The sequence below is a fragment of the Arvicanthis niloticus genome, chromosome 20, assembly GCF_011762505.2.
Source record: "Arvicanthis niloticus isolate mArvNil1 chromosome 20, mArvNil1.pat.X, whole genome shotgun sequence".
Lineage (NCBI taxonomy): Eukaryota > Metazoa > Chordata > Mammalia > Rodentia > Muridae > Arvicanthis > Arvicanthis niloticus.
Window position 1 is genome coordinate 18,313,889 of NC_047677.1, and position 288,358 is coordinate 18,602,246.

At 45.1% G+C, this 288,358-nt stretch overlaps 1 protein-coding gene and 1 long non-coding RNA gene across 5 annotated transcripts; one reads left to right on the plus strand and one right to left on the minus strand.

The window, feature by feature from the left end:
* Positions 1-9,563: 9,563 nt before the first annotated feature.
* Fyn (FYN proto-oncogene, Src family tyrosine kinase) lies at positions 9,564-201,286 on the minus strand. 4 transcript variants are annotated; one of them, XM_034523784.2, is made up of 14 exons: positions 200,872-201,286; positions 177,146-177,183; positions 114,882-114,951; positions 60,092-60,349; positions 56,375-56,471; positions 50,007-50,105; positions 47,361-47,464; positions 45,979-46,128; positions 42,810-42,965; positions 40,787-40,966; positions 39,143-39,219; positions 38,891-39,044; positions 21,970-22,101; positions 9,564-10,236 (listed from the first exon to the last, which is right to left on the minus strand). In XM_034523784.2, the coding sequence occupies exons 4-14, from the start codon at positions 60,336-60,338 to the stop codon at positions 10,028-10,030; spliced, it is 1,605 nt and encodes a 534-aa protein (XP_034379675.1). In that variant the 5' UTR covers positions 60,339-60,349; positions 114,882-114,951; positions 177,146-177,183; positions 200,872-201,286; the 3' UTR covers positions 9,564-10,027. The 4 variants fall into 4 exon arrangements, with proteins under 4 accessions (XP_034379675.1, XP_034379672.1, XP_034379674.1 ...); XM_034523781.2 differs by lacking the exon at positions 42,810-42,965 and adding an exon at positions 43,335-43,499 and having other exon boundaries at positions 200,872-201,283; XM_034523783.2 differs by lacking the exons at positions 42,810-42,965; positions 114,882-114,951 and adding an exon at positions 43,335-43,499 and having other exon boundaries at positions 200,872-201,284.
* Positions 13,465-15,742, plus strand: LOC143435224 (uncharacterized). The gene is made up of 2 exons (XR_013105348.1): positions 13,465-14,277; positions 15,504-15,742. It is a non-coding gene; the product is annotated as an uncharacterized LOC143435224 (long non-coding RNA).
* Positions 201,287-288,358: the final 87,072 nt, after the last annotated feature.

Sequence of the window (288,358 nt, forward strand, 5' to 3'; positions counted from 1 at the left end):
CAGGTTCTCTCAGCATCCCTCAGTCCCTACATGGCATGTCCTGCCCCCATCCCTGAACTTCCCCCAGAGGCTCCTTTCTATATAATACTATATAATACAGACATTTTGATCTCTCTTGCTCTTCCTCTCTCTCCTTTCTCTCTGCATGCTCACCCTTTCTCTCTTTCTCCCATGCCCCACCCCCACCCATAAACCTTCATTCATTCATATATATATATGAATAATATATATATAATTCATATATATATGAAACATATATATATATAATTCACATATATATGAAATATATATATATAATTCACATATATATGAAATATATATATATATATATAATTCACATATATATGAAATATATATATATATAATCTGGCTTGAACTGGCTCATTCAACAGCACTACCGTAGATACTCCACAAATACTAAAGAAAGGCAAGCGGGCTGAGCATGCTCGCTAAGTGTATGTGAGCCCTAGGTTCAATCCTCAGAAAAGGGCCCAGTGAAAGAAAACAAGCAAGAGAGGAAGGGCAGGCAGACAGGGGCAGAACTGTGGGTCTTATCTGGGGATGCTGATACAGGTCCAATAGGAGGCAGGACCCACCCTATGGTTTTAAGTGGAGAGAGATGCAGTAACAATTTATGGACTTATCAGAAGGGCTGGAAGAGGTTCACCAAGGGAAACACTCAGACAACAGAACTGTGACCTCTTGCAGGAACCAGGAGGGCGAGATACAGAAACCCATTGTTGGAGCTGTAGCTACCGATTGGTGGCCGCGCACCTTTGCTTCCTAGGGCATAAGCAAGCACAGGCTTCAGGGACCTGGTATACACCTTTGGCCTGCCACACTTTTCAGAACTGCATCTGATGGGTACAGTCTAATTCACGATTGTGGTGCACACAGTATGGCAGCCTGGGAGATTCCGTTTTTATCTTCTAGACACAGCCCTGGGGAGGCATATGAGGGAGGTGTGGCAGCCTATGTGTTCTGGTGATGAGCCATCCCAAACTTCACAGCTAGAATCCTCAGCCATTTCTTTTGTTTAGAAACTTGGTTTGGGTGTGGCGTGGCAGGAGCAGCTTGTCTCTGCCTTGCCATGAGTCAGCTGGGATGTCTCAGCATGGGCTCCACTCTGTGAGCCAGCCCACGGGCCACCTGGGAGCCCAAGTCCTCACCCACAGTCCCAGCTGGGCTCTTGCTCAGTAGCTAGGAGCTGTTGTGAAAGATGTCCAACCTCCTCCGTGCAGCCCAGGCTGCTGCCCTGAGGAGCAGAGGCCAGCTGTCATTAGGAGCCCCTCTGAACTGCAGATTTCTGCACAAAATAAATGACATGTGGCTATCTATTTCTGCCATGAAGTTTTGGGGGTGATTTGTGTTGAAGCAAAAGATTACCAGAAAGTGGAGGCTATGCCGGGGCAGGATGATTAGTGAGGAGTAAAGGAGGCAGAGGGGTGTGGTCCCCCTCCCGTGAGCAGTCTCTGTCCTGGCGCCCTCAGGTCAGGATTGCCTGCTCCCTAACTCGGATGCTTTTATGTGCCCCACACCAGTGTCCACGCTCTGGCTAAGTTCTGGAAAGAAGTCTGTCATTGTCACAGGTACTACTACCTGGGGACCCCCTCTCCACAATTTCTGAGCATGGCTGAAAGGCTTAGATTTTAAAATTGCTACGAACAGGCAAGGCTGACTTCATGGGGCCATGATTGCTATGCAGGGTTTCAGGACAGCTCCGGTGATTTCACACTGCAGGATTGACACCCGGGTTTGTGCTGTGCCGGTTTGTACCGCACGGTTTGGAAGGGTAGCATTCACATTTGAATCATTATCCTTTTGCATATTTATTGTAGCAATTTCCTGGCAGATGGCAGCAGAGCGTGTTGAGGTAGGGTCGCCTTTTCTATTTGCATAAAGCTGATTGATAGCATGTAGCAGGAGACCCAGGTACAATGTCAGATAAATCATAGGTCCGAGGCAGGGCTGGGGGCTGGGGGGCTGGGGGGGGGGGGGAGGCAGGGAGGAGAATTGGGGTCAGAGCAGAGCCCTTCGCCTACCTAAAATGGGCACCTGAAAGAGAAGTATTGAGATTTGAGGGCTATGGAGTTCAGCTTTGAGACCAGTAAGGTTCCAGCGGAGACTGGGCAAATCTCACACAGGATGTGCTCAGGATGAAGTCTGGCAGCCACAAGTTGGCCTTGAAGGGTAGAGACCTAATGGCTTAAGTAGGCGGGATGGTGCACTCCCTGGATCCTCTCAGTTGGGAGGCTGAGGCAGGCAGGTCTTGATTTTGAGGTCTGCCTGGGATGCATAGTGAGAATCTCTCTTTAAAAAGAAAGAAAGAAAGAAAAAAGTCCGCTTTTAGTAAATTAACAGGGAGCCTATGAAGGGAGATGTGCCGAGGCAAACAAAGGAGGAAGTGAAAACGGTTTGATGGTAATGGGAAGAAAGGGAAGGGTGTGGGGGCTGGGAAGAGAAGGAACAGAAGCAAGGAAAGTTCTGCCGAAGGGCAGGGCTTGCTACAGCTACACATGCTACGCTGCTTTGGAAAAATCTGTATGAGTCGTGAGCAAATATCATAATTCAGAGCAACAGTGCAGCTTCCGACTGTCAAAGTAGATTACAGGGCCCCCTTTTATTTCAGAGGAACTGTAGACCGCGAGACCTTTATGGCTGGAACGAGGCTCTCCATTTTGCATTTGCTTTGGAAACCAGACTCTAGGGCGAGCATAGCGTTTTGTTTCATCTGTGTATCTTCCAAGGTCCCCTTTGGCTGCACGCACGCTGCTTTTGTTCTTGCCTTCGCTGTTTTAAGTACAGCTCTGCTCCATTCCAATCCTCCTCCTACCACTCAAAGCCCAGGGACGGGCTGCTTCAGCGCAGACACGTACAGATAGAAGGAAGCATCGCTTTCCTGCCCTCCAACACGGTGAGGTCACGGCTTAGTGATAGCACAGACAATGATTAATGTCTTCTATTTTCACTTAGAGACCTTCAGGAATGTACAAACAAATATTTTCTGCTATTCGAAGGTTGAGAGGAGGGAGGTGAAGTGGCTCATGCAGGCTTTTGCTGGTTTACACTCTTTCCTCCTCCTAATCTCACTGTGACGCTGGCCGCTCCTGGAGCTGCCCATGGTTTTGGTTTTTTTGTTTTTTGTTTTTGTTTTTGTTTTTTTTTTAAATCAAGAAGTCTATCAAAATATGAATAAACAATCAATGCATTTTACGTAAAGGATTCGGGTAAATTAGCATCCAGTTTTAACAACCCTCCCTCCTGTTACTTTGTGCACAATGTATTACGGCTAATTTACCAGAAAGCATTGTTATTCATCTCTGATTCTCTACGCAACTGCTGTCATGTGCTAACCGTTTCCTCACGCACTCCCTGGGAACAGACAGACCTTCAGCTTCATTTTGGACGGCTGGGGCCCTAGTACTCCATCTCCTGAGGCCTGGCCCCCTCCTGGCATCCTCCAATGCTCACTCACCCCCTTGGGGGGAGTCTGAAAAATGAAACGAAATGATGCACACACTTGGATGTCGTTTGTGACAAGCTTACGTGAATCCGTTTGTAAACACATGCCAAAAAAAAAAAAAAAAAAAGAAATCTCTTGTGCTGTTTCCCCATAGTATTGCATGTGTGCTTTTCATTAAAAACACTATCTGGATAATACTCACTTCCTTCTCTCTTGCTTCCAATTAGCTACCCATTGATCATTACAGAGCAAGCACTAGATAATTAACTAAAGGAAAAATACCCAGAACAAAACAACCAGAACACCTTGTGATTCTGAGTGGCAACTTTCATGAATTTGCGTATTGTCTGACAGAGCCAGTCAAATGAGGTGGCTGGCAAGAGAAGAATGGACACACAAACAGGCGAGCTCTGTCAAATGCTCCAGAGAGAGGCACTGAGTTAGCACAAGCTCTTTGCCAGCCATTCTTGGCTTCTCTATATTCCTAGTCACACTCTAGCAGGGACCCTGGGAATCAACATCCTGCCTGGAACCTCATCCTTGGGGCTGGAGAGATGACTCATTGGGTGAAGTGCTTGCTATGTATTCGTGAGAAACCGAATTCCTGTCTCTAGTGCCCATGTAAATTTGGAGGCAGAAGCGCACATCTGTAACCCTAGCATTCTTTGCACAAGACTGGAGGCAGAGACAGGTGAATCCCTGGAAGTTCTCATGCCAGTTGGCCGGGTGCACAGTGACACTGAGTCTCAAACACGTTGGCAGGTAAGGAAGGAGTAACACTCAAGGTCCCATATGCATTTGCTACACCTCCTTCAGCCACACACATCAAAAGCACCTTACCCCTGTCCATGAATAGTGTCACTTACCACTCCTCCATCTAGAAGTACAGGATGGGGGGGGGAGGGGGAGTGATGCAGCTTTGTTTTTTTCTTTGTTTAGATCTGACCAGCTTCTGTATTCAAAGCATGAGAATCAGGCATCACCTTGAAAGCAAGAAGCGCTGTCCCTGTTATGTGATACCCAACCCACTCCACTGAGTGCTGCCAGCATCCTCCAGGAAGTCTGCCCTCCAGACCCCCATGCTGAGCGGATACCTCCCTTCCACTCAGTCCTGGGCTTCCCATCTCCAGACAGCTAGTCCTTTGGGTTTCTGTCTTCACTGGGGTGTGAATATTAATTGTATGTCTTTCAATTTCTAGCACACATGGTCTAGCTCATAACATTTGTCAGAAGTTTAAAGCAAGGAATAACTAGTCCTCATGTGTACCTACCATCATATCTGCCTTCCTCCCTTTTCTCCAAAGAGTGATGACCAGAGTGGCTCTCTTCCCAGCTTACGCTTCTTCTCCTGTATCCCAGGTCTCCATCCCTCCTGCTCCTGTTTGTAGCATCCTGGCCAGGAAGGCTGATCTGATCTCCATGCCAGCAGGCTCCAGCTGGTTTATTATCTTCCTTTCTGCCATTAAGCTCTCCCTTGACTTTCCTCCCACTCAGCCTTGAGGCTGTTCTTGGTTGAGTGGGGAAATCAGGAACACCCATGAGTAGGTCAATGATACCTTTCTCATGTTTGGTCTCCACATGACAGTAAGCTACCACTTCAAACAGAGCTTCTCACGTAGGCCAAAGTACCCCAGTCATGAGAGCTGCACTATCACAAGTCACAGGCTAGGACACTGCATATCTGGAGGGTTTGCAGATACATTTTTTAAAATATATGAACACAAAGATGGTTATCTTAGGAACTAGAATATCAGGTTGTCATAAAATTATCCAGTTCAAATGGGACCTCACTTGCATGCAACATAGACTATGCCTCATTTGGTCTTTTGCTCTGGGCAGTTACTCTGTGCAGTCAGTCAGCTTGCACCATCCAAGAAGTCTGACTTTCTACCTAAGGTGTTGGGGTGAGACCTGGGGAAAGGAGTGGGGTCACTGGCTGTGCCTGGTTCATGCTGGAGAGAACGCTTTCACAGTCATCTTGAAGACTGATGACTGCGCATTGTAGCAGGGGAGGCTGGTGCTGAGGCAGCGAGCTGCAGCTCCTCACACTCAGCAGGCTCTTAGATAAGCCTGTCATCTGAAGGCAAACCATCACCCCGCTGGGTGGTGGGCACCATCCATCTAAGCACCCACTCGTGGCATCAGGCCCACGTCTTCAGAAGCTCATCACTGCTCAAGGTGAGGGAGAGGAGAATCACAATACTGGGCAGTTTCTGGTCTCACGGCACGCCCAGCCTGCCACAGAAAACCTGCTGAAGGAAGAGTGGTGTTCCTGAACACACGGGTGGTTTGAAAGCACATGATGACATGAGTTCTGAGGATCCCAGAGAGGGGCACTGTGTTCTGGCTGTTGGGCAAGCTGTCATTTGTCAAGTACTGCATTCTTTCATGGCGGTTCCTACAAAATCACAAACCACTTTATATTTCAATGTCTACAGTTGAGAAGGAGAGGGGGAAGAGAAGAGAGAGAGGAGAGAGAGAGAATCGTTTTAGAGAATGAACACAGGGCCTCAGACATGCAAGTCACACAGTCTATCATTTAGCTATATGTTCCTGCTTTTATTTTAAAATAAAGATATGTGAAGAGACCCCCACGTCCTCCCCATGGGATTCTGTATATTTTATACATTGGGTAAAAATGAGGAATAGTGTGGAGTTTGTCATAAAACTTCTTGGAATATTGATAAACACCAGTTGTGAAGGCTCACTTGATACTTAAGAGATAACAAAGGCATTTTTATTACATTCTGTGGAGTTAGAGTCTACACCTGAGAATTAAAAAAAAAAATTAAATGTAGATAATGATGCCGCAGGCTTTTTCCCCTCTTCAGGATCAAAGCCAACCTCCCTCCTTCCCTCCCCCTCATCTTCCCTCCAGAAAGTGTATTTCTGACATTAGCCTAATGAAAGGTCACAGTGTAACACACAGTGGCAAGAAAGCCAACAGAAGTCACCTGAATCTATTAAGATACCTTTCAGAACAAATTGACCAAACACCATTTTACCCAAGTACACCGTTAGGTAACGGCCACCCTGTGTGCTTTCTTGTTCTGCATCATGGCCAACAATAGACATGCCATCTTTTCTGCAGCAAAGCTACGGGTGCTTTTTTTCCTGGGTATACTGCTGAGAATCTTACCTTCTCATGAAAGAACCATTCCAATTAATATGGCAGGCACTGTTACAGCCCCATGAGAAATCGTAGATAAAGATTTCATAGCTCTGGCAATACTAGAGAATGCTCTGCTGCCAAGATTTAGTTAGCCACAGAAGGATCCCTGTCAGTCTCCAAGTGGGTAAACACACCCAGGTGCCTGGAAATCTTGAGTCATGTGACAGGTTTTGAGGGCCATGGTCACCCTTGATTTTCCCCCTGGAAACACCAGCTCTCACTCTGGTGGGGCCTTGAAAGTTCACTGAGTCACGTGGCACGTGGCACCTGGCATCCGATGGGGCCCTATCAGGTCCCTCAATGCTGCAGCCTGAGTGTGCAATCACAGTGGAGTGAGTCAATGTTTACTCCTGAGCTATGAAAACGGACTTCTCCAGTCAGCTTCATATTTGAGTTTTTAAGAGAACAGTTTATTGAAAAGGCATCCAGTGCAAACTAGGCAGCACCAGTTGGTGGCTCTCAGAGAGAGTAAGTACTTAGTCTTCATTCTGGGTTACTAAAGGAAAGCAACAGGGGCTGGAGAGATGGCTCAGTGGTTAAGAACACTAGCTGTTCTTCCAGAGGATCCGGGTTCAGTTCCCAGCATGGTAGCTCGCATCAGTCTATAACTCCAATTCCAGGAGATCTGACACCCTCATGCCAATACACATAAAACAAGTTATTTTTTTTTTAAAGTAAAACAACAAAGAAAACTTCCCTAATCAAACAAACAAAATCCATTTTCACCTGCTTCACAGTAAATGTTATTTTTCCTTTGTTATAAGAGAACAAAGGAAAGTTGGGGAGCAGCTTTTTCTGGGGAGCAGCTTCAGTTTCCCGAGTCCAGCTTCTGTCACTTATAAGCAGAGGCTTCTGGGTGGGAATTGAACCTCTCTAGAAAGCACATCAGACTCTTGGAAAAACCTGAACACTTCTCAGATTTCTTCCTGACTGTAGTTCTTTATGCACCCCAGAATGCTCCAGGGCTCTGATCTCCTAAGTGTGTCCTCAAACTGACTTATGTCCTCGGTTTTCCTTTATATACAAGAATCCACAGAGAACTCACTTGATAAAATTTAAAAAGCTATATGAAATTAAAAGTAAAAAATTTTTTCCCTCAAAGACTTTCTTCTTAAAACAAGCTTTTTTTTTTTTCTTCAGAGAGTCAAAACCAAAATCCTCCAGGGAATATCTGCAAATTGTCTAATTCAAAGTGAGGATGGAAAATAAAATTATCTTTAAAAAAAAAAAAAATCTAGAACCTGCTAATGACTAGTCCTACATGACAAAAACTGTATCTGATACGTCTTTGAATCTCTATCAATGGTATTCATATCCAAAATAGTAACAGTTTTGATTAAAAAAAAATGTTTCATCTTCCTCCCCAAAATGCTACAATCTTTTCTAAAGGTAATATTATTTCAGCAACAATAAAAAGCTTTTCCTCCTTATGTGGCTCCATATGACACGGGTGGCCTTGGAGTCTTAAGACGGTAGGGCTGCCAGATGCTGGGAGAGCATCTTGTCTGTACCTCTCCAGACACACTGGCCTGCAGGGAAGGTTCAGAGTTCTTCAGGGAACCATGGTAGAACCAGGCCTGGACAGCTACCCAGTCCATCCACCCTCCTCTCCCTGTACCACACGGTCACATTCTTAGCAACTTCATCTTAGAAGCACAGGGATACTTGGAAATGTAGGACTCGAGACCAAGAAAGACTATTGTCTCCTGCACAAATAAGATGCAGTAATTCCAGTGAGAGACAGTGTTGGATATACCATGTACCTAGTTTGGCTTCAACCAGTCTCTGAGTTAGCCAGATAATTGCTTTGCCTTTTGGTGGGGAAGGTTTCCAGATGTTCCGAATGTTTCTGTCATTTGGAAATCACCATACACTGGCCCGATTTGCCAGGTGCTTCCTCACCATCTGGTGTGGGCCAGGTATGTCACAAAATGCCTGGGGTACCTTCTGTGGTGTACACAAATAAACAAAATATTTTTTTTCAAATGTAAAATGCTCTCTTTTTAATTACTAAATTAGGAAAGTTAAACAATTTAAAAATGTAAACTCACAAACAAACCATTAACAAAAAAAAAAGGAATTAAGACTTCAGAATTGCTAGTTAGTATTAAAAAAACTCAATAGAAATAGGAATTGATTTGTTGTTAAACATACGTAAGTCAAGGTTGGTACAAACAGCAACTTAAAAACGTAATACTTTTTTTTGTGCACCCCCATGAAATGTAAAGTAGTGCATAGTTATTTCCTGGAGTCCTCCTGACTCGGAGAATCATTCACTAGCAGTACAGGACAGTAAAACACTTATTTTACAATGGGACATGTACAACCCCCCACCCTTGCCTTCCCCATAATTTTTAGTTGCATGAGAAAGTTTAGTCGGTTGCCATGGCTACAAGGCTATGGGTTTAGACCGTTTAAATGTGGTTACAAGATTTACTAAATAAAAGGAAAACACGTGAGAACCCTTCAGCATCCATATTTATACAGGAAGTCTGTGTGGTCTCCATCTTGCAGCGTTTGTAGAACTGACTGGCTGCTTCTTGCTTAAATGTGCGCACTCCTAAGTTTCAAGAACGCATCACAGTTCGCTGGAGCAAAAGCTGACACTAAAACTCGTGAACTCGGCTCGGGGACCTGAAAAAGTCACATGAGCAATCTACAGGTGTGACTAGGAACCAAAAAGTGCAATCCAAATGGGGTGGGGGGGAATCATGCTTCGTAGATATCAAAAAACTGAGGCCGCCAGCTTTCAGGATGGCACCAGTGCTTCAATGGCAGGTTTCTGCAGTAATCCTCACTCTGGTCCTGTAGCTATGTGGCCTGTGCTGGCCACGGTCTCCATGGTAGCACCCACATGGTGTATGTACAGGAACACATGTTAACATATATATCATATGTATAAAAAAGGAAAAAAACAAACACCTGTCCTGATTGTTTTTTTTTGTTAAAACATGAAAAAAAATTTTATTGTTTTAGACAAAGAGGCCACTTTTGGAAAATAATACTTTTTTTTAGTTGAATCAGGTGAAGACAGAGTTAAAATCACATAGGATTTGCTTTTTTTTTTTTTCTTTAAAAAAAGGAAAGCACTGGGATGGTTGGCACAGGAACAGCTATTTACACTGAACAGAGATTTGGCCTTTGACATAACACCGATACAATGCATTTCCAAGTCTGAGAAATCACACGCTTCTCTCTCGGATGGTTCACAGAGGAGGTGAGGACTGGGGACAAGTGTCATTAATGAGGGCCGTGGAAGTTCGTCAGCTTCAGAGTCACATGCAATCTGATCCTGGACGGTTCTCGCTGCTCTGGGGCAGCTGGCTACGGAATTGGAAGCTAATGGGGAGGGTGGGGAGGCCCCTGGGACGAGGCCTCTGAAGCGCAGGCTCTCACAGGTTTTCACCGGGCTGATACTGGGGTTCTGTGGCGGTAAAGTAGTCCTCCAGGAAGCCCTGCAAGTACTCGAAAGTGGGACGCTCCTCTGGATCCTTTTTCCAGCAGTGGATCATGAGCTCGTGCAGGGAGACTGGGCAGTCCTGTGGGCAGGGCATCCGATAGCCTCTCTCCACCTGCTCCAGCACCTCCCGGTTGTTCATGCCTGCGAAGACAAGGGGCAGTGAGGACGGGTACATGTTAAAGCGTAAGGAGACGTCCACCCTCTCAGGAGGAGAGCCATGCCTTTAACAAGCTATCACACCACGAACCAGTGGAACAAAGGAATGGAGAACTCATCGATGCAAAAGCCCAGACAGTGACTCTCAAACACTGCAAGTGAAGAAAGCCAGACACAAAAGGCAGCACACTGTACGCTTTTGCCTACGTAAGACCCCAGAAAGGCCAAAGACTGCATGACAGAAACCAGATCAGTGGTGGCTGTGCACAGGTGGGGCTGGGGGGCCACCCAGGAGAGGTCAGAGGGAGCTGAGAGGTGACAGAATCCATGTGTTGAATGCCCACGTTTTTCTTGTGACGGGCCAACAGGAACTATTTCTGTCTTTGTGGGCTACATGCAAGTTCTGTCTTATTTATGCCACTGAAAGGGTTTAAAACAAAACCCTTTCAGTTGGGTTGAGCAGGTTGGGAGCCATGCTCTGCCATGAAAAATAATGCAGGCTACAGTCCGTGACCACGGTGTAGTATGTGTGAACTATCAAATTTCATTAGTCAAAACTCATGGGAGTATATTTTAAAATTAACACTTGTTATGTGTAAATTATACCTCAATAGAAAGGGTAAAAACACAGGAATAGGGAAGACAGCCTAATGGTTAGTCATGTGTCTGCTCTTGCAAAGTATCCAAGTTCAATTCCCAGCACTCATATTAAGTGGCCTGCCACTCCAGTTCCAGAGAAGACCTTTGGACTCAGCAGATACCTATACTTACAGGCATATATCCTTACACAAACACTATTAAAAAGAAATCTTTGGGATTGTTCAGTGGTTAAGATCACTGGCTGTTCTTCCAAAGGACCCAGGTTCAAATCCCAACACCCATGTGACAGTTAGTTGACAACTGTCTGTAATTCCAGTTTCAGAGGATCTGACACCCTCACAAAGACATACATGGAGGCAAACACCAATGTAAATAAAAAAAAATTAAAAATAAATTTTTGTATGACTAGAGTACTGTGTACATGCTATAAAGTGTCTGTACATGCCATAGAATGAAAGCAAAAAGGTTTTCTACGTGCAGAGCTACAGAATCCATTTGTATATGTCTTAGTTTTCCTCATGCTTGGCCGCGGTGTCTGAAATTCGCCATCATGCCAGCAGGGGCAGGGTGTGGCACCATTTGGCCTGGTGACTTTGAGTTTTGGGAACTGTGACAGGGGGGCAGGGTGTCTCCGGGACCTTTGCTTACAGATGACACCATCAGGCCATCTATCATCTGAGCTCCCTGGCCTTCCCTCTGTAGGAGCTGCCTAATACGGACATTCTCAGGCTGGACAGCAGAAGCAGCTAGGAGAAGTGCTGGTCTTCTTATCAGTGCAGGAAGCCCCACACTCAGTGTTCCCTTCTCAGCTACCACCAGGTACTCTCTCCCTTGCCTGCCTTTTCTTCTTTCTCCGTCCGTCCGTCCATCTGTCTGTCTCCCTTCCTTCCTTCTTTTCTTTTTTTTTTCCTTTTTTTTTCATTTCTTTATTTATTCTCTCCTTGCCAAGACCTGGTAAGCCTGTCATCTAAAATCTTCCCTAACTCCTGACAGTTAGTTTATGGCAGCAAGAATCTGCTGTAGTCTACAGCGTGAGACTCAGGGTTATCACTAGTAAGGAACCTACATACTATTCAATGCAGCCTTCTTTAATTCTGAGGTTGGAGGTGACCATGGGATCGGAATCTGTCACTTAGCTAGAGGTCCAAGGTCTGGAGCACATTCCCGTTTCCCCAGGCTTCTGGGTTGCTAGGCAATTCATTCTCTTTCTCTGAAGCTAGACCTATCCTAGCTAGGTCTTCCTGGATGACAACTATTTCAGTCATCTGTTATCTAAATCCTTATAGGATGCTTCTTTATTCTCTGGCCTTATAATGTCTGGTGGTGACAAAATCCAGCATTCCTTTGGCTGTATTTAAACAGACTGTCAATATGACCAGATAACTTCAGTCTAGTCAGGCTAGCCCCTTACTGTGGGAGAGCTCAGAGTCCAGTGTTGGAGCACCTTCTTCTGTTGGGTGTTCCCTGCAGCCAATCAGCTCAAATCCTCCCCCAAATACCGAGGAGCCAGGATCTAGGGTGGAGAGCTGAAGGCAAAGAAAGGTACATGGATTGCAGCCCTTTCCTGAGGGACTCCACACAGAAAGGCTAAGGGACAGAGGCCAGCATTTCCTCAGGAACAGTTCCAAACCCCAATAAGCTCAGGAAATCGGAAAGCTTTTGTAACTCACTTGGCAGCGTAGACCTGAACCTGTTCAAGTTTGATCTTACTGTCTATTGTAATAAGTGTGTGTGTATGTGTGTGGGGCAAGACCTGGAGTCTTCACATAGACCTGTGACCCTGCCCCCCCCCAAGTTATTTCTGATTGGTACATAAAGATGCCAACAGCCAATAGCTGGGCAGAAGAGACATAGGTGGGCGGGGTTTGGGTTTCCTGAGCTTGGGGTGGAGGATAAGGGAAAATGAAGAGAAGAAGGTAGAGGAGGGAGGAGAAGCCACAGTGGGTTAGGGCGCCTGAAACGTGGCCTTGAGGGCTGGCCAATTGGAGTTAAGAGCATCCCAAATAAGACACGGTAAGTGGTAACTCAGCATTATCCATAGGATGTAGATTCTAATAGCACAGCGGTAGGTATCTGCCCAGCTCTTCTGCTCACTGAGGCTTCTTATAAATATGAAGGTTGTGTGTGTCTTTTACCTGGTAACCAAATGGTCAAAGGTAACTAGAAACCCTGGACAGGGATTAAAAATTTCTATAAACATGAGCTAGCCACAAACCCTCCCTGTTGTGAAGCCTGGATGGCACTTCCTTCCTCTATGCTCTGTCCCAGATTCTCCTTCTGTGTTATGTAACATGTCAGCGCACCGACTTTTTAAAAACGTCTGATTCCAATGCGTATTTGCTCCCATAAGGGTTATCTGAGAAGCTGGGGCCCAAAGACAGGCACCTCTATTTCAGGAAGCCTATGGGGTGGAGACGAGAACACAGGCACACATAGGGACTGGCTGCACAATTAAGTAGATAAAACTCTTAGTTTCATGGTGTTTCTGGAACTATACAGCTTGAGTCTGCAGGAATTTCCCTTGTTCTGGCTCCTGCCAGGAGCCCCTGGAGGAATGATCCGTGGAGGCCTGAAGCTCAGAGGTGTGAGAGTAGATTCTCCCTAGAAGCTAGCTACAACCACTCCCCAAATACATCTCAAGGCTTTAACCTGGCACCGAGTGCCCAGCACGGCGCTGCAGAATTCAATTAACCACATTCCCATGATTCCGTGAACCTCTTGTCAGTAAATGGTTTATTTCATTAAAAAAAACCAAACTCCTCAAATGGAAACGTTTCCTTTCTTTAAACTTTTAATTCAGTCTCTGCCAATGGAAAGTTTACTGGCCATTTGGGTCAAGCCTATTTTTCCAGTGCTCCACCCAAGACTTGAACAGAGCAGATGTGACAACTCGAAACAGCATGTCACATTTGCTAAGAAGGCCTCCTTCCTGGGTAGCTGTAGCCATGGGACAGAGCCATACCTCAGTATATCACAGTGATGACTGGGTCTGACTGGAAGGCCATACTGTCAGCTCTGGTACTCATTTCTACCTCGCTACCTCCTTTCTCACAGCCCCCATCCCATTTCTCCTTTCTCTTCATGTGCTCTCTCCAGATCTTCCAAAATCCAGGGAGTATATGACCAATTCTATGCACTGACTGAAACACACATATACCAATGACAGCTTTGCCAAAACAGCAGGATATTAGACACTGCAACTGGCTGAGTGACGAGTGCAACAGAACTAGCTGTCTTCCAACCAACCAGAGGCCAGAACACACACTGGCAGTCCTGCAGACCTGGCACTTCCTCAACCAACCAGAGGCCAGAACACACACTGGCAGTCCTGCAGACCTGGCACTTCCTCAACCAACCAGAGGCCAGAACACACATGGGCAGCAAACCTTTGCAATGGTCACGATGTTCTGTCTCGGCAAAGATTCAGTGAGTTTTCAGTTCATAAACAGTATTTCAATTAAGTACACCTTGGTAATATTCTTAAAAAAAAAAAAAATACCCATTACCCAGTTTGGTCTCAAGTCTCTTCTGTGCTCCCATGGCTCAGGAGAACAGCATGTCTCTGCTCTTTCCCTGGAGAGGGACCATTCTGGAGGTTCGCTTTCCTAGGACCCAGGTGGTGGCCCTGAGTTCACAGATCTCCACAACCTGCTGCTCTGAGGTCTCCCTTCAACTCGTTCTTTCGTGTTTTCAAACATGGTCATGGTTGTAACCCCTCCAGTCCTTCTGCCCAAAACACCGGAGCTTCGAGCCTCTGGCCAAGTGGACTGCACTCACTTTCTGACGTGATCACTGTATTATTCTTTCTGAGTCATTTTGCTGGCTTCCTTCTCAAACACAAGGGGTCAGGTCTCCAATTCTTCCTTTCAGACCCAGACATTGTGTAGTTGCCAACATGGACTGTCATCTGCATGCTTGTTTTCTTTCCCTTACCCACTGGGTCCTTGCCTCTTCTTTTCTTGTAGGCATCAGTATTATTCTTTGAGTTGTATAAGAACTCAGTAGACAGTCCCTGCTTTTCTTTCTGGTTTTGGGGTAAGGAATAAAAGTCACTTCCACAGGCAGAACACTGAGCAGATGTCACTTTCTGACTCTGTACCTCTTGGCAGGGGACCTCATTTGCTCCAGGCTCAGCACCTCCTTTTGTTAACAGGACACCTTACCTTAGGACAGCTGCTTAGGACAAGATCTTGGGACAAGGTCTTACCAAAGAAGTATTAATACTTTACTGCTTTGCTTTTGTGTGGCTTCTCAAGGGACCTCAGAGCAGCCGTACCTGTAGTTAGGGTTTATTTTCTGGTCACACAGGGACTTCACCATGCCTGTGGGAATCTGGACATCTGCACTGTGTAAATAAATGTTATAACAATGGGGATGATACTCAGGTCATCTGATATCAAATTTCTTTTGCGACCTCAGTGTCTCACTCAAAGGGAATGATAGTCTATTGCGTATGGATGAGGCCTTCTGTCTGAGGCCCCTTGCTTCCCTGTATAAGCTCTCTTAAAAACCCATCTGTCTGCTCGCTGTTGAGAGCTGCCACATGGGTGCTGGGAGAAAGGACGGCGGAGTTAATGGTGCTTGCTCAGCGAGCCTGCACTGCACCATCGCATGTGTTATCAGATTATTCAGTGTCTTCCCTTATCTTACAGGACAACCAGGAGGCTCTGAGAGCCGATTCGCTTCATGGATCAGAGTACAAATGTGGGCAGAGGGAATGCTGACCGGCCGGTACAGATGTAAATGAAGGACTGGCCCTGAGAAGATACAATGATTACTAGTTTTGTTTACTCTTTCCCGTATCACCAATCACCTGGGGGCAGCTGTTTTATTAAAACCGCTGTATTAATAAAATCAGAAATGCTGGCCGGAAGAACGGCCAACACAGAAAGGTTATCTGAGGTGGTTAATGCACTATTACACTTTCTGGGCTTTTCTTGCTTTCTTTTTCTTTATTTTTTGGAGACAAGGTCTTATGTAGCCCAGGCTGACCTCAAACTAACAATAATCCTCCTGCCCCCATCTCCCAAGTGCCAGGATTACAGGCCTGAGCTTTTGATAGCACAGCATTGTAAAGAACCCCTCCATCCTCTGAAGAGAGAAGTGAGGAAAAGAGGGTGAAGGTGCCAGCGTGGAGACCAGACGGCAGAAGTGTGCTGGGAGACCGCCCCTTCCTATGCCCTCTGGCTTCACGCATAGCCTCTCTTCCTCTGATCAGCCAAGGGGCCAAGAAAAACCTTGTGGGGAGGCGACAGCATTCTGTGCTCAGTGACCTGAAGGGCTTTGGCCCTGGGGACAACAGGCTGGGAAGGCAGAGGACCTTGCATGCTCTTGCTCTGCTAAGGCTGGTTGTTTTCAGACTGTTTCTCATGCCCCCCTCTACCTGGAAAGTCCAAACGTGACTTTCTGAGGGAGTCTGCCCCTGTCAGCAGCTTGAACACAAGAATACCTGTCTGTATGGTATGTGATCACCTAGGGGGAGGGCAGAGCAGGCGCTCTGCTCTTTACAGGAGGTGCTAGCAGTTTTGCTGGCTCGCCTTACCTCTCCAGGTCATTACCAAGTGACTAGATCTGCTCAAGCAAGTCAAGCAGCTGACACTTGCTGAACGAATTGAGGGCACTTCAAATGCATGGATAAATGGATTTGCTTAAGAGAACAGCCCTGCTCTGCCAGATCCTGCCAGCACACAAGCAGGTGTTTAGTCAAGGGCCATGGCCCAGCATGGCCAGGACATCCTCCATCTCTGGTTACTGGAATATGAAATTTGAACACAGGGTCAATTTCCCAGAACCTTAGGGACAGAGGCTACCTTGTAGCTAGGAACAGTCACACTGTGTCAGCCATAGGTGAGAATAACTGAGCAGAGTTAAAAGGCTCTGTAGGCTATGGGCCGACTTTAAAAATGTTTAAGAACCTACAAGTTTTCTTTTTAATTTAATTTTCTCCCCTTTTATTCGGGCAGTCCTTTATCTGCTTCTAGGGAGTCTACTGTGGGCAGACACTGTGGGGAATGAGAACATGGAAGATGCCCTGTTCCCCTCAAGGAAGGCAGAGCTGCTGGGAATTCCAGACAGAGGGAGAAAGAAACACTCTAGGCATACGGGTACACACCTTTAATCCCAGCACTTGGGAGACAGAGGCAGGCAGGCAGACCTCTGTGAGTTTGAGGTCAGCTTGGTATACATAACCAGTTCTGAGCTAATACAGTGAGACTCTGCCATAAACAAGTTTCTTGGTGTGTCCAAGATTTGAAGGAAGAGACAGTAGACATCCTAAGTCAGATCTCCCCCTCAGATTGGAAGAGCCAGGGGACCAGAGTTCTGTGAGGGTATGTCTCCTAGTGACATCAGAAGCTACACCTGTAAAGGCTCACCATCATCACTGCCCAAACATGACCTGAATAAGGAGGACTCCAATGGACATGACAACCCAATGGGGAAAAGCCCAATGAGGTCTGAACCCTATGTAAAAACTGCTGGCAACTGGGTGAAGCTGGAGCAGGAGAGGGCGCCCTCCCCAGGGAAACGCACACCAACTAGTCTTCTAGCGTGGAATGGTCAGTCCCCAAAACGTAACACAAGTTAACACTGTACGGACTACATTTAAGAATATGTATGTATGTATGTATGTATGTATGTATGTATGTGTGTACAGATACATCTATGCATGCAATATCAATTGATGAAAAAATAAGGCCGTGAATTTGAAGGAGTAGGGAGGGGTTTGGAGGGAGGTAAGGCAAAGCAGAAACCTTGTAACTAGAATACAAGCTCAATACTAAACAGCAACAAAAAAAGCAAAAGCATGCTTGCTTATAACCCTGCAAAGCTGGCCCTGCAACTCAGGGCCTCCAGCTCCCTGCCCCCCAACCCCCACCCCCTGCAGGTGTGCACAGCACCTCTAGACACCCACCTGGCCCAAGTCCAGCTCCAGTCAGTTATACTCAGCACCTCGTAGTGACTTCCACTGTCACCATCTCTTAACCACGCCCCTCTTTTGCTACATTCAATGCTACCAGCCAGGACAGGTTCATTGGTTTGTATTGTATATCTTCTTCAAGAAAAAACGTTTCCGAGGGCAGTAATTCTCATGTTACTTCACTGCTATAATGCCTGCATCTGGAAAAGCACTCGATGCATAATAGGCATTCAATAAATATTTGTGGACTGAATGAAGGGAGAGCCGATAAGGCACCGTGCAAGGTGTGGCCGTCAGTAGTTATGTGGTGGGCAAGGGAAGCCCTCAGGACCAGACTGTAACCAGGACCAGAGTGAGATAATTCATCTGTTTTCCAGTACAACGTTTCTACTGGAGACAATGACAGAATGGTGGAGGATGAGGGGAGAAAGGGAGAGACCGGGGGCGGGCTTGATACAGGCAGGGCAGTGAAGGCAGAGGGGGAGAATTTGAGAAAGCTTCTAGCGGTGAAATGTCATGCTAAAATGCAAAGCTATGATTTTATGCAACAATCTCAGGAAAAGGCTTTGGCACCAGCATTACCGTTTTTCATGTACAGCAATCCCTTAGTCTAAAAGTAGTTCTAACCTCGATGCAGACAACACTTAGAGCCCTGCATACAGAAAGCAGCCTGGACCCGGGCAAGGAGAGTACTGCTGGTCGGGCTGCAGCCTATGAGCTGGGCTTTGTAATGGTGTCCAACTCTGTTACTCAACTTGCAAGTGGATGGGGACCGCCTGGCTACCTCCTTTAACCTGAGGACAGCATTTCAATATTCCTCTTTTGGTTTCAAGGCCTTGCTCAGTTTCAGTGTCCTTCCTTTCCTTTCTCTGTCTCTGGTCTGTGCAGTGAGTGTAGCCTGAGAGCACACACAGCAGCGCCTACTCAGTGCTAACCTGCCCTTCATCTGGCCACGCCTCTCAGTGCTAACCTGCCCTTCATCTGGCCACGCCTACTCAGTGCTAACCTGCCCTTCATCTGGCCACGCCTCTCAGTGCTAACCTGCCCTTCATGTGGCCACGCCTCTCAGTGCTAACCTGCCCTTCATGTGGCCACGCCTACTCAGTGCTAACCTGCCCTTCATGTGGCCACGCCTCTCAGTGCTAACCTGCCCTTCATGTGGCCACGCCTACTCAGTGCTAACCTGTCCTTCATGTGGCCACGCCTACTCAGTGCTAACCGGCCCTTCTTGTGGCCACGCCTCTCAAGTTACTCTCAGTTCTGCTCACTTCTGCACTGACTTAGTGCTGGGTGGAAAAGTCTGGGAAGCTTTGCCAAACCTATTTATAAGTCAGTCTCCATCTCCTTTCTCTGTCACTTATTGGCCAGAGCTCCTTCCTAGGTGACATGGGGACAAAGGGCCATTCTCAGGTATGAAAAAACTCAGCTTACCACCACCTACTGTTCTTGAGAATTACTTGAAAATGCATTCTAGGCAACTGAGAAATTACTGTGTCAAAGTGCATAATGGAAGCATCTGATAAACAGAGACTGGGACTTTCTCCTGGACTCCCACCAGCAGGAAATGATAGTTCCAGTGTAGGAGAGCTGAAGCTAGGTGAGCCCTCAGTACAGGCTGACAGACCAGGCCACACCAACAACCATGGTGGCATGTGGATGATGCTTCCTGCACAGGTTTGTGCCTGGAACTGCTGTCGTCTGCTACGTCAGCAATCCTGTAATTGCAATCTCTCTGCAGAAGCTTCTCCCTTCAGCGTTCCTGTCTCATCCAAAAGTCCAATTGAATATGGTTATGGCTGAGTTAAAAACGAAAACTAAGCAGGGTCTGTGGCTATGAGAACAGGTCTGGGATGCCCTCTGTGTTGCAGGCAGCTCCCTGGGCTAGCAAGTCAACCTGCCAGGCTCCACTGTCTCTTCAGGGCAGCACACAGGCCCTCATGACAGCTCTGTCCCCTCCCTCACCCATCGTCTCAGACCCTCCCCCTACGGCTCAATCGAGTCTTTGCAGCTTTTCCAGGTGACAGGTAGGACTCATCTTGCTCATTGTGAGCAAGCCTCTTGCTCTCCATGGTCTCACGGACTTGCCTTTTCCCTTCCCCGTGGCCCCTGCAGACAGGTGCAGTCATGGAAGCCTATGACAGATCAACACTTGCTTACAGGCATACATACGCACACTACGCTGGACTCTGCTCACTTGACTCCTCTGCCCTCTTCAGGGTCTCTCAATGAAGGGCCTATCTTTTGTCCCTGCCTCTGCCATATAATGAGAGCTGAGGTTGGGGAGAACACACGGTATGCACCACTAAGTAATCTATCCTCCATACACGGCACAGATACTCAACAGTAAAGCCCACGAGGGCAGGCCTATTTGTTGGTTCACTGTTTCCCCTCCAGGGCGAACAGTACCTGCTCTGGGACAGGAACTCATCAGTGCCACCTGAGAGCCGAATGGCTCATGTGTGCGATTTCCCAAGGGAACGAATGCTATGCCAGGTCACACAGAATGATGCCGAGTGAATGAACCCACTCTAACTCGCACACCTATGTTATTTTCTTTGTGCTAAAACCCAACCTGACAAAAACCTGGTCTCCAAATACTTCCTCTTCTGAGGCCCCCACCTTCACCTCTTTGTCTTGGCCTCCATGCGTGTGTGACCCAGGAACAAAAGGCAGCTTTGTGTTACTGGAAGAGAAGGCTTCAACGGAAATGCAAAACAACATTAACCTTTTCCCCCGTGATTGCTTTTAACACACTGGGTGTCTATAAACCTGGGGAGATCAGGAAGAAATTAGTTCAAAATGTAGACAATAATAATTTTTTTTTAAGTGCCTTCTCATCTTTAAAACCTGGAGATGGTATTATTTTCATCCTTGAGAAGCAATTCAAAAAGCAACCATGCTGGGCCCCACCCCCTCCTGGGCAGCCCTTTCTTCTCTGCCAGTTGACTATTCCCAGAGTATCTGACCACTTGTACATGCTGGAAGCAGCAGCAGCAGCAGCAGCAGCAGCAGCAGCAGCAGCAGCAGCAGCAGCAGCAGCAGCCATAAGGCTGACTTACACACCCACACTTCCCAATGCTGGGCTGGGCTTCAGAGACTGGCACTTTGTTAATTCTGCCTCAGTGCCAACCTTCCTCCCTTAGAGGTCCTGAGCCGGTACTAGCCTAGACAGAGAGGCTCTTTATGAACACTTCTCTGTTCTCTGACGATGACCAGAAACAATCAGGCAAAATGAACAAAGGGATTACAAATTAATCGGCTCTCGCTGGCTCCTCTGACTGCAGATATGATTACAAGCCCAGGATTTGCAGGAGACCTACATTCCTCATTAATCTCCACTATCGGTTCCATCACTCTGGGCTTTTTCTTTTCTTTCTTTTTTAAAAGCTCCCTTTTAAAAGGCAGGGAATGAAGAGAGCGAGCCAGCTATGCTCTTTCTTTGCTCAGCAGTAACTGAAAAATATGTCCTTAACATTTCACAAAGCAGATCGTCTCTGCACTGAAACCAGTAAAGTGTGGAGGCGAAATGGCGCGTGTCCTTTATGTCTCCGTCTGGCTAAGTTAATGAATTTAAGCATGGATAACCTTAACCCACAGCTTCTTCAGAGAAGGAGCATCTGATAGCCCAGAACAACTGCAGGCTCCTGGAGGCTTCGGCTCCTTTGTAAAACCCCCCCCCCCGTTTGTGTATGTGTATTCTGGCCATTCTGCAGCAGGCAGAGAACGGGTTGGTCAGTCTAAACTGTCTTTCCTGTACCTCTGCTCCAGGGCCATCTGGAGCTGGAGCCCCAGAAAGAACAGGTTCTGGCATCTTCCTGCCAGGTTTGCTCTGTGGGTCAGTGCTACAACGAGATCAAAAAGCAAGAGGAACTTTTCTCCTTCTCTTTCCTAGACATGTTCACAAGCTCCACTGGGCACAGGCTCTGCCAGTGACAAGTCTGCTGTGGGAGCCGTGACACACGCACCTACCAAGACAGGACAAATTCCATGACCGGTGGGAACTGGAACATTTATACCAGCTGCTTAGCACATTAAATTTGGTGTATAGGTCACGGCAATTCTTAGTTCTGCATTCCCCTGCTAAATACCTTGGCAGAAGGCTGAGCACAGGACTTAGAAAGACAACTGGGCAAGACTCCTGTAAGATGAAGCTGAAATAGAACCCAACAGACACCCATTTCTCAGGCCTGTGTTCTTACCTGGGTATGGCACTCTTCCTTTGGTGACCAGCTCTGTGAGTAAGATTCCAAAAGACCACACGTCAGACTTGATTGTGAACCTTCCATACAGGGCCGCTTCAGGGGCTGTCCACTTAATGGGAAACTTTGCACCTGCAGAACGAAGACCTAGTTACTCAGGAGCTGGAGAGCCCGTGCCGGGTGAACAGGGAAGACAAAGTACTGGAAACTCATCTGCAGGGGGACAGGGTGGCAGATGAGGACAGGAAGAAGATGGTGAAGGAATAGTAGATGTGGTGATAACATACACACTGGGCCTGGCTTGGTGACTTTAAGCAAATCAGTTTAAATCTTCCTTTAAGAGCTGGCCTTCAGAACCCTTATATGTCGGTAAAGAGAAGAGCTAGCTTCTTGAACATGATTCCGTGATCACACTGATCACACTGAGTAGTTTATGCTTGATCTGGAGTATGACTCCTGACTTGTGATTTAGGAACACACGCACACACACTCACACACAGTCACTCACTCACACACACACTCTCTCTTTCTCTCTCTCTCTCTCTCTCTCTCTCTCTCTCTCTCTCTCTCTCTCTCTCTCTCTCTCTCTCGTGTGTGTGTGTGTGTGTGTGTGTGTGTGTGTGTGTGTGTGTGTGTGTGTGTATTCTGATTTAAACAAGAATGGCCCCCAGAGGTTAGTGCATTTAAATGCTTATTCAGTAGGGAGTGGCACTACTTAGAAAGATGAGGAGGCGTGGCCTTGTTGGGGTAGGTGTGGCCTTATTGAGTGTGACTCTGGGCTTTGAGGTTTCAGAAGCACAAGGCAGGCTAGTGGCTCTCTTCCTGCTGCCTGTAGAAGCAGATGTAGGACTCTCCGCTACCTCTGCAGCACTCTATCTGACTGCACGGCCCCATGCTTCCCACCATGGTGATAATGAACTAAACCTCTAAATTGTAAGCCATCTGCAATTAAATGCTTTCCTTTATAAGAGTTGCCTTTGTCATGGTGTCTCTCACAGCAACAGAACAGTGCTTAAGACAATATGTATGTACATATGAATACCCCCATATATCTCTCAAATAATGTTATATTTCAATAAATACACACAGAATTAGATCATCATACTGTTCTCCGGTGTCCTCTGGAATATAGAGTCATAGATTGGTCTTATGAGGTGCCACAAATCCACACAAGTTCCAGCTTCCCTCAGGATGGAGCGAATGGATAGAGCCTGCACATCACACTGAAATGGGCCATACTTCCTGTTTCATACACACAGAGTGGGGACACGATCCTGCCTGTGGCTGATTTCTCGCTTCCTCCCACCTGTTCTCTCTATGGTAGCCATCTTTATTCCTGGGACGTTTTTATTTTGCATCCTGTGATCACTTTCCCCCTTCTTTTCTCCTACCAGGCAGAGAGGGCTCAAGTGAATAACACTTTTAGACAGGGCATGCCTTGATGACAGCTTATGAGTCTGATGGCTAAGCATTCAAATACATGAGCCTATGGAGGCCACTCTTATTCAAATGACCACACACGCACGCACACACATGAATACGCACACACACACATATGCACACGCACACACGCGCACGCACGTTAAACTCATCTCAAAGGAAGTAGGACTACATCTTTCAAGTGTCTCTGATCATTAGCAGAATCCTTTTTTTCCACATCTAAAGAAAAGGCACAGCCCACCCTTCTCGTCACATTGTTCGAAGGATGTGGACAGATTAAGATGGACCCAGCAGCCTGCGTTTTCATGTTAGGGTCAGCAACTATAAAGCAGTTCTGGGCATTTCTTGAACAGACCAAAGGAAAAAAATACAAGGATTTTATATTAGTTATGCAAACAATGCAGGCTTCAGCCGCACTGATAATGCCTAGGAGCTGCTGAAAAGCACACAAAGGCTGATAAAACTCAGAACTGTCGCAGCAGTATCTATGAAAAGTCACTGCATGCAAAAGTGGCAAATGATTAAAAAAAAAATCTTTAAATTATGGAGGTTTTAATAGCCTGACGTGATAAATTAGAGCAATTACATTTTTGTTTTAAATACAGTACACCGTAACAACGTTAGCAAATACACCCTGGCGTTCTCCAGTAATGTAGTTTTCTTCTCCATGTCCTGTAAGCCAGAGTGAAATCCTACCATTTCCCCCTGCGGCCCCTCACCCTAACACTGGAGCAGGAAGGTATCCGTATCACTCTCTTCCACTCTTACGCATGCCGTTTAAAGTGATGGTGAGCGCCTGCACGATCTGGGATTCTCTGAGCAGTCATTTTGTTTTAAAATTTCATTGAAAGCATTCTCCACACAGCTTTCTGTCCTTAGGCATTCTGTCTATGCAGCTTCAACTCCAAGCCACTGGGATCAGGGTGACAGGCTTCCCTCAGTGTCAAGATCGGATTGCTCAGGACCAAACCTCAGCTGGACCTCTTGGATGTTTGTTAAACATACCCTCATTTATAGCAACTCCACGGCTTTGCAATCTGACAACATCTCAAGTACAATGGGACTTTAGATTTCTCTCTGGCATGCAGAGAAATCCTGTACCATAAACGGCAGGAAAAGAATCCCTGGGTCCTCCTCAGACTCATGCAACACTACTCAGTGGGTGGGGTCCTGGCAGTAAACTATGAACAATTTAGATAGCTTTCTTGGTCTCCCTTCTTTGAAACAGTTTCATGTAGCTGAAGATGCTGTGACCATCAATTCCTGGTCCTCCCTGCCTCTGCTGTGTGAGGGCTGGGATTACAAGTGTGGTAACATGTGGCTTTCACTGGGATTACAGGTGTGGTAACATGTGGCTTTCACTGGGACTACAGGTGTGGTAACATGTGGCTTTCACTGGGATTACAGGTGTGGTACCGTGTGGCTTTCACTTGGATTTTCTGAGTAAAAATTTTTAAGATTTCAGGTTTTAAAAATTAAATGTGTCGGCCAGCTATATTAATCTGATTTATCATTTTCTCGTTTTATAAGGTACAATAAAGATATTAAACCAGGCAGTGGTAGCACATGTCTTTAATCTCAGTACCCAGAAAGCAGAGGCTGGTGAATCTCTGTGAGTTCTAGACCAGCCTGGTCTACGGAGCGAGTTCTATGACAGCCAGGCGGTTACACAGAGAAATCACGTCTTGAAAGACAAAAACAAAACAATGACAAAAAGATGCATAAACTTTTACATAAAAGAACACAGTCTGTACAATCTGATGGGTTTTTGACAGGAAGTCATTAGTAGGTATGCGTTTTGATGGATTAGAGGGGACTTACATAGCTATTTTGCATCATTGCTTTGTAAGACATAAAATATTTTTCATACCAAGCAACACGTATTTAAAAGAATAAAAATTAAAGAATGGCTTTGTCCATATTTTTAGTAGCTACCTTCAACAGAAACTTAAAAAAATATTTTATTTTTGTGTAAGTCTATGTACTTTTGTGCTGGTGCCCTCTGAGGCTGACGGGGAGTGTGAAATCACGTGGCATTTGAGTTATAGGAGGTTGTAAAGCCACTTGACTTGGGTACTGGAATTAAACTCAGGTCTTCTGGAGCCTAACCCATGAACCATTCCTCCAGCCCCAACAGAAATTTTGCTTGTTCTTTTCTTTTTTGAGACAAGATTTTCTTGTGTCATTCTTGTTGTTCTGAAAGTCACAATGTACACCAGGCTGGTCTTGAACTCAAAGAGATTCACCAGCCTCTGTCTTGGCAGCATTAAAGGTGTGGGTTTAGTTTGTTTGTATTGGTTTTCAGATTTTTTTTTAAAAAAAGAAAATTAACGTTTTCTTTTCTGAGACAAAAGGTTAGCTTGAAGCAAGGACAAGCTATTACTGAAAAGAAGCAATCAGTGCTTAGCTTCCCACTCTGCGTGATACTTCTATGTGCTCCCGCCTTAGCGTCCTCCCTCCAGAGGGTACAAAGTTACTGCTCCTATAGCTGGCTCTGAGTGGGGTGTTAGGCAGTTGGTTTCTCCTGGTCTCTTTGCATATGGCTATGCAGGACACCAGCAACAGGGTACACGGCCCCACAAGGGATCCTGCGGGGTGCTGGAGCTTAGAGACTTGGAAGGAGGCAACCACCAGAGAGAAAAACCAAACAATCCACGGTCACCCTGTGGTTATCCCTGCCCTGCTCTTGGCCTGAGTGCTACTTGCTTAAAGACTTCGCCTGATCAGTAACACTTGGGTAGGACTCCCAGCTCCGTGCTACCACACAGCCTGCTTTCCACCATTATAGCTTGAAATGTGACAAATACACAGGTTGTGGGAAGTGCATCTCTTGGCAGGCTGTCTCTGAGGGTTGAGGCATGTCCTTGGGACGACTGTCTCCAGCTCAGAGCCTGGTATGTCTGGTACACAGGAGACTCTGAGAGAACCAGCTGGATGACAGAGGAGCTGGGCAGTGGATTAGCTGACTAACCATGGTTTCTTATGGGCAATTTATCTGGTCTCTTATCTCTAGGGTGTCTTCTCTTGTTCTTGGTGACAGTACTAGTGTCATGTCTGTCATTGTCTGGATGGCTGTTTAAGGGTCTAACGACTGCTAACTACAATGAAAAAGCATCTGCCACACACTAATGAAACCTAAAAACACATGCAAAATCTGCATTTTAATACTGAACGTAGAGTACTCAGAACCCCTTAGTGTCTGAGTGAATCTGAGAGAAGTAGAGGGAGCCATAGCTCTGCTTCAGAGGAACAGGGGGCAGTTCCTGGGCTGCTGCTGGGATAGGCAGTGGTTTTTGTAGCAGAAAGATCAGGCAACAAGAGGCTTTGCAGTGGTCACAGTGAGACAAAGTGAGCGGCAGTCATTTCCCGCTGATGGGCACTGGCCCTTTCGACTGAAGCGGGTTTATAATCACCCGTGTTGCTAGTCAGGGGAAGGAGTGTGGTGGGTCTCACTCAATTATCCAGGTTTGTCCCTCAGAACCGTAACAATGACCCCACCTGACCACTGCTGAGCTGGCCTGCTCTCTCCCTCCCACCATAAGCGAGTGTGAAGTCTGGAGTTTCCCCCACAGGCCCAGCCTCTGCTCTACGCACAGCTTCCTTCCTGCCTCTCTCGTCTCCAATGTCCACTCTTCTACTCGCTCTAACCACAAGTGCCATTCAGGCCCCAGTGCTCCCGACTCTTCTCTCTCCGCTATGTCCTTTTTTGTTACTAAGTTTGCCTGCTGCGTGTGTGAGAGGGATGGGCACATTCAGATGTTTCTCATTTGAATTCCTGGTTCTTTATTTCCAAATATTTATGGGCTTCTAGGGTCTCTTGGCTTTACCTAAAATATAGCAACTGTAAGCTTAATTTATTGTTCAGTATATCATCTTACTATGTGCAAGGTTATAAGAGATTCTTGTAGTAGGCGGAAAAATGTCACCAAATGACTAAGTTAGAAATTAATTCTTACTTTTCAAATCTAAGACACAAACAAACTCCCCTTCGTTCATTTGGTGTTTACTACCCACTTTCTGGGGTTGGATCGTCATGTTGCTAGGGTTCAGGGCAGACAACCTAAGCTGGGCCGTTTTTCCCCTCGCTATTTCTAGACCTAACCACTGTCATCTTGCTGTTAACCTGGCACCTTGGTTCTGCTCTTTGACCTGTCTCTCAAGATTACCCAGATTCCAGTCATCACCTCTGCTGAGTCCCCCCTGCCTTTAGCAATTAATCCTTAATTAATCCTTTAAACTGAAGCTTCCTGTTCTGGCTTCTATAGCCACATGGGAGGGTCACAACTGAATCCAATAAATCCTACCACCTGGTTCCCAGGGACCCACTTACCCAGGCAACCTTGGTTTTTCCTATTGCAAACATACAGTTAATCCAGGTTAGTTTGCTTTTCGCTCCTGTAGCAGGTACCACACACCTGGCGTGATCACGGTCCTTCTGTTGTATTAGCTTGTTGGAAATGCCATCTTTCCCTCCACTTGCCTAGCTACAGCCTTCTGTCTCCTCAAACCTTCTTCTGGGACGAGCCTGATCCAAAGCGGTAATTTAATGCTGGGCACTACAAACGCCTAGCATTACGTAACAGATCACGGGTACTTGCTGTGTGTGCCACATGTCTGACACATGGCTTACATGTGCAGGCGTTTCCGTTCTTCAGCTGAGAGAACAACACGTCGAGGAACAAGTGTAAGGGATGGAAGTGGGGCCTGGGTGAAAGGAGACTGGCGGCAGGGTCAGAGCACTTAGACCCTGTGCGCGAGCTGCCGAGTGGAGCTCTTGGCACAGTGCAGACCTTCCAGGTCGGTGGACTCCATACTGACATTCTTCTCAGTACTTTGACTAAAGTTGTTAAACCACGACTGCTCAACAGACGTGGTAACAACAACAAGGGTCCACTTGAGCAGTGACTTATTCAACCCCCAATGGCCAAAGAAGTTATCTTCTGTAACCAAAGAAAATACTGGACATAGAATAGTATAACACATGGTGGCTTTTGTCAGCCTACCCAGCCGAGTGCTCTCAGCTTTAACTGAAGAGGAGATGACTGGCCAGATCCACACCAAGATAAGCCACTCGAAGTCCAAGTTGTAGTCCAGTTAAAGGAACGGCTACATGCCCAGTGGTCAGCCAGGAAACCTGCCCTCTACTTCTGCCTCAGACAGAAATGAGTCTTGACTTGGTAGCTTCCTGGAGTGGACTCTCCTTCTTACATTAAGATGATGGCAATGTTTCAAATGCTCACAGGAATACCTTTCATCTCAAGACTGCTTTCTGAATAAAGGGAAAGGAAGAGCCAGGTCACACAGAGCCACTGCTTCGAAGTGACAGTGGCAGCAAGCCCAACGGTGGGCTGAGCTGGGACTGGTGTTCTTTGCAAGGGCAAGAATGGTCACGTAGAAAGTAGGCTCAACAGATACGAGTGAAGCCGTTAAAGACGGAATTTAAAATAAATGAAGACAATGAGTTTCTGAGGTAGACCTGGGCGCACAGGGTGGGGTTTCCAGACCCTTGAAAGCTCAAGTGTTAGTTTCCTGTCTGTAACTTGGGATGGCAGGAGGTACAAAGGTCTCAGCAGAGTGTCTGATGTCCAGTAACAAGCTGAGAGCTATGAACATGCTTGGATTGAATTGTTCAAGGCATTGAGTTGCACTGACAAAGGCCCTCAGCACCACAGATCCTCAAAACTTCAAAAGAGGATGCAGAGAAAATCCTCCACACTCATCCATCAACCAGCGAGAATTCCCTGAATGTCTGTCCACTGAGTCCCTGAGCACGGTGTGGGGCACTCTGGGGTCATTGGGAGGAGGGAGCCTCCTGTAGGAACTTTCTAAAGCTAGAGGAATGAAGCTCCTAGTCTGAACCCACAGAGAGCTAAAAAGTGGTTTTGGCTTGAAGATGGCTCGGGAGATGGTGGATGAGGGAGTGAAGTGCGGTGAGTGCAGGGAGGCACGGGGACAGAGAAGGGACCAGTGTGACCCCTGGCTTTCCCAGAGACAGAAAGGATCATGGCAGGGGGTCAATACAAGCCAGCTGGGGCCATGACACATCTCTTATTTCAGCCTGGGACTGTCAGGTCTTGTGTGGTACAGTTACCCTAGAGAATAAAAGCAATTACAAACTATAGCAGTAACAGGAAGCTGATTGGATGGTGGAGAGAGCAAGCCGTCTAGGACAGGATATCCTGTGGTAAGAGCTAAAGCAAAGCTGACCCAACCTGGAACGTGGTGGTGACTCAAGCACAGTAATGATTTCAAACCCAGTGAAACTTGGCAGAGAAAAACTCCTAATTCTCATAACAGGCCGAGGATGACATTCAAATTTCCCGAATGCTTCTGAAGTAATAAACTGAGTGTTTCCAGTTACCCCAGTAACATATCCTGCTAAAATTTCCACTTTAAGTTCATAAAGTTTAGCGTCATGTTTTGAGAATAAATATAAAGGGAAATCTAGTTGCACAAAAGGATGATTGATATTCCATTTGAAACTGTAGCTTGGGTGGGGGGAAGGGTAAGGAGTCTGACAGAGAAGGTGACAGGGATTAAGACAGTGCTGTCTCATCAGGGACTTTGAGAGAGGAGAGATGAGTGAAGAAGCCGAGTTCCAGGAGACAGGAGTTGGGCCTGAACATAATGTGAAACTCTGGGCTGATTAACTAGGCACAGATCCAAGGTCTGCTTGGGATAAATCCATGGAAGAAACGTTCAAGCTGAAAGCGTGAGCAAGCTCCCAGGGGCTGAACCGTGAGCACGGATAGATCTTGGCAGGCCCATCACTGGGTTAAGAATCGAACACAGACAGAGTGAGCCACCCTCAGAGGGACCTGGGCCACTCCAGGCCACACTGTGCTAGGCAGTGGGGATACAGCATGGAACAGGCTCATCATACTGGGGCTTGGCTCTGAGTCTAGAAAAAAGGTCCAAGAAGACGGGATATACAGAAGAGAAGTCAACTACAGGTTGCTTTTTAAACTGTCCCCCGCTTTCCAATCTGACAAACTGCCTATGTTTCTGGGACCCTGTGGAGATCAGCATGTTGGGCCAGGTACCCTCCTCCAGATAGGAGAGACAGGCTCATAGCTGCAGGCGGTTTGCACGTGCTCTGCCTGTCCCTGGCTATCCAGTGCATGCAAATGCAGGCTCCTTCTGCCAGCCAGCAGAGCACAACAAGGAGGCCAAAAGACATTTCTGATGTTTGATGGCAGTCTGCAGTTCCGATTTACACACTTTAAGATCACAGAGGGTGACCATCTGCTTCCTTACTGATGATTACCAAGAAACGTGGGCTGTGCAAACTGAGGACTTGCTCCTGACCATTTACAAACAACTGCCAGGCAGCTCTGCCCAAAACAGCACAAGGGAGAGGGAGCTGCCCTGTGAGCACAAAGCAGGACTACCGGTGGGCTGGGCAGGTAGAGGAAGGCCCTCAGAGAGCCGGCTCCGGTGACCGGTGACCTGTGCTGGCACGGGGGCCCTGTCTGTGTTCCCTGGGCCAACTCAGAGAGCTGTCCAAGGATGTAAGTGGTAGAACCCAGTTCCCTGCCACCCTGCAAGCGTTTTTAATCTTAAAAGGGACTAGGGAGAAATGAGTGATTTAAAAGCCCCTCTAGTTCATTTCATCTGGCTGTCAGCACAGCCTTGCTAGGAGGGGACGATGCTCCCAACAGTTCATCTCCGTTTCCCAGCATCTGCCCTGCTCCCCTGACTACTAATCTAGGCTGGAGCTCCAGCAGCTGAACAAAGCGGTCCCTCCCAGAGACGCCAGTGGTAGGAAGCCTAGAGACAGAGGCGGCAGAATACAAATGAAGCTGACTTCTGCCCAGGGACAGAGGTGCACCAAACCCTGGCCCTGGAAGGTTCAGGGAGGCAGCTTGGCTCAGTTCCGCTCACGGGGCTCGGCACATGGCCTCTGGCAGCTCTGGGGATAATCAACTCCCTGTGTGGGCCCGGGTGGTGGGATGGCCTGGTCACTTCACTGCAGCCTTCACAGCTCTGCCTGGGGAACAAGGGACTTGAAACAATAGCTTGTGTCGGGAAGAGGTTTGCTTTTGTTAAAAAATGGGTTCACTTCTTTAGCAAGGAAAGAATTAAATTAAATTCAACAATTAACAGGGTTCCACACCCCCACCCCCCTCCCCGCCCCCTTCTCTGCTGACATTTGCTGCTCAGGTCACAGCACACAGCGTGGGAATGGGGGATGCTGTTGTTGACAGAGAACAAGGGGAAGGGGGGGCACCTCGTGGTGAGATCAGCCTTGATCTGCCACTGGATTACAGGGGCCTCTGAAGCAGCTGATTGATAATTCTGCAGGAGCCCTTGAGCTGGAACGCGGGCGCACTGAGTCTAATACTGTGCAGTCATCAGAACAAAGGAAGGACAGGAATTGGATTCACAGTTCTGCATTGTGAAACTGGAAATCTCAGAGTCAGGGACCCAGTCCTTCCTCGCTGTGTTTGTCAACCTCACTGCCTGCTCGTTTGTGCTAAATGGCTACTGTGCTTCTTGAATCCAAAATCTGATTACATTTAATTAGCACCGGCATCTGGGATTTCTAATACACAAAGAGTTATTAAAGTAACAAATCTTTCTAAAATATGTTCTCCAAGAAAGAATGTGTTAATTTATGCAGTAACAATTTTTAACGTGAACTAATGAACATGGAAACTGTAACAATTATGAATTCTTTGTAGTCTAATTTATATGTGAATTTTACTCTAGACAATAATCTATTCAATTTAAATGCTCAATACTGGGAGTATTTGAACAGACACATTTTTCTTGTCCTACTTAATACATAAACAAGTAACAAAGTTACTCAAAGTTTTGAATGCTCTCCTTTTGTCCAAATAGTCCACAAACTCCAAGATTACATCATTTTGACATTTGTTTCCTAAGTGCTCATTTGGTTACTGCTTCAGAACAAGTCAACCAACCAACCAACCAAACCCACAGAGAAACTCTATGATTCAAACAGGGACCAGCCCTGGCAGGAGGCAGCTGGAAGGCCCCATGCAGCATGGCTCGTGGGTACCACCTGTGGGTGTGTATTTGGAATATGCCTGTATGCATCTACAGGGTCAACTTAACAATACTGTTGTTAATGCCACTGCCAACTGCACCAAGTCCTTTGTGGTAAGTGCTTCCTGTCTGTCTGCTCTCAGACCGGGTGACAATTCTGTTTACAGAAGAAGGCAGGCCCAAAGTAACTTATCAAAGGTTCCTGAGTAGATCTGCAGTGATGCCAGGATCCACACTAAGATAATGTGACTTCTTGGGCCATTCTCAGAGTCAGCTCAGGCCTTGCCATTTTTACGAACAGGAACGAGGAGTGCAGAGAAAGGAGGAAAGAGGTCTGGGAGGAGAAAAGTCCTGTGAGGGAGAATGAGAAGCAAAGGACACTAAACAGCATCTGCCCTTTCTAATCCCCTGGAAAGGGGGTTTCCAGACAAGGATGCGGAGGCCCAGAGAGGCTGCAGATGCAGGGGGAGGCAGAGCTGGCATCTGAACACAGGCCCATCTAGCTGGATAGTGCCTGTACTTCTTGAGACAAGAATAAGCATGTGCAGCCAACACCGACAGAAGCAACAACCCTCCCTAGGGGGCTCTGCAGCACCAAGCACTTGATTTCTGGGAAGTGTGCACACTGAGCATAGAGTAGAAGTGTGTCTGTGGAGAGTGAGGAGAAGGGCGGTGACCAGAGCTATGTCCACTGCTATTATACACAAACAGTGACAATATGTGTTCTGTGCTCATGAGGGCTGCATTCAGTCTTTAGGACATCATCCCCGTAGAGGAACAGCTAGACTTGTTTTACTGATGTCCAGGACAATTGCTACCCAGGGTCCATGTAAGCACTCATATCCATATGTGATGCCAGACACAATAATGACACATAATAAATCTAAATAAAACCATGTGCATGCAACTTGGAGCTATGGACAATTCTTTTCTTTCTTTTTTTTTTGGTGGGGGAAGGTGTGTGTGGGCAGTCTCTCTACGTAGCCCTGGCTGCCTTGGAACTCACTAGAAGACCAGGCTGGCCTCAAACTCAAGTGATCTGCTTGCCTCTGTCTTCCTAGTACTGATATTAAAGGCACACACCACCATACACAGCCATGAATGGTTTTTAATAGGAGGAAAGAATGAAGGCCCGTCTAAGACAATACAAAGGCAGGATTAGTTGACTTTCCCTCCACCGAGTTTAGAACAGAGGGTCTGTGCAACATGTGGACAGAACCAGGAAGCTGACTGTCCAGATAAAATAGACTAGTTTGGGCTATAAATGGTAATATGTGTGTGCTCGTGCACACACACACACACATTCACACACACATTCACACACACATTCACACACACATTCACACTTACACACACACACACACACACACACACACACATACCACACATCCATTGTCTGTCTGTCTGTCTATCATTCACCTATCTGGCTGTGTATTATGGCTTTTAAGTCCCTTTCTTCTATTGATTACTAATATTTTTTTCTCTTTGAAGTGTTTTTAATATAATATAAACCCTATCTATGGAAAACATGTCAATCACAAAAAGTTGAAGTTATGAAATAATTCTTCATATTTTACCACCCTCAAAGAATTTTTATAGACTGCTTGCTCAATCATCATACAGTACTCGAGGCAGGCACTGTCACTATCTATTTGACAGAGGATAAAAACGAGGCTCAAAAGAGGTAGCTGGTTTGCTTGCCAGTGACAGAAGCAGTTTAAACTTGGGGGTGGGGGGCCTGATTTCCAACCCAGGCAAGTGATCTAGCTGCAGCTGCCTTTTAAATTCATGCCCTGTGGGGCAGTGACTGCCACTGGCAAGCCAGGGCTGCCCATGAACAGCCCTTCTGACAAGGTGAGAACACGGGAGATAGGAGGGCGTGTGTCTCCCACCCACCAGCTTCATCTGTACCAAGCCCAGGTGGAGTTAGCCCTCTGTACAGCGATAGGTCACATGGTGCCTCTGCTCAGTGGAACAGTCTGCTGTGACTGTAACAAGAAGAGTCTCAAGGCGAACCAAGGAGTATGTCATGGCTAGGTGGCACTGTCCCTGAGAGTGGTGGGTTACTAAGGAGGAATCTGTGGAGTCACGCTCATGGACTGCCTTACAGGCAGAGGGGACCCGCAGCAACAGAGAACAGCCCTCTCTGGGGCTGGTTGCAAACTAGGGTAGAAGGAAATGGTCTTTACAGGTCTGTCTTCCTCTACGAGGTGGTTTCAAGACTACATACACATGTAAAAACATACCAAGTTACACACCAGATTTGTCTACTTTACTGGATGAACATAAACTTAAAAAAGAAAACAGAAAAAAAAAAAAAAAAGAAAAGAAAAGAAATCAAGTGTCCACCAGATCAAGTGATTGCTAAACACGGCCAGGCCTATCTGAGCAGCCAGGTTCAAGCCAGCACTAGGCAGCTCGACCAAGTCTGTGGAGAGCTCTCCCACCGACTGCATTTTCTGTGAGAAGAACAGATGGTTCAGGGGCTGTGACAGGGCATCACAGAACTGCTGCTGAGGAGAGGGGTGTGGTGTAAGAGCACAGTCTCACCTCGCTCTCCTCGGCCCAGGTGGGGGTGCTACAGTAACTTCTGGAAGGATCGTGGGACCGGGGCTAGGGAGGTGGCTGTCAGGAGAGCTCCAGGAAAGGGGTAGGTGACACAGAGGAGAAGGATGAGGGTCAGAGGACCTTGCTGTGGTAGCACATCAGCTGAGAAACCCCAGCAGCTTCTTTGGGTCAGACACAGCAGGGTGGACACCTCAAATACAACAAATCCCAACTCACACTCATTCTCTCTCTCTGAGTTCAAGATGTCCCTGACTTTCTCCCTCAGGGACACTCTAACCATAACCCACAACTGCCTCCTGGGAAGAAAGGGCCTTTAGCCTCTCTTTCCCTGCAAGGTAACTGGCTCTTCCCAGTACAACTGCAACCTACCCATTTGTTTATTCCCCAGAAGCCTGGTCCTCTGTAAGGTAAAACAGAACAGCAGCACGTGACACTGTCCAGCTGCTATTAGCTGGGGCTGTGTTAGACATTCAAGTGCTTTTCAGTAGCTGCAAAAATGCACAAGACAGGTACGATGCATTTGCATTTAAAACTAAGTAAGCTGCCTACGGATGGACGAGTCAGCCAGCTTGCCCAGGGCCCAGGTCAGTGGGTATCCTTGGGTTTTGTTGCCTGACTTCCCTGCTTCTGTGTTCCTTGTCATGCTAACCAACTGTCCTTCTGTGCCCTTAGGCTTCCTCTGTCTCTCCTCTCCCTCCTCTCTTCCTTTGGTGTGGAGGCTTACAGGTTTGTGCATGCCAATCTCAAACTCCCCAGCTGATGAGGCCTTCCCTCCTCAGCCTCCTGTGCAGCCTTTGCTTTGGCCTGGGTGTCGTGATAACAACTTTTAGCCATGTTCCTTTGATAAACAAGGTATTCAAATACCTGCTATGGATTATTTAAAGTGACTCCAGATAGACAGAATTTAGTGCAGAGCTTATGATGAAACAAGAACTGGTTCTTATTTTTGAGATGTCCAGGTAATTATGAGGAACCCCAAATGATTCTAGTTGCTTCTAAAATGCTATCAAGTGGAGGATTACCTTCATAGGCACTAGGCCTGGTCTTGAATTCCTCTTTGACACTGGGCTTCTGCTCACAAGCCAGAGTAGGTAGGGTGAGTGTGAGGTGTGTACAAGACAAAGACACATGAAAGACCTGTGACGGAGCCCCACAGTGCAGTGTTCCTGTGTCCCATGCTTCATACCTTGCCGTGTGTGTGTGTGTGTGTGTGTGTGTGTGTGTGTGTGGTGACAGACATTTCAGAGCACACCCTGAGATGGGAAACTCACAACTGTTTTGCAAATAATTGTCATTCATGGTCCTAAAATAGCTACATTTGGCACGTGTTTCAGAACACTGCCCGCACTCCCATGATCAACACGCGGCACGGCTGTGGCCTGCGGGTGACATAAAACCCGACTTGCAAATATTATTAGGCACATGGACCAGCTGTCTAGAGGAGCTTATTAATCCCCGGCAGGACCGTTGGCATGCAGCACGCATGCCATCTGCAGAATACGATGGCAAATACATGACGGACCTTTCCATCTAGTGGGAAGGCCAGGGCAGGGCAGATTCAGCAGAGGAACTGTACGAACAGCTGGGCGAGCCAAGGCTGAAAAATGAGTCTCTCTGGGACCCCTGACACATGTGAGTTTGAGAGGTTGTCCCATGAGGCTTTTTCCATAAAATAAAGGGGAAATGGGACTTATGACCAATTCTCTCCGGTTTTACATTCTGCTCTCTGATTCATTGTCTTGTGGGGAGAGAGTGGGCACGGTTCGAGAGCACACATGACCAGGCGGGCTGTACTGTTTTCAAATCCCGATCTTCAACTTGTGAGCTTCGTGATTTGTATGAATGAATCTGCTAACTCTGGGTCTATTTCCTGCCCCTTGCAGGTCAGGCAGCTCCAGGTCCTGGCATGCCTTGCTTGGCCCTTTCTGGTTCTCAGCTTTAGGACAGCACAGACTGCCTGTCTCTCCTATCACACTGTAGCCCCCTCCAACTCCGGGTGCGTTTCCCTTTCCAGTGTTTCGTATGCATCTGAAGACAGTTGGCAAAGATAAGAAAGAAGAAGTAATATTCTAAGAGGGAAGAGTGGAGTCAAGGGGATGCCGAGCAAAGGACTAAGGCTTGTCCTTGGGAAGGGGTTCAGACTGTGGTCTGGATGTCACGGGAGGAGGCAGGGCAGAAAGGCAGTCATGATGGGAAGTGGGGAGGAAGGCTGCATGGCCAGGCTGAAAGGGTCCTAGACGGGTTCCAGTGCAGAAACTGGCATGAGAGGTGCCAGCTGCCTAAGGCCACAGTCTTCAGCACCCTAATGAATGAGGTGTGACTTATATACCAGTCCATTCCAATGGTACCTCTGTTAGTATCTGCCGGCTCCTAGCTCGCCACCTCTCATTCATAGATGGGTCTAGGGGGTTAACCACAGACTCTGCAGAGTTCAAAGTCTTTAAAGTTGAACAGTCTTGCACTGCCCCCTCTGCCACGGAGACCTTACACACAGGAGGAAGCTCCTGAGTTTCACTGAAGCCGTTTCCTAAATCAAATATTCTGGTTATCAACCTTTACATGTTCTCCCTCGGGGCCAGGTCTCTGATCACAGTCACTCAGACCCCCTTGGCATGCCATGTCCCCAAATCACATCTGCGTTCCTCTCTGTTTAGAGATACAGCCTATTTGTGTGTCCCCCCACCTTGGGTATGTGTCCGTGTACATGCCCCTCACATGATCGCACAAGGAGGCTCCAGGACAAGAAATGGTATATCTTGGAGGAATTCAAATACCTGAGCTGTTTGTCTGACATGCAATTGAGCATTTGGACAGTATCAGTACCTAGGCAGGGCCCCAGTTTAACATTTTTTCCCATCATCCATTGCACTTCCATGTTGAGTCAAATGAAAGGCAGAAGGAATTGCTATGAACTAAAAAAAAAAAAAAATCAAAAAGTAAGGAAAAGAAGATTCTAAAAATGAGTGAAACTACTATTATTCAACATAAAACTGTAGAAAGCACCATCCTATAATACTTCCCAGTTACTGCTCAGCCTGGCAGGGGTGGCCAGGCCTTGGTTAGTTTCACCAATGAAACCTACTCCCTGCCCGAGTCCCAGCTTTAAAACCCACACAGAGGCCTCCGCAGTTGCTAGCTCCTCAGTGCGATGCCTGGACACGGCCATGCAAGCAGCCAGCCAGGAAGGCAGAAAACACCTTGGGAATTCCTTCCTGGCATCTGGTGCTGGACTAATCAACAAACGAACTCCTCCCCCTCCCCCCCAGTGGGTTGGCTTCTGGTTTGGTATGTGTTTTACATAAAACTGATGTCTGTGACGTTTGCAGGGGGTGGGTGGAGGAAGAGGAGAAGGATGGAGGGCCTCTCAGGCACTGCATCCTCCAGGCCCTCCAGACCATTTCTTTTCTCCTCAGTGCTTTGCTGAGCTCAGTCCCAGGCTGGGCCTGGCTGGGCCTGGAAGTCAGCTGCTGAGTGAAGTCAGGATTAGCCTCCATGTGCAGGCTACCAGGAGGTGCCTTTGCTCTGGCACTACCCACTCCTGTTGCATGCTGAGCCTTGGTTCCCTGATATTAAGCTCTCTGTTTTTCAACACTACACCTGTTCCTTTGTAAAAGACTTGGAGTGTCACCTGACTTCTGTGGGAAACTTGGTTTCCCACAGCCTTCTCTCTCCAAAAGTGGAACACCATGGGCCTAGATATTTCCCAAAAGCCCGGGGCTATGGGAACAGACACCCACTTACTAGATCAGTGCTGCACACCTACTAGATCCACTAGTCCCCCACCTGAGAACTATCAAACTCTCGCCAGATCAGAGAAAACAAAGGGAAGCTGGAGGAAATCAAGGAGGAAGGCTGTGCAGGCAAAGACTCGATCAGGAGCCATTGTCCCGGAAGTGCTCACCTTGTCTTGCTGTGTATTCATTGTCTTCAATCAACCGAGCCAATCCAAAGTCAGCAATCTTGCAAATTAGTCCATTCCCCACTAGAATGTTTGCTGATCGCAGATCTCTGTGGATATAATTCATGCGCTCGATGTAAGCCATTCCTGCAGCAACCTGTGGAGAGCCAGGGAAGGCGCACGGCTGTTATACCACACGCCCTCGAGTGTCCATGCATACAGCCACAACCCGAACCCAGACCCCGGTGGGCCCACCTGTGCTGCCATGTCCACAAGGTTTGGCAACTTCAGGGCTCGTCCTTCACCATCTTTTAAGAAGTCAAGCAAACTTCCTATGAATGAAATAAAACAATTTCAGTTTACCCAGAAAGGCAAAGATTCCCAATAGTGGCTGTCCCTGATTCCCTTATTGGAAGTAAAAGGTAGATGGAGGGGACAATCGCATCAGTGGAAAAGGAAAGTTCTGAGTGAAAAAAACAGAAACCAATTTCATGTTTTAAGAAGCAAGTTGTAGCTTCTGAAAATCAACATTGTTTTTGTTTCTAAAGATAAAGGATCTAGTGAAACTAGAAGGGATGAACGTTATCTCCTTTTATGTCACAAGAAGGAATCAAACCATCCTCCACATCCCAGTCACCGCTGTACAGGGGACTGATGTGGAGAGCATCAGTTCAGGTGAGCAGTCTGAGGCTGGACCACTCCGGCCAGTAGCAATAGCAGTAACAGTGTTTGCTGGACATGCATATCCTCGGGCTCTATCCGCTACATCAGAAGTTCCAGAGTCACACAGACGCCTGTGTTTTCAGAAGATCTCTAGATGATTCAGGTACAAAGGCGCTTCAGAATTGTTGACTTATTTTCAGATTTTAAGCACTGAGGAATATGGGTGGGGCAGGAGCTTCCTAATTAGATCACAGACAGGCACGCCTCTGCCTTAGCCAGAGCTTCAGAGCCAAGCTTGTAAGGCTGAGGGAGGAGTCGTGGATCTGACACCAAGGCAGAGAAAATCACTTGCAGGAACTGGGGGCCACTGATGGCCATCAGTGTTTTTTTTTTTTTTTTCTTCTTTCTTTCTTTCTTTCTTTCTTTCTTTCTTTCTTTCTTTCTTTCTTTCCTTCTTCCTTCCTTCCTTCCTTCCTTCCTTCCTTCCTTTTCTTTCTTTTTTTAATGCTTTAATCACAAAGTTATTTACAAAATAACCCTGGATCCAAAGGGCATACAATCTGCCAGGAAAAAAAATTCCAATTATATTTTAAAAGAAAGTACACAGAGAAGGAAAATTACCCTGGTGTCCTCTGATGTACAACGCACAGTCTTTTAAGGCTGTTTCTTATTTGGCTCATTTATTTCTCCAAAACAAAGTGATCTCTGGCTTCATCCCCAACAATGCTGGTTTGATTATAATGATGTACACATGCTCACGTGTGCGCCAACACATGCATGCACACAGAAGGGAGGGAGGGGAATGACTGCATGTCATTACTTCACCTGACGTTTAAGGAGAAAGCTGGGGGAGACGATGCTGAGATGGGGACTGAACTTAACCCAGCAACCATCTGCTATTGATTACTTAGTGCTAAAAAGAGAACTTGAGCAGAAGCCACCGATTCAAAATGGCAGCAGGCCTCACGTCCTCTGCATTAGCTCAGATAGGAGATGGATGTTTGAATTATGCATAGGAACACTCCTGATGTGTAACGTGCAAAAGGCACCGCACTTCTCAAGAATAAGGGGCGAACTCAATGTTCCCCCCTTTTCTAAGTGTTATCTTGGGCTAGCAGAGTAGATGCTTCCTGAAGGGAATCCCTGGGGGTTAGGCAGCAGACAAGCCCCTGGGAGGAGGAGGAGGAGGAGGAGGAGGAGGAGGAGGAGGGGGGGGGGGGAGAGGTGCGGCCTGACCTTTGTTCATGTATTCCGTGACAATGTAAATGGGCTCCTCTGACACCACGGCATAGAGCTGCACCAGCTTGTCGTGTTTCAGCTTCTTCATGATCTGTGCTTCCTCCAGGAAGGATTCCGGAGACATCGTGCCTGGCTTAAGAGTCTTTATGGCTACTTTTGTATTTCCATTCCAGGTACCTACAGATACCCCACAATATCAAGTCAACCCAAAGGTACTCTTTGCATGGGAAAAATAATTCTTACCAGCAACTTTGTGCATAAAATCAGACTTTAAGTTTTAAAACCTTAAAATAGTTCTTACGAGCAAAGACAATGGCAAGGACTCTGTCAAGTATTTTGAAGGAAAAACAAGTTTACTTATAGCTGTTTAATAATTCACCAGCTTCTCCCATCTGATGCCACTCCTTTTATGACTTACGTATATAATTATGAATTTACACCAGAGAACTCCAGGCTCTTACTTAAGAGATGAAAGTCTAGGATTTAGAATTGGCCTGGGCATCCAATAGCTGTCCTTTAGATGAAGGAAAAGCCTGGAAGAAATGGGATTAAATGCCATTTTAGAGGGTGTGCCCCTATAAACATACGGCTACACGCCAAGGATGCTTGGAATAGGCTTTCAACTGTCAGTACTGGATGAGACACTTGACTGAGTCCTTCAGAAGACAAGCTAAGTGTGCCCATAAGCACAGACCAGGAGCACGCCATCTCCTTGCCCACACTTCCCCAGGTAAGGTAAATCCCTCCAGCATCCTGTGAGTCAGCCACAGAACAATGGCTTCTATCAGGTGGGCTGGGAGATCAAAGAGCAGCCATGAAAGAAGAGAAGAACTTAAATGTGCCATGTTTAAATACTTTAGAAACCCAGATGACCCAAAGGCCAGCCTGGCTCATGGCTGCTGTCAGTCCATCTGTAAAACAGAGGAATGAACTAGCTTGTCTTTTGGTTCTCAGATTAAAAGACAGAATTCTGGCTTGTTTTATTTCTAACCAATGGCTTTGAAGGATGATTTTATAAAAGGAAAATAAAAATCTGCTAACTGAAATTATATTGCTTACAATTTGAAAGAGAATCCAGGTTCATGCTAAGATTTACCTAGGTGTCATCTATGACTTTCAACTCTAAGGGGTCTGTATCTTGAAGCATTTCTTATTATTCTGTTAAGACATAAGATTATAACACACATCCTACAGGGGAAAATGTATAGAAAAGGACCCGTGGTTTAAAGAGTTCTTTCATCTCAGAGAGTACCTGCTTTTCTCTCAGTATAAATTGGAGCTCTGACAAGTTTTCAGTGGCCTTCAGGATCTGACTGGTAACACTTTCTATTTTGACTTGAAATTGATACTAAAGACCATATGTACCTGTTTTCATCCATTTAGACTCTAAGGAAGGGAGACCCGAATACACTTTGTTATCATTTTATGGACAGACATTTTGGGGGAGGGGTCTAAGTTTATAGTCTGTAAGTAAAGTTGCAACTGATTCCAGAGGGTTATAAAAGCCATCTCAAGGGCCCAGTGCAGTTGGTATTACTGAAGAATGTGTGCATAATGAAGATATGTGTGTACAGATCTAAGATCTACAGGAGATTTTAAATATGTCTGCTATAATCCCCAAATAATCACATGAAGCAGGCATTACTTCAATTTTACAGATGAGGACTGGAGCCCAGAGGAGCCCTTAATCATCCAGCAAGAGTTGAGACCCAGGCTCGGCATGCCGAAAGCCCATGACCTTACTCTGAAGCAGCTCTCACATGGCATCTTACCATCCCATTTCACAGGAAGAGAAAGAGGCACCATCGCTGGCTTCCTGTTCTGTGTTTAATGAGCCACGAAATAGGACAGATGAACACAGCAAGGTGCCACTGAATTCTTCAAACCTGAGGGCTTGAGTCCATCTAGTTACAAAGGTTAAGGGTCTTTGTCCCAATGGCCACACACGCATTTTTGTTCAAAACTGTCCTTTTCACTGGCTCTGAGATGGAGCCAAAACAGAATGTGCCCTCTGCCTTACCAAGCCACACTTCAGCGAAACACCCCTGCCCCAGCTTCTTCTCCAGAGACAACGAGGCACGTGCAATTTCCCAAGCATCTTTAGCCAATCCAGAAGTTTGTGGGGTACAACTTGATGAAATCACAGTTAAGTTAAAACACAAACCATCAGCTTTCTCTACAGGAAAGGGAATTAATAAAGAAAACAGTCCTTATAATCCATAATCATGCATGCACTAGGAAAGATGGAAGGTGACTTCCCTGAGGGCAACACTGAGCCAGCGTCTGCAGCTGCCACAGCAGGGTGAGGCCTCAGCAGGTTGGAACATTGCTTCCACCGGCCATAACACAACCCGAGACACCTCTAGTTCTTGTCAGTTTCTGTTCTATCTCTTTTTTAAATATTCCAAAATCTTCCAAATAAAATTAGATAATTCAAACTGTTTGTCCTGATCATAAAAATATCATTATTTCCACCTTCCATCTTGGATGTTTGGGATTTCCCAAACGGAGAAACTAATAAAAGAGTAATTGAATCTCAGCATACCCATCCATACTTCCCCAAACTGCCCATTTCCCAGTCTCTTGATCAACTGCAGGGATTCTCGAGGGATTTCCCAGACATCTTTGGTTTTGACAGACAGATCGGTAAGCCTTGGCATCCCTTTGTGACAGGGAACTACTAGGCGGCAGCAGAGACCTGCGGCTCTCTCTGGAGGAGCAGGGCAGCGGTGAGGGAGAGAAGAGCAGAATATGTAACGACAACACACACAGGCCACAGAAGATTCGACGTACATGAGCAAACACATTCGCTGGAGATAGATGAGGATGTGTCAGATATGGACCCCGCTGTGCCGTCGGGCATGCTCACTGACCACAGGCACAGCCTGCTTTGACTTCTGTGTACTGTAGTCTAATGAACTCACATTCATTGCCTTGAATTCAAAATGCCCTTGCTAATTTACAAAAGTACACATAAAAATAAAAACTGACCATCCCTGTCCCTTCTGGTATCTAGGGACTGAGGGAGTCTCCCTGGTACGAGCATGTTTAAAATACGACTTTAGCAGAGGAGCCTCCCACAGAACTCTGGTCTGTTAGAACTGGTCTCAGGAGTACACCTGGCAGTGGACCGTCACATTCTCTTTAGTGACTGCTCTGTCCTGACTCCACCGCTCCTGTGTGCTGACACTGATTCTTTGCAACTTTCCACTAAAAGCAAACAAAACAAAAAACACCACCTTTTAAAGCTTCCTATGTATAATTTAGGAGTCTGGATTTAAAGAAATAATGGAAATTAACAACATTCACAGAAACCGAGTGACATGAAAAGCCAGAAAAACAGTAGCTACTGTTCAGGTTACTGGGAAGTTGTTTTCCCCAACCCCTCTTCCATTCTGAAAAGAATATACCTTTGAGAACCTAGCAGAGGTATGGGGAGACTGACTGAACGCCAACAGAGAGTAAGCACACAGGGAAAGACGGAAGCCACACAGACCCCACATCGAGGTGGGCAAAACCCCCCATGTCCCTGGAAGCCCCTGGGATTCTAAGCACAAACTGTGGCTGCCTCTTTTCTGAGAATTCTTAACTTACTTTACATTCTTTTTTTTTTTTTTTTTTTTTTTTTTTGTATCTGTTTTTGAGATGTTTAGTCAGGAGATTATTTATGTGTCAGTATTTCAAAGGCATTATATGTGCAAGAGAGAAGAGGGAAGAGGAAAAGCCAATATAAAAACAAATCTAACTCAAGATGGATTTTTTTCCCTGAGATTAAAAACCGTCTAGTGTGGTTCCTATCTGCTCCCTCCCTCCCTCGGCTCTATGATGTTATTAAGGTGCCCTTTCTAGCACACTATTTTGAAATGATCCAAACCCTGGGGACCCTGCTGATGTTTGCCTGTAATGAGATATATCTCAGCATTTGAAAAAATCCTTATAACATACAGGCGTTTTGTGTATATCACTGAAGCTCAGGGAGATTTTCTGCTCCATTTCTCTCAGTGTTCCATTAGAACCCACCCAGAACGAGAGAGCTAATGCCCAAATCACTGGCTCAGCCATTGTTAATTTTTTCAATTGGCCAGAATCAATACATAGGCACTTCCTATTGTTATTTTTAAAAGACTACACTTTTTTTTTTTTTTTTTTTTTTTTGTGCTAAAGACAACACAAGGCTTTTTCAATGGTGGGTAAAAAAGCTGGGGGGTGGTAGCTCCTGTCTGTAAGCCTAGCATTCGGGAGGCTGACACAGAAGACTGCTGTAACTCTGAAAGGTTACCTTGGGCTACACAGTGAACACTAGGCTACCTAGTGCTGCAAGTGAGACCTTAGCTGAATAAAAGAAGGGGCCACGTACACAACATGCATTGTATAGCAGGACACACTTGTTAACCAAGGAAAGCAAGCATCACATACTAGACAACTGTGCATAGTTACATATTTAAATAAAATGCACATGAATGCACATATGCTCAATAACTGAACGGCCAAGAACAACAAGAATGGGATCACATGATGTGAAGACAGTGTGTAATCTTTGTTTAAAGTCATCATGGTGATACACATGTTCAATCTCAGCAGTAGGAGGCAGAGGTGGGTGAATTTCTGAGTTTGAGGCCAGTAGGCCTATATAGTGAGATCCTGTCTCAAAAAAGAAAAAAAACAGAAAGTCCACGAGATAGTGGTAACAGCTGCGGCCGGGCACAGGCAAGCCTGGGTAGGAAGCAGCTGCTGGGAACTGCAATGCAGATTTATTTCTACAGAGACTGTGACTTGCAGAAATGTGTGTGCAGCCCCGCTGGAGTGATGTGTCAAGTGAGGCTCCCTACGGGGTCCCGACTGAGCCTACCCAGGGACAAAACTTCCCTCCTTCCTTTCATAGTCCTTCCTTCCTTCCTTTCATAGTCCTGCATTACGTGATGAAGGCAATAGTTAAGAAAGTGCAAGGACTTTTATTATGAAAATAAAAAAACACAGATACAACTTTCAAGATTTAAACTACTGCCTTCTACTTGTGGGGAGTTCTGGAAAACGCATGAGGAAAATCGTATCTGTGGCAGAGGAGCAACAGAGCCACTGTCAGGGGGGGCACAGGAGTCTCACCTAGCGCCATCCATCCCTCCTCCTCTTCCCCTCCCAGCCCTCAGTTTCCAGATGGTGGTGGTGGTGGTGGTTAGGGTTGAGCTTACCTGAGTAATGCTGAACAAGCTGCTGGAGGGTCTCGAACTGGGCCCGCGTGGTGATATAGTAGCCACCATTGTCCAGCTTGCGGATTTTATAATGTTTAACATGGTCCCCTTTCAAATCATCCCAGTCACGGATGGAAAGTGAGTAGGCACCTGGCAAAGGTGCAAAGCATTAGCCGTGCCAGCTGGGCACCAGTCTGTTCTGTAGGCCTCATTTGTTTGGCTAATAATTATTAAAACCCACATGCATGCACACATACACACGAGAGAAAGAGACACACAGACACACATCTCCACTCAGTAATGGGACAAAGTCAACTTTTGTTGCCTTGCCAGTATTTGAAGATGTTAGCAATACAGTGACTTTGCTCTTGGAACTGAAAGCTTCCTGGTTTTTCTAAAAGCTTCCTTTCAGTTCCTTGTGTTGTCTAACACCGCACAGACCAAATCCCATTGGGAAAGATGAAGAGCGGATTACAGGTGAGCCTGCCTCCTGATTTCATTGCCCATGGACTAGCTGAGAGGCAGGGGTGATGGAGGGGTGGGAGGCAGGGATGGAGGGGGCAGAGGTGGCTGAGGGGTGGAAGGCAGAGGTGGCTAGGGGTAGGCGGGAGTGGGGCACAGAGGTATTTGGTAGGGAGACAGGGGTGGGGGACAGAGGTGGTTGGGGAGGCAGGGGTGCAGGAGACACAAACGGCAAAGGAACAGAAGGTGGGAGCAAAAGAAATGGAAGTCTGTCCTCTAGTAGGAAGCGCCAAAGCTCTGCTTGCCACTCTTCACAGGGACAGGTCACCAGTGTGTGGCACGGCAAGCCAGAGCCACTGTTCTCTGCCCCTCTGTCTCCTCTAAGGAGTTATTGAACAGAGGGAAGAGGAAGGAGTCCTCCACTAACAAAACAAAGTGGAAGGAAAAAAAAAAATGAATTTAAGCTGGGCAGTAGTGGGGCACGTAGACCTTTGATTCAAGCCCCTGGGAGGCAGAAGCAGGTGGATCTCTGTGGGTTCGAGGCCAAGCCTGGTCTACAGAGCGAGTTCTAAGACAGCTAGGGCCACACAGATAAACAGTGTCTTACAGAAAAACAAAAACCAAACAAAAAAGGTAAGAAAAGCAAAGCTCCTGCCCTTTATCATCACTAGGCTCTTAACAGGGCCCGAGTCTGAGGCAGGAGGCCATCCGGCCTCTGCTTCTGGGGGCAGCCTCCCTGAGCCTGGTCTTCTCTTCGAGCTGCAGTCCCAGCGTCTTCAGGGGAGCTGGAGAGCAGAAGTGCTTCATGCCAGAGAGGGCCAGGCCAGGCAAGACCCTTGCGCATTACGACTAAGCCTTCCCAGCCCAAAGACCAGTCCTCAGATTTGAATGGCACCAGGTTTGTTCTCTCCTTAGCTTACCTTTGGTGGTTTCGCTCTCACGGATAAGAAAGGTACCTCTTGGGTTTCCAAAGGACAGGAGCTGTCTCTCGGCATCTTTTCGGCCAAGTTTTCCAAAGTACCACCTTTAAGGGAGATGCGGGCAAGAAAATAAAGGCACTTGTGACTGAGCAATGTAGCCTTTCCTCCACAGATTCCTTGGCCCCTAATGTTATCCCCACTGCCCTAAACTGCTTTTCTGGCTTCATCCAGTCCCTTTTTGGTCTTTCCTGATGCTATCCTCTCTACTTCTCTTCCATTCTTAAAGCCATCCTTGAATCATGGGTTGTTTTCCTCCTCTCCAGGACGGCAGGAACGTGTGTGTGTGAAAATGCCACCTGCATGCACAGAGAGAAAAATCCACCACCTTGTTTGAAATGCCAACTGCAGGAGAAGATTCCACAGTCAGCTGTGCGACCCTTGATTTCTGAGCATAATTACAACTCCTGGGAAATACCAAGACTCAGCCCTAGTATAAAGATCATCAATCAAGCTTTTTTTTTTTTTTTTTTTTTTTTTTTTTTTTTAAAGGAACCCACTCAGGATGGATAAAGAAGGAAGACAAATAACATTTCTACTCAGTCTCTACCTACAGGAATTCTGAAGACAGGAAGTCAGCTCTACCGCTGATCTGAGATGGCTGCTGTCCTTGGAAGCCTGGTTTGATTTTTCTCTCCCAGTCCAGCAGGCATGAGGACTCAAAAGCATTAACCAAGCTTGTACCTAGGCTGTGCTCTGCAGCTGGGCTTCTCTCTGACACAGCTGTAGGGACTGCTTACTGCACATCTGAGATCTGCGCATGGTTAATGAGCATGTCCACAAAAAAATGAGTCAGTGGTGGAGACATCTTACCATACCCTTCAACAGCACTGGCAGCACATTTGTGCTGTGGCGGGAAGCCCCACAGGCCACCTCAGGATGCAGTGTCTCTTGTCTTCCCACTTGTACTGCTGAGTCCTAACCAATCCCGGTGACCTGTTCACATTTCAGCACCGGGTTGTGTAGGAGAGGTTAAGTGTGCCAAGAGCCCAAGGGAGAGTTCTGGAGCATTCTGCCAGAATCTGTGCATAGGAGCAGCTTTTACGATATTTACCTATGAAGGCAACTGATTTTTAAAAATGAAGCTTCAATTTGCCACTCCTGAATGCAACTAGTAAGTTCACTGTCAGATCCTCCTGTGAGTCAAAGAATTTCACTGAAGAAAAGTCCCACCACCTTAGCTCTTCAGGGACTTGAGAAGCATAAAAATTCTCCAGAATCCCAGTGTAGCAATAGCGGGTGTAAAGGATACGACACCAACTGTGTGAGAAATGTCTTTCTTGGTTTGTATCAGTAACTCAATTAAATGCTGTGTAAAACTGGTAAGAGGGTTTCTAGAACAACAGGTACATCTAAGCACATCATACCCATTAACCGTGTGTGTAAAAACCATAAGCTTTATTTTAAAAAGTGATCTTACATTCTAAAAAGCCCAAAATATTTTTTTAAAAAAACTTTATCATTATAAGTATGACTTAAATATGCGGCCCCAATGGGTTCGCAGTTAAAGGAATGTTACTTTGTAGTACGTTTTAAATTCCAAAAAGACACAGGATATATTTACAAATCTGTCCTAAAAATTCAGTGCAAGATTTCCTGATACTGAAACACATTAACAGTGGGGGATGGGGGAAAGAACAGCTCAAAACCACAGTGCTGGAGAAGCCGAGACAGATCTTAGTGCAGGAAATACAAAAGACTCAAAGAGGAGCGACTGATGGGATTGGGGTTTGGCTAGGGCGAAGCGTTAGTCCTCCTTGCTGTACCCCCACAAATTCACAGTGGGATTAGAGCTGCTGGCTGTGAGGACTGAGGACTGACTTGTTCCTTTCCCTTCTGGTGAGGCCTTGGGGGGGGGGGCGGCGCGGGTTGGAGGCCATGCTCCTGAGTTTGGGACATCACCCTCCTTCCCCGTTTTCTAAGAGTTCCTACAAGTTTCTCTGGCAGGAGAATGAGCAATGTCCAGTCAGTTATTCTTTGAGAGCCCCAGACCCTGCTGCCACTCTCCTCAAGTGCCTCCAGCAGGAGAGTGCAGACAAACAACTGCTGGTCAATGGCTACCAGCCACAAAAACAACCATGACCCCAGTCAAAGAACACATCACTTGATGCCCACAGCTGCAGTACTTTCCACGTTGCTCTATGTGAAATATTTTTATCCTGGGGCCAAAGGGTATGTCTTTTCAGAACGCTCAGAATTTCTGATTATCAAGCAGAGGACTCCTGGCTTAATCTTTCATAAGGATCTGCCTCTCCAGTGTTCAGGGAGCAGACTGCAGGCGCCTGGCGCGCTCAGTCACACATGCTGCAGCTGTGGTTTCCCACATTAGTTTTTAATCTGGAGCAAGTTATTGGGTTTTCATCTAAAGTACTCAAAGAAAGCTTCTAAATAAGAAAACGGACAAGCTCAAAGGAAACCATGACGTTAATAACGGTGTACTCTACAGACCTGACAGCACCAGCAGCACTGTATTCTCCCAACCGTTAACCACCGGGAAAGTTCTCCTCCCTCCTGTGCTGTGTCACTGGCATTTTATGTGATAATTAAAAGCAGACATTTAGAAAAACAACGACAACAACAACAACATACTCTTCTGCCTGGATGGAGTCGACTGGAGCCACGTAATTGCTAGGAATGTAACCAGTTTCCCCAGTTGTCAAAGAGCGGGCTTCCCACCAGTCTCCTTCCCTGCAAAGGAAGAGAAAAGACATGAATGTACCATCCAATCGGGCATTCTGCAGTCAGATTCTATGCAAACTTTCAACACAGGCCCTAACAAGGCCAAATGCTTTACAACCAGAACCACGACGAGTTGAAGCCATCGTGCTTTTGTAACATGCATGAGGCTCTGGGTTCAGTGCCCAGCACTACACAGGTATAGGCTGGGAAGCCCAGTAGGAGGCTGAGTTCAAGGTCATCATCAGAAGACCTTAAAACATTACATACTTTCCCAGTAGGGCTCAGAGATGGTGCGCTTGCAGGAGGAGCACCTTTCTGAGTAGGAGGTAACCTTGAATGAGGGGTGTGTGTGTGTGTGTGGTACACACACCAGCCTCAATTTACTTTGGAAAAACTCGAGCTGGGGGGGGGGGGGGGGCGGGGAAAGAAGCAGGTTAGGAGGCCCAGTGAGGGATGGATGCATGCTTAGTGTAACTATCAAGCTTGCTCTTAACAAAGCGGGAAGAAGACATGACCTTCTGCAGGTAGACTGATAGAGGAATACCATATAGCAGGCTTTCCTCAGACACTTTCAACAGGACATTATTCTATTAAACATTCATAGCTTTAGCTGTCTGAATCTGCTGGAGGCGGGGTGGGTGTGTAGCCAGAGGGCAGGAGGACTCAGAGGCGTGAACTCTGAGTTACTGCAGGAAATTCTCAGACTGTGAACCAGGAAGGGCACTTCCAACACTCAGTTTAAAGTCACTATACATCGAACTATTATCCATATGCTTGGATTCATGAGGCTGCTGGCCTGTGAGCCTCCTGGCATTAACAGTGGGTGGGCCAAAGGTCATGTCTGTGGAGTGCAGCTGTGACTTGCGCTGAATGAGTGTCTCCCCACCAATGAAGTCAGAAACACAAGGGCTGGGGAAACAGGCCTGCCCGTCACCATATTAGGCTCCTCAGCCTCTGACCATTACAGAGCCATCACCCTCCTTTTCTTCTCTTTTCAGTCCGTGGAGGTAACAAGAGAAACCTCAGGCCTTTAATTTTTTAAATCATCTTTTGGCTGGGCTCTGTTGATGCTCAGTCAGGGAAGAACACACACTGGCTTTGAGCTGGGAAGATCCCCCCCAGGCCAACTACATTAGGTAGACACCCTAGCCTCCCGTTAAGCCAGAGTCTTCCTTCAGATTCCCTACAGATGGAACTTCTGAGCAGGGGTACCAAGGACCAGTGATGTCTGGTGGGGGTTTTAGAAAGTCACAGAATAAAAGAATAAAATGGGGACTTATCCAAGTGGGCGTGGCTATAAGATAAATAACAGAAGAGTACACACACACACATAACACACACAAACACACAGGTATACATACAAAATCAAAGTGCTATTAAGTTTTTTAAATTATATTAAAAATGTATGTGTAGGCATGTGTGTCTCTCTATGCAGTTACCTTCACATGAGTGGAGGTGCCCTTGGATACCAGAGACCTCTGACCTGCTGGAGCTATGGATGGTTATGAGTTTATTGACGTGGGTGCTGGCAACCAAACTTGGGTCTCCTGGAAGAGCGGCACTTTCTCCTAACTCCTCTCTAGTTCTAAGAGATTGTAACACTTACTCCTTGGTTAGGTGTGGTGGAGCACACATTTAGTCCAAGCACTTGGAGACAGAGCCAGGTGAATCTCTTTGAGTTCAAAGCCAGCCTGGTCTACATAGTGGGTCCCAGGCCAAGTCAGAGCTACATAGTGAGACAACAAACAAACAAACAAACATATTCCTAGCATCTTTTCTTTTTAACCTTATTAAAGGAACAGATCAACCATGAGAGTGATACTGTAGTTCTCTTACCCAGAAAACCGTTGAATTATAATCACAATGCGGCCACATTCTTATTTGAAATATTTATACTTATGAAAGAATTTACATAGACGAAGTCCCCAGGGAGAGCCATGTCCTTTGCCAGGTGGACATCTCTCCAAGCTACCATCTGTGCGTATGTGCCTCTGCCTTGTCATACACACAACTCAAGACGTGAGTGCTGTGTGTGGGGGGTGCTTGCCTAGTGCACACATGGCAAGGATCCCATCCCCATTACCACGGAGAAAACAAAAAGTCAGCCTTTGAAGCCAGCACTGTTCCCGTTTCTAGCCCCACAGAAATACATGTGGTTGCAAGTCTAACATCTAAACGCATGTGTAGAAGTTATACTAACCACAATGTGTGTTAAAGAAAAAGGCTTTGGAAACACTACCTTCATTTTAATAGTGACAGTGTTTACTGCTCTGAAATTCCACTAGATGGAGACATTTCATCACTAAAAAAAATAATAAAAACCACCCATTGGCTCTTCACTGCAACCTGGCTCTCAACCTGGGAAACGCTACAGAACGGTGAAGAACAATTAAGTGCTGGTAGCACAGGGTTATTTTCTAATGCGTGCTAACCTTCATCACATTAGTTCTAATTGAATTCAATTAAAGGAAAGCTAGCATCAATTTCAGGTGATATCAGAATGTTGGGGGGAGGAAGCCAATACATCTTGCTGCAAACTGGGACAAGCCCAGTCTTATTCAGGTAACTCGGCATTAACAAAGCAATTTCCAATTTAAGTTAGTATCAGCTGTCTTGTTTTGGTGTAGGTATCTAAACAGTTTACACACATTAGAATTTAACAGTTATTCAGAAGAAAGACAGCACCACTCTGGACTTCCATTTCTGGGCCAGGCAGGGCCATTTTTTTTCTCTTCACAGGGGTGACACACAAATGACAAAGACTCACACATTATGAGGCAAATGTCACATCTTGTGGTGTTTTTCTCACACTCTATTCTCACTGGTCCTTGAGGAGCAGAGTGGTAAGACTCAAAACATCTACTACAAGTTGTCAGGCAAGTAAACAAGCAAAAACTGTCGAATTCACCTACACAGACCTTCTGCACATGGTGTGGGTTTGGGGCACAGGATCTCTACCAGAACCCTTACTCTTGACTTGAGCTACTGTAGTTATTCAGTCTTTGTAAATCATGTCTGTGCATGTGTGTGCACGTGTGTCTGTGTGTGCGCGCGCGCATGCGTGTTCCTGTGTGAGATGCATGCTGTTCAGGTATTGTCAGTGTGTTTGCATGTCTACAGAGGCCAGAGGACGATATGGGCATCTTCCTCAGTTGTTCTCTTCTTTATTTCTGAGAAAGGGGCTCTCTCACTGAGCCCGAAGCTGACTTAGCAAGACTGTGTGGGCAGTGACTCTTCCTGTCTGCCTCTGCTGCCCCAGGAATGGGTTATCAGTAGTGCTGTCTGCCATACTCAGTCTTCTGCATGGAGTGGGGACTGGAGCAGGTTCCCAGGATCAACCTGCTGGGCACTGGACTAGGTTCCCAGGCCAGACCTGCTGGGGACTGGAGCAGGTTTCCAGGCCAGACCTGCTGGGGACTGAAGCAGGTTCCCAGGCCTGACCTGCTAAGCTGTCACTCCAGTCTATAAAGCTGCAGTTCTTTGAGCTGTTCTTATAGTTCAGTTTTTTTATTAACTCACACCTGGTGAGATGCTGTCATACTGTTCTGAACTTGGTTGAGAATGGCTTCTAAGTTTTCGTAACAGACCCTGTTCCTCCATTCCTGTCTTTACCCCTAAAGTCCCTTGCTGGGCTGTGGCTCCAGGAGCCCAGAGGTCAGAAACCTAGAAGATCAGATGGAGGCAGGAAGTGGCTTTGCCAAGAACAGCCAGCCTTGACCTGTCCAGCCAGCCAGGGAGTGCTGGATTCCTCCTGCGTTCCAACAGCTGGACTTCTTACTCAAAGACAGACTCTTGTAACAACTTTTATCACAGGTCTGAGTAGTCCAGTCCCCCCCCCCCTCCCCAGCTGAGTGGTAGTGCGTGCCTTTATTGCCAGTACTTGAAAGGCAGAGGCAGGTGGATTTCTGAGTTTGAGGCCACCCTGGTCTACAGAGTGAGTTCCAGGACAGCCAGTGCTACACAAAGAAACCCTGTCTTGAAAAACAAAACAAAACAAAACACCAAACCAAACCAAACCATAGGTTTTTTTCCTGATTATGACAGAAAAGAACTTTCAGTAGGTCCTGGGTCATGACCATGATTCCATCTATGTAAAATACTGATTACATTTTAAGGACATGCTGTTTCAAAGTGGGTAAATCACCAGTTACAAAGTGTGAAAAGGGAGGGATAGAACAAGTGAGCTTAATTACAGTGCAGAGTGAGCTCAAGCCTTTTAATACTGGGAATTACCAACAGGTCAGTGAGGACCCCCCAAACCCTGTGCGAACTGGGAGGAGCCCTCCTGAGCACATCCTGATGGAGGGGTAGTCAGAAGGGGCACATACAGGAGGAGGGGTGGCAGCTGTCCCAGGGAGCACAGAGCCCCATTCCCCTCAGTGCCAGAGCCAGGGCTGGAGAAGGGAAGGGGGAGGGAGGGAAGGAGGAGGGAGGGCAGGGAGGGAGGGAAGGAGGAGGGAGGGAGGAGGAGGGGGGGAAGGGGAGGGCGGGAAGGGGAGGGAGGGCAGAGGAGGGAGGGAAGGAGGAGGGAGGGAGGAGGAGGGAGGGAAGGGGAGGGAGGGAGACCTTTGCACCATCTGCTCTGTGCTCTGCTTTGTTTTCCCTTCCCTGTTATTACTCTTGACTCCAGGATCTCGTTTTGCTGTACAAACCTTACTTTTCTTTTCCATAACCCTGAAAAGGGGCACTTAAATGCCATGTAAGACACAGAATTCCACTCTGAAAGGAAAAGCCCCTTAGCAATGTTCTATTCTAGGAGAACAGGGTCAGAGGACCATGGACTCTGGAACCATTAAAAGCTATGCAGTCAAATAAAATGCAGTGAGATAGACTGCATCCTCCCTTGAACATGCCTCTAAAATTCCCTTTGTTGATAGTGTAGACTCTTTCCGTAACAAAGGACAATGACAGGGCCCTGACTTTGCCAGTGACTAACTCAGCCATGGCTACAACCTCAAGACATAGGCCTACATTAGGAGTGTGCACATGTGCCCAGAACTGTATGTGCCTTTTTCTATCCCTTCTACTTCTTACTTCCTAGGGCCTACAGAGTTTCAAACTTCCAGTCGACCTTGCGGGCTAAGGGATACTGTACAAACGGGGGAGCTTTACACAAAACCCAGTCAATAGACTCTGACAAGCCGCATTCATCTGAGACTCTAACTAACAATGAGCAATCATAAGTGGGAGGGGATCAAAGGCAAACTCCCGGTCTCCAACTCTGCGGCCACCTTCCCCCATTTCCACTGTCACTCAGACACTCCAGCTGCCTTTGATGGCAGCATCTGGGCTTTTCCAAGGTCACACCTGACACCATACTCAGAATTCTCAACCCTACATCTCACTCTGGGCTTTGCCACCTGCCAGGACTGTGCACTTGGGCAGCTCCCTAGCCTGTGCTCTCGGATGTCACGGAACATACTTCAGACAGTTGTTGAGAAGAATAAATGACAGCAATCCTAACTTAGCACACGGTCAGTGCATAAGGCACTCTCAATAAACGGCAGCTGCTTACTATTTTAAAATTCCTGTGCCTGCAGGAGATCTCCAGTGGGGGAGGGGAGGTAATGCTGGTTGCACACACATGCTTAGTTTGTGAGAATACAGTGAATTTTGTTTTTGAAAATTCTAGTAACATACGTGTAACATAAATGTATGAATTTTTACATTTTTAAGTGTGAAGTTACAAGTTAGTATACACACTGTTGTACAACTAGCACCAGGCATGCACTTTTGTCATGTATTTCAATAAATTAAAAACAAAACAAAACAAAACAAAACACACTCATCCCTCTTTTGTGATGACAATTGCTCCTAATTTTAAAAGTCTCTTGCTTTTATGCAGACAGTGTCTGCTGACATTTTAGAATCGTTACTAGTGTGTCTGCAGGTATGGGGTTTTGCTGTTGAAAGCTGGTGTGTTCTCAGTGCAGTGGCTGAGAGCCAGGGGCACCCTGGGAAAGGGCAGGCTTCCCATGGGGATACCCTTGAGGTTACTGGGAGTTCCCCACTGCCACACCCCTCTTCTTCTACCCCAGTATGTATTACCTTCTTTCCTCAGCCCCTAGGTTCCTCTTTTTTAGAGGGAGCTGAAGGGCCAAGCTTCGAGTCATTCAACTGCCTTGAAATTCAGCCAGAGAAATCACAACCAGACTTCCCAGCAAGAGCAGCGCCCCACCCCTACCCCAGGTGCCGATACATTTGGATACATTTGTCACACCTTTCCCCCAAACGAATGGCATGCCCGCTTCGCTTCACCTCCCCCATCCCGAACTTACGAGCTGTTCAATATTTGGAATTTTTCTCCTTTGTGAAAACTCAGGTCATCTTCCGTCCGTGCCTCATAGTCATAAAGCGCCACAAACAGTGTCACTCCTGCCAAAAAAGGGCAGCGAGTTACACAGGGAATTAACACTAAGAAATCACATTTTTGCTAAGCTCTCATCCTTAAATATCTATGCTTAGTCAGCATTAACAGACATATGGAAGCATTGTAGTTAACATGGCGTCACCATGGCAGCGTTATAATGTGTGTAGAGGGGGCTTTATGGCAAAACCTTAGAACCGAGGGCAGTCCTGCCTTGCAACTCTGTGAGGTCTGGGGAGGAGACAGGGCTCCGACTGACATGGATCTGTGGTAAGGACTGGCCTACTTTATCCCCTACCCATTTCCCTGAAGGCATGTGCTAAGGCCTAGGTAAATGGATCACTCTTTCAACCCTACCAAGAGGTAGCAGTGAATGGAACAGACTTGTTCTGTGGCCTGGGAACGTTGGGACGTCTCTGCAATGCTTATCCAGGTGGGAGATGCCCTGCACCCACCCGCAGCTTGGTCCTGGTTGTGGGCTCCCAGGTCTCGGGTCTCGCTGCTGATACTTCCTGCCCCTTTGGTTCTTCTTCTGCCTTGCATTTACCTCTCCTCACATGGTCTACTCCCTCTTCCACACATCCATCTTATGTCCTCTCACCTGACAACTCTCAGGGACCGTACCACGTCCCAGAAGTTTCCTATCAATAGCAAAAATCTACCCAGCATTCCGCTCAGCCTAGGGCTTGCCCCATGCGCTAGGCAGAGCACAGTGACTCTCGCCTGGGTTCGTTCTCTGTGCAGCCCTCCCTTCCTTAGGAACATAGTGACTTGATTCACTTAACATAGTATACAAAGGGGACAGATGTCCCCAGTGTGACACATCTGTTCAGAAGACGGTGATTTCTCTGCTGCCACACTACCTTAAGGAGGGTGCTATACCAGCATAACAACAAACTGGCTACGCCCTGGCCAGGGACTTGATCCTACCACACCATGTGAGCTAGGCAGCAGCCAGCACACCTTGCCTACAGCCTCTAACCAGGCTATCCCTCCCAGATTCAGACCCACAGAAACAGTTAACAGATAGATCATAAAATGTATGCATTGTTTAAGCTGCTAGATTTTGTGATTGTTACACAGGATGTGGTAACTAAAGGGAGCTTTTAATTTCTCTGTAATCTGGCTTCTCGTTTTGATTTCCACACATTTCAAAGCGCCTGCCATGATGGCTTATCAACACTGGCTTCCTCTCTCCCAGGTCGTTTCCAGGGAAAATGGTAAGCATAAGATGGAGGAGAACTTGTCTTTCACCTGTCTCCGGTAGATGTCCTGACCATGGAGCAGGGCTCCTTCAGTACTGTCTTCCTTTCCTAAGGTTTCTCTGCGAGTAGAGGAGTCTGGCTTAAAGCAAAATATGGGGGCCTCTACGGTCATGCCTACTCAGATTTCATATTTCATTAACTGATGTCTCTTCTTTTATAATATTATAGCAGAACCAAGCCATCTTTACTCATGGAACAGCTCTTCCTGCCCTTACTCCATCACTGAGGGGTTTTATGCAATCGGGATGGAGAAGGAAGCAAAGCAGGCAGGAGGAAATAGACTGCTTGAGACCTTAGGGGCCTGATGGCAAGGCTTCCTGAAAGATCAAGACACACAATGCAACAACCCCCCACCCCAATCCCCTGCTCTCGCCCCGAGGATGGAGCATCTGCTAATATCCCAGGCTCTGCCTCTTGAAAATGTATCTCTATATATATGTACTCTTGCCTATGTGCACCATATGTGTGTCAGAGCCTGCAGGGACCAGAAGAGGATACTGGATCCCTCTGAACTGGAGTTACAAGTGGTTGAGAGCCATTGATGGAGGTGCTGGGAACAGGACCTGGGTTATCTGTCAGGGCAGTAAGAGTTCTTAACCCCCTAAGCCAGGGCACTGCGTTTTAAACTTCAAACAATATAAGGAGTCAGATGGCCTCTTCCATTAAGACTATCCAAGGAGCCCATGCTGGCGACCTTGATGAATGAGACATGTTCACTCGGGATTCATATCTAGCCTTCATGAATGAATGAACAGGGCCGATGCTTATGTTTGCTGAATTAAGAGTGGAGGGGTGTGTGTGTGTGTGTGTGTGTGTGTGTGTGTGTGTGTGTGTAGGATATTTCTGGCTTTCTTTTTTCTTCTGTATCTTCTAAGGACAGAGGGCCTAGACTGTTTGCTTCCTTTACAGGCACCTGAGGTGGGGGTGGGTGGGGCGCAGGACACGGAGGTTTGGTGAGGGTCTCATATAAGGCTGGGTTTGAGGGTAAGCTAGTGTCCTTGTAGCACAGGTTAGACATTGACAGTACAGTGCAGAAAGAGACAGCATCTAAAGGCCACAGGTCAGGACCCTCTCCCAACTCTACTGCATAAGCTGTCCACGGAGGAAGAGCCCCAGCCTCAGCAGCGTCAGCTCTCCGTGGGCGGGGGGGGGGGGGAAGACATAATAAGTTGTCAGAGCAGACACAAGGCATCTGTCCCCGAATGAGCCGAGAGACGCTACATTCTTTTAAACTTTTGTAATAAACAATTTTGGAACAAATAATGCCAAATATCTGGTTACCATGGTTCACATACTGGGAGAGTATTTGGAAGACTACAAATACATGAGACAGCTTACAAGAACTGTAGGAAACATGTGTGTGAGGACGCATGCCAGACATGTTACAGAGCGTTAGCTAAGTCAGCAAATAGACGTGCCGCGAAACCTAGCCCTGTGGCGTCAAAGACAAGGAGCCTTGGGGGAGGAAGGGAAGACAGAGAATGTGAAATGTCCTGACACACAGAACTGAGCTTGAAACACACACAGCCGGTGTGATATTTCATGGCTGTACTCCCAACACTCACTAAGGCAGGGGGATTGTTGATAGTCTGAGGACAGCCTGGGCTACAAAGGGACAGCCCATCTCAAAAGTCACACACAAAGCAAAACAACAAGCACACAGAATGTAACAACGGAATATAGAGATGAATGAGAACCTGATGCTGAGCGGACTGGAATACTGACAAGCGGAGGGAAATGAGGAACAGGCCAAATAACCACAGAGGCAGGAAGTGGCCGGCGGGCTGTGTGGGAGGAGGAGGGACGGGAACTACCCCAGAAGTGAGGGACGGGTGCATCACACTGGAGAGCTCGGGTACACCCCAGAGCCGGCCCTATTCAGGGTAGACAGGGCTGGGAGCCCTTGGCTGACAGGCCACGGTGGATAGTGCAGTGCTAACTGGTTCAGGATTCTCAGGGCAGCAACAAGAGACCTCCTGCTCTGGAAAAGCCAGGCATCTGGATCTTAGATATTTGTAACTTGGGCTTTTGGTTTGAAGGGCAGAAGATGGATGCAGTTGACCAAAACTTCTCTGTTAATACTTTAGTTACAGTGAGTCAACTGAAGCGTCCATATATGTTTGCCAAGATAATTGGGAGCAGAGCCAAAGGGCTGGCCAGACGGCTGACCGGGTAACGGCATTGGATGCCCAACCTTGATGATCCCAGTTGGATCCCTGGAATCACGTGAGCGGAGGAAGCCGGTCGTCCTCCGACTGCCACACAGTTGCAGCATGCCTGCACCCACCCCATCCACACACAGCTATGACTCTGAGTAACACAGCTGTGCCCTCCCTCAGCCATGCTGACTGACAGTGGCTTACCTGTCCCTCCTCTCGTGCGTAGGGTCCCAGTGTGGGAGGACGAGTTCACACCCCCAAAGACGGTGAGTCCCTGGCCCCCGGCTGCGTGGAAGTTGTTGTAGTTCGGGATGGAGGTCACGCCGAAGCTGGGGTAGTGCTGAGGGGTGGGGTCTGTGCCATAGCGGTACCCAGAGCTCTGGTTCAGGCTGCCGTCCCTCTCCTCTGTCAGTTTCGCTGCTTCTTTATCCTTACATTGCACACAGCCCATTATCCAAGTTCCTGATGGAAGAGAAAGGAGACTCTTGAACATGCTTCCCGGATGCTCTAGTAGGAAAGATGGGAGATCTTGGTCCTCTGCCGCCCGCCCGCCCGCAGTGTTCCGCATGTGCTCTGGACGGACAAAGAGAACAGTGCTCATCAGGTACAGTTTCCCTCAATGAGGCCTGTGCCCCCTAAAAATTCCACACTACCATGCATCTGCCCAAAGATGGCCCACCAGTTTCTTATGTTTTTCTCTAGTCACCTCAAAAACTGATCTGAGCAATAAAGTGAGTTGTTCCATTCTAGAGCAAAACTTTCCAATACAGCGCCCTCTAAGGAGGACACTGGGTGAGCTGGAGAGGCCAGGATGCAGCCCCAGGAGTATTCATCAGACACCCCTACTGTGCGCACTCATCATGAGAGGATGATCAGTATTAAAACTAAGACGTGAGCATGTGGCGAGCACAACTGGGCGGCGCCAGCGGCTGTCATGATGGCCTCCAGAAGCAGAGGCGTTTACAGTGGCTCATGAGCGTCTCAATGTTCTATTAGAGTTTGACATTCTTAAATGCTTGTTTAGAAAGAGCGTTGCTATGGTCTAGAGGTGGTGGTGGATGGATGGAAAGGCTACCCCACCATGCTACCCCACCCTCCTCTCACCTGCCCTCCCAGGGCTCCTCATCTGGTAAATTCCCAAGGATCCAGCCGTTCCTATCGGAATCCTGACGGGTATGCTCAGGGCTGCTCCGTTTACTTCACTTTTCCTGCTTCAGCTGTTACCTTCCCGCCTGGGGAGGAGGCCTTGACCACACCCGCCCTTTCTTCTGGACAAGCAAGGAATTCACCATGTCCCAGTTAAGTTACCACTTCTTTTGTGAGGCCTTCTCAGACCCCCTTCCCACAAGATGAGGTAGTACCTTTCTTAAGTGCCCACTGACTTCTATGCTTTCCCTCAGCTTGGGACCCACTGTACCACAGTAAAAGATGGCCTGTCTACTGTCCCACTGCCCCCCCCCCCCCAATGATCCATTTCTTCAGATATCCTACCAACGCCCAGCACACAGTAATTACTGAATAAGTAACAACCGAATGAGTAAAAAGTCTGTACTGTGTTGTATTTCTTTCTTTTTCTTTCTCTCTGTACCAAACCCAATCTTTCTCCCAGTGACTTTCATCAGTAGTATGTCCTGCTTCCCCCGACCCCACCCCCCCTTTTATTGAGTGATACAGGGTATCACTATATAGCTCTGGCTGTCCTGGAATTCACCATGTAGACCAGGGTGGTCTGGAAGGCATGTGCCACCGCAGCCAGCCCCTATCCTGCATTTTCTAGTGTTACTGGTCTGTAGGTGAGACTTGAGGAGAACTCAGACATACAAATGAATGTCAGAGCTAAGGGCACAGGGACAGATAGAACTTGCAGGAAGTGTCCCTGGCAAGACTCTGAAAAGGAGCTTTGGGACCAAAGCATCAAATAAGAAACACGTGACATCGTGTACAATAACATATACTCTCTGGGGAAGGCAGGGCTGACACAGGTCAGGAAGAGATTCAAGACCATAAAGGGTAACTCACATCAGGAGCTGCCACGGGGGTGACGAGATGCCTGGTGACAGTTCCAAAACACTGGGCTCGTCCAGACCAGGGCACGGAAGTGCATTTGACACTCAGAGCTCTCACCACCTACACTTCAGCAAAGTGAAGCTGAAGTGAGCTGACCTCAACTTCTTGAGAAAAGGAATGTTTATCAGGCAGCCGCCTACTACTTGAGCTGAGATCACCAAATCTGGAACCCATTTCCTCATAAATCACTCGAGATTAACTTACGGCATACTGTGTCCAAGATGTTCTCTCACTTATGGTCAGTGAATGATGTTAACAAGTTTCCAGCAGGAAACCATCTCCAAGGCATGACCTACTGAGGTGGTTCACCACTGTTGCTGTTGCAAGTATGTATCTTGCTTACTTTATCCTAACTCTTCCATGGGACAACGTTGCTTCGAGTTTGGGCAAGGGCCAGACAGAGCATACTTGCTCCAAGTGCTTTTTTTTTTCCCTTGGGGATTTCATTGATTTGTTTAAGCAAAGGTGTGAGCCTAGAATCACAGGGTCATGTTCGTATCTGCCACCCCTGTCCACCGGGAGACATGACAGGCAATGTCTGGGAATGTTTTCAGTTGCCAAAACTCAGGGAAAGGGATACTTGTACATCTAGTGGGGCTAGAACAGGGTTCTGTCAAGCATTCTACAGTGCACAGAATAGCCTCTTGCAACAAGCAATTCCCTCGGCTCCAGTGTTACTGGTGTCACCCTGGAGAAATCCTGATTTTCTCTGAAACCTAAGACCAACGAGAACTTTCAGTCCAAACCGTCTTTTTAATGCAGCAAAGCCACCCCTATTAGAACTCCTGAAGAAAACAGGACATCGAATCTCACGTTAAGGCAACATTCTAACGTCCTGTAAAGAGTTCCACGGTGGAATAAGTGATTCACAGTGCAGCTAGTTTCGGGGAAAGGCATAATCCCTGGAAGCCAGGGATCGGTTGCTGTCCCTCTTCCTCACAGTTGAGTGTGTCTTACGAGCCTGGAACAGAGTGAAGCATTCTACAGATGTCAAGTGAATAAACCAGGACAATCAAGAAAGGTTGTCTTGGAGAAGATGACCTTTGTGGAGGGAATACACTGCACGCACTTGACACTTTGAGTGAACTACGCTTCTGCACAGACCTTGCTCGCTCTGTTCTTCGACCGACTTGTCTCATGGATCAGGAGTCATGACAGAACTGGGAGCAAGACAAAACAGAAACAATGCCGACGCTAAGAGTTAGTCACGATGATCCCTGTGAGAACTTGTGGTTTTCTCCCTCCCGTGTGGCTCAGGCAGCGCAACCCTTCCTAGATAAAGGGCCAGAGACACTATGTGGACTGTACTTAGGGTCACTGCTGTGAGGCATACTTCTGGACATTTGGACTGAGATAAGACTATCTCTATTATTCAGTTTTGTGTGGTGGTTTCTGTGTCCACCAACATGGAGTGTACTAACTATTCCACTTGCTTTTCATTTGTGGGTCACTGCAAAGCATTGTCAGTGCCACTCTGAAGACACTGGGGTCCAGGCGTCCGTGTCTAGAGGAGCTGACAGAGAAGCATCTGACTAATCTGACCCTGTGTGAACAGTCAGGATATCCCAGAATACAGCCCCTATTTCTCAATCCCTTTGAAAGCTGAGAGGCCCTGTTTCTATGAGAGAGACCCAGGTTCCTTAAATGTAGCAGCCCCGAAGATCTTCTTGAGTGTGCCAGCACTATTACCCAACTGGGGAGGAGCTGCCAAACACAGTGAGGCCCGGCCACACCCTCCTCCCACAAGCACAGCAGATATGATCGCTTTATACTGCTGTCATGAAGTGGCCTCAAATCCTCCACACCATTCTGTGACAGAGGGTGCCCTGCAATACTGGGGGTCCCAGCTACCACAGGTGAGGTATGTTCTGATCCGAGGTGGGCCCGGGTGAGTATACACTCTCAACTTCTGAGGCTGGTCTGTGGGCACATAAACCACGAGAAAGCATCTATGTCCTCAGCTGCCAACCCAAGAGCAATGCCCATGATCAAGTTCTACAGCTGCTGGGTAGCAGAGCCTGGATGAGCACACTGGCCGTGTTGGCAAACGCCTTTCCCTGTGGCATTCTAGGGAAGAAAGCTAGTGGGTAGCCGTCATCTCAGCGGAGTAGGCTGTTACCCTGGAGCCAACTTAAGAGGGAATGGGGAAGTGACAGACTTAGACTTAGTACCCCATCCCTACCCCGCCCCCCGTTCCCACCCTGGAAGCCTAGAGGGCAGCGCAGGCCTGGGAAAGGACAGGTGAGGCCTGGCCAGCCAGAACTCTGATGTGACTTGCTTCACTGTCCCTGTCCTGTCTACTCTGGCATCGCCCTTTCCTGGGCAAATCTGACAATGGAGGATAAGAAGAGGCAGGAACCAGAGCAACTACACATAAACAATGGGGAATTCAGAGCAGAGTTGTAGGTCACCTGCAGCTTCACGCACTGCGCCAGAGGCAAAGGCGAAAGCTCACAGCTTCCTGAATGAACAGCAATGGGATGAGAAAGGGCAGGAGGAGGAGGAGCACAGTCAAAGTGAGGTGACCCTAGGAGATGAGGTTCCTGCCACATGGCTTTTGATGCTGGTAAAAGCAAAAACAGGATTGACTTAAGGAACTTTACTAGATTCTCAGTAGAGACGGTGAATCCCTTGAGGAGTCAGGGCAGCTATGAGTTTCCCCCATATCTGCTGGGGCCTCACTTAGACAGCTGAGCACCAGGCGGAGAGCGGAGGTGGCTGGGTTACAGAACCTGCCATCCAATCTCCTGATTCACTAGCACTTTTCAATCCTGTGCAATGGGGGGCGTTCCTCCTTCCTAGAACACAGGGCCAAATGACCTTGGCAGCTTACAGGTCTTTATCTGCCTTTTGGGTACACTCAGAGAGGTCCTAGGAATTAGGAGGATGGAGAAAAAGCAGGGCGCCTTGGTGCTTCTTGGTTACATAATACATAAGCACTCGTGGCGGTCCTGAGGCAAAGAGGAGATCCAGCTGGGTTTGCATTGTGCAACTGTAAGACCTTGGGAGCTGAGCCGTAGACAGCCTTGGTGCTGGGTCCACCCAGTGTCAGCACAGCACAGCGCTCTGCCCACTTGGAAATATCTACTTGCTGCCAGCTGGCAGGAAGAAATGAGATGTCCCTTGCCCTGCGGAGGCTATGCTGTGGTGGACAGAATTGTAAGCTACCTTCCAGCTCCCTGTATAGTCTCCGAAGTAATGAGCCACTCCTGTGTTAGGTGGTGTGACCTGGTAGAGCCAACCTTAAGAAAGAGCTTGACCTCATCAAGTAAGCCCTGGAGGTGATGGCTCTTCCTGGACATGCACAGCTGAAGTATGAGAAGCGTCCAAAGCCAGGATCCTCTCTGTTGCAGTTCTTAACTCACGGCCAGCTTTGGGATCTCCACTGCTGAGGAGTGCGCACAGATGGCAGAGAGTGGGGGAGCTGGTCAGTTCCAGAACCACAACAAACCAAAGCAACCGAGACTGATGAGAGCCTCGTGTGAGTCAGGAAACTGATTCCTCCCTAGCAAGGTCTCAATGACAGCTCAGCTGACACCCTGAGCACACCCTTGAACAGAGACTCCAGTCACGCTATGTGCCGGCTTATGGCCCACAGAATGGTAAGCTAATACACAATGCTGTCCGGAGCCGTAGGAGATGAATGCCTAGTTATGGGATGGGGCACTGTAGAGATGGTGGCTCCACATCCTGGCAAACATGGCCAGCATCAGAAGTGTCCACGTATGCCAGGAACCGCACTGCACTGCAATAGAAAATGCAATCCCACAAATTCTAAGTCCTCACATGTGAGCACTGTCATGTTTCTGCATTTCATAAGGAGGGGGGAGTAGGGAGGTTGGGGAATGTATCCACAGCTGAGCTCAGGGTGGGGACGAGAGGTGACAACAGGTAAGTGGAGTCCACGTTCAGCACGCAGGACCTCTGTAACAAAGCTGCTTTCTGCACCATGGAGCCCTGGCAAGTCCACACAGAGATGGACCTTAAGGCATGGGGGGAAGTCATACGGAAGGACCTGTACTGGCAACGACCTCCAGGGCAGAGAGCACAGTGCCTCTGTCAGCCTTGTCGCCTCTGCCTCCCATCCATGTCCCACACTGAGTGGATTTTATGGAGATGGTGGAACCACAGTGCACAGTGAGTCACCTCTTCCTTGGTATGGGTTGGCATCTTAATGACTGTTTGAGCCAACACATCTAAAGCAGCCCTCAATTTCCCCATCTTTCCTAGTTGTGGCAAGGGTATTTATACATACCACGAGGGAGGCGGCGTCGGTTTCCTTGGTATAAAAATGAGCTCTCCTATTGCATTTAAGACATGATTCACTTTACAGGCAAATTACCTCATAAAGTGAAATGTTCATATACTCTGCCCCACTCCTAACCAAACGCAAAAGACATACACACTTGTGGTAGTATGCTGTGAAGGAAAGCCCCCAGCAAACACACCTTCTAACATCCTGCAGTCTCTCAGGTGAGAATAGCATGCGAGGGGGGGAGGTGCACAATGCAGACACTGACCACATGCAGTGGCCAGAAGACCGGACCTGCTATGCATCAAATCAAAGCTTTACATCAGAAAACAGTAAATGTCTGGCTGTCGGATCAGCCATGTGTGGTTACTGCAGAGGCTTCGAGGAGATGAGGACAGATCTTGTCCCACCCTGCACAGCGATGGGATGAAACTATCATTCACATAACACCGTGGCGCATTAGGAGAGAGGTACATTCCTGGCACCTGGAATCAGTCCTGGTATTGCTTGTGCAGATAGCCCCCAGGCTGAGAAACTACACCCTCCCACTCACTGTGCCTGGAGCTCTGCAGGCAGGGAGTGGAAGGAGACAGAAGTGCGAGCCCCTGAGGGAGAGCAGCAACACTGCTGTCAGCCAGCCAGGCACTGGATGGGCTCCCAAACCTAACCGGCAAATGAAGTTTTAACAGGGAATCATGGGAGGGCTCCAGGGAGAGGACAGAGATACTTCTCGCACCCACTTCGCTTTGAATCTCTGAGTTGACAGAAGAAACTGAGAACTTGCTGATATAAACAGGAATGATTAACCCTGTGTGTATGAAGGGGTTCAGGAGATGGTACCCCCGCCTTCCTCAACTCTTCCAGACCACGACCAGTGTGGCCTACTCGGTTTTTAAGGGTTTTTATAAGGGAGCCATTACTGTCATTTAATTCCTAAGCTCCAGAACACATTCTTCATCCTCAAAGAAAGCCCCGTGCCACTTGCTAGTCCCTGTTGTCCCTGACACATATCTAACTTACCTTAGGTCCCTCTGGATTTGCCTTTTCCAGATATTTGGTATGGATTTAATCATACGATACGCAACCTTGGTTTCTTTCTATTTTTCATTAAGGTGCAATGCATTTAAGATTCATTCATAATGCAGTGATGTAACAATGTGTTAAAGTGTCATTCCATCAATCACTAAGCATCTGCCATTGTATGACTACATCATAAGGTGCTTGTCCATTTAGAAATTATGGACATCCTGGCCACTTCCTCTTTTGAATACTTCTGTTATTAACATTTATGTACAAGTTTATTTTGTAGATATACATTTTAAAAATGGACTTATATAGGTAAGACAAACCAACTAGGAAGGAAATGAGGAGATACCTTTGGTAGCACCCCTGCTCCCCCCTGAAACTAAAGGGAAAATACCACTTTCCACAGTAATCAGAGAAACAGTTTAGATTAGTGATTTAATTAGTAACTAAATTCACAGATGAATACCCTACCCAATAGTGACAGAGGGTCCCTTGAAATGTGCATGCTCCTGCATGACTGGGAATACAGGGACTTTGGGTAAATCAGACCAGACTGGTAATATCAACAAGGAGTCTTAAGACAGGCTTGTCTTTTGGCCTGTGAGCTTGTCCTAAGAGAGATTTTTATGGAATGTTGTTTCTCACTTGGGAAATTAGAAAGCATGCAGATATGGTGAATCTGCATGTCTACGACAGAACGGTAAGCAGAGGAGGAAACAGACACGAGTACCCTGAAGCAGTGCGCTGTGTCTAAGAGGCACTGAGCCATTCCGGCTGTGACATGGATGCCTGCACTGTGCTCCAGGAGGACAGGCTGAGATCACCACAGGCTGGGGGGGGGGGGGGGGGGTGCCGTGGAAGGCTGCTTTCTTAGTTTCTGATTTCACTTCTCAGACTGCACAGAGACTGACTGTGAGAATGCACCATCTTGATAATGAGATTAAGTTGAGATATTGTAGGAAATATCCCTTGTTTCACTTCCCCACTGATTTTGTATGTAAGTTGAAACAATCATATATTAATGAAGTATCAATCTGGAGAGAGGAGGGGAGCAGCTAATACAAAGCACATTAAGAGGCAACCTCTGGAAGGTACAATAACTAACCAGTCAAGAACAGTGAGTGTGCTTTCTACTCCTCGGTGGGTGGTGAGGGGCCGTGCAGCAGGCAGGCAGCGAGAACATACAGATGCAGCTGCAGAAACCTTATTGTGGCCGGTGAAGCAGAGCCACGTGAAGTCAAACCTGAGGACACGATGGGTAACCAAGTCAGACTTGGGTGGACAAGGTCGGGGCCCTGAACATGCTTTGGCTCTAAGGCCTATGTGCTTGGAGAACCCACCCATGGAGGAATGACAGTCCTTAATTAAGCAGGGTCTTCCTGGAAGTGAGGCCTTGGACTGGGCTGAGCTGTGCCCTGGTTAGCCCTAGGGAGGGGAGGACTAACCAGCACTTGTTTTCTGGATGCTGCTGTTGGTGGAGGCAGGGGGATTTGTCCTAATGCTTGTTGCTTTCACCCTCTCCCGCTGGCACAGTTAGCTTTGACTTTTGAGCTAGGTTTCTTGAATCCTGGTGAGCAGAGGAGGGAACATCCCCGCCTTATGCAGCTTCACACTGTTCTGAAACACTAAGGTCTGCTGGAGACTTCCCTCTGTATATACTCCTCACTGCCAATATACAGTCAAGCAAGTGACCACCACTCTGCCCATGCTCGGTGGCAACAACCACAGGAAGACAAAAACAAAACCATGGGCTTCTATTCGCAAACCAGCACAGAAAACAGGAAGGCCAGTGTCACATCTGGGACTCAGTGGCAATGCCTGGCTCTCTGGCCTCCTCTGTTTCACAACAGTTGTAGTGGGACTGGCCGAGGGCCAGGGGTCACAGTGTCACCTGGCATAGACACAAGCAAATACATTAGCACAAAGTGGCTGTCTGAGCAGGCATCACCAAGGTCCCTTCCATAGGAAGGAGGAGGATGAGAGTCCAGGAGGTTCCTTCTCAGGCAGAATGAAAACTCGCTCTGTAGATCTTCCCAGTCACAGGGAGGTTCCTGGCTAGATGATTCTGCGTGAGTGAGCCTTGGCCTTTCAGAAAACAGTGGATTCTTTTCTTCTCTTTGATTCAGTAGCTCCAGTCAAGAAGATCCAGCTCTTAAAGAAGCAGATGGCGAGTGGGTGGGATGGCTCAGTGAGTAAGGATGACTGCTGCAAAGCCCACAGATCTAGGTTTGATTCCTGCTGGAGGGGAGAACTGACCGCTCCCCCAAGCTGTCCGACCACCACGCTCATGCCACGGCTGGCATGGAAGCTTTCCCCGGGCGCACACACAAATAAACTAAAGTGTAATAAAAAAACACAACAAGCTGCAGACAGAGCAAGTTTATGGGACGGTGGGCGTGGTTTCTGCATCTCCCGCCCCTTCCCTCTGAAGCATGGTTGTGGTAACAGCTCCAGTAGAATCTACCGGACTGGCACACTGGTGTGAGGACAGACGCCATCTGCACTGTAAGTCTGGAAGTGAGACAGGCGTCTCCTTTGAAGAAGGACAGGCAGGGAGCCCTGTGTCTCACAGCCACTGGGACTGCGTGTTGGCACATCCTCCAAGCTACAAGGAAGCGGTAGCACAGCAGCAAATGCCTCTGCACCGGGCAGTGATTTACAATTTCAAAGCTTTGCAGCAGCAGCTTTGGTGTGAATGCTGATAAACCAGGCAGTTGGAAAACACACTCAGCTTGAATTCTGGGGCTTTTAAGAGCAAAGAGCAGTGACAAAGGAGGCAGAAGGGCGACTCCAGCCAGCCTTCTCCCACCTCTTCAGGGTCCAGAGTCTTCGAGGAAGGGGGGAGGGGGGCGGAGGGTGTCTCTGCTTTCCTTGAGTTTCCTCCCTGCTGCGGAGCCTGGCTATGCAGTCTTTTGGTCTTTCATAAGAGGGTCTGCCTTTAGGACTGGGAGGACATGAAAGGAGGGAGTTAAGAACAGGGAGCCACCTGCAGGCAACCAGCACTGGTTCCCAGCAGCCCTTAGAGAACAGCATCTGAGGTGGCAAACTGGCTACTCTGAGGGAGGAACTCTTGCTGCCAGCGCCTCTGCTGCTCCTCCACCTGATGACACGATTGAAGCCCGACAGAAACCCTGTCAGTTAAAAAAACTAAACCAATCAAAAAAGAAGGCACAAATGTTTTGAGAGCCACCTTACATCTCTGTATATTATCAGTTGATTACAAATGCACGCTAAGGTAATCTAACAGTGATGATTACCTGACATGTACATTACTATTATTAATAGTTTTTATCATTACCACTATTATTGTTGTCTCAGAGAATTAGTAGCCTGGGAAATTCTGCTATCAGTAGGCCTGAAAGAATACAGTTTTGGGCTGAGCGTGGTGGTACACATCTTTGATCCCAGCACTCTGCAGAGAGGCAGAGAGGCAGAGAGGCAGAGAGGCAGAGAGGCAGAGAGGCAGAGAGGCAGAGAGGCAGAGAGGCAGAGAGGCAGAGAGGCAGAGAGGCAGAGAGGCAGAGAGGCAGAGAGGCAGAGAGGCAGAGAGGCAGAGAGGCAGAGAGGCAGAGAGAGAGTGAGGCAGAGGCAGAGGCAGAGGCAGAGGAGGCAGAGGAGGCAGAGGAGGCAGAGGAGGCAGAGGAGGCAGAGGAGGCAGAGGAGGCAGAGGAGGCAGAGGAGGCAGAGGAGGCAGAGGAGGCAGAGGAGGCAGAGGAGGCAGAGAGGCAGAGAGGCAGAGGCAGAGGCAGAGGCAGTAGACCTCTGTGAATCCTGAGGCCAGTCTCGTCTACACTGCAAGTTCCTGGACAGTCAAGGCTACATAATAGAGAAACCCTGTCCTAAAAAAACAAAAACAAACAAAACTTTAAAAACTCTCCCCCAAAATAGTTTTGACAACCCTGAGGTCCAAATCCATCTCTGATAATAATCAAGTCCTGGGAGAGTCTCACCAGGAGGAAGGGTGTGGCAGACTGTCCCTCATCCCACTAGACAGCCACAGCGGTGGCGTCCAGTGGGCCTATGGCACGGCTGTACGGCTGAGAACCACGGCGTCTAGTGGGCCCATGGCATGGCTGTACAGCTGAGAACCACACCTTCAGATTTTCTTCTACCCAGCCGTTTCCATGTCATTTCACCCGAGGGCTGATTGCAAATGGCTGTGAAAACCCCAGGTTCTTTATCTTTTAGGTGACATCTGTTCCCCTTCCTTCTTACTTCCTGTGGCATGGAAGAAGTATGTGCTTCTCTCAACAGAGAGAAGAGATCAACCAGTTAAGGAATGGTGTGGCATCAGGACAGCGAGAGCCTTGGAAGGCATCATTCGCCCTAATTCACCAGCTTTAACTGCCAGGCAAGAGATACTGTCATGTGTGAGCCCTTGTATTGAAGAAGGAGAGCGTAAGGGACATGGTTGTTCTATTATGACAGCCTATACCTGGATTTAAAGGAGCAAGGGGGAAGTGAATGTAACACAGAAACCAAGGCTGGATCTGTGAGGTACATGTCCCTGTCCCTCTACCACTGGCCACCAAGCTCCTGTGAGCAAGAAAACAACCAACACCTCAATGAGAGAACACGCCTTTTCAGCACTGTAAACCCCGTCTCTTTAAGTCCTCAGAGCGACCACGCCCATGTTTCAGGTAAGGAACACCCGGCTAACAGAACCAAAGCCCCTGCCTGGATTCTGTAGTCTGTAAGACTTGGATCTGAGTCCAGGTTACTGCATTCCTATCTTCTATACACTACACCATGTGGGACACTCTGCATGTAGACGTCTCCAAGGGACAGGTAGGTTGCCTCATACGTGACTATGACATCTTAGAACCATGGAGCTCACAGACCAGTATAGTCCCCATGCCCCTTAGCTAAATCTTTGGATCAGAGTACTTATGCACTAACCTGGCCAAACGGTTACGTTTGGCTCTAAGTGCCTATGTGCTCCTGCTGTTTTTACCTTAACCCTTACGCTAGGCTTCGGGTGTCCTTTCCAACTGCAGTTTCTAGAAGCTCTCCATGCGCCTGTGTGGCTAGTATGAAGGATAACTTACGGTCTGGCTCTGTGGTTTCTGTCCCCACCTCCTCCCTCATCTTAGGGAGGCTTCTGTTCACTCTCCCTGTCTGTTTCTACCCAAGAGATTGCTAGGTACAGCTGTTCTTCTGAGCTGAGATGAGGAAGAAAGAAAACAATAACAAGAATGGAGCAACTTCCTCCATCCCATCCTTCAAACAAAAGATACCCAGAAATCACCATAGTAACACATCACCAGCTCTCAACGGCTTCATTTCCCTTGCGATTCTGTCCGTCTGCCCATATCCTTGTGTCTATATTCATCTCCATTTCTAGTCTTTACTCAGCGAGCACATTTGATCCCTTTTCTGTGACAGACACTGTACAAGGGGAGCAGTTTCTGCCCTTAAAGAGCTTACTGATAACTGAAGAGGGGGACAGACAGACACATGGACGGCCTCAAGTGAGGAAGTGGGTTGAAGGCCTCTGTGACTTAAAAGGTGACTGGCTACTAGCTCAGAGAGAAAAGGGACTCCAGCAGAAGCAAGGAACAGCTGGAATGCTGGAGAGAAAAGCACCTCCAGCACACTGGATCACACTAACAGCACGATGCCCTCACGGAGCTGTAAGTGGCCCTATGGCGGATTCATATTTATAGAGCACTCAGACATGTGCCAGGCCAGGCTTCCTGGGTATCTGCTCGAGAGACGCTCACAGTTAAGTGGAACTGAAGCATGCAGGTGAGAAAGTGGAGAAGCAGGCAGAAGCCAGATCGTACATGCTAATTCTACGGAGTATCTGTACTTTACTCTGCGACATATAAATTGCTTCCTTTGATCTACAATAGGCTCACAAGCTGAATGTTATTAGCGTCACTATTATACACCAATGGCACCATTTTACAGATGGGTAAGTCAGTGGAAGGAGGTCAAGTTACCTGTGTAACTTGTAACCAGCTAGTCTGAACTGGATTTTAGCCACAGCGTGGCTGAATCTAAGACCAGCACTCTTAGCCATGGGCTGGCAGGCCCAAGCATTTGTACATAACCCTGTGGGTGGTTCTCCAGGACTTTGTGCATTATGATCAGACACACTGAAACTGGGGAGAGAGGAGCACAGTGGGGAGAGCCAAGAGGCCAAGAGTGGGAGGACTGTGTAGGTGGCTGACAGACTTAGCCAAGTGAGATGCGACTTTGTAAGCTGGACAAACCACTCCCCATCCTTTCTAGCTACCCTTTTATGCATAATTCATACCTCATAAATCATCCAGTGTCAGCAGAGGGGTAGTGTCTGCTGACTCTGAGAATGAAGATCTGAACCATGGATGCCTGCGGAGGTGACTTGCCATGGGCTTATGTAAGTTCCATTACTGGAGATCTCTGTACTAAGAGAGCCTGGTGATCTTTGGGGGTTTCGAGGAGTGGGACATGGAAGCTTACTGTGCAGCTATGTAGGTGGTAACTTAAATATGGCGAGGGCAGATTGCACAGACATCTGCAATGCAGGACACCAGAAAGCAATTCCACTGCCCACCACAGACACATGCACCGACTGGTGTTCAACAACAGATTGATATCTGGGGTTAGAAGTCTAAGGGTCTGACATGCTTCTCTGTCTGCAAAGTCTGCTCTGTCAGGCCAAACAGGAACATCTTTATCACAGCACACAAGAGGCAGTGACTTCTCAGTTGTACATGAAATACACAGTTTGGTTTTCAGCTACAACAGGCACCTGTGCTTGCACACACAGGGTCAGTGTGGTCCGCATGGGGGGACTTGCTCACCCAACCAGCAGCTCAACACATGGTAGCTTTGGGAAGCAGTGCTATGTCCTTGCATAAAGCAGATTAGTGTGTTTTGGGAAATAAGCCTTGTAAGACTCTAGGTGATGGTGACCGGAGTATGGCTTCATGTTCTACTCCAGTTCATGTTCTGGCTCCATACCTCCCAGACTGACTCAGCAAACAGCAATGGAATGAGTCAGGTAGCAGTTCTGTCATACTTCTGACAGAGGCTGATTGTAGACTGACTATCAGACCAGGGGGGAAGGATGCGATCCCACATACAACAACCTAGTTCTCAGTGTGTCCTACCCCTCAGCCTTGTCCTCAGATGCATGCACCTCTGGATTCCTCCATTCCCAGCCATTCCTTCTCTCATGACCTGCGCTTTCTCCACAGGTCCTACCCTAAAGCAACAATGTTACTAAAATAACAGTGGATCCTCTTGGGACAGACAGATCACACACCAACCCAGCATTCTGAAGGCTTCTTCCTTTGTCAGGATGTTGCAACTTTTCTGTGGCACGCTTTTTGACCTCCCTTCTGGCCACTGCTATTTCTCTTGTGCTTCAAACATTTGACTCTTCAGGTTACAACAGCAGCCTCAAATGCCTTCTCTTTGTTTTGACTGTTTTTTTTTGTTTTTTGTTTTTTTCCTGAACAAAATGAATACATACAATTTTATCTTTCTTTTGTGGTACCAGAGTCTTTGGGAGTCAAAGTCAGGTGTCAGAGCAATGATAAGCTTTTCTTTCATTGTGATTTAAAGCTTCATTATAGAAAACAAACAAACAAAACAAACATCTTACCTGCTGTTCAACCTAAAGCAAGCATCTCACTCGACTTTCAACCTAAGCAAAACACAGTACTGGCCACAGATACCTTGCACTCAGTGCTGTAATCCCAACACAAGGAGGTCTCCGTTGGCACAGTTTTCAGCCTGTCAGCAGAAGTGCTGGTGAACATGTGGAATGAGAGAATTCACGGACAGCTCTGGCAGCGTGGAGACTACCAAAACTCTGGAGAAGCAGCTTCACGCCTACTGAGGATGGAGTCGGCCTTCCCTGCGGCCATTCTGTTCCCAGACAAGAATCTGAAAGAAATGTGGCTGATGTAGCCAGGGGGCTGTGCACTGCCAAGGCTGAGGCTTAGGGCTGTGAGGAGCTGTCTCCTCCCACGGTCCACAGCCACAGCCCCCAGAAAGCCACCACGAGAGTTAGAGCTGGACAGCACATCCCTGCAGGCTGTGAATCCAGGCCACACGCTGCTTTTCCTTCTCAGGGCCTGGCTGTTGGGGGGCTTAGCCTGGTGTTCCTCTAGTCACGCCCCATCTCAGTGCAGGAGGAGGTTGGAGTGTTAGGCATATCTTCAAACAGGCCTGAAGTATTCGCACAGGCTGGGTACCCTTCAGCAAACACTTCCCAGTGTCCAGATCAAGTGACGTTATGGCAACATGTCAGAGCAAGGGTAACTTCCTGCCTCCGCTGCTTTGTTTCTGGTTCAGGTTAACTATGTGACAGTGGCTCCCTTATCACCTCACGGCCATTCATTTTTCCTGCTGGGGACATCCTCCATCTCTAAGCCTGTACATCTCTAAGAGAATGAATGGGGGAAGCCCATGGGTTGGCCAGACAGCTGTCTCATTACGTCCATTCCGAGGGTTCTCTTTAGGAACTGACATATCCTCAGTGCAAAGAGCTACTGTTCTTTTAGGTTTAAAAATGTCTCCCAGGTGTGAAAAGCTGTGAAAGATCCACTGGGCACCTGATACCCACCCGGTCACTCATCACCAGTGACATGTGGAGGGTGGAGACAGTCTGAACTGTTAACTAAGAGGAGGCCTTTGGCAAGATGCCTACACGGGGGAGATGCTGAGGAAACTGAGGTGCTGGGATGATGGAAGTGCAAATGGCGTCTGGGATGGTTTTAGGGAGGACACACAATGCAATTCACATACCCAGTCCCAGTCCCACCGCCAGCCAGCACTGTCCTCCCAGGGTGGGGATGCTGACTGCCCAGCCTGGTTCCAGTACTTCTCTGAGGCTGTAGGGAGGAGAGCGTTGGCAGTGAGGCTTCCATCGTAGTCCTCAGCACCTCTACACCTTGTCACCCTCCAGGCAGACAGGCCTGATTGAGAGGGAGGTTCCTAGTTGAGGTAGGTGGCTTCTTCACTGTTACGTATCTTTACAATCAATGCTGCTGAGAGGCGACTGGTACAGCAGCACTCTGATGTCCGAGGAAAAGAACGGCTAGGCCACGTGGCACGGGCAGGCCTATAATCCTAGCTTCTCGGGAGGCTGAGGCAGAAGGACCACAAGGGTGTGGCCTGCCTGAGTTACAGACAGTGCATTTAAATCCAGCTGGACAACTTGGTGAGAGCATGTTTCAAAACAACAGCAATAAAACCCAAAAGAAAAGGGCTGAAGACAGCTCACTGGCGGAGATTTGTGCCTAACATGTGGTGAGCCCTGGGTTCAATCCTCAGTCCTCAGGGGCAACTTTACATGATTCAGATAGACAGACATAGCGAGCACACAGTCAGGACCTAGTCACACAGACAGCAGTTGCTTAGTAGGCACCAACAGATGTGTGTATGTGAGGACAGATTCGTGCTGGGGCTGAAGTGTTTTCTCGCTGGCAGAGCTGACCTGCCTGTCCTGGGTACCAATGAACTCAGAGACTTCCTGACCACCTGGAGATAGGTAGGCATCTACTGCCGACATCAAACCCTCCTAAACAGAGACTGCATGAAATGAGTTGACAACAACACGAGTTATTATGATTTAAAAAAAAAAAAAAAAAACTAAAAAAGAAAGAAAAAATTCAGGAGGGAATACTGTATGTCTACCTAACACATCTGATCTGAATTCAGCAAAGGCTCTACTCCTTTATAAAGGGAATTACTATTGTGGTCCTACAAGGACACCTCTGTTCCTTTAAGATGGCATCGCCCTGTGTAGGCCAGGATGGCCTGGAACCATGGAAATTTTGTCTCTGCCTTCTGAGTTTTGACATCATAGGTGAGTCACCACATCTTGCTAAGATGTATGTACTCTATAGTTTTTCTGAGACATGGTCTCCCTGTGTAGCCTTTGGTAGCCTTGAACTTGCAATTTTCTTGCCTCTGCCTCCCCTGGGATTACAGGTGTGCACCACTGAGCCAGGCTAATACATTTCTGATCTATTATTTGGGAGGTGGTGGTAGAAGATTGCTTATATTTTATTGTAACTCTTGTGTTGAAAAAATCTCAGTTTTCATCATATCATCAAAGGGCCAATTTAAGATTCACCACATGTAGTCACTAGGGCGAATGGCAGTACTGCACAAAATACCTATTTAACCTAAATATCAATGTTTAAATACAGCCTTTCCTGAAGCGTCTCTCTAGTGACTGATGGCAGAGAAGAGCAAGCGGATCTAAGGAGAGAAGGGTTACACCCATCTCCATGACTTGTTAAAACCACAGGCAGAATTCGAGAACCCTGGTGTGTTAGGCAGAGTCCTTTGCAGCCTGGGAACTCAAGGGTAATCAGGAACATGTGTTTACAGCAGTCATCTTTGAATTCTGTGAGTCCTTGAAGGGCCCTCAGCCTCTCCTCTCCCCCAAGGGTGTTCCTGGCATACTAGGGTTGTCTGACCAACATGACTTCTCTACCTTTTGAAAGAAGGGGCTCAGACATAGCAGTTGTGCTGCCAAAGCCAACCAGTCCCTAGATGCTGTGGACAAGCCACCGTCTCAGCCATCCGAACTAGGACAGCTTGGCCTTCCTTACCTATGCTGTACTGGTGGGAAGCAGGAAGGGACAGAGGAAACACCAGTTCATCTGGAAGTCAGTGGGAACCTGCAGAGCTGACCCAAGGTGACAGGCTGCACAGAGCAGTGTCTACCGCCTAGCAGAAGCTGGTGGGCTATGTAGTCAAGGTGAGCTTGTCACGATGGTTATAAGCTCTGTGGCTGAGAGGTTGCAGCAACGGCTCCTAAGGCGTAGGCTCCGTCTTTTCCTTCAGTTAGGTACTGAAGAATGTCTGAAAGACAGCTGACTTCTGGGTGGAAGCCAAGAACCAGACAGAAGGAAATCAAAATAGAGAACTGAAAACCTATTTGAGCACTTGAAGAGATTTTTCTCTTTTTGAGTCTGGCTACTTTCTCTTGCTTGTTAAATGGAAAAGCTCCAACTATATATAACTTTCAGTTCTCAAGTTTTTCTGTGAATTAAAGGATCTGTGTAGAACGGGGGTGGGGGGTGAATGTTGGTGACTGCTGGGGCTAAGGGATTAGGTGAGTGACACAGTTGAGTTGTAGTGTTCAGAGGAACCACACAGATAACCACTCAGAACAAGCGAGCTCCATCAAGTGACACACATGACACAACCGTGGTGAGGCCAGGGAAGAGAAGGACACGCAAGACAACAGCCCGCAGTACACCTGCTGGAGGCAAACATGTACCCAGGGCCTGTTGGTCGTGCATCTGTGTTAGAACTTGCTTGAGGATGAAGGTGGTAATGGGAGGATACAATGACAATACATAACTAACAACCATGGTGATGGGACTAGGAATAGGAAAAACAAAACAAACAGCAGAAGATTCAAACCCAGAAACAACACTGACTTTTCTGGGTCTCCAGAGCCAGCCTGATTTGGCTCGCTCTGGGCTCAGCATGGGAAAATTCATCTGCTAAAGGTGTTAAGTGATTGGAAAATGGCCAGTAAAACAATTACAGATGAAATGAAGTAACAGAGTCAGGAGAAATCTCCAAACGCACGCTATTCCTGGCCAAGGACTTCCCCTGTTAGACATTATCCTAAGAACAAGAATGTATATAAAGACTCAGCAACACTTAGTTCAGGGCAATCCGTGATAATGAAAAATTGGAAATAACCTAGGCACTCACCTGCAGGGACTTAAGAAAACATAACAAAACAGACTCGCATGCAGTGATGACAATGACAGTGCGGCGGACTGGTGGGATGCTCATGCCACGTTAAGGGAAATACGCAAGTTACAAGTACCAGGGGAATTAGACGGCAGTTCTCCTGCTCTCTGACCCAGCCTGTACCTGTGTAACCATTGGGGGAGGCAGCCCTGCTGTATTGGGAATACATTATAAGTATTTTATCAATTCTGCCCTGGCTCCCACAATCCTCTCCTACATCCTCTCCAGCCACACTCTGTGCCTTGCTGTTCTTTGAATGCACCTTCCCTGACTCAGTCCATGCCAGTGCAAGCTCTGCCTGCATGTGTGCCCTCAGCACCCCGAACTATTTCCACCACGAAGCACTTAGTGGGTGGATGCTGTAATCTCATTAGACATTAAATGTATGTAGATTAATCAGTGGATAGAAACAAACATGCCTGCAATCCCAGGGAAGTGGGGCTCCCTGGCGGCCAAACTAACTCTATCAGAGGATCGGAAATATAGCTCAGTGACAGAACACTGGCCTAGTGTGAGGCCCCAGGTTCAATTCCCAGTTACACACAAGCACACACACATACAGAGAGAGAGAGAGAGAGAGAGAGAGAGAGAGAGAGAGAGGTGGGTATATATAAAGGAAGGAGTGCAGTGCAGGAAGAACACAGTATTGAATATACTGAAATTCTGAATTTTTGTTTCTTCTTTTCCCTTATATATTCATTTCCATAACAGTAATATTTGAAGGATTTATTTTTATTTGTATGCATGTGTGTATGTCTGTGTCTGCTGTGGTGTGTGTTCAGATGTCCTCAGAGGCCAGCAGAGGGTATCAGATCCCCTGAAGTAGAGGGCAGTTATGAGCTGCCTGGCGTGGGTGCTGGGAACTCATCGAGGGCCCTCTGCCAGAGCAGCAGCTCTCTAACCCACTGAGCCGTTTCTCCAGTTCCCATTAATGCTTTCTCTTAAGGCAACACAAATAAGGTTTTCCCTCATTTAGTTTTTAGAGTGTACTCATGCTAAGAAAATGCTGTCACAGCTGGCTTAAGACACCATAGAGAGAGAAGGTCATAGAAGCCTTTTGATTTCATGCCCTCCGTCTTTCAGAGGGGGGGGGGGATGAGGCTCAGTATGTGTGTGTGTGTGTGTCTGTCTGTCTGTCTGTCTGTCTGTCTGTCTGTCTGTCTGTCTGTCGGCTTCTATAGCTGAACATGAATTTGTCCAGTGGGATTTTCTGAACACTAGTGGTTCTCAAACTTCACGCTCTTGACAAGCACCTGGACAGCTTGTGAAAGCACACTAGGTGGGCCCTGCTCAAACTTCTAATTCAGTAGTCGGTATGGGGAGGGGCCTGCAAGCTACATTCTGACAAGGCACTGGGTGGTGCAGTTGCAACTGGCTGAGGCTATACTTGGAGCCCACTGGACTGAGCCACATTGCCCCTCAAGGCTTCCTCAGCATTTCTGACTCCTACTGTACAGAGGACACTGATTTAAACAACAGCTCAAGCCAAAGAATTCACAGGAGACTTTGTTCTGTCCTCTCCCAGAAGTTCCTACTAAAGGAAGGAAGGGGAACAGGGAGGCCTATATTATTATTCTACATTGTGCTTGAGTAATCTACATCTCATGTGTCTGTTTAGTCCTTTCTACTACAGAACAACACAACAAACAGAACAGTCTATACTTAGAGTCAGAGTGGCAGGACCCTGAAGTCACTGTTTATTCTCCAACTTTTACACTGACATCTGTCACTAGAGGCATTCAGAGTCTTGAGTCAATGCCCCCAATGTAGGAACAAGCATTCCCAAGGCACTCTAGTATGATGTCGTAAGCTGGGTGTGCTCCACACGGCTGTAAGCTCGGCTGCTCGAGGGAAGACTGCACAGGCAGAGTGTGGTGTGCTGGGCAACACAGAAGGAACAAAGAATTCCCCGGTAGCTTGCGTGGCAGCATGAAGATGATCTGAGCCGGTACTTATGAGCAAGTCTTCTGTGAGGCATAGTGGCAGGAGGCAGACTTCACCATGGATCTCTGCCTGTGGCACAGCAAGTCTTCACACATAACCCATGGGTGAGACGCTAATGGGGCTCCATCACAGAACATAGCTACCCACACTCTCAGAGAAAGCTTGAGCTGAAAGGCTAAAGCCAAGCACAGAGGTGAGAATGGAGGGCTGGGAAGATGGCTCAGCTGGTGCCTACTGTACTGAGAACCCAAGCTCGGATCTCTGTACCCGCAGAAAAGCCACACATGGCTATGTACAGTCTCTGAGTCTCTCTACCTCTGTGTACCTGCAGAAAAGCCACACACAGCTATGTACAGTCTCTGAGTCTCTCTACATCTGGCTACAAAATACATATGCACACATACACCTGTGCACACAAGCATGAACTCTTGCATGGACACACATGCACACACATGCATGTAAACACACACATCGGTATGTGAACATACACATGCATATGAACACACACACACACGAAATGTATCATTTTCTGTCTTAGGCAACCAATTATTGCTTCTTTTCCACTCACTAGCGAAATGAAGGAGACAAGAAGTCTAGGTGGCCACGTCCCCAAACCTACAAACACCCACATAATCAGTGTGTTATAACTTGCCCTACACTGTTAAGGGTCAGATTTGAGCCCATGTTTGAAAAAGTCCTGAGATCACAGAGACATGTTGGCATTCCTTACCATTCTTCCTGTGACTTGTCCTCCACAGAGGCGTGGTGCTGTCACAGCTGGCCACCCTACTGTTCATCGTTTGTTTTGTCAGCCTCAAGTTTGGGAACAAAGACTTTTGACTGAATTCCAAACTGAGACTAAGGTTTACTATTAGTGGGTTATTTGAGGATAACGATGTGGTTTCTGTACCAGTGTCCCAAACTTCCTTCTTCCTTTGGTGACTTTTCTCCACACGTGTCACTCTAGATGTCTGATGCATGAACAGGGTGAAGCTCTGAGTTCCTCGATACTTTGAGTAATTACGGCTATACCATCAGAGGAACCAGGCCTTCAGATGAGATAGCTCACAGCTCATGTGATCAGTTTCCTGTGTCCTCTGCCAAGGGCCTTTGTGTCTCCTCTCCAGGAAGTACATTTTCTAACTGGCAGTTTGGCCAGAAAGATAGTAAAGGAGACCTTAAAGGAAGGCAAATAGCAAGAAGGAGCAGGGCACAGAGAGTAGAAAAATGGAGAGGACCCCTGAGATGGGTTCTCTAAATCTGTGACAAGTAGACACCAATGGTGAGTTTGCAGACACACAACTGTAAATATGACTGAGGCTTTGCCTGCTGTGGTCTCCTCAGCACAGCGAGTGCAGGTGGTAGGCAAAGTCTAGACCCTAACTGTTCTTACTTTCAGGAGCATGTGTGTCACTTTATGTATTATGGAAAGTGAGAATTGAACCCACACCTTCAGTCAGCTTTGCACCAGCCATCCAATGTGGACCCCAGGCTGGACTGAAGCATGAGGCAGAAACAAGCCCTCTGCTCCTCTCCTTGCTCTTCCTGAGGTGCTGGAGAACAGCCGACTGACTTGTCATCCCCAGAGGCATGGTACTGTCACAGCTGCAAACACAGCTTCCAGCTGGGCACCTTACTGTTAATTGTTGCTTTTACATTTTACACTGATCTAGCAGAAATAGTTGTCTCATTCTACCAGAGTTGAGTTTGGGGACAAAGCTCTCTCTCTCTCTGCATTAGTGCCCACACCTGTGTTCCCAAGGGAGTTTATGAGAAGACATTGTCTAAGCACGATGTAAATAGACGGTTACTTATCCCATAAGTTCAAATACATTTCCGCAGTGGATCGCCACTCTGCCTCTCACAGACTTCGGACCCTCTGCCTGGGGTGGTTTATGCAGAAGATAAAAGAATAGCTACTTGGCAGATGATACTCTTCAGGCCTTAGGGAGGGCACTCAGCTGGAAAGATCTGCTTTCCTTGGAGTTCGGAAATGCTTTTACAGCAACTATTTGATCTTTCCTGGGAACTCACCCTTTCCCAGGCTGGTGGGAACACACGGGCTCCTGGCATGGCCTCAGTGTTATGGCTAACCTGATGCGGGGGCCGGAAGATCATCCGGCTTTTATCTCTCCACAGTTTTCTCATTCTCATAGGCTAGATGACACAGGCTGGCATATGAGAAAGGTGTCTGAAAATTCAGGAAGCTAACTTATCACCAGCCATGGTTGGATTACGGTTCCCCTAGCCCCATTTACACTGTTAGTGGGGTATGTTCTTGTTTTCTTCTCAGAACTGGGTAGGGATTTCCTCATGCAGAGAGGGCGAGGGAGGAAGCACAGGGTACCATCAGGTGTCCTGACCAGTTTAGAAAATAAAGCAAGGAGAGCAGGGCCAGCATTCCATAAACTAATCCTAGAGTCTGCTTATGAGAGGCACTGCACATCGACACAGTACACAGGACACAAAGATGTAAACCCGGGCCCGCTGTTGAAGTGCATTAGTGCAAGAGGCAGTGAACACACAGACAGGAACGTTTCTGCTCATCTAACTAGACAGTGGTGTTCAGGGAGCTCAGGCATGCTGCTAATCCTAGTCTGGGGAGCAGACTCAGGCTCTAGAGTTTGGGTGTGACCGAGTGTCCACTGTGATTGAAAGTTTGGTCCATAGCTTGGTGGTCCTGGGAGGTGGTAAAGTCTCTGGGATTTGGTCTTAGTGGGAGATCCTATCTTATTAAAGATACGCCCTTTGGAGATAGTCTAGTAGGATTTGTGTGTGTGTGTGCGCACTTGCCTCTGTGTAAGACTTTCTCCAGCGAGTTACTATAAAAGTCAATGTTGCCCCCCCCCCCTGTCCTTTCTGCACTTGCTCCCCTGTTGTTGTCCTCTCAGTCAGGGGCTGGCACTCACCAAGTCTATGCTCTGCCATTTGGACTTCAAGTTCTGAAACTGTGAACTAAATAAACCACCTTATTGCTTAAGTGGCCTCCTCAGGTATTTTGTTATGATGACATAAAGCAGATTAATACAGCATCTGGGCAGTGCCTGTAGAAAGGACTGGTGAAGGAGGGGGATGAGGAGGTCCTTCCTGGGCTGAGAAATGGCAGCCACAAGGGACCAATCAGGACTGTTCCAGGGAACAGTAACGTTATTTGGCAAAGGGCAGGACCTAATGTGAGAAGAAGCAGGCCATGGTGGAGTCTAAGCAGCAGGTACACAGTGGATTTGTATTTTAGCAAGATTAAAATTGCAGGCATGTCAAGTCTGATGAGACAGCAAGGACCAGAAAGATTTAAACAACAGTATTTCTCAATACTTCATGAAAAGTCCTGGTTTAAGAGCGTTCTCTTCCATAGTCCAAATTAACACAATTCCCAAGTTTAAGCAACCTGCTGCCAAGTGTGGTCACCTCAGTCCAGTCCCTGGGACACACGTGTTGGAGGGAACACACTGGAGGGAGCCTGAAGGAAGCCACACTCCCACATGGCATCACTGCACGCAAGCCCCCAGGCACACACAGAGAGACTTTAAAACATAAATAAACTGCTGGGGCCGGGTTGAATATGTACTGTCCCCTAGCAGAGCTCAGAGGTTTCTGTTTCCCTCATGCTACTCATGAGACATTGATCTCTCACATGGCTTTCAGAAAGTCTCCTGTGAACAGGAAACACTGTTTCTCACATATGAGTGGCCTGTGGCTGTCCTGAAGTAAATGAAGAGACTTTCCGCTAATCTGGTGAGGCTGAATGAGGCCTGTGGATCTTTTGGATTCTTTTCATTTGTTTGCCACTCCTGGCCCTGCTGTCTACATTCTTCCTCTTTCTCCTTCTCTTCCTCTTCCTCCTTCTCTTCCTCCTCCTCAGCTCCAGCTTTTCCTTCCTTCCTTCCTTCTTTCTTCTTCCTCCTCCTCCTCCTCCCCTCAGCTCCAGCTTTTCTTCCTCCCCCTCCTCTCCCTTGCCTCCTCTTCCGAGTTCAGGCATAATTTAGATACAGTGCACTATGTAGTTTATAGTTCAGCTGGCTCCTTTGCAGCCAATCCCAGCCCAGCCCAAGGCTACAATTCCACTATAGATTAATTTTTCTCTGGCCCAAATTTTCATGTACATATGACCACATGGTATGCGGCCTTTGTGTTTGTTTACTTTAGTCAGCACATTCCTGAGATAGTTTATTATTCCTGAGTACTGTGGTAACTTCCAGTGATTTATTCACATCAGCAACTTGATGCTTATACAATAATCTACTATTATTTGACAGGTTTTCTCCCCCCCATCCCCGCTCCCAACAAATCACTCTCAGTCATGTAATCACTAACTTAGCAAAGCAAAGGGAAAAGACCCGGTATGTGTGAGTTTCAACGAAGCCATCGACGGTTCTCCACGTTACCTGGCACCCTCAGAATCCTCTAAAGGCAATGCAAACTTCAGTAAATCAGGGCAAACATGAGGGGCAGCTCCTCTGTCTCAGTGCTCTAAGTCTGGATCACAGAAACAGGTGGAAAATGGGCCTTAAAAGAAAGATGTCAACTTACCTGTGTACTTGGGGGTCACACGAGTCACTTAGTTAACTAAAATACTTGTGTAATGAATTTAAAATGTGAGTCTGGGAAGATGGCTTGTGACTGAGTACTTGTTGTGCTTTCAGAATAGCCAGGGTTGGTTCCCAGCACCACATGGCGGATCAACCACCATCTTTAATTCTAGTTTCAGGGCATCTTACACTGTCTGCTGCCCTCCGCAGGCACCAACCATGAACATGGTGCACAGGCACACTGCAGGCAGAACGCTCATATGCATAAACTAGAAATTTAGAACTACGCCTGCAGAGAGGCTTCTGCAGGTTTGAGATGCACATCCTACTATGGATCTCCCTTATCTAAGGGATGCCATGGGAGGTAGGCTACGACTGTCCAGCCGAGAAAGGAGATGATTAAAAGGCACTAAAGAATCTGTAGCTTTCCTTTATGAGAACCACTACACTCACGCCAGTAAGCACTTGATGACGTCATGTATGTTCAACCCAGAGGTAATACACAGAAGCCTTAAGAACGCCCATGAGCTCCAGCTATACAGCACTCACAGTCAGAGAGAGGGCAGCTGATGCTCAAAGTCTTAATTAATCTAAAGATACTTTCTTTACTCTGTTTACAACATTTGCACGGACACCCAGCAGCTCACTGCCTGCTGCCAGAATTGTACACAAACGCCAGATACTGGTGCTCCGATGATCTGGAGTGCATTGCTTGGGTTGGCTGGCTCTTCCTTCTCACACTGCCCACGGCTTGTGCTGTAAACTGAGCAGTCCTGTTAACTCTGGCACGCCCACCACTCTTGGGGAATGATGGTGTTTCACACTCATCATCGGTGCTCTGTGGTGCTGAAGACACCTGAGGCGTCCTTTCCACTTCTGAGACCAGATGCACTGTTAGCTCTCTAGTGTTCCAAAGCAACTTAGTATTTGGTGAGCATCAATTAAGGACCTGATACTGTGCTTCTCAAAGTTTCATTCTCAAGTCTCCGAAGGAGCACTATTACAATCCCAGTTTCAAAGATGAGCAGAATAAACAGCCCGGGCATCCGTTTTCATTAGCATTCTCCATACTGCCTTTCCACAGTGCCATCAAGGAAGAGGCTGGGAGATGCAAAGACCTCGCCTGGGCAAACAGAGCACAGACAGCGGCCTCCCTCTTTGATCTCTCTCCTTATACATTGTAACATTGCATTTGGTAATTAGGTCAAAGTGAGAGATGCCACTGTTGAGAGCTACAGTTACAGCTGAACAATTATTTCTAAGGAGATTGCTAATTAGACTGACAGGAGGCAGGCTCTGGAATGTATAATCACTCTGATAGCTGTCTTAGTGCAAGGCATCTCGTAAATGAAAGCCATTTGAACACTTCACAGGAAGCAGCTGCGGCTGCTAAGGGAACGTGTGACATTACGGAAACGCAGAATTTCATGGGTTATTTCATGGACTCATATCAGATATTAACTCATCTGAGCAGAAACAGGACTGGGTTTCCACGAGCTGCTCTCATGTTATATCACTCACATTTGGCTTTCAGGAGACAACTGTGGCACAGTGAGAATAAGAATTCAAAGAAGCATGAGCTGGTACTGAGAGACATTTGTGTTTCAAAGCATAAGGGCCTGTGTCTGGGTATATAGCTTGGGCTGGCTCAGCTGTACAGAGCTGAGCTGTCTAATACAGAAAATGAGCATTAATCACACATGGCTGGTACAACTTGAATATAACTGTGAAGCACATAAGCGGACCATGAAGACACCGTGAAAAGGCATATAAAAATACCTCGATAAAATTTAAAATGAGATTATTTATAAAAATGATGCTTTAAAAGTGCAGATTTAAGTAAAACCTGTACTAACATCACTGTTGTCTGTTTCTTTTTGCTTTTCCAATGTAGCTACTAGGAAACTTAAAACTATCCCCCTTGCTTGTTACAAAGGTTAATCTTCATTGTCAATTTGACTGTATTTAAAAATCACCTTGAAAACACACCTTTTGGTGTTCAAAGGGCTTAAATAAAGCAGGAAGAGACTTCCTGAATGTGGGTGGCTGAGTGGCATCCTCCCCATGGGCTGAGTCCTTAAGAGAAGGAGAAAGCAGGCTGGGTATCAGCACTCACTGTTCTCTGCTTCCTCACTGTAAAAGTAATGTAAGTAGCTGCTTCATGCTCTGGCCATCATGTGATGTCACTCCCCACCCCCCCCACCCCCCCCAAAGACTGTGTCCCACCAAACTGTGAGCCAAGAGAAACCTTCCTTTTGTACGCTGCTTTGTTAGGTATTTATCACAGCAGTAAGAAACCATGCATCTACTAGTGCTTTAGTTTGTATCCTGTCCCTGGGACAGCAAGTGGTACAGAAAGTCCATGACAGAAGACATCCGCCTATCTAAAGAGCTCTACAAATTCCAAGCACCAGCTGGAGGCAAGCGGGGTGGGGGTGGGGGTGGGGGTGGGGGTTTGGGGGTTGGGGGGGGTGGAATCTGCTAATTTAGATCTCCATGTCTGTAGAACCTTCCTGTGTATCTTGCATCTGACACCTTTAGCTTCTAACCAGGCGGAAGTGTGCTCTGGTGCTAGTCCCCATGTCCCAGGGAAGATGCCTCTGCCTTTCTCTACTTGGTTCTGTGTTCTTTCTTCCTAAGGCTTCCTGGAGCTGGAGCAGCACACTGGATCCTGCTCAGCTTTGCCTGCGCTGGAGATGACACAGTCACAGCTGTCGGGAGAGAAGGAGTGAGGGGTGCTCTGCTCTCTCCTCTGAGGTCTTTCCTTTTCCTGTGGTCCACGTATGTATCACGCCAATTAATGCTATTATTAACTTTGAGGTCAAGTTGGCAATTTTGACTCAATTGCTGAAACAAACAGCACATGCTTTTACCCATTCTTTAACTTCTAGGGAACTTATTTCAGAAAGTGATAATGGTTTAAACAATATAAACCACTACCTTCACTTACTAGGACTATGGGTGACGGACAACTGGCTGACTTCTTGTGACTTTTGTCGAGTCTCGGTGGATCAGCTGTACCCGATCAGAGTTTTATTTGGAAATGGATAAACTGTTCTTACGTTTCTTTCCGGCTGCTATTATCCAGGGAACCGCATTTGATGACAGATCGAGCTTACTGGGAACAGTGCTGTCGGCTTTCCTATAGCACCGTGTCCTTTACGTTTTCATGTTCTACCTCACTCCTCCCTGTTCCACTCTCTGGGCAGCGAAGGGGCGGGGCACAGGATGTCTGGAAACTGTAAGGCATTTTAATACGCCTGACTTCTCAGTGGATTTTCTCAGCATCTTTGTGTGGCAACAGGAAGGAGGTGGCTCCCCTTCAGATTTAAATGAGGCAAATGTGTTCCAGGGTGAATCATTCAGTAGCCTGAGAATCCCAGAGGGGAGCTCTCTCTCAGGTAGGGTGAGTGTTTCCTCCTAGGGAGTCATCTCCACTTTAAACCTCACATTTCTGCGTCCTATCAATCTAAAATAACCATCAAACAACAATCAAACAAAAGGTGAGAAAACGGTATAACTAGCATGAAATACTCTTTTAAGAGAATCCTGATTTTTGGCGTTGAAAAGTGTTGCCAACATCTTAACAGATACTTTAGATTATGTGGTCCATTCTTTAAGAAATGACAAAGATAGCGTTCAAATTACTTCTGAATTTTGACTAATTTAATAGGAAAGTCCATAGTGCCTTCTTCTCAAATGTATGCTCATAAGCATGCAAAACTAAGGACTGATACAGTTATAATGTAGTGAACAACAACAAAGAGACTTCTAAAAAATACCAAAGCAAAAGCATGGCAGAGACTTGGGAGTCTCGTTAGTCAAGTCTTCGAGTAACAAATTTTATTACTAGTTTGGTTAGTGGAAATTTGTGATGTTGCATTATTTACCCTGTCACGGGTCAATCCTGTCTCTCCACCCACCTTTTCCTAACCACCCTCTTACCCGTCTCGTCATGCATCCACCCAATACAGCCTGTCTACTACTGGTGAGCCAAAAAGAGGAATACACAGTCATCCTGCCCCAAAGCTGCTTTTGGGAAAAGGAACATACAAATGACTATACATAAAGCACAGTCCTTTGGCAGCCGTGTGAGGAGTTAAATGAAGGAAGAAATGTCTCCCAGTGAAGAGATGCGGCGAGGCTGCATCGAGGAGGAACCCTGGGGTCACTGCTTTAGAATAAGACTTCTTACAAGTAGGTAGGGACAGTCCTGGCCACAGGTGCGGAAGACTTGGGGGACAGTGAGGAGTCCATGAGGTGGCACAGAGTTTGAAGAACAAGGCCATTGCTGCTCTGAATAGATGAGAACCAGCAAAAGCCAAAGGAAGGAACTGGATTTCGAACCTTGGCAGCCCCCTGCAGGATGTGTCAGCTGGAAGAGCATCTGGAGCAGCGGCACGACTAGGAAGAGTTTCAGCAGCTCAAGTCAGACTTGACTTCGGAAGAGAGGGTCAGGGCAGGACGGAAAGAGAGCCTGGCTGCCAGCTGGTAGAAGGGGGCACGAACGGGAGGGCTCAGTGGATTTCTAAGTCTAGTTGACACACGTTAATATTTGATAATTTATCACCTGCAAGGGAAACTCAAAACCTGTGTAAAAATACTTGTATGTGAACTTCAGTCCTATCTCTGTACTCCAAATTTTAGTAATAATTGATTTTTCTTTTTTAAAGAAAAAAAAAAAAGCCTTACGAAAAGTCTCAAGGTAAAGTAGCCTGTGAGAAATCCTGTTTCAGTGTCTTAGATCTGGGCCTGGTCCCTCAGCAGGGAATCCTGTCCCAGTTTGTCTCCACAGGGATCATAAGTCCAGCTCTTCATGACTCTAGCAGCAGGTACGACCTCTCACAACACACTTGATGGGATATGGTCCGGGTGAGGAGAGAAGTGAGGGATAAGTCTGACAAACGATGAAGGAGACCCACACCTACCCAGTGGCATTCTGGACACGAAATGGGGCTCTCAGTCTTTTGACAACCCTGTCAACCTCTTAGTTGAAGACACAGAAATCCAGCTTGGGAAAGCATTTAGATGAAGAGAATTTTAGAGAGGTGGGAAACGCTGTAAGTGACAACATTAAGACATGGAAATACCTGGATGGGCTGGAGTGAGGGGTCACAAGTGATATGTTACACGGGAAAACATGAAGGCTTGAACAAGAAGTTACCAAGCACAGGACGTGTGGTTTAGCAGCAGCAAGTATGAGTTGGGGCATCAGCTGAAAGTAATTTCAGTTTGAGTCAACTGTGTGCGGCAGTCACTAACAGTGAGCTTTAATGTGGCAGTTAGCACCTCCAGCTTCACTTAAGGTGGGGTTCCAGAGCGCTGAGAAAGTGGGTGCTTCTGAGATGAACAAGTTGGGTGAAGTTACTAAACGTGCTAGCCACACTTGTGGAAGACAGGTTGTGCTGGTCAATCCTGTGTCCACCTGTAGCTCCACTGAGCTAGTGAGGATAACAGGAAGGACAAACCGAACCCTGCCAGGCTAGAAGCTGCATGCCATTCTCAGCAAGTCTGAACTCAGAGTCTCAAACCTACCATGATAATGCAATTACAGGCATCAAGAGACTGACCTGTCCGAGGGGTGACAGTGCCCTTCTCCTCCTCCCCGTACACACTGCTGAGCTGTATGAAGACACTGGACTTGCTGCTGGTGGAAGTGGAGACTCTTCACTCAAGGGCTCCAGACCCCAATCTGGGTTTGCTTTCTTGGCAGTGGGAGAGGATCATAAGGGCGAGGGAGTGTGGCCCTTGGCTCACAGACCATATGTAAGCACAACAGGGTATGCCGTTCCACTCAGATCTGGTCTCTGAAACTTTCCCTCTGTATAAACTGTACGACTGCTTACCTCATGTTGGCAAATGAAGGCCAGCATCCTCTCCATGTTTTCTGTGAGAAACACAGAAAGCCGGCCAGCATGATTTCTAAATGTGGCTTGGTTGTATTTTAAAACAGGAACCTTGCTGCCATGTGGATTTTCCACCTTGAGTGCTGCCGTGTGAATCCCCCCTAAAGCAGGATCCTGCTTGTCTTCCTTCAGCTTGGATATCATGAACTTTGGTGTTCGTGCTGAAGACTAACAGACAAGACCCCCAGCCTCTACTCTCACTGGTCCACCCCAAGTCAAGTGACCCCCTAAGTCCTACAATGCAATTGGTTGGTTTCAGCCTCAGAACTGGACATTTTCCTGATAGCCTGTTTTAATAATGGATCCAATAAACACATATAAGTATACTGTATACATATATACACACATCCTGCCTCTATATAAATGTGCTGCATGAGTAACTTAGTAGTCTCACAGGCCTTGACTATATAGAATCTAGAACTTGTTCTCAAAAGACTAATTGTGTTGAAGGGAGTAGAGACTATGGTAGTAAAGTTTACCAGAAAAGCTGAAATGTGTTTCACTTAGAAGAGATGCTTGAAGCCGCCTTTAAGCAAGCCACCAAACAGGACGGGGTATCGTACAGAGGAATATTCCTCAGTCAGAGTGAAGGACTGGCCCAGGACCTCACACATGCTTACCACACTACTAAACCTATCACTGTTTCATTAGCCCCTTTTCTTGCTTTAAAATTTAAGACAGGATCTAAGTTGTCTAGGCCTTCAACTCTGTGACGTGTTGGAAGGCACTGAACTTGTGATCTTTCTGCACTGGCCACCCCAGCAGCTAGGATTACAGGACTGCACTCCCAGGCCTGGCTCAGAACTGGGATTCATTTCTGATGAGAATGTCCTAAGCATGGGAGAGAATACTTAGACAGTAAATCGTTCTGGTGAAGCTCTGACAGATGGGTGGAGGGTTGGATGGATCAATACTGGTTGGACCAGATGATCTTGAAGATTCCTTCAAGTATAAGCACTATGATTTTATGATATGGTTTTCTAAAATAGTCCTTGGTGTTGAAGATAACTATGTAATATGAAAAAAAATGTTCTGAGACCAAGACTTTTGAGAAACTGTATTCCTGGTTGCTTAGAAGCCAAATAAATCCATGTTCTGAGAGAAACAGGCAACTAGTAATACCCACATGGAAAGCAAGTCATGAGAAATACACAGGCAAAATGAGAATACTGCAAGAGATTCTAACAACTCCTGTAGAGACTGACAGATTAATAAGGATAAAAAAAGATTAGCATGTATTAGGTTTAATTTAATGCGTTTTATTTACAAATCATTCTCTCAGCCTTACTATAGAATACATTTTGTGGAAATCTTATAAACATTTTATTTTTTAGTTAGGAACTTTTAGCAAAATGACTACTAGAAACTGTCATTGATTTGGAGATTTAAAAACGACACTGATAATATACCTCATGAATCAAAGAAGCAAGAGTTATGAAATGGCTTTGAACTTTGCAGAACTCCGATGGAAAGTACTCCACACTAAACTGTGGTAGAGTCCTCTAAAGTGGCACTTGGAAGAAAACAAGAGTAAAGATATTGAAAGCAAGAAGCAGAAAATGACAAAAAAAAAAAAAAAAAAAAAAACTCAATAAATTCAGAAACAAAGATATACTAGAGAAGATCAACAAAAAATCTATTTGAGAAAATTAACAAAATATAAGTTGCCAAAACGCATCAGAAAAGCCACAAAACTGGCGCCCATAGGAATAGGACTGACAGTACAGACTCAGCAGAGGTGGACGACAGGAGTAACCACGGACACTGCATGCCGTGAAGAACTTCATAGACAAGATCAGCTGTTACCGAAGTAACCCCAAGCAGTGACGGCAGCGGTTAAAGACACTGATGCACTACTGATCTAAAAATCTATTGATTTCCACCAAAACCACCAGGGTCAGGTAGGTTTAGAGGGGAGAGCAAAAATCAGAAACCATTTTGTTTTTCTAAAGGAAAAACAGAAACAAACCAACAGTAACACAACCTCTTTAAATTTTACAAACGTAAAATACCTACGTAAAATCTGGTCAACCTACTCCAACCACGCATAAAATATATCATGAGTAATTTGAGTTGTAACAATAACTCAATATACTTTATTGTGGGTCCTTATCTTGTATGTTGTTGGAGACAGGTCTCTATGTTGTTCCCGATACGATACATACACCAGGTGACTTTCTGAAGATTTAGTCTCCAAGTCCCATTTCCTGGTCAAGCATTGTGATCTGGATGGGTGCTACCATCCATGCCTGGGTTTAAACATTCTGAGGACTCAGTTTAGGGCCTCACACTTGAAAGTGTTCTACTGAGTGTCTCTCCAGCCCCAGTAACACAACTGTTCCTTTCTGTGCTGGGCAGAACTCTGGGCCTCACACATATTCAGCAAGAACTTTATCCCAAATCACACACAAACAACTGTTTAACTTTAGAGAATTGATAATAACTATCCTCTTATCAGATCAAAAATGAAAAACCCTGTGATAAATCAACAGATGCTAAAAAACATTCAAAAATAATTTTGGCTCTTAGAGATTTTTGAAAACATAAAATCTGAATAAAGTACAATTAAAGGGTAATTATATATATATATATTTATAAATATATATACTTGAAATATATATATATATATATATATATATATATATATATATATATATATGAAATTTATTTATTGGAAGACAGGGTTTCACAGTCTGAAACTTGCTATGTAGACCAGGTTATCTTCCAACTTCCAGGAGATCTCTTTCTCTTCTGCCTCCTGAATGCTGGGATTAAAAGGTGTGAGCCATTTAAAAGGTCTGAACATGGTGATGTTCAGTCTTTATTTTTGAAATATGTGTATGTGTGTTTTGTCTGTGCGAGGCTGTGTGTACATGAATGCAGCTGCCCTCAAAGACAAAGGCCAGAAACACAGATTCCTCTGGAGCTAGAGTTACAGATGGTCACGCCTTACCCAAAGAGGGTGCTGAGAACTGATCTCAGGTTCTTTTAGCTGCTGAGCCATTTCTCCAGCCCCCAAGAGATCTATTCTTAACCTTAACAAAACACCACACTTAAGGGCACCGTACTCAAGGCTGCAATGTCAACAACCCTCCTTCATCATCAGTAGACAGCCTGTGCTAGCCATGCTTAAAACTGCTGTATTACCATCCCTGTCGGGGTGTTAAGTAAGGAGAAGTAAGAGACCAAGAAGGAAGAACTGCAATTATTTAAGACAGTGGGACTGTTTATACAGAAAACCCAAGAGGACACGGATAAAGTCTGGGGACTGATAAAAAGCATCAGTTAAACTGCCAAGTATTACTTCAGTGTGAAATACCGTGTAGCGCTGGTCAGGGAAGTGAATTTAAAAGGAGAACACTGGCTTCTTTCTCTTGATCTCTGTCTCCTGCTCTTCACCAAACACCTCACCCAGATATGGATGTGATGACAAAAACAACTAAGAAAAACAGTAACCTAATTACACTGCAAAAGCATGAGACTGTAATTTCACACAGAAGTCATTTCAGATTCTAGTCTATTCTGTGGCTCCCAGCAAAACTCCAAATTCTACTTATTACCAGAGTCACATGTAGAAATTCCAGCCTCCACATCTTTAACTCAAATGACAAACAGGGCTGAGAGGGCTCAGATGGCATAGTGCCTGCTGTGTGAGCATGTGGATCAAGTTTGGACCCTCAGCACCCTCTATAAGCCTGGTGCTGCGGGCTGAGGTGAGTGCCTCTCTGGAGCTCTTTGGCTAGCCAGCACGACGGAATCAGTTAGCTCCAGGTTCAGTCAGTGAGAGACTATGTTTCAAAAACTAAGATGGAATCCGGGCACTAGGGAAGGAGAGGTAGGCAGATCTCTGTGAGTTTAAGGCCAATCTGGTGGTCTACACAGCAAGGCCTAGGCTAGCCAAGGCTACAGTGTGAGACCCTGCCTCAGACAAAATAAAACACAACACACACACACACACACACACACACACACACACTATGGTGGAGATCGGTTACAGAAGGCTCTCAGCATGAACACCTAGCCTCCACACACATACAAAGAGGGTGGAGGGGGAGAGAAAGAGGAGGGGAAGGGAGAGAGAGAGAGAGGGAGAAAAAAGGCCTCCACCTTTCTTCTATATGATTCAGAATCAATGTCAGCAGGAACAGAGCCTCCAAAATAATAGCCACATTGGGTAGGAGACAGGTGTCATAAAGGGGACACTGGTAAGAGAGATGAGAAGGTCAGAAATTTCCTTTATCTCCTTGAAAATACTGTTTAAAGGTAACATTGAAAGAAACTGTTGAAGTCTCATGAGGCACCACATGACATCCGTACCAGAAGAACTGCTTAAGCTGTAGCCTGCAGAATCTGCACTCCTAGTCCACACTCAGGGGCATTGTTGGTGTGGGAGCGGTGGGTGTGAGAGGTAGGTGTGGGGCATGCCGCCAACAGTGGCAGGAAAGCTTGCTTAAACACACTTTCTTCCCTGAGACTGGTGTACTGTAGTTCTTGATTAAGTGACGCTTACAAATAACAATACAAATGAGGCTTACAAGTAACACCGACTTCCTATATCCTCGTGGATCTGAATCAGCTATTAGTTTAGTAAAAACAAGGTTATCTGAACATACTACACGAAGCTGTTACCTTTGAAACATGCTAAAAGCCTCATCGACTGCAAACAATCTGAATCAACAAAACCAGAGACAGCTTTCCTATCTGACTGACTGGTTGACTACAGATTAGTGACTACTGAGCAACTGGTACATTCTTATAATGTAACAATATATAGCACAAAATACAAAATGTGAAATACATTTCTTGACGCAGAAAAATATTTATGATACATTGTAAAGTTGTTTTAAAGCAGGACACAAAACACTTGGTGTTTTGAAGTTGTTTTTTGCTGTTTTTCTGTATCTCTAACTACATCACACAGCAGTGTGTGCTGCCCACAGTCAGGAAAACAGCTCTAGTTAGCAAAGACTTCAGAGGTTTTTGAAATAGTGACTAATTCCCTTTCTGACAGTCCAAACCAATAAAAAGTCAAGTGTCTGGTAACAACTATGCTGGATCCAGGTCTACCAGGGTCCCCGGGAGACACTGAAAGGATTCTGGCCAACCCAGGAAGACACTACATTCCCTGCTTACTCTCAACACTTAGAGCCACCACCAACAGAGATGACAGAGGCCGACCCAGGATGTGCGGCAGCAGGAACTGAGCAGAGTGCTGGGCTCAACAACTGTGTGCATCTCCTTGTCCTAGCAACTCTCCACTGCTCCTAGGATATGTTCCCCCACAGCTGTGCACCCATGGGTCCCACTGGAGACCTTTCCTCCAGGGAGGCTCCTTCTCAGCTTCACAGGCCCACCATGGTTTCCCCATCTCAGTATCTTGGCTGGGCCCCAATAACTAGTCATTTGTGGCCAAGTTTACAGTACAGTAGTTCTCTGCAATATACTGGTTCTCAAGTTCAGAAGAGGGAATGTCAAGGTGGGGTGCCTTTGCCAGGCACCTTTTCAGGCTCAGTCTTTCCCTCCCTGTCTGATGGTCTCCATCTGCCATTTATTTATTTATTTATTTATTTATTTATTTGTATCTCACTCTTAAAATCAGAAAATATTACCTTTTCTGTTTTCATTCCACTCTCTTCCTAGGAGACCTTCAACTCTCATTTAGCTATGTAACTGAATGGTAAATCCTGAATCCAGACACCCAAGGACAGGGACCTTGCCTCATCCCAAGGCCCCAGATGTGGCAGCCTCCATGTCTAGTCCCATCATGGATATGGAACATTTTGTTGCTCTGGACCACATTGTTGCCTTTCAGGACTTTAGCAGGCTATGCTATAAACTCATTTATCGGCAGGCTTTCTCTCTTCAACACCTCATTACTTAGTGTTTTCTACATGCCAGGCACGATTTCCCTAAGTCTCATAATTTTAATACCCAGCTACCGTGACTCCACTGTGTGCTCTCTATGGCAAAGGCTGTCCACTGCAGCTGTCTGTTGCCAGAGAATCTAGCAGCAGGCTCCAAATGTATTTAAGAAATATTTAACCGACTAAAAAGAGAAAGAGAGAAGGAACAAGGCAGAGGCCGTAGGATTCTGTCTCCTGTGTGGTCTGACTAGAGCTGATGGAAAATGTGTGGCTGGAGGTGGAGGGGTGATCACTGGCTCTCCCATCTCGAATGGAGCCTTCATTTTTTTTCTCTGAGCCTGTGTCCAGACCAAGAGAGGGTGACGTATATGAAAATATCCTTTTAAGTTGTAGAATACTTTAAATATGAAGCATTTCCATCATTTTGTTTGCACTGCCCAATCCTCACTATGAAAAGTTTAGTCAAACAGAAAGTCAGCAAGTCACCCCTTTTGCAAGCTCCTGCCACCAGCAGCCAAACAACAACAACAACAACAACAACAACACCTGACAACCTGATAATACCCAAATGAAAAATATAATGAGCAAGAGGCACACACCCAGAGAGAGCGCAAACCCACACTGCCAACAGGAAGCCTCTAATTGCCTCCACACTCCTTCGGCACTCTTCCAGCTGCTTACATTTAAGGAAACCCAACTACTGCGCTCCTGGCAGCTGTGGAGGAGACAGGACATGTGGCTCCAGTGCCTGGCTGGCTGCGGCAGGCAGGGACGAACAAGGACAGAAGATCCACAGGCAAGGCTCAACTGAAGATCTAACAACAAGCTTAATGTGTGCTATGCAAAACGGAGCGAACAAGCTCGCAGGGCAGGGGGACAACAAGAAACAATAAAAATCATTCTGGGGAGAGAGGCGGCAGTAGCCTGTGTGGGCACACACATCCCAGCAGCCTGCCACTGCACGCAGTAGGCGGGCAGAGGAGCCCAGGCTGCATTCAGGCAGGCTTCTGGAGGGGAAATGACCGGAAATGCAGGCGCCTACGCGCCTCAGCATGGCGGAACTAAACCTCTCCTGGCAAGAATTCCAATGCTTAGAAACGCCAGCCTTTGATCCCAGTCTCACTGTGAACCCGTCTTCCCTGTTCTCTGTACAGGAATGTCACCAATCACTCCCAGCTGTCACCCTTTCTAGGTCCTGCCACTCACCACCCACACACTGGCTCTTTTTAGGTGAGAGAAATGTGCTAGCACCATCAGCTGCTGGAGGCAGGGCTAGGCCTAAGGGCAGGTCCCTCCGTCAACTCCACAACACGCCACACACCTCCAGAAATGAAGCTAGCTGTATTCACATACTTTTTGCAAGTTCAAAATTTACAATTATTCTGTGAGTGAGCCCCAAAGACCCTGGACAACTTTACCCAAATCTCAAAGCAGTAAAGATGGTGTGGGGACTCACAGGTCAGGCTGACTACAAAGCTTGCTCATCATGCTTCTGAATGAAGCAAGAAGGTGCTTGTCGTTTAAGGGGCGCTCTGGGCGTCAGGAAGAAGAGTAAAACCAGGGTCATGTCTCCAGATTCAAATGGAATTTGGAAAGTGAAGCTGAAAGCCAGTGAGTGAGAAGGCTTGCTGTTAAACCATCTTGGTTTCCTGGTATATTTATCATTTTGGAATCTGTAGGGACCGTGGAGATTTGGAGGTGTGTAACTGGATATTTTATAGTAAATTTGGTAATGTGGGAGGAGTTGGGGGATCGAAGGAAGAGGAGGATCGAGGAAAGAGGACCGGAGAGAGGGGAAGATGGTGAGGATGTGCACGTGTCTCTAGCAGTCTAAGGTAGCTGTGATATCTAGGTTAGGTATTGAATAACACCACTAATTGTGTGGGCTTCTTGTTTATTGAGCATTACCAAACATATAAAGCCTTCGGATAATCTAAGCATTAGAGTCTCATTTCTACTAGGCACCGCATGGATGGCGGGATAGTCTGGGCTCAATTCAACCTTGTGGAGACAGTGTGGTAGATTGGCAGAGCCATCTCCCAAGCTGGCGTCTCGATGGTAGACGGGTTGGTGTCTCTGGCCGCCTCTGAGCTGATGGCCAGAGCTGAGCAGTGGAGAGATCACGCCACAGCTCGTGGCCTCAGGCCTTGCCTATTCACGAAGATGGCGGCCCTTTAACAACAAGCCAGATGGGGTGCCGCCGGTTTAAATATTACCCTTAACAGAGGTGTCTGTTTTTGTTTCCCCAGGTGTTTCCCTTCTTCCCAGCAGACTGAAGCAGAGATGCAGAGCCTTTCTTGAGCTAGAACACACAGCATCCTATGATGCAAACAGCCCTCTGCTGGGCAACAGGAGGATTCACAGGTTACCCACTCAGGGTCTCCTTCCCCTCCATCACGTATCCCCTGAATGGGCATCCCACCTCCAGCCATCCCTGCCTATAAAGCCAAGCAGGCGGCAGTCACTGGATAGGCAGCTCGTCCTCAGAGCAGGACTGAAGCACACTGGGAGAGCCTGGTGGCTGGATTTTTTTTTCTTTCTTGTGTTGTACCAAAAAAAAAAAAAAAAAAAAAAAGGTTATGCTCTTACATGTGGGAATCACTTCAACACGTATGCTGTGTGTGCAGTGTTCTTCCAACAACGATAGAGAGACATCACATGGAGTCTTACATAAGTGGCCCTAGCTGGAGTAAAGGGCCATCTTTCCTATGTTTGGTTTGGACTTCCCAAGGACAGCCCAGCGAGGAAGCTTACTGGGCAGCAGGCCCACAGTGGAGTGGCCTTCTGGGAGACGCTCCACTTCTTCATTGGGCGGCGGCTCCTCCTCCTCCTCCTCTTCCTCTTCCTCTTCCTCCTCCTCCTCCTCCTCCTATCTCCATGAAAATCCAAGCAAGTCTCAGATCAGTCACATGGGGCAGAAGTTCTGGAAACCGCTTTTGTTTCATTCACTGTTTGACGGCTAAGACAGGCTCTGTTCTGCTGATGTCCCCTGGCCTGCATCAACATTCTACTGTCACAGCCATCATGGTTTCTACACATAAAATGTGGCCAGTAGCATCATCCCTGGGTGCTGCTAAGGGGCCAGGATGGTGTGGGAAATACACGCCTCATTCCAACTCAGTACGAGGTAGGGTCACAAGCCAATATTAGTTCTCAAACTATGTCTTCTTTCTAATCTACAGAACAGAATCGAATCATTTGAAAAATAACAGCATCAATTCAGATAAGAGAATCAAGAGTAGCTCTTGGTCGGAGCCTCGAGGGCGCGGACGTCTTTTGGGTTACTCTCTTTGCTCTTGTGAATGGAAAAGTTTCTATGACTAAATGTTTTAAAAAGCCAATTTGTCACTGGTTTTTGTCAAGCAAAACTAACAATTGAGTCTATTATTTCCTGTGTTTGAAAGATTTAATGAGAAGCCTCTGTGGTAAGTGGTGAGGCTGGGGTGCTGTAGGAGGTTGGAGGAGGTGCGGGGAGCATGGCTCAGTGCTCTGAAAGCTTCCCAGGTGATCTCACTTGGGGTGAGAACCTCTGTGTTGGCAGAAAGTGCAGAAACCACACTTTCCAGTGTATAATTGTGAGAATCAATACTTTGCATACTGCAAAGCTGAGCCTCCAGCTGGTCTGCAGGCTGAGGAGAGTGTGGGGCTCTCACTTAGCAGAATCCAACTGCTTTAACAGTCTCCCCCTGTTAAGTCAGGGGCGGGCTAGCTAAGCACCCGATTAGACTGCATTCACTCACCTGCTTACCAACTCACACTAAGGGGTTACTCCACTGGCTCTCAGACTCAGGGACTTGGAGAATACGGACACTGTTACACAGAAGTGAAAAAGAAAAAAGTCATGTCCTTTCCAACACAACTGGCCCTCTTGTCCCAGTCCCTAAGTCTTGTCTTTCCTGCAGAAGCTCCTTCTCTCCTCTACCTTCAGTGCCTGCTGAGGAAGACACAGAGAGGGTTGGGAGGAGAGCAAGAGATGTGACAGCAAATAGGGAGTCCTGGCCCAGGACGGGGATGCGGGGATGCACATGGGATCCCCAGACAGGGATGCAGGCGTTGAGGGATGGGATCATGTGAAGGCAGCTTGACTGGGTGAGCTACCGCAGAGACCAGAACCATCGGCCACTCTGTGGAGTTCCTGAATAAGGCAGGGGGAGAAAGAAAGTTCCCAACAGAGAAAGTTCCTGAGAGAGGAAACTTGGCACATGTGCACACAGTCAGCCTGGCAGTATTTTTATATCTGTGGAAGATGGACTGAATCATGTCCCCTTAGGGTTCATGGACTGAAGCCCTATCTCTCAAAGTAACTGTGTTTAGAGACAGGGACTTTAAAAGAGGTCATTAAAATTAATAAGGTCACAAAGGTTTCAAAGAGGGGAGGACGGCTGGAATGTGGATCAGCCAACAGTGCTTACCCATAGTTCAGTTCTGCCCTGGATATCCAACACCATATACAACTGGGTGTCAGTGCATTTCTGTACCCCAGCATATGGGAGTTGGAGACAGCAGAGTCAGAAGTTCAAGACCATCTTGTGCTACACAGGGAGCTCCAGGCTAGCCAGTTTTTTTGGGGGTTGGGGGGTTTATTTGTTTTTGTCTCCTCCCTCCCTCCCTCCCTCCCTCTCTCTCCCTTCCTTCCTTCCCTTTCTCTCTCTCTCTCTCTCTCTCTCTCTCTCTCTCTCTCTCTCTCTTTCCTTTTTCTTTCACAAGACAGGATTTCACTGGCTATCAGAGAACTTACTCTGTAGACCAGGCTGGTCTCGAACTCACAGAGATCTGTCTGTCCCTGCCTCCTGGAAGCTGGGATGAAAAGTGTGAGCCACTACTACCCAGCTGCCTTCTTTTTTGAAATTTTACTTTATTTACTTTCTAAAACAGAATGAAACAACAAACTAAATAAATAAAAGGAAGAATCCTGACTTAAACCCAGTATTGTGGAGACTGTGGTAGGAAGACCATGCAAACTCAAGGCTAGCTAGCCTGGGCTATGTAGTGAGACAAACTAATATTAATAATTAAAAAAAAAAACCTCTATGAAGTAGTTTTAAAAGAATAAAAGAAGAGGCAACAGAAGGTATGCACATACAGAAAGGACCACGTGAGTTTGCAGAGAGGCTCTCACCACCTACAAGCCAAGGAGACAGGCCTTCAGGAAACTTATGCTCTGACCTTAGACTTCTGTTGCCCAGCTCCCTGGCCCCTTGTCTCAGGCCTTTTGCTACTGCTCCCTGAGTGGACTAATATACCAAAGGTGTCCTAGATGGAAACAGGCATCTGGAAGTGACCTGCATGTTTCTCAGATGTGCTAAGGGTTCTAGACCACATTACACTGTTCTTTCAGTCACTGTTTTCAGCAGCTGCAATAAAGAGGAAAGAGAATGGGACACGGAGAAGATGCTCCAGCCTGAGGGATCACCAGGAAGGGGTCATCTAAAATAAGCTTTCCATTAACAAAACCTGAGTGTGGTGTGTGCTGGGAACTAAACCTGGGTCCTCTGTCATAGCTAACAGTGACCTGAACTGCTCAGCCATCTTTCCCAGCCCTCAGAAGGACTCGAGAAGAGGGAGGGAGTTCTTGAAGCCTGATGAGGGTACACAGTTGGTGCGGGTTTGACTGCACACGAAGCAGGACAGCTGGACATGGAGGCAGCTGGACAGAAACCGCAGAAGGCTGCAGTGCCACTTCAGCCTTTCCAGGCCAGGGAGCAGGGCCAAAGCTGACGGGACAAGGTCTGAGGGAAGGGAACGTGGAGACTGACACAGGGCGATGAAGAGTGACGTTCATCAGCATGCTTCCTACCTTCTTTAATCCGTGAAACAACCACCATTTCAGATGGTGGGAAGACAGGTTCACAGAGGGGAGGTGTCTTGCTTAATTAAGAGTCCACAGAGAGTCAGTAATGCAAGTCTGCTTCAAACACATACCTAGGACCAGTGCCTGTCCATTGTTCTGTTTAAGGCCCCAAGCTAGACTGCAGAGGTGGCTCAGCTGTTAAGAGCAGTGGCTGCTCTTTCAGAGGACCTGAGTTCAATTCCAGGGAACTATATGATGGCTCACAACCATCTATATGGGATCTGATGCCCTCTTCTGCCAAGCAGGTACACATAACATATACATAAAATAGATGAATAAATACATCTTTTGCTGGGTGGTGGTGGCACAGGCTTTTAATCCCAGCACTTGGGAGGGGCAGGGACAGGCACTGTGAGTTACGAGGCCAGCCTGGTCTAGAGAGAGTTAAGGACAGCCAGGGCTACATGGAGAAACTCTGTTTTTAAAAAATCAAAACAAACCAAAAACCATAAATGAATGAATAAATGAATGAATAAATGAATGAATGAATAAATAAATAAATAAATAAATAAATAAATGCCAGTTCCTGGTCATCACCCCCACCCCATCAGAATGAAGATATGCAATTTGCATTGCTTTTAGAGTTGGAAAATAGAAAAACTAACTGTAAGGCTCCCAGTACACAGGCCACTTGAGGACATTAGCCTCTAAACACAGCAGCTGTGACTGGTTGTTGATGTCCTTTTCAACTACAGCACAACGAGAGGACCGAGGTGAAATGTCCCTGTTGTGCCCAGTAGCAGTGACTTCAACCTGTGAGTCTCGACCCCCACGGGGGTGGCCTATCAGATCGTTATAATTCAGCATCATTACGGCTATGAAGTAGCAAGAAAACAATTTTACGGTTGGGGTCACCGCAACATGGGGAGCTGTATTAAAGGGTCTCAGTATTAGGAAGGTTGAGAAGCTGCTCTGTAGGATCACAGAACCAACAAGGGTCGCTTGGACAGACAGCTACAGAAATGTATAGCAGAGTGGTGGGTGGGGGAGGGGTACTGTCCACACTGTTTTCAGTGCGGGCGGGGTCAGCAGGCACTCAACTTGTGCTGTTAGTAACAGAATGCTTGAGACTGGGTCACCTACCGAGGAGAGGAGAGGAGAGTTTATCTGAGCTCACAGTTCTGCATGGCCTCTGTGGGAGTGGTCACAGGGAGAGAAGAAGCAAGAGAAAGCAGAAGGAGCAGAACTTGCTGCAGCTGCCCTCTCCTAAGAATGAACCAACACCCAACAAACACCACGAGAGAAGCATCATCACCTCAGCGACAGACTGGCCCTTGTGCACCCTCCTCTGGGCACAGGACAGCACCGTTCACTGAGCCCCCAGTAACCATGCAAGTACAACGCTGCTGTCCGTGATCAGTGAATGGCAGACACAATAATGCTTTATCTTTTTGCCCATGGCTCGTGTAAAACTTAAGCTACACTGAGATAAAAATCAGGTTAGTAATAAGAATTAATGCTCCTAAAATAAAGTGATGGTGTGTTCTTCATCTTCTGGTGCCTTAACAGCCGGGTTCTATGGTTTCTCTGTGAATGCTTCCTGATGGTACCAATGTGTGCAGGTGTGTGTGTGTGTGTGTGAGACTGTGTATGTGTGAGACTGTGTATGTGTGGGTGGTGTGTATATGTGAGCATGACTGTGTGTGTGTGTGTGGTGTGAGTGTGGGTATATGAGTGTGGGTGGGTAAGAGTGTGTTTGTGTGCGTGAGAACGAGACTATGTGGTATGTGACTGTGGGTGTGTGAGAGTGTATGTGGTGTGTGTGTATGTGAGAGAGTGTGTGTGCATGACTGTGTGGTGTATGTGAGAGTATATTGCATGACTCTATAGTGTGTGTGAGTGTGTATGTGTGAGAGAGTGTGTGTTCATGACTGTGTGGTGTGTGTGTTTGTGTGTGTGCATGACTGTGGTGTGTGTGAGAGTATGGGTGCATGTCTGTGTGGTGTATGTGAGAGTGTGTGTGCATGACTGTGTGGTGTGTGTATTTGTGTGTGTGCATTACTGTGGTGTGTGAGAGTATGGGTGCATGTCTGTGTGTTTACGGATCTCCTGCTCCTACTCTGCTTTACAGACACATTCCTACCACAGTGTTTCCCCCACATAGTAACTGCAAGATATTCTTTTTATCCATTAAGTAAATTCGTCTGTACCCTGTGCCATGACTGACTGCCCCTCTGATCCTCCGGGGCAGTACCAACCATGTACTCTATCTGAAGACTCACTCCAGAGGGTTTGACGGACAAAATATCCTCCATGGTGGCAGTTGTTAAAAGCTTAAAAAATGTGGAAGTTGTGTATACGCACACATTTTAGGACAAGTCTGTCAAGGTATAGGCTTCCCACAGCTCAATTCTCCCTAAGACTGATGGCTAAAATTGAGTCCATGTGAGTGGTTCTTACGCTTTTATCTGGGCCCAGTTCCCAGACACAACTGGGCTTGGAGGCATTTGCTATCTCCTTGGGAGATTCCAAGAAACGCTCCAGGTCAAGGGCCACTTAAGTGTTGTCTGCCCAAAGCTTTTGCTATGTCCTTCCCCCTGATCCTCCTTTCTCCCTCCTTTCTCAGCTAAAGTAAAACATTTTTACTCAGGAGATAAACTAAACCTGGAAACCAAAAGATACTTGCCTAGAGTCAATGATAGTCTCTGGCTACTTAGTACAAATACAGCCACTAAAAAGACACTGTGAGGTGAACAAGAGCTAGTCACCCAAGGAAATAAAGGTGGCATTAAGCCAGGGGTGAGAAGGGAGTGCTGCGGGGGGGGGGGGGGGGGTGAGCACTGCTTTAGGGAAGGGGTGGGTAAGGAGACAGGCCTTCCCATTGTTCTGATTCCACCTCACACCTACATCAAGCTGAAGGGCAGGTCTCAGGCAATCTGGGAAGAGAAGAGCCACACCCAGTTACAACCTCAAGAACACACACTGGGGGAACCAAACCCATGTACCACTCAGGACAGCAGCTGGTTTGGGTGCCACCTTTCCTTTGGTTGCCATATGACCTCAGAAAATGCACTGCGGGTGTATCCAGTGTGTCACCAAGGGTGGTGGGAGATGAGGTCTGGCCTCCAGGTAAGAACATGAGACAATCTTTTCCCTACCAAACTTCAGTTTGACAAGTCAGTTTGTGTGGGATGATTACTGCAGATTCCAGGCTTCTTGGTCCCATTCTTTTGCCACCCTTCTTCCCACACCATGATTATGGTCTAATAGTTCATGCAATGGTGTCAACAAAGAGCTGCATCTGACAGTAACAGAACCTGACCTTCCTAATGCTTTAATATATAATAACATATTATATAATAACTGATTGGGAAATATTTGGCCAGTCAAAACACAACACTTGATGGGTGAAGTGCTTGCTATGCAAACAAAAGGACCCAAGACCTGAGTCAGGACCCCACAGTCATACAAAAGCTGGGAATTGTGACAAAGGCCTGCAACCCCAGTGTTGGGAGTGTGCCAAAAGAGCAGCAGGCTCACCAGTCTTGCAAACCAAGGTAATGAGCTCCATGTTCAGGGAGAGAACTTATCTCAAAAGGTGAGGTGGAGAGAACAGAGATTGACATCAATCCAATCCTGGGCCTCCACATTTATACACAAGGGAGTGCACCCCACATACATGCCTGCAACATATACAACACATACATGCATGTGCAGCACACACGCACACATGTACAATGGCATAGAATAACACAACAAAAGAGAGATATAATACTGGGTGTGGTAGAGATGTCTATAACCTGTTACTCCGAAGGCTTAGACTATAGGTTCAATTTCCTAATACCATCCCCTCAAAAGGGGCATTTGTGACATTTAAGAATATGCAATACCTATGTGTTCTATGATATCATTGAGAAATTACTAGATAACAAATATTTAAAGAACCTATTAAGGAGGAATGCATTATAATCTCAACTTGGTTTTGAAAAAAATGCCATCAAGTTACTTCTAAGAAAAAGAATTGTGGAAAGTATCATGGAGAAAGCAGAGCTATGCTATAGCACACACCAGCATTTCCAGGCGGTGGCCTCTCTGGCTGCCAGGACAGAGGCAAACTGCTGAGCTGGCAGTTATGGTCACAAAAAGCATCTCCCTGTAATTAGGGTGCCAGGGGAAATGGCACAAGGAGGAGAGAAGAATGTGGCCTCAGATTCGGGGGAGGTGAGAGCACTGATTAGGTTTCTCTGGGGAGATTCAAGTGAAAGACCAAGCTGCTGTGACCTTGGCCTGCTTCAGGGCCCAGGAATGCAGCCAGGAGTCACCATGAGTACACCTGAAAGGTGACTCCCTCATACATAGTTTCAAAGGTGTAGTCTAAAGGTTACATGGCAAACAACATTTTGGTTATACACTGGGTTAGAGAAGATACATTATAAACACCAAGTTTACTGGTGTGAAGACAATGATTCAGTATGCACTGGTGAGTGGAGCCAGTGGCGGAAGCATGGCGGCTGGAAGACTCAGGTGGTTTGAATAAACACTGTAAGCCAGGAGGTGACCTGTCAGGGAACATTGGCTGCTTGCTACTGGCAAACAGGCAATCTTCCCTTCAGGAAGCAGAAGAGATTCAAGATGATCAAGTCTAATTGGCAGGGTGCTGCCCCTCTGTGCCTAGAGGGTGGTTAATCTGTTAACCAAGAGAAGGGTGGAGTTCTTACAAGGTGAAGGAAGGTGGCAGAAGCTCTCTGTCTGCACTGCTGCTGCCCTCCAAACTAGAGGAATTCTAGATAAAGTAAGCTAGACCTTGCCAGTGCTTTTCTTGGCCAGGACCCTCCTGGAAGCTGTTCATCTGTTCCCCCTGCTTTAGTCCTTTCCCGGGCACATGGTACAGATTTTCCTGTGCTGTGTACACACTGATACACGTGGAAGACAAGTGAACAGAAAATGGGCAAACACAGGACTCGGGGCAGTTTGAAAAGGAAAATCCTATGACATTCAGAGGGAAGTGCCATTTAAAGTTGACATAAGAAATATCTCCTTCTGTGCTTTTAATCAACTAATCAGAACTCTAAGGCTCTAAGGAAATCCGATGCCGTGGAGTATTAAATAATCCAGTTAAATAATGCTTTTGTGAAACCAGCTCTCCTTCTTTGCAAACCTAACAACCTGTAACTCAAAGCAGTGTCACGGGCTTCACTGCAGGATAATAGTTTCTTATACAGAGAAGAAACATTCAAAGGACAAAGGAAAGTCCCGTTTGTAAACACGGTCGGCCATCAGGCCGCCTTGGCCAGCAGCAGCGCTGGCTGCAAACAGGGGTTGAACTTTACATGAACGACCAACTGCTGATGTATATGTAAGTCAGGATGGGACAGACCCAGACCCAGACTTCCAGCAGTGTACATAAGTCAGGATGGGACAGACACAGACCCAGACTTCCAGCAGTGTCTGCCCTGAACAGTACCTGCTCCTTTCAGAAGTGAGGGTCTTGCATCTCCCCAGTAGTTTGGGGACCTTCTCAGACTGGCAGGATGATCTCTACAGCCTGAGGCAAAAACTGAAGAATGGGAAACAGCCCAAGGGGATCTTGGGCATGGAGGTACTGAGAGACCCTGAATAACCATGAGGACAGAGGTGGCTTGATGTGAGCTCCACTTCAGTCTGTGTGACCTTTGCAAGTTACATCAGCCATCTGAAGTGTGTGCAAGAAGAAAGTGAAAGAAATCCTACATGCAAGGAGGCCATGAGACACTAGGTTATAAGAAGCATTCTGCAGAAGTTATTCCTTCTTATCCCTAAAGGCAAGAGAGAAAACGTGTACTACAATCTGCTGTTACAATAAAATCTAGCTGACTACCACAGAAATCAAACACGTGAAGATGTATATCACATAGTACAGAGAAGTCAAGACAAGAGAGAGCAAAACCTATCAGGCAGTCTTCCAAAAATAACTAGGATCCAGGAAAAGCATATGCAGACACCGGCACTACAGATGAGAGAAAGCTAGGTCACAGGCCCAAGGATGGAAACAAGCTGACATCACCTGCCCTGTGGTGTGACACAATATTAGACACAAGGCATCACTTATGATGCCTGAAAACTGTCCAATCTCTATTTTCACAGATTCATACTCAGAACCAAAACATTGAGATATTCACTGTTTCTAAATGTCTCAGAAAATGAACAATATGTGTGTGTGTATGTGTATAATTTTTATATATGATTGGAAGAGAATAAAGCAGATATGTAACACGTAGAACAAATGGTAACTTTAGGTAAAGCCTTTAGAGGCTTCTGTGCCATCTCTTACTCTACTGACTAGTAGGTTTGACATTTTTCAAAATAAAAAGTTTGGGTGCTAAAGAGATGGCTCAGCAGCTAAGAGCGTGCACTGCTCTTCCAGAGGGCCTGGGTTCTATCTCCAGCACCCACATCAAGTGGTTCACAACCACCTGTAACTTCAGCTGCTCCAGGACATCTTATACCTCTGACCTCTGTACACCTGCACTTAGGTACACATGAACCCCATACAGACACAGAAAGATACATAGTTAAACATAATAAAAACAAAATAAAATATTAAAAGTTGGTAAAGAAAGGCAGAAAGAAAAAAAAAAAAAAAAAACCCAACCACTACCACCTCCAAACACAGAGGGTGGGAAGCAGGTACCACCCGACCTGAACGTCAGCGTGGACATCTTGTCTTCCTGCTCTCTTCAGTATTCAATGTTACCACTTTAACGAATCTGGCACATGCTCATTCAAGCCGGCATGCCATTGTTTCAGCTTATTTGCTGGCTGACACCCAAACTGAACTTTACACAGAGCTCTGTCAGCAGGCTGTGCTAATCCTCCAGGCAGGGTGAAGCCTCAGAGCAAATCCACAAGTCAGGATGCTGACACCTATCAGAGATGCTAACATCTCTATCAGAATGGTTTCTTAAAGTTTTATTTTTTGAACTCTGTGTGTGTGTGTGTGTGTGTGTGTGTGTGTGTCTGTCTGTCTGTCTGTCTGTCTGTCTGTCTGTTCATGGAGGCTGGAGCTGCAGGTAGTTGTGAGCTGACCAAGAAGGGTGTTAGTAACAGAACCCGGGGCCTGAGGAAGAGCAATGAAACAACCATTGAACCATATCTCCAACCCTATCAAGATGGTTTCTGGTTGGTAAGATTTGAGAAAAGCCTATGGTCAGAGTATCTTACTGGACTCATCTTTCCCTCAAATAGAAGAAGGGTCCCATTTTCCTGTGCTGGGCAAGGGTGGCAGAAGGGCAGATACAAGGGACTGATCAGCCACTCCAGTGAATCTGTGTCCAGGAACAGCATACTGTGCTGAGTTCTGATGCACAGCGCAACAACACCCTGTCTGCAGAACAGCTGCCTGAATCCCATGTCTGAAGTTCCCAGTGAAGCAGCAGTGAGGACTTAGATGCCTTGAATCCAATGGCCATAGGGGACCGAGATTCCAATCGAGACTGTGCATCTGGCTCTGTGGTAGTTCCTTGCTCAGCACTGAGCTATGCATTTCAGCATGGTGCTACAGATGCTGTGGCAGAGCCTCGTCTTTCCCAGGCTCTGAAGGCCAACTGGCATCCCCACACCACTCCCTACCGACAGTGCCTCCAATTCTTCAGAGGACAACAAACACTCCCACACATTACCAAATGCCCCTGCATTATGCAGGCAAATTCAGAAGCCTCCGACTTTGCCTGGTGACATGATTCCATCACTTAAGAACTTGTTTGGGAGATCAAATGCATTGCAGCTCTTTATAAACTTAAAGGAGCGGTCTGAATGGCATCTGGATACACAGCCTCACTAGCACAGCTGAGACAGGGCCGGCCACCTGTGTCCCAGTGGCTCTACTATGGTCTTTTCTAACTAGTCAAACACTAGCATGCATGACAGCTTCTGACTCTGCAAATCCTTCCCCTAAGTAAGTGAGCAGTTGGGGCTTCTACATGTTGCTACAGATTAAAGCCACACTGTGGCCTAAGTGTTAGAGTGAGGGCAGATGGCAAAGCCATGGGCTACTGTACACAAGCAAGGTGGCAGATCCTGGAAGCAGCTCACGGAATCTGGTTCAGGATGTTGCCAAAACTGTCCTGGAGAGAAAATGACACCTGTCTTAGTGAGCAAGATGCTGTGATGGGCTCGGCTATCAGGACTACAGAACAAGGCAGTAGAGGGCCTGGCCTCTATATACGGGCTGGTCTTCAAACTGTAGACATCTCCTTACACATTTGAAAGGGAACCTTGGAGGCTGTGCCAGCCTGCAACACACAAAAGTCTCTTGGAGTGTAAGCTCTGAGCAAAAGCTGAGGTGGGGCAGGGATTTGCAGTTCAGTGCCTCCAACCTTCTAGAGAGCCTCTAAGCAGGAGGACATATGCAGCATGAGGGACCCAGGGAGCTCCACTGAAAAGCAAACTGGACTCTGGTCCCTTCCAAGAAAGTCCTCTGGTAAAGGGCTGCCCCCCACCTTCTTCGTGGTTCATTCTTGCTCTCCTCTGGTCTTCATGACTCAGGATGCAAGTGAAACCCTTCTGCCCTCAGGACTGGTCAGTGTTTGGCACTGCAAAACCTTTTATGCATTTCTCTGCTTCTCCACACCATTTAAATGACAAGCTGATTTCCTTATGCAATTGGATCTCTCCCTTTATCAATCATTTTTAATTAGGCCTAGAAAATGCTGACTGGGCAGAAATACTCAGCTTCTCCTCCTTTAAGGCTGAGATCCTCCTATACAGGTAGAGTAATGAGGCCCCAAAAGGCTGTGGACAGGAGGCAGAACTCATTAAAGTCATGTGTCTAGTAGAACAAGAGAGAAAACAGATACCCACTCCAGACACAGGCCACCAGGAAAGAACACTGATGTTCCAGCACGACCCGTGGCATACAGACACTCGCCCCATATAAAGCACAGTGTTCTATAGCCTCTCTCAACTCTGTTTACCGTTGACACTTCTGTACATTCCTCCAAGTTGCCTCCAGGTTAAAGACATGGATTGACAACAAAGAGTCCCCAAGTCTCTGGGCCTGGCCATGTGAAGCAAGGCTTTCAGCTTCTCTCTTCTGGCTTTGTAGAACATACTTCCCCAGCACTCGTGTGAGAGCAGAAATGACAAGAAAGGAATAAAGGCTCGAAAAGCCGAAAGGACATCATACCAGAGCTTTCGTGAGGACATATTTATGTCCTTAGCACATGCCACACCCTATCTGGGAGGGTATTACTGGTCTGGAAGCTGGGTTAGTGTAACCTAAAATATACCACACAAAAAAGCACAGTTTCCCTCCCAAAATAGACCCCATAATTAAGTAAAGTCTTTTCAAGAGAATTGTTCTGCATTCCAGCTTGACATATGCTGCTTTCATCTCCCGGCATCAGCACAGGCAGCCATACTGGGCTACAAAAGTGCTCAGCACATCACAGTTATACCACACTGTGGTGTCATGGCAAGTGGATGCGAAGACACAGCCCCGTGTTCCAGAACACTGGCTCTCAGTCATCTGAGATGAAAGCCATCTCCTCCCTAAACACATCTTCATCCCTCCAGAATCACCATCCCTGATTCAAAAGAAAGGACCAGCTCAGACAGCAACACCATTTCAACTGCAGACACACACATCTGAGGAAGCTGGGGCCTACGGCAGGAGACCGCCCTGTCTACGCAGATGCTGAGGTCAGGCTGTGAGAACCTCTCTTTACTCTTGAGGACCATCATTCAGTAGGACTTGTCTGTCTGAATTCATTTATGTCTACTTGTGCTTGGAGTCAGGGGTAAAGAAGGAGGCAGGTTCTTGGAGCCATCTCAGGCCTCTGTATTCTGAGCTCTTTTCAGGGGTGTGTGTGTGTGTGTGTGTGTGTGATTAAGTATTAAAATATTTTAAAATATAAACTCTCAAAACAGGCACTTTCAATATTTTACTGGCTCTAACATCAGTTTCTCAGTCTCAGCACCACTGACATCTGGGGTCATTTTCTGGGTGTGTGCACATGTACAGTTCTAATACTGCAGGGCATTTAGCATTTCTGGGTGTGTGCACATGTGCAGTTCTAATACTGCAGGACATTTAGCATTTCTGGGTGTGTGCACATGTGCAGTTCTAATACTGCGGGGCATTTAGTATTTCTGGGTGTGTGCACATGTGCAGTTCTAATACTGTGGGGCATTAGCAGAATCCTTGACATCAGCAAACACTACTTGGGAAGGCACACTGACCTCAGATGAGAACCACTGTTTTTATCTCCCACTGAATTTATCTGTCACACTGATATGGCCTAGAGGACAGGGCGTCTCGAGGTATTCACATGCTATGGCTGTAAGAATCTTCAATCTCTTGACTCACAATGAAGAATCAGAATCTGAGAAATGCGTGCGTCTCAAGAGATTCATCCACAGCACTCCCCCTGCCTCAGCTAAGAGTGCCAAGACCGGTTTTCACCAGCACAGGGAAGATGGATTTGCTATGTTGTCCTCTCTTCTCCATTCTCAGAAGACCACACGACAGAACACCTGCATGACCCATCGCTAGGCTCAGTACTGAGAGTGCTGGGCGGAAGAAGGTTAGGGCTGGGTGTCTACTGAGGCAAGCCGCTCCAGCCTGATCCTGACAGGCACAGCCTGATCCTGACAGGCACAGTGTTCTGGTGCTGGGCAGGTGCAAGAGGAGGAATGGAAGGCAGGAGCCTCTGCTAAGAGTTTCATGGGATGGGGTGGGACATCAAAGTAACATTAGAGGAAGGAAGATCAGAAGGGGGTTAGTTTAGTTCACAGGAGAGGGTGTGGCAGAGGAAGATCATCTAAACATGGTGGACGAGTGTGTGGGCAGGTGACGCAGTGGGTCCTTCAATATTACTTCCGTGTGCCAGGCGCTGTGTGGGGCAGGGGGAGGGTTCAGCCTAATCCCCCAGCCCACATGCAGTGCACTCTCTGCCATTGCACGTTAACAAGCTGCGATAACTGTCCTCTACAACTCATTCTTTCATTCTTTCATTCACACAGAACAAAATCCAGGCTCCTTACTGTACAGTTCTATGGGTTTCTACAAAAGCCTACAGTTGTCTAAATAACACCGCAATTAAGCTATGGAACAATACGATCACTCTTCTGAAACAATTTCCTAGTGTCCCCTAATTGCTTATCATTTTATTTCTCATGAAGACAAAACACCTGGTTCAGCACAATGAGTTAATGCATGTATACAGTGTCAGTGATCAAATCAGAATAAGCATTCTCAACTCCTCAGAAGTTTCGACATGCTTGGGACAGCTGTGTCCCTAGTTACTCTGAAATAAAGCCTATAGTGCAATAGGGAAGACTACAGACCTCGGTTTACAGAAGAACCAGAGACTTGGAGGGTTGTTATAAAACAACCAATGGGTACACAGATTTAACCTAGAACCCTGACTCCAAGGCCTGCCCTCCTCACCACCATCTGTCAGGACAGCGCTTGGTCTCTCAAGCTTCTGCTCCCGGCTGGGGCAGCTTCCAGGAAGCTCTGGGGCTTCCTTTCACTTTCCCATTCTTCAAGTGGCTAACTTCTCTTTCCACTTCACAAACATTCTTCTTCTCGTCTGTGAGTTCATTATTCCCGTTACACAGCCGGCTTAGAACGTAACTAAATTGCCAGTGGTGTCCTGGGCCCTTCATTTGAGCTTCCCCAAATCTAGACTTACTAGATTTTTATAAAATCCCATATCACTTAATAACATTCGTTTTAACAAGAAAACAGGCATATTGTCTGAAAACACCAATTTGGTGCCACATTTAATTAAAAACTTTCATTTGAGGTTTAGAGCAGATTTGAAAAATGCACAGGGCGGGGCAGGAGCTTCCCCTCGGTGGCACCATTTTACACTAAATGTGTTAGAAATAAACGTGACAACACTTACCCAAATTTCCACCAACTATCACAAACTTTATATATACCACATGTCTTCTAAACCAGCGGTCGGACTGAGTCTGAAAAAACAATGCAGATAAACATCATATTCACAATCCGCTTCAATCTCCCCGACACTCACTCTGCTCTTCTTCACCGACTGGGGCACTCATCCACTCAGCAAACTCCCTACCAGCTGCCCCTTTGCTTTGTTTGCCCAGGAAAATGAAACCAATTTACAAATTATGTTAGCATATGCTAATAAGGGAAAAAAAAAAAACCCGTGAGCAGTTGAATCAGTAAGAAACTGCACTTACAAATACGTAAGAGAACAATGGGGAAATACCTAAGATTAAACTCCTCACATTTTCCCCGGGGGCCAATTCCTCTCTTCTCTCTCAGAGCTCTAGTTCTGGGAGGTCCCAGGCTACTTTTCTCTCTCCTCTTCAGTAAATCTCATTTCATTATCGGTAACATAGGAAATGTGAACTCCAATTTCCCAGGGTCATCATCATTGCATTCAGTTTGTCACACACAGGACACAGGGGCTGAAAGCAGCAGCAGGCACCAGTAAATCTGAGTAAACGAAAGCTTCGACCATAATGCTTCACACTGCCCCAACCTGAGACCTAACATGGCTTCTCACCTCTACTGCACACCAGGCCCCAGACCTACAGCTGAGCCCACAGCCAGGTGGGGACTCCTTCTATCTGGTCTGTGCCCGGCCTTCAGTGCCTCCCAACCACCCCTCCACCCACTCTCCTGGCTCTGCTGAGCACTTTTTCAAACACCTTTTACAGGGATTCTTCTTGTCATCTGCACATTTACATGCGAGATGATGCCAGCCTAGATTCTTACTTGTCCTGGCTTTATTTCTGCATGTTCTCAAGCAGGTGGGGCCTTGAAAAGTGCCTTCCTGGGTGCCTCCCATCCCATCCCTAATAGTAGAAGGTCCAGGTATTTTCTTAGGCAGGAGCCCTTTGCCCTTCAGGGTTATCTAGGTCAGTCTATAGCATTTTTTAGAATTCTAATTAAAATTTTTGTTGTTGTTACTGTTTATTCAATTTTTAAAAGACTAATGTCTTTTAACAAATTAACAAATTAACATGTGAAATGTACAGAGTTTAAAAGAAGGAAAATGTATCCATATTCAGTTATCAAAATATTTATCAGCTACATAGTGAGACCCTGTCTCAAAAAAAAAAAAAAAAAAAAAAGTTGAGATGGATTTTCTTTGGTAGACAGTTCAATGATTTTCTGCAAAAGTCTAAAGTAAATGCCACTTTTAAGAATCCTTAAATGAAATCATATTTCAGGATGTCCTTAACTGTAATATAACATTAAAACATTTACTATCCTACTCCTACTCTATACAAAGCTAAATCTGTTACATAATAAAAAGAAATGCCAGATTTCAGTTCACGGTTAAGGGAAATGGAGAGTGGATTCCTTCCCGCTAGGGCCCTGACCCTTTCACTGCAGCCATGGCCGCGGCCCTAGATTTAAGCCGCTCCTCACCCACTCTCATTACCTCCACAGTTTCACTGACTTTCCTAGTTTGGGAGAGTTATATTATTTCTACCTCTATTCCTGGTTCCATAATATCCTCCTGTATTGCTGGCTTGGTAAGGGAAGTACATCCATAAGTAATGTCGGAATCAATCAGTGATTCCGATTAAATACACTTTAATTGTACAAGCTTGGCTGATATTAATATTATCTCATCTCTTGGGCAGCCTATGAGGCCCTAAAAATGTAGATGGACATCTCGGCATTCTGTATTTAGATTATAAATGACCAAAGTCAGGCAACAAAACGTTCTCTTCCTTTTAGAGCGTGGATGCTTCATGTGTGCCGATGACTGGCGGGTCTCTGGGGACAGGCCAGCTGATAAGTATTCACTGATAAGTAACACCCTGGATGCCTACATTGGCGTAAGTGATAAATATGGCCCCTGCCTTTCCAGAGCATCAAGTCCAGCAGCCTCCTTCAGCTGGTCCAGAGCAGCCAGGAATCTCTCTAGCTCCCAGGGTCTTGTACAGTATAAAGTGGTAAACCATGTTGGCAAGGCCAGTTAGCAGCACTTGGAAACTAGACCAAGATCCAACTTCCTGTCAATCAAGCAGATCTGACGCTGTGGTGCTGGGGCAGGTAGATTGAAGAGACAGCCCCAGGAGTGATGTCTTTGCATATGAGACCAGAGATAACAACCTCAGGTAGGTCAACCTAACATCTGGCTACATCCTTCATTCCAAGCCCTGTAGCATCTGTGATGAATCAGAGTCATGGTTGACACAGGGCTGCCCGTATTATCCTCTTTATCCAAGTAGCTTCAGAAGCGGTGACCGTGTATCTTTTGCCAAAAGCAAACAAAAACTAGCACAGTTATCCCTTTTCAAAATGAAGAAAGCTTAACGAGTTCCTCATTGAGCACTGGTAACCAGGGCACAGTGACCAATTGCTTGGGCAGAAATTTACCACTGGCAGCACTTCCCACATCTAACATCATGTCAAGTGACTCTCAGGTCATGCGGCAGGGTGTTCTTCCTCTCCAGTAACTCCCAAGGCTGATGAGCTGTGTCCTGTAGGAACCGATCGGGCTGGAGCTGGTTCACAACCATCTCTATACTGGGGCACATTTATTGCCATCTCATTAGCATTTGGATATATACTGTTAGTTACCAGTAAAAACAAACGGAGGATAACAAAGGGGGTGGTTTGTCTCCTGCATCTTTGGTCTCTAAAACTGCAGTGTGTACGTGGTGGTGAAGGAGAAATGCTGTTCTTATAAGTGCTCTCACACAACAATGCATAAGCCCCCTTTGTACCCTCTGTTTCTAGAGCACACCAAGGCTGTGCGTGACTTCTGGGTTAATGGTGACCTTCTCCGTACACACTGTGAACAGGGATAGCTCTCACTGATACAGGACTATTCTCAATTTCTTCTTCCTAAGGGAGCCCTTACATACACTTGCCCAGCCACAGTGCCTTAAGAGCAGGGGGCAGCAATCCCTGTAGAGGCAGGCATTGGGATGGTTTAGAGCACTGCAGGACACCAACCACTGAGAGGACCTTTCACAGGAGTTGTCAGACCTGAGGCTTCAGTTGAGTCAAGCTTATCCAGGTGATATGCTTGTGTATACTGCTGTGTATGCTGTGTGTCTACTAAGGACGGAGAGGCTCTGACTCACGAGACCCCCAGACTCTTGCCAGAGATCGAGTCAACAAAAACCATGCAGCTCAGTATAAGCCAACGAGACAGAATGCTTTACTAGGATCGTCCCACTCTTCTGGATCTCTTTTGTCCATTGGTGTGTGTGTGTGTGTGTCTCTGTGTGTGTGTCTCTGTGTGTGTGTGTGCGCTTGTGTGTCTATATGTGTGTGCTTGTGTGTCTGTGTGTGTGTGTGCGCGCGCGCGTCTGTGTGTGTGTCTGTATGTGTGTGCTTGTGTGTCTGTGTGTGTGTGTGCTTGTGTGTCTGTGTGTGTGTGTGTGTGTGTGTATGAGAGATGCCTGGGATGTTCACAGCTCTGCTGCTGTAGCCTGGGGATGTGGCTGGTCCTGGAACCAGGGAGAACACAGGGAAGCTCACTGTAGGTGAGCACAGCACCTGAGATCCCACGCAGTCCTCACTGCTTAGGTCTCCGTGAGCGGAGGAACTTTCAATAGTTCACCCTAGAAAACTTTTAAAGGAGTCGATCCTAAGTAATGTTATAAAAGGGAGAGAGTGGCAAGGCACTGATCACCCCACTTTCTGAGGAGTCCCAACTCTGCAGAGATTTATTCTGTTCAGGGAACTGACCCAGCAGTGCCCTGGTTATGGTGACCGTCTCATGTCTGCAGTTCCGAAAGCTTTCCAAGTCAGCTGGACTCAATCTGACAGAGGATATACGGAGCCCTTTCCAAATTATCTTAACCAGAGCGGTCACTGGTTGCCTTCTCCAGAAGTCACATGGATGCCATTTCCTGCAATGACAATAGGAGACTAACTGCTCAGCCCCAGCCTCTGACAGGGAAGATGAGTAATTACTGACGGGTAAATAAGGAAGAGCTTGGGGCTTCTGGATCTGCTCCAATTACTTGTGGAATTGGGTGGGGGGTGCGGGGGCTCCCTGGTCTGAAAAAGATCGGAAGGGCTGTATCTTATGCAGGCATTTATACCATTTCACATGTTGCTGGCTCTTAGTAAAGACCTTTCTGAGGAAAGCAAACAGACTGGCCACCACACAGAACCACACTCTAGTGGCTTTAGTATAAATCTGATTTGCATGGAGGAGTTGTGGCGAACGGGAGCGTCCCACCAGACAACTCTAGTGTTCCCTGCCCGCTTCCTTACTTCCGACTTCTGGTCCCAGCAGCATCCTGTGCCATCAATTTCAAGCTGCTCTGCTGCCATTCTGGCTTGTGCCTCCATCAGCTCCCTTCAGCTGGAAGGAAGGATCTCTCCATGGTCACTGCTGTGTTCCCAGCACTTGTGCAGTACCTGGCATGGAACTTGCCACGACTGCTGACTGAGTAACTAAGAAAGTGTCACTGTCACGTCCTGGCTCTGGCTTCTCCTCTGCCACCTTAAGTATATATGAATATCGAGGGTCCCAACCACAACAAGTCATCTGGGAAGGATTTACAGCCTAGACCCATGCTTTAAAAGTGAGAAACGTTTCACTGTGGCCAAGATGCTTGCACGAGGCCATCTACCCAGAGGGCGGCCGAGATGGGCATACTGGCTAACTGGCCAGGCTGCCACTTTGGCTGCCAGGTCAACATGAGTGCGCGAACACCCCCCCACCCCCCCACCCCCACAAAACAGTCTCTCAAGGGAGCCTACTATGAAGTGAGCACTCAAAAATACTTGTTAACTGGTTGAATAAATCACTGGGTCTCATGCATGTTACAAGGGGTTGATCAGTTTTTCTTACAGTGGAATGCTCTTAAAAAAAAAAAAAAAAAAAGGATAAGGAATGGGTATTACAAAGGCTGCTAGCTGGAAATTAGACTCTGTCCCATGTGGTTACTGAGCCACGTCCATCCTGAAACTGTTGGGGCTATGACACTGCTAGAAAGTCAGTGACTACCAGGTAGGATGACACACATCAGTAATCTCAAAACCTGGGAGGCTAAAACAGAAGGATCGTAAGTTTGATGCCACCTTGGGTTACACACTGAGAGACCCTGTCTCAGGATAAAACAAAATCAGTAAATAAAAAACAACAACAACAACAACCCCCCCCCCACTACCTATTATTTACAAGGTTAAACACAAACAAAGAATAAGGGCAGAGAGAGGTGGTGTGCCTCTCCCTCCCCTTCTCTGCTCCTCTGTGGATACCGCTGTCACATGGAGTGTGAAGGCGGGCAGTTTATGAACACAGTACAAGAGATTTAAAACCCAACCCCAAGTCTACCCCCTTCACCACCACAATATTCTCTGAAGACCTATAGCCAAATGATCCACTAACACACTGAACAAGCAAGCATACAGACAAAGCTCCATCCAATGCCAGCGCCAGGATGGTTCTCTAGGGAACCATGCCCACTGAGTGACTGGAGACTTCCCCCCTCCTTTTGGGTGGGAGTCGGGGGGTTGATTAACAGGTACTTAGGGAAGGGTCACTGACCCATGGGGTAACCCCTCCTGTCAATTCTGACTTCCCTCCAAAAAACTATGGGACTCAAGCAAGGTTGTGGTTGTTTTATGATTTGCTGGAGTGGAAGCAAACAGCAGAGGGAGGAGGAAGAGGAAGAGGAGAAGGAGGAAGAAGAGGAGGAGGAAGGGCCTAGGAGGCATTAGGCTAGCAGGAAGGAGGTACTGACCAAACACAGACTAAGGGAATGTGAAGGTCAAACTTCAAAAGCCAGCTGCTCCGAGTACCAGGAGGACACAGCAGAGGCCCACTGTGTGCAAGACATCACAAAACCACCCATGAGCTCATTCTTGGCTACTAAGAGGCTGAGTATAGATTCCTGAGGATTGTGGCTCTGAAATTAGACTGGGATATACCGACGCGGACTGTTAGGCAAACGGGTAGCTGAGTCCAGGGAGCGCCACTGCCACCCCCACAGCGCCCAGCAAACGTCCAAGGAATGCGAATACCAACATAAGTCCATATTTTTATTATTACTACATTGACACCTATAGATCAAGGGTACTCTACTCATTTGGGACTGAAAATATGAAGTGTCATTGGACAGTAAGTTAACTGTCTAGGGTGGGCTTGACACCAAGGCTCTAACTTATCACGATGAAACCCATGTGTGCCATAATCCTATCTTTCTGCCCAGTTGTGAAATCACCTCAGGCAGCAGGGAGAGTGAGAAAACCAAACAAATACTGTTGTTATGGCAATCGTGACTGTTTCTGAGTTGTCCCTTTAAGTGAGGCTGTTTCTAGGACCTGCAATCTGGTCTGGATTAGACACTGCACTGCTGTGACATAAGTGCACCTGCTAGGCACCCCCTCCCCCAGTGGCTCCAGGCAAGGCTGGGGAAGTACACTTCTGTGTAATTTCATATCTAGCCCAGAGTGGAGGTGAACAGTGAATCACACAAACCTTACATGTAGGCGGTGACCATATCAAGCTTGAGAACAGACAGAGTGCTAAAGAGTGTCTTAGAATTTAAAAATTTGTTTTTAGTACCAGTCTCTCACATACCCAGTATACATACACACATATACACACTCTCTCTCTCACACACACACATACACACACATTTATACACACTCGCATGCTCAAATTCACTCACATACTCACACTCACTCATAAATACACACAAACATAGTCCCACATGCACACTCACATACGTGTGTACATATACACACATATTCAGCCTAACACAAGCACACATACACATGTATGTATTTGTACACACAAGTACATACATGCACACTTCTAAGGCTTATACTAAACTCTAATTATTAGGCAGAAGTGCAGTAGACCAGGTTTCATTTAGAGCCCCATCTGCCAGGCCCAGGGTTCCAAGGGCACTGACAATAGAGGTCTGGTTCCTCCTTGAGCCAGTGCCCAAATCTTAGCCCTGCATCTCTCATAGCCCATGCTAAGGTTCTTACTTACAACACTGATGAGCCAACTTTATCAAGAACCTGTTTTAACCACCCGAGGATGCAGTGTTTTAACCCAACATGCCTCCCATAAAAACAGAATTTCTCAAGTACTTATTTTATTTGCCCAGCTCTGGTTTGGAGTTCGTGAGACCCATTTAAGTTCAGCCCTGTTAAGCTTAGTAAACTTGGGGAAAATCCTTAACGGTTGAATTCAGAGCAGAAAATTCCCTTCTCTCCCTTCTGCTTTTACCAAACCTCCACCAAAAGACAGCCAATTACCAGCACCAGGAGATGGCTCTGTGGGGCAGGAGCTTGCTGCTCAAGCCCAGACTGAAGGACTGTGTGGCACATGGACTTTTAGACTTCAATCCTCTCACAGATCGAATCTTTAATTTTAAATAAAAGGATAACTAGTGCTTCCCCACCCACCCCCCGAAAGTAACCAGTAAACAAAAATCATCAGGAAATGTAAAGAACAAAAAGTAAGAAAAAGTCTGAAAAAGAAAACAAGACTTTACCAGATATGGACATTCTCTATCCAAAACCTATGGTCAAGAGCAGTATAGGAGACTGAGATAGACCAATAGAACACACTGGTCAAGAGCAGTCAGTCATCTGTACAGGGGACTCAGATAGACCAATAGAACACACTGGTCAAGAACAGTCATCTGTACAGGAGACTGAGATAGACCAATAGAACACACTGGTCCAAGATGGACAGAGATGGAACTGAGTCAACGTAAAGACATACTGAAGGTGTTAAGTTGAACTATACCTTCCCAAAAAATACGTTGAAGTCCAAACCTGCAAGGACCTCGCAGAGGGGCCTGACTCGGAAATTGCAGCTACACCTCCCTTGTAGAAATACAGACAAGGTTACAAGGTTACACAGAAAAACCATAAGTGTTGGGTCCAGCGGGTTTTTTTTTTTTTTTTTTAACCTAAACCAAGAAGAGACACAAGGAGACCCCAGAGAAGAAGGTCATGTGCAAAGGAGGAAAGACAAGGATCAGAGCAATGCAGCTGGAGACCAAGAACTGCTGTCCCCAGCAGCAGCCAGCAGAGTCTCTCCCTGCTAAGCCTCAGAGGTAGCACTGCTCCGCTCACACCTCAATGATGGCCTCTGGTCTCCAGAGGATGTGTCTGAGAGGATCCATTTCTGTTGCTCAGGTCGAAGGTTTTGTTGTCCCTGTTACAGCAGTCACAGAAAGCGAATACACATAGTATCAGTATCTTGAAGACTCTGTATAAAGATTAGTTCTAGAGGCTGGAGAGATGGCTCAGCGGTTAAGAGTGCTGACCGCCCTAAACAGGTTCAATCCCCAGCAACCACATGGTGGCTCGTAACCATCTGCAATGGGATCCGATGCCCTCTTCTGGTGTGTCTGAAGACAGTGACAGTGTACTCATACACATAAAATAAATCTTTAAAAAAATCAAAGAAAATTAGTTCTAGATAAATGGCAGAATTAAAAAACAAAGTCAACAACCCATAGAACACTTTCACATTTTCAACAGGCAAAGACTTTTAAACTAGAACACAAAACATACTGACCAAAAAGAAAAAAAAATCATAATCTGAATTATACCAAAATTAAGACTCTCTTTATGAAATGACATCATCAGCATCAGGAGCGGAGGAGGAGGTGGTAACATTGTAGCCATCAGACAGCTAAGCATATACATCACCAAGGAATGGGATAACCCAAGGAAACAGGCAAAGAGTTGAGAAGAAAAACACAGGAAATAGCCAACACATTTAAAATGTTCTAGTTTAACCAGAAAAGAAAAACAAATTAAAATCACTACAGCAACGTGTCCTGGTTAGACCGGCTGATGTAACCAGGACAGACACCAGGAAAGGCCGGTGAGGAAACAGTGTTAGTTCACAGGCAGTCTTCCCATTCACAGCAGGTGAGCATGCTCAGAGTCAACAGACACACATCTTAGAACTCAGACACCGGGGAGTCCGTCCTGCAGAATACTGCATATGCTTGCCCACACAATACCACATATGCTTGCCCACTGAGGCGCTAATGGCAATAGTTTCAAACCGGGAACAACGTAAAAGTCCACCTACTGTGGAAGAGCTGAATGAGTTCTGATGTAGTCATACACGACCTGGGTCATACAGCAGCAGGAATGGACGGTCTCCAGCTTTAACACGGGCATGCGGCATTCATGGAGAAGTTATGATAGATAAACTCCAACCTTTATTATTTAAGAACAGCGTTACTAACTGCACTTGGTGGACGTTCTCTGCTGAAGACCAGAGGGGCCTAGGAGTTCCTGGTATTTGAGTTCATTCTTTTTCCAGCTGGCTGCTGCTAACAGGTGAGCTCTCCTGAAAAATTCACCACCAGTGCACCTAACAACTTTTGTGGTTTTTATGCAAGAATGCTATACTTCCATTAAAAAAAAAAATGCTAATACTCTTGGCATTAACCCAAGGGACTCAGAAACAAAAACAGAACTTTTCTAAGCATTGAAAGCTAAGAAACATTGCAAATTAATTTAAACAAGATAAGATAATTCAAAGACTTATAGTGCTAAAAGCTTCAAAGTGGCATTTCATTAAATTAGGGGTTTTATTCGCTTAAGATGACTATCAAGGTACAGACATTTTATACTGCATGTTTGGATGTTGCAAAGCAGAGAGTTTCAGTACAGTAATGCAGCTATTTTAATTTTATCTTAATTGATTTTTTTAAAGTAAAAACTTGGCTAGTCAAGGCCAACTTCATGCACATCAAAACTACTCTACTGGAACCTTGATTTACAGCCTACACTATCCTAGAAGGACAAATCTTGAAAGAGACCATTTTTGGCCTAAGGTGCACAAAAACCACTCAAGATGTCATTGCATGAGAGCTGCCTATTCCTGCCTCATAGCAGCACACGAGTAGGTGACTGTTTCCACGGCCTGGTCTGCAGTACTGAGAATGGCTCTGAGAACTCCAGCCAGGCCTCTGAGTTCCAGGCTCTTCCAGTGCTCACACAGGCACACATGCACTCCTGGGAGTCAGCAGCAAGCAGTATTGACTGACCTCAGAGCAGCTTCACAGGGAGGAGACATGGGATGTTGGCTTTGGGGACAGCCTTCTGGTCAGAGTGAGCTGTTACCACTACACACATCCAATACAACAGTCCCAGGGAGCCCTGGTGTGTAAAAGGCTAGCCACACTGGCCTTTGCAGGAAGTTCATCTCTAGGACCCTCTGGAGGAGAGAGGTTCATTCTATAATTAGGCCAGCACCCTAAGAATGAAGGCCACCGGCACAGGACGTGAGAGACATACTACGCTTCAGGAGGTAATTACAGCCTGGGGAAGAAACCTCATTCAGCTACCCCTCATGCCAAGAGAAAGACCGGGAGCCTGGTCCCAGAGTCACTCGCTCTACTCTCCACACCCACACTGTGGAAACCCATGAACCTCCAGTCACTGTTTCCCTAAACACAAGCTCTCCGAAGAGGGTATTTCTCATACTCAAGCTCTGTTGCTCTCGCCCAAGCTTTCTGATGCTAACCCTACCCACAATTCCACTAACTTCTAGAGGACAATCCTGTGGGTCCTTTAATCCTCTAGTCCCTATCTGGAATTCTCTGGAATGGCATATGCTTCTCTGTACTTCTTCATCATGAATTCTGAAAATGGAGATATATGAAAGAAATCGAATATGATGATCAGTTCAGCACTTATACAGACAGAAGGAACTACCCAGCTCAGTTCCAGTAAGAGCACCTCAGCTGAAAGTCTTGTCACAGGGCCAGCAAGTCACAAGCTACAGCTGTGCAAAGATCTGATCTGTTTTTGTACGACCTGTGGAATTAAGAACAGGTTTTTGACATTTTTTTTTTAATGGCTGGAAAAGAAAAGAAGTTCAAATTTCAAATGAAAGCGTATGGGCACACCGCCACCCCTGTTTGCTTGTGTTCTGTCTGGGGCTGCTTGTGGGTCTGTCAGTCAAATGACAACAGCAGAACTGTCTTAGTGGAGTCCGTATGGCCCACAGAGATGAAAATATTTATAATCCGGCCTTACAGAAAATATTCGCAACTCCTGAGCTAAAGTACTTGCTGGGTTTGCATAAGGCTATCCCACCCCATTAAGGTTTCTGCAACAAATCAAAAGCAAATCCTAGAGCAGGTGTTGATCCCCAATGCAGGTCAAGACACGCCCCCTCAAGAGCTGCCATTTGACCTACTGGACTCAGGCCACGAACTTCAAGTTACCATTTCTTTAATTAAATAAAAGACAAACATTCAAGGACATCGTCATGGACTGAACTGTGCCCCAACCCTATATTTACATGAAGTCCTATCCCAAACTGTATTTCACAGAACCACGGATGTATGGCGATGGAATCTTTAAAGAGGAAATGACACTAAAATGAGGTCACCAGAGGAGGAACCCTGCTGGGAAGGTGATGTAATGACAGAGGAAATGGACAGACATCTATGGCCAAAGGAGAAGCTGTACAGAAGTGAACCCTGCCAGCTTCCAGAAGTCTGAGGAAAGCTTGCTGATGCTACCCAGTCCGCAGTACTTACAGACAATGCTAAAAAGCAAGAGGTATATCCATAGTACCACTCTGAGGAAAATGTTTGTCAGATAGACATGTAACAGAAAATGTATCAAGTTCTGTGTGTCACCAAAGCAGTTAAAACTGCAGAACACCCTGCTAGAGGGAGGGATGTACATACATACATATATACATTTATACACACACACACACACACACACACACACACGCACGCACGCACGCACGCACGCACGCACGCACGCATGCACGCACGCATACACCAGCAAAGGGATGCTATCACTGGGCCTACCTGGAGGCCATAATGAACACCTGAGGCACTTTGGCATGTGACCTCCCAGCAACCGTACCTGACAAGTAACAGTTCATGGCTTCGGTTGACAATGACACTGAAGGACAGGGAGAATAAGCCAGGTGTATTTGCCTCAGAGCTCACACAACTTATCATGACTCAATCTCCATGTCCCTGAGACATAGGTTTTGCAGGCTCAAGTTTCAGGAAAGGTTGTTGCTGAGAATATTCACTGAGTGTTTATTATCTGCCAGGTTCTGTGCTGGGCGTCACCCTACTCTATCAAGTGCATGGGTTCTAGCTCTGATTTGCAGGTAAATAATGGAATCAGGGAGAAATTAATTAAGTTGCTCAAGATTATATTACAAAGCTGCCAAGAGCTGTAGACTCAGGACTTGATGCCCTCATCTATCTGGCATCTGACCTAATCTGACCACCATCAACCCTCTCCAAACTGTCTTCATGATTCCTAATGTAGGGACACAGCTGCCTGTCTGGGAGTCTCTACCAATGGGGGACAGAGGAGGGAGGACAGGAGAGGGGAAGGGAGGAGGAGAGAGAGGGAAGGGAGGAGGAGAGAGAGGGAAGAGGGAGAAGAGAGAGGGAAGGGGGAGGAGAGAGAGGGGAGGGGGGAGGAAAGAGAGGGAAGGGGAGGGGAAAGAGGGAAGGGGGAGGAAAGAAAGGGAAGGGGGGATCAGGGGAGGGGAAGGAAGAAGAGGAGAAGGGAGGGGGAGAAAGGAAGAGAGGAAAGGAGGGAGAACAGAGGGGAGAGAGAGGGAGGAGTGGGGATGGAAATGGGAGGAGGAAGGGAAGGGAAGGAAGAAGAGGGGAAGGGAGGAGAGGAAAAGGAGGGAGAACAGAGAGGGAGAGAGGGGGAGAGGAAGAGGGGAAAATATGCTTTAGATTCATACAACCAGCATACTACAAGTGGATACTATGTGTCAGATCCTGGTCACCGGGCTAGGGATTCAAGGACAAACAAAGCAGAAACCTTGACATCATGGTGGTGATCAATGGCTAAGAAAAACTCCTTAGAAATAGGATTTTACTGTGTAGGTAATAATCACACAAGTAAAAGTCATGTGTGTTGAGGACACAGGCCAATGAAATTACATTAATTATATAAACTGGAAGAAGATAAGAAACTTCTGGTAAATTAATTTCTGTGGCACCAAGAATCCATCCTAGGACTTTCCTGTGCCAGGTAAATGTCTCTGGCAGACTATGTCCTCACCACATTTTTACTTTATAAAGAATTAATGTTTTACTTTTAAATTTTCATTTAGAACCTTTTTGAAAATATTTATTTATTTACTATGTATACAGTGGTCTGCTTACATGTATGCCTGCAGGCCAGAAGAGGGCACCAAATCTCATTATAGACGGTTATGAGCCACCATGTGGGTGCTGGGAATTGAATTTAGGACCTCTGGAAGAGCAGCCAGTGCTCTTAAGTTCTGAGCCATCTTTCTAGACCCATTTTGAATCTTTTTTATGTATCAAAGTTTGTACTTTTACTTAACTCAAGCCTATTTTGCATCAATAAATAACTGGAGAGACAAATACTTCAGTGCCAGAGCCTTTACAACGGTGCTACTTACAACACTAACCACGAGAATATGTACCTTATAGTAAGAGTGTAGTGAATGGCTGTTTACATAACTGAAAAGGTCATAGTTCTTTATCCATATTAACATAATTGACAATTTTGTATTATGTTAAGTGGAAGAAGCAAGATCAAAGCACACACACAGAAATAACTACATCGTAACACTGTTACCTTGATATTGGTGTGACTAAGAAATGTCTTATCTTCTTTATAGCTCATCACCTTGCCTACACTGAAAACTTTAAAGTCAAGAAAATCTTAAAATTTTATTATATAAGCTTATACCAATGAGAAGCTATGCCTCCACCTTTTAACTCCACACCTAAAACTTGCTGAGGAACTTGGTCATCAGAGGCCTCTGCAACACCACTCTGGGTGTCAAATACTAAAAATGTTATTTACACTTTTTAAAATTAATTTACATATTATATGTGTAGTATATTTGTTTTGTGGTGTATGTGTGCCATGGTGTGTTTGTGTGTGGTTCAGAAGACAGCTATAGGAGTCCTTCTTTCCTTCTGCCATGTGGGTTCTGAGGATCAAACTCAGGTTGCCAGAACTGGCTCGAGTGCCTTTGCCTGCTGAGCCATCTCACCAGCTCTAACAAAGAGGTTTCAAAATAGATCCCACAGTGACCAAGGACATCCCCAGGATGAGATGAATAATCACAATTCATTTTATAAATACACAGAGTGGCAGTCATGCTCAGGCACCAGTTAGGCAGGTACCAGAAGGTCAAATTAGGTCTCTGGGAACAAATGAGCCACAGGCTGACACTGGTCCTCTGCACCTGACCTCAGCGGGATGCAGCAGACGGCAGCAATCCTCATGAGGCGCTGACCCAGCCTGGACATGTGGCTCCAGAAAGGCTGGCTTCGTGTCTCTGGTTCCAGCTGCCTCATTTGTAAAACAAGGGTAATTCTGACCCAGTTTGAAGTGCTGTGGTGAACAGTAACTGCACTGCTTTCACCTTTGCAGGGCCTGACAGATTCTACATGTAGACAGGCCACGCTGTTTCCTGCTCTGGAAGTTTTAGGTTTGCTCTTTGAGAAATGAGGCTGGATGGTACAGAAGCATAAAGGAAGAGGGGGTACAGAATAGGGGGTTCTGGGGAGGGGAAATGGGGAGAGGGGATGACATCTGTATTGTAAATAAATAAAATATCCAATAAAAAAGAAAGAAAGAAAGAAAGAAAGAAAGGAAGGAAGGAAGGAAGGAAGGAAGGAAAGGAAGGAAGGAAGGAAGGAAGGAAGGAAGGAAGGAAGGAAGGAGGCTGGAAATGGGGCTCAGTGATTAAAAGGATAGTTCACTTACTTTCTCTTCCACATATTCTGATTGACAATCACAGAAATACTCATTTCCCTACCCAGACAAAAGGAAAGGATTTCAAAGTTGTGGGGACAGTACATTCACATTCTAAGGGCAAAGCTCGTTGGGTACAGCCAGCCAGGGGACTGGTACAACTGTGACTGCACTTTAGAAATCTCTGAACGTGACTCACGGCTTTCCCTCCATCTCTAGGGAATGTTTTGTTTTTTAAGCAACATTTGTTGTTTGTTTGTTTGTTTGTTTGTTTTCAGATAGGGGCTCTCTCTATGTAGCCTTGGTTGGCCTAAAATTCACTATGTAAACCAGGCTGGCCTTCAACTGAAGACGTCTGCCTGCCTCTATCTCCCAGACAGCTCCTGCTGATCTCCCAAACTGAGTTCATTTTCTCATCAGTGGGAACATCTGTATGAATGAATTCCCTGCTACAGGCAAGGTGGGGGAGAAAAGCTGGCAGGATGTGGTAAAGAGGGACACAGGGACCTGTCCATGAAATTCTGTGAGGGACCTGATCCCTCTCATGGACCATAAATACACAAGTAGGCAAATGAAGACCTGGCAGAGGAGGCCACTTTTAACTCCTGGTACTCATATTTTATGCAGACGCTAAGGATATTTGCTAGTTACAAAGTACCCATTTTTACAAGTCCAGATTCTTTGTACAGTAACGACTGGGAACTGGAGTGTTTAGATAGTTCCATGGGTAATGAGACTGTGGACCCACCTCTTCCTGGTTCTGTTTCATGATGCCCCATGAGTAACCAGCCAGCCAGTGCTGGCTGTGGCTGCTCTGGTGAACAGAGCAATGGGTCTGGCATTCAACCTGCTGGTCTCCCTCACCCACTACACCCTTATTTCGGAGCCTCCTGAACGGCAGCTCCCACTGCAAATGAGCAGGCACAGCAGCCTCAGGCAAAATGGACAGAGCTTGCAATTTGTACCCTGGGTGGGGTGCAGCGCACCCACAGCAACAGCCAAGCCCAACTCTGAAGGGCACGATGGACATGCTATGAGAGACTCAGTAACTGCTCCACTTTTAAAAGGAGAGCTATAAAAATTATCTTTAAATGCTTGTTGATGCCCTGTGGGTGTGAGTCGCCTTGTGAAGCAGGATCAAAATGGGTCTCTGTGATGGGTTTCTGCCAGCTCTTTGATTCCAAACAACTTTATTAACGTTAATAGGAGTTATGCACACATCAATGAGAGAATAAACTCCATGGGTTTAGGGGAGCCTCAATTAGTGATCTGTATTAAGCAATGTAAAATGCTTTTTAATTTTCTTTCAAGTAATGAGACATCACCCCAGCTGGGTTGAAAATGAGGCTGAGGGCAGAGAAGACAGGAGGGAGCCAGCTCCGCAGCCAGCTGGGCTCTGCCACCAGGATCTCAGCATCACTCAGAACGTGAGCAGGAGGCAGGGACACAACAGGCCTAAGGGACAAGAGGTGAAGGGAAGGGAAGGCTGCACAGGCTGAGACACCTGCAGAGGAATTTACTGTCATCCAAAACAGGACCCACTGCCGCCATGTTCTCCAAATCTGTCACCACACTGTTCCATTCCCCAGAGCATACGTTAACACTATCCAGTGACTTCCTAAAGCATCAAGACAGAAATGAAAATGCATGCCACAAGGAATGATGTGGCAGGATTCCCAAGAAGCAGGTCAGCTTGCAGCAGCAACCTCCCCTACACAGGCCTGCGGGTTTCTCAACTCTTCTCATGGGGGACTCATGGCCAGATTACTGTTACCTCTAAGGACCATGGGTAAGATGCAGCAGAGAGGAGAGCAAGTGGTGAATGTCTAATTTGCATGATTTAAAGAGTGAATTGATAAAAATCTAATCTAGCAATCTCCTCCATTTGGTTTTTATTGTTTTCCAGCTATTGCCTTATACTTCTTACATTATAGCTTAATTCTTCACAGATAGTAAAAAGAAGAAAAAGAAAGACCTCAGCCAATAAATAATAAAATCCCCAGCATAAAGTGAGGGCATGGTTGGCCCAGGGCCTCTGAGAGCATGGTTTTGTTATTATGTGAGATCTGAAAAACTGGCCTGCAGTGTAGGAGGTCAGGCACTACTTTAAACCCAACACAGCCCCATCCCCACCCTGGTCCTCAAGGGAGCAAAATCTCCACTTTAGGCTTACTGGTGATTGCCACTTGAAAGAATAGACACTTTATGTTTGGGGTATCCTGCAGTTAGGTATCTTAATGTTAATGGTTCCCACCATAATCAATATAGAATTCCATACACTGTGTGCACCTTTTATGTTGGATCAGCTTGCTTTTCAAGGGAGTTCCTCTTTTTTTTTTTTTTCTATAATATTTGCCTTTATCATCTTGTAGCAGAACAAATGATAATTCTTACAGAGTGTAGTTCAGCTGAACAGTATTCACAGACAGGAACATGCTGTCTGAGGAAATGCTGAAATGAAAATTCAACATGTCTTCCACACCAGCGACATAGGTGCCTGGGAATACATCATTCACTCGGGAGTTTCCAGTGCTCCAGAATGAGTGAGCGAGAAGAAACCCAAACCAATTACAAAAACAGTATGTCTGAGACGGTGACACAAACCCAGCCTGGCTTGTGCACTGCTTGCTGGTGTCAGCTTTCTCTCAGTTCTCGGCTGCTGGGAATCTGAGCGTTCTGGAGACAGCCTTGCTGTGAACAACCACATGTTTTGGTTATCATCTCCTAGCCTGAAGCTGCTGGGCCCTGGGGGAAGCTCAGGTTATACATTCTGTGTAGGTGACAACGAGGAGACAAGGCAAACACACTCAACACGTCTCAAGGTTCAATATCTTTGCAGCCCATTTGGCAGATAGAACTCAACAGACATCATTAATCAACTAAGGAAGAATTCTTAATCACTACTTACCAAGATGGACTTGCAGTTAGCTTTAAAGAAAGTATACAAAACTCTTAGGTTTCTCACCGTGTATGTTTTTGCTAGCTAGGAAATGGCAGTCTGATGCCAGATGACCAGAATTCACATGAAGTTTGCTAAGACAAGTCAGAATTACTACTGCTGCTTTTCCTGCTCTCTCCAGTAAAACTGTTTCCAGAATCTTCTGCCTCCAAACATCAAAACACCTGCTTCCACTAGACTGTCTGAGTGTATGGGACTGCCTCGTTTCTTTGAGCAATCTTTCTGCACAACTCATAATTTCAGGCTTTTCTAATTCAGGTAATTCTCTGGGGATTGTATCATTTGGTACCTATAAAGGTAGTCATTCAATTACTATCTAGGGTTTATTGAGAGTATCTATAAGTAAGGATTATAACCCACAAAGCCTTTGAGGTCCCAGCCATCACATAATTAGCTTTTTAGTCATAATCTGTTTCATCTTCTCCAACCTGTCAAGAGGAGTCGTGTGCTACTAAGGTCATGGAACGGTGGTTGTCACCCTTCCTAATGCCGTGACCCTTTAATACAGTTATGTTGTAGTGACCCCCAACCACCAAATTATTTTCATTGCTACTTCCAACTATAATTTTGCTGCTGTTCTGAACTGTAGTGTAAATATTCGATATGTCTGATATGCAGGATATGATGTGACCCCAGTGGGGGTTGGAACCCACAGGTTGAGAACTGCTGTCATGGGGGGGGGGAAGTAATATTGCAAAACACTGACTCCTGGCAGAGGTGTGAACGGACCCCAGAGATGAAGGGTAATGCAAGATACTGAACAACTTGCCAAGGATAATTTAATGTCTATAGTAACAAGTCTAAATGTAGAATGACCCAAAGGCAGATCCATGGAAGGCAGGTGCAGACAGAATTGTATTTTCACAAAGAACACTACTATATTGATATCGGATATTTACTTTCCAAAGAAATACCAGAAAATATGTAACAAGTCAGAAGTGAGATAAACCACACAGAGAACAGAAAAGGATCATCTTTCCTTTTCCACGAGGGGCCTTCCTCCCTCTAAATAGTTCCCATATGCTGACTTCCTGCAGTGGATACAGTTACTGATTTCATTGGTGTCTCCTCATCCTCAGATTACAGTTTGTGTCAAAAGCTGCTAAAGGAAACTAAATAAACTTTAAAAGAACATTTCATTCCTGAGAAATTAAAAGCCAAGAAGTTACATCACAGACCCCAAAATAAAGAGAAAACCAAGGCAGTGTCATTAGTGAGGGCCCATCCACATGTGTTAGCCCAGAAAACGAAATTCCAGGGGCATGCAAGGTGGAGGGTAAGACCTTCCAGGAGAGCCACCTGCCTGAGGGTTTCCTTCTTCACAACTGCTCTCTGCGAGCTCCACAGAACAACAGCTCCATTACCTTTCTGTCCCAGACAAGATTTGAACAGTGCCTTGTGGAGCCACTGAATCTGTTTGTTGAGCCAGAACCGGGTCACACTCTAAGTTTCACTTCCTTCTTTTCTTTCCTTTCCTTTCCTTTCCTTTCCTTTCCTTTCCTTTCCTTTCCTTTCCTTTCTTTCTTTCTTTCTTTTTGGTTTTTCGAGACAGGGTTTCTCTGTGTAGTCCTGGCTGTCCTGGAACTCACTCTGAAGACCAGGCTGGCCTTGAACTCAGAAATCCGCCTGCCTCTGCCTCCCAAATGCTGGGAATAAAGGCGTGCGCCACCACCGCCTGGCTGAAGTTTCACTTTCATGGTACTGAGTATCTATCTACATTTGGAAAACACATGACATGTCCCATATCACACCCACTGTCATGAGTGCCATCACTGTAAGTATCTGGTCCCCAGTCTTTGTTAACTGGCAACAACTTAACAGTAACAAAAACCAGGGCTGTGACCACAAAGGATCCCTGCCTGTTTGTATGGATACTTGAGAGTCACTAGGAATCCACTGAGTTACAGCACTGAAAGAACTCTGCGATGGTGTAGAAACTCTGACTCCATTCGAAGCTTCCTTAGTCTCCGCTTCATGATTCCTCAGCCCCCTTACAAAAACAAGATGGTAGGTGAGGTGACTCTCGGCCTTCATCCTAACTAGAACAACTTCCAGGAGTCTGTCAGGCCTCGTTCATCCTGAGGAGGCCTCTGAGGCCCTTCTGCCGACTGAGACAGCACCAGTGGCAAGCTAGCAGTTTGGTCATACAGTGTCTTCTCCATGGGCAAAGCTTGAAACATTAACTTTTCCACCAACTAAGAGGCTCTCAACCACAATCCCTCTGCCTGGCCTTTTCATTACTAACAGTGTCACAGAGCTGTCCAAATGATAGGGGCACAGCCAAGCAGAAGCATCACCGAGTAAAATCAGAACATGATGCTAAACTTGAATTCAGATGCAGAGTTTGGGACAAACATATTCAAAATGATTCACTGTGTATCTCTGATAGTCCCTGGTGTTATTTAAGCCACAGTTATTAACTGGATGAACTGAAGAGCTATGTTAAGAATCAGAGTCCGTTACATGTTTTCTCTTTTTGTTTTTCAAGACAGGATTTTTCTCTGCGTAGCTCTGGACCAGACTGCCTCTGCCTCTGCCTCCCAAGTGCTGGGATTAAAGGTGTGTGCCCCATTACCCAGCTTCACTGTGCATCTCAAATTTAAATTGAACTGGGCATCCTTATGCTTCTGCTGCATCTGGCACCCCACGCATGACTCACGCTGCTGCTGCTGCTGCTGCTGGTAGGCTGCTCCACCCACTTGTCTTTACCCACATTCACAGAGGCACTGGCTCATCTTCTGAGGCTGAGGAACAAGGGTCTGCCGTGTCTGCTCAACCCTTTTCCTGTCCTCCGACTGTCCTTCTCAGGTCCTCCTACTGGCTTCATGTCACTGCACACACCACTGACGTCCCCTCCTCTAGAGGTTCCCAGCTGTCTACCTACCGCCCTTCCGGCCACAGCCCCTTATCCTGGCGCCCCCAGTCAGCTGGATGGAGTTGATTCACAGTGTCACTCACTGCTGAATGATTCAGCCACCCTCTCTGAAGCAACTACCTTTTTTTTTTTTCTAAATAAAAGGTCATTTACAACCACAAATTAAAATGATCGAATTACAAGCCTTCTTAATATTGAAGTGGGAAAAAAAAAATGTAGGCTGTGTGAAAGGAAAGCTGGGGTGGGGGCAAGAGGAGGGGGGCTGGTGCTGCTCACGGGTTGGCTCTTAGATTCTTCTACAGGTTCTGCTTTCCTCACTGCTTTCCTTCTCTCCTGAGTTCACAACAGCTCTCAAGGGGATGGAAGACTGTACACACACACACACACACACACACACACACACACACACACACACACCCAAGCCTCTAAGGCTCCAGTGCACTCTGGAGGGACCTTAATATCTAATTCCGACTGTGGACAACCCTGCTGCTCACTCTTGCTTAGGCTACTCAGTGTCTGCAAAGAACAACTGCACATTCCAGTGATTTCAGGTATCTGAACTGAGGTAAAACAAACAAACAAACAAACAAACAAACAGTCCCAGGAACCCTTGAAAGCTACCTCAGTCTCTCCAGAGCCAGCAAGTCTAGACCGCACTGAAAGCTAACCATGGAGAGTGCCTCCAACACTACAACATGTCCTACAGGGTCCGGTGATTTAAGTCCAGCTCCAACCCCCTAGGAGAGCCCCTAGTCTCCACTACACCCTATCAAAGATATTTCCTTAATATCCATAACTATGCTAGTTTGTTTCTTGTCAACTTGACATGAACTAGGGTCATCTGGGAAGGAGATGAAAATGCTTCTATCATATTGCGTTACAGGGATTTTCCTGATCAGTGATTGTTATAGGAGGGCCCAGCTCACTGTGGGTGGAGCCATCCCTGAAATGGACTGTATAAGAAAGTGGGCGGAGCAAGCGATGGGGTAAAACCAGTCAGCAGCACTTCTCCATGGCCTCAGTGTGGGTCCCTGCCTGCCTTTGCTTCATGCTATATTCTAAGGTGTAAGGTAACATAAACCCTTTACTCCCAGGTTGCTTTTTGTCATGGTGTTTGTCACAGCAACTGAAAGCAAACTAGAACCACCACCCACTAGCAGAAGGACTTCACCAAAGGCCCAAAGGAAGAGGCCTAAAATCAACTACGTGGCAAAGTAGAAAAAGCATTTAAAATCCTTCTGTAGCAATGAGCTCTGAGCAGCCCTCAAGCTGCTGGGCAGAGCGCTGCCCCATGTCCTGGTCCACCATGACTGAAGACAGAGCTTGTCATGACTAAGCTGAGTTTGCAGACCCATTTCAAGGAGCTGGGGTGCTTGGGTCTGCCCCATCTGACTCAACACCTGTGGATGACCTCTATGTGCTTGTCTTGAGATTTGGATATGAAACGTTTAAGGCTCTGATTGGGATGGGGAGGGCTGGGGAGGGCTGGAGGACAGGGAGTGACACTCTGAAGATGTCATATGCCCCAAGAATTTTACATTTGCTCCTCTCAATAACTGCAGGAGAAACTGATCCAAGCAGGCTTCAAACTCACGTCCCTTGGGCGCTGGTGCTCTCTCCACCATGTCCATGTACTCCACTGGGGCACCGAGTTCCAGCTTCTCTTCCTGGGGTCAGCACAAGGCCACTGCCTTCTCTAGGCATGTGCTTCGTAGACACAGACTGAGCATTTCCTGGCCTATAACAAGGGCTCTACTGAAGAGCTTCATTTTTACACAGGGCTTCTTTATATACTTTCTACAACAAAGCTATGTCCTTTATGTAGGTAATTGCATTTCGTAACTTGGGACACACTTAGGGAGCCTACGAGAATGTCTGACTTAGAGGATGGTAGACACCACCATCTCCAATGGTGAGCTTTGTCCTGGATGACAAGAATGCATCTCAAATTCCTAGGCAGGGAGCCACAGGAAGTTAGGCCGCTTGTAAGGAGTCAAAGAGCACGCTCCCCTCTATTTCTAATCAATCTTTCTCACTCCCCTTCCCCTGTCTCTGCTGGTCATCTCCCCTTCCCACCCTGATCTCTCTGATAATTCTGACTGACATACAACCAGAAGCAGGTTCCCTAGCCCAGGCTAAGCTGGCCTGTTTGACAGCAGCCCCTCCCCCAAGATTTGGTGTCCTTTAGGTTATCATTCGTAATTTGGGAATCTACTATGGCTGAGGTCAGCGGTCTCTGCAGAGGTTTAGAGTCCCTCTGAAGCAAGCGTGCCTTCGCTTTGTAAAGGGAGAGCAGCAACACTGAGGTGTACCCTGTCAGTCAAGGCGCTCCCCTGACAGGCGGCACCTTCCAATTAAGACCGTCTTCGGTGAACTTAAATGAGGCATTTAAAAAATGAGCAAGGCACAGCAAAACCACAAGGCCTACTGTGTCCAGCAGGAAGCCTGTCAAAGCAGACTCCATTACATTCCAAGGCCTGAAAGAGCTAGCGAGAACAGACACTTGAGCTGGGACAGAAAGGCTTAAAGGCTGGTACGGAGGGTTCCCAATGAGAACTGTTCCTGCCCTCCTGTCACTACAGAGACCCCCAGGGGTCTCAATACTCCTACTTCCCTCCTTCCAGTATCTGGGTGCTAAACCCAACCACAAGCCGGAAGCAAAAGAACCCACCAAAGCAACTCACAGAAGTTAGGCTGCTGGGGCACAGGCGAGAGGAAGAGGGTGGAATGCCTGGGGTACAGGGAAGTGTGAGGATGATGCCTATGGGAAATTAGGGCAGAGAGCACCAGGGAGTGCCAAAGGCTTCATCAGCAGGAAACAGCATCTCAAGCCCGCTCTTGAGAGTACCTGATGTTACATACAGGTAACTGTTAACATTTTTGCCAAAATATGGCTTTGTTCAGGCAAGCAGGTCTTAAAAATACATTCACAAATGTATTCTTACATCTCAAATATCCACGGGCACCTATTCCGTGAAAGAAACACTATTTACTTTAGTCACATAGGGAAAATATCCATGCGTTTTATGCTAAGCTCCATTTCTTCTGAAAGAAGTAAAACCAAAAGCACTCAAAGTGAAGAACCTAGTCTTCAAGTGGAAGGTACCACTGTGCTTCCATCAAGCAAAGCTCCAGGGCATCCCCTCCCCTCCCTCTTCCTTCCCTGCCCTCTTTCCCCTCCCCCTCTCTGTCCCTTTGCCTCTTTTCATCCCTTCTCCTTTCTCATGTGTATGGTTTTCCAGGCAGATTTATCTTAGCATACAAATGCACAATGTGCGTCCAGCTATAAACGGCTTAAGGGACCGATTGATCCCACCTTTCAGCTGAGCTAAAGAGGCTCTCAGAAAGCAGCACGCTTGTTTGACACTCTCAGCTGAAGGGGGTTACCCAGTGAGTGCTCTTCAAATATCTTGGTGTGTGCTTCTTCTGGCAAAGAGGAAAGAGGCAGGCTCCTGAGTTCCTTGTTGGGCCAGGCGCTGCTACATAGTGGCACAGGGGATGGTGTGTGGTCTAGGGGCAGCCCAGGTGATATCAGAGCACACACAGGACAGGTGGCCCTAAATAACCCATGACCACAAAATGAGTGCTTCTTTCCTTGCAAGCAGAGGATGCTGCTGCCATGCCTGCGGCCGCCATGCCTGCAGCCACCATCCATGCGGTACTCCTATGTCACACCAGATGATCCTTCTTTCACCAGAGATGCACAGTCACTGGCTCAGGTCTTCTCTTATTTCCACTGTAACTCTTATTTTCAAAGATGGACCTCAATTTATCTTAAATGATACTGGTTTTCTACTTAAGGCAATCATGAAATTTCACTTTACAAAATAGCTTCGAAAAGAAAGAATGAATCTGAGAGACTACTTGTAAGGTAGCAGATGTGGTATACAAATGACTCAAGTTTGGGAAACACTGATACACACTAGCATAGCCGTGAGTCAGAGACACCCAGGTTTTAGTTCTAATTGCCACCAAGTAGGCAATAATGACTAATTTTATTGCCTTATAAAGAAATAAGTCTTTCATTGAAGGCAGTTGCTCTTCCTGCCAGAGAGCTGTAGCTCAGAGAACAATAATATTTTAGCAAACTGAGTGGTAGCCTGAGTCCTGTCTCGTGTATAAATTAACAGATGCCTGTGGTAAATGATCGGACACTAAGGTCCAAGGATTTATATTAATGGTAAGATGATAATGAGAGCATAAATATGAAGCAAGAGGGGAGAAGCAGAGTGCTGCTCTCTGTGCGTAGGATCTAACAAGGGCCCTTCGGCTGTCACTAGAATGTGAAGACAGGTTTGTAAAAGCCTTCTCTGATTCACACAGGCCTCCACTGAGAGGATCCAAGGCCATCAGGGGAATCAGATTACAAAGGCAATCTGTCATGGTTTGTGACTCCTTTTGATGTCAGGCTGGTAAGGCGACTGTGTATTATTTCCACAGCACGGCTTGGCGGAATCACTTCCAACAGTCGCCTCCCACAGGAGCTGTATGTCTGACATTTCTGTGCAGCTCAGTTCTAACCCAAGACACCCAAAGCCCTTAATTCTAAGTTCTTAAAATGAGCATCCCATGCATGCTCATGGTTCCTACCAAGTTAAGAACTCAGGAAACAGTAAAGCCACCAGTGCACGGTGTGCCCTCCAACAGTCCAAGGGCACAGAAGCCCAACCCACGTCATGAATGTGTGCAGACCCCTTCCCCCTACTCAAGCCTACCCTGCTAGTGAAAGTAAACATGGCGTCTGCTAGGCCTACTCAGGACCCTCAGGAGGAAACGTCTGAATCAAAATATTCTATGCTTAAGTCATATACACTGGCCCCCCAGCAGACCTCGCTCTGAACTAGGACCCTTCTCCTGGTGCACTGCTGTTTGCTTGTTTTAAAGATGTCTCTACAAAGCACCCATTGTTTTCTACTCTCTGTATCTATCACTGCATGAGACACTGACAAGCTACTGCTCCTATATGAACAAAAGTTTTCCCCAGAGAACGGCGGGAGTCCACTGGCATTGGGAGCAAGTTGTGTCCAGCGGTAACTGATGTGTGTGGCAAAAACAGCTCTCCCTGCCTTCTGCATGCCCTGAACCTACAAGTGAACAGCCAGCAGCTCCAGTCAGCAGCTGTTAGCTCTAGAGGCTCAGTTTTAAAAACACAAGAGAGGGACACTTTTTACCATGTATGGTTTTACTTGAGATTTTCTTTAGACTTGCTAAGTTGCTGGAAAGACAGGGAATAGATTGTAATGTTATTTAAGTCATCAAATTGATATTCAAAAGCAAAGGCTTTAAGCATAACACAGTATATAACAGCTGATTTGCTGGTAGGAGTGGTATGCACATAGCATAGTGTTCAAATATACAAACGTAGGCCTGGCCAACAGTGGACAGCACCAGGGAGGTTACTTCCGTACACTTTATTCTAATGGGATCCAGTTCCACAGAGAGACTTGTTTGAGAACAAAAGGCACAGTAAAGTTTCTGTTCACGGCTTCTCAGACGGCACCTTTTGAGTGACTGCCCTGTCCTTGTTCCCTCTAGAAGTCTTTCTGCAGTTCAGCAGCAGGGCATGTGACTGAAGATGACTGGACCGAGGTCAGGAACTGACTTAAGACCTATTCCTTTGTTGGACAGGAACCTAGAGATGGTATGGCCTGGCCTACAGTGAAAAAGCTAAACCAATCAGATTGCTCTACAAGAATCTGGAGTTGAAAGCTAATACTGGCTAAGCTGACAGACAATGCATCCTTGGGTACTGTGTGATCCACTGGGACCAGGTCCCACAGGGCTACAGCCGCTCTACACATCCAAAGAATGGAGAAGACAGACGAGAAGACATAGAGAATATGGAGGCTGCGGTTCTGTTCTAACGACGTCCTAGGTCCCAAGAGGCTCCTCAGTGATACTTTCTGTTCCTAGATTCTGTGAGACCTCTCACTTTAAAAGCTACAAACTATAAAGAAAGGTGCAATCATCTACTTTGCAGATGAGTGTAGTCCTTACCCCTCTGCAAGGAAACTTCTCTTTGTAACACAGAACGTCACAGAACACCACAACCAATCAAAGTGCAGACTTGTGGAGTCCAGTCTACAAAACACTCCTGGAATTATTACATAACAGGGTAGGAAGACTGCTGCAGCCAGAGAATCAGGAAGTTTGCTACAAGACTGCACCTTCTAGAAACGTCAGAAGATAAACCCATAAAGTCTCAAAGATTCTTAACAAGAGCTGAACAAGGACAACAAAATAGAGATGATAATACAGATGGCGGAGGAGCTCAACAGGCCTCAAGCCCACACAAAGAACCACACGCAACATAAGACATGCTGAGAGTGGGAGAAACGGTCTTCCCTAGGGAGGAGCACACCAACTGGTTATCCGATACTAAGTGGCCAGCTCTGAAAACATACATCCAAGTAACATATATGTTTACGGTATGTGTGTGTGTGTGTGTGCATTATATACATACACACATATATACATTTTGTAAGTATGATTAATTAAAAAAAAGAACATGAATTTCAAAGAGCAAGAAGGCATACAAGGTAGTGTTTGAAGGGAGAAAAGGGAAGGGAAAACAATGTAATTATACAATAGTATAAAAGACATTATATTATATCTTAAATATACTAAATATATACACTAAATATATATGATATAAAATAAATATATTAAAATATATAAATATATAAAAATACATATATTCAACATATATAGAATATATTCTATATATAAATATGTATTTTATATTATATATAAATATTTTATATATATACTATATACTAAATATATAAAAAGTATTTTGTAAAGAGCAATAAATTCTTTATCTGAAGTAACTTGATGGAGCCTCTGTTCTGGCAACTGAAAGCCAGTTCTGACTAAGACACCAGCCCACCGGGGCTCACAGGCTGATCCACAGTATGGCCAGAGTGATATGAAATACAGAAACAGTGGGTGAGCAAGGCCAGCGGGGCTCGACACGGGTCCTCATAGCTGCTCACTGAGCCTGACTGAGCCGTTTCTACAGCTCCCTCTCTCCGACTCTGTCTCTCTCTGTCTCTTTCTCCGTGTGTGTGTGTGTGTGTGTGTGTGTGTGTGTGTGTGTGTGTGTCTGTCTGTCTGTCTGTCTGTCTGTCTCTTTCTCTCTGTCTTAATTTTAATTTTAGAGGAAACAGTAAGTAGAAATGACTATATTTGGGGTAGAAAATATTTCTATAACTGTAATAATTGTTGGCTCAGGAAGGATATTTGAAAAGGGACTAACATGCACATGAGTTCCTTGGTGGACATTGGGAAAGGAGCCTGGCATTTGGTTGGTGTGTCTGATGCATGAAGCCGGCGGCTGCTTTCCAAGGAGCCTGGCTCACAAGGAATGATGGTTTTGAAACTGCATTCAAAAGAAGAAATCTCTGTTTTGATGGCCAGTGAACAAGCTCAAGGACCTTGGTGTGTGGACAGTGAACGCTCACACGTATAAAAGGAGCCACGTGGAACCGAACCTGCCCAGGAGTAGCTTTCCTAAGAGCTTCCTAGTCCCGTGTGGAAGCCAGGCAGGCCTGGAGCTACATGGGCTGAAGTGAGAAACAGAGCAGCTGCAATCAGCAGTCTCTGAGAGTATGTGAGGGGCCTTAGGGAGAACAGGGCATGGCTGGGTCACAGGAGGGGAAGGTGTCAGGCTTCTGGGAGGGGGTGGCAGATGATGATGCTTCAGGGGTGCAGGGCAGAAATGCCCAAGGCAAAACCTCTGGACTCTTTCATCTAAATGAGTGTGTTGATGACTCCTGGGGGGCGAGTATGGGAGGGCTTAGCACATATGCCTTCTCTACTCTACTGGCTGTAAATACCCCATGTGCTGTCTGGGCCATCTGCTTGGTGTGCATTCTGTGGAACTGTGTAGAAAAACAGGAGGCAGAGAAAGAACAAATGGCTACTAATATTTAAGTTAATACGCTGAAAAATCAAATACGCTTACACAGCAAAATTATTTCACTTCCTTTAAGGGGGTTAATTAGGCCAGAAATGTTCCTTTTTCTTTTGTTATAGGAGCAAGGGCAGGGCAGTAGGTAGCTACAGAGCTTCCTAAAGGTCAAAGATCGGATCGCGAACAGAATGTAACTAAAGGGAAAATCTCCTATTGGATTAATTATATGTAACCAATCCAGGTTACAATTTCTTCATCCATACTTGAGGGCTGTGTGCCACTTGTTTCCCTAGTGATATTTGACAGTCATCTCGAAAATACCATGTTCTTTAGATAAAAGACATTCCGAACACTTGCCATGGGAGAGGGAGTCACACGCTCGATAAAGTGACTACGGCAAGTGACTGAATATTAATTACCTTCCTACACACAGTGAGGCCGCACTTCATACACTCACGTTTCAGTGCCTCCAAATTAGATAGGTAATGTAAACAATCCATCTGGCAAGACAAGTCCGAGTGACCATTTACCTCACTGCTCACTCCTCATTTCAGCCAGAAGGTGCCTCCAGGAGCGCACCGGCTCACCCTGCTGTGTACCCTGCAAGGCTGGACTGGGATGCTCAAGCTAAAGACTTGGTATTTCCCTCTTACAGATCTGTAATCACCTATAACCTATTACCTACACAGTGATCTGAAAGACTGGACAGAACCCTGCACGAGCCAAGGACTGGACTTAGAGCTGTGACCTTGACAGTGGGGTCCTACCACATCACTTCCACTTAAGCCTGTGTCTCATCTTGATGGGGTCCCCAGGGTCACTCAGACGCTTCTGACAGCTTTCAACTCTGGCCCTTCCAGAAGGTGCTTGGGAGAAGATGCAGCGTGCGCATGGTAATTAAGAACTAGCACGCAGGCTACTCAGACTCCACGTTTAGATGAATAATTAAGCTACAGTCTTAAATGAGATGCCTCATCTCTACAGATCTGAGTTGTCTTCGACAACATGGAGACAACCATAACCCTTCACTCATAGGACTTCCAAGATGCATCAGGGAATCAATGAAGGTCTTCACACGTAAGCTCATGTCACCTGGACCTTCATCGTGCGGGTGCAAGAACCTACATGGATACCAGGATCCCAAGGGAAAGAGGTCTTACCTGATGTCTGAACAAGCATGAGGATAGGTATGGAACACCTACTGCTAAATTCTTATGACAGAAGTGCCAAGAAACTGTCCCAGTGACACAGGAGCTACAGCTGAGTACAGGGCACCCTGGCAGCAGCGCTAGCAAGACCGCATTTCTCATCCTAGCCTAAGTGGATGCCTTGTTGCTATCTTCATGTGTGTTCATGTGTGTTAGTTATGCAAGAAAAGGTGTAACACTTGCTCTAAGGACCTGAAAACTAAAGGGAAAAACCCCATGACACACTCAAACACCATTCTTAGGAAAGACTTTTAAAAATAGCTCAAAACAGACAGGCATGGTGACATACGCCTTTGACCCCAGCATGCATTAGGCAGAGGCAGGCAGACCTCCAAGTTAGAAGCCAGTCTGATTCACATAGTGAGCTGCAGTCTTGGGAGGGCTACATGGTAAGTCCCTGTCTCAAAAAACCAAAACAACAACAAAATGAAAGGAAAATAAAACATAACTCTTGGGTAAGCCTTCATAAAAGAGGCTTAGGTTTTATGAACTCAGTTTCGACTCAAAAGACACAAGATAGGGAGGAGAATGATAAAAGTCAAGAGGGAACGTTGCCGCTTCTACTGATGAGACCTCAAATTCTCCACAAGAACAGAGCAGAGTAAAACCCTGAACACGAAGAGGGAAAGCTTTGCTTTTTGTTTTCCACTGGAAGCTTTTAGAATCAGCTAAGAAAAAGATATACTCACTTGGTATGATCCTTTAAACCAATTCAGTGCATGTGTGGCTGTTTCTGTGTGTGTCTGTGTGTGTACATGTGTGTGTATATATTGTGTATATGCTTTAAAGACTTCCCAATAGTTTCTCTGAAAAACAAGCTTTTCTTAAAATAAATCTGATAAGACAAAGTTCCCAGAGATATCGATGCTGCCACTGCCACCACCCACCATCAAAGCCAAGTGCAGCATTCAGCTTGTGGACTGCTGCCTCACTGGGTTCAAGGCTGGCGGTAATTACCACCCTCTCTCTCTCTCTCTCTCTGGTACCTGCTGGAGACCTGGCCAAGGTACAGAGAGCTGTGTGCATTCCAAGAAACACCACAGGCATTGCTGAAGCCTGGGCTTGTCTACATCACAAGTTTGATCTGATGTATGTCAAGCTTGTCTTTGTGCACTGGTATGTGGGTGAGGGCATGGAAGAGCTGTTCTCTGAGGCCCGTGAGGTCATGGCTGCCCTATAGAAGAATTATGAGGAAGCTGGTGTGGATTTGGATGAAGGAACAGGTGAGGAAGGAGAGGAATACTAATCCATGCTTTCAGCCCCTGTATCATGTCAGACTCCCAGAGCCTGAGCTTCAGCGTTAGCTGGCTGGCATCAAAGCTTCTGATTGTGTTCACTTTGTCATCATGTTTATCTGTCCCATGTGAACCTAGAAGGTTTTTCCATGGTGTCTCAAAGTAAACGCTTTAAGAAAAAGAAAAAGAAAGATAGAAGAAGGAGAAGGGGAAGGGGAAGGGGAAGAGGAAAAGGAAGAGGAAGAGGAGGAGGAGGAATCTACAAAGATTCAGAGTAGTTGTCTGTCCTGGAAGGCTGCAGTCAGAGACTAGATACAGGTCCCCTCTCACATTCCCCTGGGAGCTGTGAACTGGCTCAGCAGCAATCTCCTCCCAGCCCACCAACTGTTTGAACGCTTCCCAAAGAACAAAGACAACAACCGTATTATTGATTTTGACTGCACAATAAGCAGCAGATTTGAACAATGTTAGGAAGTTATAATTTTTAATTGTCTAAAATATTTTCAGCTATATTTAACCTGTAGTCTAATAAAACTTTTGCTAGTAATAAATAACACAAACAAAATTACCTATTACACCATGTCCAAAAAAAGAAGAAATAGAAGGAAGAGGAGTAAGGCAGGCAGGCAGGCAGGCAGGCAGGCAGGCAGGCAGGCAGGCAATCAGGCAAACAGACCTGGGAAACCACACTCTCTCATGGCTGAGTAATGAAATACGCACATTTGCTCTAATGTGGCATATGTTTAATATGGTCCTGCTTCTATAAAGTGTGTAGCCAGACACAAACACTGGATATTTCTGAATGGTGGAATTTCAGTAAAGGATTCTATTACTTTCAGAGTAGTCTTCATTACTGACATTTCCTATAATATTTAAAATAATGAATACGGTGTTTATTATTTTAAGTTGTCAAGACAGTGTGGCATCTTTCTCTCGACAAAACTACCTAACTTCACAAGGTGGGGACTATTATCCCTTTATATGTAAAAGCAGGCGACTCATACATGAGGTGTGAGAACTGGGACATAGGTGAATTTATCTCACAACTGCTGCTACTGCTGTGTTGCACATGTGACTGCAGGATAGGAATCCCAGGATTTGTAAAAATATTCTAGTACCACCTAGCCAAGCGGGAAGATAAATGGAGACAATATTTACCTACAATATTTATATTAGCTTTTCCTTAAATGCCTTTCATTTTGATTTATTTTTAAAAGTATGGTCTGAAACATAATCAAAGTCATTAATGCTAAACCCAGCTCCGTTTAAGGTAGTGACAGCATGAATACACCATGCTTACAGCAAGGATTCAGTAACTGTAACGGACAACCCTTCTTTAACTCAAACCTGACCATGAAGAAGGCAATAACAACAACACAAGAACTCCCTTTAGGGGAAATAAAATTAAAACTCAAAAAAACACTGGTACTCCATAGATAATATGACGTCATGGTTTCTCAGTAAAAACTTCCATTCGCTGACACAGAAGCTTGTTGCTGTCTTACCAGAACCCAGCCAACTCAGTGCCAAGTACAAGGCTGGAGCAAGAAATACATTTGGCGAATGAACAGAACCATATATAAATTTCTGAGATATAATTATACAACTGCACTTAAAAATTTGTAAGTATGAGGATCTAGGTGATCGGGAAGCCAATTTAAGAAAATGGTGCCAGGTAAATTCTGCACAATGGTAACAGGGCTGTGCTGTTTGCTGGGATATTGTCTCTTACTTCTTTTCAATGGGAGTATGTTGGATATTTCTGTAATTTTTGCTCAAATGGTAAAGATGTTGCTGCTTCCGATGTATAACATACTGTTATAACTGATCTTTTTATATAAATATCTACATGGATATATCGTTTGAAGTTTTAGAAACATTAGCTGTGATGTCAGCTTTGGGGTAAGCATCCCAGTTTATTATTGAGCTGGCACTGTACATAAATTAAAAGCCATACTGACCGAGAAACACTGACATTAATTTTTCCCATTTTTAAAGGGGTGATGCACTGTATTAAACATGTCAGGTCTTGTCTCCACGGATTTGATTGCAGAAACTAATAAAGTATTCTTTAAGTCACAACAAATTGTAATGCAAAACTAGATTCAACAACCCAAAATCTACAGTGCTTTATTAATGTGTTCAAAATAGTTTTTACACCAACATACAGAGTTCTACTTCCATGAGGAAACAGTTCTGTATCCCTGGATATATAGAAGCAGATTTCTAGGGCAAGGGATGGGGTCTGGGCCATTTCACTTTTTCTCTGTATTTTTCAATACTGTTTGGATTTACAAACAAACAGCCCACACACTTCCTATGGGTTGGCAGTGGGCCTGTTCTTTAAGTGCTGTCCCCACCATTCAAGCTTCAGAGGGTGATAATCACATCAAGAAATGGCTGACAATGAGGACAACTTCAGACACTCTGTATGTTGTCTGCGGTCCTCTTTCCTGTGAGTCACTCCCATGAATGTGTTCCTAACACAGTGAACAAAGGCATGTGCATTTTAAAAGCACAGATGTGCTGCTTAGTTACAACACAGCTATTTCACCAGCCTTGACACACTGTCCCTTGTGCTGTGCCTGGCCTTCTTAATGTTCTGGCTGATCATCACAACCCAAGGATGATCTCCTGGGCTCCGTATTTATCCAAGCGTATTCACCATTGATGGTCTCCATCTGTAAGCTCCGCACACAAAGACCCCAACTTACTTAACAAAAGAAACATTGCTTTTCTTGAAGGCTGGATGAGTTTGAAAGTAGACAGCCTGTACTAAGAACCCATGGTTTATGCTCACTCTTTTTCAATCTAAGAGAAAATGCAAGCATTGCCTGATAAACAAAAGCTAAGTGTCTCTTTGCAGATACCACTGACAGCAATGTGTCCTTCACTGGGGCGCCAGCCTGGTTCCTACAGTGCTGGGTTGCAATTCAGACCAGCTTCAGGCCAGCCTCTGAAACCCTGTATCTATGCACGTGTGCCCTGAAGAATCAGCCAACTGTGAGAAGGGCAGAGAGAACACAGAGGGTCCAATGACTGGCAAGCATCCTGCTCTGCGTGCCATTTATCTGAATTACTGAAGTGTGATGAAATTTACTCATGCCAGGCTGAAGCACTGGGTTCACCACACTGAGAACAAGCTTTGTGTTTTCAATCCCGAACAGAGATGGCAACATGGACGGCTGAGAGAAACAGAGCTCTGCTGGCTATGCACATTCCTTCTAGCTCCTAGGTGCAGTATCAACCTAGTAGGAAGGGGGTTCCTGAGGACAGCTACAGCATGTGTCCAACATGCAAACCATTCTATATACCTGAGGCATAAGAGTGGCCGGGCTAATCTGATCAAACTGTTTAATGGCCTTAATTTTTTTCCTTCCTTTTGAGACAGGGTTTTACTTTGTAGCCTAGGATCTCCTGGAAACACATGACTCAAGCTGCTCTATTTTTCTCTCATTTTTAAAGTTGTGTCATTATATGACAATAACCCCACAGGCTGAATGCTGAGTTACCTTCCATTGGTCTTTGCCACTGGGCTCCTGTGATGTCAGTACTGTTCATTTATAGGATGCTGGTAAACCCAGTAACCACCCTGCTGGCACAGAACCCTGGCTGTGGGCTGCCTCAGGGGTCTGGTTCTACCTCAACAATGGGACCTGGCCCTGGCCTTGCTGCTGCAGAATGTCAGGTGCCTTCTCTACCAGTGCTGTCTACAAGAGAGCCACAATTATTTCCTTAGGGACAGAAAACTCAACAAACTGCAGACAAACAGCGCAGAACATGGCCTCAAGCTGCCAGGCTCCTGTTTTGTTCTCTCCCAGACTGCACTCGGGCAGTTCTGACTTACAAGTATCACTTTCCACTTTTCCCGTTCCTTTTAATTCCCTAACTCGGTCCCCATGGACGTCTCCAGAGCAGCCCACCACACCCCGCTCGAACCCTGGCTCTCAAGTTCCCTAAGCTTCCAAAATCGTGTTCTTATAAACTTGACTAGCAACCTCTGAACTTCCTGCTCTCGGCCTCAGGCCTGACTTTTAAACTAGAATGACTCCCCCACCAGCTTATGATCCTCTCTCACTGAAACCACCCTCTCTCTCTTCCTGTTCTCATCAGAGGCCCAGAAAACACAAGCAAGTCAAGTGTTCCTCTCTTCTCCCTCTCGGTTCTCCTACATCCAACCGGCCACTCACAATCCTGCAGAGAAGTAAAATAAGCTTTCCCAGAGGAGTGGAAATTCCTGTACACTCTCCACATAACAGGCATCTCGTGGACTCAGACACTTTGTTTCTGTTCCGTTTCTGTCATTTAAACATGTCTTATTACATCATGTCATCTGGACTCAAAGTCTCCAACTCTTGTCTGTTGATAGTTCCTGATATTGAAGTCTTCCCTCTCTGCCCACCTTTACAGAGCCGCTTTCTCTAAGGCCTTCACCACAGTAAACAGAACTTCTTTACCATCCTGTAGCCCTGAGGCAGATTTCACTTTTACACACACACACACACACACACACACACACACACACACACAGAGCCGAGGTCCCTGTGGACCCAGTTTCCCGTTTCTTTACTTGCGTTTTAAATGTGTTCAGGTAGGGAACTACATGATCAGTGGTTCCAACCCCGTCCTGGTTACAGTCCCACCTTCCCTACTTTCTCAAGTACACAAGTACAACTTTAAAATATTCCCACACACTCACCCTCGCTGTCGCCTCCAGAGGGCCTGGTGATGAGAGCTTTTGAGACTATTTAAAAGTCTCATTTCACCTCCAGAGTAAGAAGCTCATCCACTTCTAAGAAAAACAGCTTAAGGATCATCTAAACACCCAGACCTAAACCCAGGACCAGTGCACAGGCGAGCACAGCACAAGCCGAGAAGGCATCCCACGGCTATCTGATGACACACGTTTGCACTGGCTTCTTTAATCAGAGCTATTGGAGGCAGCAGGACACTAAATGGAAATTGACTCAAAGTGTATGTGACAAGGCTCACTTCATGAGCCTCTGCGACTTCCTACTGAAGAGACGCTGTTCTACGGGAAGCCCTGCTTATTCAGCCTTTGTGCCTTTATACTCTCTTTAAAGACAGACGATACTATTATAAAGAATGAACTGCATACAAAATAATATCTGAAACCAAACCACCAGATACCAGTATTTCTTAGACCCAAAACAAGTGACTTGTAAAGCTCTCTTTTGAAAGCAGACGCTTAAGGGCTGCTATGAGCTCCTCCTAAGATGAGGAAAGCAGAACTAATTCAAAACCATTAGGAAAGGACCTGAGAAGCAGGTTAACATAACTTATAATAAATACATGAATATGTTGACAATGAGCTTCGAAATTTAAATTTGGATTTAAATTATTACATATATATATATATATATATACACATATACATACACAGCTAAATTAGAATAACTTTACTGAAGAGGCAAAACTACCACATTTTCTTGTTGACTTAGTGAACATATAGTGACAGGTACTTTTGACAGAGGGAGATACGCTATCGAGACACTGTTGCAAACAGCGCACGGTCCTATGAAAAACAGACACGTGACCTTAAAAGCAACAACACGACAAATTGTGTAATCAGTAAACTGCCGTGCTGAGAAATACCAACACTCAAGTGCTGCTACAGCATAAGGTACACAAGGCAGAGATTTATTTCTGCCAGCCAGGTTAGAATGCTGTACCCTGTACCGTAAACAACAACAAACTATATTACATAGAAAAGATCAAGAGTAGAAAACACATCCGGGGTTAATCATGGTTAATCTAGAAAAGGGAGTTAAGAAGATGGTTTTAACTTATCTTATGTGTAAGAGATTTTTGCCTACATGTGTGTCTGGGCACAGTGTGCCTGCCTGGTCCCTAGGGAAGCCAGGAGAGGGTTCTGGGTTCTTTGGAACTGGAGTAACAGGCAGAGACCAGCTGCCATGTGGATGCTGGGAACTGAACCTAGGTCCTGTGTAAGAGCAACAGGTACCCTTAACAGCTGAGCCATCACTCCAGCCATGAAAGGGGCTCTTAAAAAGCACTGTCTTTTTGCTATTTCTTTTTACCTTATTAGCCTTATTTTAAGGTTTTCTTAAATTTTTTTTAAAAAGTATTTGCTATATTATTTTTTAAAGATTTGAAAAGTAAGTTTTGGGTATAATACTTGAATAATGATTTAAAAAAAAAAATAATCATTGAAGCCAACAGTGGAGGAGGCAGCAAAGTGGAACAGGACAGAGTTACTGAAAGAGGCTGGTGCTAGGCATGGCAGCAGACTGAGCAGACCATCTCTCTGACTGTGAGGACCGCAGCTCCTGACCTATGGTCTAGGCCATGGCTGTGTCACTGTGACTGCAGCAGGGGGAGATGGCACGGGAAATGAGCTGCAGAAGATCAAATGCCACAGGACAGGTGACATCAAATGCCACAGGACAGGTGACATCTTGAGCAAGGGGAGTTGGGAACAAATGAAGCCAGGTCACTGTCTCTGTCTCTTTCACATTCATTACAAAACTAATCGTAATGTGTTTGTGAATGACAACCAACACTTGTGGCCAGAGGAAGGAGACAGAACCCAGGAACCACTTATGGGGAGACAGCCAAGAGACTGGCTCCAAAATGGCAAATCACCCTCTTTTAAAAGACAGACCACAAATCTAGATTATTTTAATATGAAATATCATGATTTTTAAATGACGGCAAAAACCACTCTAGCAAAATCAAAACATGCCTGAGTGGTACCTCAGTCCTGAGATGTCCTAAAGGCCGGGGACTGAGGAGAAATTGGCAGATTAAAAAGTTGTTCTTCCTCCCTCACAAGCAATATGTGAATTAAAAAGGTCCCCTCCTCTTCCCTTCAGGACTCCACAGTCAGAAGCTCTGAACTCTTACATCATGCTGAGATAACAGACAGCTGGGGGCTGTCGTAACTGCTAAAATATGTGTCTGGGTGGGACTCACAACTAACTAGTAAACTGTGTAAAGGACAGCACAGGGAGGGGCAGAAAAGTCCCACACACCAATGTCTGTTCCTTCAAGCTAACTTTCGGTTTATCAAACTTCCTCAGGAAACGACTTCCCATTTGTAGCTGACTACAACACACCCATCGATTTCATTGGAATGCTATTTTTAATCAGCTCAGCATATCGCTCGCTGTGCCTCAGGACCTGGAAGCCAGCACACAGTATCATTACAGGTCACTGGGAAGTATACAGCACTGGTGACTGCACACAGATTTAACAGGATAGCATCTTCACAAGACTGTCCAAAAAATGGAAAGATGTAGCCGCCAGCGGGGGAAGGGCACAGAAAGAGATCTGGATTAAGACATGTGTTTAGTGACGGCCCCTGGGCTGGCATCACTGTGAGCCGTCACCCCTGGACCTCACCACACTTCCCTCTGGTCTTCATGGCATATTAGGGGATAAATATGGATGGTGATAAATAAGTGTTCCTACTTCCAAATGACCTTTCTCCTGGGACAGCAAACGAAATCTCAGGCGTGTGGAAGGTTTCCTCTCTGTTCACCAGGGCAGGACTGTCTACTGAAGCCTGTATGAGATTCCAGTGGGTGACCCTGAAGAGAACAGAGAGGCTGCCCTATTTTCTTAACACTGGGGACCTGCCCGACATCCTCCCCTGCCTCTGTGCCAGGCATTCTTGTCTCATCCTGTCTTCAATTCACACTCAATCCTGTTCTGGGTCATCCCCCTGCCTCACCTCTTTGTCTTACTTGCTTTCATTCATTACTCTGGGTTTGCCTTGCTGTCTGCTTTGGGTTTCATTTAATCATCTTCTTCTCTAGACTTTCTTCCTTCTTCCGTTTGGTATTCTTTCCCCACCACCACTCCCTGCCCAGTCAACACCAGCTTTCAGCCAAGGTGCTGCCACCAAATGCACCCTGGTGCTGCTTCAGCTGAGGACTCTTATTCTTACTTTGTTCCTATCAAGTCACAAGTGCATACAGTGAGCCCGTCATAAATGAGCCCATGCGTTTGTCAGAGAACATCGTTATCCTCCCAATACTTATGACAAGGAACTGCCTGTTGTTTGCTCGAGGTCCAGGCCCACGGTCAGCACCGTGTTGACTTTAAAGGACAGACGAGCCCGTCACCTTTGACTTGTTGGAACAGGGCTCTGAAGAGTTTGCTAGGATGTCTCTGGACTGCATTTTCAAACAAAACAAACAGTCTATTTCCTAAGGTTTGCCTGAGGTTTTTGTTTTTTAACTTACCTACTATGCTTCCAAGATGTATGCTAAAATATATTCAGCTGCTTCAACGCTAACAACAAATACGATTTTGATCTGGCAACTGATAGGATGTGGAGTATTGAAGGTTTGTGTTATTTAGAGGTAACATTGTAGAGTGAAAAATTATAAAGACCATTTTATGAAATATATATAGGCTTTTTCTTTACCCTAGACCTGAGCAAAAGAATGCAGGTTCCAGAAGGCGGAACTGGATGTAAGATTTCAGGCCTTCACTGCTCCGGGATACATTCAGGGAAGAGCAACATTCCTTAAGTCTCAGGGTGGGGAAGGCCCAAAGCAGGAAGACACATTCCTGACCACAAAGAAAGATGCAAGTCATCTGGGTGGTTCCAAGAACTAGCTAACTTTCCACTGTTCTTGGTTACTTCCCCCAACCCCTTGAGGTTTTCTCACTGTTACAGCCTGCTGATGTTCAAAATTTGTAAAACAACCAATCATGTGTAACCGTACAAAAATGTAACCAATCATGTGTAACCACGCAAAAATTCCTCCCTTTCCCCACCCCGGGCTATAAAAAAAAAGCCCCTCAGCTTGCTGGCCTTTTGTCAAATTCTGTTCCTGTGTGGAAGAGCAGTTTGACCGTTGGCTAGCCAACTCTCCCCAATAAACCTCTGCTGATTGCATCCAGGTATGGTGTCTTGTGATTTTGGGGTGACCATGATTTCCTGAGACTTGAGTAAGGGTCTCCTGAGTTTGGGGGTCTTCAACATCATAAAGAAGAAAGATGGATGAGTTTAAGATCAGAGAACTGGGCTAGCATTCCAGCATTTTCTCTACCACACGGTACTGGTCAGGTTACTTCCCATCAGTTAACTGAGGATGCCAACATCCGCGACACCGTGTTTCTGTTAAGATTACATTCCATGTGGTAATTTAGAAGAGAACCTAAGAGCACAGCTGCAGGCAGCTGTAAGGAAACGAACGTTGCCCTTTCCTACACCGGCTCTGTGCAGCCGCCACTGAATTCTGGTGCCTTTCTTTGCTCACCCTTGGGAAGATCTTTCCTAATCTTGGCCTTTCTAGGATGTCGATCAGGAAGAAAGGTGCTAGGAGTGTGAGCCTTGGTTAGGAAGGCTTTGGGGACACACATGTGAAGGCTGGAATGTGTGGGGAAAACTGGAGGAACAAAGGAGGACTCAGCCTATGTAGAGTCTGCATCCTACTACAGTAAACAGTTCATTGTTTTGAAATTATCTCTAGATTATGTAAGGTTTTTACATTATATCACTGTAAAATAATATAGAACAGTTGAAGTATCTTGCCCATTTTAAAAAATCTAATCATATAAATGTGGGGGTGGAAGTGGTCCACAGGCAAAAAGGAGAGGAGGGTTTTCATTCTGGTAAAAGGAACTGGGGAGGCACAGAGAGGTGGCCACTGCCAGTCAGAGGCTAGAGGCCAGGCCCAGTTCCCACCTCTGACTCACTGGCTCTGTTGAGTCACTAGCATCTCTGTGTTCAGTTTCCTTCCTTGTAAAATGGCAGGATGGGAGGACTGTGTTACTATGGTACCCTAGTTGGCTTTTAGAAACTGTTTTGGAAGAATGCCAAGAGCTGTGGCTTCTGCTGCATCTTAGGCAGTAGAGTCATGCATATATGTGCATCTAGATGTGTGGGCACATGTTGAGCGCACGCACACATACACACACACACACTTTGGAGGTAATCCTGTATAAAGCATTAGATCCTTTAAGAAGAAAGCTTTCTAAGGGGTCATCTGACCTGAGATGATACCCATTTATGTCCAAACAAGAGAACTCTGAATCTAAAATAAACAGATTTCCTAAAAGCCACAAAGGCGGGTTAATAGCCTCCCCTTACCCTGGGGCATTCCCCTTTCTCTTGCCAGGATACTTTGTTTCCATGTCAAACAGATACTTTCTTACACTGCTTCAGTACGTCTTGGAAACCACTGCCTGTCTCTCATCTCTCTTCCCCAAGCATGCTAAGTGGCATTATTCACTAATTTAACCCAAATAACTACAACAGCCAATAGTAGCCACTCTGCACACCTTTCCAGTTAGAAACTGAAATCTGTGTTTAATTTTTGGAAAAGTTACAAAGCCCTAACACTAGAAGGGACAGCTCAGGATATGCAGAGATGAGAAAACAGGCTTGCGGAAGAAACTTGCTGGAGTCCACATAGAATTCCCCTTATACTTTGGTCTTGGTGCCTCCGTATTCATCTCTGATCCTGGGAAACAAAGAACCTGGGTGGGAGGGGGCCAATGCAATAGGCCAGCTCTGAACTCACTTGAAGCAAAGGAGTCAGCGAACAAACTATAGTCTTTATTTACAGGACAGCAAAGCCCCATACAATAATGATAGTTTTGCTATGTGACGGCTTTCATCTAAGGATCTCAGAACTTATGAGGGCCTCTCTCCACCATGTGAGGTGTCATTATCTGTTCCTAGTCAAGTGGGTTGGGAAGCCGAGTGCCCCTTGACCTTATTTGAAGACACTTTGGGGCGCAGTTCTCATCATAGTTTTTCAAATCCTTATCTACACCAAATGCAGAGTTATAAGGCTATCACAGAGACAGCAGTTTGTCTTCTCTTGAGTGTTCCTACAACTGCTGCAGCATTCCACACTACTTCAGGGTGTGGAGATCTGACAACACTAGACATGGTGTGCTGTGTCTTTCCATCCCTCCTGCCAGGTCAACAGAGCCCAGGACTTCTTGAGCTTACCCTTGAGAAAGACCAAGCATGGCCACACTTGAGGTCTGTGAAAGACAAAGCAGGGCAGGTCTGGGCTGCCCACACAATGACAGTGCTCTCAGTTACTCCTCAGTTGTTTCAGACTTACACTGCAGGCCAATTAGAGGGAGTTACGACAACAAGCCCTGCAAGAGAGCTGGCTAGACAACATTCTTCCTTCTCTGGGGTAATGAAAAAACAGTAGATTTGAAGTAAAAGGCCCTTCTCACAGGCTGCTCTGTTCTCACAGGCAGGAGTCTTCAGCCTCTCACTCCCCTGGCCTGAGATGATACAGGCCATTAGTGGAGACCAAGTAAAAGCAGTGCCACGAACCCCACCTTCCCCATGCTATGCTCACAGCCCTGGTCTTTCTCGTCAGGTGGCTGTGCATTCTTTGAGCTCCTGCTTCACCGTTTCTGGGACTATATTGCTGATCTTACACTCAGGCCAAGAACATCATGCCCCAGCTCCCGAGCCTTTCTCCTCTGGGTCTGGCCCTTGAAACAAGAGGAGATTTTTTACTAAGCTCAAGACTCCCCAAGATTTTTCAAGACACCCATATTCTATGTGTATCCCGGGAAAGATAATTCTGTGAATTTAAGAGACCTGGGTATAAAGACATGTTAAACAACTTTGGATTGTCAAATATTTTAAAAAGTTACTATAATATCATGGTTTGAATATGAGAAAAATTTCCAAAAGCTCATGTTTTGAACACCTAGACCCCAGCTGGTATTACTGTTTTGTGAGGTTCCAGAAATTTTAGGAGGTTAGACCTTATTTGGAGAGGAAGCAAGCGACTAGGAATATATTATACCTTTGGCTCTCACTTTCTCTCTCTGTGTGTCCTGGCCATTGTGCTGTGAGATGTATAAATACTACAGCTATACTTAAATGAGGTACCTAGAGTCAGATAAATACAGAGATAGAGCAGAATGTCTGGGGCTAGGGAACTGGAAGAAGAGGAAGTTGCTGTCTTGGAGGAACAAGGTTTCAGCTTTACAAGGTGAAATGTCATGGCTGCACAGTACCATGAATATCCTTAACAACACTTATACACTGAAAAGTTTTCTATCAAGTGTATTTCACCTCAAACAAAAACATTAGATGGTGTCTTTTCAGTATGAACTCTCGGCGCCTTTAAACAAGACCAGAAACGTGTCAGTTCACCTTGCTGCGTGAGTCGTCTTTCACAGACGTCTCTAGGGGCCCATGTGCTTCAGAACTCACTGTAAGAACAAGGAGCCCAAGGAGAAACTGCTACAAAGTATCAGCTGCATCCCTCACGAGCTGATGGCCTGGGGCAAGCGCAGCTTTTGGTCTACAATCCCTCACCTGATCCGCAAGACTTATCTTGTGGACTGATAGCAAAATCTAGTTTTAAAACAAATCACATGCACAAAAGAACCTGAAGTATAACAAAGGCAATCCAGGACTAACAACTGAAGGCAGAATCGAGCCCCTCCACCCTGTCTTCTAAGCAGCTACTGGATATCAGCCGGTGCAGCGGCAGACTGGGAAGAGCCATGACCTGTACATTTGCGTTACAGCAAACATGGAGAGCGGGAGCCCGGAAGCTGAGGCTAAGGGGCTTGCTGACGTCTCTGCAGTCTGACCTCAGACAGGCCCTGTGCCCACTGTGACTGCAGCTTTCTTGGCTGTCAAAATGAAGTAGTCAGAGGAGATAATCTCAAAGGTCACTCCCAGCTACCTATGTCTGAAATACTGACACAGACAAGCTGCCCAGCTCCTTCCTCAGATCTTATGGGGTGGACCCTGTGCCTGGCTGGGTGCTAAAAGAACAAACTGAAGTCTCTGTACTCCCAGGTTAGCCAAGAGGAGGTCACTTACTCCTCACGGTCAGCATCAGGAGGGGACAGAGAGGACATTGCCCATGCAGGGCAGCCAGGGTCTTGTCTTCTAATTCTCTTGGTACTTCTTCCTCTCAAATCTCTAAAAAGTGTTTTAAAACTGTACAGATCCCAATGGAGCCAAACAGACAGCACAGAATAGCTGCTGAGGGGCCAGAACTACAGACCTCCATGAGGACAAGGATGCCTGGAACCAACTCCTGTAGAGCTCAAGGATATTAACCACACAAAGTGTGAGATACCCAAACGCTGCCACAGACTGGAAACCTGCCTCTTAGATTGGCAATGTGTCAGTAGTGCAAGTTCCTGGAAAAAACCTAGGGAAACTTTCTGGTGGGAAGGGAGAGAGTCCTGCATCTGCTGTGGACAAAGACAGACCCACCAGAGATCACAGGGAGGTGTGAAGCAAGATGCCACACACAGGAAGGGCCCAGCTGGCAATGCTTGACTAGATGAGGCTGTGAACAGGAGTCGTTTAAGGATGGGGCAGGTACCAGGAGACTGGGACAGAATAAAAGACAGAAGTTGAAGGCCTGCACCAAAGTAGCACTGGGATAAAGATGGCACTGCTGTTAAAGGAGCATGCAGCAGTCATGCTTGCCCACAGGGAGTTCTGCCTGTCTTGGAGGTTGAGCAGAGGAAGATATCTATGACTGTCTATATGACTGAGGAAGCAATAGAGTGTACTGGAAATCAGTGGGAGTGGAAGAGAATCTGCTTCTGTCATACTGGAACACAATAAAGATGACTGGGTAGGATGGTCTGATCTGTAGGCTAGCAGACTCCTGAGAGGAGAGGTGCTCAGGACAGATCTGTACAATTTGCCTTTCTAGAGTGGATTTCTGTCTCCTGCTCTTGAACAGGCTATTCAGGGTATCCAGCTGCTTTCTGAAGTAGTATATGCCATTTATTCTTGGACGCTTCTCTTCTATTTGCTTGAAAACTCTGCCATGTTAGAGTGCATTAAGATTAATGTACTAAGCCAGGCATGGTGGTGCACACCTTTAGTGCCTGCACTTGGGAGAGAGAGGCAGGTAAATACTTGAATTCAAGGCCATCATGATCAACGGAATGAGTTCCAACCAACACAACCCAGAGAAACCCTGTCTCAAAAACCAAAAACAACAACAACAACTACTACTACTATGATTGGCAAATTTAAGAACCATGAACGAGTTCTATGGCTGCTGTGGTATCAAAGTTAAGATATAAAACCCCAAAGACAGTTGACATTGATTTAATTGGCAAAGATTTAATTCAGAAGTTTAAAAACTAAAATGTTAAAAAGCATACCCTTTTTTTTTTTTTTTTGGACAGGGTCCTGCTACATTGTATAAACTGGCTCAGCCTCCACAGTGATGGGGTTACAGGTATACAGCGCCATGCCCAGTGTACACCTTTTTTTTTTTTTTTTTTTTTAGGTGGCAAAGAAACAAAAGCCATTTCCATTGTTTGCCAAGATCTCACTAACCTGTACATCCTGGGGGGACTGATACCGTGTCCTAGTCTCCACTGAATCCTCCATACTCAGAGCTCTACAGGGCGGAAGCCATGTCTACAGCTCCCATATTGGAATAACATAAAACAGGATCACGCATTGGTAGGGGATTAAACCCCAAGTTGTGTCATCTACTCTTTACCTATCTGAAAGAACCAGGCACCCAAACATGAAATTTTATGCTGCAGGGTTCCTTTTCTAAAGCCTGTGTACTTTATTCATAGGAAAAACCTATGGTCTTTGGCCTCAAACCAACTTCTTCCTTTTTAAAAACTTTTTATTGACTCTTTGTGAATTTCACATCATGCACTCCAATCCCACTCATCCGTCTTGCAACCTCCCCTGTTGTAGTAAATATTTAAAAAGTGGGCGCCGGGCAAAGCTGACTATCTAAGCTGTGGCATCTCTGCCTAGCTCAGCTGCCATGTTGAGTGACCAGAAACCACATGCGTGCCACAGCTAGAAATGGCTAGCCAGAAACACCTGCCACCCATAAGACACCAGCGTGGGAGATGGCTCTGCCAATCTTCCACGCTGTCTCCACAAGGCTGGGCAGTGCCCACACCATCCTGTCAACCACGCAGGCTCGGTACAAATGAGACTCTAATGTTTAGATTGTCCAAAGGCTTATATATTTGGTAATGATCAATAACAAGATGCCCTTGCAATCATAGGTGTAACCCAATAGCCAACCTAGATATACCAACTACCTTTGACTGCTACAGACAAGCAACATCCGCCTCCATGTCCCCTCTCTTGTTCTCTGTCGATCCCTTAGCTCCTCCTCTTCCTCTCCTTACTCCTCCTACCTTAGCTCTTCCTACACTCCCCCAAAAAGAAACATTTTTTTAAAACAACAACAACAACAACAAAAAACCCAAAAATACAAACAGAAAACCAACAAAAACCATCTTGTCCTGGAAGCTGCAGTGTGTCACAACGTGTCCCACAGTACACCCTTTTGTCCACACTTCTTTACTTACAAATGTTCATTGCAATGAGTCCCTCATCTACTTCAAGGTCTCTGGCTTCTGCTACACTGTAAATATTAGATCCTCAACAGGACTCCTCTCAGATATCCTGTTGTTGCTCTGTGTCATCGAGATCATACAACTTTGGATCTGTAGGACTGGCCCCTTCATGCTCCAGCAGTTCAGATGCAGGGTAGATGTTGGGGTGGGTCAATTCAGAGCCTTGGATCTGGGCCTGAGTGGTAGCTGAGCTGGTCAGCTCACCAGCTCTCCTCTATGCTCACCACCAGGCAAGCTCTCCAACACGAGCCCAGCTGGCTCACCCAATGCAGCAGGCATTGAAGAGCAGGGCAAGCTTTTCCAGGCTCACAGCCCTAAGGGGGGCTCACCCACACCTATGCCACCAGGGACCAGCTCTACCGTGCTTCCCAGGCAAGGTGCAAGCTGCTCTCCCAAGTGCTGCAGACACTGGTGAGGGGCAGGGCCAGCTCTCCTGCCTACCACAGGTGGTGAGGAGCAAGGGGTGGCATCTCTCCTTCACCCAGGCCACTGCCTATACCCCTCTTAAAAGCACATTTAATCCCTTGCAAATAGAGGTTTTGTGTAAAAACTAGTATGAATGACCTTTCCCAACCTTGATCTGTTAAGACCTATATTCACAGCTAGATCAAAGATGGCCAAAACCATCCACTGGCACCACTTTTAACAGTCCCAGCCTTTTAGTCCCTGAGAGGATGCAATCAAGTGGAGTGTGCAGTAATGATGATAAATGTGACGTGCCTGTGTTACTATAAATAAGTGTAACATATTCTCCCAACCCATTTAATTACTTCTTGTGTAAAGCAGTGTGATGAACAAAACTGTCTAAATTCTGAAAGTGGGAGAGCCCTCCTGTCTCTCTTAGGTAGTTTTGCAATCCTAAATTTAGACTTAACAAAGCCATTTAAAAGAAAGACAGTTACATTAAGATGACGGAAGTATGTAAAAATTTATCAGAGATCCTCCTGTTACCTGATGGGTTTAATGGTTCATCAGACTCTAGAGAGGAGGAAGAAAGAATAAAGACAAAAATCACAACTGTCTGAGGGAGCGCTGTGGGGCTGGGGCATATCTGTCTGTGTAAGCTATGGGGGACTATTCCCCACACCAGAAATTCAAGAGAGGGATGTACAGTACAGCACATCAGGTAACTCAAGAGACAGCCTGAGGAAAGACGCTCGGTGAATGGAAGCTGATGTTATGTGTCCCTTTCTTGATAAATCCAAATAATCACTCAAGTTAATGCAACACTTTCCCTCAGAAACTAGACCAAAGAAAACAAGTCCACAGCTACTTCCTGGAGAGCTGCCTGTGGCGGCTAGAATCCACTATATCCAAGTACCCAGAGACAGCACCAATTGACTGGTTTGTATGAAATCTCCACCCCGATATTCTGGCTTGCCTGGTACTAATTTGGGCTGGTATAGGGTCATGAGGAAATGTGGCCTTGCTCAAAGGTGCTGTTCCCACCATTCCATCTATAGAAGAGCCTGGAACCCAAAGTGACTGGAACTTACTGTTGTTGATCTCCTATGACTTTAATTAGTTACACATTCCAAGATGCCAGCACTTAAAATACACAGTGGAATTCCTGAGTCAATTTTGGACTCTTGTGACAGGAAGGCCCTAGAGATTATAGCCTTCATCTGACTCTCAGCATGCCCAGTAACTCGCCCCAGGTCAGCCAGAGGCAGACGAAGAGTCTGCCATTCTCGAGGGGACACAGGTGAGAAAGTTGGATGCTACTCTGAAAAACAGCAAGAATGTACTTCTGCCACTTGCTTGCTTGCTTGTTTAGATGTCCACAAGTCTGGGGAGACCTCAGATGCTCCAAGTCTGATCTAAATAGACAGAATAACTTGAGCCCACATGAATATGGGTTTTACTGAACAGATAGGTGCTAAAGATACGCCTGAAACTTAGGGCAAGATTATCAACGGTTTCTGGTCAAGCTATGGCTGGCTACTACTGTTTAGAAATTGGTTTTCCTTTCTGTATCCTGAGCAAACTTACTCTGAGATACATGAGACGCTACATCTCTGTGGTCTCTGGTCCTGTTCCCAATAGCCTGGGGGTCTCAGCAGCACCTCCCCTGGGCTCACATTCAACCCTGGAGACTTCAGCCATCACTGAGTGCCTTTCTCTTCAAAGAATCTGACAGAGGCAAGAACACCAACCTGTTTAGCAAACACATATTTCTTCCTCACCCCAAAAAGGGAAGCTAACATGGATGCCCTCAAATTAATATGAATGTCATTATATATACATACTAAATATATGTATGTCAAAATACACATATTTACAACAGTTGAAATCCTCAAGTTTTAGGAAGTTCAGTTTTTCAAATTTCCCCTCTTGTGATATATCTTAGTCACTGTTCTATTGCTGTGAAGAGACACCATGACCAAAGCAACTTTTATAAATAAAAGAAAACACTTAATTGGGGGCTTGCTTACAGTTTCAGAGGCTTAGTCCATTATCAGCAGCATAGGGAGCAGCATGGTGGCATGCAGACAGATATGGAGTAGTAGCTGAGAGAGAGAGAGAGAGAGAGAGAGAGAGAGAGAGAGAGAGAGAGAGAGGCAACAGAGAGGGAGGAAAAGGGAAAGAGAGGGGGAGAGAGAGAGAGACACTCTGAGCTTGGCTTGGGGCTTCAGAACATCAGAGCACACCCTCAGAGAACCACTTCCTCCAGTAAGGCCACACCTCCTAATCCCTTTAATCCTTTCATATAGTGCCACTCTTCATGACTATGCATCCAAATACATGAGCCTATGAGAGCCATTCTTATTCAAACCACCGCATCACATCGGGCCAAGTAGTCTTTCTACTCATTAGTCATTTCTCTAAAATTATCATCAGTTGTCAGAGCTAAAACAGAAGTCCCAGGAGGGCATAATCAGAGCCACACCACAACAGGACAGAATAGAAACCGGACAAAAGGACATCACTCACAGCTCTGGGTGTGGACTGGGTGAGGCTGGTTTCAGCAGGGAAGGGGAAACAAGGAACCAGAGTGGAGAGAGGGGCTATGGCAGGTCACTTGACAGCGGCCTTGTGAACGGGCAGATGAAACATCTGTTTAGTTCCTGAGGCGCCATTGCCAAGCAAAAACGTTTGCCCATGGCGGAACAGCTGGTTAGCAGGAGAGTAGCAACTGAAGTCCAGATCGACTTCCTTTAAACCCACCCTTTCAATTGATTTTATTATAAAACTCTATAGTCACATCAGCCAATACAGACAAGGAAATCCCATAATCTCGTATCCCAAAGACAACTGTCAGCATTCCAGTGTGGTTTCTATAGGCTGTTCCCACATGGGAATTTTGTTTTCAAAATTAAGCTCATATTTCACAAGAGATTTCCTAGCCTGCTTTCTTCTTATTCAGCAACCTAAACATCTGTCCAACTTACTTATTAATCTGGGCAGTCAGCATTTTAACTAAGAGCGGACCTTTTCTCTGTGGGGCTCTACAGGTTCCAAGAGGCAAACTCGACCATGGGACATTCTTTTCCACCTTTTCGGCAGTGCACAAGTGTTAGTTACAGAACACCATGGTGTTTCCTCAAATTGGAAATATCACCATCAAAAGTGTCTAACAGGCAATACTGCCAGTCAGCACATAATGAAAAGCTACGGTGTAGTTATCCTGAAGATGCCAGCATCAGTGATCTCGCTGGCCTGGAATCAAACGCATCTGACGAATGTTATTATTAATGAAAAGGGTCCAAAAATAACAAGTTAAAAAAAGCTGCCCTTCTCAGCCTCCAGAGACCACGTGCTTCTAATGGTTTAATGCTCCACTTTCCAACTCAGAAACAGCAACAGAAGAAGTTACTCGTCCCCACCCCATGTCTGCATCTGGAAGAATGGGAATTCTTTGAAAAGCAAACATACCCCTTTGGCTTAAAAATCAGAGTGGTCAGAACTGGCTGACTCAGTCAGTTCACCAAGAATTGTGTCTCAGTTCATTCGCTATTCATCACGTCAGTGACACTTTTTTCTTTTCTTCCTGGTCAAGAGAATGAGGACACCCTCCCCGCCCCCCCCCCCCCCCCAGGACTCCTCATTGGATACAGCTAGGAAGTAGAAGAGACTACGATGTGTAACTGTGTGTAAGCGGAAGTGTGCCAAGTATGAATGGCACAAAGCATGGCTGGCCCGAGGGGCCGCTGTGGCTGGAGGAAGCAACCATTTGAATGCTCCTGTGGCTGTTGTGAAAGCTTCCTTAGAATTCAAGATTCCATCCTTTCCGCTGGAAACAGACATGTCTGAGACCTGCTCCCCAGACGGTGCCTACAAGGGCTGCCAGGTAGAAGAACCTGCTGAGGAGAGGACTGGGCATGTCCACTCCAAGCAAGATGGACTCTGCTCCCTCAGGGCAACGTGACTCCTGTCTGTGAGGCAGCTTGCTACTGTTTCCCGAGTGACAATTTAAAACTCTCCCGTTCTTCCTCAGTGTCCCACGGTTCCTCCATTCCTCAACAGGAAGTTCACCACAGCCTGATGGTGTCCCTTTCCCGTCTGATGTTTAGCTAGTCCTGTTTTCTATCTTTTCTCTAGACTCCTCCGTCCTCTTGAAAGTTACTGTGTCTTCACAGGCATGTCAATGGTATAACCACACTTTGAAAACCAATCTGGCATTATCCAGTGGAGTGGAGGGTACACATACACTCTGACTCAGGAGTTCTACCCTGGGGTATCTCTCCTAGCGAAGCTGCTGCAATATGCACACTCAAGAATACTGTGCATTCGCTGCAGCACTGATAAGAACAGCAAAAAAATAAAATAAAATAAAAATAGAAATGACCCAGATACCCATTGACAGGAGAAGATACTTAAAAACTGTGGTACATTCATAAAGTGGATACTGCGTGAGACAGTAGTAAGATAAATTAATTTCATGCATGGCACACAGATGAATCTTGGAAAAGGCCAACGGTATAAGAATAACACTAATATGGCCCGGAGAGAAACAAGACTTCATAGCACGTTATTTATGGAGACTGACCAAAGGCCTTGTACATACTCGGAGAGGGCTCTAACCACTGAGCACTATCTCCAACTTCAAAGCTTTCAGAAAACATGCTCGTAACTATTAGACCTATCGGTCTGTCACTTCTTCACAACAGTTCACACCATCCGTATTACAGCATGGAAACAGAACAGCACAAGATCATTTTCCTCCAATGAGTTTATGTCCGCCAGGCACAGAGACCACACCGAACTGAACCATGAACATGAAAGGGTATCACAAAAAGGTGAGGGAAGGCTGGTGCTGGGGGAGGGATGCTGGGAGCACCCACAAAGTGAGGGAAGGCTGGTGTTGGGGTGGAGGGATGCAGGGAGCACCCACAAAGTGAGGGAAGGCTGGTGTTGGGGTGGAGGGATGCAGGGAGCACCCACAAAGTGAGGGAAGGCTGGTGTTGGGGTGGAGGGATGCAGGGAGCACCCACAAAGTGAGGGAAGGCTGGTGCTGGGGTGGAGGGATGCAGGGAGCACCCACAAAGTGAGGGAAGGCTGGTGCTGGGGGAGGGATGCAGGGAGTACCCACAAAGTGAGGGAAGGCTGTTGCAAAGAAGCACCTGAACTCTGAACTCGGGGTTCCTTCAAGTTAGTGAACAACACTGTCAACTGTAATCCAGTCAGGAGACAGGCTGACAGGAAAGGAAGCAGAAATCGGCTATGAACTGTCTCAAACCTGCATAGATACAGAAGGAACAGGGACTCCTGGGGTAAAGATCAGGGGTAAGGATGGCTGCCTAGACTTTTATGAAATCAGCTGTAAGAATACTCACTGAATTGGGTTTTACCTTCCAGAGACAGACAGATACAACAATCAGAAAGGTTGCGTTTGCAACAGATAACAAGTACTTTTCCCTGAACAACACACTTGCTCTGTCTGTCTGAAGTGATCATTTCCCAAGCCCTTCAGTTTTCCCTCCAAACAACCTCACTCTGATACAGTAAAATCTACAAAACAGACCCCTGATCATGTCTTCTTTGCCATCACTATAAAAAGCAGAGACATGCAAAAGATACTACATTGGCTAGTCGCCAAGATTAACTAAATCCAAATATGAGAAGCTACAGTAAATATCCTGGGTTTTGTTCTGGCTGGTGATGGATTCTGATATTTGACCCATGGCCTCCCAGACTCACAGCTCAAAGCGGGCCACTACCACAATTGCAAAGTCGCCTGCATAGCTGAGGGCTGTTCAAATGTTTTCCCATTATCAAATTTGCTTTTACTTTCTTCTATAATCAACAGCTGAATGCACGTCCAGGTCTTTCATAAAGGGTGTTTCTTACTATCTGATAACAGTAGAATAGGCTAAGTGGCAGTTAATTAACACTTCAAATTATTCTTTTCTCTGGTCTAGAAGGTCTACTTTTTAATAGTCTTCTAAAGATGGACAAAATCATCCCCAGACAAAAGTTCTCTTTGCTTGTTTTAAATTAATATAACACTGAATCCTAACAGGGAGCTACAGAAGAAAACCAGGCAGAGAGGAGGAAAGGCTTCCTCTGGCCTGCTGCAAAAATCTCCTACACATTAAATCTGGGAAGTAAGCCAACCCCTGGCCAACTTGGCCTGGTGATGGGAAAAGGACAATCATGACCCAGCTCCTACCTGGGGCTCCCCTGCTTCAGGTGCTGTGGTATGAACCCTGTCTTTGCACACTCAACACAGCTTCTGTGATCTTCTGAAACACTACAGAGTTTTCAGCGCTGAGGTCAGGACTTGCTCGGTACACCCCACGTGCAACTCTGAGGCAATCTCAGCCTTTTCAATTCTCACTTGGAGGGGCCATGTAATCCGACAAACTGTAGGCTCATCCCTGTCAACAGGACTGCACACACATTCTGACTGTACTCACCAGTGAGTGGTACACCTACATCTTCCAAGCGGGAGCCATACTCACAGGCTAGGAGGTCTCTATAGAACACACAGACCTGGAGGACCAGTCTTTAGTAGAGGTGAGCCCTTAAAACAAAGTCTGGGAGCCGGGGGTTGGGAGGATAACTGGCAAAGTGCTTGTCTTAAAAGCATGAAGACCTGAGTTCGACCTCCAGAACCCACATAAAAATGGCAGATGTGTTAGTACACACTTATGATCCCAGCAGCAGGGAGGCAGACACAGGAGGAACCCCGATCCCTGGGGTTCCCTGACCATTCAGTCTGGCCTAGGTAGTAAACTCCAGAGCAGTGAGAGACTTTACCTCATAGGAGGTGGACAGCTCTGGGGGTGCCATCTGAGGCTGTCACCTGGCCTTTCACACATGTGTGTCACACAGAGAGAGAGAGAGAGAGAGAGAGAGAGAGAGAGAGAGAGAGAGAGAGAGAGAGAGATTGAGAGAGAGAGAGAGAGAGAGAGAGAGAGAGAGAGAGAGAGATTGAGAGAGAGAGATTGAGAGAGAGAGATTGCTACATCTGATCACAGAATTCCTGCCCCTCCTTTAAAAAACAAAACACTCACTACCTGTGCTGGGCAGTTTCATGTCAGCCTGACATAAACTAGAGTCATCTGAGAGGAGAGAACCTCACTGAGAAAATGCCTCTGTAAGATCTGGCTTCAGGCATTTTGTTAATTAGTGATTGGTGGGGGAGGGCCCAGCCAATTATGTTTGGTGTCATCCCTGGATTGGTGGAGCTGTGTTCTATAAGAAAGAAGGCTGGGAAAACCACAAAGAGCAAGCCAGTAAGCAGCACCCATCCATGGCCTCTGCATCAGCTCTTCTTCCAGGTCCTGCCCTGTTTGAGTTCCTGCCCTTTTATGATGAACAGTGATGTGGAAGTATAGGCCAAATAAGCCATTTCCTCCCCAACTTTTTCAGTCAGGGTGTTTTTGTCAAAGCAACGGAAACACTAATTATGTGACAGGAAATAGGCTCAGAATTTAAAACCACAGACACCAATAAAGGACCTCTCAGCACAGTGGCTAACCAAGAACCCTTATCACAGACTCAGGTCAGGGCACTGCCACATGATTACTAGACCATGGGTGTGCAAAGCACTAGGCAGTCACTCAGAGGCCTATCTTAAGCATAATGAGAAACTCTGGACAAGTGAGGATTCTGCTGGGTAGATTGTGGAGAGAATAAATGATTCCACCCCAGGGCACCAACATCCCAGGAGAGCACGTTCTTGGGGCCGGGCTTTGCACATTGTTCCTCAGTCAACATTTTCATCAACTTGTCCTTAAGTCATAAATAATAAATACAAAGCTAAAAAGGGGGGGGGAACCCTCAGTTAATTAGAAAAAAATAGAGATTTCAAGGTATTTTAGCAAGTTAAAATAATAGCCAAGACTAGATCAGAAATCTATACAAAAGCACATTTTTAAAGAGATAAATCTGCTTTTAGCTTTAACGATCTCGTGTGGGACGGTGCCATCACCTGACTCTCACCCTCCACTCTGCTCAGCTGGAGCTCACCCTGCTTACCAGCTTTGCTGGTGGCTCCTCCCAGGAGATCAGAGGATGAGGATCTAGGCCAAGGACACTCAATGACATCAGTGCTATGGCTGTGACATTGGACGGAGGCTTTCTTTTACCCTTTGGGCTCAAGCTTCTATCTTGGGCCTTCTCTTATTCAGCAGGAGGCTAGACTCTCTTTACATCAGCTCCATGCCTATAGCCTGCTCTTGGCTCCATGATGTGCTCAGCCAGAGAATTCCACTGACAAATATCTGTTCATCTAGATGACCTTCTATCAAAGAGTTTCCCTCATGCCATGCTTACGACATTATCTGAGCTGGGACCATCCCATGAGCTCGGCCCAACACACTGATCGTTGTTCCTCTGGACCCTAAGCTGATCATGACCCCTGGCTGTTGACAGGAAACCAGGTCTTCTAGCAGCAAGAAGAAAGGAAACATGTAAGGAAGATGTTCACCCCACACAAGCTCCATGCAAAATGGAGATAGTACCTAAACATGTAGCTTGGTTCCCACTGGCTTAGCATCTGTAGAAAGATACAGCCCATGAGATGACACAAATGTGCACAGAGGGTCAATATGAAGACAGAAGAGAGACAGCAGGAAAGGCTTAAGCCAAGGCCACTGGAAACTACCAGGAAGAAGGGAGCAATCGATTCTCTCCAAGCCTCTGGAGAACACGAGCCTGAAGACCACCTTAATGCTAAACTTCGGACCTCTAAGGCTGTCAGGGAATACATCTGTTGTTTCAAGCCACCAAGTCTGCAATAATCTGTGATAGCATCCACGACAAATGTTTTCTGCTTAAATAAAAACTGGTTGTGGGCTGAAGAGACGCTCAGCAGTTAAGAGCACGAGCTGTTCTTTCAGAAGACTCAGGTTCAATTCCCAGCACCCTCACAGCAGCTCACAACTGTCTGTAACTCCAGTTCCAGGAGATCTGACACCCTCACACAGACACACATACAAGCAAAACACCAATGTATGAAATTAAAAAAAAAAATGGTTGTTGTAGCAGAATAATTTCCTGCTACTGCTACATTGTATATGCAGTGGAGCTCAGTGATTGGGCAGTATGAAAGGGGAGGAGAGAAGGGGAGGAAGGGGTGGAGAGAAGGAGAGGAAGGGGAGGAGACAAAAAGAGAGAAAGAAGCTATCGACCATGGAGGAGGACGGATGGTTGGAAAGCAGTCGTGGGTAGCAACTTATCAAAAGGTTAGAGCTGGGTAACAATTCTAATTGTGTGGGCATCTTGTTAATTGGGACTTTCCAAATATATAAATCTACTGGATAATCTTTAAGTATTAAGAATCTTCATTCTACCAGGTACCACAAGTATAGAAGATCTGTCTGGGGTTCAGCCGAGATTTATGGATGCAGTGTGGGGGACTGGCAGAGCCATCCCCCCACACTGGCGTCTCATGGGTCTAGTTGTGGCACGTCTGGCCTCTGGCCGCTTCTAGCTGTGGTGTGCTTAATTTCTGGCTGCTTCTAGTGCAGAACATGGCGGCCAGAGCTAAGTAGAGGCCACCTCACTGATTAGATAGCTGGCTTGTGTTCAAGGCTTTTCTAGATATCTCCCAATACAGGTTGTGGCTTAAAAGTGGGCAGTAATAACCTTCTTTAAGGCAAAATTTTGACTTTGTATGTATTCTTATACTGGCACATAACAAGTCTCAGAGCAAGTGCAACTATGTTTTAGTAAAAGTTTAGGGGCAGTGACAAGCATCTTTTACGACACCCCTTATACCGATTTCATTAAGAATCATTCCTTCACATGCAATTTCTGCAGACAATACATAGAACCAAATATACTGGCCTCTATCACACAGTCAGACAGCAGCTCACAGCTTTTGGGAAAGGTATGTATCTATATCAAATAGGTATCAAAACAAATAGACCAAGTAGTTGAGCCTTGTCATTCTCTGCTGTAAGGAGGGCGATATTTCCTCCCGGTCAATCCATGTCCTGCTCCATTTTTTTCTACTGATGAATGCTACTGAGATGAAAAATATAATAAAACAATCCCTAACTCAGCAGCAGAAAGACAGGAGTATCTATGGCTTCCCCATATGGCTATGCCTAAAGCCACTCTCTTGCTGTTCCAGGGAACCACCAAAGACCAGGTCGGGTTTACAGAGACTTTTGAGGTGAGTGGGCTTCTCACTGTCCCTGATAAAAATAACATAACTATTTTTATTACTGTAAGTAAGGGAGAAAGTCCCTTTAAATTCAGTGACGAGAAAACAAGAGATGAGTGTAAAATTGCCAGTTAAATTGTGCACAGCTAATGACTGCCTTCTGCTCGACTGAGCGCCAGTACATCCACCAGAGTGGAAAGAGAAGGGTGCACCCGGTCTGAGAAGTGCTTGGGGTCTGGCCACTTCCTGGGTGTCAGTCCTTGGGAAGATCACTTCCCTTCTGTTGAGCTTCATTCTCCTCAGAGGCAAAATGGCACAAACGGGCACAGCAATGCTGGCCCAGGACAGAGGCCAGCCCACTGGAGTTGGTTAATGGGTCCGGAATCAATGGATAAAGTGGTCTTTGTCAGGACTAACAATCCACCTCAAACTGTTCTTCTTTCCTTGAATTAGAATAGTAACGCTTTCATCTGCAGCTCTTGTAATTGTCATCGATATCTCCCTGGCTTTATAAAGTCTAGAAGGGCCGTTTATTATCTTGGGAAGTCTGTGCTGGCAGAGGGCATGTTTTCTCTTCTTAGACAGTAGCACTTTTACAATCCAGAGATTTATGTAACCGAAAGTTGGTCAGTTATTATGGGTGATACACAACTACTATTTTTGGCCTGGGACTAGAAGCTGATTGCCTTTGAGTCTAAAACCGAACAAAGCATGCTCCTTCATTCAAAACTTACTGTCCTCTTTATCCCCAACTCAAAGCCATTCTTTTGCGCAGTCAGCAGGAGGGTGGGCTATGTGAAAGAAACATGATCTGCAGTGAGACTGAATTTGTCCTTAGCCTGTTACAACCAGAATGGGTCAATCAGTGAGGGTGGGGTCAGAGGCAAGGAAACTGTGAGTGAATCTCCTACAGTCCCCTGGACCAGGCAGCCCTAAATACATGTGTCAACTGGCTAAAGGACATGGCACACCTGTACATGGGAGATGCCCTCTCCAATCCCCACCAATGGGCAGGCAGGACAAACATGGTTCTGTCTGTCACTCCATCCAGGGAGCATGGCTTCCTTAGAAGGGTGGAGTGAGGCTGGAGTTCCTCTTTCTCCTCCTCCCTCTCTCCTACCTCCCTAAGGCAGCCATCACATGCATAGGGAGGTGGTTTACCCCAATCATGTCCGACCCACACTGGCCCGGGAGGCATATCTGATGCTGCCCTAAAGCTAGCATTCTGAAATCTATGGATGATCCATGTCATCACTGCTGGGCAGCCGAGCTCAGAAAATCCTTGGCTCAAACTGAAGAAGGACTTGCTAACCTGGCCACCTCTGGACCAGCTATACAGTAATCAAACTAGCACGACTCAAGATGTGGCCTCTGATTTCAAAAATGTAACTATTTGGAACTAGATCATCTCTCTTCCCATAAGACTAATAGTTCTATAAAAACCCAGGCCCCACCTCCGCCTTGGGAGTTAAGATGCAAGCGAAGCAGCCCACACTCTCACTAGGATCAAGGGACACAGCCCTCTGGCAGGATCACTTCTCTGGGTACTCAGCTTTTGGAAGTGCCCTTTGGACAGGCGGAGTCCCTGTAGTCTCCAGTGCAGCTTTCTAGCTGCAGGGAAGAGCTAGAAGGATTCTTGATTTTCCTGAGATGTAGATGTGGCAGGGGCTTCACTATCATGGAATATACTGGAAACACTTTAAAACTTAAGAGGCAAAGGCCATCCAGGCCACATGAAGAGCAGCTATGACTGAAGTAGGTGTTATTGTAATCAAATCTATTTAAACAAGGTTTTAAATTACTAAATTGAATCAATTTAATCAGCTTTTCATACAAAAATGGACATTTTTTCAATCCAAAATTCATGTGCATGTAATTTAACTTTCAGAAGACACATTTTATATATTTAAAGTAGTAAATTTATAGAATCCACACTCAGAAGAGTATCCCCCAGACTGCCAGTAAAAGTGCAAACAATAAACTACTTTGATCTCTTCAATTTGCTCTTGGGTCTTCTTTTATCTCTGCATTTGCTCTGATTGCCCGGATTACATTATCCTTAAGGATTAGCTATTCATTTGTCTGCTTGACACTTTGTACTTCTAGAGAGAAAGCCAAAGAACGGCCATCTTATCTGCATATAATGCTATCAACAATCACAATTTCCACAAATAAAACCCCTAGATGGCAAAGAGAAGCCACTGTTTCTTGAATGTATAATAGGAGTGCGTCTACGATTTTACCACGTATCAAAGTGGCTTCCCCTGGCTTGCTGCCCTTTCATCTGGCTCTCATTCACCCATCTGTGCCTGCAGCTAGCAGTTCTGAAGGGTCTGCTATGGTTTAGGCATTAGGTTCAGCACAGATTTTGGCCTGACAAAGACTCCAGTTTAACGAGGGACACAGCTCCCACAGTAACTACACAACTGCAATGGCAGCTTTGAAAATGACCATGGCGATCGATGGCCACAGACTTGGGTGGCGGTGTCATGGAACAGCTCTTTGAGAGGACGCTGCTCCCCACAGCTTAGCCCTGCAACCCTCTAGAAGGTGACACACAAGTACATTGACTCGAGCACTATACCCATTCTAAGATAAGGTGTGGGCAAAAGAAGGTTCTGGGTGCAGACAGACCTCATTGGGATTCCTGCTGTAACCAGAGAACCTGCGGCAGCTTCAAGGTGGGGCCATGTCCCCATGGGTACTTCTAGGTCAGTGGAGCATGCACAGAGCACAGTATTCAGTTGGCTACTGATGTCAGGTGATTTGGAACTGATGCTGACTTGTGTGTGAACACTGGCATTCAAAATAAACTTCCTTCCCATGCAGAGTTCTGTGTTCACAAAAATCCACGACCAAAAGAAAAGAGTAAAAACATCCATCCTACAACAAACACCATGACAGCAGTGGCTTTTCTCCGCTCACACGGTTATCAGAAATCGTTTGTTTATACAACAGGAACTCCTGTACCAGACAGACTTGGCACACACAAGCGTCAGCAAAAGGAAGAGCTGGCACACTGTGCTCAATCGCCCTCGAACAACGACTGGAAAAGATTCTGAATTAAGGGTTTTTGCAAGGGGTGAACTCCCCTAAGGCATTAAGTGATTTTTCAAGTCATTAGGAGCTTGACTGAGGACCAGAGCCCTTTAGTGGCAGCTAGAACCCACTCTGCCACTATGAAGTTATTTCCTACTTCTTTGTCAGCACCCTTTATTCTGTAGTCCCCACGACTTGGAAATGCTCACAGGACAAGGTAAGGCAGACCCAATCAATATTTGGCTGGATACTCTGGCTGTGTCCTTGTACCTGCAGGGGCGGCCAGGAAAGCCTAGCTTCCAGGAGCCCCCACGAACTGGTAGGCCTTACAGAAAATTCTATAGCCTTGTGACCAACAGCCCCTTTTCCTATTATGGTACAATATGTACATCAAAAAATTAAAAATACATATGGTTTGTGTTTCTAAATGTAAAACATGGATAATTTTACTTAGATCTGAAAAAAAAAGAAACAACTTTTTTGGTGGTGTTTTTTTTTTTTCTTAGGATAAGGAGAAAGAAAAAGGGGGATCCTCACCATGTAGCCCTGGATTGGCCTAGAACTCAGAGAGATCCATCTGTCTCCTGAGTGCTGGGATTAAAAACATAAAACACTATGTCCAGCTGGGACCACTTTAGTGGTGGGAAGTTTAGAGGTTACAGGAACAGTAATTAGCTGCAGGTCTTACAGAAAGTTAAAAGAACTGAGACACTTTAATTCCTTCACCCTTCCCTTGCCTCCTCTTAAGCCCCATGTTTGCCTGGGATTAGGGACCTAGATTAACTCTCTTGTAGTTACTACAGGCTCAGCTGAGTCCCTCCTGGTTCACTCTGCCTGAGCTGAGGGTGCAGAGTGAGCCCACAGCTTGGGCAACACCACGTTCCCAACAGCAGCCCTGGGATGTCTCTGGGCACCCAAAGGTCTACTGTGAGCCTGATCTAGCTGATCCAAGTCACAGCAAACTGACTTTCCATAAGGGAGTCTTTCAACTCCTGACCTCAAACCCAAGTGCAGAGACCTCCAAAAGCTTCCCCTGCTTGTCTCAACTACAGTCCTTTTATGTCCCTAAGACTCCCTTGTTTGTGTGAACTGAAAAGCTTACCAATGCCGGAGATCACAGAAGTAAATTCTGTAGACACCAGAGGCCTGTGTAAGATAAAGGGTCAGGGCTGCTTATGATTGATCTAGATCAGTGTTGCAGAGAATATATGTCTTTGACTCAGAAGAAAAACATATCACCCAAGTTCAAAGGGTCAAGGAGAAGAATTTCACCCACACTGAAATTCAAAATGGAAAATAATTCTAAGTCAACCCTGATGATGGTGATGGTAGTGGTGATGGTGATGGTGGTGGTGATGATGTGACAACTCCCCCTCCCGGAGGCCAAGGTGATGTGGCGGGGCAGAAAAGGACTCCTCAGGAGTAGCCAGTATGACTAACATCCATTCAAGAGGGAAGAGAATTCAGAAAAGACGCAGCCACACTTGAAGAAACAACGAAGGCGTGGTTGATTCACCCAGCCCACCAGCTGCTTTCTAGGTAGCTCAGCCCTTTCTAAGCTCCCAGATCTGCTCCATGCCATTCCATCACACAGTATTACCTAAGTGGGTCCCTGTCACATCTTTTTTTTTTTACCTCAACTGAGTTCAATATAGTATTTAAAACCCAGTGGGTGCACATACACACATACACACACACACACACACACACACACACACACACACACACACATACACACACACGAATGTTACCTTAATGAAAGAATGGCTTATTACCCAGCAGCCATAATTCAAAGGGACAGCTTTGGGCACAGTGAGCATTAGCTGTCTGAGGTGGAAGAGAAGGTGACACAGAATACACTAACAGGGAGCCCTTCACTCATCTAAAGGCAGAGCCCTGTTCTGGAAGGCTCAGCACCCATCCTTCAGCCGTTCCATTTCACTCAGGGAGAAGACATCTAACTTGGAGCTAAAACATCTGATTTCATCACTGTCCAAATTGAAGAGAACTGGGGTATTCTATTTTGTATGCCAATTTTATCTCCAAGTCAGCTTCTCTCTTAGAAACCCATGAGGCTTGGTGGGGCCATGCCTGTAACCCCAGCCCTTACAGCCTTTACAGGTAAAGGCAGGCGAACCATGACTTCAAGGCCATCCTCAGGTACACAGAGATTCTGAGGCAACCGTCGGCTAAAATATTAAAAATGAAAATAAAAACCCTCTGGGTTCAGTTGCAATCACAGGGCTCCACTGAGACATGCTCTCTAACTCACAAGACGCTCGCCTTCAGCACACGATTGTCAACTTACTTGCCACAACTAGATCAGCATCCTGTTCCTTTCAAACTCTGTAAAACAAAAAATAAGAGACACATTAGAAAAGAACTCAATGGTTTCTACACACAAAACTACCACAAAGCCCCGCCACGCCGTTCCCACCTGTCAAGGATGATTAATTTGCCCATAGACTGTCTGCATTCACATAATTTCTGCAGTTGCCACAGACACCTACCTGCCACAGCAAAGACCAGTGGGACAGAAGGGATCAGACAGACAGACAGACACACACACACGCCCCTCTTCTTAGGGCCTCTAAAGGTCATCCTTAGTTGGTGGACATGAGGAATGAGTGTTTTCAGCTCAGTAAGATGGCTCACACCCGCCCTTCAGGTGCTCAGGAGGCTGAAGCCAGTGACCATCACACCCTGGGTCAAGGGCAAGTCTGGCTACAGAATGAAACCCTAATTCAAAGGAAAAGGAAACAAATCTCTTTCCAGGTCCAAGCCCAAATTTACCTCAATTCTCCTCTGTCTTTGTCAACCCACAGCCTGTTTTTTCCTTCTCCTTCTGTGACAAAGTCTCACTCTGCTGTGCAAGCTGGCAGTGAACTGAGGGGCCTCCTGCTCACCCCACCATGCTGACTGCAGGCATGAGCCACAAAGCCTGTCCCAAGGCAGCTCTTTGCAGTGCTGTTACCCCGGGAGCCAGGGCCTCCCTCTGCAGGTCCACTAACTCAGTCTCTACCGACTCGTCTGTTGCATGATAGCCCCAGGATGACCCTAGGACCCTGTGCCAGCATCCCTAAGTTTGCGGGGGTGAGAGGTAGGCAGTTCCAGCTGGTCTGTGTGCTTTGCCTACAAGCTGTAGTATTAAAGTGTGTGGTTTGTTACTTGCCTTTATCTGTCTGAATAAAATTTCTGTTTTAGTCAAGTGTCTTAAAAGAACAATAACCATGGTTGGAGTATGTATGCAGAAAGTCTGAAGTCTGAGTTGAGGAGTGAAGGACAAGGAGCAGAAACATTTTTTTTTCTTAGTTATGACTCATGCTTTTGCAGTTTGGCCTTTATCATCTCTCCTCCCAAATGAATTACTAGTCCCATCCAAAGCATCCCCTCCCACACATACAGAACAGAATTTTAGCAGTGTCTGACAAGATGCGCAGTTTACAGGAACATCATTGATTCATTAATCAAAGATGACTCCAAGCTGGGGGGTGGGGGGAGGGAGATGACCATAGGGAAGAAATCAGAAACTCATACACTGCCCTATGCAGGTGGGCATTCCAATCATGAGCTTACTGCAGACAAGCAAGAGACCATCACCTGTGGCCTCTCTGCTGGCTAGCCCACTGGGGAGTCACAGGGCTGAGCTGTGCAACACTGGGACCCACTCTGCCCTGGAACTTGAACTTAGCTCCTAATAACCCAGGAAGTGTAATTCAGTGTCACAAAGACGTCCAACTAAAGGCAGCATTTGTGTCAGTCTTCCTTCCTCTGACGCTTCCACAGGTTAGGAGAGCTGTTCTGATTTAAACGTGACAACAGAAGGGTTTTCTATTTTCAAGGTGAGCGACTCCTTCATCCAGTACAGAGGGCTTTAAAGGTCCTCACCTTTTCCAGCAAAGGAAGGGAATTTAATATTCCTTCCTGTGTGCACTGCAAAACTGTGCAACACCAGATGCTGAATCCATAGCAGATTGTCAAGGAATGCCCTTCCCTGAACAACACTACAGCAACTGGTACCAACAGGAAAACTGACGGCCCATTTGGAGCAGGAGCTGCTGGCTCGCTCCTGCACAGTCTCATCCATCCATACACATATACATTCATATAGTACCATCCAATTTCTTTTTCAGGCTTATTAAACAGATGGAGTTAACTAACAAAGAGTCTATGAATTTACAGCCATAAACGCAGAGGGGATGCCACAGTTTTGACTTCAGAACCTCACATGCAAGGCAGCTCGGCATATGTTTAGGCACCAGCTACCTTGTTTCAAAGAGAATATGAATGAATAAAATCAATGTTGAAAAAAAAAATGTATGTGACAGCCCCATCCAGAATGAAGAGTGCCATTTGTTTCTAAAACCACACAATGTTTTTCTTCATAGCTGTGTTTTTGAAAGTTAGAATAAGTTTTAGCCATAAAATGTTTAAAGGAAACAAATATTTTAATTAAAAATGACCTGCTTTTCTAAAATCACTTAAAAAGCTGACCAACTATCCTGATTTATCTATATTCAATCCTGACTGTAAGATATACAAGTTTTAGGTTTAGATTTCCAGGTTTAAGGTGAGATAAATCTCCCCTATTCCCTGTGTGTGCCAATAGATAAAGATATCGATATGTAGATAGAGATATGCATATGTAGATAGAGATGCATATGCAGATAGAGACATGCATATGTAGATAGAGATATGCATATGCAGATAGAGACATGCATATGTAGATAGAGACATGCAGTGACAGAGTAACTAACAAAACTGTACTTGTTCACACATTATAAATAGTTGCCTAAATAATCTGTTGTGGGCTTTGGGATAGTCGGATATTCCCCATGCTTTTAGTCTTTGCTCGAGTAGTCCTGATGTTTTAGATCACAGACTTATATAACCTGACACCACAATAGAAAAGGCTAATCCTTAATGCCTAAATATCTGGTCTATTGCATGAATGGAGACCAAAGGACAGACCCCACCTAAGTCTTAGCATAAACCCTGCCAACGCTAGCTATTATACACTGAACTGTTCTGATCACGTAACCTTCCTTCCAGCCTTTGGGGAAATAAATACTCTGACAATGAAACCACGGTCTGAGTGTGAAGGTACAAGGTTGTCACCCCAGCACTTAGGAGGGGAGGTAGGAAGGGTACAGTTTAAGCTCATCCTTGGCTTCATGACAATGCCAACATGTTCTACATAAGACCCTGTCATGGAAAACCTAAATAACTAAATACAAAGACTACAATTTTATAGTCTCTTGACGTGGCATCTTCCAGCTTTTGCTGACCTGGCATTTCTGAGTGCCCAAGGACCAAGGACACCATGACTTAAGTTTGGAACAAGCACAGACAAAGAAACCAGTGCATAAAGGAACACAGTGAATAGCAATAGCTTGGAAGTGCTCTAGGCTAGAGCAGTACGGAGAGACTGATGGCTGGTTGGAGGGCAGAAGGAGGGAAACTGAGGTAGACACCAGCCTGTGAGATAAGGCCAGGCTGAGATGAAGTGGAGATTTCTGGTTTCTCTGGAGACTCAGTTGTGTCATGTGATGTTGCTCTGGAAACTGTCTTATGAGAGGATATTTAACTGAAGCAGACACACAAGAGGACGTTTTGTTGGAACAGATGTGGTGTTTTCTGGAAGCTGTCTTATGAGAGGGCATGTGATGTTTTGCTGGAGCAGATGTTTGGAGGGTGCATGATGTTTAGAAAGAATATAAACCCTACAGAGAGTGAGAAGATGCTCTTGCATTGCTTCTCCTTGCACGCTTCGCTGGTCTTCATTGTGTGTGAAGAGCGGTCTGTGTGTGCACTGGATGGGGGTAGGGAGGCAAAATGTACAGAGATTATGCTACCCCCACAAACTAACCAGAAGATAACTTACCTCTTTAATTTAGTCCTGAGGCTCTAGATTTAAAATAAATGACAAATATCCTATTGGAAAATTTTGCTTATTCTTCACAAATCATTTTTGGTGATCCTTTTCATTAAAAAAAGGGGGGGGGGGTTTAAATTCAATACTATGCTCTAAAACATATGGTCAATGTAAAAAATAATAATAATAAAAAGGTGATCAAGGAGGCTGAGGGGGTGACTCAGAAGACAAGAGTACTATGGAAGGCAAGGCCTGCAACCCCAGCATCGAAGTGGGCAGGGAGATCCCGGGATACCACTGAGCTTCAGGTTAAGTGAAAGATCCTCTCCCCTCTCCCCAAAATGTGGAAAGTGATGGAGAAAGACACTCAAGCTCCCCCTCTGGCCTGTCCATGCTCATCCATGGGTATGCGTGCGTGCACATACACACACACACACACACACACACACACACACACACACACACACACACAGACACACACACACAGGCACACACTTGCACGAGCTCGCAGGCACACTCACGCAGTTGAGCTACTAAAATGTCATCAATTATTGTCATAATCATATCTTATATGTGATGAAGGAGATTCAAGGTCCATGAGAAACTTGGAGCATTATTTTATCTTAAAAAAATGGAAGACTGAGAGAAAAATGAGGCGTGTTTTCCACTGTCAGAGTATCTTCTTCATTCCACTTTCAGCACTTCTCTCTGCTGGCAAAGGTTTAAAATATTCATTGACCTTCCAGAACCATCTCCACATTACTGGACACATCGCATCTGAACGGCTTCTTTCTGCTCCAGTATCACAGCTCCATTGAGTCACAGCTGAAGGACGAACCTCGGGGATCTACGTGCTGTGGTGTCAGTGGTGATGGAGGATAAAACGACCATTTGATAGCAACATCCATATCGAGCCTGTCGACAGGGACGAGTGTTCCTTCGGTTATTCTTAACTTAGAATCCAAAGCACAAAAAAGACCAGGCAGGGGACAGACTCTGCTATAATCCCACAGAAAGCTTGGGTGCAGAGAGAACACACACAAAAGCTCCTCAATGCTCTCCAATGCAGGGTGCCCTTGGCTCCCTGCCGGGACTTGGGGGGAGGTGGGGAGCAAGAACAGGCCCACTTTCACAGTGGTCTACCCAAGGCCTGTGCAGCTGCAGACAGACGCACAGTGTCTGGAATCTTCCATGCTCATGGCCACCATGATGGCCTATGTGCCCAACAGTGCCGGCTCAGACAAGGCTGTTCACTGCAGGGCTTCAGCTCCCCATTTCCCTAAGAAAAGCAGACTTTCCTCTAGCCATTCATTCTGCTCCCAGTCTAGCACTTTCTCCTAGGTTGTGCTGACACAGAAACCTAACAAGGTTCAACATGAGTCCAGCTGTCGCCTCTTGCCCTGGCTTCCCTACCCGAGTCCAGGCACAGTGACCAAGTGTCTGTGTAAACGGAGCACCAGGCAAAGACAAAGCTGGAGCACAATGATACGGGACTCTGACACCAAGGGGAAAAGCCTAGGCAAACATGGCTGGCGGTCTCTCATGCTTCGAGTAGAACATAGGCTTCAGCTAATGCTATGTGTGTTCATTTACCCTTTGTTTATGTAAGTAAATAGTCCCTATGCCTCCTTAAGAAGACTTCTGCAAAATACAAAAGTCTGGAGCTATGGAGATGGCTTAGTTACTAAAGCATTTCCCTTACAAGCACAAGCAGCTCAGTTTAAGCCCCAGAAAACACACGCACGCACCTGGGGTGTGGTGACACATGCATGCAATGCCATAGCTGGCCAGGCAGAGGGAGAAAGATACCTGGCGCCCACTGTCCAAGTCACCTAGTCTCTTTGGGAGTTCCAAGCTAATGAAAAGGGGTGAACAGCATTTCTGAAATGACACCCAAGGCTAGATGCACCCCCATATACACAAATATGGATCCAGTATTTCCCTGCACATACAAATATAACATTTATCACTAACACCTCCATCCTGCACACACAGTGGGGAGCCCACATGTTTTCTGAGGGAACCAGTAGGAGAAGTATGGCAAATACTGTACTCAGATACCATCGACCGCAGGGCCCGTTTCTATTACAGTCTATGCTACCTAATGTTGACCCTCGCCACCGACAAATCTAGTACACTCTAAAATAGAAAAGTCTGGTCCACAGCCAGGGAGATTGCTGTTGGCTGGGAAACCAAGTGCTATCCCTGGCCCTTCTGTTCATGAGCTCTGTGACTGGGCCTGCGGGTGCAGCCAGGGTCACATACTAAAACCCACAGGCTCAGGCAGGTATACAACACGTGCAAAGCAGATAATATGAGGTGACTCCTTCCCAAGATGTCAGTCACACACTGCCCTGCCCTGGGGTTAGGGGATTGGGAAATGCTGTCATTAGACATTTTTTATTTTTTAAATCTCAGTTTTTATGTAAAACTTCTCTGTTTGAAAGTATGATTCTATGTTTTTAAAATGTAATGTCTATTCCATGAGGACTATGCCTCAACTTCTCTTTCTGTCAGGAAGGAATTTGAGTGACTCTTGCTCATCCACAGAGACTTATTAAGAGCATAAAAGAGGTTTGTGTTGTTATATACCAAAACAATCCAAGTAGACTCACAAGCACCGAGCAGAGAGACATGATCCTTAATATTTGCCGAAAATTCAGCACCAGCACACACATTTGAAAGCAGACATGCACACACTGGCTTCTGAATCTCATACTCAGAGGATGGGTATGGCTACTCCAGATTTAGCATCAGAGTATGGCGTACAAGCCTGCTAATAAATGCAATGTGGATGCAGGCAGTATAGACAACCAGCTTAAGAACGGCAAAAAACAAAACAAAACAAAACAAAACAAAACAAAACAAAAAAAACCCCACAAAACAAAACAAACAAACAAACAAAAACCAGGAGCTGAAACATGGGATAGTGGCCAGAGAAGAAGGCTGAAGGGAGCGTGAGACACAGGTGTGTTAAATGATGGCCACACTAAAGCAAAGACACAAAACCAAGGACTGACCAAAGGCATGGTGTCAGCAAAATACCAAAGTGTGCTGGGACCCAGCAAAAATTGTGTCAATATATTTAGAAGTCAAGATCTAGCTATAGAGGCTTTCCTGAACAGTCAGGAAACACAGGCACACAGACAGACAGACAGACAGACAGACAGACACACACACACACACACACACACACACACCACACATATTCACAAACACACGCACATGCAAAAATCACATGCACACACGCACACAAACAAAAAAAGACAGGTCTTTACTCCAACACACACTGCCCTACATTTTACACTGTGCCAGTTCTGTATCTGTCTCTTTTTAGCCTACTTCTATCACAGTCTCTCTTTGCTAAAATACATTAGTTACTATGGAAACGATGTCACAGTGTGTAAAACCATTTACTGTCCTTGGAAAGGCGCTCACGATAAAACTGAACAGTGGCACGCTTACAAAGAGAAGCAGCAGAAAACAGGTGCTCAAGAGCACAGTCTCAAAAACCGTGACTTCAAAGTACCCTCTACTCCAGTGTCCCATGTCCCTGGTGGCTTTTGCTTGTCACACCCCATCAACCAGAGGAGCCCCCTGCCAAGTTATATAGGCCATATGTGCTTAAAACAAAGTCTCCCATCTAATGTGCTGCAAACAATCAGCTCCCTTTGGTTCACACTTTCTTCCAAGGAGAGAGGGAGAAAGGCTAGAACATGGCGGAATAGAATGGATGGTCCAGGGCACACCCTGCTCTCTTAACTGTCTTTGGAGATAGACATAGAACACTAGAAACCTAGAGAGGTAGACCTAAATTTTATTACCACTATGGGTAAGAAATAAGGGACTCGCCTTCCGTTTTTTCCTTCTAACTTCAAGTCAAGTTCACTACATTAAAACAGTGTGCAGGAACCGAGCATGGCGGTGCACACTTGTAATCAATCCCTGCACTTCAGGAGCTGAGACAGAAGGATCTTCAGTTCTAGGCCAGCCTAGGATACAGAGTGAGACCCTGTCTCAATTAAAAATTTTTTTTTTTCATTTTTCATTTTAGTTTTGCTATATCTTGCTTTTTTTTTTTTTTTTCAAGAAAAGCTAGAAATCTCAGATTTTGTGTGAAACTGCTCTTTTAAAAGCATGAGTCTATATGTTTAAAGTGTGCTGGATGCGTGTTGTAAGTTCTATGCTCCTACATATGTATAAACATATATATGCAAACACACGTGCACAAACTTGGCAAGAATTATGTTAGTTACCCCGACAAAGCAAGCAGCATGTATATGTCAGAGGGGCCATGGAGAGCAGGTCTACATCCTGTCATAGGAAGAGGGAAATGACATGACCGTGGTGACAGGCTTTCTTTAGAACCCACCACTGTGGAAGTGAGTCTAGGTGGGCAAAGAGCAGGAAAAGGTCTCAGAAACAGTAACAGGAGAGGGCCCAAGGCGGGCAGGGTGACTGTGAGCTGGGGCTTGCTCCGCTCACTCAGGGTAAGCGTCTACATGAGCTGCTTCCCCTCAACAGCCACCTGTCACAGTGTCACTGACCCACCAGGCTTGGGCTTTGTACACTAATGGTTCTGGCACTTTCCTGACACAGAACTGCCCACCAGCGAGGCAAACAGCATAGTGAAGGGAAATTTTATTTCAACAGCGACAGTCTATCTCTTTCCTGACCTTCCCAATCATGGGACAAGGAGTCTTCCTTTCAACGACAATGCTTGGACTATTCACCATGGGCTTACAAGAATCCCTTGGACAAGAGAAATCCAGGTCAGCTAGCTCCATCCAATCCTGACTAGCAGTGACACGTGCATTTCACACTGCTGCCCATCACAGACGATGTCACCGTGTTGCAGCCACGCTGAGCCTGCATGTGTAAGAATGGCCGCTCTCGTTATTGCACCTGCCATTTAGTGAATGGCTATGCTTACCATTTAGTGAATGGCAGGATCTTTTCTAGCCACAGTGAGGCCCAAGAAAAACAAACTGCAAGTTCAGCTTTTAGAACTAAGTATAACATTTCTGCTTTTCTTTTCCATGCCGGGCGAACTCTATTCCTGAGCTACAGACCCGACCCCAAGTCTTGTTTTCCAAGGAAGCTGAAGGTAAATGTGAATTGGCACAAAATGTATGTTGATATTTACTATCTACCATGGGGGTTTCCCCGACTGAGAACGCACATCACAAATCCACTGAGGAAGTACCACACGGCACTTCAGATGCCGACAGCTTCTGCAGTAAGACTGCTGGTGACGACGGCTTCACCCATGCGCCTACAGGAGAGTTGTGACAGTGAGGGTGAGGCGAACGAGCAGAAGACATCCAAGCTCATGCCAGCGAAAGCAAGGGAGGAAACTGAGCACACGAGCCTCCAAGATTCCATGCTCGGACTGCTTCGTGACACTTGGGGGCCACCTTGCCTTGTGGCAGGCTTCTGATGGGGCTCCTGGTTTTAAGTGGACACAGAGTCAGTAGAGAAAACTGTCATCCTCCTTCATCTAAGAGAGCACACAGAAGTGCCGCAAAACAACTTCCTTCATTAAGTTTTGGACTGCAGGTATTTACTGGAGGTATCAATTCTAAAATATGGAGGGAAGACTCATGATACTACTTGGCAAAAGTGTTTACACATTCCATTATTTGGGGGCAGGGGCGTCGCCCAGGAAGAGCCTCCGTTCAGTAGAATTTGTTCTGCGCTCACCAGGGAATCTGCACCTGCAGAGTCTCTTTTTCAAGCAGAATTACTACGGTGTATGCATAACTGCTACTCACAGGTATGGATTTCAGGAAGTAGCCATACACATAATTCTGAAGGGACTGAAGTAACTTCATGAGAAAATTAAAAACTCACTCTTCATTAAAAATATACCAGTGACATGGCACTAAACACTGACTCCGTGAGTAGCAGACATCACAGCATTCTTGTGAATGCACAAATACTCAGGGTAAGAAACGGTTTCTCTAATGTGTACATAAATATATTTTTAAGTTTTAGACATGTTATTTTAGCCTTTAAATAGAACCACTTCACAAATCCAAATTTTTTTTTACTTGTCAACACATCAGCATACACACACACACACACACATACACACATTTCTAGAATTATATTTAGTGACTCTTTTCAATTAAGTCATGGCTCCCCATATCTAACTCTCCTGGCTCTCACTGACAAGACCAGGAAAAACATGAGATATATTTATGGTTTGAGATCCGCCCAAAGTGTTACAGTGATTTTCTAGCAGGAAAATCCATAAGCACTGTCCCACCAGGCGGCTCCCACCACACCTCCAACCAACGCATGTTTTAAAAACAGGCCTAAAAATTTCCTTTCAAAAATTACTAGTTATTTCAGGACGTAGCAGGATTTTAAACTCATCTTCCTAAGTGTAATACCATCCTTGTATGCATGTCAGTGAGAAATGAAACGTAATTAAAGAGTTTGTCTCTCTCACTTGAATGTTCTGGAAAGTACTTATGAATTATACTTGGAAATGAATCCCTGCATATCGGATGCTTTATTTAGTACATGGGGACTGAATAAAAATGAAGGGCATCTCCCCTTGTGTTTAGGGATATCATTTCTAGCATTTCCCCCCTTACGTTTAAAATACTGAAATAGAGAGAACTAGATAGACATTTTGTACACAGAGTAAAATTTACTCTCCACCATCAGGGCAAGTCCAAGAAAGACTTGAACTTTAACATATGCTTCCCTGACCTGAGATCCCTCCTTCCACGGCACTGAGAAGAACTCACCGTAGCCAAATCCCTCACTACAATGTGTGGTTCCAAGTAGACAGCTCTAGCCCGAAGGGCAGGACTTCTCATTTTGTGCTCAAAGCAAGCCTGACACAGCTATACTCATCAATGATTTCCTCAAAGGAGTGTTTCTTAAGAGCATATTCCTGGCCTTCCCACAAAGTAAAGACACAGCCTGACTGCTCAGGCTTCAAGGGCACACTCAACCACGTATTTTGAAGTCCACTACTTTATTTCTTAATGGTTGGGTCCAACTTAATTGTTAACATTGCGTTTCTGCTTATGACAGAAAAATACCACCTAGCGACAGTCTCTTAGGAGTTAGTACTCTGGTTGCTTCAGGCAATTAGTCAAATTAAATTCACCTCTAAGTGCCTCTCAAAGCCTCTTGTTCTCCCTCCTTCCTCTGGGGAAAGATGACAGACCATGGCAGTAATAAGGAGAAAGTTTGGTCCAGACCCTGATCTCTAAGCCCTTGCTGGCCCAACGAGATAGCTCTTCCTCCTCCTTTAGGTAGAGGCTTGGATCTGCTGCCATACTGGTCAAATCATTAAGATTTGGTAGTATCGCTGGGCAGTGGTGGTGCACGCTTTTAATCCCAGCACTTGGGAGGCAGAGGCAGGCGGATCTCTGAGTTCAAGGCCAGCCTGGTCTACAGAGTGAGTTCCAGGACAGCCAGGGCTACACAGAGAAACCCTGTCTCTGGGGAAGGGAAAAAAAAAAAAAAAAAAAAAAAAAGATTTGGTAGTATCTAGTTAGCCATGTTCTCAAGCCAGTCTCTAGGGTGAGACTGGAATTCTTCCTTCTCTGCACGCCCCACTCTGATTCCAGAATTCTCAGCATCTCTTCACCTACTCAGAGTAAATAGGACTCTCAGAATTACCCCCTATGCCATGTGCAAGCTTTGGGGTACCAAGGGGGACAGGAGTTCCAGGCCTGGTTCTGCCTAAATGTAACCACTAATTCAGTGGTTTTTTTCCGAAGTTCCACATAGGTAACAGGGCACACATGTCCTCTGCCTAAAGGGGTTGCTCAAAAGATCTGAATAATCCCTGAGGAAGGGGCATTGGGTCTCAGTGACCAACTATTCCTTAAGTCTAGATGTCTGCAAATGTCTGTAAGCTCTTCTCACTAAGCCAGGCAAAGATCTCTCCTTTCCATTCAGAGGAAACTGTCCTTCCAACCTTCGCGTGCTTCAGGCATCCATTCTGCCTTCTGAGGTTTGGTTCCTTGGGATCCACAGTTATTTCCCTTCTAAGAAAGCCTGTCTGTCTGTCTGTCTGTCTGTCTGTTTGTCTCTCTCTCTCTCTCTCTCTCTCTCTCTCTCTCTCTCTGATTTATTTGTTTATTTCATATATATGAGTACACTGTCACTGTCTTCAGACACACCAGAAGAGGGCATCAGATTCCATCACAGATGGTTGTGAGCCACCATGTGGTTGCTGGGAATTGAACTCAGGACCTCTGGAAGAGCAGTCAGTGCTCTTAACCACTGAGCCATCTCTCCAGCCCCAAAGCCTGCCTCTTAAATAAAGGCTTGTGCTAACTCTAGCCTCTGAAAGATGCTTGAAAGGCCTGCTTGAACATCAAAAGCTGAGCAATAAATTCTCATCCTTGGCTATGTTCAGTCCTCCCTTTATAAAGAATCCTTAGCCCCAATGGGAGAAGAATCTCAAGGCAGCAAGAATTAGGGGGAATCAAAAGAAAAGTGAGTAATAGTTGAAAATATTATTCCCGTCAAACTAGCTGTTCATGATGCAATGTCCCCAGGGTCCAGAACACTCATTAAGGATAAAAGCAATACATGCACACATCCTTCTTTCAAAATATTTATAAACGCTTGAACCAAGAACAACAGGGGCCAATGGTTTCCCATTCTCAAATTCTTTATATCTAGCGTCCTTACTGTCTACAGGTTTTCTATTGTAGAGTAGAAATCCATTTAACAAAGAGTCACCCCCTGCATCAGCATCTGCCTGGAACCCCCTATCTCCCAGAGTTTCCTTAGAAGAGGGGCTCTTCAATTCTGCCTCTTCCAACACAGCTACAGTGTTAGTTCCCTAGGAACCAGACCCTGCCCTATCACTCATGTCCAGCCTACAACCCATCCTCGATCTCTCCTTTCAGTTGATTTAAATGTTGTTTTCTTTAATGTCTTAGAGCAGCATCCCCATCACCTGACTAGTCAAATCAGTACTAAACTCTAGGTCAGCACAAGGCCAGCTTTTCATTCCAAGGCCAAAAGCACTACCATGCAAAGTTGCAAAACTGCCCTAAGGAGAGCCACTGAAACCCTCCAAGTTCCAATGGAGGGCTGGTCCACAGGCGACATGATCCGTCTAGCCACAAATTCCCATGATCCATCTGGTCACAGACACCATGATCCATCTGGTCACAGACACCATGATCTGTCTGGTCACAGACGCCATGATCTATCTAGTTGGCACAGATACACAGAGAAGCTGAGTGTTCTCTGAGCCTTCTCTAGACTCCCAAGTCCTCTTCTGTCCACCATGCCACCTCTTCCTGCCTCACCAACATCATCTCCCTCGTTGGTAGAGGACAAAGGGCAACAAAAATCCAGTGGATGCTCTGAAAGAGCAAAGACAACCATCACAGGGGCAGGGTCAATGTGTTTCATCCAATGAAAAGAGGACATCTGCACAGCTGGAGAGAGGGTAACAGGGAAGGAGACAGGCTTGCCTTAGATGTAGCAGACTGGGAACTCAACCCGGTCTCTCAGGATCATGCTTGGAATAAATGAGCTGTAATCCATCCATTTCCAGGAGCTGCTGGCACTTACAGAGCACCTGGTTGTGTTCCTTCTACATGTTTTCAAGATTCTTCCCAGGCAAACCTCACCACTTTCCAAAGAGTAATTCAGCCTCCAACTCCAGCCATACGAAGAGTATGTTCGCTAATGACACACCTATGAGAATTCTTCATAGATTTCTTCTTACAAAGAAAAGGGTGCAGTGCACCCTGTTCTCTCTGCTTTTACCACCATTTGCAAGAAGGCAAGAAAGGGAGTCACAGTGCTTTCACACAAGAGGGAACATAGGTAGAATCCAAATTATTGCCTTAAAAACAGAATATGGGGGGCTAGAGTGATGGCTCAGCAGTTAAGAACACTGGCTGTTCTTCCAAAGGCCCCAGGTTCAATTCCCAGCACCCACATGGCAGCTCACAACTGTAATTCCAGTTCCAGGGGATCTGACACCCACGCAGACACACAGGCAGGCAGAACACCAATGTACATTAAGTAAAAATAAATTATATATAAAAAAGAAACAAGCGAACAGAATATAGATTGTAAACAGCCTCTGAGGGTCCATAAGCACCGTGGACCATCCCAGGTATTGCCCACAACAGGAAAGTTTTCTTAAGATACAGCTCCATCTAGAACCATTAGTAAAACCATGCAGGAATGCAAACCAGAAAGCACATGATCAGTGCACAGCTCGACACAGTCTAATGCAACCTTTTAGTCCACCACTCCTAAAACATACAGTATTGAGGGTGATGTGCACAAAAGAAGCTGAGCAGGAACTAACTGCGTAAATGTATCACGTGGTGACATTAGAAGCCAGCAAAGGGTAAAGGCCATCTTGCCACAGCAGAGTGTGACCTCCTACACTTAAGGGGTGGGGTGGGGAAATTTTAAACTAGATTGTGCATGGCTAAAACAAATAATATGGCCCACCCCCACTTCTCAAAGATCACAATAGCATTTCAAACAACAGCGAACACCAGGCACACTCCCTTTTGCTTCTGCAACTGTCCTACATCCATAGAAAATGTTCTTTCCATGCCAGCACATAAAACCCAGCATTCAGGGGAGGGCTAGGTAGGGGAAGCCATTAATGAGGAACCCCAGTGCAGCTCACAGGTAGCTCAGAAAATGCTTAGTGAATGCCTGACAAACACCGCCCATTGTGCTGTTCTGTCTTTTGTTGGAAAAAAAAAAAAAAAAAAAGACTGGACTGATCCCTCCTGTAACCATGGGAAACATTTTATAAAATGCCCATTTCCTACCATCCCTTTGAAAGACACAGAAAAGGCTGAGGCCGAGCTACAGTGTCCAATCCTTACTTTGCGGGACCTTAACTTGGTACAGAGCCTTCCTTCCCTGCTAAACAGATCCTTCAGATGATGCCTCATGGAGATGGTCCTCCCCCAGGCAATGCTGCCTTCTGCATAGCGGACGAGACTCAGCTGAATGTGAAGTCCAGGTATAGCAGGTCCACTGTAGGTGAGGCCCTGCTTCCTCTGCCTCAGGCAGTGGGACACAGCACTGTAGGCCCATCAGCTCCCCCTCTTTTACCATCCACTACTATATGTTCCCAGTCTCCTCCAGATGTGGAGCCATTCGGTATATCCTCCCTGGTCTTGCATGTCCCTCTGCAGTGTGGGAGCCTCCATCCCTTGTCTCATCTCCTTCTCTCCCTTTGAAAACATGGTAGCAGAGGGGAAGACCTAACTACTTTCCAAACTTTCAGCAAAAAACTAAAGCTTCTGAACGAAGTTCTTTAAACACATAACATTTTAATGACATGACAGATCTTGAGCAGTCTAAGAGCACCACTAAACTTACACCACAGTCAGTAGGTGACTACTGACTGCGTCTTCTGTCACCATAACGCACTCGGAAAGATGCCAATCCAATACCATGATATCCAGGAAACACGCTGCACTTCAGACCTTGCCCCGGGGCCCATCCAAAGCAGCATCTATTGACCTTCTGCTTATGACACTGCTACAAGCTGTAAGCGGATAGACCTAAGGATGGACCGGCTAACAATATGCTGGCACAAAATGGCCCAACAATCTCTTTGAGAAGACAGAACTCTCATATAAGGACTTGAGGAACCTGGAGAGCTAGTCTTAGCTAAATCTGTAGCTGAAGTATTAACCTGGGCAAATCCTAAAGCTTGAACCTTGGATTTCTCGTATCAGCTTTTAAATAACGCATGGCATCATGTATTAGAATGCTACTGAGAGAGATAAATGCTTACCGTAAGAAAATAAAGACGGAGGCTCTAACTGGGCCTTGACAAAGGGAAAGAATTCTAATTCTAAAGGGAAGACTAGGGTCCAGGAAAGGCCATTAAAAGCAAGGACACAAGATACAGTGAATGGACAGCCATCTTGGCTAAGTAGTGAGGTGAGCCGGGTATAACTAAGAAGGGCATGGAGGCAGGAGGTTTCCGAGGCGCTCCTCAGGATCCTGGTCTCTCTCCTCCCACTCTGTGGGTGGTTAGCACACAGGAGGAACCAGAGGCAACATCAGCTCCTGCTGACAAGGATCAGGGCCTCCCCACTCAATCCAGAAGCATGGGAGTGAAGCAAATGTTCTCTGTAAGACAGAGTCACAAGGACACATATCCCGAGGATGTGGACCAGACCGAGGTGTACAAAGAACTGGCTCGGAGCCAACGATAAGTGATAAGAAGGAGACTGTGTTAAAGACGTTGCTGATACGCCAGCTCCGGCAGAGCCCTGTGTCTGAGAACAGTAAGATGCTGTACTTGCATTTCTAGGTTAGAAGATAAACTAGAGCAAAGGGACACCCTCAAACTGAGAAGCTAACCAGGGAAACTGGGAACAGAAACCAGCGCTTCTTAAAACACTCTGATGTTACGTGGTAAAATTAAAATAAAACTGAAACAAAACCAAATTTTACGTGTGTCAGTATTTGAACATGTAATGAACTGATGGGGGATCATCTGCCTTCACTGGGGTTTAAACTGGACAGGTTGTCACAGACGTACAGAGACACTTTTGGGGGGAGTAAAGGAGGACTGGGGAAAGTTCTCCAGGCTTTGTTGTGGCAAAGAAAAACTGGCTCACTTTAAATTTTCCATTAAAGTCCTACTTTTCAATATAAAGCAGATGGACTCCTTACACAACTTCTAAAAAGCCTACTATTTTGGGGTACCTCAAAGATGGAAGCTCTGAAGAAAATAAAGTCTCTGAATTCACCAAATAAAAACCCACTAGCACATTCAAAAGAAGCAGAGACACAGAAACCTTTAAAATGCAAGTTGAGAGGTCCTCTTGTCTCAAAGGCCAAGCCTCCTCCAACTCCTGGCTGGGGGTCACGTCTAACAGTTCCTATGGCTCCCACCACTAGCTAGAGCTGGAACTCTGCTTGCCTTAGTTCCTGCCTTCTGGAAGTCCCTCCTCCCCCTCTATTCCCACTGCTCCTCCCAGCTACAGAAAAGATTTCAAAGTGCTCTACCCTCCCTGGCCTCCTGTAATCTTAATGTGGCCTGGGACCGTGCACTCCAGCAGGGCCCAGGTACTCTGCACTTGCTGACACACTGTGCTCTAATGAGGTAAACCTGGCTTTATTACCTGTTTGCTGTTCTACAAGGGTGGATGGCAGAGCAAAAGGGCCAAGGCTCGCCATGCACTAGCTCTGAGGTGGCAGCATGGGAGCTCACTCGCACTCACAGTCGCAATCTCTTTTTAAGGATGGAGCAAAAGGAAAGGAAGGAATGTAGACGCTGGAGCCAGACCGCCTGGGTTCCAATCCCTACCTTTGCCACTTACCTGTCCTGACAAAAGTCACATAACCTTTATGCTTCAGTTTTCTTGCTAAGTCAGGCTAATAATGTCACGGAATAATGCTGTGTGTTGCCCTCTCAAATCATACACCCCTGATTTGCCAAGGGCTTACATGGTGTTGTAAACGTCCAGTACTCCCTGTCCCCCACCCATCTGACTCCCTCTGCGGCATGAGTCAGGCTGTGCTGTGGTGACAGGAGGTGCTGTGGGAGTCCCGAGGGAGGGCTGAGAGGGGGCTTCTCAGGAAGTGAGTCTTCACTGGCCACATCAGGAGTGGGTTTTTCACAGTGGGGTAAAGGTGCTTGTATGTGCCCTAGCGCACGACATACTGCAGTGGACAGGTGGCGGGAAAGAGGTGTTACAGCCTTCAGAAGCAGGAAGCACCCGGGCCCGGCCTCACAAGCTATTAGCTGTGTGACATGCGCAAGTGACCTCACAGCTTTGAGCCTCGGTCTCCCCGTGTGACTAATGGGGATAATAACATTGTGCTTGTCACATGGAGTTGTTATGATTAAAAAAATCACCCTGTGTAGAATGACAAACACAGCCCCCGCTCCCAGGGTTCAATAAAAGGCTGGTGTTATCTGTCCAGCGTATTCAGCCGAGAATGAGTAGCCGTGGTAAGCTGGGTATACCTTTTATTACCAACAAAAATGGTGAGGGGCGTACGGGCCCAAAACACATAATCCTCAGGAAAAGCTTTCTGAAGAGCAATATGCAGCAAGCTAAACCCTTCTGATACTGTAATTGTTTTCCTCCCAAAAGCTTACAGGAAATAGGTACTCAGTCTCTACTTTCCCAAGACACCATGGTGTTGCTTTGAGGTGACAGGCATACTGACGCAGAATGGATACATGCTTCCTAAATGTACCCAAGAAGACCAAGGTGACCGCCTGTCCCAAGGGAAGCCCCACGCAGCCCTGTGGAAACAGGCGGAGAGCAACAGAAGCACCCTCATCCAAATGCCACAACTCCGAGTCTAGCAAACACTGGTAAAGTTTCATGAGTCAGTTAGCATTATCTGCTCTTCCCACGTTTTTATTAGGCCGTAAATCCAGTTCAATTTATATCCTTCTAGGATTACTGCGCCCTAATCAAGTCCAGAGTGTCACTTATCCTACGCTGTCTACGCTACGTGTCACCCAAGCCCATCTAGATAATGTTGTTGAGGCTACTTAGGTTGTTTTAAGAGCTAAAAATTAGATTTCCTCAACTACAAACTCTCAAAGATGGCCATATTTCTCTGGATAACCCAACTCTTTTTTTTTTTTTCCCAGAAATAAAATGCATGTTTTTTTCTTTCTTTGTGGTTTCTTTTTCTTTTACAAAATCAGGATACATTCTAAAGTCAAACGCAAGGGGCTGAAGTATAAATAGGTTACAATTCTGGTTGCCTGAGAGAAACAAAGAAACCCTTTACAGGGTTGTTGACTTCAGAGGGCCTTAATGTTTCTGTTCTCAGGGATAAAGAAGAGTCTGTATTTCTTAAAAAGATTCATTGGAGATGTTGTTTCAACCCCACCATATAAGCAAATGTCCTATTTTGCCTAACATTTCTTGATCTGAAACAGGCAATCTTCCATTAAATCTCATTATAAACACTCAAAACTTCCTAGTATACACACAATACATTTTTAACCACACACATACATACACATGCACTTACATATAGATTGTGGACATACTAAGATATTAATGTGATTTCTGCTCTCTAAATGCTGGTGTGTGTGTGTGTGTGTGTATGCACACGTGCACATTACCCCTCTGGCTCCTCAGATACCGGCACTCACATGCATCTGTCTCACTGCTGCCCCCAATTTAAAAAATTAAAAAAAAGCAATGGAAGTAAAGAAAGAAAAGGTTACACATCCAGGTTGGTCAATCTGGGACCCTACCTCAGCTCCAGACTCTAACCCCACCCCTCTCCTGAACTGAAAGGCTCAAACCCTGGTGATGTTGGTGATTTGCATATGTTACCAATTCTTTCTGGATTTCATTTTGCCTCTGGTGAAATTAGCCTGTTAAATTATATGATCCTTAAGATTCTGGGTTCCATGACCTTCAACCTTGAAAAACTCTGAGTGGATTCTTTGCAATTACACATCCGACTTCTGCATTTGTCTGCGGAGAGGCAGATGCCAAGACAAATACCTCTCTGGTCGCTGGATGCCTCTCTGGTCTGGGTCCCAAACTCCCCATGCTAAATACAAAGGCACTTTTCATCTGTATTTTGTCATCTCTCTGGCCCCAACTACTACAAACCCCCTGGCCTGTCCCATATTTGGGATCTTTTCCACTGAGAGCCTGCACCTCCATTTCTGTTGCTGGGTTCACCTTGGCCACATCTACTATTTCTATTGGCACATTCTCCCCAAGGGACATACCCACGGCTTCAAGCATCTTGCAATGTGCTATTAGCAAATTTATGTTTGAATCTCATTCCTCTTCCATAGCTCCAGACCCAGGCATCAAGTCACCTGCTGTAACTGCACAAATGTCCCAAGTGGCCACAATGAAACTGTTCCCTCTGTCCCCTTACTGCTCTCCAGTTATTTCAGTGACTTCTCTTCTCTTCCTCAATCTTTCTCACCTATCTCTGCTAAACTCTTTCCATCCAGCCCTTCATTTGCATTCTCGGATGCTGCAAATCATTCTCCCAGAATGGCTCTTGTCCACCCCTGGCCAAAGCCCCACACTATGACCAAGTTATTTCATAAAATATGAATGAGGCTCATGCCACAGCTCTACTTGAAACTCCTCTAAGGCCCTCAGGACAAGCACTTTAAAAATCTTTTCAATTTCTCCTTCAGCTCGGTCTTAGCCTTCTGTCCATCTCCTCACTGGCCCCATCTAGTTTGAACTAGTTACAGCATTCCAAACAGTCTGTGTGGGGTTTCTTTTTTCCCCCTGGTACAGAGGACTTCCCACAAAATTCAGCTAACCAAGTCTCACTCCTATCCATCTCCTCCTGCACCTGGCGGAGTAGGGCAAAGATACTGTAGCCACACTGACTGAGCCTGAGCCTGACTGAGCCTGATCCTGACTCTTCCCTTAGAACTATGGTTTTAGATTAGTTACTCAAGACATACTGAAGCTTGTAACTTTCCTTCCTTAACACTGTGACTATCAGAGACATTGTTTCATATCATTATGGCTCAGATTAGCTCCTAAGTAGAACATGATACAGGGTGAGTGATCAATCAGTGTTAACTACTGTGTATTACTGTCATCTTCTCTAGTAGGCTGTGGGCTTCTCAGGAGCAAGGGCTCCAGATGCATTCACTGCCACAGCCTTCTCATTGCTTTCTTGCACAAAACAGCATAATGTTTGTAGGACAGATAAATGTAAGGAAATGGTCACTGCAAAAATAAAGGTACATTATCAACTGTGATAACTGACATGGACTGGACTCTTCCACTAGTGTGGAGGTCTATGGGGACCAGGAACCATTTGGAATGCTAGCTGTTCCCCTACTCCAGGTCCAGAAGCACAGTTAGCTTCCATGTAACATGCTGGATGAAAAGACACAGCCAAGAAAAGCTGGTGATGGAGGCTCCCCTGTCCTACATGCAGAAGGAAAAGAGGAAAATCTAATTCCCAACTAAACCAGGAACTGTCATGAAAGAAAGCCGTTGTCAGTGAATACACAGTAGCGTAAGTTCAGTCCTTCGTAACCTAAGCAAATAGATTCGACTCTCACTCCCTCACCCGCACTGTCCAGTCCCCATGAAGCCCTCCCCTGGGATCAGCAAGTGTCAGTTTAATTGTTAAGAAAACTAAGTAAAATGGCAACTGTGGTTTGTAAGGATCTTCCCTAGTTTCCAGAACTGCCAAAAGAAAACTAGGCCAAGATAGGTGCTCCTGGGGGTAAAAGAACCACCACATCAAAGTCCACAGAACCAGGAGTAAACCACAGCGTGGCAAGGGATCGCCCAATGATAAGTAGTCACCGAGATGACAAAAAGCCAGGTTTTTAAGAACATGCTGAAGTTGAAAATAACTTGTAAAATCAAAGCAGCCAAACAATGATGGCTTTTGTTAAGTGTTATGCAAAAGTGTTTACCAAACACACACTTCTTTTCCTTTCTCAGGGCACATGGCTAACCTAGACTTCTCAGATTGGATTTTCCTGCCATTAAACACGTCCATATAGCCATGACTCCTCTAAAGACGGAGTGGAAGTGACATGTGCAGACCAAAGCATTTTAAAGGTAGATCCATCCTCCCAACTCTTCATCCCACTGATGTCAGCTGGAACAGGTTCCAGTGGAAAGCTGTGGCATGCTGGGAGAAGGGGATCCAGAATCACTATCACGTGAGCAAAAATAAATGTATTTTGGTTTTGTACATTATATGTTCTCAGGTCTATTATAGCTCCTAACCTGAGTCTCCTTGAAAGGTGTCGGGTACGTATCGTTGATCTAATTCACATCTGTCACTCGTTAAATGAAGCTAACAAGTAATACCAACGAAAGTAAAACTTAACAGAAAATGAGACAAGCCAGATTAGGTTCTCTACCCGATGGCAGAAATGGACAGAAAACAAAAACAGAATCTGATGATGGCATTGGAAGACAAACTCGGAGACATGGCGGCTTGTCTGGGGCAGAGAAGCTGGTGAAGGCTTCAGAATAGAGAAGACATTTGTGCTGGGCCTGGACTTCAAGAACATCAGACGATGGTGGGGGTGGGGAGACTCTAGACCCCCAGAAAGTAGAGGCCATTTGCTCACGTTCATTCAACCTTATCATTAGTGCATTAATAAGTGCCTCTGACTTGGTCAGTACAGTGTAAGTTTATTGCGTATTGGCTTTCCTTACTGGGTCTGGTATCCCAACAAACCAGCCTTTGTTTTCAGAGAATATTCAGTATTAAGCCTTCTGCTGTATGTATGTATGTATGTATGTATGTATGTATGTGTGTATGAATGTGTATATATTCCATGAAGTATGTCAGCTTAATGCATCATAACTCTTTTCAGATAAAACAGCTGAAGAGTAAACTTGGGACAGTTTCGTTACTTTCGACAGTTGAGGCCCCACAATCCGGGAGTCAGAAGCTCAGACCTAAGTTTTGACATACTAAGCCTGAGATTTACATCAGCATTTCTACCTTCAGAGGAACGTCACAGGTTCTGAATTCAGACATCTACATCCCCTCTTCATAGTTAACTGGCCCCCAAAGCTTGAGAGTTGAAACCACTTCCTCCGAAGTCTGAATGTGAGGTGCTCGTGGGGCAGGGACTGGGAAGCTGAGCACAAAGGCTGAAAACTACTGTAGCTGCTTTGGTGGTAAGAGGGCGGGCGGATGTGGGCATCCAAAGTCATCCTTGAAGCAGACAAGTGGTACCTCCAGGGTCTCCCAAAGGCCAGCCCAAGTGCTTTCTATCCACAGCCCCAAATACTTAAATAAAAGGCTAGGCGGCATTGCTGGGCTGACCAGAGCATGTTTCAAAAGACTTCATTCAGCAAAGCGGTCTTGGACTTTAGAGAATTCAGTCAGGCTGCCTCACTCTTGTTAAAACAGTTTGATTCTGACTCAGACACAAAATTCTTCTGATCCCCCATCAATTTATCCCGTCTCACGTATCAGTATCTATCCCCCAAGAAGAAAACTGGGGGAAATTCGGGATGAGAGAAGGTTTCCTTGAAAGTACAGCAACTCCTAAAACAGCTGAAATAATGTTCCCCCTAACACAGAGGAAACTGCAGTTGCCACTCGATGCTACCAGTCTGTGAACACACAACAAAATGCCTGCACCTGCCACCCGGGATTGGGGAGCCTTCATTTTTGGAAAGTGTGGCAGAAAGGACTAAGAGATTAACTGCTTCACCAGAAAGAAAGGAAAGCCCCAGGGATGAGATACAAGAAGCATGGTGCCCTGGGTACTTTATGTGTCTCTTCTCTATGAACTGAAAGGGCTCTTTGTGTCACACTCACACACACACACACACACACACACACACACAGAGAGAGAGAGAGAGAGAGAGAGAGAGAGAGAGAGAGAGAGAGAGAGAGAGACTGAGACTGATTTATTAGAGGAAGGAGGGGCAATATGGGTGATTTTATTATCCCTCCTCCCAGTGAGTCCCAGCAAACGCCTCCTGGGCCCAAGCTTGGTGGCCTCTTTCTAGCTCAGTCCCTGTGGCCTCAGAGATAAGAGAGCCTAGAGGAGACCAAACAAAACCATCTACCGACCTAGGGAAGTAGGGAGGAAATCCAGCGAGTCGAGAAGGGAGGAGAAATAAGCTTGAGAGAACAGAAGGGGTGGGGGACAGAGGAAGAGGAGGCAAGGCCAGACACAGGGGAAAGGGGAAGGGTGGGTGGGTGGGTGGTAGCACAGGAAGGGTGAAGGGGAGGGTGGGGGAAGTGCAAGGGAGGTTCCAGAAATAGGCTGGAGGATGCGCTGGGGACCGCAAGGGCCGCCGAGGGAGGAGGCCGGGAGGTGGAGGAGTGGGGCTGGGGTGGGGTGGGGAGGAAAGCAGCACGGGGCATCAATTATTAAGTGATTACATCATCCCTGACATTAAAACAACACACACAGCCTGGGTCCCCGCGGGGGGCCGCGAAAGGAGGGCGGGGGCGGAGCTGGGCCAACCTCGCCCCCAAGTCGATGCCTATTTTTCACCCGGCGCCCGCCGGCGGCCGAGGAAAGGCACCCCGGTGCCCGCGCAGCCTCGGGGCGGCACCCTGCATCAGTGTCCTGCGTCGCGGGGCGCCCCGGAGGCGGCGCGGCGGGACCGCAGCGGGGGCAGCCCGTGCGGGGGCGCTGGGCCGGGCGTCTCCGCAGCATCCCGAGGCTCCGCGCATCCCCGATCGCTTACCTGCGTGGCGTGGCGCTCAGTTCCGGAGCACATTCACATGGTCCTCTCCCCGCCCTCCTCCGGCGCGGCCCAGGCGGCTCCGGCGGCTCCGCGGCGGGGCCCAGGAGCTCGTGGGCCTCGCGAAGCGCCGAGGGGGCGGCGCCGGTGTCCCCGGCCCGGCAGCCCGGTCCCTCCCTGGCGCGGGTGGCGGCTTTGTGTGCGCCGGGGGAGTCCTCCGAACGCTCCGGCTAGAGGTGGCCTCGCTGCGCTCTTGACCAGCGGGCGGGTCTCGGAGGCCCGGCGCACGGCGACCCCTCCTCCTCTCCGCGGAGCCCCCTCCCCGCCGGCTGCGCTCCTGACAGATGGCGCAACTGCACCGACGCGCCGCCGCCGCCGCGGCTTCTCGCAGCTACTCTCGCTGATGCTCGGGCTGCTCCGGATCCCGAGGGGTTCGAGAGGGGGCGGGACACGCCCTGAGACTGTCAGGTCTTTCTGCCCTATCAAAGGGCCCGCTGAGGGCTGAGCGCCGGCAGCCATTGGTGCGCGCGTCGGAGGCGGGACGGCCATGGGTGGGGCCGCCGAGTGGGTTGAGCGTTACTGTGGTGGCGGGCAGCCTGGCGTGCGCACTGCCACAGGGTGTGCGAGAGGATGCGAGGTTGGAGGAGGAGAAGGAGGAGGTGTGTGTCTGAGGATCGTGTGGAGTTGCGAGTTTGTGGGGTGGGCAGGAGAGAGCGCAGGGAACGAGCTGCTTTCTACTTTGCTAATGGAGACTGGCACCTGCCACTCCGGCCTCACAGCCGTGGGAACCTATTTCTCCAAAGAAATAGCCTCGCCTATGAGAGTGGGAGGATAAAATGGAAAGGTGTTAAGAATGGCGATGGCAAATTAGAGAAGTGAGGAGCAAAGTAGAGACGTACCGTTGCAGAAACTGGGAAGGCTAGAACCAGTAAACGCGCAACGAATAAGAGTAAGAAATTCATAATTTGTTAGTCTCATTTTCTTGGGCACCCAAATATGCCCCCCCACACACACACATACCCCAGAAAAAGTGAAGAAGTATGACTGAAATTTAAGGGGCCTGCAACAAAGAACCCCAAAACCACACAGCAGAGATAGCTTGTGCTCTTCTCGAGCTGGTTAGCAGTAGCCATTGCTTGTCTGGCTTCTTGGGGGCATTCAAACTTCTCTTGGTTTTCTTGTTTTCACTGGTGACTGAACCGAGCTTTTTGCTCAGATTTTCCTTGATGAAATAATAGCCGGGTTGGTCTGCAGTCGGTCTTTATTTCCGATCCAGCTTTTCTATGGCAGGATGTAACTTCATAAAAAGAAACACTTCGCCTTCCTGATTTTCTTTATAGGTAATTCCTGTTTACTGAAAGCTCTGTTTTAAGACATGTTCAGAATCATTTTTCTTTAATGATTTTGGTAAGAAACTCCCCCCTCCCTCTCAGCAAATCTAATCTTCTAAGAAGTAAGCTTAAGCGAAGCAACCTTGGCTTCCTTAGGGGCTCAAGGTCTGTGTTATCTCTCCTGCTCAGTACACTTCCCCCTGTAGTTTAAAAATACCAGTCTCTCTTGCTGACTTTTTTTTTTTTCTTTGTCTTTTCCACGGTGCTCTTTTGAGAAATTTGCTACTATTCAGTAAATGAGCCTCACGTGATGGATGAGGAAACCGAGGACAAGAAAAAGTGACACTGAGGAATTCCATGTCCAATCTCTTCCTGAAACTTGGAGCAGATGGTACTAAGTCACTCCATTGTTAATAATTTCTTTAAGAGGAGTCTCATTTTTTTTGGCATCTGCAGCATAATAGCTTCTTCATGTAATCAGTGGACAAGTGAAAGGCAAAATGGTTAAATGACAAATTAACCAACTCTCAGTAAGACTCCATTCTGAGTTTTTCTTAGCTCGTTATTTACTTTTGAAAAAACCAAAACCAAAAAACAAACAAACAAACAAAAACTCTTCTTAAGTATAGCTTTAAAGGGATAGGATCTCCACAAGAGGTTTTGCTGATGTTGTGAACGAGTGAAAACCCTTGTGAAGATGTCAGCATTATTTCCCATTTTGATCTGCTCCCAAAAGTCTTCACAGTGGACTTGATTTAAACACTGTTCTGGGCCTGCCCAAGGCAAGGCATGCTTCTCACTAAACCTGCAATTTTGTTTTCTTACAGGCAGTATCTATTACACAAGTTAGAATGGAGACATTGTTGTAGAATTCCTCTTAGATTTGGTTGTTACTTGGTTGGGTTTTTGTTTGTTCTGTTTCACCTTTAAGTCCCCTGTTTCTATTCTGGTATTCTTTTTTTGTGTTGTCTAATCTGTGTTTCCTGTTTTGCTTTCAATGTATATTTAGTGTTATTAGCTAAGCTGTTTCCCATCTTATGAGATTTTCGTTTTCTTACCAATCGACAAGAAAATAAAAATGGTTATTGCAACTGACAAAAACAGTGTGCAAGGAAGGGAGAGAGCTCCGTGGATAAAGGGCTTGCTGCTGCACACATGAGACCCTGAGTCTTGGTCCCCCAAACACAAATTAACAAAGCTGTTGCAGTGGAAAGTGTCTGGAGCTCCAGAATCAGGGAGAGACCCTATCTAAAAAATGTTAGCGAACCAATTTAGAAAGCCCAACACTGACCTCTGACTTCCACAGGCAGTGCATATATGTTCAAGTATACCCCCAAGCACATATGAACAGCTATAAACATGTATTCATACACACCCCACACAAAGACACACAGATACATACAAGGGAAATGCATTCTGAAGTGATCATGCCTCAGCACATGCCCAAAGGACATGATGTCATACCACACACAGCTACTTGCTCAGCCGTATTCATTGCCATTCTATTCACAATAGCTAGGACATGGTGACAGCCTAAATGTTCTTCAGCTGAAGGGTGGATAATGGCAATGTGCGATGTGTACCCAACGGAATATTCAGCTGTAAAGAAAAATGAACACGTGAAAGTTTTCAGGCAAATGGATGGATGCATAAAAGATCATTTTGACCTATGTGACCCAGACCCAGAAAAACAAACATCACATGCTCCTTCTCATCTGTGGTTCCCAGCTCCAAGGCTTCAGATGCCAAGTGTGTAATCTGGAGTAACTGCACAGCCCAGGCAAGCAGAAGAGAAAATGGCAGGAGTGGGGAACGATACAGAAGAGAACGGCGGGGTACAGGCAAATTGAAGGAGAAAATGGGAAAATTGAAGGGGGTTAATTTGGGAGAGGGGAGAGAGATAAATACAGAAGAAACAGGTGCGGGTAAAGTAATAGGTAAGGATGTCCAAAAGTCATAGTCATATTACTATCTATCTACATAAAAGTAAATTAAATACAAAACATGTCTTGTATGGTATACATTATTTGGTTTAAATGAAACTTTTCCATTGGTCTGACAATGTTTTGTCCCTTCCACACACATAAGATACATAGACCATCTTTAAAAAGACCAAAAAACAAAAAACACCAGGCATGAGAAGTCCCCTCCCAAAACCTTATGCTGCCACCCTTGGTTGCCTCCAAGGTAGAAGGTAAGTCCCTATTTCTTAAGACACCCATGCACTTCAGATATATGACCAAAAGGATGTGAGCTGAGTGTCATCTGGAAGCCTCCTCTGTGGTGACTAGCTTCATGGTACCAGAACATGCCATTCAAACTTTCAAGGGAGAAAGCATCCAGTTGTCTTACCAGCTATGATGCCTATGAACTATAGCAGTCACCAGCATGGCATGAGAACCATCAGGGTGCAATGATGGCACATATATCTTGGTGATAACAGCTCTCTAACTGGACTTAAGACCTGTTCAGAAAGAGAGGAACCATGCCTGGTAATAGGAACCTAGTCAGCTAATTGGGGCTAATGAAGTCAGGGATCTTAGATGGAAACCAATAATGACCACTTCCTAACCAGCGTAATTCATAACTACATTCTAAATAAATATCCTTCTCACCCCCTCATCAAAGAAACTTCTCTTTGCAGTAGATGGAGATCACTGCAGAGACCATGCAGTGCCTAGTCACAACCAATACATCAACACAGCTTCCACACCTAAGGCTCAGGGATCATTGCAGAAGATGAGATGGAAAGGTTATAAGCCAGACGATCAATCAGGACGCTTGCTGTGAGATTGTGTCTCCCAGAAATGTCGGAGGGGTTACCCTCATGAAATCTCATCAACAGGATACCTAAGGAAGCCTTGAACAGTGACAACACTCATGGACATGTTAACATGGAAGAACGAAAGTTCAAGGGGCCTCAAAGAATTATGAACAACAGGAGAAGGTAGCAAACAAGAGAAATGGTCTTCTCCACGTAAAGACCTCCCAGTTGGTTATTCAATACCAAGTAGTCAGCCTTGAGAGTACATACATACAGGTAACATATGGATTAAAAATGTTATGAGATGTATATGTATACATATACATCATATACATATACATAAAAGAAGCCATGAATTTCAGAAAGAGTAGGGAGGAATACAAGGAATGGGAGGAGTTGGAACAAGGAAAGGTAAAAAGAGAAATGATGTAACACTAACTTCAAAAACTAAAATAAAATATCATAGAAAGAAAAAAATCCAATTGTTTGCACTTTTTCATAGACAAAATATGCAAATATATATACAAAACTTATTTGTGAGGTTCTCTTAAGAGATTAATAAGTCAACTTGCTACTGCCAGGAAGATACACAAAAGCAACCCCATGAGACCAGCACCACACTGTGCTGGAAATGTCAGCCGCTGTAACACCTTTTTGTCTGGCAGAGCCATTAGAATGTACCCATGATGATCCAGACCCTTTTAGGTTACAGATTTATGTACGATTATTTTTCTTAAAGATTATGTCTCAAACTGAAAAGATGGCTCAGCAATTATGAGTATTGACTGCCCTTTCAGAGGGCATGAATTCAATTCCCAGCAACTACATGGTAGCTTGCAACCATCTGTAATGGGATCTGATACTCTCTTTTGGTGTATCTGAAGACAGTGACGGCATACTCGTATACATAAAAGGAATACATAATTTTTTTTTAAAAGATCATGTCTCACCTTTTATCTAATGTAGCAATCACATCTACATAAGATAGAGATCTTATACTCTATATGGCTATCACTTTCATGAGTTTAAATGGTCTGTCATCGGGCTGCCAATGGAAAGATGAGCAAAAGGCAGAGAAAACCGTTGTATCCATCAAGGGTTTTCCCTTGCACGCATTAAAAACATACTATGTCTAATGAAGCCAAAGAGGAATCTATTGGATTCAATGGGTAGGTGAGAACTCAGCTCAGAAAAGAACAAGCACCCAGACACACACCTGAGAACTGGTCAGGACACCTCTCAGGGTCCCATACTACCACACTACTACCACTATAGGAGAACAGAGCCCAGATATATAGCCTAACCTGTCTCCCCATCCTTGTCACTTACTGACAGTTCCAGTCCTTAGGTGACACTACCCAACTGGCTGATGGGACACTAGCTGTAGCTCGGACAGGAGGGAACTGAATATTCTGTTCCTCCAGTGCATAGGACACGCAATGAGGTGACTCCCCCACACAACTCAGAGAGCAGTATTCTCCCTAAAAGAGAGTTGAGGTGTTGAGCCAGAATTACCAAACTGATACAACAGTTGCTCGCCTAAGCCTGTGTTCCGGGATTGCTGTTACATACTAACCAGGAACTTCTTCCTTTCAACCCATGATTTAAAAGATCACAGGCTACAGCTCATCTTCGCTTCCTTACCCAGTGCCTGCTTCAACACAATGGGGATGAGCTTTTGGCTTTTACTGCATCTACATTGCTCAAGGGAGGGTTAGTTGTCTCTGAGAGTTAATTATCTAGGATTCAAGGACGGTCTCTTGGCATGAGAGCTCCTGAGAAATGGGAAGATGGATGGAATATTGCCTTTTCTCCTACCTTAAGCTTAAGGAGTCACGTCAGTCTTCGCCTCTTCATGTTACTATCCTTCATGTAGGAGAAACTCTAGTGGTGGTTCCTGACTCATGATGGCTCCCTTCTTTGGGAATAGCTTTCAGTGTCCCTGAGTGGGCTCTGGGTGGTCATATTTATATGAAATGACTTTCTGTAACAGTCCAGCCTAACTGTAGCCAACTGATCAAGCCTAGATACTTATCCCAGAATGAGCCAATTATTAGTTACTTAGAAATCGAAAATTAGACCAGAGTTATGTAGATGTGAATGTATTAGTCAGGAAACGCCAGTTACTGTAACAAACAATCCTCCTACCTCCTACCTTTACATAACAGAAATTCAGATCTCTCTCAAGTCACAGGTTTCATTGAAAGCATTCCGTTCAAACAGCTGGGAAATAAGGAGAAGAAATTGCATGGCGGGGGTTTAGGATCAGTCCTAAAATGGCACACACCAGAGTCTTTGGGTCACAGGACTGCACCTCTAGGCAAGGGAGCCTGAAATGTGGCAGAGTGGGTTTCCAAGCAGAAGAGGAAATGGCTTTGTATTAGGAGCTGGTATAAGAAAACTGTGTTCAGGGAGGCAGTGGATAGATACACATTTCACATCAATACCAAATGCACTTTACAATTCACGTAGGTATATAATATAAATTCCTAAGATCGTTCTAAACAGTAGAAATACGACCAACTACCACCCTCTAGATTTCATTTTGAGTACCGCTTTGCTTAATTGGCCAACATTTTGTTTTGCTTATTGTATGATCTAGCAGATCTTAGCCAGATTACTAAGAAGGCAAGGGATATTTTTGCCAAGGTATGTGTCAGATGGCACCAATCTTGAGTTTGCAACCATCTGTTGATAGTATGTGGAGGGTAAAACTATTATGTGATGGCTATGTTCCTTTTTCTGTTGCTGTGATAAAATACCCCAGTAAAAGCAACTTAAGGGAAAGAATTGATTTTGTCTCTCAGTTTGGGGTTACAATGTATCATGGCGGGGAAGGCATGGCTGCGGGAGCTGGAGGAGGCAGCTGGTCACATTCCACCTGCAGTCAAGAAGCAGAAATGCTGAATGCTTGTGCTGTTTTTCTTTCTTTGAGGATCACAGCTCAGGGAATGATACTGCCCACTCTTAAGGTAGATCCTTCTACCGTACTTAATGTAATCAAGATAATCTTTCACAGGCACATTGAGAAGCTTGTCTCCCAGGTGACTCTAAATCCTGCCAAGTTGACAATAAACATTAACTGTCACACTTGAAAAATCCCGTACCTAATTTTTATCCTTCAGAAATGTTAGTTGTATTCTTTCGGTGTGCTATGCTCCCCAGTTTTCTCCAGATGAGTAAAAGCAGGGTGTGGGTCGGCTATACGTCACAAGAGATGAGGGAGAATTGAACATTTTCACCCAGTCCATAAGACATGGTCTACTTTAAGGCACACCCATTTTAAGGACCCCAGTTTACTCAACTAATCACCATGTGCTAACATGGAAATCATTTACAGATTTTGTGTTTATAAAAATTTACATTTATTTATTTGTGTGTGTGTACATTGCATGTGAGTACATGTGAGTGCACTCATGTGCGTGTGTGCATGTGATAAAATACCCCACACAGTCATGCATATGCCCGCAGCATGAGCATGGATGACTTTGAGAGTCAGTTTTCTCCCTCCACCATCTGGGCCTCAGGTTGACCTCAGGTTGTCAGTCAGGCTTGGCAGCGGGCACCTTTATTTTTATAATGAGAGCACCTGAGTCACCTTACTATCCATGGGTGATTTGTACGCAAATCTGTCTGCTGGGAGCATGAGAAGCTGCACGTTGAGGAGACACTGAGGTATCTTAGAGAGCCCAAGATGACTTTACATAGTCAGAGCGTATGAGATATATCTATGTGAGAATACACTCAAGTTTGTGTATGTGTGTGTGTATAGCTTATGTGTGATTGTCAGATGCTTCCCTGGAATGTGTGAATCTGGATCTCTCCATCCCTCTTATGTGATCCAGGTTTAAGTTTCCTATCTTGCAAATTAGGCTCAGCTGTGCTAAGATCTTAAAGCCCCATACTCACTTAAGGAAGAATGCTGCTTATAATATTCTGTGGAAACAGAACTGGACCAGAAGACAGGAAAACTGAAACAGTCAGAGAAGGTATCAAATAGACTGACATCGTTCAGGGACCTTGGCAACTGAACTCATTTTAAACCAAGAAAACCAACTCTGCTAAGATTAATTTTGTAGAGTACCTTTCAACTTAAGTAAAAATAAAAGTTGCTTCTTTCTTTCTTTCTTTCTTTCTTTCTTTCTTTCTTTCTTTCTTTCTTTCCTTCTCTTTCTTTCTTTCTTTCTTTCTTTCTTTTTCTTTCTTTCTCTCCTTTTTCTCACTATAGGGTTCTTCCAGAGGGGACAGGGAGTCCACAAGAAGACTAACCTCTGTTAGTCAACTAACCTGGACCCTTGGGGGCTCCCAGGGACTGAACAACCAACCACAAAGCATAGAAGGGCTGGACCTAGGACCCCCACACATATGTAGCCGTTGTGTAGCTTGGTCTTCCCATGGGTCCCCAATAACTGGAGCAGGGGCTTACCCTGACTCTGTTGCCTGCCTGTGGATCCTGTTCCCCTAACTGGGCTGCCTTGTCTGGTCTTAGTGGGAGAGGATGCATCTGGTCTTGCAGCGACTTGAGAGGCCAGGGTGGATTGGCACCCAGTGGGCGGGACCTCTTCCTTCTCAGAGGTGAAGGGGAGGGCAGAAGGGGCCATATGAGGAGGTGGTTGCAATTGGAATGTAAAGTGAAGAAATAAATAGTGGGGGGGAAAGAGACAGGGCTTCTCTGTGTAGCCCTCGTTGTCCTGGAGCTTACTTTGTAGCCCAGGCTGGCCTCAGAACTCAAGGAGATCCACCTGCCTCTGCCTCCTGAGTGCTGGAATTAAAGGCGTGTGCCACCATGACCAGCTCAGCCTTTGTGCATTGTTGATGATTGTTTGGGGTGGGGTCTATGTGCTCCCCTGCACCGTCTCTTCCTCTCTCCATAGAGAGAAGCAGAAGCATTCTATTTATACCCAGACGGGAAGCCACACAACGGTAGGTGTTCCTTTCAGCACTAATGCTTAATTTTGTTCTGAAATCCTTGTAAATACAATAAGAAGGAGACAGATGTATGAAAAATGAGGAGACAAAATTCTTACTAGTTCCTGTTAATATCATTGCCTACCTACAAAGATCAAAAGAGTCGATCGTAATACTATTAAAAGTAAGAAGTGAATTCAGAATGGGAGCTGACTTCTAATGATACTGAAGTGAGGTTCTAAGAGCAATGAGTGGAATAAAAATTGCATGAAGTCTAAATACCCTTGAAAATTATTTTTTAAAAATTTTTATTATATATGTGTGAGTGTTTTGCCTGCATGTATGTCAGTCTAAATACCCTTGAAAATTATTTTTAAAATTGTTTTATTATATATGTGTGAGTGTTTTGCCTGCATGTATGTCTATGCACCACGTCCATGCCTGCTGCCTGCCCAGGTCAGAAGAGGGTGTCAGATCCTCTAGGACTGGCATTATAGATGGTTATGAGCTGCCATGTGAGTGCTGAGATTTGAACCTCTATCCTCTGTAGGAGCAACAATACTCTTAACTGCCAAGCCTTCTCTACAGCCCAATTATTTTTTTTAAATGATACAAACACTTTATTAAACAGTTACAGGTTATGGGCAAGTATCTAGGACCTAGAAGCAAGTTCAGTCCAACTTCAAGGCCTCTCAGTCCAGTAGCTAGAGCACAGCATTCTCTTGTACTAGGCCTTTCATGTTATGGTGATGGAGTGGCTAGTAGTCTATAAGTTCTATGAACACCTGCATACACTGTTCCTTTGGGCCAGCCCTGCCCAGCACCCTGGTTACCATAGAAGCTTGATGGGTGTACAGATGACTAATGGTGGTGATGCAGCAGAAGTACCTTGATAATTATACACATTGACTTGTTGACTTGTGTACATCCATGATCATAATATGTGTACTGTATATACAGACATGCAATATACATATATAAGGGGTGTGCATAACTCTAGATGATGTATCTATAGTTATGTGTATATATTCAAATGCATGTATAGTGATCTGTAGCCTCTAAGAGCATGTATGTAAGATGGTTTCACAATTATAATTATTGCATGTCAACAACTTGTGATTGGGTTTATGTGGACATATATCTGCCTATAGTTATTTTAAAAAATCCATAGATTTCATATGTACCTAGTTAGAAACCACAGTTTCTTAAAGTAGTACTTATAATACCCACTAGACACAGAAAAGACTTGTGTCTTGCTTTAGGTTTTCTTAGAAGCTGACCTGAGACAAAGATAAGTGTTAGGGCTGTTGGTTCAAGGTACACACATCTAAGAGTGAGGATGGGAAATGGGGATGGGCAGGAAGTGAGCAGAGGCTGCATCAAGCTGCCTTCCTAGGGTTAAATATAGCAGCACCCTGCTGGGAGCTCTGGGAATAGGTATCTGAGGCATTCCAACAGAAGGGGGATGGAGCCAGATGTTTGCTCACTCTTTCAGCCAGGGTTCTCAATGAAACTAAAACAATGCACACAAGCATACCGCACAGTTTAGCAGGAGTTAACTTATACAGAGTGGAACTGAGGAATTGTATTGTCTACTCCCCACAAACCCGAGACTTGGAAAGCCGATGCAATCCACAGGACTGCTGATGTAAGTCCCAGAGAAGACCAGAGGGCCGATGACCCAGCACAAGCTGTTAAGAAGAAAAGGAGAACATCTCCTTCTTTCCCCTTTTTGTTCTCTTCAGAGACCCAGATGATCAGATGGTGACCACCCACACGAGGACAGAAATATGCTTTATTCATGCTGATCCAGGAGATGGTCTTACCTGAAAACAACTGCAGGCACGTTTAGAAATACTGCATAAGCTGGGTACACTGTGGCCCAGGAAAACAGACAGGCAAAATGAATCATCTCACTCAACACCACTGCTGTTGAAGGCATCACTCTAGATTGCCAGCTTGCCCTGCCAGCAAGTGGAGTGTGTTCTTATGGTAGATACAACCCACCACAGTAGAGAACACACGGGGCTCACAGGTATGAGTGTCAAAGCACTTGGTGACTCAGTGTCTCCTGTGTTCGCCTAAAGGAAGTAGGATGTATTTGTAAAAAAACCACAGGATTTTTTTCCCTGAGAATCATAAATTTAAAAAGAATTAAATGGAAAGATGGACCATGTCCCTGGGAGAGAAGACTTAATAATGTTAAGATTTCAATTTCCCCAAATTAAACTATATAAATCAAATGCAATTTCAATTCAAAATCTACTGGGGCCCCTTTTTCCCCCTTTTAAGAGTATCTAGAAGAAAAAAAAAATCCATGAATGGGAAGAAAGAAGACCGTGAAACCTTTGTACACTGTGGATGCTGGCCTTATCAGATGATGAGACAACGTTACTAACTCAGGAATAAACAGATGCCCGAAGGTACCATTTTTCAAACCGCTGGAATACACTCAAATACTTACAAGCACATAATAAGTTGAATGTGGTATTTCAAATAAGCTGTCAATGAAACAGAGTATTAAATAAAAATTACTGGGATAAGTCTTAACACAGGTCATAGAACAAATTCAATATTAATTTAAGATCAAAATGTAAATAAATGAAACATTAAAGTACAAGGTAGAAGAAAGTGAACATGAATATTCATAAGCTCATTGGGTAAGTTCAGTGTAAGTGCAGCATCTCAGCTTATTATAGAAGGATAGACTCAAAAATATCAATGTGCAAACATCTGTGGACCAAAGACATCACAAAGAAAGCAGAACAAGAGATACTAACATACTTAAGATTTCATGATATTGTATTCCCATAAACTGAACTCCTGAAAAGTTCTAATATACTTAATATTTAAAATGCAGTACGTGTATGCAGCCCTTTCCAATCAAGAAAAAATTTAGAATGCAGGAAAAGTTAAACAGGGAAATCTTTACTATTCAACACGTCTTTCTTCCTAGCCTGTCACATGGCAAGCACTGTGCTAGGCACAGGGTAAGCTACTGAATAAACCGTATGCTCTGCTCTCCCAAATCTTTGAGTGTAATGACAAGGTACAACTGATAAGAAAGAAATATGTATGAAGCTACACACATGACTGTAAATGCTGTGGAGAGAGCAATTAGGTTACAGCACAGACATGAAGGAGGGCATTGGTAGAGGCCAGGAAAGCCGCTTGAAGAATTTAAATGAAGCTTGTTAGTGTACGGGGGTAGGAGGAGGCAGGGCGAACCCTCCAACAGGAGGAAACCGCATGTGCAAAGGCCCTGGAGTAGCCAGACAAAGTGATACAGAGGACGGAGAGGAGGCCAGTGTGGAGAGAGAGGCAGAAGAAGACATGAGTGAGAACATACAGAGACATTACGAAAGCTAGCTTGGAGTTCAGTTTATACATTACGGGAAAACCATGGAGAGTTCAGACAGGTGAATAATACCATCAAGCTTTATATGAAGAACGTTTTATGTGGGGAGACAACTCAGTCAGCAAAGTGCTCAGTCGCTCTGGGCAAGTGTCAGAACCTCAATTCAGATTCCGGGCACCCATGCTGTGGTTACATATGGCTGAAATCCCAGTGTTGGGGAAAGCACACAGAGGTAGATTCTTAGGGAGCACTGGCCAGCCAGTCTAACCAAATGGATGAGCTCAAGGGTAGGTGAAGAATGTCTGAGGTAGATGTCCAATATTAACCTCTGACCTACACACAGGTGCAGGTGCACCTGCACATATGATGTGCACACACACACACACACACACACATACACAAGTCTGCTACATAGACAAAAGCTCAAAGCAATGCAAGGATCTGAATAGAATCATGAGCTAGCATGTTGCTATGGTTGAGTTTGATAACACTGATTGGGACTGAATTTACCACTGAGTAGAAAGGTCAAGATGAGTGCTGGAAATATAAACAGTATGATTTGATTCTGAGCAGGAAGGCAAGGTGAGAGAGAAACCCATGGATCTTCAGGTTCCTAACTTAGGTTGCTCTGAAAATAGTAATGATATTTCCTAACAAATCTGAGGGAAAACAAGAAGGAGAAATGTCTGTAGTAAATTTTTTTATTTATAAATCCCAGCAGCAATGGCCACATTCCTCAATAACCCCACCACAATGCTTTGAGTTCCTGAATGAAAGACACACACACAGACTTTATATCTTTGATATGCCTAAAACAGCTCAATAGCTGGGCCACACCTCCCTCCAAAGAGATTCCTGAGATGTTACTGTTGGTGAGTGTATGTGTTTCAAACCCAGTGATTTGCAGGTGTACACAGGCTGTTGATTTGTTGATGGAGCCCTGGGTGGATTAATGAGATCACCAAAGGAGATGCTCCTGCGCTGGGACCCAAGGTCAGGAAGATGAGGCCTAAGAAAGAATGAGTAGACAGTCAAAAAGTGTTGGGGTCCACACTAGCCCCACGTTGGGGTGGCCAAAAAATGTCGCGGCCCAGGCAAAATGTTGAGGCCCGGGCCGACCCACGTTTGGCGGCCACTGTATCCCAGTCCAAGCTGCCGCTCCATTCTGCGGGTCGGGGTTCAGCAAGAGCGAGGGTGAGGCTGGACTCGAAGAATGGAGACCAGACAGAATGTGTTTCAATCCCGTTTATTCTTCAGTCTCTCTTCTTCTCTCCAAGTCCCAAGCCTTGAGTTCCTAGTCCCTAGTGCCTCCAAGTTCCAAGTTACTTCTTCCAAGTGCCAAGTGCCTAATGTCTAATAACTAACTCCAAGTTGTTCTCTCTAAAGTGTCTGGTTCTCTCTTCTGTGTCTCCCTAATGTCTGATTCTCTGATCTGTTCTGTCTCTGCCTTTTATATGTCTCACTTCTAAGCCACGCCTTTTGGTCACACCTTTAATCATGCCCTTAGGTCTTGTCTCTAAATCTTATCTCTACACTTAAGTCACTCTTAAGTCACACACCTTTAATCTCACACACCTTTAATCTCACACACCCAAGGTATCTAAACCAAGATTATCAGAGTGTGCTCAGCTGTTGTAGGCTATTGTAATCCAAGTCTCACGTCAGGGTATATGGCTCAAGATGGCTGCAAAGCTGATAGCCGCTTTCTGCTAAAAGTCAGCCCCCAACAAAAAAGGAAAGGGAGAACACCATCTAGGAAGACAGAGTGTTTTAAAGAGGAAGTGGTAAATGGTAGTTCCAGGTGAAGCAGAGATCACCAGAAATTGGCCGGAGAGGCTGAGGTCAAGGACCATGAGGAGGTGGAGGTAAAATATAGTCACTCATGGTATCTGAGGGTGACTGTCCCCAAGCCCTCTTTGATGCTTAAATCTTGGCTAATCAAGGCAGTGTTTATAGTCTGTCTGTGCACATTTTATTTTGTAGATTTGAAAGTCTTGGGGTTACCTGTAACACCTAATACAATGAGGACATTACATAAATAAGTGAGTGTTGTTGCTCAGGTAATGGTGGTTTTAAAACTGTGTGACTCGAATAGATTCAATCGGTGACCATTTCTTATTTGTAGTTATTCAGTCCATGGATGCCGAGAGCTGACGCCTCGTTAAGACCTTTGGTCCTGAAGATGTGTTGCTGCAGGCACCTCTCAAAATGAAAACACAAGTAAATGTTCATGAGCAAATAAACAAACATCTCAGCAGTAACGTGAGCAATGGATTAAAATTAGGAAAGACAAAATTGGCAAAACCCCGACTATGCTCAAGGAGGGGGGTGTGCTCTCTCATTACTACAGAGACATTGTAAATTCACATCACATTTTAGTCTCTTACTAACCAGTTCCCACAAACAGAACTGAGGATATCATCATAGATGCAAAATATTTCTTCCTCCTCCTCTCCTCTCGATCCTCTCGCTCCTCCCCCTCCTCCCCCTCCTCCTCTCCTCCCCCTTATTTTTTCCTCCCCACCCCCATAGAATCTTTCTTGTTATCAAAGGCTCTCTCCAGGTATTTGGACAGAATGAAGGGCTTTTGGGGAAGCCCCTAGTCCACAATTCCCTGTCTCTTCTGGGCTTCTGTTTATTGTTATTCTGCCAACTTTCTCATAATCTTTGACAAGAACCCTCCAGAAAGCATGGTCTAGTCTCTCTCTATCCTGAATATATCTATTCTCCACCAGCAAACCTGAATGGTGAATGAGTTCTTGGAGCTTGCAGCCAAGCTACCAACGTTTCAGTACATAAAAGTTTATTGAAACCTGTATATTGATTATATGCATCAGAAATATGAAACACTTGTAGAAATAATACTAACGACCTCAGCAAGCATGAGGCCATGTTGGGCAACTCCTGTGATTCTGAGTGTGTCTTGTTAGCATGAAGCCGTAATGTACCCAATTACTGGTGCGGGTCGAATATCCCCCTTCCTGTCTGCAGTGCCCAGAGTCTTCATCTTTCCCAGCATCTTTGTCTTGGAATCCTGCCTGCTTTTCTGGTGAATCTTTTAAGAGTCAGGATCACTCCAGGTTCTGTTCTTTTGAAATCTATTAAGAGGGCTTCCTCTCTGCTCACCCGTGGTGTGTGTTCTTTCATTCTTTGTGTTCCCATAGCTATTTCCACTGTGGCTTTCAAGTCACACAATGCAGCAAGGAGGAGAGGGGAAACGGGCTGAGGATGTTCAAGATTGGAAACTTGGGTCTGTGCCAGAAGGTATGAGCCTATTTTCTCCTGCTTTGCTCATCCGTGTGCTCAGACCCCTGAGGGTAGGAAAGACAGGGGCTGCAAGGAAAAAAGAAAGAAAACAGGAGAGCTATCTTGTGGGCAGAAGCGAGCGATCACAGGTTTGCACGTTTTTGACTTATCATTCAGTATGAGGTCGGGATTCTCTCAGATCCCTGAACATCCATGAAGTTGAAGCAAGAGTGTGTTTTGAGCATTTATGAAAAGAAAGGTTATTATTTCACCTGCAAAGCTGATTCGTTCTCATTTTCTTAGCCCGTGGTATCTTCCCTCTTAGGTTTAGCCTGGCTCATCTTAAGGCAGGAGGATGATGGATGCCTATTTAGCAAGATACTCATGAAGACAGGGCAGCCCCAGGATGCTGCTACATCTCAGGAGTAGGGGCTCCCGCTGGGAGAGAACAAACCTCTAGGGGGGACCTCAGGAAGATAAGGACACCCTCATGTGCGTGCGCTTTGGTTTTCAAATCCACTCTTGCCTTTTGAAGCAGAGGGAGAGGAGAATCAGAGGGTAGAAGTTCTTTCACAGTTCTTCTAAGCCTGCTTAGCTTCATCCCTGCTAAAGCAAGACTGTGGTATACAGTTGGTGAGCTGTTTTAGTTAATTCAACATGGCAGGCTAGTCATCCTAAGGTTTAAGAACAATGCCAACACTTAGGCAACAGAGAGGTTAGGTGACCCTACCTATGCTGTTCCTTGGCGATGGGAATTTTGCTCATGTGCTTGGCAGAAAGCCTGGCAGGAAGTGCGCCCAGTTAAATACCTCTGCAGAGTGATCTTTGGATACTAATAACTTGGAGGGAGCTTATCTTTTGCTTGACACCCACTACTCTATCCAGCTTTAGTTTTCTAAGATTCACTCTATCTTTAATTACGGATGTGTGTATGTGCATGTGTATGTGCACACGCACACAAGCATGTGCTTCTGCAGAGGATGCAGGTTCAGTTCCCCACACCCACGTGGTGCTCACAACTATCCGTCACTCCAGTTCCAGAGGCTCTTTTCTGGTCTCATCTGGCATCAGGCACACACATAATGCACACACACATATATGCAGGCAAACACATACATACATTAAACAAAGGTAACCAAATTTTCTTCAAGGAAAAGAAAGTCAGAGTGACTGTGTGATCGGTAGAACAACACATCTTTACTTCGACAGTAGAAGGCGTCTCAGACGGAACATAATCCTATTTCTTTTGGGAAATTGTATAATGGCTTTTGAGTCCACATGAAGATTCCTTTTTTTTTTTGTTTGTTTGTTTGTTTAAACAATATGGTACCAATGTGTTTATTTCCAGTATAACTCAGTTGGATGGTATCAACTGATTACCCAGGGAACCATAACATAACAGTAATGAGGGCTATAATATAAATCATTATATAGTCAGCTCTGGCAAAACCACCACTGTAGTGTGGTTTTATGTAAACACCCTTGAGATCAATGGTATGCCCTTTAACTTAAAGTGAATACAGCAAAGTATATTGGCCAATGACATTGCACATCTTTACTAACTTCCTGGTCTATTACAACCCTCTATCCCAGGTCCTGGAGTTGTGACCCATCACATACATCATTTAGATTGTTTCAGAAGAACTGTCATTTTGACAAAAGAAAAATGAGGGAGAAAAGCAAAGGAGAAGAGTAAATCTGAACATTTAAATATGAAAATAGAGTATGTATAATTGACTAAAAATAGTAACAACATATTTTTATATATGCACAATATATGATGTGTATAAAATGCAGACATCAACTGCTGTGATAGAAAAACTATTAATTAATTATCAGCCACCAAGTAAAGTTAATGCATGGAGCTATAAATTTAAACCAAGTTTGGTCTAAATTTGCTGCCACAATTGAGTGATAAATTCAAGTCCAAGGCATTCTCCATAATAAAGTAAACTGTATTGTTGGTTGAAATGTAAAGAAACTAAACTCTCATAACAACTGATCATCAGAAAATAATAAGTGTTAAATCTGTAGCCAATAATTTCTTACAGAAAATGGCAAATGCAAATGATAAATATATCCAAGTATTTTGCTATTTTTTTCTAGCAGCCAATATATATTCTGCATGTGATATTAAGGGACGTTCTTAACCATTGTAAACTTTCTTTCTCCTATCCAATATCCAATTTTTGGATCTCTGCTAAAGCCAATGAAGACCACTGTGTTTGTCATGTTCCTGTTACTATGACAAAATATCAGATGCAAACAACCAAAGAAAAAAGGTTTATTAGTTTCAGAGTTTAAGATCTTTCAGCTTGTTTTAACTTGGTGTCTGGGACATTTGGAAAACTAGTTGTTTTCATCATGGCAGTTCTGAAATAGAGAAAACTAAAAAGCCAGACAAACATGGCCTTTAAAGTCATTGTAGCCCTACTTCTAAACAGCTATTCTATAATGTTTAAACTCAATAAATGTAAAGAAATGTCTATTCTCCCAAAACCCATCACTGAAAGACAAAATAATTGGTTCTATGTATATCCTCCTTGTAGACCAATGACTTCATAAGTGTCATTTACAGGAGCATGCCAAGAAGTTACTTAAAAGAATAGAAATGCCTCAACTGAAGTTTCATTATATAAAGACCTCATCCCAGAATGTATTTCAATTCATAAAACACCTCTAGAATACTATCCACAGACTTGAGAATCCTATGAACTCTCAATACAAAACAAAATATTGATAACTACAATATTGTGAGAGTTTTATAGACAACCAATGCCATTCTGATTCAAGAAGAGTGCAATCATATCCAATGTTAATGAAAAGAAACAGTTGTAAAATTCTCTATCTCTTCCTCCTGTTTTGATATTCTTTCCATACTTTCAACCATAATATTCTATGAGACATCAATGTGTATATTGCCAAGAACAAACCTCAACTGGTTCAGGCATACTGAGGAAGGGGAGTTTGAGAGCAGGAAAAGGACTTGAACTCAATTGTGTGTAAAAACTGATAGCCTTGTGTTCAGATTGCAATAGGTTTCCAGAGACTTCCAGACAGCTCTGCTCTAGCAGACAAAAGCCCAGAATTTTATTTGCATATTTATTCAATTGTCCACCCCATGTTCTTTTTATTATCCCATGATTCATTGTTTTATGACATTAGCTTCTTGATTCTTTGAAAAGACGAGTACATCTTTTTCACATACCAAGAAACTCAGTGATTGGCATGCCTTTGTAAGCACAAACCTGACAATAAGTTAGCTGGGTGGGTTCTGGCTCTGAGATCACCATTACATGCCATATGTGGGACTAAACTAGCTCTGTTTCAGGCTGACCTAAATCTCTGGAATCTGTCTGCCTTTGTAGTAAAAATAATAAACAGGTGGGTAGCATCTAGCCTGAGAATATCCTCTCCATACATCTATTTATCTCCTTCAGTAATTATCTTTCTGACATCCTGGCTCATAGTGCAGATACCTTTGCTCTTTTAGGTTCATTAAGCCCTTTATATATACTTCATGTTGCATCCTTATATTTTGCAGAGTTTACAAATTATATATTTGTAAACTCATATTTTCTTTTTTTTTTATTAGATCTTTCATTTACACTTCAGATACCATCCCGTTTCCCCATTCCCCCCCCCCCTTAGAAAACCCCTATCCCATGCCCCCTTTTCATTTTGCATTTATACATTTTTTTAAGAAATGTTAATCATAGGCTTTATAAGTTTGGTATTGTTCAATCAGAGGTGTAACCCACTACCCAACCTAGATATATCAACTATCTTTGACTGGTGGAGATACATGAACATCTGCTTCCCTGTCTCCCCCCTCTATCTCTCTTTCATCACCTAGCTTCTCCTCTCCTTCTTCTTCTCCTCTTCTTACTCCTTTTCTTCCTCTCAGTACTCCTCCCACCTTAGCTCCTCCTACACATCACCCTTCCTGTTAAAAGGAAACTTTTCTCTCAAAATACAATTAGAGCATAATTATGCCTATTTGTATCAGTGAGTTACAAGATAGTCCTAATACCCAGTCCATCCTTTTGTTGACTAACCAGCACCTCTGTCATCTATCCTAACTAAAACACTTAGTTCTGAACCTGGCTTTTTCCTTGGCTTTAGGATGAATGTCAGCTGATGACCATACACTCAGATCTTTTCTCTCAAAGTAAATAGCTATAAGTTTTCAACCCCATCAGAAATCCAGAATGACTGAGTTGACTATAATTGTGGGAAGCACAAAGCATAGCTTCTAAAACTTAGCCAATTTATAGAGACCTCTGAACACCTGGACACTCGCTCTACTTCAAAACGTTGGAGCATCTGTTCTTCTGCCTTCTGGCCCAGGATCATCTGACAGACCTTAGTGCTGCAGAATTATTAAGGGCTGATTACTCTGTCTAGGCAGATATAATCAGTCGACTATTCTGCAAGTGTGTCCTTTTCTGGACAGTAATTTGTCTGTAGAAGGAAAGTGGCAATTCTTGCCTAGTGGCTGTCTCACCACAACTGGAGTAACTCCAAGGATGCTCAATTTCTTCTTAGAATTTAACATAGGAAGCTGTCCGGAGCAGACAGGTCTCTAATGAAAATGAACATTAATACTGAAATGTTTGTCATGTCAATTCTAAGGATTTCTGATGTTTTGAAAACCAGCTATCCATGTAAGGTAATCTGGACTGTTGCCTGTTAACTCCACTCAGCTATTTCTAAATAAAACATAGAGAACACCCTTATAATAAACTCCAAGTCATGAATTTGCTATAGTCCCTTAACTCACAGGCTGACCATCTCAAATCAGTTAAAAAAGTTAAAGAAGGACTGGGTCTAAGCTTTGTATTCCCAAGTGTGTTATACTGGTACAATGCCTATGAGAGTAACAATATTCATCTCACTCTTATATCACTAAGAAGCTCATGCCAATGAAAACCTTAAAATTTGTAAACAAAGTAAATTGGTGCCATTTAAGAATTTATATCTTCATCTTGATATTAATTATACAGATTTCTACTAATAGGTTATGGCTATGCAATAAACCCTAGCTAATCCTCTCTATTCCGACAAAACCACTACTTTTCCCTAGGGAGACAGCCCAACATTTACCACCTTAGTCCCCATGCCCAGGGAATAGGGGCGCTGACTCATCATTAGCTTCTTCAAGCTGATTATGGGCGTTGAGATATTAGAAGAGAAGTGGGGGGGGGGGAGAGCAAGTTGACAATCCTCTGATGCTGTGTCTTCGCTGCCTCCAGACGGAATTCACGGACCTCAGAGGTTTGAGCAGGTCTGCCCAGCTTGCTTGTTGAGTAGATACACCAAGGCTGATCATTCTGCAATATACAATTCTCAAAACAAATTTTAGTATCAAGATAGTTTTTTTTTTTTAAAAGAGGGCTGACATTTTATTAAGAATGTTGGTTCTAACCGCTTTTCTATTTTCCCCCTCTTTTATTGGATATAATATTTACATTTCAAATTTTATCCCCTTACCATATTTCCTCCACCAACCATGAACCCCGTATCCCATCCCCCCTCCTCCTGCCTCTATGAAGGTGTTACCCACCTACCCCCAGCCTCCCTCCCCACCCTCAGATTCCCCCCCCTCAGTGCTCAGCCTTCAGGGTACCAATGATCTTGTCTCCCACCTATGCCCAACAGGGCCATCCTCCCCTACATATACAGCTGGAGTCATGTGTCTCTCCCTATGTGCACCTGGGCTGGTGGTTTAGACCCTGGGGAGCTCTGGCTGGTTGGTATTCTTGCTCTCCTCACAGGGCCACCAGCCCGTATGGTTCACGGTTCCCTCAATTTACTCTCTAACTCCTCCATTGGGAACTTTGATCAGATTAATGGATAGCTGTGGGTATCTGTCTCTGGGTATGTCCGACTCTGAGAGACCTCTAAGGAGACAGCCTTATCAGGCTGCTGTCAGCTTTCCCATCCTGACATCCCTATCAGCGTCTATTTTTGGTGACTGCCTATGGAATGAATACCCAGACACAATGGTCTCCCTACAACCCCCCCTTATGATTCTGACCCACACTTTGTCTCCATATTTGCTCCCTTGGTTATTTAGTTACTCCTTCTAAGAAAGACCTAGGCATCCTCACTTGTTCTTTCTTCTTCATGAGCTTCGTGTCTTCTGGTAGTTGAATCTTTGTTGTTTCAAACTTTTGGGCTAATCTCCGCTTATCAGTGAGTAAATACCATGTGTGTTCTTTTGTGATTGGGTTACCTCACTCAGGATGATATTTTCTAGATCCATCCATTTACCTAAGAATTTCTCAAATTCATTATTTTTAATAGCTGAGTAATATTCCATTGTGTAAATGTACCACATTTTTTGTATCCATTCCTCTGTTGAAGGGCATCTGGGTTCTTTCCAGCTTCTGGCTATTATAAATAGGGCTGCTATGAACATAGTGGAGCATATGTCTTTGTTATTTGTTGAGGCATTTTCTGGGTATATACCCAGAAGTGGTATAGCTGGGTCCTCAGGTAGTGCTATGTCCAATTTTCTGAGGAACCGCCAGACTGACTTCCAAAGTGGTTGTACCAGCTTGCAACCCCACCAACAATGCAGGAGTGTTCCTCTTTCTTCACATCCTTGCCAGCATCTACTATCACCTGAGTTTTTGATCTTAGCCATTCTGACTGGTGTGAGGTGGTATCTCAGTGTTGTTTTGATTTGCATTTCCCTGATGACTAAGGATGTTGAGCATTTCTTAAGGTGCTTCTCGGCCATTCGAGTTTCCTCAGTTGAGAATTCTTTGTTTAGCTCTGTACCCCATTTTTTAATGGGGTTATTTTGTTGTTTGGCGTCTAATTTCTTGAGTTCTTTGTAAATATTAGATATTAGCCCCCTATCAGATGTAGGATTGGTAATGATCTTTTCCCAATCTGTTGGTTGCCGTTTTGTCTTGTTGACAGTGTCCTTTGCCTTACAGAAGCTTTGCAATTTGATGAGGTCCCATTTGTCGATTCTTGATCTTAGAGCATAAGCCATTGGTGTTCTGTTCAGGAATTTTTCCCCTGTGCCTAGGTATTCGAGGGTCTTCCCCAACTTCTCTTCTAATATTTTCAGTGTACCTGGCTTTATGTGAAGGTCCTTTATCCACTTGGAGTTGAGCTTTGTGCAAGGAGATAAGAATGGATTAATTTGCATTCTTCTACATGTTGACCTCCAGTTGAGCCAGCACCACTTGTTGAAAATGCTGTCCTTTTTCCACTGGATGAATTTAGCTCCCTTGTCAAATATCAAGTGACCATAGGTATGCGGGTTCATTTCTGGGTCTTCAATTCTGTTCCATTGATCGTCCTTTCTGTCTCTGTACCAATACCAGGCAGTTTTTATCACTACTGCTCTGTAGTACAGTTTGAGGTCCGGAATGGTGATTCCCCCAGAGGTTCTTTTATTGTTGAGAATAGTTCTCGCTATCCTAGGTTTTTTGTTATTCCAAATGAATTTGTAAATTGCTCTTTCTATCTCTATGAAGAATTGATTTGGAATTTTGATGGGTATTGCATTGAATCTGTAGATTGCTTTTGGCAGGATAGCCATTTTTACTAAATTAATCTTGCCAATCCAGGAGCATGGGAGATCTTTCCATCTTCTGAGATGTTCTTCAATTTCTTTCTTGAGAGACTTGAAGTTCTTGTCATACAGATCTTTCACTTGCTTTGTTAGATTCACTCCAAGATAATTTATTTTATTCGTGGCTATTGTGAAGGGTGTCATTTCCCTGAATTCTTTCTCTGCCTGTTTATCCTTTGAGTAGAGGAAGGCTACTGATTTGTTTGAGTTGATTTTATATCCAGCCACATGGCTAAAGTTGTTTATCAGGTTTAGGAGTTCTCTGGTGGAAGTTTTAGGTTCACTTAAGTATACTATCATGTCATCTGCAAATAGTGAAATTTTGACTTCTTCCTTTCCTATCTGTATCCCTTTGACTTCCTTTTGTTGTCTAATTGCTCTAGCTAAGACTTCCAGTACTGTATTGAATAGGTAAGGTGAGAGTGGGCAGCCTTGCCTAGTCCCTGATCTTAGTGGGATTGCTTCAAGTTTCTCTCCATTTAGTTTGATGTTGGCTACTGGCTTGCTGTATATTGCTTTTACTATGTTTAGATATGGGCCTTGTATTCCTGATCTTTCCAAGACTTTTAATATGAAGGGATGTTGAATTTTGTCAAATGCTTTCTCAGCATCTAGTGATATGACCATGTGGTTTTTCTCTCTGAGTTTATTTATGTAGTGGATTACATTGATGGATTTCCGAATATTGAACCATCCCTGCATTCCTGGGATAAAGCCTACTTGATCTTGATGGATAATTGTTTTGATGTGTTGTTGGATTCGGTTTGCGAGAATTTTATTGAGTATTTTTGCATCAATATTCATAAGAGAGATTGGTCTGTAGTTCTCTTTCTTTGTTGGGTCTTTCTGTGGTTTAGGTATGAGTGTAATGGTAGCTTCATAGAATGAATTGAGTACTGTTCCTTCTGTTTCTATTCGATGGAATAACTTGAAGAGGATTGGTATTAGGTCTTCCTTGAAGGTCTGAAAGAATTCTGCACTGAAACCATCTGGCCCCGGACATTTTTTGGTGGGAAGATTTTTAATGACTGTGTCTATTTCTTTAGGCGTTATGGGACTGTTTAGGTGGTTTATCTGCTCCTCGTTTAACTTTGGTACCTGGTATCTATCTAGAAAATTGTCCATTTCCTCCAGATTTTCCAATTTTGTTGAGTATAGGCCTTTGTAGTAGGATCTGATAATTTTTTTAATTTCCTCTGTTTCTGTTGTTATGTCTCCCTTTTCAGTTCTGATTTTATTAATTTGAATGCTGTCTCTGCGCCCTTTGGTTAGTCTGGCTAAGGGTTTGTCTATCTTGTTGATTTTCTCAAAGAACCAGCTCCTGGTTTTGTTGATATTTTGTATAGTTCTTTTTGTTTCGACTTGGTTGATTTCAGCCCTGAGTTTGACTATTTCCTGCTGTCTACTCCTCTTGGGTATACTAGCTTCTTTTTGTTCTAATGCTTTCAGGTTTGCTGTCAAGTTGTTGATGTATGCTCTTTCCACTTTCTTTTTGTGAGCACTTAGAGCTATGATTTTTCCTCTTAGTACTGCTTTCAATGAGTCCCACATGTTTTGATATGATGTGTCCTCATTTTCATTTAAATCTAAAAAGTCTTTAATTTCTTTCTTAATTTCTTCCTTGACCAAGTTATCATTGAGTAGAGCATTGTTCAGTTGCCAAGTGTATGTCGGTTTTCTGATGTTTTTGTCCATGTCAAAGACAAGTCTTAATCCATGGTGGTCTGATAAGGTGCTGGGGATTATTTCAATCTTTTTGTATCTGTTGAGGCCTGTTTTGTGACCAATTATATGGTCTATTTTCGAGAAGGTACCATGAGGTGCTGAGAAGAAGGTGTATTCTTTTGTTTTAGGGTGAAATGTTCTATAGATGTCAGTTAAGTCCAATTGGTTCATAACTTCTGTTAGTTTCATTGTGTCTCGATTTAGTTTCTGTTTCCATGATCTGTCCATAGCTGAGAGTGGGGTGTTGAAATCTCCCACTATTATTGTGTAGGGTGCAATGTATGCTTTAAGTTTTAGTAAAGTGTCTTTTATGTATGTGGGTGCCCTTACATTTGGGGCATAGATGTTGAGAATTGCAAGTTCCTCTTGGTACATTTTTCCTTTCATGAATATGAAGTGTCCTTCTTTATCTTTTTTGATTACTTCTGGTTGAAAACTGATTTTATTTGATATTAGAATCACTACTCCAGCTTGTTTCTTGGGACCATTTGCTTGGTAGATTGTTTTCCAACCTTTTACTCTGAGGTAGTGTCTGTCCTTTCCACAGAGGTGCGTTTCCTGAATGCAGCAAAATGTTGGGTCCTGTTTACGTATCCAGTCTGATAGTCTATGTCTTTTTACTGGAGAATTGAGTCCATTGATATTAAGAGATATTAAGGAAAAATGAGTGTTGTTTCCTGTTATTTTTGTTATTGGCAGTGGAGATATGTTTGTGTAGCTACCTTCTTTTACGGTTTTTGGAAGATTACTTTCCTGCTTTTTCCAGGTTGTAGTTTCCCTCCTTGTGATGGAGTTTTCCACCAATTATCCTTTGAAGTGCTGGGTTTGTGTTGAGATACTGTGTAAATTTGGATTTGTCATGGAATATTTTGGTTTCTCCATCAATAATGATTGACAGTTTTGCTGGGTATAGTAGTCTGGGCTGACATTTATGTTCTTTTAGGGTCTGTATGATATCAGTCCAGGATCTTCTGGCTTTTATGGTCTCTGGTGAGAAGTCTGGTGTAATTCTTATAGGTCTGCCTTTATATGTTACTTTGCCTTTTTCCCTTACTGCTTTTAGTATTTTTTCTTTGTTTTGTACATTTGATGTTTTGACTATTATGTGGCGGGAAGTATTTCTTTTCTGGTCTAAACTATTTGGAGTTCTGTAGGCTTCTTGTATATTTATGGACATCTCTTTCTTTAGGTTAGGGAAGTTTTCCTCTATAATTTTGTTGAGAATATTTACTGGTCCTTTAAGTTGGGAGTCTTCCCCCTCATCTATTCCTATTATCCTTAGGTTTGGCCTTCTCATTGTGTCTTGGATTTCTTGTATATTTTGGGTTAGTAGCTTTTTGTATTTTGCATTTTCTTTGACAGTTGTGTCTATGTTTTCCATGGTATCTTCTGCACATGAGATTCTCTCTTCCATCTCTTGTATTCTGTTGGTAATACTTGTATCTATGACTCCTGATCGTTTTTTTAAGTTTTCTATCTCCAGGGTGTTCTCCCTTTGTGATTTCTTTATTGTTTCTACTTCCGTTTTTAGATCCTGCATGGTTTTGTTTAATTCCTTCTCCTGTTTGGTTGCATTTTCTTGTAATTCCTTAAGGGATTTTTGTGTTTCCTCTCTAAGGGTTTCTATCTGTTCTTTGAGAGTGTTATTTATGTCTTTCTTAAAGTCCTCTATCATCATCATGAGAAGTGATTTTAATTCTGAATCCTGCTTTTCTGGTGTGATGGGGTGTTCAGGGCTTGCTATGATGGGGGAACTGGGTTCTGATGATGCCATGTAACTTTGGTTTCTGTTGCTTACGTTCTTGCGCCTGCCTTTTGCCATCTGGTTAATTCTAGTGCTACCTGTACTTCTGTCTCTGATTGAAGCCTGTCTTTCCAGTTGTCTCGCTTTTGTTTGGTCTTCTAGGAGTCCAGATGTCTTTGTGGTTTTTTTTCCAGCTGCCCTGATTACAGTGGTATCTCTAGGATGTCTCAGGATATGGTGCCTCCAAGGTAGCAGTCCAGCTAGATGTCTGCTGTTCTGGGTGCAGTGTCTCCTCTTGGATATCTCAGGGTATGTTGTCTGACACTCTGAGTTCAGTTGTTCCTCTGTGGCTCTGGGTTGAGCGGACCTTCCAGTATGTCTCAGGTGGAATACGGGGTCCACACAACTGCAGACCTGGTAGAGGTCTGGTCTGGGACTCAGACCCTGCAGGCCTCAGACCGGAGGGGGGGCGAGCAGCAGAAGGAGCGTGCTAGTGCTGGGTATGTGTTCTATGGATCCCCCAGAATGTGTCTGGGGGACTCCTGGGTGCACTTATCCGCAGGCCTCAGACTGCAGGAGGGGCGAGCGGCGGACGGGGCGTGCTAGCGCTGGCTATGGGTTCTATGGATCCCCCAGAATGTGTCTGGGGGGCTCCTGGGTGCACTTACCCGCAGGCCTCAGACTGGAGGAGGGGCAAGCGGCGGAAGGGGCGTGCTAGCGCTGGCTATGTGTTCTATGGATCCCCCAGAATGTGTCTGGGGGGCTCCTGGGTGCACTTATCCGTAGGCCTCAGACTGCAGGAGGGGCGAGCGGCGGACGGGGCGTGCTAGTGCTGGCTATGTGTTCTATGGATCCCCCAGAATCCACATGAAGATTCCTAATCGAAGGGCCTAGGAATATTTACTTTCATAAATCTCATTCTGTTAATGATCTTGTCTTCTGTCTTTACTTTTCGGGCACGCTGGGCAAGTGCTCTGCTGCCAAGCCAAACCCACCTCCTTTCTTTTCTCTCCCTGCAGCTTTTGTCCTTGTGTCTGTCCTTTTGTCCATCAGGAAGATAGGTGACGAATCTACCTTAAGATAAAGAGAATCTCCCCACATCGCTTCCAGCCCTGTGCCCTTCTTCCACAGCTGTGGCCCTTCAAAAGCTGGCTTGCTCCTAATGTGTGCTCCAGGCTAGTTTGCCTTTTTTTTTTTTTTTTTTTTTTTTTTGGTTTTTCGAGACAGGGTTTCTCTGTGTAGTCCTGGCTGTCCTGGAACTCACTCTGTAGACCAGGCTGGCCTCGAACTCAGAAATCCACCTGCCTCTGCCTCCCAAGTGCTGGGATTAAAGGCGTGCGCCACCACTGCCCGGCTGGTTTGCCTTTCTAACTCCCCAACTCAGTCTGGGCTCCAGACTGGCTTACACCTCCAACCCCTCTGTGCTCCAGGCTGGTTTGTCCCCTCCCCTGTCTGTGCTCCAGTCTTGTTTGTCCCCTTCCCTATCTGGGTTCCAGGTAGGTTTGCCCCCAACCTCCTTGTCATTGCTGAGAGGGTTCCTCCTTGGGAAGATTTCCTCTCTAGATCCAAGACTTTGTTCTCTATGCCTGTCTCTTTTATTTGTGTGTTCCTCAACTTCACACACTGTCCTTTCCCCGGTTTAATTTCCTTTTCACTCCCTTTACGATTGTATTAATCCAGTCACATCTTGCTTGAGCAGAGTCCCTGCACGCTGAGTTTACAACCCAGTGGCAACTGCTCTTACACATATGCTAATGACCACTGAGACTGAAGTCCTGCCCAGATTATTATTTTTTTTAAATCTATTGGGCATCCCTACCTAAAAGTGTTAGATCCATGTCAAAGCAACACATCGAGAATGGAACTACTCCATTCTTGGTTCCTATGGAAAACATTCTCCTTAGAGGTTGGTGGTTCCATTTGCTCAGTCACCCAGGTCAGGAACTTGAGAGTTTCAAGTTTCCTCTCCTAGCATATGCATCTGATGTGTCACCATGGTTTGTTTCTTTCTCAAAATGACCCTCATCTGCCCTCAGTGTTCCCATCTGTGATGTGTCGCCCTGAATTTAGATCTGTATACCTTCTTGCCTAATGATCATCCTGACTCTTATTTTCTTCCACAATAAACTCTACAATGCCAGCGTGAGCACGCCATTAGTCCATTTAAGCACCTCTATGCTAAGCTGGAGAGTTGGCTCAGAGGCTGAGAGTACACACTGACCTTGGAGAGGCCCTGGGTCTGTTCCTAGCACCCATGTAGAGTGGCTCACCACCTCCTGTAATTCCAACTCCAGGGGCACCTTCTCAGACACTAGCACTCACTTGTAGCTTACACACACACACACACACACACACTTTTAAAATGATAATCATAAATCTTTAAAAAAAAAAAAAAAACGACACTTTTGTTGTCTGTCTGTTAATGGGCATCCCAACTCCTTAACATGACATATGAAGAAACTGTTATGGTATAAAATGTCCCCCATAGATTCTCTGGCTGCGGGCACTATCTGGAAGGTTGTAGTTTAGGAGGTAGAGTCTTGATGGAGGAAGTGGCTTGCAAGAGGGCAGGCTTTGAGGGTGATAGCTTGACTTTCTGATTCACCCTGATGCAACAGGCAGCCAGTCACCTCATGGTCTCAGTGCCACAGAACTGTGACATCTTGCCTTCCCGCAATGATAGACTGCAACCCCTTCAACCCACAAACTAAAGCCCAAGTATTAGTTACATGTTTTTTTGTTTTTGTTTTTGTTTTTTTTTTGTGTGTGTGAAGAAAAAAAAAAGCTGATAAGAGCAAACTTAGAGGAGGAAGGATTTGTTTTGACTCAGTGTCAGCGTGTCATAGTGGACAGTCATTTCAGTGACTGCTTCAGGTAGTGTGCCTGAGTGAGCAGCTGGCCACATTGTATCAGCATCCAGGGAGCAGAGAGTGATGAATGTACTGACCAGATCACTCTCTCCTCTTCATTAGTCCAGGATCCCAGTTTATAGGTTGGAGTTCCCCAAGTTTCGGTTAGATCTTCCCATCTCAATTAACCTAATCTAGATAATCCCTCACATTATATACCCAGAGGCTACCCTAATGTAGATAGCCTTTCAGGGACGTATCCATAAGGTTGTCTCCTGGGTGACCCTATATCCTGTCAGGTTGACAAACAATCATAACTCTTCCCTAACTTCTACTAGATAAATGAGCAAAGTAACTGATATAGAAAAACACTAGACACATGTAACAGTTGCACTCTGCCCTTTGCAACCCTCTAGAGCAGCTGTATGAGCTCTGAATGTTCATAGATAACCAAGTCCCTTGAGTTGTTGTCTTTGCATAAACCCTTCCTCACAGTTCTTCATCTTTTCAGCTGTCCTGTCCTCTAAACAGCTCACCTGGGTACCCTACTGTGGACGAGACACCCTGAGAGCTCTCCCCTTACTGCTTGTGTCAAGGGATGCTCAATGGGTGTTCACTGATAAGTGATGATCGCAACCTCTCAATTAAGTTTAGAGACATAAAGTGGTAATTCTAAAAGAAATCTTTTTCTTTTTCAAAGCAGGTTTGGAGTTGATTAAAAGAGATTTAATATAGATTTTAAAGCATAAGGGTTAAAAGAAAGAGGGCACTGGGGAAGAAACTAAGACATCCCCAGTGTTGGGGTCCTGGAGTCGCCCCACAAACCACATGTACACCGATCTCAGTTAAATAGGGATGGTTTATTGAACACACACCAAGACTAATTGACCAGAGCAATAGCTCAAAGCTGTGCACTAGACATTTCTCACAACCAGCTTATAAAGGCTAAAACCCACAAAAATCACCATGAGTTCATACCCAGGAAGTGCTGCCCGGTGGTCAGCCCTGACCCAAGCCATTTTATTGACCTTCCTTCCTTCCTCCCTCCCTCTCTCTTTCTTTCTTTCCCTTTATTTATTCATATTGACCTTTAATTTAATTGATCCTACGTGAAGCTTATAGTTGTTGAATTTCTTAAAATGAATGAACCTCAGAACACAACAGGGTATGTGGTCAGCATGACCCTACTCTGAGTCAAGTTATTTTTCTGTATCAGTGACTAGCAGGCATATTACAGCAACAATATGAAATAGCTGGTGGGCATGGAACAAAATGGCTATAGCTATGGGGGAGCGCTTCAATACCCAAGATTGTGGGGGTGAAGGAGACTTCCGAGAGCAATTTTATTGAATATCTAATTTACAGAAGACACCAACACTTGTAAGTAGACCCTATGAGTCCTGTTTTTTCCCTTTTTCATGCATTCTGAAATATGTATTTGCATATTTCCTGTGTTTTGAAGCTGAAGTGAGTTCATTCATTAGGAAGGTTTAACCAAAAAGCAATGAGAGTCATTTCAGGATACTAGCACAGCGACTGTCACCAGAGACACACAGCATCTGCAAGCTCTCCCCTGGTACAGCTCAGTTGACTCGATCTACAGATGCGCAGCATGCTTCCCACTCTTCAGCTTCCCTGCCTTTATTTGATACAGTTGCCATGTAAACACCCCTTAAAGGGGGCACATGAGAAGAGTTCTCAGGTAAACTTTGGTTGTCTTCTCCTTTTTCTTTGTAGTCTTTTTGCTTTTCATCATCATCAGTATCCAGAGGAAAAGAAGGGGCATAGAGTTTGTAGACAAACTGGAGACGAACCAGAAACCACAGTATAGGTTACAGGTCATATATTGAAGAAGAAACAAAAATAGATTGGCACACACATGTTGGAACAATGGCAGGAAACCAAGGATGTGGTGATTTCTAAGTAATTAAGAACTACTTAAAAAAAAAAAAAAGGTTGTGGCATTTTTTTTTGTTTTTCTTTTTTTTTTGTTTTTTGTTTTTTTTTTTTTTCATATTGGCCACATTGTTCAAAGAGATTAAAACAAGAAACGGGTGAAATAGAAAAAAAAAATACAAAGTATCAAAATGATGTTGAAACAGGATCACCAGTTAAGAAATTAAGTTGCTACAAATATTGAATGCTGAGGGTGTTCCCTGTATGCTAGGAGCTCAGTAACTCTCACAGCAACTCAGTGAGGAAGAAAGTGTGATGCTTTATTCTCAGTGTAAGTGGACAGCACCGAAGTGGACAGCACCGAAGTGGACAGCACCGAAGTGGACAGGCCAAAGCCGCTTTGTTTAAAAATCTTTCTTGCAAAGACATGCATTTAATGTGCTTCCTAGATTCTTTTCTCCTATAAAGCCTATACGTTAGTGGTTTATATCATATTCAGGATTGCTTAGTTGTCACCAAGATATAATTTTGGAATATTTTTGTTGCTTCTCACTCCCCACCCATCAAAAACAAACAAACAAACAAAACAAAACAAAACCAACCAAACAAACAAAAAACCCCAAAGACAAAACAACAACAAAAGTGTACCCATCAGTTGTCACCGCATGCTCTTTTTCTCCCTGGTCCCAGCAAATGCTGATCACTTTCCATCTTCATGACTGTGCCCACTCTGCCGATCCATATGATTGGCACCAGACAGCATGTGGCCTTGTGTGTTTGGTTTCTTCCTGTTTGTCGCCATGTTTTCAGTACTGTTGCATTAAAACTTCATTTCTTTTGAGAATGGAACAATACCCCAGATTTTGTGTCCTGTTCTACGGTTCCACACCCTTGTTTGCCCATATGCTTTTCTGTCCTATTAGCGTCTCTGTTGGGTACAACAGAGATACTTAGAAACCTGTTCAACTTTCCAGTCCAGTATTCCTCCAACTTCTCAGCACTGGAGCCTTCTTCCCAGGACAGTGTTAACATTCTGACAAATGAGTTTGCTATAAAACACATTTTTGAGAAATGCTACCTCAAATATTGAGCAAGAGAGCCTTTCAGGAGAGAGGCAGAATGGACTCATCCCAAATGCTTCCTTCCTTTAATCCGATCCAGCATCTTTGCATATGAAATGCACATCACAATAATAGCACTAACATTATGGCCCCATTTCTATTTTGGGTTGGGGAAAATAGGTTAAAAATTTCCCTTTAAATATGCCTCTTTTTGGTTTAAAAAAAAAAAGTAACCATTAGGTTGCTCTGGCAGCATTGCCATCTGTCACAGCAGAGCATGTCAGTCAGCGATAGCTGACTGCTGGAATGACATTTCTTTTATGGGGTGGTTCACCCCCATCATTGTCCTGTGACTTTCCTAGAACCTAGCCGAGGGTTTGGCACACAATTAGGCATGCAAGCCATTGATGAAGGAATGGGTGTGGATGATAGATTTGTGACTGTATAATTTTGTGCAAAAAAATTGAAGACCCTCCCCACATATTTTGTAGGGGGAAAGATCCATCAATCCAGAAGCCCTAAGCACCCTGCTTCACAGAGCAGTGAGTGAGGTACCTTAGCCAGGCTCAGTCTGCGCCCTTCTGCTTTATAGTTTTGCATTCTGATATCTACAACTTAAAGCTTGGAAACTCACTCCTCAATCTAAATTTCAAATGAAAATTTAAAAATTATGCCTTTTTCCCCCCCTAAGAAAACTGGGCTTGAGTTGTGCTAAAGGGAATTATGCCAAGAAAGCAAGATCTGAGGTTTTCTTTCCTTGAACTATTGGAGGCTGGGAAAGAAAGTAAGTACTGGTCCCTGTGGAGGTGAAGAAGTGACAGGGCTTCTGCAGTGGATAGCCAAGAGGAGGCAAAGCCAAGAGACAGATGCAAGGGTTGCATGGCGCTGTGCCCAACTGAAGGGTAAGCATAGTGTGGCTTGGTGCCCGACTACTGCACATCTTAGCTTTAGTCCACCTTATTTGCACACCCCTTTTCTGGAGTGATAAATCTGTCATTGAAAAACAAACAAACAAACAAACAAAAAAAGTATCTAAATGCAGCCTGTGGTAGAAAACTTGAAGAGATGGGCAGGTTGCTTTGATATTTTGAGTGGACTAGGTCCGTGCACCGTGGTGCTCAAATCAGATGTATAGCAGTGGGTAAAAAAGACGATATCTGTGTATTATGGGAGTACGTGTCCAGAGTGAATTAGACACTCCTGAGGAATAAGAAGTCCTCTTAAACAATTCACTAATCATAAGATTATGCTAAAAATGACTTCATTTCAAATTTGCATAGAACAATGTCACATTAAAAATTAGGTGTGGCTAAGGATGTAGTTCAGTGGTAGAGCACTGGCCTAGCTTGCGCAAGTCCCTGGTTTTTTCACCAGCACTTTAAGGAAAAACAGAAGGAAATTAAGTATAAACCCAGGAATCTCTCTTCTCTCTTCCTCTCTTTGCCATTTTATATATATTTCTGGCATTCTTAGAGATGGCAAATTCCAAGCCAGCATGTGTTGTAAATCATTGTATAGGTCACTTTGCCAATTTTCATGAAAAGTTATGAAGGTACCAAACAGGTCACCTGGGTTCTCTCCTGGTCCCCCGAAGCCCTCTTGGCCTATTTTCCTGAATTAGAATATGAATCAGTTCCTAGCCTTTCCTGTCACCTCCATGCCAATCAACCGTTCCTCCCCCAGTATTTAATTTGATAGTAGCACACCGTACTGTCTTAACACATTTAGATAATAATAATAGCACTTCTCCCCAACTCTGCCATAGTGCTGACCTAGGTGTCCAATATAAACGCTTTCTGAATAGGACAGAACACTTAAAATAGAAGTCCCTTTTCTGGGAATGAGAATCGAGTGTGAAAAGTGATGTTTCTATTATTTGTTTGCAGAAACCTGGCAGTAAGGGGATCCTGTAGGTTGTGAGGCAGAAGCCAATGCTGTCCTTGTCAGGAGGAATGCTTCCCTTTTCCCAATGATCATGGCCCATCTGGGAGGAGAAAGAAATTTGATCCTCAGAAGTAGAATTTGCAGGTTGGCCTAGAAACTGGGCCACTTAACCCCTTGCTTACACTGGACCTGTTCTGCCATTTTGAAATATTTGCGCAGAGGAGGTAACCAACTTCTCTCTCTTTGCCTTCTCCTTGCAGGATAATCTTGAATTGCTCCACAGCTCCTCCCCAGGATGGGACAGCTATAAGTAGGACAAGCTTTGATACATGATCCAGCCACTCATTAGGTATAGTACACTTCCTGCTTCTAGCTTGGAGCAATATGAAAGTCTACTCACTGGGTTTGGACTGGGGTAGGTTTGCTTTTGGGCTGCTTGCTCACCAGCTATCTGCCTCTTTCAAGTCACTCACCTCTGTGAACTTTCATGTTTCTATAACATGAAAGGATCTCATGTTGAATAAATTCTACCCACAACAAAGCAACTCAATGAATTGTTGGGATAATGATAAAAAGTAATACACCTGAAGCATGTTATAAATACCAAGAAGGCCCACACAAATGCTGCAGACACAGGGCTTGTTGTTCAAATCCTTTGACTGGATTCTTACAGTTTTAACAAAGAGATCATCTGTGATCTCTTAGTGTGCTTTGTAGTAATGCGATAAACACTATGACCAAAACCTTGGGCAGGAAAGGGTTTATTTCGTTTTACAGCTTAATCTCTCATGAAGGAAAGTGAACAAAGAATGTCAGAGTAGGAACCTGGAGACAGGAATACTGCTTACTCTCTTGCTTCCCATGGCTTGCTCAGCCTCCTTTCTTATAGAACCCAGGGCCACCTGTCTAGCAGTGGCACCACTCTCAGTGGGCTGGACCTCCTACACCAGTCATTTATCAAGAAAATGTCCCACAGATTTGGCTACAAGCCAAGTAAATCAATTTTTTTTTTCTTTTCTCCAGTTGAGTTTCCCTCATTCCGAGATGATCTAAGCTTATGTCAAGTTGACAAAAAACTAAACAGCATATGTAGAAAGAAGCAGCTTTCGTGATGGACGAAACAGACTTTTAGAGGCACAACATACCCACTGACAATTAAGGAAGTAAGGAAAAAGTTAGAGACTGGAGAAACAAATCTGGGCTGCAGTCTATCTGAGTAGCATAGGGTAGATTATTTAACTTCAGTTCCTTCACCGGTGATATCAAGGTTCATTCCTTTCCTTTTGAATAGATTCTCACAAGTCAACACTTTCAAACCAAATGCTGGCTCTGCCTGCATGATTCTCATTGCCCGTTGTCTGGATGAGGAGGGACAATCTTGGATCTGACTGAGAGTATAATACGGAGTGTCCTTCTAAACTGTCTTATTTTCACTGTAGCAGCAAGATAAATTTTGCTCTCCAGATTCTTGTCAGAGATCCGATAATGAATAAACCCTTCTAACACACACTATGGCGGAACTCAATCAGATTAACACTTAAAAGCAAAAACTTCAAGGCCATTCTCGTTCTGAACTCTAGTTCTATCTGTCCTTTCTAATTTAATCAGAAGTTCATGAGTCCAAGTGCCGGAGATGAAAGGGAAATGTCTGGGTTCAGTCCTGCCTTTTTATGGATGGAGGCGTCTAAGTGAGTTGCTGGTACAGAGCCCAGGTCTCCTTCTGTCAGTGCCGTTTGGTACCTGCTGAGGCCGAGTACCCAGGATGCTGATCCTCTAGCTTCCATTTCTCTTTCCTTTCCAGAAACTGGCTGTATAAGGAAGGGTGGATACATGTAGTAAAACCTTTCCAAGATGCATTTTATGGAAAACAAAAACCCTGGTCCTTCCTCAAAAAGAGAATGCTTGGTAGGTCAAGTCTAAAAGCCAAGCAACCTGCAATCTATTCAGAGAACTCAGTGTACAACATAGTCCAGTTATAGAAAACAGCTCATCTCAGATACTCTGGAGTGTCTAGTTCTTCCAGGTCACTTCAATGGCCTCTATCCTGATGTCCTAATCATACACTTTAGCTTAATCTGATAAGCCATCTCAGATCCTTTAGAAAGTAAACAGGTTTGAATCCTAAACAAATAAAATGAGACCTCTGCAAGCCTTGCTTTGGGCTCCTGTCAGAGACAGTGATCTGTAACTAGTGTCTGCAGCCACTGTCTCCTGGAACACCCCTAAGCTCTATCTTACATCTTCTTGACAGCTGTGGAAAACCAGGCAGGAAGTGATCTAATTCATCTCTCTCTAAAGGTGAATTGGGTGTTAGAAGACTGAATTCATTAGAATATATTTTGTCATTGATTTGGTCAGACATCCAACTTTCTGTTATGAATGCAGCTTGAAGTTGTGGGAATTATCCCCCAAACATATTCCTGAGACTTTAAAGTTACCCAGACCTAACCACTGAAGCCAGAAACTTTGTGAATATAGTTCCTTTGTGGAGCATACAAGTACTGAATACTTTAACTTCTACTCGACAGTGTTTTCAAACCTGGTACACAATAGAAAGAGCAGGGAGGCTTTCGATACAGCATGTTTGGGCCTCCCCCTCCAGCTATTATGATCATTGATCTGGGTGTGGGGTCCAAGGATGTCAAAGTGAAGCCAGGGTTGACAACCATTCTTCTAACAGTGGCTTTAGTCAATCCTATCTTTTCTATAGTGTGTCATCATGTCATGAGCCTCTGCCACCAATGTGTCCCTTGTGGGACATGGAAATAGCTCCCTAAATGACTTCCCCGACTCCTGTCCCTTCTGGGCTCTTTGTCTGGTACAGTTTATGCATTTAAAACACCAATTTGGCTACTTAAATTTTTTTGGCTTCATGTACCAAAGTGTCCCTCTCTGCCTTATGTAAATCTTCTCCATTTGCATAATGGCAATCAGCAGATTTATTAAAAAGCTGCTGCGTGTCAAGTACTGCACCAGGCATAACTACAGTATTTCATCTGATCCTCTCAGCAACCTTAGAAGTAGGTGGTAGCATTATCCCTGTATCACAGGGAGGAGATTGAGAGTTCCAGAAGTGAAGTAAATTGCCCTGTCTTAGAGACAGTATGTGCTGGAGGCATAATAGAAATGCAGGTCTATCTGTGCTCTTATTGGGTCCAGTGTTTTGGTACTTGTCCAAGTTAAAGGCAGAAGATGAATGCTCAGGTTTGTAGCCTCTCCTTTCAGAGATCTTACTAAAATATCTGGAAGGATAAAAGAAGGCTTTTACTTGCAAGTACAAAGAGAGTAGGAGAGGGGTCGCTAGTTGAAATATTTCAAAGGACAGAAAAGGGATGGAGAGGGGTCTTGCATAACCATTCTGAAAGTTGTACATCTTATAGGACAAGTAGAACCAAAGAGGAAAGACTGGGGTAGCCCTGGAGAGTCCTGGAGAAGCTCATCAGCTGGAGAATCTAGAACAGCCGAGACTGTGGGAGCTGAGTACATGAGTAGTCAGTCTATTCACCTTGCTTGGAGCTGGGCCACAGAAAACTGGTACATACATAATCGCCCCTGGGCAGCAGGCAGATGTGTTACTTTAAGAAATGGTTGAGAAAAAGTGGCAGGATTTGGAGACCACATGCATGTTATCATAGCACGTGGTGTGTGTGTGTTGGGGGGGGGGTGGTATCTCAAACTGCCAAAGGGATTCTGGAAATATAGATCAGCTACTAGAGAGTTTGCCCAGCATGCACCAATCCCTGAGTTCAACCTACAGAACCACATAAAGCCACTGTGGTGACACATGCTTGTAATCTCAGCATTCCAGAGACTGAAGCAGGAGACTCAGAATTCAAGGGCATTCTCCACTATGTGGTGAGTTCAAGACCAGCCCTTGGATACATGCAACTCTAACTGAGGGGTATGGGGAATATGGGCGGATAAAAGGAGCATATGGTCAGAATGGCCTATGGGTGCCTTTCATTCCTGAACTCCTAGGATGAAGGAGACTTTCAGAGAGAAGAGAAGATTCTACTGGAGAAGGCAGGGTTTTCCTGGAAGAAAGCATTGAGTCACTGTTGTGTGACAAAATTTTTCCTGGGGAAACACTACACAATGTCTACTCACTTCAGATAGGGAACCCTATGACAGATCAAAGTAAGGAGTAACTTGGTGAACCATTGAGTTTTATTGGGTATTGTTTAAAGGAATATTGGTGAGGGGTAACTTACAGGAGCAGAAATGACTCAAAGGCAGCTGCATCACCAAAGCCTACCTCAGTACAGACAGCTCACAAAAGTGGGTAGCTGGAGGACACTGAACAACTTGCATGTAACTGAACAGGTTAGAGAGTGTCCCTTCCAAGTGATTCAGTTGGTCCATACTTCTTCCAGGAAGCTCAGCTGTTTTCTGCTTCTTCCAGCTGCTGTTCTAGGCTTGTTCTGTTTGCTTTGGCAGGGAGATGCGATTAGTGAATCTAGTCTGTTTCAGGAACTTCCTAAAGTTATTTTGATTTGTTTACCTTTCTGCCTAAGGAGATTCCCAGCCTGATGGAATGTTTCAATCTCAGGAGAAACTGTTACACAACAGCTATACTGGAGTTCTCTGAAACATTGTTTCCTTGCCAGTCACCCCATGTATGAATTGGGCTGAGGGAGCATGCATCTGGGGCTGAGGGTGTGGGGCAGGAGTATAACCACAAACAGAGAAACCTCATACATCACAGATTGATCTATTGGGAGGGCTTCCAGATCTTAACAGGACTATGATCCCTTTTGGCAACTTCAGGGGACCTCATTTCTGTGCCTTTCTCCAGAATCCTTGGCTACATTCCTTGGCTGAAGGCCTCCTCCTTCCATTCCCAAGCCAGCTACAGCTGCTAAGTCTTTACACAGTATTTTCTCTGCTTCTCTTCTTTGCTCCTTTGAAGAACCCTCATAGTCACACTAAGACCAGCAGATGATCTCAGTCACTCTCTCATCACAAGAGACCTGGTTTACAGTCCAGTTCCTCCTGGCATTTTCCTCTTTGTTGTATGTATGATATTTCTGGGCATGAAGCATAAGGGCCAGAGAATCACTGAAGGAAGACCCCGGACTCAAATAATATTCAAAAGCAAAGAATGTTTATTCTGCAGAAACAACCAGCATCCAGAGGTCAGGCATTCATTCAAAATGGCAGCAACCAGATAAGATTACAGACTTTTAAAAGCACAGATAGGGGAATTTTAGAGATAGTTAGGTTATTTTTAATATGTTTGGCCAGGTAAGTAGCAGTTACATTTCTAATTGGTTGCTATACTAGTTTTACCATTTTTGGTCAAGTCTTCCAGGAACTGTCTCAGTCCTTGGGCTATCTCTCTCTCTCTCTCACCTAGATATCAGGGCTTTTGCTTATTACTCATTATCTGTGGTTTTCTGTTTGTTTGTCTGTTTTGTTGTTGTCATTTTGTTTGTTTGTTTGTTTTCTTCGAGAAGCCTTGCTTGCTTCTTTGGGAAACTGAAGCTTAAGGCCTAACATACTGTTTGTTCTAAAATGGAGTGAGTTAGGTCCTCTCATAAGATGTGGACATCTTTGGGATGGATTAGTATTCTATTTTTCATACTCCCCACTGTGAAAGAGTAAGAATAAAACCAAGGGAAGCCTGAGAACTTGCCACAGCTTAAGGGAGGTCTCAGGAGACATAATGACTAAATTTACTGTGGAGTCCTTTGACAGACAAAAGTCAGAAAACAAAAACCCAGGAAATCTGGCAAAATAAGGGTTGGACAAGTGATATATCCATGAAGATTCATTAATTATGACAAGGTACATACAATATGAGTAAGATATTAATACCATTCACTTATTTTATTAGTAAGTAATAGAATGGAATATGTCTTATAAAGAAATCTCCTTACTATCTTAGATGTTTTTTTAGAAATATGAAACTATTCTAACAAAGTGTTAGTCTTCAGAACAGGAAAACAAAGTTTTTCCCTGGGGATACAGCAGGAATGACAGTGAGGGAAGTTTCTCATAATCTTCTTGGGTATTATATAATTTTAAAACATATACATATATTATCCTATTAAAATACCAAAAAAAAAAAGAAAAAATATGAGTGTGCAGTTTCTCATCTTTACTCATTCAGCCTTCTCCTTGTAATGTGACTTCTCATTTTTACCCAAAAGTCTTTAAGACCTAGGTTTAACTGAGTTAGAGACAAACTCACAATCCCAGCACTGAGGCAAGGGAATCCTGTGGTGGGCCTAAGCTATATATTGAGTCTCTCTCCTCCCTCTCCCTCTCCCTCTCCCTCTCCCTCTCCCTCTCCCTCTCCCTCTCCCTCTCCCCCTCCCCCTCCCCCTCCCCCTCCCCCTCCCCCTCCCCCTCCCCCTCCCCCTCCCCCTCCCCCTCCCCCTCCCCCCCTCCCCCTCCCCCTCCCCCCTCCCCCTCCCCCTCCCCCTCCCCCCTCTTTATGTGTGTGTGTGTGTGTATGTGTGTGTAGATCAAATGCCAAAGGCTTTGTGAGGTCTGTACCAACCCTTCCAAACCAATTTAATGACTTGTCTTTATATTAGGCATTCTTGCATCTGCTGTTATAATTATGGATATGTTACATGGCTTCATTATTAGTTATTCAGTGTCTCCCTCCCCTACTGGGATGTGACAAACTCCTTGAAGGCAGACACTGTCTGATTCATCTTTATGTACCCAAAGATGATACAGGACCTGCCTCACAACACATTACTAACATGTTATGCTGAGGTAATGGTTGAGGAAATGAGTTGACAGATGAATAAATGTATCAATGAGAGAAACACTGGATCACAGGTCCATTCAGTATTCTTTGCCATCACAGGTAAGAAAGGGTGGTTGCTGTTTTTCCTGGCAACTGCAAATATTATGAATAGGAGATCATATCAAGATAATGACTGTCTTGGCACGCATAGAGGGAAGATAAGCTGGTGCCTAAACACTGGAATTGTCTGCAAAAGAAATGTATGGGTTTAATATGTCCTAACTGTAAACTAGACGGAAGCTGTGTGTGGATAAACAGGTAGACCTGGGAATAGGACTTAGTGTCTGTCTAGTGTGTGCAAGGCATGGGACAAACCCAGAAGCACAAACCTTGCCAGCAAAACACAATAGCTGCAACTAACAACAGTACGACTGGGAAGAAAACATGTCAGTTTATCTGGTAAGAGCACGGGATAAAGAATTTGTGGGAAATAGAGTTATTGATATAAAATACATATTTAAGGCAAGTGCACAACAAAACATGATGCACTCAGTCTAGTATAGAACACAACAACAACAGGACGCTGTTTATAAATAATAAAGCATTGTGTTGTTTATATTTGTTTTGTTTGTTTGTTGAAACGGGCCTCATTATGTAGCTCTAGTTAGCCTGGAACTCACTGTGTAGGTCAGGCTGGCTTCCAAATCATAGAAATCCGCCTGCCTCTCCCTGTGAAGTACTGGGATTAAAGTCATGTGCCACCATGCCCTGCTAAGTAGTGTTTAAAGTCCTAGCTTACCCAATCATATTTCTATAGTATCTAACTTCTAGCTTCTTGGAGAATCTGAAAGCATCCACTGTGGCATGCCCCTGCTTGCTCACTTTCTTCTTGTCATTGGGTTTCTTGAAGACCCTGCTTCTTTGTTGTCCCAGGGAGCCTTGGGCTTACTCCTTCTTCCAGGTCTGCTCTTCCCTGATCTTCGTCTCAGCCCAACTGTCCCTCCTCTGGGAGATCCCGCAGGTCATCTGTCTTAACTAGCTCCACCTTCAAGTTACTTCTTCCTGCATGGACCTGTGCCCTTTATTGCACACACTGTTGGTAATTATCATGGTTATTTGCATGTTTTCCAGATCTTAGCTTTGATTTGTTTGTTTGTTTTCCTTCCCTGCTAAAAGAAATATCACCTCTGCCCCAGACAACTGCTGTGTCTGTTCTAGATTCACGTGTCAACACTGAACCCATGAACTCATTATAATGGCTGGACCATTCTAAACAAACTGGGAGACAAGGGAAACAGAGCAATAGCTCAAAGGCAATGGATAGAGAACAGTTCATTAGGGTGGGGCTTTATTCTTTTTTCCCCCTCTTTGGGCAGGAGCCAACCTCCCACCAAGCCATAATTTGTGTCTTCATATGTGCTTTTCAGACATTCACGTTTAAATGTCTTTCCAGAAATGCTTTGATACAAAACTGGCTCACCTGTGTGGTCTGCAAGATGCTTACCTAGAGACACTACCAAGGCTCAGAGATGGTCCCTTGCCCTGAAATACCCCCCTTCTTTCTCTCCTTGTCTTTTGTCTCAAGGGTCCACTTTGTCAGCCCTGGATTTTAAGTCATGCCGTTTCTGTGGGCAGCAGAAAGAATTTCTGCACCTGTTTCTTCTAACCTGAAGCACACATTTAGGTGTGAGTTCCAGCAAACAGGTATTCCTAGCTGGGCAGAAGCATATACATCTTCATGAATATGCTTTTTAAAATAGTTTTTAATCCTTTTGATGTCACTCAGACAATGGCTGTAGTCAATGGAAAATCATTATCAGTCTGGCAGTGACTACACTGGGTATTTGGAACTCAGTGAAGTCCCTAGCCTTTCTCAAGGTGAGCTTCTAAGCACAAGAAGTAAGCAAGAATGGTTACCCAGAAGCAGAACTACAGAAACTAGAAAGCAAAGTTAGTACCTTGAGAGACCTTTCCAGAAGTACAGACGTTGGTGGATTAGGTCATTCTTCTCATTCTGACAGCTGTTGCTGCCTTCATGCTGGGTTTCAAGCCCTAAATGGAACCTCTGTCGTGGTGTCAGCTGTGCTAAGGTCTGGGGCCTCTTACACTTGGCCTGCTTCTAAAAAAAAAAAAAAGAAGGAAAAAAAAAAAAACAAAAACAGAAAAGAAAAGAAACAGGAAGGAAATAATTCATAGCTTAAATGATAAGTTACAAATTTCGGGGTCAGGAAGTTATAGGAACTACTGATATATATATATATCAGTATATATATATATATATATATACTGATATATATACTGATATATATATATCTCCCAGAGAGATTTAACACACAGAGTAAATAAATATTAATAATGTTCAGCTTATACTGCTTATAAATAAAGGTATTCAGAGTCTGATTATTTTTGTTATCATATTTCCAGTCGATTAGAAGCCAGTGTGTTAGAATCTTAGTTTTGACAGAGCTAATGTCAAGATAATTTTACAAATGTGGTGGTTTGAGCAGGAGTGCCCCCCCCCCCCCCAGACTCATGTGTTTGAATGCTTGCTTGGTCAATGCTTGGTCAGGCAGTGTGGTCTTGTTGGAGTAGGTGTGGCCTTGTTGGAATAGGTGTGGCCTTGTTGGAGGAGTGTGTCACTAGAAGTGGTCTCTGAGGTCTCAGTGTGTCTCAGTTCACTTCCTGATGCCTGCTGATTTGAAGGTAGTACGCTCAGCTGCTTCTCCAGCACCATGTCTGCTTGTGTACTGCCGTGCTTCCTGCCTTGAAGATAATAGACTAAACCTCTGAAACTGTAAGCCAGCTCCAATTAAATGTTCTCCTTTATAAGAGTTGCTATGGTCATGGTGTCTCTTCACAACAATAAAAACCCTAAGATAGCTGGGCAGTGGTGGCGCACGCCTCTAATCCCAGCACTTGGGAGGCAGAGGCAGGCAGGATTTCTGAGTTTGAGGCCAGCCTGGTCTACAGAGTGAGTTCCAGGACAGCCTGGGTGGGCTATACAGAGAAACCCTGTCTCAAAAAAAAAAAAAAAAAAAAAAAAAAAAAAAAAAAAAAAAAAAAAAAAAAAAAAAAAAAAAAAGAGTTGAAAAACCCTAAGACACTGAATACTATAGGTGTTTGAATATTAGAGAACTTTCTAGAAAGAATATAGGTCACACAAGAGCCATCAAATTGACCACTTTCATGGTCCTAATAATTCCTTGCTTGAAAATTTCCAAGGAACTAGTTGGAGGAAATGCTTTTTTGCACCAAGGTGTTTGTAACTAGTCCATATGTTTTGACAACAGCAGCAAACACCAAAGGGCCCAGTATTATGTAAAAGATCCCATAACTGGTAATATGGGCATAATTGTTAGTTTGGTTCAACATTTCAGCATTGAAATGGTACATATGAGAATCATGTGGACATGTAAGAAAGTATATTTTAAATAGCAAGAAAATAGACATCAGAGCATCACGCAGCGGTCACAATTCTGTCTGTATACTATGTGCCTTACATGTGTGCCCATCTGTGTGCAGGTGAGCACACGGAAGCCAGATGCAGAGTTGTCTGCCTTTCTCCGTTACTCTCCACCTTACTTTTGAGACAGTATCTCTCACTGAACATGGAGCTCAATGATGTGGTTTGACTAGCTGACCAGCAAGCCCCTTTTTCCTGTGCACTACCCTTTTCATGTGGGCCATGGAGTCTCATATCCAGGTCTCCATGCTTTCATGGTAGCACTTTACCAGCAGAGCACTCTCCTCAGGTCCCAGGTCAGGTCTCAGACATCTTAAGAACAGAATCTGGTAAAAACGGAGTATCAGCCGTAACACTAAAGGGCTTGTGCTGGATATTTATAGAAATGGGAGTGGCTTAGATTTAAATGTGTATAATTGTCTTGTTATTTACTTATATTTTAATTGTAATGTTGATCAAATGTATTCTAATAGAAACATTCCAGCAAATAGAATTTAAAAATAAGCTCTATCTGCAGCACTGTAATTTCCCCCTCTGCATGATCAGAATGAACAACCACTCTGGTGGACTTCTCCCCTCGGGAAGTGTTCACTTGAACATCCAGCAATCTTACAGGAAGAAGCACTAGCAGAGAGAAATCTGCCTCCTGCTGTGATTTCACCATCTTTTACCTTTAGTGACTGTGCTTAGCTGGAAAGGTGCTGTGTTTTAGTGTCGTTCGTGTATTTGTGTGTTATATAGCAGCATTCTGGAAATGAGTATGTGAACAGACATGCTATGGGTGGGTTTCCTCCTCTTCCTGTTCCATCTTCCTGGAGAGCAGACATGATGGCTGGATCTCCTGCAGTTCTGACGTGTCACAAGATTCAACAGAACGGTTCAGTCACTGTCCTTTGTATGTATGTTACCTGTACTTTTTGTGACTGTGTTTTCATTCACTATGTTGTATCTACATTTCTGGTTCATTTAAATATCTTTTAAATATCATCTATTTGTGATATTTGTGTGTTAGGTTATTGTTTTTTGTTTTGTTTTGGGATGTTTTTGGAGATAAAGGTTCTTTGTGTAATAGCCCTGGCTGTACTGGAACTTGCTTTGTAGACCAGGCTGGCCTCAAACTCACAGAGATCCCCCTGCTTCTGCCTCTGCCTCTTGAGTTCTGGGATCAAAGGTGAAAATATCATCTTTAATAAATGCATAATTCTATTTCACAGATGATGTATCTTACTGAAGCCTGAAGCAAACCAATCCCATGGTTTGGATATTTAAGACATTCTCTTTGGGTTTTTTGTTGTTGTGGTGGTGGTGGCATTCTTTTGTAAAAAGAATACATTTTTAAAAAATAGCATGCTTATGCATTTGTTTTCAGCCCAATCTTTGCATATTATAGTGATGTATTAGCTCAGTTAAAATGAAGACAAAGAGTAATTTCATATCCCAGAGCTTGGCTGATGTATTTTGCTTTCACATTCCCATCACCAGTGTAAAATGGTATTATATCCTCTGCAAGTTCACTAACACTGGATGCCTCTGTCCATTTATTCAGGTCTTTGTCTTATAAACTTTATATCATCTGGCTAAAAACATATGTAACAAAATATATGTGGACATATAAAATATAAACGATATTTCCACTATTTCCAGGTATAAAATTCAGCTGTATCCGTTACCTTCACATCACTCTACAATCAATACCATCATTTATCTCCAAAACTTTTCAACATTTGCACCAATCAAATGATAATCATCCTTCCTCTCTGTAATCTGTGAGAACCTTTCATGCCTTCATGTGTCGCTACCCGAGTCCGACCAGTGGAATAAGGCAATGGCAACCGTGTTCTTCAAGCGGTTTATTCAGCTATCCCTGTACAGCGAGCTTCTTCTCTCTCCCTCTCCTCCTCTCTTTCTCTTCTTCTGTCCCCTCTCCCGCAGCCCCTTATAAGCATTGCCTTGATCCTATTAGCAGCTGCCACGAAGTCACTAATTGGCCACTCTCAATGACTTGAGGTGGGGTGATCAGGTAACCACACCTCTCAGCGCATACAACTCCATATATGGAGTTGTCTTTTCTCTCAAGCAATGCCTATGCCAAGCGCCACCTTGTAATGGCGAGAGCGGAGCCGCTTCCCACATTCATGCATTTGACTGACCTAGGTACGTCATATGCATGGAATTAAAACAGGGTCTTCCGTGTGCATTTTCAGATGTTATCCATGTTGTAGCCCACGGAGTAGGACTGTTTTTCTTCCAAAGGCCGAATGTATATGTGCATATATAAGAATGTGTGTGGATGTATATACACATACATCCCAGTTTCATCCATTCATTCATCACTGCCACTTGGATTATGAGCATATGTTGTGAGTTATGTGTCATGGGCGTGAGTGTATAAACATGTTTGTTTGTGTCACTGCTTTGCTGTGTCATGCAGTAAATTTATGTTTAATTTTTAAGGACCCACCTTAAAGTTAAGACCCCACCACAGTGATTTCCATTGCCTCTGCATCATTTCACATTTTTTTAATTTAATTTTTTTTTAATTTATTCATTTTACATCTCACTCACTCCCCCCTCCTGGCCATCCCCTCCCACAATACTTCCACCACTTGTCCTCCCTCTCTCCTCTAAGCAGGTGGGGTCCCCTGGGTATTCCCCCACCTTGGCACTTCAAGTCTCTACAAGACTAGATGCATCCTTTCCCACTGAGCTCACATGAGGGTCCAGGTTAGTTGAATCTGTTGGTCTTCTTAAGGAGAAGACCTTCTGGGCTGCAATTCTTCCTCCTATTCTTCCATAAGAGTCCCCAAGCTCCATCCACTGTTGGTATCTGCGTCTGTTTGAGTCAGCTGCTGGGTGGAGCCTCTCAGAGGACAGTCATGCTAGGCTCATGTCTGCAACATAACAGAGTATCATTAATAGTGTTAGGGATTGGTGCTTGCCCATGGGATGGGTCTCAAGTTGGGCCGGTTATTGGTTGGCCATTCTCAGTCTCTGTTCCATCGCCCATGCCTGCATTTCTTGCAAAACTTTCAACCTAAAACTTATCGTTTCACATTCTTATCAACAGAACATGTGGTTCAAGCAGCTTTACATCTAGTTCAGCATTTGTTTTCCATGATTCCATGTTTCCACAGGCCGGCCATCCTGTGGGTGTTTCTCAACCTGTGGCTTCATACTTTATATTACAATTTATAACACTAGCAAAATTAGTATGAAGTAACAACGAAATAATCTTATGGTGGGGTGGGGTTCACCATAATTTGAGGAACTGTATTAAAAGGCCACAGCATTGGGAAGGGTGAGAGCCTCTGGAGTAAAGCATCTTTTCATATGTTTAATGGCCCTTTCTATTATTCCTCCTTGGGAGAAGTGTCTATTCAAATACTTTACCCATTTTAAAAATTGAATCTATGTATTTGTTGCTGTTGAATTACAGTATCTGTTTGTATATCATGGACACTAATCCCTTACCAGACACATTGTAGCTATTTTTGTACTTCATTGTTGCCCTTGACTCTTCATTGTGTCATTTGATGCATAGAAAGTTTGAATTTTTACCAAGTGAAATGTATGCTCTTTTGTTGCTTGGGCCTCATGTATTTGTTATGACCTGAACGTACAGTGCCCTCCCTCCCTAGCCCCCCCTCCCCCCACATACACACAAGTTCACATGCTGAGTATTTGGTAACCATATGTTGGAATATTTTAAAGCAGGGTCTACCTGGAGGAAGTAGCTTACTGAGGGAGAGTCCTTCGGGATGTTCTGGCCCTGGCCCCCTCTCAGTTCCTCTTGATGCTTTCTACCTGCCACGATGTGAGCAGGTCTTAGTCACGAGACTCTTTTACTGTCTGCTGTGCTCAAAGCACATAGGTCTGAGGGACCAAGAATGAAAACTTCTAGAACCATAAAGCAAAAGACACCTTTCCTCTTTGCAAGTTATTCTGTCAGGTATTTTGTTATAGTAATGACAAAAGTAGCTAATACTGTCTTTCTGGAGTCTTTTCATTACATTGTATCCCACTAGCTTTCCTTTCAGGTATATGCTTAAGACATTGGTCTATTTCAAGTTAATTTTTGCTGATGTAAAGCCAGGCTCCCCCTCCTCCTCTTCTTTCTGCTCTTCCTCCTCCCTGTCTTCTTGTTATTTGTAAATGCTCTAACACTGGTCTGTACCACAAGCCCGGAGCCTCCAGCCCCCTTTTAATTCTGAGGTAGATTCTTGCTAAAAATCCAAGACTAGCCTCAACTGACATCCTCTTAGGTTAACCCACGGAGTAATTGGTATCTCTGGTGTGTGCCACCATGATAGCTCCAGCTTCATTCCTTGCACATGTAATGTCTTTATCAACTCTGACAACAGTTCCTTCCTATTTTCTGGCTAAGAAGAGCCATAAGTATTTTCTATTTTTCATTTGCTATTGTGAATGAACCACTCCAGTCTCCCTTCCCTAAAAATATGTATTAGATTTTCTGACTGCTTCTTGTGGGCACATTTAGGAAATGCACTTTCCCTATTGATCACTAAATAGCTAGTTTCTTTTATTCTGAAATTTTCAGTTGATTTTCTCAGGAGTTCTAAGTAGATAAAAATATTTTTTTTCTACATACCACATGAGATTTAAATGATACCCCTCCAACTTTGCCTAACAAAATGAAGTTTGCTGCTTTCCCTGAAATGTGGCTTTAATTAAGCCCCATTTAATTGGTGTAACCCAGGAACATGCATGTTTTAATTATGTGGCACATCACTGAGCTCCTGGACATATCTCTTGTATGTATTGATTAGCACATGCTAATCGATGTTTGTCCCTAGACCAGCAAATCAGCATCACCTGGGAGCTTTGTTAGAAATGCAAATTCTTGGGCTCTCCTCTAGACCCAAGTCAGAATGTGCATGCTAAAATGTGTGGATAGTTTCTATGTGTCTAAAGCTGTGGCATTCTGCTTCAGAATTTGGTGAAATAATAGTTCTTCCTTATTTCTTTAAACTTTTCCTCCTCTGCTTCACAGGTAATTAGAGATTAGAGACATTAGAAAAAAAATCATTCAAAAATAGCAGTAAATAGACTGTGAAGTCACAGGATGCAGGGGAGAAATTGGGATTAGGAAGCAGCTAGTTCAGAATGCCCAAAATAAAACCCTTGTAGCAGCTCCCGCAAGTCTAAATATGGCAGGGTACCCTAATAATTCTAATTCAAATAGTTCTAATAATCTTTACATGAAGTCACTTTTTTTATATGTCAAATGAAAGTTAATATCACTTTCACAGTCAAAACCTGTATTACTCTTTAAATAACTTATTTATGAAAACAGTAAGTAGTTAGCTGGAAACAATGTCAACTAATTTCAGAGTAAGGGGAGGTTTTACATCAGTGAAAACATTTTTAAAGGTTACATAAAAATCATTAAGTTTCGAGGAATGAGGATGTACCAGGCACAAATGTAAGAGTTTTGATCCTCTCAAGGGCCTCGTGAGGTTCTCAGTAACATTGCCTGCATTCTGCAGATGAGGACACAGGGATGTGCAGATTTAGACAATGCATGAGATGCCATGTAGCTATGAATCCAGGCACATTCAGAATCTGACAGTGCTACATCTGCTGTGACGTCTCAGTACCAAGAAATCCAAGTTAAAGGGTATGTTTCTCTGGACAGAACAAAGTCTGAGTTTTTTTTGTTGTTGTTGTTGGTTTTTTTTTTTTGTTTTTTGTTTTTTTTCATTTATATTCAGTATCACTTATTGTGGTGACTTGAATAAGAATGGCCCCTACAGGCTCCTTTACCTGAGTGCTTAGTCACCAGGCAGTGGAACTGTTTGAGAGGATTAGGGGGAGGGGCCTTGTTGGAAGAAGTGTATCATTGGGGGTGGGCTTCGAGGTTTTAAAAGCCCACACCATGCCCTGTCTCTCTCTTCTTCTCTGTGCCCACGGATCAGAAAGTAGACAGCCCAGCTACTCTTCCAGCACTATACCTGCATGCTGTCAAACCCTCTGCCATGAGGATAATGGACTAAACCTCTGAAACTGTAACAAGCCCAAGAGTTACCTTGGTCATGACATCTTCACAGCAATAAAGCATCAAGAAATGTATGATAGGAGTTTTGACCCTAAATGAATGTCAGTGTTGTTTTACATCACTTACTGAGGGTAAATGGAGTGGAAATTTCTGGTTTCTTTGGAGACTCAGTTGTGTTGTATGATTTTTTTTTTCCCCTTCTGGAAACTGTCTTATGGGAGGATGCTTTGCTGAGAACAGACGCATGGTGGTTTTCTGAAAGCTGCCTGGGAGAGGGACATGGGATGTCTTGCTACAGTGGACGCCTGAGAGAACTCTTGATATTTGGAAAGAGCCAGCAGACAGTGGACAACATTATGTGGTATTGGTTCACCTTGCCACTTTTTGCTGGTCATGACTTTGTAAAGAAAAATGAACCAAAGAATTTTCTGTGGTGTTCCAGCAGCTTCTCTCCGCTTCCACAGACTTGGGCCCATTGGCAGAGCCTCCTGGTTTCTTCTGGATGAAACTCCCACTGCCGATTTGTGAATGGTGTTTGTGAGTGGATCGAGCAGCCACTGCTGATTGTGTAAGCTGAAATGCTGAGGTCCTGACAATGCAGATTGGATTCTCCCCCAAAGAACTATTTCTAAATAAGGCTACATCCTCCACTGCCCTCTTAACATTTCCTTTCCACTACCTCTGGTGGATGGTGGGTTAGAAAGGAGATTAAAGCATTTAAGTACAGTTATTAAAGTAGGTTTTAAAAATTCTAGGCGTACAGGTGAGGGAACATGACATGAACATGTGAGGAAGTCGGAGGACAGTTGTGGAGCCTAGTTCCCTTCTTCCACTCTGTGAATTCTGGGAATTGAACCCACGACATCTGGGTTGGTGGCAAGTGCCCTTACCAGGAGAACTTGAACATCAACTCTTGAAAGGAATAGCTTGTCATGTTGTAGATAAAGTCTAATAATATAACTAGGAATTCTGAGTGTTATGGCTGACAACCAGATTCCTTGATTCTAAAACCCTTTCCATGTAATCTAGTAATTAAAGTGCTTTCTTTTTAAAAAAAAAAAAAAAAATTTTTATTTTACATAAACAGGACTTTGCCTACATGTAAATGTGTGTTCTTTGTACATGCCTGGTGCTCCTGGAGGCCAAAAGAGAGCATCAGATCCCCTGAGACTGGAGTTACAGAGTGTGAGCTACCATATGGATGCTGGGAATTGAATCTGGGTCCTCTGCAAGAGCAGCGAGTGCTTTTAACCACTGAGCAGTCATCTAACCCCTTGAAGTGCTTTCTTGATTTGTATTACCAATGCCGGAAACCAAAACTATCAGGGGATAACTGTGGGAAGTCACAGTTATCCCCTGATAGTTGCATTTTCTAATTTTTATTAAAATATGGCTAAAATAAAATATGTGTCCTTAAGTTCCCTAAAATTTGTGCTTGAAAATTAGTAACCTCTTTGGTTTATTTTTGTTGTTGTTTATTTATTTGTGTGTGTGTGTGTGTGTGTGTGTGTGTGTGAAGGTGTGTGTGGTTGTATTTAGAACCCAGGTCAGGGCACACACTCTACCACAGATAAACTCCCAGCACCGTATCTCTCCATCCATATGGGAAAGACCAGAATCTATTTATGGCTACAGGGGAGTCACATTAGTCTCTACTTCTACATCACTGGCCTGTCTTCAAATTCAGGAATAGATTCTTGGGTCTTTTAAAACTAAAATGACTTGTTAGTCTTCATAGTGAATCCCACTGCAGTCCTACTGGTAAAGATGTTGGTATCTTTGATGTAGGTAATTGTGTATGGAGGAGATGAACTGTAGCCTTCAGATTGGTGTTCAATATGTAGAATTTTGTTAATCAACATAAATTACCCATGAAATTATTTATCCTGACAACTGGATGGGAAATCTATCTGCAGTCATAGATAGTATCTGCTTCTCTTCAGCTCCAGATGTTCAGGGGTCATGAGTTAAGGCTCCTAGCTATACGGTGCAGTGGTCATAGCCTCTGCCACCCTGATGGTCCCTCTGGGGTTCTGCTGCTTCTGGCCTGCTCTGGAGTCTAGGACTGGCTAAGGATCCCTGGGCTCCCAGAAGTTATTTTGTCACAGTGATGGATGCCCCTCTGTACCACAGCCTGAAACATCCTTTTCTTCTTTCATGATGTGGACTCTAAGAAAGAGTCCTGGACACCAGCTTACTCATTGCCTTTTTGTGGAGACATAATTTTCCCAAGCCATATAACATAATTCTCTGCTTAACATGGGGAAGTGGGACTCTATTCAGACAAATGCTGTTGTCTGAATGCACTAAGATACCTGGTCTGAAAAGTAGTCATCATTGCAGTGGTGACAAGAGGTACCACTTTGAAGGAAGTAGCTAAGTCCTGAGGTCTCTTTCCTTGTGAATGGACCACTGCCTGATAGAAGGGTTGTAGACCATTTCGCTGATTTTTTTTCTCTTCTACTGGGTTAGGTGTCAACCTAGCCCATTTAAAAGTGACAGAAGAATGATGATCTGCAGTATATCTACCCTGCAATATACCCTTCACCCTGTGAAGACCATAGGTGTGTATTCAGGGAGGCAACGGAAGACAAGGCTTTGGAAATGTAAAGTGAGCAAAGTTACATAAGTTGTTCTTGGAATGATTATCCTTGGGAAGAGAAATAACCAGGACAGCCATGGTCCAAAGCTCTATAGATAGTTGCTATATAAACATCTCCACAGGGAGGGCCGAGATTCTTCGTGCAAGATTGGTGTTTTGGCAATCAGTTGAGATGGTTCTTGTTATGAGACCGCTGTGCCTATGGGTCTTCCCTCGATGGCTTCCTGGCTCTGCTGTGCCTGGATTTGGAAGCAGAGAGCAGCTTTTGTCAGCCATTAAACCTGCTGGTGTCTTGATCTAAGACTTCCAGGCCTCCTGAATGTGTGAAAATACATTCCTGATCCTCATAGGATACCCATCCCAGTCAGGAGAAAGGCAGCACAAAAAAGACATAGTCTACCAAATCTCTTTTATAGATACAAAAGCATTTAACTATAACCCAAAGTACATAATAACTAAACACCGACCTTTGTAGAGTTGGCCTTTCGTGGTGTATACAACTGACCATAGAAGGGCTGAGGGTGCAGCTCTTTGGGAAAGTCTTGTGTAGCACTGGAGAGGCCCTGATCTCCAGTAGGGCAAAGAGGAGAAGGAGAGGGAGGAAGAGGGGAAGAAGTGGGGGGGGAAGGGAAAGAGGGGAAAACAGTTCATTACAAGTGATTATGAGCATAGGCTATTAGCACTCCTTCACTGAGGAGGAGCCTGCTTCTGACACCTCTCTTCCTTGTAAACCTGGTCACACAACCTTTGGTGGAAAAGCATCTCATGTTTATGAGGTAAGTTCTTCAGGCATTATATCAGTGTTTTATTCATAGAACTTGCTTAGCCATGATTGAAGTCAAATGCTTGGCACTATCCTTTGTAACTAGGGTGACTGTTGGGGACCACTCTGGCCCACGTTTGGGGGCCAAAATGTCTGGGACCGTTCTGTCAATGTTGGGACCTGTACTGCCAAAAGCCTTGGGGGCTAAACTGTTAGAGCCTGCACTGCCCCAAGCTGCTTCGGTCATTGGGTCAGGTTCAGCAAGAGAGAGAGTGAGGATGGATGTGAAGAATGGAGACCAGACAGTGTGATTCAATCTCGTTTATTCTTCAGTTTCTCTTCTTCTCTCCAAGTCCCTAGTCTTGAGTTCCTAGTCCCTAGTTCCTAGTCCCTAGTGCCTCCAAGTTCCAAGTTCTTCCTCCAAGTGCTAAGTGCCTAATGTCTAATAACTAACTCCAAGTTGTTCTCTCTAACCTAATTCCCAGTTCCAAGTTGTACTCTAAGTTGTACTCTGTCCAAGTTCTTGCTCCAAGTTGTACTTCTGAGTGCCTAATAATCTGTTGCTTTCTTCTGAGTTCTCTAGTCCAAGTGTCTTCTTCCTCAATGCCTAATTCCCACTCCAGTGTCTGAATCTCTGTTACTCCAAATTGTTCTGGACTCTCCTGTCTGCCTCTTGCCTTTTATATGTCTCACTTCTAAGCCACGCCTCTAAGTCATGCCTTTAATCATGCCCTTAGGTCTTGTCTCTAAATCTGATCTCTAAGTCACACCCTTAAGTCACACAGCTTTAAGTCTCACACACCCAAGGGAAGATCCTGGTTATCTAAAGCAAGATGTTATCAGAGTGTGCTCAGCTGTTGTAGGCTGATGTAATCAAGTCTCTTGTCAGGGTATATGGCTCAAGATGGCTGCAAGGATGATAGCCGCTGGTGACTACTACTTTTGTGCTGAGTTTAAGGCTGGTATAGAGTCTATACTAACCTTCCTAGTCCTGTGACCCCTTAATACAGCTCCTTATGTTGTGGTGACCCCGACCATAAAAATTATTGTTGTTGTTACTTCATAACTATAATTTTTCAACTTTTATGAATTATAGTATAAATATCTACTATGCAGATAGTCTTAGATGACCCCTGTGAAAGTATCATTGCACCCCCACAGGGATTGCAGTCTTCATATTGAGAACTGCTGGCACAGACCCTGAGTTCCCATGTGCTTCACCCCATAGGGCTTGCCTCCGAGGGTCATCAAGAGCCGACAGATGCCCTTTCATGGCTGGAATCCTTGCCAGTTCATGACTGGGGTGAAAGATGGCCAAGTTGCCAGAAATTAGACCACTGCCACCGCAACTGCAGGTCAAGAGGGTTGGGCCCAGGACTCTGCACGGTGGACCTTTTGTGCTAAGCAGAAGCCACCTTAAGCATGGAGGAGGCTATATCCTTGATCATCTCTCCTCTTGAGTCATCCATCTTCCTGTCTCCTTCTGTGCCTAAGGTCACTTGGTTACCCTGTCTTCTCCCTCACCCACCAACTGCTCACTTGGTCCACTGGCTTTCAATAAAGTGACATTTAGTCATTCCTGGGAATCCATGGGACCCTCTGAAAGGAAGCCAATTCTAATAGGTCCAAGTAGGTTTTCTGGTCCTTGTCTTCCTAGGAAAGTTAGAAAACCACACAGTTTAAACTCTGTGGACAACCTAGTATGTGAGTGTGCATGTGTGTGTGTGCCTGCGTGTGTGGTATCAGTGTAGTGTGTGTATGTGTGTGTGAGTGTGTGTGCCTGCGTGTGTGGTATCAGTGTAGTGTGAGTGTGTGTGTGTGTGTGAGTGTGTGTGCCTGTGTGTGTGGTATCAGTGTAGTGTGAGTGTGTGTATGTGTGTGTGTGTGAGTGTGTGTGCCTGCGTGTGTGGTATCAGTGTAGTGTGAGTGTGTGTATGTGTGTGTGTGTGTGTGAGTGTGTGTGCCTGTGTGTGTGGTATCAGTGTAGTGTGAATGTGTGTGTGTGTGTGTGAGTGTGTGCCTGTGTGTGTGGTATCAGTGTAGTGTGAGTGTGTGTGTGTGTGAGTGTGTGTGCCTGTGTGTGTGGTATCAGTGTAGTGTGAGTGTGTGTGTGCCTGTGTGTGTGGTATCAGTGTAGTATGAGTGTGTGTGTGCCTGTGTGTGTGGTATCAGTGTAGTGTGTGTGTGTGTGTGTGTGTGTGTGTGCCTGTGTGTGTGGTATCAGTGTAGTATGAGTGTGTGTGTGTGTGTGTGCCTGTGTGTGTGGTATCAGTGTAGTGTGAGTGTGTGTGTGTGTGAGTGTGTGTGCCTGTGTGTGTGGTATCAGTGTAGTATGAGTGTGTGTGTGCCTGTGTGTGTGGTATCAGTGTAGTGTGAGTGTGTGTGTGCCTGTGTGTGTGGTATCAGTGTAGTATGAGTGTGTGTGTGCCTGTGTGTGTGGTATCAGTGTAGTGTGTGTGTGTGTGTGTGTGTGTGCCTGTGTGTGTGGTATCAGTGTAGTATGAGTGTGTGTGTGTGTGTGTGCCTGTGTGTGTGGTATCAGTGTAGTGTGAGTGTGTGTGTGTGTGAGTGTGTGTGCCTGTGTGTGTGGTATCAGTGTAGTATGAGTGTGTGTGTGCCTGTGTGTGTGGTATCAGTGTAGTGTGTGTGTGTGTGTGTGTGTGTGTGTGCCTGTGTGTGTGGTATCAGTGTAGTGTGAGTGTGTGTGTGTGTGTGTGTGTGAGTGTGTGTGCCTGTGTGTGTGGTATCAGTGTAGTGTGAGTGTGTGTGTGTCTGTGTGTGCCTGTGTGTGTGGTATCAGTGTAGTGTGAGTGTGTGTGTGTCTGTGTGTGCCTGTGTGTGTGGTATCAGTGTAGTATGAGTGTGTGTGTGCCTGTGTGTGTGGTATCAGTGTAGTGTGAGTGTGTATGTGTGGGATGTATAGTGTGTGTTGTATGAGTGTGCATCTATGTGTGTGTGTGCTTGTGTGTGTGGTATCAGTGTAATGTGAGTGTATGAGTATTAGTGTGTGTGGTATGTGTGTGTGGTATGAGTGAGTGTGTGGTATGACTGTGCATGTGTAAGTGTGTGTGTGGTGAGTATTTATGTGTGTGTGTGTGCTATGAGTGTGTGGTATGAGTAGTGTGTGTGTGTGTGATATGACTGCATGTGTAAGAGTGTGTGTGGTGAGTGTATATGTGTGTGTGTGATGTGAGTGTGTGGTATGAGTGTGTGTGTGTGTGATGTGAGTGTGTGTGAGCGTGTGCTATGAGTAGTGTGTGTATGTCTTCTAAATAAGCCTCCAGCCACAAAAATAAATACAGAGCTCAATGTTGGTGTCTATGCACAGCCCAGGACTATGAATCATGATACCGAGAAGGCCTGGGCCCAGGATCAAGGGAGCTGGGTTTTCACCAGCCAGGCTGCCTGCCTGTTTGCTGCCTGCTGGCTGTGTCCGAGCTCTGTCTCTCTAACCTGCTGAGTGTAGATTCGGGCTCCAGGTTGAGAGTGGATCTTAAAACCTGACGCTTTGGTTGATAGGATTAAGGGAAATTGGGGAACCACAGGCTTCCTTTGTGAACAGTCTGACTCTCTCCCACTGTAAAATATCACGGTTACTTGTGTCTTCCCACTGTAGCATCTTTCACACTGCAGAAAACACTGAATTTTTACTTATAAATGTAAATTAACCTTAAGGTCAGCAAGATGGTTCAACAGGCAAAGCGTTTGCTGCACGGCCGGATGACGGGAGCTTATTCCTAGAACCCATGTCAGTATGGAGAGGTGGTCCCTGAGAACCAGCCCAAACCTTGTCCTCTGGCCCCCTGCCCCCACCCCTACAAGCCATTATCTACTCATAGAATAATTATTAATTAACCAAACATCGCCATTGGTGTGATTTTGACAATGTATTTAACCTGTGTCATGGAAGGGAGGGGCAGGGACCCTGGGAGAACCTGAAATTGTCCAAAGGGAACATTAGTTCACATTCAAGCCATGCATTGTAACTGTGAACCTGCTTGGAGGCCCTCGGGACACTGAAGTTCTTGCCTCTCCTCCGCTCCCCTGAGGAGCCTGTCCTTTGTTTGGTTGTCTGTGTCACCGGGCTCCATCTGGTTGTCTCCTGGATGGACTGGGCCCATCAGATGCTAGAAAAGAGCCGAAGGTTCTTGAGTGACAGTGTCTTTTAAATGGACAGAAACCCTCAATGATGGCTCCTTGTTGTGCAGAGGACTAATTTTATAATTCTCCTTCCCTTAGCTATTGTGTCAAAACAACTACCTGATACAGGTGAAAGGCCCAGGATGGGAAGGTCAGTCCAGGGGTTGTGGTCAGTCCATGGATGGTAGGGGCCTGTCGTACTTGGAGAGGAGCTCCTGGCTAGGGAGCTATGCTAGGGAATGTGGGATTTGAGGCCCAGCTCCTGTAATGAACATCCATTGGAAAAGGTCACTTCAAAAATATAGTCATTAAGGTAAAACATGCAAATTAGTTTGGAAAGGTATAGATAGCAATCAGATAGCAAGCTTCCTAAAACCCTTTCACTCCTACTCCTAAGATGAATTACGGTATCTTGGCTAGAGTTGGTCATTTATTCACTTACTCATCCATTTACTCACTAACTCATTCATTCATTTACTCATCCATTCATTTACTTATTCATTTTCTCATTCATTCATTCATTCTCTCACTCATTCATTCAGTCACTCATTCATCTCATTTCTTTTCTCCAAGTGCCTCCAAGTACCAGGACTCTATCTGAAACTGCACCCTTTGGCTCAGCTCCTGACTATCTGAGTCTGGGCAGATGCTGGCCCACTCCTGGTGGCTGCTGGTCACCAGCTTATTATATTCCTTTCCCTGCTCTGAGATAATTTTCCACCCATCAGCTGATGAAAACCAGAACCTGCTTCCGATTGTGCAGATCCTGGGATCATCTGTCTTGTGTATAAAGCACTTTAATTTTGCATTTAAATTCCAAAAATCCCTTAGATGCTATCATTTGCAAACTGACTCCAGAAATACCAAATCATAAGGAAATTACAGCACAATAAGTATTTTAATTGCTTTTTATTGCTTGCAATCAACTTGACAAATAAAAAAAAAATTACTCGGGTATTATTTTTTAAAACATCCAGTAATTAGGTCTCTTGTTTCTCATCTTCCTGGAACCCAGTGAGCTTTACAATGCATACTGCTGAATTCTAAAGTAACAGGAACGAGAGCTGCCTCGTTGCTGCACAAACTTGAATTTCTTTCTTAAGAAAGCCTTTTAAAAATCCTCCAGGGACTGGAGACAGGGCTCAGTGATAAACCACAAGGACAGCTTTTGCAGAAGACCCGAGTTTGACTGCTGGCAACCACCAGGGGCAGTTCACAACCACCTGCAACTCCAGCTCGAGGGGACCCAACAGCTCTCACTTCCTCCCTCGGACAGCCCCACTCACGTGTGCATACTCTCACACAGCACACGTGCAAACACAAATAACACAAACAAATTTAAAAAATAAAAATAAAAGCCTTCTTGCTGGGTGTGGTGGTACATGCCTGGAATCCCAGCACTCAGGAGGATTATTAGTTTGAGACTAGCATGGGCTACATAGAAAAATAACACACACACACACACACACACACTCACACACACACTCACACAGTCATATACATACACATTCATTCACATACACTCACACACAAACACACATATACATACATACACACATATACATACATACTCACAAACATACACACACACATATACACACACTCACACATATACACACACATACACACATTCACACACACTCACAAACATACACACACTAACAAACACACACATGCTCATACACACACAAACACACACACTTAAATACATATATACAGTCTGAAACCAAATAAACATAAAAAAATCCTTCTGATCAAATTTACAATTTCTAAATCTTTCATCAGTGTTCATTTGGGAAGCTTACATTTTGAATAATATCGTATCTCTGTGTGTGGTAGTATGTGCATGCAATCCTAGCATTCTGGAGGCAGAGGCAGGAGGTTTGCCACAAATTCAAGATCAGCCTGGTCTCTATACCAAGTGCCAGGCCAGTGAGGGCATCATAATGAGACTCTGTCTCAAATAATAAAATAAATAGACAGACAGACAGACAGACAGACAGACAGACAGATAAAATCATAGTATAATTGCAGGCCCCGGAAAGGTGTTTCTTGGCAGCACTCTCCTGCCCATCTCTGATTGTCCTGAAAAATCCACTGAGGCAGTGGCTAGTATCTTCCCTCTGGGCTTGTACCCCAAACTTCCCTCTTTTTCCCTCCCGGCATCCCCGTTATATCTCCTTCTTCTGATTTTATTTTCTTTTTATCTTAAAAAGACAGATTTAGATATTCAAAAAAGAATGATTATTATCTGGGAGGACATTGTCTCATCATCGTTTCCAAGGTGGAAGAAAAGACATTATTTTTAGTTTCTTAGACAAACATTCCTAATAGGATAGCGAAATTATCTATCATCAGTGACATCAGACTTTAGGGAGGTCTGTGGTCACAGAGTAATTTGAAAGGTGCAGTTGGAATCTGATGCAATCACAGGGGGTGTTGCAAGAGACACCCTTGCAGAAATTTGAAAGTGATCTGAAGGCTGCTTAGTTAATGTGTTGGTGTAAATATATTTTTCTGTGTACGTCTTGCAAATTCTACTTAGCATGCATGTTCTGTCACACTGTAGGTATTGTCAGTGTCTTTTATAAATATGCATTTGCTTCCTAATTGCTCCATGAAGCTGAGTGCCAGCCACGTATGTGCTCACCTTTAATCACGGTACAGCTCTGCCAGCGACTTAATTACAAAGGGAAAGGTGGGATCCTTCCCATCAGCTTTACACCCCTTTATCAGGCATGGTGCATTGTGGGATAGTTAGGACTTCACTTTGTTTATGTCAAGGCCAACAACATTTGCTTTCATGTATATTATATTCATTTATTCTTTCTGTCTTTAGTGACCAAGGTCCATATTAGGTATTGTTCTGGCTTCCGAAGATAGGAAGAAAGCAGGTCACCCGATGTTTCCAGCCTGGATCTAATTAATCACCATCCTTAAATGGAAGCATTTAAAATGAGCCATGTAGAAGGAGGGGGAGCTGGCCAACAATTTTGGTAACAAATTTATTGCTATAAAACTTCTATGTAACACTCTCAGCAACTTCATGATACTATCAGTTGTAAAAACTAAAAATGTATTTAAGAAGGAGGAAAAGTATCTGGACTCTTTTCTCAACTAGGATAAAGTAACTATTATGTTCGGATGTATTGCCCAAAGGTAGTGTCTTAAAAGTTTTCATTTCCAGCATGTGGTCTTACAAGGAGACAGTAGACCATGTTAAGGGATGTGGCCCCTTGGGAGGATAGTTAGGTCACATAGGGTATGTCCTTAAAGGGGATATTGGGACTGGTTACCAAGAAAAGAGCAGCCGCCTCCACCGTGCAGTTTGGCATGAGAGTCTGTCTCCCCTCAGGCCCCAAAATAAGGAACCATTTGGATCATGACCCAAAATAATCCTTCCCTCCTAAAGTTGATTTGCCTTATGCGTTTTTCACAGTAGCAGGAAGCTCACACAACAGTGGTCTGCAAAGTGCTTTATGAACTCATCAATGCTGCGTAGACATCGGAGTTTCTCTGTGTGTATAGTGGACCAGCAGTGAGGTGTTCTGTGTATAGTGGACCAGCAGTGAGATGTTCTGTGTATAGTGGACCAGCAGTGAGATGTTCTGTGTATAGTGGACCAGCAGTGAGGTGTTCTGTGTATAGTGGACCAGCAGTGAGGTGCTCTGTGTATAGTCGACCAGCAGTGAGATGTTCTGTGTATAGTGGACCAACAGTGAGATGTTCTGTGTATAGTCGACCAGCAGTGAGATGTTCTGTGTATAGTGGACCAGCAGTGAGGTGTTCTGTGTATAGTGGACCAGCAGTGAGATGTTCTGTGTATAGTGGACCAGCAGTGAGGTGTTGTGTGTATAGTGGACCAGCAGTGAGATGTTCTGTGTATAGTGGACCAGCAGTGAGGTGTTCTGTGTATAGTGGACCAGCAGTGAGATGTTCTGTGTATAGTGGACCAGCAGTGAGGTGTTGTGTGTATAGTGGACCAGCAGTGAGGTGTTGTGTGTATAGTGGACCAGCAGTGAGATGTTCTGTGTATAGTGGACCAGCAGTGAGATGTTCTGTGTATAGTGGACCAGCAGTGAGATGTTCTGTGTATAGTGGACCAGCAGTGAGATGTTCTGTGTATAGTGGACCAGCAGTGAGATGTTCTGTGTATAGTGGACCAGCAGTGAGGTGTTCTGTGTATAGTGGACCAGCAGTGAGATGTTCTGTGTATAATGGACCAGCAGTGAGGTGTTCTGTGTATAGTGAACCAGCAGTGAGATGTTCTGTGTATAGTGGACCAGCAGTGAGGTGTTCTCATTCTTGTTACTCTTCTGACTGGAGACTTAATGTCTTCAGAAATCAGTGCAGCATCTGTGGCTCTGGAAGGAGGCATGGATAAAAGTGGATCCATGCAAGCAGCATGGGATGGTGGTAAGGCCAAGCCCAGCCCAGCCTTCTTCCTGGACAATTTTGGTCTTCCTCCTATATATCATCCTCAGAGAGACTCTTCAAAGGACAACTCCATTTACTTACCTCAAACCATCACAGTCAAACTGGCATTGCAATTCTATAGTATTTGGTTTCAATAAGACAAAAATAAACACAAATTACATCCATTTGACTTTTATTTTAAATCATCTGCTGGGATTCTGGTCTCCTTCTAGAAACATAATTGTGTATCAGTTAACAATCCAGCATAAGAAGATTATAGGTATAATTTAGGGTAGAAAATGACTAGGGAACATTTTCTATAATTGTAAATTGAAATGAACTCTTTAGAAACAGCTAAATGACTTTTGGCAGTGCTAAATCCCAGCCAAACCGACTGAAGATGATTGTTGAGACATCTAGTTCCCGAGATTAGTCTTTGCTGCATACTAGGCTCTGACGGAGGCTAATAAGGTTTCAGTCACCTTTCTCTTATTTCTTTTAGCCTGTCTAGCTCCCTCACTCTGTGGTCCAACATTTCTGCTGATGTCTGTCTGTTTTAGTCAGGATCTAGAGTTTGATTTCTTCCATAATTCAGTTCAAGATGGCTCAAGGAATCTACCTCACTGAATCATCAGGGCACTCGGCCACCTGCCTTTTCCACTCCACGGTGTGGAAGCAGCTGCCCTTCCTCTTCAGCGCCACAGTCTGAGGGTGGCTTCAGGGCCACAGTCTGAGGGTGGCTTCAGGGTCACAGTCTGAGGGTGGCATATGTTAGAAGTGCTTATACACATCTCATCAATAGTAATGTCACATGTCACACCCAGCTGGAAGGCAGCTAAAAACTTTTGTTTCTCTTTCAGTTGGCTTGTGTGCTCAGCTAACTAAATATTACTGCAGAAAAAGAGGCAGGCAGATATTAAGGAGCAAATAATGGTTAGGGCCAAACATCGTATTAAATACTCACCCTCGGGATCAGAGCTATATACTGATGTTCTTGGAGCGTAATGTCTAGTCCACAGCGTTAGCATCACACGGGCACTTGATAAAAATTCAGACTTTTCCATCCTCCACTCAACAGCTCCTGGGTTAGAGACTCTTCAGTCTCAGTGAGCCTTCCTCCTCAGTGATTCCAGTTCCTGGTAAAGCTTGAGAAACACTGAACTGGGGGTCACTTTTCCAAAATAGCTAGGCTGGAGTCAGGAAGGCTCAGAAGGATCACTGACCCTTGACTTCTCTGGTCTGTGTGAAGTCACTCTGTCTGAATCGTTGCTCAGGATGGCTCACTGGCCCAGCAACCAGGACTTCTGATGTCCCTGACAAGCCTGCTCACTACCGTCCCTTTGCTTGCCAGCCTGGAATAACAGATCCAGCAAGGACACATCTGAGTCTCCACTAACTGTCATCATTGATTCCTCTCCCTCCTTCTGGGACTCACCTGCCTCAGTCTCTCCCTCTCCATTCTGGAGTTATTTTGGGAGGTTCTCTGCAGAGCAGCTGTCCCCGAGTAGGCATCCAATGTCCCATTTTGTATTTTCTTTTCCCAAACAGCTAATTATGCTGCTGATGTCTGTCTAGTTCAGAGATGGGGGAAGGGAGCAGCGGCTCCACAATGAGTTGATACAATGGAGAATTCTACCTCACACAACACTCGCTTCCCCTTCCCCCACCACCCTCCTGACTGTCAACATCGGTGTCTGTCAGCTGGTGGCCAGACATCCGAACAGACTTTGCCAATTAGAGAAGTCACACCTCTCGGTTGGCAGGCGTGCGCTATTGTGCCTGAGACCACAGCAGAGAGCCATATGGCTTTCATGGAAAAGGTTCACCAAGGGAGAAACAAGGGGGTGCCCCTGAGGGCAGCCCGTGTCAGATGGGAGGCCTTTCCTGATGAAGTTCTCAGGTAAAGCTGGAGGATAGTTAAGTGATGTAGATGTAATTCAGACTATCGTGACACCACTTCAAACCAGCATTTCCTTCGGGATGCTGACATCGAATTTGGCTTGGCAGCCTTAAGGCCCCTTCTGTTCTTTTGTCCTTCGTTATTTTCTCAGCTCTATTACGGTGAACTCCTGAGTTTTGCTTCACTGTGTGGGGAAAGCAGAACAGGGGAAATAATAGCGAACACACACCTCACTCACCAACGTGCGCGCGTGCGCGCGCACGCGCGCGCGCGCACACACACACACACACACACACACACACACACACACACACACACACACACACACACAGTTGTAAAGTTGTAAAGGCTGCTGCAATCCCGCTCATCGGTGTTCATTCCCTCCCCAAGGCAATTTGGAATTGCACAGGGAAAATGCAATTGATAAATCTATTGTGGGGAAGAAAAAAGGAAGTTGGGGCTGACAGTTTGGATTTGAATTCCTGGTTCTCCACAGGTGGGCCATGAGTGGGTAGGTCACTCAGCTGTCGTGTTGGCCTCAGTTTCTCAATTAATCTGAGGGACTCTGAGGCTGCGTTGGACTCCAGCATCCTTTATGTCCAAGACCACTTACATTGTAAGTGACCCAAATGAGACCGAAGCACAACACCACCATGTTCTGCCATAGAAACTATCGATATGTGAGTTTATTTTAATGTTGAAGATTTTCAATACTCACAAAAATAGTGGAAACATATAAAGAGCCCAATACACTAAAAACCAGTTTCACTATCTTGTTTTCTCTAGCCTAAAACAAAACAAAACAAAGCAAAGCAAAACCTATAATACATTATTCTATTATTTTTAAAAATCTTTATTTTGTGTGTGTTTCTTGTGTGTATGTGTGTGTATGTGTGTTATTATATATGTCCTTGTGTGTTCCTTGTGTGTGTGTGTTCTTCTGTGTGTGCTCCTTGTGTATATTGTGTTTTGTATATGTGCATGTGTGTACACATTTGTGTGTGTGTGTGTGTGTGTGTGTGTGTGTGTGTATGTTGGCCTCTGGAATTGTTCCTCAAAAGCTAGACATCTTGTTTATAAGACAGGGTTTCTCATTGACCTAAAACTCCCTGGTTAGGCTAGGTGGACTGGACATTGAGTCTTAGAAATCCTCCTGTCTCTGCCTCCCCAGTTTTGGATTATAAGCACGGACCACCATAGCTGGCTTTTTACATGGGCTAGGGGGATTCAATTCAGGTCTTTGAATTTGTGCAATAAGCACCTGACCCACTGAGTTCCCTAAATGCTTTACTTTAAAAAAATCCTTTGTATTTTTTTAAATGCATAGATATATACACACACACATATATATACATACATATACATATGCACACATTATGAAATGTAAAGAACATATGCTTATCTCACTTTTTTGTGGTGAGAGTACTTTAAATCTACTTACAACACTTTCAAGAATATTATATATTACTACTAACTGTAGTCATCACATTGTACAATAGATGTCTTGAATGTGTTTCTCTCGTCTAAATGGCATTGTCTCCCTGACCAGCATCATCTTCCCTTGCCACCCTCACCACTCCAGTTGCTGACAACCACCATTCAGTCTGTATTATTTCTCCCAACTGCCCCCAGGATTCTTGATTTTGTTTGTTTGGTTTTTGAGACAAGGACTTTCCATGCATCCCCAACTGACTATGATATATAAATGAGGCCACACTTAAACTCACAGAGATCTACCTGCTTCTGCCTCCCAACTACTAGAATTAAAGGTGTGCATATATTATTAATTTTTTGGAACAGTGAAAGATGAGGGAGGACCAGCTTGAGAAGTTTTAGTGGGGACCAGAAACTGAGTTAAAGGCCATTACTGTGATACTTTGGTCAAATTAAATAAAATAAATTAAAATAAAAATAAATAAAAAATAAAAAATAGATCTGTCTGCTTTCTGCCTATGTCCTGAGAACTTGCCTGAAGCTAACTTAAAAAGTTGTTGGCTAATTTCAAGATTACATAATGTTGAGTCTATGATCTGATTATTATTGGTAATGCTTATGCAGGTCTACAATGAAAAAGAGCAAGTGGGGAACACAAGACATGCAGTTTGGAGGGGGGATGTGTGCCAGAAGCCCAAGGTCATAGGCTGTGCTGGAAGTGAGGCTGTAATTGTTAAGAAGGCAGATATTCATGTATCTCCACCAGTCAAAGATAGTTGTTATATCTAGGTTGGTCAGTGGGTTACACCTCTGATTGAACAATTCCAAACTTATAAAGCCTATGATTAACATTATTTTTAAAAAAATGTATAAATGCAAAAAGGAAAAGGGGGCATGGGATAGGGGTTTTCTAAGGGGGAGGGAATGGGGAAAGGGGATGGCATCTGAAGTGTAAATAAAATATCTAATAAAAAAAAAAAAAAAAAAAGAAAAAGAAAAAAAAAAAAAAGAAGGTTAGCACCATTAAGGAAAGGGCTGCTTTACACCAGGATAAAGGGAGGATGCCCTAAGGCAAGACCTCACCCAGCTGAGCTTTTAACTTGTGAGAGGGAGCCCAAAACACTGGGGTTATATTAGATGTAGAACCACAGGATTTGGAGTTTTCCCTGCTGGAGTCCCGTCTTGCTTCGGTCTGGTATTTTCTCAGTATACCCCATTTCTTCCAGGGTAATGTGCCATTATACGTTATGTGACATTTTGTGTTAGAGATGTTTAATTGACTTTTTATTTTATAGAAAATATTATCTTAGAGGTGATCTTGAGTCTCAGAAGAGATTTTGGACTTTTGAACTGTGTTAAGACTGTGAAAGACTAGGGGGAACTTTTGAAGTTGGACTAAATGCATTTTGTATTGTGATATGGCCACAAGTCTACAGGGGACCAGAGAATGGATTATGTTTGAATACAAAATGTTGCCTCATAAAGTATTTGTACACTTTGTCCCCAGTTGGTGGTGCCATTTGGGAAGGTTTATGAGGTGGAGGAATTCTGTCACTAGAGGCAGGCTTTAAGGCTTTAAGAGGTCCCTGAGTTCAATTCCCAGCAACCACATGGTGGCTCACAACCATCTGTAATAAGCTCTGATGCCTTCTGGTGTGTTTAAAGACAGCTACAGTATACTCATGTAAATAAAATCTTTTTTTAAAAGAGATTTTAAAGCCTTGGACCACTTTCATTTCACTCTTTCTGCTTTTTGCATGTGGGTTAAGATGTGAGCCCTCAGCTTCTGGCCCTGGCTGCCATGCCTGCCTACTGCAATGCCTCCCTGCCAAAATGGACTCTCTGGCATGATGTCATAATCTTTCTGACTTCAAGAGCCAAAAATAAACTCTTCATTCTGCAAATCGCCTTGGTCATGTTCTTTTACCTCCTCCTCCCACATCCTAGATACTTTATTTTACCAATTCAAATTTTCATATGCATCTCTAATTTAAAAATAAAAAATTAGAAGACTTAACTAAGATGCTATTGTCTCATCTAACAAGATTGAGGACTCTCCTCTATAGAATTTCTCAATTGTATTTAATATTCATGTTTTCAAAATTTCTGATAGTCTCAAGGATGTCTTTTTTTTTTTTTTTTTAATTTTTTTTCATGACAGGATAACACTATGTAGCTCTGGCAGACCTAGAGCTTGTTATATAGTCCAAGCTGGCCTCATTGCACAGAGATACATCTGTGTTTGCCTCCTAAATGCTGGGGGGTAAAAGCATGACTCTCTATACCCACTGACAGGCCTGGTCTTACCCCGTAGACCAGGTTGACCATGTAGCCCATGCTGGCCTAGAACTCATTCATGGTACTTCGTAAATTCTGGTGAAAGCTACCACACTCCACTCAGATGTTTTGCTTTATGTTGGTTCTTTGCAACTGAATAGAGATAAGATCCACACACCCATTTGCTTATTGTGTTTTGTTCATGCATAGCGGTTTTCTTCTGATGCTCTTGATCTGTGAGATAAAAGAGGTCATTTGACCAGAAGCATAGTCCACATTCTCGGCTTAGCTAATTGCTGCCTGTGCCTTGTTATTTGTTCTCTATATTTTCTTTAAATAGTAGAGAGATTCATCTATATCAGATCCAAGTTCAGTTTTGTTTTTTTTTTTTTTAACGCAGGCAGTGTTGTGAGTATAAAGTCTTGTTGACTAATTTTTTTTTCTGTATATGATGGGCATGCATGCGTATTTGTGTGTTCGTTCGCACGAGGGTGCACTGGTGTTTGTGGCTGTATGTGCATGGTAAGAAGATTGCCACTGTGGAGGCCTAAAGTTGATGTCAGCATGTCAGCAATCTTTCCTGATGACTCTTCCACCTGATTCTTTTTTGTTTGTTTGTTTGTTTTTTTTTTGTTTGTTTGTTTTTTGAGACAGGGTTTCTCTGTGTAGCCCTGGCTGTCCTGGAACTCACTCTGTAGACCAGGCTGGCCTCGAACTCAGAAATCCGCCTGCCTCTGCCTCCCAAGTGCTGGGATTAAAGGCATGCGCCACCACTGCCTGGCCACCTGATTCTTTAAAACAGGCTCTGCCAGTCAAACCCAGAGCTCACTGATATGGCTAGTCTCTCTAGCCAGCTTCCTCTGGGGATTCTCTTGTGTCTGCCTTCTAAGGCTGGAATTACAGGCAGGCCACCACATCCTCCCAGCAATTATGTGGCTTCTGGGGATCTGAGGTCTGGTCCTGTTGCCACGTGTTGAACACTTTAACTGCTAAACTTTCTTTCCAGTCCCTTGTTGGTAATTTTTAATAAATTTGAGACTGATCCTGGGTCCAGATACTATCAAGAGTATCCACTTATTGTAAGCTAACTTATTTTTATTTGTATATTTTTTGTTAGCCTGTATGCTAGCTGTTCTGTCAAATATTTTTAAATGTATATCTTTTATTCTATTCTCTTTAATCTTTTTCAGCCCTTTCCTGTTTCCTAAGGCAAATATTCATTTCCCCCCTCTCTCTCACGCTGAAGACAATGAGAAGCTGTGTGCTTTAAAGAAACCTTTAACATGTAGCAGGACATGTGACCAGGTGTCAGGATAACGTGCTGCTTATTACAGCCACTAAAACAAATGCACTTTGCCTGGACATTTTGCAAGCCTCTTGGTTGAAATCCCTAAGAATAATTGAGAATTCATGCATGGGTAAATTATGTTAATGAGAGGCCTCTGAGAAGATGATAAATAATGTTCTTAAGACTGCGGATAAGATTTAAAAAAATTTTTTTTAAGTAAGTGATTTTTGAAGAATCTTTTTGCTCAACAGGCACATTTTTGCTGTGGGTTTTTTTTTTTTTTTTTTTTTTTTTCTTGTTCCACTCCCAGACAGAAGCCCTCTAGGGGACCCCAGGCTGCGGCTGGTCTTGTTGGGCAGAAGCCTGTGTTGTTGGACATCCTTGCTGGTTTCCCCTGCAGTGAAGGGCATGCCACGGAGCTGTATTCCCACCACACTTCCCTTGGCTTTGTTGTGACTTAGATCGGGAAATGTGACAAGCAACACACACACACACACACACACACACACACACACACACTACTGTAGAGAAGGCAAAACGAACTGGTCAGAATTATTTCCAGTCCTCCGTGGGTATAGTGGGTCTCACACAAACTCTATGGGTTCATTCCCCTATGGAGATCTGGCACTAACAGACGGGTGAGGTAGCTCTGAAAATACAAGGTGTGTTTTGTACTGGCCTAGCAGGGAGTTCCCTAGCTCTCTACCTCTCTCCTCCCCTCTGACATTTCCAGCCTAGCTCTACCTCTTACAGTTGTGAGTGACTCTGTACAGGGTGCTGAAACGCCTCAGTCTCTTTTGCCTGCTGCTTGCTTGAGGCTCACAGGTTCTCACTTGGGTTTAAGGATAAACCTGAGATGAGCACTATCCATGTGAAAGGCGTTGCTTTTATCTCTGGCTCCCCCCACCCCTACCCCTTGCCTGGGATGTAGGGCAGATTCTGCAGGGCTTACAGGATGTACAGGATCCAGCCTTGTTGCCTTCTCTAGACCTGTCCATCTCCCCCAGATTCCTTCCATACCTTACCCAGGCCTGCTTTCTCATCTCTTTGTCTTCTCACCCATTGTCTCCCACACCTGCTCCTCTTTGCATGGCAAGCACAGCCCCAACTGTTCTGTTAACTACAGCCTCATCAAAAGAGCTTTCTCTAATCTCAAACTGCAGGGAACCACCAGAGGCTTCTTCTCGCTCTTGTTGCCCGTCTCTCTGTTTGTCTGGTTTACATTAAACCTCCATTAGTTAAAGGTGGGAATCATATCTTTCTAGCTCAAATTCCTCTCAGAATACAGCAAGGTTGGCGCTCAGTTTACTTGGTACAAAGACAAATTAGACACTAGACACCCTAGGTTACTTTTAGCAAACTGATGCCGTCTTTCGCTAGCCCGGGGATTCTCAAGCTTCCGAGTGCTGCTACCCTTTAATACAGTTCCTCGTGTTGTGGCGACTCTCAACCATAACATTATTTTCACTGTACTTCATAACTGTAATTTTGCTACTGCTAAGAATTGTAATGTAAACATCTGACATGCAGATGGTCTTAGGGACCCATGCGAAAGGGTCATTTGCCTCCAAGGGGTCACAACCCACAGGCTGAGAAATACTGTTCTAGCTTATTCCTCTCCTATTCTTTCCTCCACTTCCCTGTCCTCTCTCTCTCTTCCCCTCCCGGCTCCTCTGTTCGTTTTTGCAGTGCTAGCCATCAAACCCAGAGCCTTGAAACTGCTGCACAATGGCTCCTCCGATAGTATTGCATCCCCACCTCATTTTTCACACCTCGGAATTTTCACTTCCTGTAGTGTACAGCTTCATCACATTTGTCTAATTTATGTGTTCTGTCTCACTGTTAGCAGACCAGGCACTTAACCTCTGTGGTATTAGCCACCCATTGCTGTGTAATGAATTATTCTAAAATTTAGCAACTTAACAAGAAATTCTATCTAATAGTTTCTGTGTGTCTTTGTTCAAGTTTATTGCTGTGAAGCGACACCATGACCACAGCCAACTCTGATAAAGGAAAACATTTAATTGGGCCTGGCTTACAGTCTCAGAGGTTTTGTCTATTATTGTCATGGCGGGAAGCATGGCAGTATGTGGGCAGACATGGTGCTGGAGAAGGAGCTGAGAGTTCTATGTCTTGATCCACAGGCAGCAGCAGGAGACTGTGTACCGCCTGGGCATAGCTTGAGCATATGAGACTTCAAAGCCCGCCTCCATAGTGACACACTTCCTCCAACAAGGCCACACCCCCTAATAATGCTACTCCCTGTGGGTCAAGCATTCAAACCATGAGTCTATGGGGGCCATACATACTCAACCCACCACACTATGGGTCAGAAGTTCAGGTGCCATATAGCTGGTGATCCTGCCTTGAGAGCATTAAGGTCATTGTACTCAAGTGACTGGTTAGGACTGTAGTCATCTGAAAGCTTGCTTGAGATTGGAAAGTGACTCACAGGCATGGGTGTTGGCTGGAGGCCCCGATTCTTTACTATGTAGACTTCCATGTAGCTTTGCAAATATCTTTAAAACATGGAAGATGTCTAGGGATGGGGCACGGTAGAGATAGGAGGTAGAGGGAAAAAGGAAGGGGAGGGGAAGAAGAGAGGAAAGGGAGGGACTGAGGGAGAAAGAGAAGGAAGGGAAAGGAGGCCTAGAAGGAAGGGGAATCATAGCTCCTTTTATGACCGGGCTTTTATCATCTGTAGCTTTTTTTCTCTGCTTGTTCTAAGCCAGTGGTCCTCGACTGTCCTAATGCTATGACACTTTAATACAGTTCCTCATGTCGTGGTGACCTTCAACCATAAAATTATTTTCATTGCTACTTCTAGCAACTAATGTTGCTACTGTTATAAATCATAATGTAAATATCTGTGTTTTATGGTCATCTTAGGAGACCCTTGTGAAAGTGTCATTCGACACTCACCAAGGGGTCAAGACCCACAGGCTGAGAACCACTGGTTTTTTTGTATTACCTCATTTGGTCTCTGACTCTGAGAAGTTATCTCATATCAGATGGTGAAACATACCCGAAAGCTAGATTCAACTGTGATCTCATTTTAAAAAGCCTAGATCCCAAATCTAGTATGTTTGTACCAGTCATTATAACAAAATACTTAAGGCAATTAGTTTGTAAAGGAAAAATATCTATTCTAACTAATGGTTTTGGAGGTTCTAGTCTAACACTGAGTGGCAAAAGTAAGACAGGACTAGAAAGACACTGGGTGAAGTCTTATCATCCCCTTTAAGGGCACACCCTTGATAAGCTGACTGCCTCCCACCGGCCCCAACTGCTATCTACTGCCTTTGACTGGCAGTACCTTCAACACCAAGCCTTTAGCATGTGGGCTTTCTTAGAACAGTCATTTGAGCCAAAGCAGTGACTTGGATTTGATACTTTTATTTGCTACATTTAAGTGAATGACACAAAGAGAATAATTTGTACCCTGGGAGGATTGGAGCCCTTATGTATGTGTCTATTTATATACACATGAAAATACATGTGTGGCTGATGTAATAAGTGAAAATCATAGGCTGAACACTCCTCAACATCTGTAAAAATACAGGGAAAGGAGGCTAAACGCTGCAGTGAGAATTTTAGTCTCTTTAAAAAACACAAATACGAATGTATTTTGTTTTCATCCCAGGTATGGGATATGAGGCTGCTTTAATTGTCCAAGGCAGCTAACTATGGTTTGCCTCGTACTCTAGCAGGCTCAGCTTTTGCCAGCTGCAGATAGTTTCTGCAATTGTGGACATTTGGAATTCTGGGAGCTTTTCAGAGGGTCTATAAATGCCCCAGTAGGTGGGTTGTTGGTGAGTCGTTGCTTGTTTGCTGCTGGTTGTGGCTTGTTTACTAGTCATTTGCAAAGAAGAAAGACTAAGAAGAAATCGTATATCCTGATGGTGAGGATCAAGCTTGCCTCTAATTAGTAGAAAGTAGTCTAACAATAGCGTCACCCACTTTCTCTTTATCCCTTTTTCTCTCTTAGCTAATGTGAGAGAGTTGAAAGAAAAGGGTGAGAAGGGTGAAAGAAAGAACCCAACAAAGTAGCGAGAGACAACTACAAAACTTGATCAGTTTTTTGAGCATAAACTTAGCTATCTGGGAGTTTGTTCAAACTCCAATTACCATTCTCTTTCCCATTTTATTTAGGGAGCTGTGCCATCTGCCTGGAGTTTCTGTTGGAGGGTTTTCCCCTTGTTCTCTCACAGACATAAAATTGTTTTGGTCACTGAAGACCATTAGAAAACACAGGGCCGTTCTACCTTTATTTATTAATTAATAGTCCTCTATTATGAAACAATCGATGCACACCACTGTCATATGAGAAGGCACCTGTCCTCATTTTATTGATGAAGAGCTAAGTTGCATAAATATTAAGTAACTTGTCAAGGTCACCTGGCTCGTGATGGACGGTCAGGATTTGAACACTAGCAGCCTACCTCTTGTGCCTGCTGTGTAAGTTCTTCATCAGGCCACTTCTTGTTGTGACTTAGATTTCAAGAGTCCATAAAAAGATATACATTGAAGGCCTGAGCAGCTGTGGTACTATTGAGAGGTAATAGGACCTTTCAGGGGTGGGAGCTTGTGGAGGAAGTTAGGTCTTAAGGGTGTGCCATGGACAAGATAGTGGAAGCCTGGCTCCCTTCTCTCTCACCAAGAGGTGAGTAGCTTTGTGCTTCCATGTCTCCCCACGAAGGCACTCAGCCTCTCCACAGGTACCAAAATGACAGAGCTACCTGATAATGGCCTGAAGCCACAATCTCCAAATAGATCTTTCCACCTTTGTGTTATTTGGATATCTTTCCAAAGCAATGGAGAGATGCCTTGTTGTTATAGTTTTCGTTCTGTTGCTGTGATAAAACTCTACAACCCAAACCAACTTGGAGAAAGAAAAAAGACTTCATTTCATTCTACAACTCCCAGGTCACAATCTGTCACTGAGGGAAGTCAGGACAGGAAAGCAAGCAGGTACCGGAGGCCAGAACCATGAACGGATGCTGTTTCCTGTTAGGAGCCATGCTGCGTTTGCTGAAGTAGCTATACGCTCACCATTATAAGATGGCGCTGGCTTCCTGTTCCTGGTTCTTCTTGGCCTTGGTGTCTGCAGCTGTGCGCACGCGTAGGCTCGAATTTTCCCACTGATAGTACTATCAGTGGATATGTAAATGAGACCCCAGTCTGTAAGCCAATGAGGACAGATCATGTCTCTTTGATAGTATGTAAGTCAGTACATTCTGGGGCTTGGGGTCCTTCCTTTGTTCTCCATCTTGCATCCTTCTAACTAAAAGAGCTGTAACAATAAAAGACGCTGTCAGAAGAATCTTGAGTGTGACGTGCTCCTTATCGGCGAGGTAGCCTGTCGCAGTTTCCTCGGTTGTTTCCAGGTTCATATCCACTTACTTTTCTTATACCACCCAGGACTGCCTGCCTAGGGGTTGTGCTTCCACATCTAGCTAGACCCTCCTCCATCCATTAAAAATCAATACAATTCCCCCATAGACATGCCCATGGGCCATTCTGTTAGAAGCAATTTCTCAATTGGGTTCCATCTCTCCCAGAATGTCTCTAGCTTGTGTAAAGTTAACAACAACTAACCAACACATGGGTGCACACCTCTCCCATTTTTTCAGGTCAACAGAACAAAGCCTGTGACTCTGAAGGTATGAGGTAATTCAGGGATAAAATGGGCTGTAGCATAGTACTGATTTTTGTTGAGTAAGTAACTCTTCTCTCCTCTTACACTGCAAAATTCTCATCCTTTCCTATTGATGTTTCTGCAGTGCTCAGGAGCATGTAGCACTGCTGAATCACACACACACATGCACACATACACATGCACATATATATACACACACACATACACACAGACACACACAGACACACATAGACACACACACTCATACACATACATACACATGCACACACACACATGCACACATACACATGCACATACATACATAGACACGCACACTCATACACATACACATGCATGTGCGTGCACACACATGCACACACACATATACACACATACATACACACACAGACACACACACATGCATGCACACACACATATATACACACACATGCACACATACACATGCACATATATACACACACATACACACACACACACATACATACACACACATGCACACACACATTCACGCACACACATATACATACACACACACACACACACACACACACACACACGCACACACAGATGGATAGCCAAGTGTTGGGAGCCGACTTTAGTAGAAAGCGGCTAGATCAACTTTGCAGCCATCTGGAACCATATACCCTGATGAAAGACTTGGTTTTCAAAAGCCTTTAACAGCTGAAGCACACTCTGATAAATATCTTGTTTATCCCACATAGCTTGTTTTGCTGTTTAGTGACCTCAGCTGTATGGTGCACGTGGTAAAGTGTTTTCACCTGTGTTCTCCTGCTTGTTTATATAAATACCTCAGAATTCCCTTCAATAGGGAGACTTGAGAAAATAGAAAAGAGACTGAATCACACCCTGTCTTGTCTCCATTCTTTGCGTCTCTTGCCCCCAGAGCCACACTCTCTCTTGACCAAAGCATTGAGGCAAAAGTGTTGAGGCAGAATGTGGGCCTCAACATTAGTGGAGCCCGAACAGGGACTCCAGTAAGCGGGATACAGTGGAAGACACCCTGCGCTGGAGAACCAGTGGACTGACAGAGCCTCAATGTTTGAACTCCAGTAAGCGGGATACAGTGGAAGACACCCTGCACTGGAGAACCAGTCGACTGACGGAGCTGACTGAATTCGGAAGTGAAACAAAGGTGATTGCATAGTAACAATAATGGAGCAAAAAATAAGCAAAAACAGATGAAAAAGGTTTTAAAGATGCAAGGAGTAAATTGCAGGCTGCTCTGAGTCAAGAGAGCCAAACAGATAGATAAAGGTTATAGTAACAAAAACGGGGCAACAAAAAAATAAGCAGAAACAGATGAAAAAAGTTTTAAAGATGCAAGGAGTAAATTGCAGGCTGCTCTGAGTCAAGAGAGCCAAACAGATAAATAGATAAAGGTTATAGTAACGAAAATGGGGCAAGAAATAAGTGAGTAAAAACAGATGAAAAAGGCTTTAAAGACGCGAGGAATAAATAGAAGGCTGCTCTAGACAGAGAGCTAAGCAGAATGATAATGTTAATTGATTTAACTTTCAAAATGGGTGTGATTCTGAGTTGTATAATATTTTTCTGGATAAAAACTCAATGTAAAGGTTTTTCTGGTTACTGGCTTAAGGAAAGGCTAATTTGGAAAAAAAAAAGGTTTTTCTATGTGTTTTCTGATGAGGTCATTAAGGTAGTAGTTATGTCTTCCAGAATTATATGGATCAGACATGACAGAGGTAGGCCTCCAGAACACTAGATTTCAGAGAATCAAAATAATTGATACTAAACCTTGTTTTGAGATTTGTATATTGCAGAATACACAGCTTTGGAGAATGAATCTTATCACCTGCATGTTCACTGATGCCCTGGACTTCCAGCTGGATGTAGTTAAGACAGACTTCAGATGCTTATCAATTTACCCTTCCCCTCATTCCTCTTCTAAAAGTCAACGCCCATGTTCAGCTTGAAGAAGTTAATGAGGAGTCGGCGCCCCAATTCCCTGGATTTGGGGACTGAAGTGGTTAATATTAGGCTGTCTTTATCTGTATAATTGTTACTAAGCTGATGCAAAATTCAAGGATTTCATTGGTATAAATTTGTGGGTACAAGGCTTAGACCTTTTACTTCCCCAACAGGGGAAGTTGTGTGTTGCCTTAAAGAGTGTTGCTTTTATATCAACAGTTTATATCAACAGTTTAGATATTAAGTCTCTTGTCTCTCGGGTTCATGCTGTTCAAACTGATGGCTTTGGTACGGCAACAGATAACAAATGAAACCCATACAGGTCCGCTATTACAGGCTGGAAGTAGGGGACTCTGAAACCTCTGTCATCAAGACTGATGAGGATTAACCCCTAACTTGCGTGCTAAGCCGGTTAGCCAATGACGGGTAAGAGAGCATATCGAGACCCTTGCCCCTAAAATAAGGGAGGCCTCACCATCTTAAGTGAGGCTGGGGTCCTTTGTTCCAACCTAGGACAGGCACGGTTTCCGTAAGTTTTCCCAGCCTTCCCTTTTGAAAAAAAAAAAATTAAAAAGGGGGACCTGTTGGGAGCCGACTTTAGTAGAAAGCGGCTAGATCAACTTTGCAGCCATCTGGAACCATATACCCTGATGAAAGACTTGGTTTTCAAAAGCCTTTAACAGGTGAAGCACACTCTGATAAATATCTTGTTTATCCCACATAGCTTGTTTTGCTGTTTAGTGACCTCAGCTGTATGGTGCACGTGGTAAAGTGTTTTCACCTGTGTTCTCCTGCTTGTGTATATAAATACCTCAGAATTCCCTTCAATAGGGAGACTTGAGAAAATAGAAAAGAGACTGAATCACACCCTGTCTTGTCTCCATTCTTTGCGTCTCTTGCCCCCAGAGCCACACTCTCTCTTGACCAGAGCACTTAGCCCCAAAAGTGTTGAGGCAGAATGTGGGCCTCAACAGCCAAGTTTCTGGTCTTCACATAAGGTAGGCTCCTTGATTTAAACATGAATCCTATCCTCAGTCTGTCTTCAGGAACAATGACAATTGGCCTTCTTGGAGCAGCTGTAAGAAGTCACCTTCCCCTTCCATGTCCTTGCTTCCTGGTTGTTTGGTAATCAAAGTAGCATTTCCATTTAAGGGAAGAGACTGCAACCACCTATGTGTTTCTCTAACTATTGGCTGCTACAGCAAAGGGCAGCTATGAGGGTCACAACAATGGCCATAGTCTCAGAGCTTCCATTCAAGGGCATTGCTGTCCTTCAAGTATGCTCTTCCACTCACTGGATGCCAGGATTCCTGTCAAGCAGGCTCAACACCAAGAAGGTGGGGAAAAGTATCTCTGGGTATGCCATACAAGGAAAGCTCCCCCAGTTCTTAATAGGAGCATAGGATAGGCCAATGCTTGTTTTTCTTAATACAGCATTAAAGCTGGGCAATCCTGAGTGGTGTCTTGTGTCTGGAATGAGACCTGTGTATTAAGGAGAAAGAATCTGATTTCAAAGAGGTGGAAGGAGACAATCACAGAGCACATGTGAGTGACATGGCTGGCAGTGCTGGCTTTTCTCTTTTTAATTTTTTTTTTATTTTTTTATTTTTATTTATATGAGTACACTGTAGCTTCAGGGCATCGTATCCCATTACAGATGGTTGTGAGCCACTATGTGGTTGCTGGGAATTGAACTCGGGACCTCCGGAAGAGCAGCCATTGCTCTTAACCACTGAGCCATCTCTCCAGCCCAGCTTTTCTCTTTTGTTGGCTATTCTAGGTCTATCACCTTGACTACAGCTGGAATTAACTAACATCCAAAAATGGAGGGGACACTTGTGAGGGGTTTTGCTTAATTTAAAGCAGGAAAATCCACTTCTAATCCCAATCTTTATGTAGGAGACACCTTTAATCTGGGCCACACCCTCTGCCGGAAGTCTATATAAGGACAGGAAGAAGGAAGCTTTTGTCCTTCGCCTGCTCTGCTCTCATTGTTCCTTCGTGGCATTAGAGCCTTCATCTTCTGGAGTCCAGTGTCTACTGAAGACCATCTGAGACATCCAGCCTTGTGGATGAGCGACTTCTGGATTCTTGAACTTTCCATTCATAGCCATTGTTGGGTTAGCTGGACCCCAACTTGTAAGTCATTCTAATAAATCCTGTGTGCATGTGTGTGTGCTTGTGTGTGTGTGTGTGCTTGTGTGTGTGCATGTGTGTATGGATTTTCTTAATTTTACATATGCATGTGTGTGTGTGAATAATTTTTTTTTTTAATTTTACACATGCTTAGGCAATGTTATTTGGCTGTTACATCTACCAAATTTCAGGCTTTAAAAAAAAAAAAAAAACAGTTTCACAGAGTAAAAAGCACATTAAATAAAGCTCACTATTTCAACCACTTTTAAAGCTCAGCTTCAGTGGCAGGAGTTGAGCATCTTTAATCTAAATGTTCAGAATCTGAAGCTTCTTTTCGAGCAACGCTGTGACTCCACAGAGGGAATGGTCCACAGCTGGCTTCATGCGACAGGTGGTAGTCAAAATGCAGGCACAGTAAGAATAGTGTATAAAAATTCCTTCAGGCTTTGTGTGCAAGTTGTAGATGACACAAAGGAATTCTCCCTTTAGACTTACACCTTATCCCCCAAATATCTCATGAGATATATGCAAATTTTACCAAATCTGGAATCCTAAGGTTGTGATCTTAACATTGGATAAGGAGTTTGGCTGGTGCTTTGAACCTAAACTTATCTACAGTACACATTTAATGTATTCTGTCCTGGTTCAGTATTTTCATGTCCGTTATGGTTTTCATTCCCGCTTTTTAAGCTCAGTGTCTCTTCTATGTTTACCCATGAACCATGGCGCCCTGATGGCAGGCAGGGACTCTGCATCCTGAGAACTGAGAGCAGGTCTCAGCTCAGCCTGTATACACGGACAGAGCAGGACCACAAACTGTGCCTGACAAGGAAGGACTGACTCTCGGTCAGCAAGGAGGTGACAAATGCTGTGTGGTTTTGAGCAAAGTGTGTCCCTGTGGCTTTCTCAGCTCTAAGGAAAATAACATCTGATTTAGAGACCTAGGGAAGGAACTTAATATGGAATATTCGGGAAGAGAAGGAATAGACTTTTCAGAAAGATGATCTAGTGACAGTGCTAGGTTGGATAAGGGAAGTGTGGCTGTGATCACACTGAGGTGACAGGATGGAAGTGAAGTGCTTAGCCAATTTGGCACAGGGTGAACTTTTAGGAAGTGCTTGCAATAACTGTTGTGGGTAATGGTGCAAAATCCACTTTTTTATTTTATTATGTATGACTTTGGGAATTTGCTTGGTTTTTTTTTTTTTTTTGTTTTTTTTGTTTTTTGGGGTTTTTTTTGTTTTTTTGTTTGGTTGTTTGGGTGGTTGGTTTTTTTTTTTTTTTTTTTGTTTTTTTTTTTTTTTTTTGGTTTTTCGAGCCAGGGTTTCTCTGTACAGCCTTGGCTGTCCTGGAACTCACTCTGTAGAACAGGCTGGCTTCGAACTCAGAAATCTGCCTGCCTCTGCCTCCCAAGTGCTGGGATTAAGTTTGTTATTTTATGAAAGTCCAGTGTTGTGTATTTATTTGGGCCTTTCTGTTCTTGTCATTATTGTTGTATTCATGAATGCCCCATTAAAACAGCTCAGGTAGATATGTGGACATGTGGGTACTGGGGTCTGGGGATAAGATTTGCTATATCCAGCCATGGATATATAATAACAAAAGCAAAATCAGACTGGAGGTAACTTGTCTAGGATACTCAGCAGCTGATTTGCATTTGAAAATTTGAACTTACAAAAACTTACAAAACTTTCTTTATTAAAAATGCAACATTAATTCATTACAAAATAATTGAAGAATAGTAATGGATAAAGGAAATCAGGCAACTGTGTGCCTAACCCCCATTACTGTTGACACCTAGTGATTTTATCTTTTCCCTGATTTCTTCCTCTGGGCAGCTTTTAGCTGCATAGAGCTTTGTGGCAGCTGTCAATCACAGTGACCTAGCCAGGTCAGAGCAGATGCTTCTGAAGATCTAGATTTGAGTATGCCAGAAGCAGGACACACAGGCTGACCAACATACAGACTGAGCCGGCTTTTATCAGACATAAGAGGACAGTGTGCTCTTGCTTCTGAATGAACCACCCACTTGGTTTCTCCCTTTCCAAAGCCTTATTGTTTAGGTTTCCTTCTTTTCTCTAAGTTATTTGAACTCCTTGCAGAAAATTCTTCCTCTCTCTCCAAGTGTGGGTTTTTTGTTTTTTGGTTTCTTAAAATTGAACCTCAGCTGTTAACAACCCATGGATTAGAACAGGGTCTCAGAAAATGGTGTTCACTCATGCAATACTAAATCTCGTGTCAGGAAATAGAATTTTGAATGTATATCAACAGTTCTGGAGTTTTTCTTGTGGGACACACGTTTTCTCTAAAATTTTTGGCATTAAAAATAGTTTAAATCTTGTACATATTCAATGTTTATTTCCCCAGAATAAATTTTTAGACATGTAATTGTGGAGTGACTATACTGAAGCTTAGGTAAGAACTGTCAAATTCAATTTTTGTGCTGGTCCAGTTTCTATCAAGTTTATACTCAAATGGTTCTATTGCTATGAAGGCAATGTTAGTGACTACTGTTACATCACTTCTCAGCACAGTGTTTGGCTTATTTATTCAGTGGATAATAAATAAAATACACACACACACACACACGCAGAAACATGTGTGGAAGCCAGTTTACAACTGTTATCTTTAGAGAAGTAAAATAACTCACCTAAAGCCTTTGTCTTAGTTCAGGATACAATGACAAATTATAGACTGACTACAAAATTTACTGCTTGTAAGTCTAGAAGTTGATAAATCTATGATTAAAATGTTAACAGATCTGATGTCTCATAACCCACTTCTTGGTTTGCAGATGGCCAGATTATTTTTTTTTTAACAACCCAAGGTGGAGACATGATTTCTATCTTATTTGGTGTTTCTATTTTTTTTTTGTTGTGTTTCCTTTTATAAGGGCAGTAATTCCATTCTCAGCACTCCGTGGTCACAATTAATTTATATCCAAAAGTTCTACCTTATCACCACTGAGAGTTAAGATTTCAATATACAAATTTGTTATGAGGTGAGGGGAACACAAACATCTATTTCACTATCATCATGTACTAATAACTGCCAGGGAGAGTTTGAAGGGTAGTGGTCTAACTGTAGTCTGCTTTTACCACAAAATTCTTCAGAAGTTCGTGGGACAACTCATCAGTTTTTGTATAACTTTCTCAGAGAAGGCTCCGGGCAAAGGCCAGAGTAATTCCTTCTGTTGAGAATTCCATGAGCAGAGTTTCAGCTTTACCAGGTGAAAAATTTCCAGTGGGTAAATAGTAGTGACAGTCACACAGCTGTATGATCACTGACCTATACACTCAGAAATGCTAAGGCGATACGTTTTATATTGTGTATAAACTTTGCTACAATAAAACATTTATAAAAAGGTCTTTCATATATGTCTATATGAAATATATATATATATCCAAAATGAATATAATACAAATAATAACAAGACATACAGAAAATTTTATATGATAAATGATGTTATATGTATATTTTCTCAGTGTCAATGGGATACATTGTTGCAGGATGTTTGATCACAGTGTGAACCCCAAGGATGCATTATTTACTGAAAAAAAAAAAAAACTGTTTCTAGTTGTGGTGTGGCTCACCCCTTAACACACACCTTTAATCCCTCTGGCTGGAATACAAACACACACTTTTAATCCCAAACAATGAAGGTAAAGTTAGTTTGTAGAAGGAAGCAGCCTTGTTTGAAAGTGGTGTCTAATTGAATGACAGACAAAGTAACAAATCAGAGAAAGATTTGATGGAATAGGATATACCCAACTCTCAGGAGAAGAGAGAGGAAAGGGAAGCTACTTAAGAGAGCAGAGAGAGAGAAAAAAAAAAAAGAAGGAGGCAGTTTTACCGGGGGAGTTTTTACAGAGACAGTTGAAGAGAGAACAAGCTAGACACAGGTATAGACAGAAGGAGCCAGAAGATTAGAACGCAAAGTTAGTATGAGGCCGAGCAGAGCAATCCAGGAGAGACTGAGAAATCAGATTGAATCAGTCAGCATGGAGAGAAGTTTTGAGCCAGAACAGCTGAGCTGACCACCCAGGCAGAATTTACAAAGAGCTAGAAATGGTAAGCTTGTTTGGCTGTAAATCTCAGAGGCTGAAAACGTTCTAGGCCAAGATAAGGTTGTATGGAGGCTAGGCCTATGTTAGCAGAGGGAAGCAGTAAGCCTCCAAGATGACAATTACTTCCGGAGAACGAAAGCGATTTTAACAGTGTGCATTTGGATAATACAATAGAGCACCAAGTCTGCCGTGCAGCACTAAATGTAATTTACCCAAGCTGCCTTCTGGTCACCAAGTAATATGAGTATGAATTGGATGCATGAGATAATTTGTGTGTGTGTGTGTGTCTTTAATTAGTAAAACAAAATACCCAGCTGATATTAACAAGGCATTTTTTTCCCACCTCTCCTCAGCATGGGCAAGCTTAGAGTGAATGGAGCTGTTCTGTGTGGAAGATGGCACATTTTTAAAACATGCCTAGAGAGCTGAAAATAATAAAGAATAGATATGGTGTGTGTGTGTGTGTGTGTGTGGAACAAATGTGTTAGAAATAAGGAGCTCCCCCAGCCTGCTTTCAGCGACTCAACACCAGGAGCTATGACATCACTAGCAGCTAAGTCATCACCGGTTGCCAACTGCCCTTTAGAATGTCCCTCGTTTCACGGTCTTCATCTTGCTCTCTCGCTCAGTCTGCCTCCTTCTCTCTCCCCCTCCCCTTCCCCCTCTTTCCTCCTATCTCACTTGTTCCCACTTCAAGATGCCCGCCCCCAATAAATCTCTTGCTTGAGATCTGTCACGTGGTATGATCTCAGCGGCATTCCTTGGCCCTGGCAAATGCGGAGCCTGACTCCACTGTTAAATCCTAACAAAGTGGACCACTGCGCGGAAATTTTGAAGTGAGGACAAGAGCTGTCAGGAAGGGCGGCCCTGCTCTCTGCGTGGGGAATTGTCTCTGGAAGGAGCAGGTTAGTGATGAGAGTAGAGAAGTGGAGAAAGTCTCCCTCATGAGCCTGCCAGCTGTGATTCCCTTTGATTGCATCATAAGCATAGAGCAACATGGAAACATACGTGGTGAATGTTAGCGCACTCTGCATCACTCCCGGGGAGCACCTGTGTTGTTTAAATAAAGCACTGCTCAGGGTATCATGCATTTTGAACCTGCCCCATCGACATCTCAAATTCTCATTGCTTCTTTTCTCTCTCTGATTTTCCTGGTAAATACTACACAAAGCGAGCACTGGATAAATAAATACACACAGCTGCAAATGTCTCCTTCCAGTGAGAAATACCCAGCAAGCACTTGTCCCCTTCCAGTGAGAAATACCCAGCAAGCACTTGTCCCCTTCCAGTGAGAAATACCCAGCAAGCACTTGTTCCCATCCAGTGACAAATACCCAGCAAGCACTTGTTCCCTTCCAGTGACTTTAACAAGGCATAGTATTCAATAATGCCTGCTTCCTTTGAAAAGTATAAAAAGCAGCCAGGCAGAAGTGGGGCATCCATTTGTCCTCATTACCACAAGAAAAGGTGTCAAATGATGCCTAAGTGTTTTTCTCCATGAGCCATGTTGAGTCATTCAAGGGGAAGCTGGAGCTTTGCTTCTGAAGTCTCTAAAATCAGGAAGATGGTGGCCTCTAATCCTGGTGTCCTTGGGAGTGGCAGTCTGGATAGGAAAACATCCTAGTAGGCCCACAGGTTTCCTGCTTGTTTATGGACTGCTTTCTCCTGGTGGGCTTGGTGTGACTTTTGAAATGCTGTCCCTTGGGAGGGCCATCAGGGGAGCACACACTTCTCATAACATCTCAGATGTGTTCTTGTTAACAATGGCAAAGTTCTGTTTCTCCCACAGGGTCAATTGACCGGGTTTCTAATCCAGACAGAGCCCAAGCTGAAGCACCAATGCTTGGCCCCCACTCATGCTCCGTCCTGCTTCAGCGGCATTTAGCAGACTCTGTGCCATTATTGTGGACCAGGTTCTTCTCTCACATCACTTTGAAGAACCAACCTGCCTCCATCTTAGGCTTAAAGGCCATCTTATGGTAAAGACAAACTAGGTTCATTCCTGTTTATGATTAAACCTCTGTTTCTCAAGGACTGGGCTGTGTCCCCCTGTAACCTTAACTACAAATGGTTCTGTACTGCCTGTTCCAGGACACAATGGCAATCATGTCTTTGTTTCAAAAAGTTAATAACCATCTTGCAACCCTACCTTTGTTTCAAAAGGTTATATGACCACCTATGTCTACGGTGTTATGACTACCTGTTGTCATGACTACCTTGCTATGCTTACCTTGCAACCACATCTTTGTGCTTATGTTTGTTTCTGTAACCCCACCTATTTTGCCCAACAAATCTCTTGTTTAGAAACCCCCTACCCCTGAGCTAGAGGAGCCTTATTTCCTTACATCCAATACTGGACTATCAAATCCTGCCTTAGGGGGAGGCAGCCTGTGTACACCCATAAAAAGAATTGCTTTAATTAATCACTTGCTTTAATTAATTTGGCCCTAATGATTTGGGTTGGTGGTCTTTCTCCTCTCTCTTTGGGATATACAACTTCCCTAACTTTCTCCTTCAAGAAGGATTCCCCTTAGGTATTTTACCCTCTCCCAATAGTCTCTTCGCTCAAAAGAGCTGCTGACATCCAGGTACTGATGCTAGGTTCTCCCTGCTTTGTACAGCCTTTCCCTGATCATAGTTAAACTAGGGTGGACAGCTTAGATGTTCTCTGTCATGTGACACATGGACAAGAGTCACAGCTGCTAACTTACAGTGTAGCAGGCAGAATTTCTGTTCCTCTTTCCCCTATCAGTAGTACGATGAGATGGGCTATCACTCCCATGGGGGTTGTGTTATATGCCATAGTTGCCTTCAAATATGGGGTCTGATGGGGTCATGTATCCTCTTAAAATGATCTGGAGCACTCAGGGGGATTTTAAGCATGCATTTGACACACTATTGATGACTTAAAGATGGAAGGTCTGTGTGAGAAGAGACTACGGTGGCCTCTGGAAGCTGCCAGAGAACCCAGCTGACATCAGGGAGGAATCAGGTCCTCATACACTTAACAAGAAAATAGTTGCAGCCAACAACCCGAGTAAGCTTGTAAGGGGTTTTATTCATTTTCCAGAGAAGAGACCCCCATGTAGACACCTTGGAGAACTGGGGTTGAGAATGCAGTCGAGCTGTGTTAGGTTGTTGACTTCTAGACTCTGAGATTTTACATCACGTTGCTTTAAACTACTGCTTTCGCAGTGATTGTTTATTGCAGAGTTAGCTACTTTTGTATCATTGTGACCCCGTGACAAAGACAAGAGAATGGGAGAGAGAAGGGGTTTATTTGGGTTTATGATTTGAGAAGTTTCCATTCATCAAGGCTGGGGGGCGGGGCAGGGCGGGGCGGGGTGGGGCAAGCAGAGCAGAGAGACTTTGACATCTGACATTTCTGTGGAGAAGATGTAGAGAAGTAACTAGGGATCCTACACCTACGAGGACATTAGCACCACTGCTACCTTTCACAGCTCTTCCCCATCTCCCAAGATTCCAGAACCTTCCCTGAATAGAGCCACCAGGTGCTGCGTCCTGCATGACTTTGGACTTGATTGAGTTGATGGGACAAAGAACAGACACACACACAGAAAAGCTGGGAGTGGGTGAGTCACGTGAAGATGCAGGAGCAGACAGCATGTTTATCATACACTACTGAGTGAGGAGGCAGGTTTATTGTATTAATCTGAGGGAGGAGGCCTACTACCTATCACTGCTGGAGGTCTCTGTATGGAAGCAGTTTCAGGTTGCTGTCATCTGCGAGAGAGAAGCTGTGGTTGATAGTTTTCCTGCATACACTGGTTCCAAATAAAGGTCAGTCATTTTTAACATCTGTAATTGGACCAGAAGAAGGCTTTTCTATTCCTCTGAGCCTGGTCCAGGAAGGCCTCCCCATTCCCATGAGGCATTGGGGCTCTTGACATGGCTGTTCTCATTTCAGCAATTCACATTCACTCAGAACTTCAGCAGTTCCCCAGAACATGAGCCTGTGGGGCCAAGGATGTCCACGGCCACAGCACAGCTCCTTGCTTCCTTCCTGTCCATCATTCCAATATTAGTATTTTCCAGCGATGCCCTCTCTTGCTGTGTAAGCTAGCAGACCTGTTTTCTGTTGCCTATCCTCCAAAGAGCATTTACATAAGGACATGTGGACTTGGTAAAACATGAACTTTTGTATAGTTCTGGTACCTGGGAATATGGCTCTGTGAAAACTTTTGGAGCTTTAATAAGCAAGCTTTCAGAAATCTTAAAATCTTAGGCAACTTGGAGATCATTGGGGGAAATACCTACACTTTTTCTTTACTGTTTAAAATTGTGTAAAAACC

What these genes read in the sequence shown, in the direction of transcription:
- Fyn (XM_034523783.2), bottom strand. Translation starts at nt 60,338, where the DNA reads ATGGGCTGTGTGCAATGTAAGGATAAAGAAGCAGCGAAACTGACAGAG. An exon ending in TGAGAGCGAAACCACCAAAG is followed by an intron (nt 46,129 to 47,360) that starts GTAAGCTAAGGA and finishes CACCTTTGCCAG; the next exon opens with GTGCCTACTCACTTTCCATC. An exon ending in GCTTGTTCAGCATTACTCAG is followed by an intron (nt 43,500 to 45,978) that starts GTAAGCTCAACC and finishes CTGCTCCTCCAG; the next exon opens with AGAGAGCCGCAGGTCTCTGC.